The sequence below is a fragment of the Penicillium chrysogenum genome, assembly GCF_028827035.1.
Source record: "Penicillium chrysogenum strain IBT 35668 chromosome Unknown utg000002l_segment0_segment0, whole genome shotgun sequence".
NCBI lineage: Eukaryota > Fungi > Ascomycota > Eurotiomycetes > Eurotiales > Aspergillaceae > Penicillium > Penicillium chrysogenum.
Window position 1 is genome coordinate 4,385,260 of NW_026622750.1, and position 215,707 is coordinate 4,600,966.

Here is a 215,707-nt window from a genome sequence, read left to right on the forward strand (position 1 = left end):
TTCCAGGGTCCTTTTGCAGGGCAACCCCCTTCGTAGGACTTGATGACTTCCCATTCCGAATTCTTTGTCGGCTCGCGATCACTGGTGAGGCTCACCTGGCAGGACCCACCGCCATGGGTGGCGCTGCCCAGAAGCTTGATGATATTGTTGCTTCCAGTCCGATAAGTCGTCTCTTCGGTCGGAACAATAAAGTCACCTGGGGATATCTTGCAAGGAAAGTCACTACCATCTGCGGCAAGTGGCGAGTCGTCAAGTGTCTTTCTACTAGATCCGTAGGGCTCGGGACACGCCATTCTCAGGTGCGCATAGGTCGGCGAAAATGCAACTGCCTGCAAAAGCAGACACCATTTCACGAGTATCATAGTAGGAGGCGAGATGGCCTTCTGTGGTCAAATACAAGTTAGATATCATGTAGCTGAAGGTTATGCTAGGTTTGGCTGCAGATTATATATCTCCGAAGTGCACATGAATGGAAGGACGGTTGAACTGTTGAGGCTGCCGCGGATATGTGAGTCCATCACAAAAGCACAGTGCAGTCTAGCCCTGCTGTCCTTTCGGCTCAAAGTGCGCCGTAGCAGATAACAGATCGACATTTGGCTTTCGAGACCCATGTGATTGTACCGATTGACTGGAACAAGTGGTGAGCCCATCATTGTAATAAAATGTTCTCACATCCGAAAGGGAAGTGGAGGTCCCCGTTTAACTGAGTCGGCGATCCACCAGTCCTTGTATGGTCTGACACGAATTCAACGATGGACTTTACCCACCAGCATTCTCTAATAAGGCCAATGCTGCTAACATACTGTTCTTGTGTTGAGTTCCCCTTGACACAAAAGTGCAGGGCTCGCCATGGCCCACCATTTATCTATCAAGTCACTACTTACTACCAATCCCGAAACTTAAAATCGTCCGTTCGATTCCTCCTTGATTTTATCCTCTCTACTTCTTGTCCGCTCTCAGTCAGACCCAGCGAGAACCCCAATATGGTCGTTCAGCCAGGGCTGAAAACCAACCCAGCCGACGCAGTGAATCAAAAAGCACACAGGAGAAGAAAGTCCCTTTTCAAAAAGGCCTCCGAGTATAGCTCGGAATGTGATGCCGATATCCATCTCATTCTTCGGATGAAGAAATCTGGGAAGATCTTCGTTCTGGCCTCAAACACAAAAGATTGGCCTCTTTTCCAAAATCAACTAGTAAGTTCTCTGGGTCATCGATTTCGTCGCCAGGAAGGTACTAACTTGATTCCAAAAGTCTTATCACCCTACACCCATCCAAATGTCTCTAGGCGACCCAGAGTCCAAGCCGTGAAACTCTACCATGCTAGCAACAAGTGTCTCCCTCAATTAGATGTCCTTGTAGGGGCCTCCTGATTAGTTTAGTCGACCCCTTGCAACCTATATCCCTCCCAGGGTTATTCTCCCTTTATCACTCTGTGCGAGGGATTAACTCCCCAAAGGCTTCTGCCGTGCTCTACGAATTAGAACATGTGCTCTGGGCCCTGAAGATTGTTCAAAGTCGATCAACCTTATGATTCATGTACAAGTGCTGCGGAAATGTATAACAAACTTAGCCGATCACGTTGAAGGGTATGAATGTTCACTCCCACCGAAGGGACTAACGATGGATTTGCCGTCTGAAATTGAACTCCATCAGAGGTCAACATTGGCTCACCTAGCCAGATACGGATTGCCTTTATTTGAGCTGAACCTTCTCTAGTACCCTATTTCAGCTTTCATGATAGTTCCAAGCACGAATTGCAATGCATGGCCTTGCTCAATCAGGTTTACCTCCAGTGCTTAAACCGAAAGGCATCTTGGCAAACAGCGTTGGACAACGGACTTGGGTGCAGATAGTACGAGACTTGTTTGATGACATATCCCTTGTATACTTCTTCACTGATCTGTAAAAGTTTATCCCATTCTATCCCATCCTGCGAGTGGCCTATCGCGCCGACCAACACTGACGACATTCGCTTAGCAAGCGTAGAACAGCATCCTCTCAGGCACGATTCATCAATTACACCGTCTAAAAAGGATTGGAATCAAGCGTCTTGGTAAAGCTGTCGCCACCTAGCTAACCAGCAAGGTAGTACCGGATTATACCTGCCTGGCATAAAGGCACAAGTCCCCTGCTCCACCGTTGATGGCCCGAAATAAACGAGCAGGACTTCGTCGTGGAATGCTCAGACGCCGAACTTTGGTGAAAATTGTGACAGGCTCAATTCTAGCGCCGGCAGGGTTTCTGACGAGCCACTCGGAAGGGTGTTCGAGTGGCCCTCTGATAGTGTTGCCGAAGAATAAACGTCTCCAGGGGGCATCATATTCTCGCTCGACGTCTCGCGTAGCGCTTCATCGTATCCATAGATGCTTGGCCGCAACGAACGTGGCATACCGGTTTGGGTTGCTCCAGATTGCGAGCTCACATCCGGTGCGACAACTGGTCGTGAAGAGGCCATGCCAAAAAGATTCTTATCGTTTGATCGACGGCTGTCCTCGGGTCCATGCTGGCAGACGCAGGGGTTCGTACTTGTCAGCAACCGGAGACGGTTGAGCACAGAGAATTCCAACTTCAGCTTGATGCTGTACACCACCGTCTTGAAGCTCACTTGAACGTAGTGTAGCTTGTACTCCGCGAGGAGGAGTAAAACGTTCAGGATTACAGCGAGGATGTTGATGCAAAATAGATGGATAATGGCGTTGCGGCCGTCGCGACCGCGGATTGTAATGATAATCTTGAAAGCACGCACTGCTTCATATATATATATGCCACAGATGATGAAATCTTGTATGCAAAAACCCGTTGATTGGATCCGGTCAAATATCGCGGCAGGGCGAGCAAAGCGTGCGTCACCGCGGTTGAGGCCAAAGAAAAAAACGGTCATTGGAATATGTAGTATGCAGGCGTTTGTAATGACCATCCATAGAACCCACCGCACCTTTCTCATGTCGGAGATAACGAGGTGCAGACGCGAGTAGAGGACGACAGCGTGACCGGTAACCATGGCGTACCATCCTATCATGAAGGGGATGGACGTCGAGAGGTTGGACGCCTGAGAAACAAAACGAGCCATAGCAGGAATGGCATGCACGAGAATACCCCAGGATGCAAATTGCATGCTCCAGAAATAGAGGCCCCGGTAGCGCTTGAATGTGTCGAACGTGACAATCCCTGTTTCTAGGGCATTGTACGCGCCGATGGAGAACATGGACACGATCTGGATGATAGAGATGTTCTCCATGAGGATGGCCCCAACATTTGGTGGCAGGCTGGTCATGAGTGTATCCATGGTCTAATACAGTTTAACGAGTACAAAGAAGGCTAGAGGTATAGAGGATAAACGATCCGCAGCTTGGTTTATAAAAGCCTCTAGAACCGAGAACTGTCCTCGCAATGAGATCATGACATCGTAGCTAGGGGGCTCCTTGGAAGCTCTAAAAATGTCTGGACTCTTATCGGCTCGGGGGAATATGCTTGGTTGGGTTCCCAGTGGTCTGAATGGGTCTAACAGGTAGCTATGTCGAAACCAGAGTAGTTTGTAGTTGGGACTGTGGCATACAATTGATTTTCAATCCATGCACAGTTATTTTTGACGTGAAGGAAAGCTTTCCCACTAGTCCCAAGTCATAGAGCTAGTTTCACGACGACTGCAAAACCGAGGGCGGGATCGTCGGCCCATGACTGATCGCCTCATCTTGAATCTTGACAAATGATTTTCGATGAACCATGGAAACGCTGGTTCGGGGAGAAAATGGGATTATCCGTGGATAAATAGGATTTAGTTTCGATCTCATCGGAAACCTTACCAATAAACTTCTGCTCCACCCGCTTTCTAGGTCGGCCGTGGTTGAAGTTGTCCCTATAGTCATAGGAGAATCCAGAAGAATCGGGTATGCTCACCACGGGCGTAGTCTTTTGAAATATTATGAGGTAGCACTACTGTATTCAAAATATTCTCGATCTCCAGAGTCTGAGGACGGGTAGAATGAGCCGGATGCTGGAAAAGGAGTGGGACCGCAGATGGTCGGCCCACACCGCCGACTCTTGCCATCCGTGAGCCAATCGGTTTCTCAGCTTTTCAGGCAAGAACCAGAAAATATGATTATGTAATCCCAGCTGGTCCGTTCAAATCCGTTGAATTTTATAAACTGTCTGCTAGGGTTATAAGACTGGCGATCGAATCTGAGCAGATAGAAAGCGCAAATTTCGGATTCGAAGAGAGTATACACATTAGGGAAGCTAGTACAGGAGAAGATACATACCTTCTTGAACATCCTTCAAAGGACGAGACTAACGAGAACCAACAGGTCGCCACTCGACGAGGACCAAGTTATTTTCTTGTGAGAGCAGGTAGGAGAACCCGACCATGGATTGCTTTCAGCGTACCATTCTTTTGCTGGACATTTGCGTGATATTCCAAATACCTCAACTGCCGTACCTGTGAGGGTGGTCCCTTCAGAAGGACCAAGCAACAAAGGTATGTTGCATCATTACTGGTCTGTCGAGACTAGGCTTGTGGATCGTGTCTGGACCTTTTTGAAAAACTTTGCTATTTCTTCTCTTGACTACAAATAGAACCTGCTTGATCTATTGTCCCGTGGGTCATCGCCGAGTTTTCTATCACAGGACCGTACCAGCGTCGGTCCATATTCACACGCGGTGTTTGATTGGTCCTACAAGTGCTTCCTTTGTCCAGGGTCTTATCAGAGTGTGATAGTAGCGTTACAATCTTGCGGGGTAAAATGGCGATCGTCGAGGACCCCAGCTAATGAGCCTTGATAGCTGAAATGCCTCAAATGGTTGCCCTGGAAACTAAGCCCAGGTTCCTGTTATGGCTTTTTCGACACGATCTAGAAGTCTCATAGCCAGTTATAGAACCGTGGTGAGCTTTGAGGAATGTAGCACGAGTGGCAATGGTTGGTCCAACTTGGATTTCAAATCCTAGTTCCATAAAACAAAGCCCTATACATGTCCTAAGTTGATTTCTGGATTGGTCTCTTCTCCGAATGAAATGGATGTCTTTATGGCCCAACTTTCGGAAACTGTTGTAATAGTGGGACCGTGTAAATAGTGGAAGTTACATCTAGGACAATAGTACAACTACACCACACATGGCTGAGGCCAGAGAGCCCTTCTCGTTTCCAAGAGCGGCTCGGATGGTTCGACTCTGGTCGATACCGAGACACAACCGTATACCTCAACGTAGATACCGGTGCGCGGCGGTCGATCACTTTCTCCACAATAAAACCGCAGATTTTGTGCTTTCGCGCTAGCGCACCGTGGGGCCCCTGTGTGTCAATGGGTACTTGGCTTTCAGGCTCATGCTGCTGATGCCGGCACAGCTGCTTGGCAGGAGGGGAGTCACGCTTTCACCTCGTTTCAGGGCCTTCAATTGTCCCACCTAAACCTTTAAAGTCGAGACTCCCCAGAAGGCCACTGCGATCAATCATTTTTCACTTTGCCCGGCGTCTCGCTAAATTCACGTTCATTCACCGGACGGAAGGATTCAGCATGGCAAAAGACCAGAAGCCCTCTCGGCGCGGTGCAGACCGCGGTATTGCCACAACGAAGTCCGGTACTGGCAGGTCATGTGCCTCTTCGCCATGTTCTGCTCGGTCGACTGTCTCTAGGTCCAAGGCGGTAGGCAAGCTGCACAAAGGGCTGGTAGGTCAATCTCTGTTTTACATTTCCTCGCTCGAGCCTTGTTGTAACCTTGTGCTTTATCTCATCAGTACCTTAATGAGCCATCTTGCTGACGTTAGCTTTTAGGGACATTCTATAGCGAAAAGCGCCCGAAAGAAAAATGATGAAGCAACCCATCGAAAGTGTTTAGCTATGATGGACGAGGTCCAAGAGGAGTTCCAGCTAGCCCTTGAAGAGATAGACAAAGAGAGAGCCCATGACTCCCAGTCGATGCAGCGTCTGCATGCTGAAAAGGCCCAGGAGACATCGAAACTGCAGGAGGCTATCACAGCAAAAGACAAAGCGTTGGCCGAGAACCAGAGGCTTGAAAGAGAGCTCTGTCAACTGCAGCAGGCGCAGGAGCCATCGCACGCCACCATGCAGGGCCTGGTCTCATAGCACGATATTCAGCCGGTCTTGCATCAAACTCATGGCGAGCTAGTATCGGCGACTACTCGGTTCTGGAACACGATCGACGCCCTCCAGAACCGTAGGCTTGCATCTTACTTGCCTAGCTCCGGAGGGATCCATGGAAGTTGGCCCGAGCAGGACGGCCCACTTGCAACTCTAGGTCACAATGCCCTACCCCAGTTTTCCGCTTCGAGTGATATCCGCTTGTAGCTCAGGAGGCGCCAGTTTCAAGCAACCAATATTAATCACTTGTGTGAAGTATGACAGATTCAGGGTTTGCGACGGTTCTGACTTTACTATGGAGAAACCGGCTAGTCGGTTTATATAAGCACTAGCAGATAGATAGCTCATGAGATAATCTTCAGTAACGCCACCACCGTCCCATGACAACAATAAATATAGAAAACAAAGGTTGCGTCGATCGGTGTTCCGCCGTGGAATGATATTGACGTAAATCCTTTGACGATTTGACTCGCTCCGCCAAGCGCAGCTTGGAAGGCAGAGAGAATGTTCCATGGTCGCTGAATGTGGTTAGCGGCAGGGCCCATAGCCCGGGGAGATGATGCGCTGATCCGTCGGAAGCAACCGAATCTAACTAATCATGTCCGGGTCCGTATCCAGCATTTGATAGGCAATGTGACTCGGCGACATTCATGAAGAAGTTGGCTGTTCCCTTGGCGCTTGGTTCGCACATGAATTTTCTTGCCACTTGGCAGATAATAGGATCTCAAACGACAGCCTACGACGCTGGCACGAAGTAGGGTATTTTTTGGTCCGCCCACAGTGGCTGAAACTCAATTGAGTGGACTATCCGCGGGTCATAAGATTTGGAATACTCTACCAAGCGTACGACAGCCAATCTATGCATCTCAAATTGATCCACCACTGAATGTGGGATGTGAGGATCCAATGGGTCAGGTAGAGTGTAGTTGCTAAAATAATACCCAGGCGCTTAAACTCCCGAGAAACCTTGTGGCTTATCGTATCAGTTTACAACTGTCACTGGCCAGGGAATTCGTCCCAGGGAACTCAGTTCGTTACACCGGAATTATAGTAAACATTTGTCTACTTTCCGCAGCCTTACGGTTATTTACAGCTTCCAGTCTGCCCCAGTGAGATATGGTTGGTCGCGAAGCACAATGCGATGGTGATACCTCAGCTAACAAGGCTTACAACAGGCTCTGGGATATATTCTACAACCACATCATATTTCGATCCAGATCTAAATAAATTGCTATCCTCTAAGGTATATATTTATAAAACACACTACGGTATAGTGTTATATATATAGAGTATCTAGAAACTGCTGCGACCGAAGGGTTCGCCTAGTTGCATTACCCTCTGTAGTACTGTTCTTGACCTCTTTGGCCATCATCTCCATAGCTGTCTCCACGACCGCCAACCGACTGCGGATGTCCTCCAGGTCACTGCGAATAGTTGCAATCCAGCTGTTAGAATTATCCAATGTTTTTTGCATGAGCCTGGGAAAAGTCAGCCTTTGTTCGTTCTCTGATGCGTCGCATAACTAACTTCGTTCGGATATCTAGGCTGATTGTTGTAAGCAGACGCATCGCAAAACATTATTATAGGGGGGCGAATTCGCACTCACTCTGCGGCACATTGTAAGGCGATCATATTGCAGTCCTCCGCGAGATTAGCCTGTCCGGGTTGTTCCAGTTCTTCTTCTGCTCTCGGGCCCATACTCCAGGTTTTTGGAGGACTTTCCTGGTCATCACCCGCTGCGATGCCATATCGACAGCATTGAGTCAGCAAAGACGAAGGATTCGAGCCCAGGTATCAACTAATATCCACCCACCTTTTACTACAAGCTAGTCGTGCATCACAGGCCGCGCGATGCCATTACTCCGCCCTTCACGGCGTCAAGAAACACGATCTTCGTCGCAGATTTGGGACTATGTACATCGTGTCTATGCAGCCAGGAACCTGAGATACCGATTAGCCGAACATCCATGCTACCTGCAGTTCGTCGATATCTGTGCTACATCGCGATCTCGAAGCAGCAATAACAACTACCTCGATGAATTAGTGTTGTTGGATGTACCTACGAACAGAGAATATGGCAGCCGGGTAATCAAGCTGCTGCCTGATAATTGTACGTACGAATTCACATATTATCAAAATGTAAACAAGCACCATTCCTTGGAATTAAGACAATAGTGAAGGAGTACCAAGGTTATAGTTTGACAAAAGTTAGTTCCCCAGAGATCGTGGAACATTACCGGGATCGTCGATCGATCGCCGAACCCCGGAAAATAAAGTTCGATAAGCCATGGAAATGCTCGCTCGGTCAGAGGATACGGCTGTCACGAATGATCCTCATGGAAAGCTTATCTACCAGCCTCTGCTACACTTGCTTTGTAGGTTGCTAGCCCAAAAGAAAAGAGGTCCGGAGCAGGATCAACAAACCTCAGTCTATTCATATAGAGGATATAGGGAAAGGGCAATATTTTAGTGGAAGATGCTCTACGTCCAGCGTCATGCTCGAGATGGGCAGGGTGCTTGGAATACAGTTTAGGTGCCGCAGGTGGGCCGGCCACAACATCGACTCCCGGGAGCCAATCGGTTTCTAGGGTTTAGTTCAAAAACCGGAGATATTTACGTAAGCTCATGTGATCCACTGGCATTATTTCTACAAGCCATCTGCTAGAGGTATCAGACTGGCGATCGAATTGGGCATATGGAGAGGAAGTGTTGGGCTTGAACAGAGTATAGTTATCAGGGAAATCTTGGCGCAGGAGGAGATACATAGCTTCTAGAACGTTCTACAGACCAGATAGGCAAAGTTCTGCTTGCCACTTGACAGGGGAACATACTTTCTCATGTCTACGACCAAGAGAACACAAAAGTACACAACCACGGGTCGGGGTTTAACCTTCCACTCTATCGCCAAAGTCAATGTGATATTCCAAATACTCACCTGCCCCAGCAGTACCTCTTAAGCAAAAAAGCCCCGTGTCATCGGACACTGATGGCCGAAAACTTTGGGCTTGCGGATTATGTCTGGACCTCTGCAATTCTTTCCGATTTCTCTCCGGGCCACAAATAGAACCTCCCTGATCTACTGTCCCGTGGGTCGTCGCTGAGATCTGCATCGCAGAACCCTACCTGCGTCTGTCTAAATTCACGCGTGGTGTTTGATTGGCCCGTCGGGTGCTATTCGTCTCCAGGGTCTCATCAGTGTGATAGTAGCGTTGCAATCTTGCGAGGGGGTGGCGATCACGAGAACCTAGCTCGTGGGCCTTGGTTGTATCAGTTCACATGATTGTCCTGGAAACTAGACCCAGTTTCTTGTGAGCTTTTCAAAGGGTCTGGACCTTTTGGCTATCATGTCCTCCCAAAGGAAGACAATCTTCATCCTGAGTTTAGAAGTATGCCATTGTCTGTGCGCCCAGGTAGTAGCGATCCTAGTACAAGAGATATTAGCTGGGCATGAGTAGAAAGGGAAGAAATAATATTCAGCGGCGCGAGCCTAGAGATGGACAGGATTGATTCTAGTGAGACCAAAAGGTCCTCCGGCCAACTGCAGGTACAGCACAGCGTTTCCGTCGGCCACAAAGTCTCCGGTCCATTATTTCGGCATCTGTTGAAGGATATCAACCCTCATGAAAGAGACGGTGACCGTGGTTAAAACGGGGAGATATAGAGTTCAAGCGCGTTGAGCGATTTAATTGCAAATTCGATGATAGGTACGAATCTTACTTTTGCGACATTACTTTCTTCTCAACAGCCGATGAAAGTGGTGCGCCACACTCAACGCACAATTTTGAGAGGAATTATTCCAGGTAGAGACTTGGCTCTGTAGGCCACAAATTCTCCAAACACCCCTTCAACGTCGTTCAAATCGCTTCAACGCTTATTAACGAGACAGTGATTCTCGCTACCATCTGCGCAACTGGTTCCTTGGTAGAGACGTTGCCGAAAAAATATAAAAGGAGCCGGATTCCCAGCCCAAAAAAATCGAAAATCAGGACTTCGGTCCTCACACACCGATGTGTCATGGTGTCCCTCTCTTGCCTGCGGGCTTAAGAGTCTCCGTGACCACGGCTGTCGCTGCCACGAGCCCAGTGATGTAAGACTTGCGCTCCCTCGCTGCCACAAGCCCCGCGAGTGTAAAAAGGTGCTTCGCAGGATAGGTCTGCGTGAACAACAATCCTCGCAGGATAGGTCTGCGTCAACAATACGCCTCGCAGGGGGGGTGCTGGGAAAACAAGACTACCCCGCAGGATAGGTCTGAGTCATCAATATGCCTCGCAGGGGGTGCTGCGAAAACAAGACTACCCCGCAGGATAGGTCTGCGTCAACAACAATCCTCGCAGGATGGGCTCTGCGTGACCAACAATCCTCGCAGGGGGGTGCTGGGAAAACAAGTTCTCTGCAGGAGACCGCTGCATTACCAAGTTCTCCGCAGCCTGGGTCCTGCGTCAACAAAGCGCCTCGCAGGGACATCTGCGACAACAAGAGCCTCTAGCCCGTGCAGGCACCTCTTCGTGGTGCTAGGGACCAGTATTCGAGTGTTCCAAGAGTATTCGGAGAAGCAAAGACCTGCGCAACATCCTCATCGTCTGTTCATTGTTCCGAAGGGTCATCATTGGATACATAGAGGGAGCCCTACTTAGATCTTCGCCAATTCAATAGCCAAAATCATAAACTAACAACTGAAGCGTCTTCAGTATCAAATGACGTATTTCCCATTCCTTTCCCTTGGTAGCTTACGATACAATAGCTTCCTCGCTATAATAAAAATTGGCATCTTTCATTCAGATGTAGGCAAACAGAGATGAGTGCTGTCTTGGAATGCTTGTTGTGTTGATGTGAGTGTCGGTGTGAGTGTTGATGAGCGTGGTGGTGAATGGTCAGGCGGTGAAGGAGATGGTCAACGTCTGGACCTTATCATCGGTCCATGCCACCCTCAGATTATGTAAATTTCTTGGATAGGGGTTCATCTTCAACTTCTGCATTTATCGGTTATTTACGTCTGTCACTGTCACTGTCACCTACCGCCATAACCACTGGTATAGTGGGTAATTGATCCTAATAACGGCGTATCCTGTTATATATTATACTAGACATATTTCTTGTATAATAAAATTATTAGTGAGTCTGGTAGACAGTATAAGGTGGGTGGATTTGTAGGTTCACCATATTTTGTGGTCATATATATATTCTCACCTAAGATAGTCGCATCACTATTCCTATTTATTTTGGATAACACTTACAGTTTTATCAATACCAGTATCAATAGTCCACTGCTCTGACCAAGCTTGATTCAACTAATACGTAGTATTGTGGGCCCTGTACGTAGCTAAAGTAATAAATGCGTGCGTGAAGGGCTTGTTAACAAGCGGCCCATGGGCCAGTCAAACGCCATGCCCGCCCATAGACAGGTGAAAGTAACTCATTGCGAATCCATGGGCCTCGTGGGCTGTGTTGAGGTCGATCAATATCCCCAGACGTAGCACGGAGGTTTTCTTGCCATCTCATCCACATGATAGATGTATCAATTTGTATTGATTCTATCTCGCAAGCCATCTCTAGTGCCATTCCGATCACTCGGTGAATTTGCATACAGCCCCCAATTCGATTGAGCTGGTCGAATGCAAACACCAGACTGCCCTCCGTTGGTTCAACTATGAATAGGCAATACATACGCTCAAGATCAGACCTACCAGGTGTAATGGCATTTGATGAGGAGCCGCTCGAATACCACTTGTTGGCCCAACTAAACATCGTAATGCGATAGACTCTGCCTTACTTATTCGAAGTCATCGCTTCAGTCGCGATTGCAAGTCACTCAAGCCTACTCTACCGTAGGATGGCTCTATCCTAGAACCATCGCGAGAGTGAAAGTGGATTCGCAACAAAGAAAACCAAGTTACCGAGGGCTTTCTTTGGCCCAAGAATATCCGATCGGCTCCTACATTTGGGAGTCGCCGAAGCATTGTAAGTAATCCCCCGTTGGTAACCACGATTTATATCGCCAGCCGTCTCCCATGTATCAATATCCACTACTGCGCCCAAACCGCCGATCGTTGCTTTCTGGGGCGTAGTACCCGGGTTCATGCGATCAAGCATGCTCTGCTGCCGAGAGATCGCAGCAGGATGGCTCTGGGTGGTGTTGTTACAGACTCAAACCAACCTTCACAAAGGATCTGCTTGAACAGTGACATGCCAAATGTCGTCAGGAGCGGTGAATGTGGCAAATATACACTTAGTGCTCAAAGGATAGTCGACGCATGGGTGTACAGAATCTGCTTGCGCGCGATATGTTAGGAAACGACATCAATAGACAGAGACACAGGGCCGGCTTGACTGGGCAACTTATGAGACCCAAAGGCGCGTGATGAACCCACCTGTGGTAATAAATTGGACAGTCGTAATGGGATAAGACCTCGCGATGCGGACGGCCAGAGGTTCATACACTCCGCCGTTCATGGTATGAAGGCGGTGAGGTCGAGGGCAGAAGACGCGACCGAGCACGCGTCGTAGTCCGATTCGGTGATAGGACTCCGCACAAGGGTGTTTCACGGGCGGCGATGGGCTGCTCCTATATACAGTGGCATGAAGATCAGTAATGGCGTCCATAATTTGGGACACAAAGTTTTGCACAAATAACTGGAGAGTGCAGCAGAAGGCGCGATAAATCACTCACCTCACCGGGAAGAATGGACGTCTCAAGCTTCTATGCGGCGAGGCTCGCAAAAGAATGTTGGCACTCCGTTACTAGCCCGCTTCTTTAATTATGCACTTTACCTAGGGTATGCCGTGTGGTATGAAGCGACGAGACAAGGTCTGGTGTATCGGCTATGGCTTTATACAGAGCACTAACGGGGTGCTGCATCCTCGGGGCCACTCTGGTGCGACGTCAATGGTTCACTGTCATGCATTAGCTTGTAGGTCAGCGAGATAATACATGACTTACATGTTATGTTCTGTTGGCAAAGTCTAGAGATGAAGAGACTACAAAGAGCTGTGGTCCTTCGCGTGCATTGTGGTCGACTGTTCTCGGTTCTAGATCGCCTCGACTTCGGATTAGTAGAACTTTAGACAGGTCAGGCTAAGATTCACATACCTGCGACGTGGATATTCGTGCTTTTGCCTTGGGAATACACGCGGGGCTGTACAGTAGATCACCTCAGTCGGCTGGGGCGGAGAGACATCCTCGCATAGACGTTTGGACCAGCCAGCCTAAGTCTTGTCTCTTTGATCGGCTGGCTGGTTGCAAAGTGGATTTGCTGAGAACAATATCTTTCACAGGCGCTGTCTGGCTTGCTGGTCCATGTTGTATTCTATAAATGGCAGTACAGTACAAATTTCAGTACTGGGTCAAAGGGTAAGAACTTATCAAGTGCCTCAAGACACAAGGCCTGCTTCACTCTGCGTGGTCAAACGTGAATAAATTGGAGAGCAAATTGCTCTGGGGTACAATACTTACTTATAGGCTTCTCGGTTCATCCTGTTTCGCAAGTGCTCTGCTTGCGTGGAGGGACACTCCTAACTGAGGCATGTTGAAACCCGTGTCTCCTTTTCACCGCAATTATTTCCAGCGACAGCTGCTTTTGCCTTTAAATGCTCAGCGAGAGAGACTAGTAAGAGTGGTGTTGGGGAAAGGGATGCTGAGTCGGTCGAAAAACGTTGCCTGACTGTTGAATCCACGGCCCTCTCAAACTGAGGCTTGTTGGAGATATTCAATCCGCAATGACAGGGCTCATATTTCGTGTTGTGATCAATCTCATCTGTGAGCGACTCAACGTTGAATCACCGAAAAGCGCCTACAATCTCATCCCAAGAAATGGACCTTTTTGCCTGGCCTCGCTTTAGTGTTGTGTTGGTTGTGTTGAGCTGTGTGGGTCTATCCGTCTAGACTGCAGAAAGCGAGGTCACGGTAGGATGTGCGGGTGCTCGACCGGTCAACCCGTTGTTGGCCAAACGTTCGTTGTCAACACTCAATTTTTGAAGTCGTGACCAACGTTTTTCTGAACATCTTTTTTTGGTGACTATAAGTTCTACAATACTGTTTACCGAGTTTTTGAGGCTTTTAAGGAAAGTGGAAGGGGTGTCTAGTTGAAATATCTCTCACATCAATGGGCGTGCATATCTGGCCCTCAACATCGTCACGCTCTATTAGTTTCCCCACCAACCCATTGATCTCTAGCCTTGTATCAAATTTACTGCTAACCACCCACTAAAAATAAAAGCAAATTCCTTCGAAAGCTGTCTGCGTTGATTGACCAACCTAACTCGGTGATCGTAAAACCCAGTGCATAGTTACCTGCGTCTGCATATTCTATATGAGACGCCAAGGCATGATGGAAACAGTACTGCCTATCTTGACTTTCTCCTGCGGACAAAATGGATTCCCCAAACAGCTCGCCAGACATGGAGAAAGAAGGACAACAGCAGCCCTGTCAATTGCCAATCCTTACTAATAAGGACAATAATGTGGAAGCTTCTGATCATGTCCCTCTATTGGTAAGTGAAACCATTCGACTTCATATGATTTTGCTTATTATCGCAGCCCTCCCTTTTGCAACACGAAGAAGTAACAAAACATACTTTGGCGACCGAGCCTTTTCAACCCATCTTGAAGGTGCTAGCAGACCTCGAACGCGACGATCCCAATTTGCCTTTCCAGCAGCCCGACTTGTTGGAATCTATCGACGCCTATGGGAGTCGTGCGTGTCCAAGCACATTGATGGACAGAAGCTAGAGCAGAGCAACCGGGTCTTGAAAGACGCTGGTGCGTACCTGAGAAAAGAGACAGACGGTCTTCAGCTTTACCACGAGAAGAAGCTAGCTCGAGTGCGCTTTTCCGAACAAGCATTGGAATCATCTCGGGAACGACTGATTAGCCTACTCGATGACTGGTACTATCCCTCCAGTCCCAACCTGACATCCATATGGAAGAGGGACTCCGTGGGAGTAACCCACTTTTGGTCCCACTGTTACGATTGCGGATACAACGATTAGTCATCATCCTGAAAGCCAATCATTGGTTAGCATACAGTACAAGGACGGGCTGTACAGTAAGCTGGCGAAAGAGCCAAAACTAAGTCCAGGAATTAGTGGCACCTCGATACAAAAAGCGTGTCGCAACGTGTGTCGTAAGGGTTGCGCGCGTACTGCCACGGTTTTTATCACAATGCATCAGGGGACTATTTAAACTCGCAACTGTGCCATATAAAACCATCGCTTTTCATAATAGCTTAGGGCTGGGAATAACAACCTTTTTATCGTCCTTCAATCCATATAAATATCAAAAACATGACCTTCTCTATCTTCCTGCTTCTCGCTAGCGTTTACATACGCGCTGCCTTTTGTGGCACACACACAGTTATCGATTATGATCGCCAATGCGTGATACGGCCTGATGGTAACTATGGCTGCACGGGACATTCAGAACATTTTGCTCTCCTTGATGGAGATGAGTGTTCTGGTGAGTGATGGCTCCACCTATATATCTTTAGTATTAACGAAGCCCTAGATCTAAGCAAGGTTACACATGGTATCCGCAAGGACCACTCTAAGGTCGATGTGGGCGTATGAGGCACAGGGTGTTGGCAGCTCGTGTATTGCTCCCGTTCTGCCGTCATCGTATTCATCAGCATCGTCTGTTTCAGACTTGTCTTCGTGGGGGCCGTCTCCATCCTTCACTTCTGAATCATCTAGGTCTCAGGCCGCACTAAGTCTGGATAAGAGAACCATTGGGCGACTATGTTATAGTTCATCCCCCGTCTCCGGCTCTTGGATTGACCCATTATCCCCTCTCCTCTTTTGTTGTGGCTTTTGCCTACCGGGGTTTCCATATCACTAGCGTGAATGCGAAAGAGGCTTTCTTGAGTTGTGCTGCTTTACGAATATTAGGCTATTTTTACCGAGTAACCTCATTTGTTAAAACCAGTTTATCAATTTGTATGTACTTGTTTGGCGCAAAACGCCGATTTGGTAGCTTTTCGGATTGGTGATACAGCGTGAATGGACGGATAAATGAATGGATGGATGATTTCATTTACCTTGGCCCTTCAGGAACGAATTTATTCCTACGATCATGTGGCAAGAATGTAAGCCGAGATAGACTAAATTACATCGATCCCTGGCGAGTGGAATAAGCGTAGATTGCAAATGATGCAAGAGAAGTATTCTGACATTCATCACACCAAATCACCTTGCATTTGATGGGTATAATATGTACTTGTCAAATCCTTTCAGTGACCAGATATCTGTTTTCCTTTGAATGTTAACGCAGTATGGGCAAGATCGACTATAACTCTGACCTTTCCTACCGTGAGCAGGGACTAGGTATCGTGCGACTTCTCCCAACACGAAGGGCGATTGAGTATCAAGATTCCCAGCGAATCTCCGCATCTTGTTTTGCAAAAAGGTTGGCATCATCACGTGCAAGATAGTGACTATGTGGTCATATTTGCATAAGAGTCGCGCTACAATGAGGAGAATGAGGAGTGTTTCAAGATAATGCAAACATATGCTACGGACGGGGCCAAGCCGCTGAAGGCCCTACATGACATATCCTGCCAGGGGATTGGGGAACCTTGTGCTGATTGCAAGCACAAAGTACGCTGTGAAAACCTGGCCAGGTGCCATGACCCTGTGCCTACCTATATGCCATCTTTATCGCTGCCATTAGTGGAAGGTCTGGTGTCGGTCAACATGCTTCTGTGCGAAAGAGGGCCAAAAGCTGTACAAGATCATATGGTTGCCACCATCCAAGCAGGCAAGGCAGACATAACTGATCATGGCAGCGAGAGCCAGCTACGTGTACAATACATGTACAAGTTCGCTTCGGTTAACAATATCTCCACAGGATCGAACCATTCTTCTGCAGAACCTCATCCAGAGGTTCCGCAAAATGATCTGACTCCATCAACATCAGCCCTCTCGCACGCATATGTGAAGGGATACTCCGTACTTCTTTCATCCGTATGTGGGATAAATAGGCGCATTGGGATATCGGAAAATTTTCAGCCTTCGAAGTCTCTTACATGCCGATGCGGAGGTTTTGACTATTAGAGGGCCACCAAACGATCCAACCCGGTTCAAAAAAGATTGAGTGAACGGAAAGGGGGCATGGCATATGAAATACTTGGTTACCCCCGGGATGACATTGGTAGCTTATGCAATGACGTACTCGATACTGGAAAGCTGCTCAAGATTGATTGTGTGTATAGCATCTAACTGTGCTCATGTTTTAGGTGATTGCCACACGGTCGAGACTGGGCCAAATCGCGTACCCCCGGTATATGGTTTCTAATCATACGAAAATGGAAATTATGCCACAAGGATAAATAAATATATGTTAACCCACAATACATTGTCGATATCTGGTCGAGCGGCGGCACTATCGAGTCGGGTATCGATTCGAAGGTGGGGTTGTTTCATTGGAGGAACTGATTCGCCGCTTGACTTGACGGTACCCACACTGACGTTGCTCATATCTTGTCGCATTGGATAATCGAGAATCCCACAACCTCTGGACAGTGGAAATCGCACCGCCTGCGCGTTCATCGTCAGCTCGAATCTCTGAAGACGTCTTCTACAGCTAGTCGGTTCTTACGACCATCCAGACGACCACATCGTATGCTGCCAACGAAGCCCCAATCCTTTTGCGATAAAAGGCTAAAGTGCTGTCTTGCATAGGGCGAAATGAGCCTCGAGTTCCACCCGACCGCGTCTGCACAGCAGTTAGCTGACATCATCCCACATGGTCTAGCAATCCTCAACCATAAATGCGAGCTGGTCTCCGCGAACTGCAGTTTCCGGACACTGATTCCGTATTCAGATGCGAAGTTTCCAGATAGCTGGTTACAGTCAATCCACCCGGACGACTTCAACCGGGTGAATGCTTATTTCAAGGAGAATTGGCCATCCAAGGCAGCGATGCGCATCGAATACCGGGCTAGGGATCATGACACATGGTGTGTGCTAACTTTGAATTCTGTTCATACAAACATGCATGTTTTTGGTCTCGACGCCCTTGGCGGATTTATTGTAACGGTCGCGGACATTACACCAGAGTCTTCTGGCCTGAGAATAGACCGCACATTTGAAGAGCCAGTGGAAACTTCGTTCAACTGTCGACACTCGATCTTACCTGCTGTTCAGGGCAAACTGCTCAATTATATGCGGGATTAAACCACACATGAAGCATTGACACAAACTATTGCATAAACTGTCTCATAATGGTAGTCTGCAAGTGTACTTCCGATAGATGGATATTACACATTAATTTAAAAATTATTCAAGTTTTACCGTGACGTTATTGTGACTGCAACCTATTAGAAGCGTAGAGGCGCAGATGATTTGATCCCCAAGATTGATGTGAACAGAAGCTGAAAACAGCCACCTCGCATCGCATTACCAGAGCTACCTAAAGTAGATGTCGTCAGCTCTTACAGACTACCAAATATTTTCCGCGGAGACCGCTTCAACAATGTTCGCGGAGTATTGTCATCTTCCATTCTGTTTCGAATGGCCCTCTGGATGCAGTCGTTCCTTGCTAGGTCCAGGGATCTCTTCAAGCTAAACCTTTTCAGTCTATGATCCACCACAAGTACATCAACAATCGAGAAATGTCCACCTTGACTGCCAACATCAGTGGATCCTCAAACCACAGATTTCTGAGGTTGACATCAATTCGATTATGGCGTAGCAGTGCCTGGACCATCTCCAATTCGCAGAGAGCAGTGTCCTGAGTCAATTTGGTGCTTTCATTGATGTTCAGATGTGCGCCTTGTTGCACTAAATGTCTTACCACATCGAGATGGCCATGTGCAACCGCTCGGCAAATGGGCAAATCTATTAAACCCCTCCCATTGATCTCCACGCCCCCCATATCCAGTAGACAAGCAACTGTGTTCACGTGTCCGTGCGATCCGGCAATGGAGATTGGAGAGTGGCCTGCAACACAGAGATTCAGACCGATCTCTGGCACCGCAAGCAGCCGTCGTAGGAGCACGATATCCAACCTGGTCACGGCGTGGTGTAGAGATGTAGACGGCGTCTCGAATCTCCCGCGGCCTCCAACAAAATTAACGTGGAAGTCTTCCTTGGCCAACAGCCTTTCGGTCACCTCGTCGCATGGTGAGCAAATAGACAGCCAAAGTGGCGTGTTGCCATCTTTGTCTGTGCAGTTCAAGTTGACACGGGGGTGACTTAGGAGCAAATTGACAATTTCCAGGCGTTTGCTTTGAATGGCGAGATGGAGCGGCGTATAGCCTTTCCGGTCCTGGATGTCTAAATCCAGACCCCTTTTTCCGAGAAGCCGTTTGACAGCGTCTACCGACCCATAGGATACTGCTTGGTGAAGAGGTGGCTCAGCATCCTGTGATGTTTGAGTACCAAGAAATACCTCAGACTTCGGATCGTTAGAAAAAATCATTTCCTTCACGGGCCTGTTGGAGCGACGTGCCCAGGCCCACGGCGAGTGGCCTGAGTCATCCTGTAGATCAGGGTCGCTGCCACTAGAAAGTAGCAGATGCACGAGCCCTATTTTGTCTGCGAAGACTGCTAGGTGGAGCGCCGTTCGGCCGTATCTGTGCTTGACGTCCACCCTGACGTTAGGTTGTTCTAGAACGCTCTTGACGGCGGAGGAATTTATTCCGGTCGGGTTTGATTAAAAGCACGTTATTTTCCATTACGATGTGACACAGTTTAGTATACGTCAGACGTCATTAAGGGTAGTGTGACATAGTCCAGCGAGTGGGTACCTGAATTCGTTGTAGTTACAATTAGCACTGGCGGCACTCATTGGTTCGACCAAGCACGCTGATCGGGATGATGACGTCATGAAGTAGTGAGCAAGCATCAACGTTGCCCCAGATTATTGAATTCATCACTGTCCTATTCCTGCTAATTGTAGAGAAGAATGAATATTACAGACAGGAAAATTATCTTCTATCCCCGACTCTCCCCGAATATGGCTGGAAGCATCAGCTGCCATATAATGCCGAATTTGCTGCGATTTTGACCCAATTAAGTCCAATTAAGTCATGTGTCCACTGTGAATGTGGACAGGTCTGGTATGCATTGTATATCACCGCCGTCCGATGCTAATCCTGCCTTTACCATAGCTGCCAGGCCGTCCATGGCGCTTTGTTGTAGTGGTTTATCCAACTAAAGGTCCTAAATGGGCCTTATATAGCAATCTAAATATTCCAATCTAGCGTTACTAGTAACTTGTAACATCGAATTTCATGAGAGCTTGAAATTCTCACATAAATTACCGGTATGTATCGATATTGACATACTGTATTTTACCAACACATTCTTTCCTGCCAGTATTCAGTGTACTTGAAGAGAATAATTGCAAAGTGTCAAATGTTCCGAGCCCCTACCATTCGTAAACTGACACGGCAAATGACGACATCGGACAGTCATAGACGAAAGCGGCCAAAGTTTGGAATAGAGAACGCCGCCGTCTTGTTTCCTATGCCTAAGAGATTCTTCCACACCTGATATACCTCGATAAAACTGACAGAGCCTCCGGAATTGATAGCAAACGCGGCCTCGCGTGGCTAGCTTCTATGAAGAGCGTCATGTTTCAATATCAAGGTAACAGCGACATAGGGCACCGGGAGGGAGGACTTGTCAGACGCTTTAGCAAATACCGACACAAGAAGCTATGCCCGGCGTCACCGTCCGCACAGTTAGACATTTCGATTGAGTCGCCTCTCGTCTGCTACGGTCCACCAGCCAACTCCACAGGAGCGCTACTCACCGGCCACTTGCGCATTACGCAAACTGAATCGGACTGCCCAGTGATACTGCACAAGTTAAGCCTAAGCCTTATTTTTGAGAAAGCAACCAATTACCCAGTCTCGAGACGCTGTCGTGCTTGCGCCACATCTGCCCAAGAGCTCAATCGCTGGGACTTCGTTACACAGTTTCATCTCAAGAACCAGACCCATGACCACCCTTTCGAATACCGGATACCTGGACACCTTCCAGCCTCCTGTCGCGGCTCCTTAGGACAGGTTATATATTTTCTTCATGCATATGCGAAGAGCATCACCGGCGAGGTGTCTATCCTGAAAGTCCCTATTAAGGTCAGCCGTGCGCTCGGTTTTGGCGTCGAGAAGATATCCATCCGGACTTTTCCACCCACAACTCTCACCTTAAAACTCATACGGCCCTCAGTCGTAAGTCTCGTGGGAAAGTTTCCGCTGAAGGTGGTACTAGCTGGTGTCATGAACAAGTGTGGCAAAACTCTGATCTGCTGCCGCTTAATGAAGTTTGCATGGCGTATCAAGGAACATCAGGAAGTGGTTTCTAGAGCGTGCGAGAAGCATATCAGCAAAGCTCCCAGCGAAGGTAAATGTGCTATTCGCCGAAAGACGCGCGTTATCGGGCAAAACGAATTGATAGGCGGATGGAACTTTGACTCAGCCGGAGGAGAGACCAGCATGGAGCTTGAAGCCAGCGTTAGCCCTGCAGGGAACTCCTCGTGTGAGGCGGATTGCCAAGACGGTCTAAGAGTCACGCACGACCTTGTTATTGAACTTGTCATCATCGAGGATGTCCGTGTAAGCCGCAAGAATAAACTTCACACGCAGCACTGCGCTACCCGCGTATTACGCAGAAGCTTCGAGCTGTGTATCGCCGAACACGGAGGCCTCGATGCCTGCCCCGATGTGGAGATGCCTCCTGTGTACGAAGATGTTCCCGCCAGACCCCCGGTATACGGGGATAGTGATGCTCTCAACCATCATCCCTGGTTCTTCCTGCTTGCTTTAACTGTCGGAGAGAACGAGCGATCGTGTTATAATGGGCTGTTGCCGCGCTGCGCCATGAGCGATCTTTGAATTACTGCGGGATGCCGGGTGGTATATCGTCCATCCCACATACTGCTCTATGCAAAAGATGGGGCCAGTTGCTGCTGCTTCATTTATCGTAGCTCGGGTCACACTGGACGGCTCGGACGCTGTCCGCAGAAAAAGATCCCTCTCAATCGTCACATGCCGAAACTGGATTAGCCGTGCTGGTAATACTGTTTAAACAGATGTTACGTGTTGGATTATGCCTTTATGGGCCGCCTTGAACAGACATGCCCTGCAGATTCTTAGACAGTCATGCAAATGTATGTACACACACTTCACAAAGCCGAGCTCTGCAGGTTAGTAAAAAAGAGACCGTTAGTGGGGCAGGGTCCGGGATGCCAACGCTTCGAAGATCCTTTCTCGGCGGGCATGGACTACTGATTCCTTCCACATCCACACAATCGATAACCAATAATTGCGGGACAACTATGACTCTTTCATGTCAAAACTCTGGCCGCTCATTTATTTTACTCTTTGTCTACTGCTTTATGTTAACCGCCGAACCAATCAGGTACGCGGTTGACGGTCCAACGCTTTTTCTCTCACACAACGATGTCCTGATGAAGACACTTTACGTCCCGCATCCCTGGGGTTAGGCAGCTACCGTCTTAACAAATTAGTTGGGTCGCAAGCTCTGCTTCGAATAGATATCAAATTTCGCGTTCTTAGCTAGGAAATATCTCACCGACTATAAGCATTAATGCTGCGAAGCACATATACCAGGCAAATTTTCCGCTACGTATATTGAGGCACTACTCGGATTAAGCTTAGATTTACCTTACTGCCCAGGTTGCGGTACTTATTGCTCCATAGGGCGGGTGTAGGCAAAAAGATATTCACTAGAGTTGTATGTTCATCCATCACATGGGTAGCGTTTCCGAGGCGGAAAGTGCGATAGACACGTATCGCAGCTTCTTAAGTGGAAGTTACAGTGCAGAAGTTCAAGGCGTGATAATATTATTCGAAAATACAGTCGTCCGGCAACTCTTATTACTATGGCTTCGAATTTACTGCACCTCCTCCCCTCATGGATCAAACGCATTTCGGCAAATTTTCACGCCCCCATGTTCCAATTTACCCGTCCTCCAAGGTTAAAGAGACAGGATCGGATATAAATCGTTTTGCGCTGTGAGCTAGATATACATAGTATTAAGACATCCGACAAATATTCAGTAGCAGTTTAACACTGCCTGCTCTTTACCCGGCGATCGGAGTTAAAAGTAGACAGATTGCTTCCACTGTCACCCATATTCATTCTAATTCCTGAAACAGATGAAATAAATTATGGCACTTGATCCACTCATAGTTTCACTTAACCAAAAATAAAGGAAGACGTAGTTAAACAAAATAGATAGTGAAGAAAAGAATTACCAAGCTAGGACACCACCAATTGGGGTCCATGAGAAAAATGACGTCTTTCTTACCAACTTTTAACAAGATGTCCGGAGTGCTTATGTATATTTCATGTTTGCTTTCAAGCTATATATATACGTACATTTAGTGTGAATCTTGGCTCCCCGTAGGTAAAACCACTCGCACCCAACTGAGTCAAGATACTGGCTACTATGACGGTCTTCGTCGTGTCTCTGTATGTGGACATGAGCTTTACCTCCGCACAATTAATACTCATTACCATGGTCTAGTTTCCTTCCTCATTCTGTGGCCCCTCAACCTGAGACATCCAGCTCCTCTCAGGTTCAATTGCCAGCCCACGCTCGCCTGCCCCAAACACTCAATCCACCGCGGAGTAGGCGCGATGGCGACTACAGAGGTGAAACTGCATTAAAAGGGCATCCGTCATCCCCTGACGCAACCACGGATAACGATTGCATGTTAACCTCCAACCTACCCGTTCAAGTAAGCGAATGTACGCATGACGATTTCCTTTCAAAATCGCATCAGAAGAATTGGCTACCCACAGAAGGGGAGCATCGATGGAGTGTTATTCCTGCTAAAAGAGGCAACGACGGATTAGCAGACGCTATTCGCTCCGCTACGGATATGGGCCATCTTAATGACCCAATTTGGGTGGGCACACTCGGAGTACAAACCGATACGATGGAGCATTATGACCGGATGACCCTCGAGCGGAAGCTCGAGGATGAATACCGATCTTTGACTGTGTTTGTTTACGACCGTGATTTTGACGGACACTACATGCACTTTTGCAAGACCATTCTCTGGCCGATATTTCATTACCAGGTCCCCGACAGCCCAAAGAGCAAAGCCTACGAGGACTGTTCTTGGGCCTTTTATGTGAGGGTCAACCGGGCTTTTGCGGAGCGCGTTGCCCAAAACTGGAAGAGAGGCGATTCAATCTGGGTGCAGGATTATCACTTGATGCTCGTCCCCGCCATACTCCGAAAGATGCTCCCTGAAGCCGACATTGGATTTTTCCTTCATTCTGCCTTTCCATCCTCTGAAGTTTTTAGGTGCTTGGCCGCACGCAAGGAGCTCCTTGAAGGGATGCTCGGTGCCGATTTGATCGGCTTCCAAGTAGGAGAGTATTCCAGTCATTTTCTCCGCACGTGTGCTAGAATCCTCTCCGTGGAAGCCAACGATGCAGGTATTGAGTTGGAAGATCGTTTCGTAAAAGTCGCCACATGCCCAATTGGCATTGACCCAACCTGCTGGGACAGACGCAGGAAATCGGCCGATATCAATTCCTGGATTGACAGCATTTCAACCGCGCACCGTGGAAAGCGCCTCATCGTCTCCTGCGACAAGGTAGATGCCGTTGGCGGGATTTGTCAGAAGCTGTTAAGCTACGAGCGTTTCCTTAACGCATACCCGGAATGGGCGAATCAGGTTGTCCTAATACAAGTCGTCACCACCACGACGCAGCAGCACAAGCTGGAAGCAGGTATATCCGACGCTGCCATGCGAATCAACTCCCTGTATGCAACTCTCAACCATCAACCCTTGGTATTTCTCAAGCAGGATCTTGCGTTTCCGCAGTACCTCGGACTACTCACGGCGGCAGACGCATTGATGATCACTAGCCTTCGAGAAGGAATGAACCTAACAAGCCACGAATTCATACACTGCCAAGACGGCCTATATGGTGACAAACGGTACGGCTCGTTGATTCTTAGCGAATTCACCGGTAGTGCATCTTTATTCGGCAATCATGCGCTTTTGGTCAACCCATGGGACATTCGTCAGTGCGCGAACGCGTTATATGCGGCATTGATACGGGACTGTAGGGAACGAAAGCGGGATTGGGAGAAACTCCACCAACTGGTACTCGACAATTCGGCAATTAATTGGGTTAAGTCTTTCAAAGAAAGCATGGCTTATATCGGCGACAAGCACTTACCGTACCGAATGATGACGCTGCCCCATCTCTCTGTCGCCAGGCTCAAAGAGAGATATCAACATGCCAGCCGTCGTATGATCTTTATCCAATTCGAGGGCACATTATCCCCGTGGGGTTCCCCGAATAACGTCTTTATTGCGACCCCACAACGTACGGTTGCGACCTTGACCGATCTGACAGACGATGCTGCGAACGATGTTTACGTGCTGAGCTCGCGAATGCCGGAAGAACTGGAAAGGCATTTCCGTCACGTGATTGGAGTGGGGTTGATTGCCGAAAATGGGTGCTTGTTGCGTAAGCCGCACGCAAAAGAGTGGACCCAGCTAGTGGATCAAGCGTATACGGATACCTGGAAAGACGGGGTTTCGCATATCCTGGCATATTTCCGGGAACGAATGGAAGGCAGCTGGGTTGAAACCCGCCACTACTCGCTTGCTTTTCACTACGGGTTGGTAGCCGATAAAGGCATGGCTAAGCGTCTTGCAGCTGAGTGTGCCGACCAGGTTAATGATACCTGTAACAGCCAGGGTATTCACGCTGTGATACTTGATGGTTCTGTGATAGTCGGGCCAATAAGCATCAAGCAGGCTTCCGCGGCGGAACAGGTGTGCCGCTATGCGGAAAGCTCCATCAAACCTAAGTTTGACTTCTTGTTGACCATCGGGAGTAACCGCGAGCTTGAACATCTCTTCAGATGGGCCAACGAGCTAAAGAACACCGGAATGGTCGATTACACCATGACAGTGTCGACAGACCAACGCAGTGTGGAGGCCAAGACACATTGACACAGGGTGTGACAGGTAAGGCCACGTCATTCCATGAGGGTCATCTGGCCGCTAGACATTAACCAGGGGTTTTAAATTGCTTGCAGCGGCTGGTTTCACGCTAGGGCAACCACTCGGTATCCTTGCAGGAAAGGCGACAAAAATGGCAGCGCAGCAACCTCTCAGAATTGAGACTTGCATCAGGTAAACGCAGCAGTGCATGCCTGATGCACAGAGCCGACTGAGAGGGAGATGTAGACGATATGGACGGTATGGTCACTCATCGTCGATGCCACAGCAGTCGCATTGCAAGGGTTAGAGCATTCGATCGTATAGGTATAGGGGAGCTCGAGCAAACACGACATTTGCTCGCTTCGCATACCATGAGAGCGTGCTGTTATACGATCCGAGTCAGCAAGGCTTGAGCCACCTGGGCGACATGTTATTCCTTACCTGTCGATAAAGTTCGCAAAAGTGTACGCTTGATACGAGACCATCAGCTAGCCTCCTAACCATGTCAGCTTCCCAACTAGATCACTTCAAATTCGCTTCAGCAATGCAATCGCTATTAATTCCATGTTGTATTCATATTCGTCGCACTTTCCGGCTGTCGGTCCGAAGAAGTCACGTTTGGCGCACCGGGCAAGTCCCCGAGACGGCAAAGGCGCGTGGCAAGTCCATTTGTAACAAGAAATTGCACAGTCGCGTCTTCCGCCCTCGTCCCCACCGCCTTCACACTATTGTGGAGTCCTGAACCTCTGGCATCGCGACACATTCATCCACTATGGAAGTGCAATGTTTATCGCAAGTGGGTTCGTAACGTGCGTTTACTGTCTCAACAAATCGTCTTGTGCACCTCAGCGCGGCTTTTTAAGCGACAGCCGATTGCGATGAGCTTGTATGCGACGTGGCATGGCTGGTGACTGCATTGCAGAGAGCTGTACGTGATCTAGTTGTGAAGCCGATATGATCATTGCGCAAACTGATTGTCCCATCTCAAGCGCACATTGGAGTTTCGATGAACAGGTACGCCACGACAACTCGTCCAAGTAGATCAATCCTTGCTGACTCGGATCGTACAACAGGGGAACACCCTCATTTCTGTCACTTGAGTCGAATGCACGCGAACAAAAGTCTTGTCTGCTCGAGCTCCCCTATACCAATACGATCGTATGCTGTCTGTCCCTTCCACATGACTACTACCGTCAATAAGTCACCGGAAGATTCGTATCGACCTCGGCTTCTTTCTCCCTTTCTCCCTATAGATTCTGTGTATCAGGCAGGCCATTGTTCGATTTGTCTACCTGATACAAGACCTGAACCCCGAGGAGCGTATACCACTGCCCGACTCATACCTGTCGTTTTAGTCATTCAAACCTTCAAATACCTTCAAGCGGCTTAGGCTGCTGGTGTCGTGTGTGATACTCGTTGCCCTCGGATGCCATTTGGTGTCTTTCCAAGCCTGGAAATCTGAAAGACACAGAGGAATGCTGATGTTCTGTCCTGCTTCATGGCAGGTGAGCTGTACCTACGCAGACAGTCAGACTGTTAGCACAAGTCCACCTGCAAGAAAAAGGAGACGCAAAGTCTCTCATTCTTAGCCTACAAGTTGACATTGGCCATCTCAGCTAAAAATCGAGAGGATAACACCGGGGCACAGGCAACCAATGAGAGAGCTCACTACCCAAGAATCACCTCGGGCATACATGAAGCTGCATCATGAGGGCTGTCAAAAGTGTTGTGGTGTACCCCGTTGGATGAGTGGTGCGTAGATTTGATTCTTATGCACGCATTTTCCTAACACGAAGCACTATGTGCAAAGACCATTTACCCTGGGTGTCGCTACGGCTGCAGGTTAGTCAAGTTGGCCGCGCGTATCCTTTATCCGTTCATATCGTCTCCTAACATATCACGCACTTGTCAGGAAAGCCGGATTCTCCACATCCCCTACCTCGACTGTTCTTTGAGAATAAATCATATATCCGTCGAGCCCACCGCGCTGCGGAGGACACGTGGGCATGTCACTGTTCGAACAGGCAGCCACTGTAAAGACTTTGGTGTCCGAAACAACATCGAATCAGAGTGGTTGTGGGACCTCTTGGACTAGCCCCTGATGCTATCGCCTACTCAGAAACATGAGGAATTTTTGAATTCATTCTACCCACTTAAACGGTACCCCAACCTCAGTCAACCAGGTTCTCACATTTAGCAATGATATATATTTAGGAGAATTCAGCAGCTCACAGGCTACATATCGCTTCATTAGTTTAGATCATTATTTATAAAACCCCCAAAGGGCTAAAATTCACAACTTAATCACCTCTATGGTCCCGAAAGATTTGCTACATGAGGGTATGTTTGTCACCGAATTTGACAAACGGCGTGCTTACTAATTAGCTAACCACTTCGGACAGGGGTGATGGAAAGCATAATCTCGCTACCCGGATTTTCGGCTCGCTACTTTCCCTTTTGCGCTCAACACCAGATCCTGCAAGTCATACAGCGACAACTCGAAACCTATGCCTTCTGCTTCCTTCAGCGTTAGCTTCCATCGGAGTCTCTCGCAGCCGGATGGACTTGCCCAGAGGGCTTAGAGTTGCACAAATTCTTTCGTCTCTTGGAAGTCCATCAAGGAAAAGTCAAGGACGAATGTTTTCAGTTGACCTGGAGCACGTTAACAGGATGCCGTCGCGTGATTAGTAGCATTCGCCACGTAGCTGTGCACCGCATTCCACACGATCGGAAAACATTCCTTAAGATGGTTCGCGCGGCCATCAAATTTTCGAAATACATCGCTGGCTTCGAAAGCTCCAAAAGACTTTGTCGCATTCAAAAGTTCGTGAAGACATCGGTTTCAGAGTTCGACCAGCTGACAGCCCAGCTAAAACACAATGCCCGCTTACAAATTTCTTTGGGTGAAGCCCACCCCGATCATTTAGCCCGGCGGTTGATTTTGCTTCCGGAAGCTGCCAGGAGAGTGCTTCAGAGCGTTGAAGACGACTTCGTCTCTAAAGTGAAACAGTTTTTACACGCGGAGTTCAAAAGTACTTAGGGGTCGTCCGCGCATCCTACCTACAACATCAAGCGCATGGCGAACTGCACCGTCTCGTAAAAAGAGTAGGAATATAAAGAATGAATTCTGAAATTGCTCCTATACTTTCAAGTTCCGTGAAAATGCTCAAGCCACAGATCTAATTCTGTCTAGGTGTCAGGTCACTCCGTCCACTTTCATTCCGAACCCACCTCATCCGCTTGTCCTCAGTCATCTGTCTTGAAAGGAGTCAAAGCAACACAAAGCTCTGGAAGTGTCAAAGCCATCGAAGCGAAGACTGCCTAACAAGAGAGACCTTCCACTGCTGCTTCCACTCCTGTTCTGCACTGGTTTCCTCGGCTCGCGATTTGTCAAGAACCACTCTTAATGAAACGATAGCTCGAATCAAGCGCGGGTCCCCAGAAGGGCTGTTTGCCGGATTGAAATGATACTGCAGAGCCAGACTTTGGGTTGCGTCCATTGTGGTGCTGACAAGTTGGTCGAGCTCTCAAAACACTTGCAATAAAAATCGTTCTCAAGACCCTGTTGTCTATGTTGCTGCATTCTTTCGGCCTTCATCTCGGAAACCGACATTTTGGGCTGTGTTTTGGATTTTCTCAGTCGTGGCCGGGTTGTTTCCAAGGCCATGGTAGATCCGCTCGCCATAGAGATTTGGTGGTCCAGTAAATTTATCTCAGGAAGGGATGGCTTGATTTGTAGGGTAGTTGGTATGGTAGTAATAGGGATAGCATCTTTGGCTGTGTCCGTGGATCGACTGTAGATGCTTGAAGTGTTGTCGCGAGAGTAACCGGGAGTTCGATGTTGGAAAGGGCTAATATCGGTCATGGACTGTCCACGTCTCGGCTCTCTGAAACCGACGTACATAGGGAACGGGAGTTACTAGCGTTTTAAGAACGGAAAGTCCATTTCATGGGCGAAACAGTAAATTTGTGCTCTAAGATAGTTTCTGAACGGCTTCCCTCACATTCTCACCACCGTTGACGAAACGCGCACTCTTAGCCGTAGACCAGCACCGGCATAGTGCCAAGGTAGTCTCTGGGAATTTCACCAATGTTCCCAGGCGCCAAGTATATTGCCATACTAAGGGGTGGTATTATAGAGACGTCGTATGGTTCTTTGACAGCGAGCGAGCTTTTGTCTTCGCCCTGCCACCTACTCGCGCTTTCAGATTTCAACAAACGAGGGCGACCATAACACATGTCCACGGGTTACAAGGTATAAACAGATCATATCCAGCAGTTCGAATTCAGACTCCTATGTAGAATAATCTTATGATTCATCTAATTGTTGCTATTATTGCCAGAGTAAACCTAGTCTCCGTGCGTCTTGCATTTCATCGGGGTAACCCGTCGAGACCTAGCTAAATTTTGTATTCTACTTATTAACTGACTTCGCCAAACTACAGTTTCACCCAGCTCATAACCGCCGCCTTTTCTGCCCCAAAGCAGGCTCCAGGAAGTGAACTGGTCGCTTTGACCCCTGATAGCAGTAACAAGATCTCTGCGGGGGCCATTCTTGGGTCTGGTGATCTGCGCGACCGAACTGGGCGTAAGCCTTTTGCTCATCGAGGAATTCCTGGGCCGATTTGGGGAAACCACCAATCCTTTCGCGAAAGGTATCATTGGTAATTTCTATTGTGACCATTTCGTCAAGGCTGGTGACCCGAAAATCAACGCGCTTCCTGAAGTATCCACAAAACCGGCAAATGTCGACTAGATCTATGCTCCCTAAATCAAGTTCCTGACCAGACTTAAACCTTGCGCCGGGGAACTCGACAAGCACCCGCTGCAAGATCTCGGCAGGATTTGGTCTTGAACAAAGAACAGAACTCCCACAATGAAATGAAGCATTACCCTGGATGGGAGTTTCATCCAACTCAAAGAAAAACATTGCCGACGCGAGAATGGTCCTCACAAGCTCAGCTGGAACTGCAAAACCCATATTCGACATCGCTTCCAGCGAGCACACATCGTCTGATTCAGGGAGCGCCCCTCAATTGCCTGGTCCAGTCGGAAGACATCAGGCGTCGACAGATAGGGTAGGTAATTCAGAGCTTCCAAAAACCCTTGCTTTCCGTCCATAGATGGAGAGGACATCATGGCCCGAAACAGTCGGGGAAGAGGCCCCTCCCAGATTCGATCCAGTATGCCCGTTGGACGACTGGGGGGAGATGTTGAGAAGCCTGTTCCGACAGAGAGAAGAAGGTCGTGTCGTTTCGCCATGGGCCAGATGATGCTCGACTCTCTCAAAGCAATGGCGAGTGGATTGTTCGCACGGACCCCACCGTCTTGCAGAAAAAGGCCTGGCAACCCTTTTGGTTGGAAGTAGCTAGAAAATGTCAGCGTGTTGAAATGTCTGATGGTGCTTGGACTCACATGGGCGCTGCGCCACTACATATCGACCTGTCAAAAGCTCTTTTCGGCGAGGAAATTTGAGCGGGCATGTACACACGGCTCCGGCGCAGACTCTTGCCAGTCATCCTGACTTGCCTCCATCATTGGTGGAATTTTTAAGCCTTGTAGTAAGTCAAAGGCCTTGCTGCTATACGGGAAGCCACTCTGGCCTTCGTTTCATTGCAGATGAGTACGTTCTGTATGTGTGTTGCGTCGACTATTGCATCGATCATTTCGGAGGAATGTGTATATCTGATCAACACCGATGGCGATCGTTACGGGGTTTGGGCTAGCCATGGCAATTCTTTCTTGAAGTTGTCTTGGGCAGCCACGACTCTCCAATTTTTGGTAGTTGTTGAATCGTTCATCTTAATCCTCAAACGCAGAATTGGTTGTTTTCTGTGCGGTGAGACTAGTTCTTCACTAGTGGATAAATGTGACAACTGATCGCTCTCGATTTACCTCTAGCGATTTGATGACGGGCCGCGGTATACAGTCCACAATAGTCATATGTTCTCAACAAGCTGAGTTCTTATTAAGCTCCCAAGTGCGCGGTGTATCGTACTGTTTGCTAATGGATGGCCTCTAACTTCCATGGGCTTATCTCTTCTACAAAGCTGCATCCTTGGCTTCCTTTCCGGTTTTGCCATGGAGTTTGGGATGTTAATCATCAGTCCTGTGTTGCTGATCATGAACGGTCACATAGTTCGTCTCGATCTCCTCTACTCCGATACTCTCTCGCGGGTTATGTGAGATTTCTCCAGGCTGGGAATATCGAAGAGTTGTCTTGGCGTCAACAAGTGGCTCAAGGAGGCGTCAATACCAATGCCTTTAGCGCAGTCATATATGAATCTTCCAGGTCCAGCCTGAATGTACTAAAACAACTTTCAGGCTCTTTATACGACATCATGTGTTATCTTGACATACGTTGCTTCAGAAATACCCAAATCTAATACTATGAACGGTTCTAAGCTTTCGGTACGATAGAACCAACAGTTGAATAGGGATTACAATTGGAGTTCTTCTGTTCTGAACTGTTCACCCCCTGGTGACTACGCTGACTGGATGATCGAGGACTATAGTTTCCTGTCTGATGCTTGCCCATCATATACCCTAGTAAGGATGATTTTGCGCGGCATCTGTGAAGAGCAACAAGCCATTATGGAATGACCACCCGGACAAGTCTGCTTTGTGTTCTATTTTCACAACTTTGCCTAGGCTGAGAACCATGAGCTTGTACCTTTTTCCAACTATAGAAGAGGAAGAATGGATAGGGTCTATACTGGCTTGGATTATAACAATGGAAGAATTTGGTTGATGCCATTCCAATATTATCCGGAATGCTATTCTGGTCGCGAGGGGCCTACATCCAACGGAATGCCTTTTCGGGTCCCCCTTCCCGAGCAGTCTCCTTAAGAATCCGGCGGCAGTTCGATTGCAAAGTATCTACTGTCATTGCCCGACACTTGCAATAACAGTTTCCGGTCTCGTGTACTTCAATGTAAGTCTCATTTCTAGCAATGGACGCAATAAGTGCAATAGCCCGGTCATATGTAATATGGCGGGTGGCCTCTATATCGCAACCAACGGCTACCCGCACCTAGCATACCGGGGGAAGTAATCCTGCTCGGAAGTTCTACATAACGGACCAGCAGGCCCACGTAAGGTAAAAGGCGAGCAGCGCTTTCTGTGGCCATTTAATGTAATACAGAGAGAGCTTGCGACTAATTTCAATGTAGCCGGAGGTCGCTGATGAGATACGTCCGACATTGGCTCCTCCATTCATGCTTCATGTTCTCCTCGGCTGCTTCCCCAATCTCGCGCGACGGCTATCTAGTCTTCCACCACGCACGTCGCGACGTTGACCCATTGGAGAGATAAAGATCAGCCAAAATTGGCTGAATGAAGAATCCCTACCGGAAAGAATAATTTTTTACCGGGATACTCAAACCTACATAGCTATACGCGGAAAAGATCTTGAAATTATGTTGAATGTAACTTTAGGTAGACATAGCAAGCCGCTGTGTGTTGTTCACCGCTGGTTGGCGACTTCCTAGCCCCCCACCCCTCGGGGACCAGCTCCATACATTATGCACTTGGCATAGAAGGCTCCCTTGTAAGCTCGCGCTTTATCCTCTCCTCCTTCTGTGCTTTGAAAGAACCCAGCGGGCGAGGGGTGGGTGAACGATCAGGGATGTCTCTTCCTATTTGGTCTTGCCACTAATTGTGTAGTTTCTCCTGCTTATCCCAATGCTCAGAGATCCTTTGCTCTGCCGTGGCTAGGTCGGTGAGTCTAACCAGATCTCCTTGCGTCAACAAGACACCTCGCAGGATAGGTCTGCGTGAACAACAATCCTCGCAGGGAAGAGCTGCGCAACCAAGGACTCAGAGCTCCCGTGACTACGACTGTCGCTGCCACGAGCCCAGCGATGTAAGACTTGCGCTCCCTCACAGCCAATGAGCCCTGTGCATGTAAAAATGCGCTCATCCATGCAAGTCTTGGCTCGCCAAGGACTTGTTATGGCTCCCCAGCAACGTGCAGGCGCCTCTCCGCGGTGCTGGGGACCAGTATTCGAGTATTCAAGAGTATTCGAAGAAGGAAAGGCCTGCGCAACATCTCCGTCATCTGTTTCATATTTCGAATTGTTGCCATTGGATACATAGAGTGAGCCCTAGATAGATATTCGCAGATCTCATCACCCAAAGTAAGATCCAAACTGGACTTTCTTCGTTAGCGACTGCCGTATTCTCAGCCTCTGCCTTGATATTCTGCTACCTGGTAGAGTCCCTTTGCCGCGGTGTTATACGGTATCTGCCAGCAAACTTTAGAGCAAACAGTTGTGGTGAGGGTTGTGGTGAGGGTTGTGGTGAGGGTTGATGTCTGTTGAAATATCCCGGTTGCTGAGATAATAATGAGGCTGGGATCACGTGCATACATATATACCTGTTCACCAGCCTACTTGTATCTCAGATAACACGTAACACAACACACAATCAACTCCCATCCATAATATGAACACTGAGGCATCACTTATCGATCAACAGGTTATGAGCCCGGCACTGCTCACATCAAATTGGAAAATACCTCCCACTCCTAAGTTTTTCCCCATCAAGTGATAGCTTCATCTATTGACTGAACTGGAATTGGTCATTTAGTGCTTCAACGGAGAGGACATTTTCTAACGACCAAGAGGAAAATGAATCGTGCGGACTCGTCTCACGAATTCGGCAAAAATCACCACACCGCTACAGTTTTTCGCTAGACCAATCATAGTCTACAGCTATGTTTTACAACAGGCAGCAGGCTCATCACACCGCCACAGACGATTCACACCGCTACAGACGTATCACATTAGCACAGACACATAAACAACCTGCTCTCTATAGCACGGTGATATGCCACTTTCCCCTAAAAAGGAAACCCTGATTCTCTCGAAAAGGGGGGCCTATCTGCCACCTTAACTCATGACGAGAAAGCGCAGGTCATACAAGAGACATAGATGGACTGACGAAGAGCTCAATTTGGTATGCTATCTTCGGTACATCCGTCAGTGGCACTTCTCGCAAATCCAAAAGGCGAACTTTCCATTACTTTCCCGACACGCACTCGGCGGGGTCTATGGGCGTTTACCTCTGGAAGAGCGCACACGCCGAGCGATCACTACTGCGCCTGTTATCGGCAAGTCCCGGAATACCACAGGGCGCAACCCTCAACTTCAAGCTCAACCTGCGTTCTCCAATCCGGAACAGGGTCCAAGTCACCTCAACTCAACAAACACCGAGATCGGACATGCACCGTTGACCTCAAACGGCAATAACTCAAATCGGTACAATCTCCGACCAAACAGACCCACAACCTTCACAGAGCGAAAGCCACGATATATGGTTGACCGCGCCCGTTTTCCTCACTTCTTCGAATCGTATAGCAACCATCTCAAGTCATACGAGCTACAAGACAGTGAATACCTTCCTCCATCTCATACTCCTACTCCAAGCTCGTCGGAGTATTCCCACTCCGTCAATTCTAGTCAACCAAGTGAGACCTCGAGCCTAGAACTATTTGGTCTAGAGGCTCGATCTCCTGAAATACCGGACTACACGCCTTCTGTCCACTCGATCCGCTCGAGTGACACGTCAAATACCGAATTCTTCAGCACCGAAGAGTCCTGACCTTCATCAGGATGGATTCAAATAAATTCGAACAAATAGGCTTGAGCTCATTCTACAACGCCATACCAACACTTGATAATGCCAACGACTGGTCTCAGTGGAATCAGAAAGTAAGGAGTTTCTCCGAATCTCCCCTGTGACTAAAGATGGAACGATACCGCCTTTGGAAGAGGAGGAGGCGCAACAGTGGTCCCACCGCCAGACATTTTACTCGTCAATGATCGCGGCAAAGCTGACCCACAATGCGGCTCAGCGGATAAACGCCTTCGAAATCACTCGAGTCCAAACTCTAATCAAAGCGGTGAAAGAAAACTTCAAGCCGGAAGGTTCAGGAACATACGTCAATCTTCAGAGGAGGTACATGTCACTTCCCCGAGCGAAACGTGGGAGTGCACAAGCCCTCGGGGCCGAGATCAGAAAGATCCATGCCGAGGAACTTTTACTCGACCCCGCATGTGTCACTTCCGAGATTGAACGAACCTTCTTTTTCCTCCATGCCTTAGGTCCAGAATATGAAAGTTTCCGTGACCATATCTTCAGACAAATGGACATTGTCAATGATAGAGACGAGAACGGAAATATCACCAAAGCAGCCCCTAAGTTCGACTACATTGAGAACAAGGCCATTGAGGAGGAACATAGGAAAGGACAGCTGAGCAACCAATCCGCAGATGCAAATGCACTTCCTGCCTTCACACTCAGCCAAAGCCTTGGAGACAAGGAAGTCACACCGTCTTCAGATGGGAAAACATGCCGGATCGAGATCAACAATGTCCCTTTCTGTATTTTCTGTCGAAAACCCTATCATAGGGAGCCTCAATGTTTCAAGAAGAATCCCAACCTGAGGGACCAAGAAAAGGAGAGAAGAACACGCAGGCCAAGACCCAACGATGCATACAAGGACTTTCGTAAGCCATCTAAGAGACGGGCCAGTACGGACCATGAAGACGACGATTCAGAAGGACCGAGAGACCCCAAAAGACCGACGTTCATGGCGACACAAGTCTCAAAACAAGATATCAATGCAGCATTCGGAGCCGAAGTTGAAGGAAACGTGGCCACTTTTGGCCACATTCCCAGTATGATGGCCACAAAAACACTCTCAATCCGTGACGCTTGGATCGTGGATAGTGGGTGTGCTCAGCACGTCTGTAACAATGCCTCGAGATTCGTAAAGATGGACAAGTATGATGGCCCACCGTTGAGAAGCGTCGATACCTCAACGGCCCCTTCCGGTATAGGAGTTGCAAATGTCCTGTGCAATGTACGAGGAAGAAAGAAATGGCCCGTATTAGATGACGTTCTGTTCGTCCCAACTGCACATGCGAATCTCATATCTGTGCTGCAATTTCTCAAACGGGGAGCAAAGATCGATTTCTCAAGCAATGGCGCCATTATTCGAAATAAATCAGATGGGAAAAATCTGTTCACCGCGAGCCAATATCATGGCGTCTACGCACTCGACCTATGGGCCAAACCTGCTTTTCCAGCCTACCATGTCAGCCCGCAGTCGGCACTCTGGCACAATAGGCTCGCTCACATGAGCGGTGCGAATATACAACGACTCAAAAAGCAAGCTCACGGCATTCGGGATGATACGCCACGCCAACCTTGCAACCCATGCCTTCAGGGAAGAATGATTGAAACCCCCCATCGTCGTTCAGACGCGTGCAAAAGAGCCAAATACGCCATGGAGCTCCTCCATATCGATGTTGCAGGACCATTTGAGGAGGGCCTTGATGGCAGTCGTTACTGGCTAACCATCGTTGACGACCATACTGGATGGGTTGAGATCGTCCCCATACCACGACGGCAAGAATACGTCATTGAGTCCTTACGGTACTTCCTCGACCACAATGAACGCCCTGAGCGTAAATGCAGGCGAATTCGTCTTGACCGGATCCCGGAACAAGTGGGAGAAGAAATGAAATTTACCCTCTTCTCAAGGGCAATCCAAGCCGAAGTCACGGGCGTCGACCAGCACCAGCAGAATGGGGTAGCTGAAAGAGCCCACAAGACAATTTACGATCGAGTTGGACCAACGCTCGCGCATGCGAAACTACTGCCCAAATTCTGGCCGGAGATTGCGCGGACTGCGGCCTTCCTCTCGAATCGATCACCATCATCCAAACGTAACATGACTCCGTATCAAGCTTGGTATGGTGACAAGCCTGACCTGTCACGGCTGAGAGTCATAGGATCCAAGGGAGAGTATCTAATCCCACCCAAACAGAGAAAGAAGTTAACGGGACCAAGAACAAGGCCATGTCTACTGCTGGGATACGAAGGAAATACAAACTATCGCATCCTGCTAGAAGACGGCAGAATCATTGGTACGCCAAATGCAGAATTTCATGAAGTCCTCAACACTCCTTCCACGCAGACCAGAGAAGACGTGGGAGCCAAACAGCAGAGCTTTCCTGTGGCAACGGCTGCTGCCGCAGGGGGAGTGAGACGGTGGGACTAATAAACCAACCGTCGGCCAGTATGCGACATGCATCCGTGCCAGCCTCGGGACGTCAAATCTCCCTGGCGCCACAAGGGCAAACACAGCCTAGATCAAGGGACGACATAGTGCAAGTGCATCTGCCTCAGTCGAGTGATAATAACTCGCAGCCCGCCGTTGCTGGACAAGGAGATATAACCTTTTCGCCTACACGGAGTGACGATACCTTCGGACCCTTATCACCTGCTTCACAGGATTCCGTCCTTAGGATTGACTCACCACCCGGTAGCGACCAGCAACAAGGCGATGCTCAGCAAGGGCGAATCCCAGATTGGCTAGATTGTTCCGAGCTACGGGAGGGTGGCGCAAAACACATAGTGCAACAAACCTCACTGGAACGCCACCCAGAACTCAAGCTCCGTGACACACAAACGTTTCAAGACACACCTGGTGATGACCAAGAAGAACTCATATTGATGAATATCCCTGACAAGAATGTCATTCCGACCTTCCTGACCGTAGCAGCGGAAGAGATAGAACCCTTCGAACCGAAGTCCCTTCGACAGACCAAGAGCGATCCACGCTGGCTTGAATGGGAAAAGGGAATGGGTGAAGAGTTACAATCACTCAAACAAAACAAAACTTGGGAAATGGTTGACCCTCCCAAGGATCGCCGAGTCCTGAGCGGGAAGTGGATCTTCAAGCTCAAACGAGGACCAGGCGGAGAATCGTTCGCTACAAGTGCAGATGGGTAGTCAGAGGCTTCACCCAAGAAGGTGTCGATTATGATCAGACATTTGCTTCCGTGGTCAAACCAATGAGTTACAAAGCCCTGTTCGCAATTGCCGCAGCCCTGGATCTCGAGATCGAACAAATGGATGTCAAAACAGCGTTCTTATACGGCGGGGTAGACCATGAGACCTATGTTGAACAGCCGCATCACACTACAGACGGCACATCGAGAGTCTGCAAGCTTCGAAAGGCACTCTACGGTCTGAAGCAAGCACCTCGTATCTGGTATCAGACGCTTACAAATTTCCTCCGGGACCTTGGCTTCGAGCCCATCAACGCCGATCTCAGTATCTTTGTTCGGAGCAGCATGTACATTGCAGTATACGTGGACGATCTCTTGATCATCGGACCAAGCATTGCAGAGATAAAGAAGATCAAGAGGAGCCTCAGAAATCGTTTTCATATGACAGATCTTGGCCCCTGCAGCTACTACCTCGGCATGACCATCCGGCGAGATCGGCAGAACAGAATGGTCTATCTCAGCCAAGAGGCTTACGTGCACAAAGTCGTTCAACAATTCGGAATGTTAGACTGTGCACAAGTCAGCACGCCTATAGACACTTCACCTCTACCAGAAAGCGGTCCTGGATACATCTGCCCGTCGAATGTAAAGAACGGGTACCAGCGTGTGATCGGATCGCTGATGTATATCATGCTTGGGACTAGAGGCGATATCGCATACGCTGTCTCGGCGGCAAGCAGACACTTGGCAAATCCTGGTTCACAACATATGAAGCTCGCCCGCCGAATCCTTCGATATCTCAAAGGCACCAAATCCCTCAGTCTTGCGTATAAAGGTCAGCTTCAGATGCTCCGTGGCTTCACGGATGCAGATTGGGCTGGGTGTCACCAGACAAGACGGTCGACGGCAGGGTATCTTTTCAACATTGGAAGTGGAGCCATCAGCTGGCAATCAAAGCGCCAGAACATTGTTGCCCTGTCTACCTGCGAGGCCGAATTCATGGGCCAGACGCAAGCAACCAAGGAAGCCATCTGGCTGAGAAGACTCCTCCGCGAGCTGAACATGGGCCAGGGCAAACGCGCAACGATCATCTGCGGCGACAACCAGGGAGCCATTGCGCTGGCCTCAAACCCTCAATATCATTCGCGTACAAAGCATATGGAGATCCAGCGAAAGTGGCAAGGAGAAGTCCAAGACGCCAAGACAGTGGAGCTCAAGTATATCCCCACGTCAGAACAGATAGCGGATGGCTTCACGAAGCCCCTTGCACGAGATAAATTTGAATGGTTTCGAAAAGGCCTCGGCATTGAATAATAGCCCGGTCAGACACGAGCCTTCATACCGAAAAGGAAAAAGTAAAAACGGGGCATGCAGGCACCCTTTCCTTCCTTTTTACCACTGGTTTTGGGAGGTTTTAATGGGGCTTGGCAACCGTGATGAAGGATCGCTGATATCCTCCTGACGAAGGAGATTAGCGAGTGGGAGTGTTGAAATATCCCGGTTGCTGAGATAATAATGAGGCTGGGATCACGTGCATACATATATACCTGTTCACCAGCCTACTTGTATCTCAGATAACATGTAACACAACACACAATCAACTCCCATCCATAATATGAACACTGAGGCATCACTTATCGATCAACACACATCACCACACAAATCAACACTCACATCAACACTCACATCAACACTCACATCAACACTCACATCAACACTCACATCAACACTCACATCAACACTCACATCAACACCCACATCAACACCCACATCAACACTCACATCAACACTAACGGTTCAACACTAACTGTTCAACACAACAGGCATTCCAAGACAATGCTCATCTCTGTTTGCCTACATCTAATGAAAGATGCCAATTTCTATTGTAGCGAGGAAGCTATTGGATTGCAAGCTATCAAGGGAACGGAATGGGAAATACGTCCTTTGATAATGAAGACGCCTTCAGTTTTTACTTTATGATTTTGGCTATTGAATTGGCGAAGATCTAACTAGGACACCTTCTATGTATCCTATGATGGCCCTTCGGAACAATGAACAGATGATGAAGATGTTGCGCAGGTCTTTGCTTCTCCGAATACTCTTGGAACACTCGAATACTGGTCCCTAACACCACGAAGAGGTGCCTGCACGTCGCTAGAGGCCTTGTTTACGCAGCAATTCCCTGCAAAGCACGTTTGTTGACGCAGAACTTGTCCTGCGAAGCACATTTTTACGCTCCAGGGGCTCAGGGCAGCGAGGGAGCAGAATTCTTACATCGCTGGGCTCGTGGCAGCGACAGCCGTGGTCACGGAAGCTCTGAAGTCCTTGTTTTCGCAGCACCTCCCTGCGAGGCATATTGTTGACGCAGCACCTCCCTGCGAGAATTGTTGTTTACGCAGACCTATTCTGCGAAGCACCTTTTTACACTCGCGGGGCTCGTGGCAGCGAGGGAGCGCAAGTCTTACATCGCTGGGCTCGTGGCCGCGACAGCCGTGGCCAAGGAAGCTCTCAAGCCCGCAGACAAGAGAGGGACACTATGATGCATCGGAGTGTGAGGACCGAAGTCCTGATTTTTTTGGGCTGGGAATCCGGCTCCTTTTAGATCTTCTATTGCTGTTATGCAGGTTGATGAGGCTGTATGTATCACATTTTTTTTTCGTGCATTTCTCTAACGCCCGGGCATGTCCAATCTCCACCAGAACGGATCCGATTCGACGACCGAGCTGAACTATGTCCAGGGATGAGATAGCCGGATCGTAGCTCTTAGTTTAAACTAGGTGGCGGCAGACTTGCTTCTACCTTCCTATGTTGATGACATAAATAATAAGTCTCGGTGAGATCACCGACAAATGGAAACATTAGAGATTAACGGCGTAAGACTCATCCGGTCTAGAGCCGAATTAGAGCTCACTAGTGCAAAACCTGTGGTTATACAGCACGCATAGGCCCCAAGTGATCTCACTCAATTTGACAGGAGCCGCGGAAGACTTACGAATGCCCATCATCAGGCGGTAGACACTGTTAACAGTGTACAAATATGGAACCTGGTTTCTCGGCCGTGTCCCATCTGATCTCCCATCTGATCTCCCGCATACCACGATAATCGTTGATTAGCCATGTTCGAATAAACATTCTGAACAATATGATGAAAACAAACCACAATTTGTCGTGGATGAGGGGTTTTAGGGCGATCAGTATTATCGTGATGCCGTGGCTTGGTAGCTAGGAAGATTGTTATCGCAAAGGGGTGGAAAAAGAAAGGACAAAGGTTCCGTCGGGGAGAGGGGCCGTTGATCCCCGCGAGTAATGCGTCACAATAGCCAATGGTTAGCAATAAACAGTGGATACTATCTGCGAGGCGCCCTTTTTGGGCAAATCTAAACGAAGAAATCACAAAAATTGGAAATCGAAAGTCGGAAAATCCCAATGTTTTTGGTGGATGATGAAAAAAAAAGGAAAATATTGTTCGGAGAGCAGCAGCGGCATAGAAAAGTGACTGTTTCCAATGCAACCCGAACGACGCCCTGCGCATTCAGAAAATGCGTGCACCATGCTGCAGGACAAAAAAGTACGGTTCATTGTTTGGCAAGTCGGGGTGTTCATGCTATTGCGAACGATGCCGGGGTACGAATATAGTGACCACTCAGCTGCAAGGACAACAACCCATGGCTCTGGCAATTTAGGGATCTCTGGTTACATAAGAAACACATGTGAATATCTTTATATTCAATCCCACTGCAGTATCCATGCTCACAAGGTCTGTCGGTACAATGAAGTATGGATTAATTAGCGCACTTTAAGGGATTTGTAGTTCTAGACCCTATGTCTAGCATTCTATATAGGGTTCTGACTCAGATAACAAAAAATACTACAATACTAATTACCGAAAATTGCAATCTAAGCAAAATGTTGGTGGAACCCAGATGTACCTACAATTCCAAATAAATTTGTCAATCCCTTCCCGATCTCCTTTACCACCCTGGCTTTATCCCCAGCTTTGAGCATTGATCGACATGCAAGCTGGGGATTTTCCAGCCATGGGTCACATTCTCCTCCTTGCTCTTCTGGGTGGGAAGCATGAGCCAAGAGATGCAGAGCATCCTGAAATGCTTGTAAAAAGATTACCGATGTCTCGTACGCAAGACTTAAGACTTTACGGACGGCCTTGAGCCCACTAAGTCATTTTACTGGGCCTTGCTGCTATGGCTTTGACCCAGATGGATACGGTGGAAGCCTTCGCCTACCTTCAAGTCAACTTACCAGCGTTGATCAGCCGTATCACAGACCTCGCTGCACACACGTATGCCAAACATACCGAACACTGCGAATCCTGTCGCCGACAGGAATCTCTCAAGCTGCGATGTACTACGAACAGCTTCGTGCAACCCATACAAGCTAACCAGGTCGTACGCATCGGCGCGAGACAAAATCCTTCCAAATTCGAGAATAACATCGCGAAGGCAAAAGATTCAATGAGCCCAATCCAATGCTCTGGGCACAAGCGACACACGGACGACGAACTGCCTATTCGCCGGAACGAGCCCTTCACTTTAGTAAATAAGCGACACAAGGCCATTATCGAGTATGACGGCCATACACAGAAGGTGCTTGAAGAGGTCGCCCGGGATATTGGTATTTGCAGGAGCAATATACGACGAGCGAAAATGTCGATGCTGCAGACGCGCTTTCTCCCAAAGACAATCCACAAAACTTCTTGTTTGGTGAATCAAAGATTCGGAGAATCGGATCAGTCACGGGTAGTCGCATCAAACTTAGTCCGCCGCATACAAACCGGATCCGGCATCAGGCTCACTGGCTCCAGGAAAGCCCAGATAACGCCAGTCATTGACCTCGCGGATAATCAATTGGAATTGGCTCATAAGCTTTGTGAGACAGCAGCATATCAGGCACTGCGAGCAGGCGACTGTGTTTCGGAAATCGACAGTGCGGTGAAGAATCTCAAAACGCTTCTGGAGACGGCCAGCAATGAGCTTCGGCGCCTTACAGAACAGAAAATGCATCAAACGACTGAAGAAGATACCTCCACTTCGACCGCAACCCGCTCGCTAGGGTAGCTGCCGTGGCCACGGAAGAGCCTTCAACTGTTAGAACGAGCATTATCGAAGTCGACGATGACCCATACTTGTCAGCTGAATCCGTCAACCGTCTGGACTTTCGGTCATGAGCTGTGCTGCCTACGATGTTATTATCACTTGGTCCAAAGACTTTTTTGCATAACATATTGAGTGATTACAGATGATCCAGTGGAGAAATCAAAAAATAAAACTGGCGCCTATTTTACTATGTTCCAACCCTAAATACCAGGGCTTAAAAGTAGAAACTGTTTCCCTGGGATAATTTCTCTTGAGTTCCGAAGTCCATTGTACTACTATCTGTTTCTGAGCCGAAAAGGTACGACATAGACCAATCCTTGAAGAAACTGAAGACAGTCTTGCCCTTTTCTCAGGTGCTACCAGCCTCTGTCAAAACATGAGTAAGCTGCTCTAACTTATCACCATCCATGTGTTTGGACGCGCAAGGCTCCATCGTGTGAAGCCCGTCTCGGGTTCAGTCATGTACAAAATGAACCCAGTGAGTGGTACCTACATAATTGGGAACGAGCCAGACATATTTTGCAAGGTCTCACTCTGACGTGAAAAGGACTGAGTGGGGGTCTTCGACCACCAAGTGGGGTCTAGAGGCACTGGCGGTTGGGACTGGCTTGGAAAACTTAGATTCATGTCGAACAGTCTGGGGACCCCATGGTCCGCGGTGAGAAGGTTACTGGCCGGGGTTCGCTGCTAGGTCCCGGGACGACCTACTCCAGGCGTGTAAGTGGCGCCTCAATTGCCACCAGGTACGCCCCTAAGGGTCGGCACGAATACATATTGGTAACATTTTGAGATCGTTGAGTAATGCGGTGGTCAAAGCCTATGGCGGGACTAGCGATGGACGTTTAAATAGATGGGGTTCCCACTTCTCTAGTTACCTCAACATGGACACAATACAATCACTTATCGCAACAGGTTATGAGCCCGGATGGCATGACCTCTAAGCGCCCGGTTAAGCAGATGACCCTAACGGCCTTTCACAGCTAAGCTTTCCTATCATTTATAACATCATCAACTTAAGAAACTGACCATATTTACGCGGTATCTTGATGAAAAGCATCGAGTTTTAGTCCTCAAAGCTTTTGGATGCAATGAAGCGGATGGACTTTCGTCCGTCAAAAGAATCACAGACACCACGCCACTGTCACACTGTCACATATCACATTATTGCTATCACAGGTACCACACTGGCACAGGGTATCACGGGACTGCATCTACATCTGGCACACGTCACCCACCGTCTGCAGAAAACCCCGAGATTTTACCTCCTCGGGGTCACTATTCAGGAGGCCACCTCAACTTCCGAAACTTGTTATTGGTTCCCACGCGTAGACCGGATACAGTCAGAGACAGGAAATTTGAGGATCAGCGTCAATGGTTCGCTCAGCCTCGGAGATTCCTTCGGATGCCCGAGGCACAAAGACCTTCATAGCTGTCTCGCGTCTCGTAGCTCATAATGCGACCTGAGATGCAAAGACAAATGCTTTGGCATGTACTCTCTACGTCTGAGGCCGAATTGAGCCTGCATTAGCTCGGGACGCTCATTCGCCACGGGTTTCCAGGGCCATGGCGTACGTCGTAACAGATGGCTTTTGCGTCTACCAGTAGGTGCCGCGCGTTTGTGTTGATCTTTTAATCTCTGCACTTCTTTATGATATTTTAATGTGATAGGTACAGTTCCAAAAGGAATAATTATGCGGTAAAAAGACAGTATCATCCTGTTTCTTGACACTCTCTTTGACATTTCCCATCAACGACCTTCCACAAATCACATCCCAGACAAGTGAGCAAATTCTGAAATACCCTCACGTTACTGCACCTTACCTGTACAGCAAGCGGATGAAAGGCTGACAAATGGCTTGCTGTGGGTTGAGCAGAGATTTTTACAATTGGCAAGTGATCATTATTGCATCCGAAGGAACATCCGGAACGGGATAGAAGACCATAGATTCGGACAAACGATCTTGGCGCTGTCACCGGGGAGAGGCATGGTTGTGGTCTGGTCTGTAAGAGCGGGTGGTATTTACTTTTAGTAACTCATGGTATGAAGCAACTATTTGGAATCGAAATATCTGCATCACCACCCTTCAGATGGTTCGCAGTCACAATAATGTTACGTTTAACTTCAACATACTCTCCTCGATGCATATCGTCCAATGCATCAGGTGTACACTTGCAGACCACCATTAGGGGATAGCATCTGCAATGTGTGTTATAAGGCTTCGCCTGCCGTTCAGTTCCGCATATGACAGAGTATTTGGGCGAAAAACAGGTGAGGTCGAGCATCAACGGTTGAGATAGCTCTATACTGAACAATTAAACGCTGTCGAAGACCAGAACCGAGGGTTATGGGTGCAACCACAGCAGCCTTGGTGTGGCTTTGCCGGTCTATAAAAGACCTTCGAGGAGAATTTCTCCACCAACTTTTCTCAGCTACGATGGGCCATCCCACTTCGCCTTCCCCAATTGATCAACCAGCCAAGGGACAGCGTCTTCGGGTACCCTAAAATGCAGAAGATGAGCCCAAGTCGGATAACTATCCACAGCAAGCCTCAAACGGCACGAATATCGGACCCAAGGTCGGTCATACCCTCTTCGGCAGGAAACGGAACAGAAACACTAATACTGCGCAGATCTCGGTGACACACGTTGCCCTTATGTTGGAGTTTATGGAACTTCTACACTACAATGACACTCTCGCTGGAACAGCCCTCAAAATGCTTGACTTGTACTTTTCCCTATGAGATTGCTACGTGGTCAAATCTGCCGAGTAGGTACGACTCGAGGATGAGGGCGCGACAGCTTCAAGTGCCAAATTAGTGGCTAGCAAGCGACAACAACATCCTTCTGCAGCTCTGCGATGAACAGGCACTGGTATTGTGGGATCGACAGCGAGCGATTCAGGCCCTTTGTAAGGGTGTAGTTTCAGCGTTGCAAGCGAGCGATCCCCAAGCCTACCATCCTGATGGGCCTTGATGAGGTCAGGCGTCGTTGAGCGCTCGTGGGCAAGAAAGACATTTGGCTAGCTCTACTGTTTACTTGCGTTCTCTCCTAAACACCATCGCCGATTTGAGAAAAGACCATCCAACCGCTGGTGAATTTCGGTTGGGTGTAGTGCGGGGTGTCAACGTTTCACGGCCGTTGATACACCCGACGCTTGGTTTGCGAGAAATTAGCATATGGCTATAGATCCTCCTAAATTTGCCTGACCTTCCGTAACCTAAGCTTAGTAGAATATATGCTTTACCTGCGGCATTCTCTCCCTCCCAATCCGTTAAATCGCTGCTTTATACACTTCTGTATTTAACCACCTGCCTTCGACGGCAAGTCTTGAACTGAAATGAACGGATCGAATATATGTGGTCTGTGCCCGTTGTTACGATAGTTGTCTTGTGCTAATATTAGCAAACTGTGATTTGGATCTCGACCTACACGCCTGGGAAGAGCCCTCTGGCATACCGACACCGCCCTCCTGTCTCACCACCGAACTTGGTGACCCGCGATATGATCTCGAGAATGAAGACGAGCAAGAAGGATATGGAACTCAAGGGTCTTTCTTGACCAAATGCTTTTTCCACTCCGGTCACCAAAACCTGTCGGCTTTCAATTAGACGGGTCTAGATCCTCTGTCCATGTCTACTCTGGCTAGCGGCAATTTCCTCTACATGTCAGGGTTTGTTTTTCCCGAAGAAGTGCATTGGATAGAGTTTCGACTAGCACCATTTGACCGAAATTTGAGGTCAATCTATGTCGGATATCGAGGTGGAAATATTCAGCTTTCCCCATTGCTATACCCCTTATGGCAGTTTGACGGGATTCTGACTAGCACAGTAACCATACAACAATGCAAACGTAGATCTCAACCTTCGTTCCTGGTTGCCTTCGGGGACTGAAATGAATTGGAACCTTGTTTGAATCTAAACCTGGGATAATGTCTGCCTGAAATGCTAGGAAAGGAAACTGGAATCCTTATAAAACCCAGATCAGTGAATTATTTGACATGAAGCCCAAAGTCAACTAACCCGTCTGTCGGGAAGCGATAAGTGAGGGGCGTTCTTTGCGTAGGCATCTCCCTTCGTATTTGAGCTTAGATTTCAAGATTACGGGACGATCATTGACAGCACCGTAAAGAGCAGGTAACAATGGAAATAATTGGCTACTGGGGTCTGTGAACGCCAAAATGGCAGTGCCCTTCCTACAAGAACATTCAAACCCGCTTTACGGCAATGTTTCGACCTTGATCTTTGCTTCCTTCGCTTTCAGTTGCTCCTTAGTAGGTTTTCTTGCCCACACACGGTTCCTAAGGTCCATTAGCACGAGGTAATGCAGCGATGCGATTCAGAAGGAACCTACGCAGGTTCATAAGCGTGAATGTGCGGATTCTTCAGCTCCACGCGCACTTCAGCCAGAAACACCTGTACCTCCTCCTTCATCCACGGCTCTGGCTCCCCGAAGTGAGTGAGAAGCCACATCGCCCAACCTTCTAGAACGGCGTTCCAATGGGCATACTGGAGATGCCCGGCCTCCTTTAGTAACGTATCCTTGGGCCAAGGTCCTAGGGGGATCTTGTACCTTTCCTCGTGCACGTCCACGAACCCAGTTCTCTCGATTGCGCTGCGCATCGTTTCATGGGTTCGGAGTGACCGTCCAGCCCGCTCGGAGCATCTAATAAACATGTAGCCCCACCCCCATAGCTGGTGTTCTTTCTTCAAGGTACCGTCATCGCTGTAGTCTCGCACGTCTAATTCGATTGCTCGATCCAGCCACCGGGCTCTAGGGCGCTATTGCGAAAGATAAAAGAAGTTAGGATGCGGTGTCTCAGAAGATCGAGTAATAGGGATCTAAACTCACTCGTAGGCCTGTTTGTATAGCTTGTCCCATCCCTCAGGAGAAAATGCGCCGTACATTAGGCGCATATGGATAAAGTCAAAGGACTCTCTCCATGTCCACTCCCGAAGCACATCATCCACCTCGAAGACGCAGTTCGGGGGCATCCATAACGCGGGTGGGGGGAATATATCCACGCCGCGGACGGTAGCTAATTAATGTCAGTCCGAGAATAAAAAAGTCTCAAATCAAGAAACCCAATACCTGACGGATAGAGATCGGCAACGTCACTAAGGATCTGTTAGAGGCTTTATTTTTTGGAAAGGGTACTTGTCGACTTACATTGCCCAACTCCCTTGGCCGGTTCCGATGTCCAGAATATTCTATTCTGAGTGGTTAGCGGGTCGTCCAAGCGAGGATCGCCTCAGTATAAATTCACCTTGGGCGAATCGCCGATAGGGGCGCGGAAAGAGGATTCGGTTGATTGTGATCTAGTACGAGAAACATCATATGGCTGAGCTCATTAGCACCATAGCCCTCCTAGCTGGTGAGAATTGAAAGGTATGGGGTTGGGATTCGGTTTACCCGATCTCAAACGCCTCGAATTGCTGCTCGTCAGAAGGACCCCTGGATGCGGTTACTTTATGTAAAAGAAGATCGATGCAACGTAACTAACCAGTAGTCATCTTCTTTGATGGCCTGGTATCTATATTTCGGGTTAGTCTCAGGCAGCGGTCTTCGACTGGAAGTGGACTGGAATTGGACTGACCTTCGGCCGCTTTCCAACCGTCCCCTCGCGATCGTGGACGCGATAGAGGTGGTTTCCCTACAGAGTGGGGTGAGAATGCTGCTATAGGTATGATTTATAGCAGTGGCACTCACAAGTGGAAGTCCTGCGGATCCGTGCCGTAGCCAGTGGCCATAGAGTAGAAATCAGGGTCCTAGGCGAGAGGTGAGAATGTCCACATCAGACCATGAAAGAACCACTTACCATACGATCTGTTCCAAATTTTCAGCCATGGTCGCGCCACTTTTCCAAAAGCTGGAGTGCAAAGCTGTCGGCGTGTGGGGAAGGGGAAGATGGGGTGTTTGGACGGGTACGGGACCCCCAATTGTCCGCTCGAACTAGAATTGGGTTTGCCGGGATGTGGGGCCGTTAGAAGATCATAGAGACCGTAGCCCTAACATGAGTGGGCTCGGCGAGCTCATCCCAATCCAACCTTACCATCTAGGTGTGATAGGTTGGCTGTGGATTCTGCTAGTTTTTGTGCTTTGCCTTCTGTTCCCACAATAGTTCTGGCCGAGACACAGCGCGAGTGGCTTTGGGGCGACCTGTTTTAGAATCCTGCTGTACCGTCAATTAGAAAGCATGTCGGATGCACGCTCGAGCACGGCCATGCCGATTGGATCAACCTCTGTAGCCAAGTTCGGTCTCATACAGCATAGACTAGCTGTCCAATTATTGCAACCATGATCTGCATTGTGGCACGGGGTTCGATTCCAAATCCCGATAGCCGCTCCATCTATACCGCCTACCTATTCCAATTAATATTTCCAAACGTTCACCCCGCACCACGCCTCTCTCCTGGCGTGATTAGGCGGGAGTTTTGAATACGGAGTTCTACCGCTAGAGAGTAAGAGGGTCCCGGGCCTTATGTAGTACCGGCCGCAAATATTAATGAATCATGGTTGTATGTCTTGTCAGCCTATGTAGAATTTGTTATAGTATGGTTAACTTGATATACCATGATACAATTGGTTATGATTAAGATAGAAGCTGGTATACGGCGTAATTCTGGTAAGTGTGACCTGCCAGTTCTTCACGAGAAAAGAGTGCATTTGATTTCAAAATACTAAGTACAAGGGGGAAAGAGAAAAAGGGGAAAGGATCGACACTACAAGATCCTTTTGTGCGTCGAGACCTCTAGTCGGGGACTTCAGGCAGAAATCTCTGTCGACCCTCGTCCCGGACTCTAGTCTGTCACATGCCTGGAAACAAACATCATCACGTGACCGCAAGAACCTCCAGATCGTCACATAACCCCCGGCTAAAACTGCATTCAGCCTCTGAATGCTGGCTTGTCGTCATCAGGATGTTCATCGAGGATGATATCTCTTTTTGAAGCATCAATCCAGTCTTGTAAACGCATTGGGGGACCTGGTTTGGAAGGATATTGATCATGGAACTCTTGAACCTTTTGCGGTGCATGCTTGAAGTTCCCAGCGGGATACCATTGTAGATCAAGATCATGTCCTAACCACTGCACTCGATACTGCAGTTTTCGGTAATACGTTCTTGCATCCAGCAATTTGTCAACTTCCCATTCATCTTCTTCATTGATCTTGATTGGCGGAGGGGGATCAACATGTTGTCCCGTTAAGGGCTCAGTAGTCGCTGCTCTTCGTAGCTTGCTAGCATGGAAAACTGGGTGTACTTGGATCGAATCCGGTAGATCAAGTTCGTAAGAATTGCCGATCTTATTGATAATCTTGTACGGACCACTCGCTAAGTGGGCGAGTTTCCGACCAGGCTGGGCAAGCTGCCAGTCTTTCGTTGTCACGAAAACGTGGTCGCCAACACCGAAATCTTCCTCTCTCCGATGTCGATTCGCCTGCCGGATCTGTAACTGCTGTGACTTCGCAATCTGTTCCTTTGTCTGAGTCCAGATCTCTTGTAGATTTGAAAGCATCTGCACGGCGTCCTGCTCATTTGGTGTCACGGTTTCCTGATCTTTCCAGTCGAAAGACATAGCCGGTTCATATCCTCTCTCGATGAAGAATGGGGACTTCTTCGTGGTATCTTGGGGAAGGATAGAAGCTGCGAAATCTACCATGGGTAGTATTTCTGACCAATTATCCTGGTTCTGCTCAACGTAGGGTCGTAATCTCTGGGCCATGTACTGATTCGCAATCTCACTCTGACCATCGGTCTGGGGATGGTATGCAGTTGATAACTTCCTCTTGATTCCAAGGATTCGACAGAACTCAGTCCAGAACTCGGAAACGAACTGTCCTCCACGGTCAGAGACGATAGTCTCTGGGATGCCGGTGGTTCGTATCACGTTGTCGATAAACAACCGAGCCATCTGCTTCGCATTCGTATCTTTGTAGCAGGGAATAGAAATTGGTCTCTTACTAAAGCGGTCAACTACCACAAAGACAGTGTCGTACCCGTGTCGGTCCCTCGGGAATGAGCGGAAATCCATAGAAATGTGTTGCCAAGGCCTTTCTGGGATAGGGAGGGGGTGCAGCAGTCCAGGAACTCGATCCCTCCATGCTTTAGTTCGTTTGCAGACCAAGCAGTTATCCACATATCGTTTGATATCTGCTATCCACCCGGGCCAATGATATCTTGTAGAAATAAGCTTCTTCAGCTTTTCTATACCAGGATGTGAAGTCATCGGTTGTCGGTGCACCTCATCTAGCAATCTAGCACGTAGATCATCTTCATCCGGAACTTCCAGGCGTTCTTCGTAGAGGAGGAGTCCATCTCGGAGGGTCCATTTCGGGTTGTTTCCTTCTACCGCAATCCGACGGAATTCGTCGAGCTCCGAACTCTCGCGGTTTGCCTGTTTCACCCTATCAACAACTTCTTGCGCGTCCTCTGGTTGGATTGGGTTTAGATCCAGTGGATAAACGCCCTTCTCCAAACAGTCCGCTGGTAAGAGCGTCAACTGCCTACCATTATCGACACAAGGTGACTCCTTTCTCGATAACACGTCTGCGACGATGTTTTTCTTCCCCGGTCGGTATTTGATCAAGAAATGGAATTGCGAGAGGAACTCGCTCCACCTCGCTTGTCGTTGGTTCATTTGTCGGGTGGTCATGAAATATTCTAGAGATTGATGGTCCGTGAGAATCTCGAAACGATCTTGTCGTGCGAGACCTTCGAGCTCTGGTCTCCATTCCTGCAATGCACGGATGATAGCAAGGAGTTCCTTATCCCGCACTTCATAGTTCAACTCTGCAGCTTGCATAGTTTTTGAATAGAAAGCCACCGGATGCCAGAAATCGTCATCTTCATAGTACTGAGACAATACTGCTCCTAACACACCGTCTGAAGCATCAGTTTCCACTCTTGTTTTTCGTGTTGGGTCGTAATGACGGAGTATCGGTGCGGTGACCAGCTTCTCCTTCAGGAGCGTGAAGGCTGCTTCACAATGGGCAGACCATTCGTACGGGACGCCCTGTCGAGTCAGATGATGCAGAGGCTTCGAAATCAAACTATATCCCTGGATGAATCGTCGATAGAAGTTGCAGAATCCGAGGAAGGATTGCACGCCTTTCACTGTCGATGGGGTCTTCCATGACTGGATCACCCGGATCTTCTCAGGATCAACCGCGATACCATCTGTACTCACGATAAACCCAAGGAACTTGGTCTTCGTGACAGCAAATTCACACTTTGAGAGAGCAACTTGCAAACCAGCCTTCTGCAGTCGGGAGAGCACTTCTCTCACCTGTCTGTGATGTTCTTCAAGAGTCTCACTGTAGATAAGGATGTCATCTACAAAGGCAACTACGTATTCATCCATGCATTCTCGTAAGATGTTATTCATGAACCGCTGAAACGTAGCCGGTCCGTTAGTCAACCCGAATGGTGTCACCTTATACTTGAAGGATCCGTACCGTGTCCTAAAGGTCGTCAAGTCCTCCGCTCCTGGGGTTAAACGAATCCGGTGGAAACCCTGTCTGATATCAAGCTTGGTAAAGTACTTCGCTTTGCTAGTTCGTTGAAGCACTTCGTCGATCAGAGGGAGTGGGTAACAGTCTTTTTTGGTAATTGCATTCAACTTTCGGAAGTCCACACAGAATCGGAGTCCACCACCAGGCTTCTTTGCCATCAAGATTGGAGATGCGTAAGGGGACGCGCTTGGCACAATGAAGCCCTTATCCAGATTCTCAACAATGTACTGTTTCGCCGCCTTCAGCTCGTCAAGAGACAGCTTATAAAGGGGACAGTAACCCGGTTGTGCTTCAGCTTCAAGAACAATATCGTGATCCACACCGGGTCTGTATGGGGGCAATTCATCCGACTTCTTCTTTGAAAACACTTCGGCTAGGTCGTGATACTCTAGCGGCAATGTCCTCTTGATCTCTTGAAGTTCAGGATCCTCCTCGATAGACGACTTTACAGTAAGAATTCGGTCTATCTCACAGAGTGAGGTAGCAAAGATCTCGATTCCTTCTGTAGGGTCTCTCTTTTTCCGTGCTTCCCATCTATCGAATCCGACTCTTCCAATTGCACTGATATCGATTGCAGGAAGGGGAGGTTTGTCTTCTTTCTCATTGGAGAGTGGAACATTTGGTATCTCATCCTTGATGTTCCGTACCATCTTTCTCTGCTCTTGTATCTGCCAGTGTCCGTACTGGCGCTCACGGGCGTGAAGATAGATATCCTTCTTCGGTTTCTGTACTTCCGTAGTTGTCTCCATCAACTCGAAGAGACGATCTCTCCGGTCTGCGTCCTTCTGGTGAATGTCGTCTTGCGGAGATCTCTGTAGGATAGTCTTCGGGGTTGGGACAGAGATCTTACTCGCCACTTCATCGAAGAGAGTCCTTTCATCTGGCCAAATCATCCGGTGTCGTCGACAGTCGAGAAGGACATCATGCTCGGCAAACCACATCCGCCCGAGGATGATATCGTATTTTCCCAAGTCTGCAATCAACATAGGGATCTGTCGTTGAATCCTTCCATCGATACAAATCGTAAGGAAAGCCACATGTCGTATAGGTTCTGCTAGTTTACCGTTGAAACCTCGCACTGGGCATTCACGGTCTAGTCTTTCTACCCTGAGTCCGAAACGCTTGCCCAATATTATAACCATTGACGAATTGATAAAAACGTAACCATCTGCTCCAGTGTCACCGAGTGCTGAAATAGAAAATGAGCGTCCATTGTGCATTAGCTGTGTATTGAAAACTAAGCTATCTCTGGGACCGCCAATCAACTTCTGTAAATCTAGCGAAAACAGTGACACCTTCCGTCCGCCTAGGAGGGAGACTTCGCCTAGGCAGGAACTTTTCCCGAATCGGTATCAGCTTCAAGCTCCACGATCTCGTCCACACGGGGAGGGTTCATAGTGGGAGTAGTCGTCGCGACAGCGAGGGTCGGTTTCTTCTTCGGACAATCACGGGTCATATGTCCATGTTCCTTGCAGTTAAAGCATCGTCCTTCTCTCATCAAGGTCTCTCTTTCGGAGGCAGACAGACTCGGAGTGTACTCGCGCTTCACGCGGGGAGTGCTTGACTGGTTCGCGGCGGATGCACCTCCGGCACCGGCAGCGGGGATCGTAGATCGGGTACGTGAGGAGGTCTTTGCTTCCTGCTGGAGACTGATCTCGTGCGCCATGCTCTGACAGCTCTGCGTGAATGCATCGAATGAGACAGTATCTTGGTTGACTGCCCACATGACTTGACTCTGAAGTAGGTACGGGAGTTTCGAATACAGATCACGCTTGCGGTTTTCGGCAACAACGACAGCTTCTTCGGCGAGCTGCATGAACTCCGCAAGGAAATCAGTGAAACTATCCTTCGGTTTCATCTTGAGCTTATGGTATGCGGTGTAAGCTTCTGCACGTCGGTTTGGGTTCGCGAAGACAGTCTTCAGGTGAAGGATAATATCCTCAGCGTCTGCGTACGGGATGCTAGCATCGGAGCTCATCCGGGGAGCAATGTGTAGCTGAGCTTTACCTTCGCAACGACTCTGGACATAGAGCTTGCGGTGAACAGGCAAAGGGTAATGGTCAGCGTTTGCCTCGAGTTTCTGGCGAATCACAGTTTCCCAAGTCTCAAATCGGACTTCCTTTCCGTCGTTCAGCATGGGTGCATCAGGCATTTTGGTGGACTTCCGAGCGGTAGCGGCCTCCACAATCGGTGCGCCGGTACTATGCTGATTCTGACCTTGGAGATTCAGGAGACGGAAGGCAAGTTCACCACGTTCGCGGATAGCGATGTCTCTATGGGCGATGGCCTCGTCTCGCTCGATGCGGAGTGCTTCCATAGCATTGTCAGGTTCAGTTCTCTCTGCTCTCAGTACAATGATCTCATCTTCGAGTTCCTGGACCAGATTTCGCAGTCTCTGGTGATCACGAGCAAGCTCAACAAATCTTTCACTTCTCGGTGTCTGGCGCAACCGTGCGCTGATCGGTTCTTCTTCTTCATCACGTTCACCAGTATCAACTGGTCTCTGCGGATCGGGGGTCGGGGTATGCGGTTCATGAGCAGCGACAGTTTCTTGCTCAGTCTCTTCATCAGGCACGGGGATAGGCTGTCTGTCCCGATTCGTGGGTGGGTTTCGTCTCGGACCGACCATCTTGATTGGTCGGTGGTTCTCGGTACGGGTCCGGGATCAACGTGGGTCAAGGTCTTGGCTGTACGGTGCCAAGGAACGAAAGTGGGGATGTGACGGGGCCGAAACCAATCAAATTGATGGTTTGTACAGCCGTACTGTCATAAAGAAATTGAGATGGTACTTAGTATTATGTGACCTGCCAGTTCTTCACGAGAAAAGAGTGCATTTGATTTCAAAATACTAAGTACAAGGGGGAAAGAGAAAAAGGGGAAAGGATCGACACTACAAGATCCTTTTGTGCGTCGAGACCTCTAGTCGGGGACTTCAGGCAGAAATCTCTGTCGACCCTCGTCCCGGACTCTAGTCTGTCACATGCCTGGAAACAAACATCATCACGTGACCGCAAGAACCTCCAGATCGTCACAGTAAGGGGGGTTTTCATTTTCCCATTGGCTATCATGACATTCACTTTGGCGACTCAGAAGCTACAGCGTTAGCATAGTTGTTAACAAAAAATAAACACTTACTACGACCCTATCCGCGCCGTTATATTTCCCTTCTTTGGAAATTACTAGAGCCCCCCCTTTTCTGGCTCCCGTTTCTTTTTACCTTTGACATCTTCTTACACTTATTATTGCGTATGCGCGTACATTTCCCCCTCTCTTTCTTCGTTTGTTATCTCGGTTTAGTTGGACGAATCCTGGAGTCTCAGTAGCAGAGCTACTTGACCGCAATAATGGCTCCTGGCAGTAGGCGCGATTTTAACTGCTCATTGGATCAATGTGGGAAGGTAAGTCGGCTTTTAACTCTTGGTGTCGATCACAACCCCTAAGTCGGCAGTCTTTCAAACGCAAGTCTGATCTCTGCCGCCATTATCGCATACACACCAATGAGCGGCTTTATCATTGCATGGCCACAGATTGTAACAAGAGCTTTATTCGACGAAGTGCCTTGACCGTGCATTCGAGGACCCACACTGGCGAAAAGCCCCACGTCTGTGATCACGAAGAATGCCAGAAGGCGTTTTCAGACGTAAATAACCTTAAAATAGTAATCCGCGCGGTTTCTAATTCCTCTCTAGTCATCGAGTCTGGCCCGCCACCGTCGAATCCACACTGGCAAGCGGCCTTATGTATGCCATGAGCCCACATGTGGACGAAGGTAAATGAGGTAAATGACGAGGAAGCGAGAGGTCGGAAATCGTCTGACGATCTTTTGAAACTGTAGCTTCTGTCGCAAGACTATCCTTGCCAAACACAAACACCGCTCTCACCCTCCGGGACTCCTGAACCGACCATCCTCGGAAGATGCGACCTCAGAGCACTCATACCACCAGACGCTGGCATCAGTTCCTACACCGAATAAGCAGTATATGCTTGCCAAGCAATCGTGTTATTCGCAATCAACGCCACCGCATCATGAGTTTTACTCGCCACAGCTTGTCCGAATGGTTTCCGTACCAGTCCACGAAGCAGCGCCTGTGACCGTTTCTCAAAATGTACCGGTGTCGATGACCTATCCCACACACGTGCTACACATGCCAAACACGCAACATGCCCATGTCCATCCCCCGTTACAACAACAACAACAACAACAACAACAACAACAACAACAACAACAACAACAGCAATATATGCGGATTTTGCCACAATGCTACGACCAGAACCGACACACAAACTATATCCCGGCGGCATATGAACAAGCGGCTTTCCAAACCCAGTGGATGGCCCCTGGCCAGTCAATGATGGATTCATACCATTTAGACTATGTGTACAAATTTCCATGCCCCTGGGACTCAAATCAATCGGGCTTGGGCGGGGAGTGACTGGGGCTTCTTGGAGCAGGCTAAGGGACTTCTCATAGGTCTCTGAAATGTGCGTTTAATGTCCGTCACGACTCTTTATTTTCTTCCGTCTGTGTTCTACCTAAGACCACACATCGGACATTCGCAAGTTTTCTCCGGGTTCTTTATGTCGACTCTTTTCCTTTACTCTATCATAATTTGTTGAGCGTTTCCATTATAGGTTCCTCCTTGCCATGGTATTATGCCGCTCCTATAAATATACTGATTTAAAGATAGGCAGACACATTCGTTCCCTTATTTGCGATGCCTTAGTACCTGACATGGAATGTATCATTTATCTATTCACTCGTTTTGATACTTCCACCAGCGTGGATTGGTCGTCTATTTAAGGCAAAAGATTAACGACCAAAGTCGAGTCATATATATTTGTCTATTCCTCCGGCCAATATCGCAGCCAAAGCTCGCATGCTAGGTCGTGTGTGTATGGGTGGCTGCCCCGGCCTCTCCTGTCTAGATTTATATTCTGCGCCAGACCTATTTGCCCGATGGTCTATTTGAAATTCCTTATCAACTCGCGCAGCCTTTGATATAACCATGCATGCACTGGTCCCAAGGTCTGTCGGCGGGTGGCCACGCCAGCTTAAAGACACAAAAAGACGTCGCCATAATAACGGAATCAGTATGGCAACGTTTCACGAGCCGTCAAATGCTCCTTTTATGAGATACCTATAAATCATCCTTTCCTCAGATTAGTCCACTGGAAATGCATTAAGAAGACGAACACTTAGGGCCGTCACATAAGGTAGTGAAGTCGGCCATCTGGGGCCCTTCGAAGTTGAGGTGCATGCTGTCATGGGCCATAGGAGCCACGCACGTCAGGACAGCTTCGTTACTAAGGCTTGGGCAAGGAATTACCTCAACTCTCGGACAGTGTACAATGTAGTTTAATCTTTCTGGTCGTTTTGTTATCCCTTCAACGCGGAGTACTAGACAAGCAGCAATTTTGCAAAACGGAAGACCAAGCCCAGAACCTGTTCTTATTTCACCCACTGTTCACCAGCCCATCAAACCAAAGCCATCTAGATAATTATAAATAATATCACTTGAGTGCTCGATAGCATGGCTATTTACTTGACGGAAAAAGAAGCGGTCTGAACAGAGAGGCCATGCAGCGCTTGGGTTTACCCACAATGCGATTTGTGGCTATCTAGTTAATGTGACATCATTCGTACAATCAGAAGTGGGGGCCGGAGGGATTCAAGGCGATTTACAATGTCTATCAGATTCCTCTGGTCCTTGAGAACATGACCGCTGTTTCTTGGCTTCATCCATGCAATGCCAGATGCAGCGGGGTCTGGCCAGTACAACTGATTCCCCGTTAATTCTTCTAATTTATACGCTGGCATTTGGGCCAGAATGACATCCAAACCGGCCGAGTTGTAAGGACTAGCAGTCATGGAGTGACAACTAGAACGGCAAAAATGTTTCCATCCTTGTATGTAGGCAGTAGAGCACAGACCTATTACAGCGCTACGAGGAAACAGGTTGAAAAGGCTAAAGAGTCACTGGGATTTGATACATATTCGAGGCAATTCGACTTGCAAAAATGCTATTAATTCACTATTGACATCCTCGACCTGCTTAGTCTATACTCTCTGATTCTCCAATCCCTATTGCGTTGATTGAGACCAAGACGCAGCCGGTATTTACATGTATTTTTTGGTTCGTCGTCACACGGGATATCGTTCAACCCACCTTCGCACTGCAAAGTTTCTTAACCATGGACTGATAGATTTGAAGCTTGACAGGTTCTCAAACGCCGATTCTTGGTCACATAACACTATATTTGCCCCTCAATATTGAAAGACCAATTATGCTATCAGAATGTAGCCAGCAGGATTAGAAGAACGAGTACAGTCTCAGTCATACAGCCGCTCCTCATCCGCAGCAGCACACTTCCGGAATTTCTCTTCTGGCTGTGTTGGTGGGGAATCTAAATCGGATACAGCATCTTTTTCCATCTCTTTTATCACGCTGGTCTCTTCGTACCTGCTCTGTAGCAACTGAGTGGCGAGATGCATAGTGGCCCACCCCTGGGGAAAATGGTGCCGGAAATCAAGGTGCGGTCAGATAGCGCTTGCAGGTATTGTATTGTGTCGTTCACCATTTCCCAACTAAATCTTCTAAGGCTTGGGAATCTCTCTCGAAGCGCCCGTTGTGAGCGGCTCGGCGTTCGAGAGGCGGAGCATGGATGCCGGCGTTTCTTTTGTGGGAGGGTTGAGGATTCGACTGCTCTCTTTTTCGCGTTCAGAGGGGGCAGGTCTTGGCTTTCAGCCTTTGTGACGCTTGGAGGCAGCGCAGAGGAGCTTGCGCTAGTAAGAGAGGTAGCAACGGAAGCAACCACATCTGTAGCTACAGAGCCAGTGGACCGGGCAACAGATGGTTGTGAAACATGGCTTGTCTTCTGGGTGCGATTTCCGTGGATGAATCGGTCAAAACCCTGGCGGAAGCTTTCAGCCGATTCATTTCGTCCATGAAATTGATTTGTTAGCCGATGGATCCCTCGAGAAGGGGATCTAAGATAACGATACCAGTTTGCCATGTAAGTATATTTTGCTCTTCTGTGTCTGGGGCACTGGGCCTCTTTAGTACCTTGACACCTTATGATCCATGAAAATTTCTTGGTCTTTCTAGTGATGGTGCTACACTTGCAAGCTATTGGAGCAAAAGAAGGGTATAATAGCATCTACAATGGGACGATCATGAGCTTTTAAATGTTTGATGTCCACCATGAAAGATATATCCGCTATCAAGTTTTCGCGGTCACCAATATGAGCGCCGGCTCCCAGGAGGACTGCGGATGTCGATTTGTTGGCTCAATCACGGTACGTAGAACAATGCGACGGTTGAATCAACGATGTTTCAATCCAGTTGCCGTATCCACGTGTTGCCCGAACCCCACCAATTGATTCGAAGCGGATTCCCGAGAGCAACCTGGCTGCCAGATTGGAGTTGGTCATGAATAGAAACATGCGGAAGGGAGATGCATTTCCGATATCTCTGGATTGTTATTGCGTCATGATTCAGCCACGCGAAAAGCTACAGTAAAAATGACGACCGGCGGAGTCTTGTTTGTGCTTCCAGGAGCACTAGGGCCTTTGGCCTCGTCCACGATAGCTTGGTACTATCATGCTGATACATTCGCTGAGTATCCTCAGATAACCACCTTTGGCGATGTACGGGTGGTGATTGGTGTCAGAAAGTTGATGTCAACGTTGATCGTTGATGTAGATGTCAACGTTGATCGTTGATGTAGATGTCAACGTTTACATCAACGTTGGACATAAAAACCGCTGAACACCAACAGCATGTGCGTTTTACGCCCATAGGAAATATCTACTTGATCTATGTTAGTTATCTACTCACTAGCGGTATTTGGTTAAATTTCACAGTTCAAAATCAATTTTTAGTCGGCCGCGTTGGTTCAACGAACAGTAAGGGTTGGGTTATGGTCGGAATTAGGTCCTAAGCTATATTGTGTACAAACAGCCATCGGGCAAATGTTTCATACTCTAACTATGTATAGACTCGGCATGTTTCGAAATTAAGATGGATTAACCAGATAATAAACAAGAATAGCTCTACAGTATACCATTCGATCCCCAGCCAATGCTCCACTATAGCCATCTGAGCGGGGATTCCAACGGAGATGCGGAAGGTTTCTCCGGAATTTCCATTTCCCTCTTCACCTTGCTTCAACTCCCTGTCGCAGTCCATCAACCACCCCAAAATGGGGATATATATATAGATCTGAATAAACAAGTGCGCAAAAAGAGCCCTGATGCCTCCTTTAACCAATCCGGGGCGCAGGAGTTCCCGGGAGCGCAGGAGTTCCGCGCGACAGTAGAAGATGACGGACTCGACGCCGATTATAGCATGGTCGGCGACTACCCAGAGGAACCCGACTACTACGTCCTGCTGGGTCTTTCGCGCAATCCGCCCCCCAACAGAAGCCGAGATCCGATCCGCCTACCGCAACCTGACCCCCAGCTTCCATCCGCCGGCTCCCCGGGAAGGTGCCCCCCTCGGACCCCCCAGCTCAGGCCCACCAGCCCCCCCGGATGAAGATGCCATCCCGACAAGCAGCCACCGCATCTCCGCTACGCGGGCGAGAGTCAGTTCAGACACATCCAGGAGGCGTATGAGACGCTCATTGATCCAAACAAGCGCGTTGTATATGATATATCTGGTGCTGCGGGTGTGCGGCAGGAATGGGGTCAGCTTGGGGCCATGGGGGTTGATGGGGAGGCACAACGGCAGGAGGTTGGTGTTAAGGCGATGTCGCCCGATCAGTAATGACAGAGCAAAGGTCCGAGTTAGGGTTTCGGCCAATGGAGCAATCGCGATAAGTTAATGAGAGTTCATCCAAGGCAGAGAGCCATAGGCTGCTGAAACTGATAAGGAGAACCGGCTTTGTATAAGATCGCTCTTTGGGCTGTACTCATTCAAGACTCCGTGTACTCTATGACATTTTCCAGGGGTCTTTGAAGATGGAATGCTGTTTTATGAAACGTTGGGAGGCTCCCAGGCGTATTTTAGCCAACGTACACATTTTCTATGGTTTCGGGGGCTGAGCCATGGAAGAATCGCAATGCTCTCCAGCAATTGATCTAGACATTTAGAAATGTACGCATCACCTTACTGCACCTCTTCGATGTCCACCTGAAAAGAGGATGCTGCAACTGCGATTGGCCCCCTAAAACGGTTTCTACAGCACCCTATCCCTAACAAAGCCAAACGCAAATGGTCGTTTGATTTTGACTGCTTTCATCAAACACGATGCAAGTTAAATCAGAAACTATATTGCAAGCTTTAGATGTGGAATGTATTATCGGGTCTGCACAAAAAAAGAGCGAAAATGTTGCCCCGAAGCATCAACTGAGGATCCTCAATTCATCTTCAGTGCCATAAGGTTGAGGGCAGCTCCTTTTTATAGGAAGGGAATTTGCACGCTATTCGTCAAGAAAATTTTAGAATCAAATGAGGAGATTCTGGGAATTTATACAGTATTACCTGGCCAATCTGTCTCTGTTTCGGTAAATAAGCCCTAAGGCCCCGTTCAAACAAGAATATTGACTGGTAGTCAAGTATGGTGATGGTTTCAGATAATATATTCAGGTTCGTCGTAATGACTATTCTTCTACTTCACAATATTGGCAGACTATTTATTTGTGTCGTATCCAACCACACTGGCAGTGGTAATAAGTTGATTTAGCTTTATGTGCCATGTCTCGTAGTTCCTTCGGTAGTCTTGCTTGCTCCCATTCTGCAAGATGGTGCATCAGGTTTAAGGTTTGGGAACTAGAAGGCCCCTGGCCTTGTGGCTGTTATCCGCCCAATCATCTAGCCAGGAGAGAAAGAAGGTTGGGGTGGGTGGGCGACGGGCGCGGGCGCGTTCGAGGGCTTGAGATTGAAAGGAGGGACAGATTGCTGTGTAGTGGTGGGAATGAGCTGTCGCCGATTTGCATTGGCCAGGAGACTGGCGAGATCAGCTGGAGGTTGTGGGTTAAAAGAGGAAAATGGCGACTGAGTAGCAGATACGGGCTGTGAATAAGGAGTGCGCTGGGTTGCCGACAAGAGAGATGAAAAGCTAGGGCCATCCAGTGAGTAAATGAGGTTCGCAAGGCTGTGATAATTAGAGGGCGCATGCAGATTTGACTGAAGAATAGACATGGGCGGCATTGCAGGGATATCAAAAGCGGGATTTGGTGCAAATCCGACCGGGGCAGCTCCTCGTTGCATAGCTTGGGCCTGGTGGCTCAGAAGTTCAGCGGACATATTAGGCTCCAGCTCAGGATAGTCTGTGGCCCATCGTCAGAAAGTGTCAATGCGAAAATGGTTGATAAAATGCACTTACCGAGGAAGCGAACGTTGTCCAACCCGGCGGTCCGATCAAACAACTGCAAAGGTATCTTTCTGGAAATTTGATTAGGACGCAAAAGGCGGACAACCGCAAGAACTCCTTCAATGAACTGGCGATGGACTGCTGCGCCAAGGGAAATTCCAGGGCCGAGAACAAGTACATCTACTCGTAAGCCACGGTTGCGGAAGACATCTTCGACATGAAAAACGAAGTCTCTGAGTCATTTTAGTAATGAGCTCGAGCGATTTGGAACCGTAAGCATCAACTAACCTATCGAGCTCTTCCAGCACGACGAGCTGCACATCCGGTACATCACGAGGGGCTCGTCGAGGGATGGGCAAATATGCTTCGCCTTCGTCAATACAAAGCGCTCTAGGGCTCAGACTGCGAGAGCGTCGATCCTTAGAATAGGGAACCCGAGGAGATCGGGGAGAGCGAGAACGTCTTCGTCGCTCAAACCTTGCAGGAGTTCTGTCACGCGATCGGTACTCGTATCGGGCCCGGCAAAGCCTAGGGGTCCGTGATCGCGGTAAACGACGATCATCGCATCTGCAATGAAAGAACATATGAAGGAAATCATTGGAAGGCAGTGGACTTGACTCATAGGGCTGGTGGTATAGATCTCCAGTGACCCGAGTGGTAGGGGGGCGCGGGAGCTCGGCCGAACTCCGGTGGCCGCGAACAACACGGCGGGGATGCCCGGGGAGGCGCTGGAGCAGGCCGAGTAGGTCTTCGAGGCCTGGAAATTTCGAGATCTGGAAATGATCAGTAGGCGCATATAATGTTTGAATATGGGTGGTCCTGGCGTTCACGTATCTTTCTGCCCCGCACGATCGCCCCTTGCTCGACCCTAAGCGCCGCATGGCAAGAGGAAGCCTCCAAAAATTGTATGAATCCATAGGCCTGCTTGATCGATATTTGCGCTAGTTTGCCGTATTTATGGAAGATATGGAACATGTCTCGCTTGGTGATGCGCTCCGTTGGAAGATTGCCTGTACATAAGGTTCATGGTTAAATAACTAGCGTAATACGAGCAAGGATAGCACAAACCAACGAACAACCTCGATTCCACAGGAAAGAGGTCCCAGAGGCCTTCCGTCACATTGATACGCTCGTCATGCAAAAACTCGTCGTATTTCTTTTGGGCCTCTGGGACCCAAGGGGAGTCATCACCGACGCCTTTGAATGGCCAACCGTGCTTATCAACGCAGCCTTTCTTGAGGGCCTGCGAAGGGCCTTGCGAAGATCCCCGCGACTCTGGTGCGGTAAACGGAGTTTGGGATCTGGCAGAAGGGGGAGGAGGCAAAGTGTTCACGGGCGAGGTCGTGCCAGGTGCATAGATAAGGGCAAGGACTGGTTTTGGGGAGGGATACCGGGTTGAGCCGCATAGGCGGTCTTACTGGCCTCATCACTGAGGTCATAAAGAGGCGCTGAGGCAGTATGTATAATCTGGGCAGGGATGTCCTGGGTTAAAAGGGGTCGATCCGTAGGTGCATGATGGAAAGACGAGTCTTCAGCTAAGCACATGACCCCCGTGCTGGGGGCGGCTACACCGGAGTTAGGCTGGGAGGGATGGTCGAACTTGTGAGAATTGTCCCCCGTTCCATAGCCTTCGTCTTCCTTCTCTGCATCTAGGCGATTCGGCAGTTGGGTAGTACTAGTACTGGCTACTTCGCAGATGGCGAAGTCTTGAGATACCGGAGTAACTGGTGCCGCATGGGTGTAGGTAGGGTCAGAAAAAGAGTATCCTGCGTTGCTAGCACTTTCTAGCCCAGAGGTTGGAGGGTGGTGTGTCGCAGCAATATTGACATCATTCTGCGTCGAAGGGTCTTGCCCATGAAAACTATCTGCGCTCTGATTCTGACGCGGCCCTCCTTTAACTAGATTCCGTTGCCACCCATCATGCCCCTGCACCTGGTTGTACGCCGGATGCTCGTGAGTTGGAGTATCGTTGAAGACGGGGTCCATTTGGCTCTCCAGAACGGGAACGTTGACTCTGTCCGGTATATGTAGCAGTCGAGGACTTGTAGAAAAAAGACTTCTCCCAAAAGGAAAGCGCTCCGTAGGGAGGCGTGGGAGGAGAATAGATCTGCCAGATCTGAATTATTATAGAGGCTAAAGGTGGAGCGCCGGGGAATATGGACCCCGCTCGGTCGGGTCTGATATCCTAGAGGGAAAAGTAAAAGGTTAAGGAAGGATAATATGAAGGCAAGGGAAGCTAGCAAACATAGAAGAATCTGGTGAGGGTAGCAGCTTGAGGCCTTATCAGCAAACATGTAGGACATGCAGGAGATGTACGTGCAAGTCTAATCCGGAAACCGGATCCGGCTGCCAGGTTGCAACTGTTTCGAAACTTGCTATTGTTTTCATTCCAGACCCTGTGCAGATCCTGGACATAGTACGACATTGATTTCGATACCACACTCTTCTATACTTCTTTAGGACCATCTGCGCTAAAGATTCCTTATATCAATTCGCACTTTATATTGTAGGTTTCCGAAAGTTTCTGCTCATTGGCTGAAAAGGGAAAACAAAACGGCTCATTCTATTATCCCAGATTGCTTTCTGTCACACCCATACGTAGCATAACAAAAACACCAAAGAAATCATGAAATACATATCACCCGCCTCCCCAGCCTCGTCAACCTCGCGCTCCGTCAGTCCCGGGCGGGCAAAGCACCTCGAACGAAACCGCATCGCGGCCAACAAATGCCGTGGAAAAAACGAAGAGAACAGAAACAGTTTGAGCGACGGCTCACCGATGAAACACAAAAGAAAGATATCCTTCTAGCACAGTTGTACTGCCTGCGAGGAGTCTGGCGTTGAAGAACCTCATATTCCAACACGCCGCGTGCCAAGCCACCAAATCAACCACCAGCTCGCCAGGATGATCCAAGTCGTATTGCAAGGCTCTTCCAACATGGATTCCGATAATCCCTGCCTGCCTGTTCGCTCGTCGCCGTCGTTTTCAACTGGGATGTGGTCCGATGAATCAGTCGCAGATGATGTCAACCCCATCGGACCGGGCGCATACAATAAGGACAGCACGGCGTTGCCTGCAATCTCGAACGAACTTGCACTTTACGAGCCATATGATTATACCGATTCAATTTCGACAACTTTATTGATGGTAACAGGTTCACCTAAAGACCAGCCTTTTACTGTTTAGAAGCCAGATCTTTTTCTCGTACTCACTTCTTAGCAACAAGCGCTGTATATCAATTCGGGACCGCAGCTCGGAGTACAAGATCTTCCGACGGAAACTTCAACAGTCATGAACTAACGATTCTGCAACTCTGCCTACGAGATGGATACTACCTGCGCATGGCATTCCCAAAAGGAAATCTCAGGAAGAATACTCATGGACCCTGAGGCATATGCCGCATCGTGACAAGTTCGCACAGAAGCCTGGAAAGCCTTTAAACCCTCGGGTCTGGAGCGAACCGTTATTTCACGGACACTTGGGTTGTCCTGCTATGCTGCAATGATTGGATCACTTTGGAGACCACTCATAGGTGAAAATGCCTCGGCATTTCGCCCACCCGGAGCAATATCTACGTAACAGCGCGAAATAAACTGCTATACCCGTATAGTGACCTTATATAGACCGTTGTGCTATGTATAATTCTCTTCGGTCGCTTCGTCCTTTTGGGCGTAATTGCTAAGACAATCAAGTTCGGCCACATTATATTAAAAACTTTAGTTGCGCGGCAGACAGCTTGTTTTCCTCAAATCGACAGTAAGCAGCGATAGCATCGATGGCGTCAGTCCGGCAACACATCCTCATCATGCCTGTCGCGTTGGGTTACCTTGTGCGATGACTGTCAGACATAAACATAGTGTAACCTTAAGGGCTTGCACTTATAGTGCACACGGCCAGGGAAATTGGATGATAACGCAGGGCTGGTAAAGGTGTCTTGCGAGGGCTTTCCGCGGCCTCAGAAGGCAGAATATTGATTCTAGGATTCAGAAATAGCGTCCCAGGAGTTCAACAGCCCCCAAGGAACGGATTCAAACCTAGTTAAGCTTAGTGGTTTTTGGAAACGGACTGAGTCTAGTTGTATTTTATTTTACCACTTGACCTAATTGAGACAATACAGTTTCGGGTACGTGCCGGGAAACAAACTATGTGTCTCCAGGGAAACTTTTTTCAACTCTCCCTGTACTTGGTTATTCAGCTCCCGGCCATGTTGCCATGCGTAACCTAAGTACATACTCTTTACAGTACTCTTTTCATGAAGAAAAAGGAAGTTTATTTTGTGGAAGTGGTGCTTGAAACGGGGGTAAAGGTTATTCCGCACCGACACGCCAGCCGGGGTCCAAGCACTCCGCTTTGCGCACCGCGCTAACAGACGCTAGCTCGTGATTACGAGCAATTACTGCATTAGCGGGCTTTCGGTACCATGGGAGGAAGAGTGATCTCAGGAATCACAATATTCTTGCCTCTTCGCACAACACAGTTGACCCGGCTTCGGCCAGTCGTCAATATCCCTATTCCACACTTCATTTCCAATACGGAACTGGGCGGCCGACCATGTATTCCCCGCATCTGTGGCCTGGAGGAGAGACAGATGACTTAGAACGGGTTGAGTCTCAAGTTGACACAATAGATTGCTTTGATATCAATGCAACGGACCAATACGGTCGGACGCTGCTGGCATTGGCGGCCACAAGTGGCAAATTGTCCTTGACAAAGCTGCTTCTTAAATGCGATGGTGTCGACACCAATATAAAGGACGTTGATGGAATGACACCTCTTGGGCATGCAGCAATGTGGAATCAGGCTGCCATTTTAGATTTATTTCTGCAGGATGGGAGTGTGGATGTGAATTGTAGAGACAATCACGGCGATACACCACTAGCTTTCGCGGCCGAACAAGGCAATGAAACCGTGGTTGTGTCATTGCTTTGCCGAGAAGATGTTCAACCCGATTCACGCAATGATGCGCTTGCCACGCCATTGGCAATGGCAGCTGAACGCGGTCACGAAAGGGTGGTGCTTCTACTGCTTAACCACGCCGATGTTGAGGCCGATTCAACTGACAAAGAGGGTTGTACACCGCTCGCTCGCGCCGCCGCAATGGGGTTTGAAAGGATAGTTCGCTTGCTCCTTGATTGCCCTGGAGTGAATGTCAACTCCAGGGATAATGATGGCTATACACCTCTAGCATGGGCAGCGCGAAGAGGTCACCTTGAGGTTGTCAAAGCTCTTCTCGAAAGGAAGGATTTGGTCAAAGTCACCCGGGATGAAGATGGTTGGACACCGTTTGGACACGCAGTCGATGAAGGGCACACCGATATCGCCAGAGCAATGATTGACTCGGTCGAGGTTGAGCACGACGGAGAACCTGTCAGTCTTGCGCAGATGGGGATTAACCAACCCGAAAACCGTACTAAACGGTAAATTTGCTTGACGTTATCGCGGCATATTTTCAGATAAAGTCTTTCCGTCATCGGATAAATATCGGTTGAAATATGATACGAGGCAACGTCAAGCGAAGGAGTCGTCTAAATAATTTTCATTCAAAGTCCATTCGTTCGATAGTCGGCTGCGCTCAAGTTTGAAATTCGATTACGCGCTCAGCGTAAGATATATGGCGACGTGGACGGCCGACCTTCGAGCCGCACGCCCCACCTTAATGTCCACACCCCTAACGATATGAAGAAACCTTTCCTTGTACAACATCTTTTGAAGATAAATATGTTTCGTTCCGGTAAGTGGAGGAAATTAGATAGTGTGATCGCTATCCTCGCAGTGGCGCGGCCGTCTTTCGATGATCTCAATCGGATATTGTGGACTTGTAAAGGAATGACAAGGCTGTGATCCGCGCTCCATCGCTGCAAGGAGACTGCGGACCGAGTAGGCATCTTGCGGAATATCCACTTGATTGGTCCTATCATATTCATGGCCGACTGTAGCGAAGAATTTTCTACTTTTCTTGTACAGGTACTTGCGGACATTTCGGGCCAAAAGAGTGCCCTGCTCGCATAGTGAGTCCTGAAAATATGAGCATGAGATTGGTAAGCGTCCATTACATAGCTTTCATCACCATGAAGGCTGCGTTTCTCATGGTGAGAGCCTGAGCGGTGGTAGTGTATCGACATTGTCAGATAGAAGTTAGAAGAGGCTTTTGAAGGGTTAGTATATGATTGATGTTGAGGAGCCGCTCATATATACTGCAAAGAAACTTCTCATTGCGCGATACATGCGTGATGTCAGTCTCGTACCCGGCAGATAGAGGACTGTGCTCAACATTCGAAGGATACACTGCTTAAATTAGAACTAAATGGCAATGGCAGGGACAAAAATCCCACACAAATCCATCGAAATTCTCACTGCCCCGCATGTTCATGTTTCATGAGGCTCATACTTGTTTCAAGTTCCAAATATCGTGGTGGGTTACCATTGGATGGGGACGCCCGATTACATGAAGCGCCGGCACAGTATGCTGCAGGCGCGGAGAAACGCTGGCGCTCCTAGATAGAGCGTAGTATGGGCTGGTATCTCCGACGTTTCAGGTACACCTGGTCGGTCGTCTGTATCTGAGTTCATCAACTGTGGGGTCCTGGAGTTTCTTGAATTTACACAGGAAAGGGCAGGGCAAGCGTTCGCTGTAGCAGTGCCGAGACGCGATTACTTTTTTCTTTATTTTATTTTATTTTTTTTTGGTATCAAGTCATGAAGCTTGCCTCGTGGAGAAGTGTTCGTCGAGCAGCTGGGTTACTGCATCCCACCTGTAACAGCCATCGACGCCGGAAGGAATATCGTTATCTCAGTTTTGGACATCTTACTCTTCCATAGGCCAATAAATGGCTGCTAGTCGCAAGCATATAGCAGAAATGCTTACGAGGGACGGATATCGACAAGAATAGGAGATCAGCCCCTCCGTTTCCCCTCATATCTACTGCCGTTTCCGGGGCGACGCGCCTATAACTACGCGCCCTGTCTTCTAGCGAGTCGCCTCCGCGGCACGCTTCCTCAAACAGAGCTTCATGCAAGTACCTTGGATTTTTGACAGAGTAAGCCTCCACGCGGCCGCTGCCCGTACTTGTCTGAGTGACGTTTCTCACTTTCAGACAATGGCTGAGGGATTATTAGCGCGCTTGCCTCAGGGTAGAGGGGGCGTGGAAAGGCCCTACATCGGGATATGGTTTCTTGCCGCTGATTGCATCATTAAGGGTAGTACTGTGTTCTCTGGAGGACTTTCCAAGCGCTTAAAAAGGAATTTCTACCTGATGTGCAATACTTATGGATTCCCCGACCCAGGTCTATGACGTTACTTTCTGTCACTTGGTATCATTGCGTTAACACGGGTGGGGCGGGACCTGGATTGGAGGCGTGGGGAATATGGCAGAAAAATGGGCATGCCACGGGCTTGTCCAAGAGGACATCTTTCTTGGTGGGCAGGGTAAAATGATTTTGCATCAAACCTGGGTGTGGGGGGGGCTGCCGGGGGGTTAGGAAACACGCGTGATCGAGAGTGGGACTGTTGTCTGGCCAATAATATTCAACAAACACCCTACTTTCACTGTGTATAACAAGAAAATAAATGAATGAATCGGTTTATTTGTTCTTTCGACCATGCTGCACTCAGATTCCTGAGACAACCAATTAATTGGTTTAATCACCGGCTGTAAGTTCACTTGCCCGTTGAACTTCCAGCTTTGTATGGGTCTTCTACCACTATATTTTCATTGCTGTTTATTGCTGGTACCGTGGGAAGCATCGTTGAAAATGCACATTCGTTCAACTCCCCAAATAGTTGCTGCATTTTTATCGTTCATCAACATCCTTTCTTTCTTCAAAGTGTGCCTTTACATCATAATTTTGCCCAGTAGAATCTTTGCAATTAATTACTTGTTTGTCCTATTCTCGGTCTTAATAGTTCAAGTACAATATCCCATCGTCGGGATAGTTCCTTGATAATTGGGGAGAATTTCTAAGAGGAAACGATTATTTTCTTGCGACACCAAAACTCGTGTCGCGCTCATTGCCTGCAATGCCGCCTGTGCTTCCATGGTCCGCTGACGAGACTGCCATGAGAAAAATTAGCGAGGTTGGATATTCGAGAGGGGGGAATATTGGGGAATATTCCAAGGCTGAAAAATTCAATAGTTCATATCGCTGACTAGAAAATTCCAGTCGTCCGGCTTTAACCCAGAGATAGGGCAGTGCTTGGCGTCGGCTTAACGCCCGCGAATTTTTACTTAAAAGTATGATATGTCATTCGAAAGTTGCGCCGCAAGTTTAATTACATCATGTCTCATTAAAAACTCGAAGGTTCAAATGTTTTTATGTTCATAGTCACTATTTGTATTGGGCTCGTTTGCGCATTCTGCTGGCCACCTCTAAGAAGCCCTGGCGATTCACCACGCTGCTATTTTCCGATGCTACATCGCCTACTCTGCTATATAGCAATACCTACATAGGCTGCCCTGTTATGTAGCAGTTTCCATACACTTCCCTCTGCCAGGGAAGAGCAACAAATAGAGCACTATATGGCTACGGGCGGCGAAAAAAAGCTTGTATACTTTCATTCGACATATGGCCGAGCGCTTGGCACAGATGAGGTCTTCCAGAGTTGCCACGATGGATTGCCGGCTGTTATCTTATATCGAAGCAAAAACCCCTTTGTACAGCGGCCGAGGATCTTGTAGTGACGTGGGCTCGGCCGAGGTGGCCAACCAACCCGGCGCGAAGAAAAGAGCAACAAAAGAAAAGATGGCGATAGCATTGCGTAGCTCGGCTTCTAACTAGCTTTATATTAGTGCCTTAGGCCGTGATTTATTGTAAGCCCTCATTCTAGCGACCGCATGAGCCTTGGGCCTCCGAAAATCTCCAATCGGCAGTCTTTTGGTCAGCCAGACCTGGAGACCGGGGCCCTCGCAGGTGGCTGATCTCGGATTATGTGTCACAGGCACAAGGTTTCTAGTCCCTAAGTCTCGATCGTAGATTCGGAAACTCTATAAACATGGAATCTCGGTTGGGAGCCTTCACGGGTCTTTCGGTAATGTATAGATGTCCGGACTCAGGGATACTCAAGCAAAGAAATGAGATATGTACCTTTAGCTTGATAAAATGAGTCGGAGCGATTCAAAACTGGTTTTAGCTCTGCTCCATCATCCCTGACCTGACCCAAGATATGATCGATTCCAGAGGAGGGTCTTCGTTCAGCCAGTAACAAGCTCTTTCATCAGCTGCGAAAAGTCCCGAAGCAACAGATTGATCGGAAACATTGCATAATTTCTGAACTCTCAAGCTTCTCAGCGACATGAGACGGAGGGACTTGCATCCTCACTCACACTTTGTAGCATTCCGTCAATCACTCGCTGCTGTGCAGTAACCTCACTCTGTGCCGAACGACGCGCTAGACTGACACGACTATTTCCCACCGTTTTGCGGCGGCAACGCGGAGGTAAATTTTGTATGCTATGTGACGATGGGCACTCGCGTCGAGGATGATTCTGTACGATTAATTACGTGTGGATAGCAGACGAACAGAAATGAAATTGTTGCTTCGCTTACTCTCTCAATTGGGACGTTTGAGTGTGTTCGTCACCTCCGTTGTCGGGGGCAGCGGAGGGTTCGTAGCTGGTACGCAACATGTTCAAGGCAGCCGTACGGTTCTGAAGGAGCACCAGATGGCCTTCGTGGAGAGCGCCACTCAAGGGTAAGCTTGAGGTTTGTTCCATTATGTGAAGTAGCAGGGTTCGGTAGTCATTCATCAATTCTGCAATTCCCATGGCACGTGCATCGTTAGATGATGGTGAATATTGATGTCTAGAATGGGTCGATTCGATCAAGTCGTCTTGACCTACCGACGAGGAAGACAGGGCAGCCTCTCTGGTCGTACCATCAGCCTGTTGCCAGATGTATAGTCGAAAAATCGAGTTGTCTTAATTCCCGATTGCAAAAATGGTTCAGCTGCCTCGAGGGGAGTCTGAGTCTATGACGCGACTTCTCTTGCTCTGACTCTTAAGGGGCTTCTAGTGTGATATAACGGAAGGGACGACGTTGGATCAATAATCACGCACCCTGCAGAATCTGAGATAAAATTCAATAGATAGCTGATGCTAAGTCGATGAGGAGTAGTGGGCATAGTGTTCGAAATCAGGTGTATGGCGAACGTACGGGTAAAACTTCCACAATGGTACAATTCTCTAACTAACTAAAAACAACAATGGTCAGGTTTTGTCAATCTGGTCGGACACAATTAGTAAGCAAAATGCATAGTGACAAAGTCACATGTTTACATGGTAAAAAGACAGTATTATCCGGTTTCTTGACAGATAACAATAGGCAAATGGTCGGCTCGAGTAGCGAGATCCGGAGATTCTTCATATAGGACAACTTGTGCGTATAAATAGCTAGTTAAGCACTCATTCATTCAAGTACACGTATATAGTCGAGAATACGTTGCTCACTTCGTTTCAGAAGAGTAACCTACCACGACGGCCTCGTACAATCACGGATAATCAACTCCTCCGGTTCCCCGAGCACGTTTCATTAGTAACCAGCGGGTATGTGCTTGACCGCCCTCGCATATTGCCCGGTAGTCATGTAAAAAAAAAAAATCTCTCCCCCTTCCTCTCCTGGGTGTATATTGCCGGAGGCCAAGTGTTTTGACCAAGCGCCCGCGTGGGAGCCTTTGCCAGCGTGTATGATAGAATTAGCTTAGCTACCAGATAGGCGGTTTCGCTCCGCCCGTCGTATGTTCCGTTTCGGGACCCCGCCGCACGTGATCTTAATTGGCATGTGACCGGACCTCCGACGTAAAATAGCAACTAAACTAAACTAACTAACGTAATCGATAAGCGAGCCGCCACCCCATCCAAAACGCGTCCATGAATTAGCACTTAGTTAATTCAACCACCCACTATGCCACCAATTCGCTCTCAATCCTCTGTAAATTTAGCAGAGTAAGAGGGTAGTATCTTATTAGCTATCTAGGCTTTGGAAAATGGAGATATTAGTAATATTACTGCTGCTGCCCGCATTTTCAAGATACCACGTTCAATATTACGCGATCGCCTTAATGGCCATACTCAACGAGGAATTACACGCGTAAATTCGTGTAAACTATTAGAGATTGAAGAAGAAACTCTTGAAAAATGGATTCTCTCTATAGATTCCCGAGGATCTACTCCCCGGCCTTCTATAGTGCGAGAAATGGCGAATGTTCTCCTCGAGAAGCGCGGAATCACCCCGGTATCTTCGGTCGGCGAAAAATGGGTATATAACTTTGTGAAACGGCGCCCTCTCCTCTTGTCTCGGTTTTCGAAACGGTATAACTACGAGCGTGCGAAATTTGAGGATCCGGAGGTTATAAAGGGGTGGTTTGATCTTGTTTAAAAAACTATCTTACAATTTGGGATTTACCCGGACGACGTTTATAACTTTGATGAGACCGGTTTCGCGATGGGATTAACGGCGACTGCGAGGTTGATTACGAGAAGCGAATACTACGGTCGGCGAGCACTTTTATAACCTAGAAATCGTGAATGGGTGATAGCTATCGAGTGTACAAATGCGGCTGGTTGGGCCCTTCTACCGTGTGTGATTTTTAAAGGCAAAGTCTTTATTAAATCCTAGTTCGATAGCCTTCCTTCCGACTAGCGTTTCGAAGTTAGTCCTAACGGCTGGACTACTAACGAAATTGGACTTCGTTGGCTAGAAAAGCTCTTTATTCCGACCACTTCTGTACGGATGAAGGGGGTATATCGGCTTTTGATACTGGATGGCCACGGAAGCCATTTAACCCCGAAATTTGATGAAATTTGTGAAAAAAACCGGATTATACCAATCTGTATGCCTCCGCATTCATCCTATCTTTTACAACCTCTGGATATAGGCTGTTTTGCGGTGTTAAAACGGGCTTATGGGAGACTGGTTGAATTCCGGATGCGGCGCGGATCCAATCATATAGATAAATTGGATTTTCTCGAAGCTTATCCTGATATACGAATGGAAGCTTTTAAACCAGAGACTGTTAAAAATAGCTTCTAATCTGCTGGTTTAGTCCCTTTTGCACCGGATAGGGTGCTTTCGAAGCTTGATATTTAGCTTCGAACCCCTACCCCCCTAGCCGGGGTAGTGATTGGGATCTAAAAACACCTTCGAACTATGTACAATTGGAAAAGCAAGCTTCCTCTATCAAAGCATTGCTTCGTATAAGATTAAAAAGTCCCCTAAGCCCGCTGAATTCCGCCATAAATCAGGTTTTAAAAGCCTGTTAAATGACGATGCAATCCGCTGCACTTAGAGAGAGAAGTGAGCGATTTACGCGGTGAAAACGAGAAGAAGAAGCAAAAGCGTGCTAGATCTGGGAAGCATCTATACGTAGAGAGCGGTCTCTCCGTGTAGGAAGCATCTGCGTTGATTACACAGCCGGTGGAAGCAGCTGAACCCGGTCCCGGTTAGTATAGTGAACCAGCTTTACAACCGCGTACAAAACCCCCACGGGGGTGCGGAGTATGTAAGAAGCCAGGACATAGGAGAGAGATATGTCTAGATAGATGATGATTTTAGTTAATTTAATTTAATGGCGTTTTGGTTGAGATAAATGCATTTTAAAACTATCTATGGTTGTAGGATGGCGGCTCGCTTACAGTGGCGGCTCGCTTACCGATTACGTTAACTAACTAACTAACGTATTTCACAAGCGAGTGGCCATCTCCAAAACACATAGTAAATGCGACGGGTTATTTCAACCACCATAACTTAATTTAATTCTCATTGTTAGTGGATAGGTATCGATAAGCATTTGTAGTAGCGTGTATCAATTTCAAAGTGAATAGATAACTATATTATCATCATTTCCAATATTACCGAAAATTACGTTGCCAAAATCTAGGAATATATATATCTCAGCCACTAAATCATTAAATTTCTCGAAACTCCCTAAAGAGACTAGATATCGTGTAAAACCAGTAGACTAAAAGGGAAAGTTCCTGTAGACCGCCGTTGTTAAGATATCAAGTTGTAATCTATCGCATTTACTATGTGTTTTGGAGATGGCCACCCCAAGCGAGTGGCCACCCCACCGAAAAACGCGTCCATGAATTTAACCCCTTCTTCTTTAACCACCCACCAAATCGCTCGCGATCGTCTAAAAATTCAACTGAGCAAGAGGGTAGGCTTTTGTTAGCTATCCAGGCTTTAAAAAATGGAGATATCATTTCTACTGCTTCCGCTGCTCGTGTTTACAAAGTCCCGCGTTCAACTCTCCGCCACCGGCTTAGTGGTGTACAACACCGCGCGATTTCTCGCGCCAATTCGCATAAACTATCAGAAATAGAAGAGGAATCTCTTGGAAAATGGATTCTCTCTATGGATCGACGTGGAGGCGCCCCCCGACCTTCTATGGTACGAGAAATGGCGAATCTTTTGATCGAAAAGCGCGGAACTACCCCAGTTCCTTCGGTCGGCGAAAATTGGGTGACGAACTATGTGAAAAGACGTCCTCTTCTATCCTCTCGGTTTTCGAAACGGTATAACTACGAGCGTGCGAAATGTGAGGATCCGGAGGTTATAAAGGGGTGGTCTGATCTTGTTCAAAAAACCATCCTACAATTTGGGATCGACCCGGACGATGTTTATAACTTTGATGAGACCGGTTTCGCGATGGGATTAATAGCGACTGCGAGGGTGATTACGAGAAGCGAATACTACGGTCGGCGAGCACTTTTACAACCTGGAAATCGTGAATGGGTGACGGTTATTGAGTGTACGAATGCTACTGGTTGGGCCCTTCCACCGTGTGTGATTTTAAAGGCAAAGTCTTTATTGAATCCTGGTTTGATGGCCTTCCTTCTGACTGGCGTTTCGAAGTTAGTCCTAATGGCTGGACTACTGATGAAATTGGACTTCGTTGGCTTGAAAAGCTCTTTATTCCGACCACTTCTGTGCGTACGAAGGGGGTATATCGGCTTTTGATACTAGATGGCCACGGAAGCATTTAACCCCGAAATTTGATGAAATTTGCGAAAAAAACCGGATTATACCAATCTGTATGCCACCGCATTCATCCCATCTTTTACAACCTCTGGATATAGGCTATTTTGCTGTGTTAAAACGGGCTTATGGGAGATTGGTTGAATTCCGGATGCGGTGAGGATCCAATCATGTGGATAAATTGGATTTTCTCGAAGCTTATCCTGATGCACGAATGGAAGCTTTTAAACCAGAGACTGTTAAAAACAGCTTCCAATCTACTGGTTTAATCCCTTTTGCACCGGAGAGAGTGCTTTTGAAGCTTGATGTTTGTCTTCGAACCCCTACCCCCCCCTAGCCGGGGTAGTGATTGGGATCCAAAAACGCCTTCGAACTGTGTACAATTGGAGAAGCAAGCTTCCTCTATCAAAGCATTGCTTCGTATAAGATCAAAAAGTCCCCCAAGCCCGCTGAATTCCGCCATAAACCAGGTTTTAAAAGCCTGTCAAATGACGATGCAGTCCGCCGCACTTCTAGAGAGAGAAGTGAGCGATTTACGCGGTGAAAACGAGAAGAAGAAGCAAAAGCGTGCTAGATCTGGGAAGCATCTATACGTAGAGAGCGGTCTCTCAGTGCAGGAAGCATCTACGTTGATTACACAGCCGGTGGAAGCAGCAGAACCCGGTCCCGGTATAGATGGAGAATCGGCTTTACAACCGCGTACAAAGCCCCCCCCGAGGGTGCGGAGTATGTAGGAAGCCAGGACATAGGAGAGAGACATGTCCAGATAGGGTGATGTTTTTTTAAAAATTTAGTTTAATGGCGTTTTGGTTGAGATAAATGGATTTGAAATTAGTATGTTGGGTGGGGTGCGCCGCTCGCTTGTGTGCGCCACTCGCTTGTGAAATACGTTAGTTAACTATCCCACCCTCAGATTATGTAAGTTTCCTGAATAGGGGGTTCAACTTCAACTTCTGGAAATTATCGGTTATTTACGTCTGTCACTGTCACCTACCGCCATAACCACTGGTATAGTAGGTAATCGATCCTAATAACGGTGTATCCTGTTATATAATTTATTAGATATATTGCTTTTATTATAAATTTATTGCTGAGACTAGTAGACAGTATAATGTGAGTGGATTTGTAGGTTCAACATATTTTGTGGTCATATATATATATATATTTACACACATTGTAGTCGCATCACTATTACTATTTATTTTAGATCACACTCTCAAGTCTCATTCAGACCAGACTCAACAGTCCACCGCTTTGACAAGCTTGGTCCAATTCATCTCGTCCGTTAGGTATCCTTCTACCCAACTAATCCGAATACGTAGTATTGTGGGACCTGTACGTGGCTAAAACATTGTAAAGTAAATGCGTGCGTGAAGGGCTTGTTTACAAGCGGCTCATGGGCCAGTCAAATTACTTCCACCCGCCCATAGGCAGGTGGAAGTAACTCATTGCGAATCCATGGGCCTCATGGGCCGTGTCGAGGTCGATCAATATCCCCAGACGTAGCACGGAGGTTTTCTTGCCATCTCATCCACATGATAGATGTATCAATTTGTATTGATTCTATCTCGCAAGCCATCTTTAGTGCCATCCTGATCACTCGGCGAATTTGCATACAGCCCTAATTCGATTGAGCTGGTCGAATGCAAACGCCAGACTGCCCTCCGTTGGTTCAACTATGAATAGGCAATACATACGCTCAAGATCAGACCTACCAGGTGTAGAAGCATTTGATGAGGAGCCGCTCGAAATATCATTTGTTGGCTCAACTAAACATCGTGATGCGATAGACTCTGCCTTGCGTAGTCGAAGTCATCGCTTCAGTCGGCGATTGCAAGTCACTCAAGCCTACTCTACTGTAGGATGGCTATATCCTAGAACCATCGCGAGTGTGAAAGTGGATTCCCAACAAAGAAAACCAAGTTATCGAGGGTTTTCTTTGGCCCAAGAATATCCGATCGGCTCCTACATTTGGGAGTCGCCGCAACATTGTAAGTAGTCCCCCCGTTGGTAACTACAATTTATATCGCCAGCCGTCTCCCATGTATCTATATCCACTACTGCGCCCAAACCGCCGACCGTTGCTTTCTGGAGCGTAGTACCCGGGTTAATGCAATCAAGCATGCCCTGCTGCAGAGAGAACACAGCAGGATGGCTCTGGGTGGTATTGTTACAGACTAAAACTCATTTTCACAAAGGATCTGCTTGAACAGTGATATGCCAGATGTCGTCCAGGGCGCGGTGAGTTTGACAAATATATACTTAATGCTGAAAGGATAGCCGACGCTGGTGGACAGAATCCGACGAGTCCCTGGTAGGAGCTGCTTGCGCGCGATAAGAAAACGACATGAATAGACAGAGACACGCGGCCAGCTTGATGACCTGCAGTTTCAGGGACATCCAATGCATATTGCATATGCGAATTTCTGGATATTTCTTGGGCTTTTAATAAAGAAATGGGTGCTTTGGATCCAAATATACCAAACATCTGTTCCAAAGGAGACATTTCTGATGCCGACTTGATAGCTTCGTATATTTCCGCTTGGTTCGTTTCCGCTTGGTTCGTTTCCGCTTGGTTCGTTTCCGCTCGTTCGTATATGTCGAACACCTGAGCAATGCGGAGTAGGATCAGATGGGACAGTATCGGACGGTATTTTTTGGCTCTTTAGTTGGCTCGGCTGTGCCTCGGTATAAACGGCCTTGTCTTCTCGGTTCGTAGCTGGTATAACCAAAATTAGCCTGTAGGTCAGAAACGAAGGGAGTTTTGCCTCACCTTCTCCTTGCACGCGGCTTTGGACTAACAACATGGCCAACAGCGAAGTTAGGGCTCCCCTTACATTAAGCAAGACGAAACATCGGCATTTCTCGGCGCCTGTTGGTTTATCAGGCCAGAAAAGACGCCAGATGCCATCCGAGAACAACGTGGGGCACCCATTGGACGCCACTAGTGCAATTCACGAGGGCTATCATTTCATGGTGTTCGAATGCCGAAAGACACATGGTCATGAAATTTGGCGGATGTATCGCGTAGACACATCAGCACATGACCTGACGTACAGAGTCGACTGAGAGGGAAGGGCGAAGGTAGAGACGTTCAGAACCCTACATCGACTCAATATCGATGCCACCAATGGTCATGTGGGAGTGATAGAGAGCAGGGGTTCCCATCGGTATCGGGGAGCCCGGGCAGTCAACACACTTGCTCGCTTCGCATTTGACTCGGGTGACGGGAACATGAGGGTACCTCCTATTGTACGATCCAAGTCAGCAAGGCTTGAACCACTGGGAAGTTATTATGACTTACCAGTTCATAAAGGTCGCAGAATTTTTGCTTGGAATGCGACGATCAATTAGCTTCGTGATAATATCATATTACTGACAAGATCACTTACAATAGTCTTCATCGATGTGGTCACCATTCATGCCATGTTGACATGATGTTGTATGCAGATCGTCGCAGTCTCCGGCTGTCGCTTCGAAGAAGCCACGCTGGGTGCACCGGGCAACTTCTGAGAGCCAAAGGCGCGTGATGAACCCACCTGTGATAATAAATTGTACAGTCATTATGGGATAAAACCGCGCGATGCGGACGGTCAGAGGTTCATACACTCCGCCGATCATGGTATGAAGGCGGTGAGATCGATGGCAGAAGACGCGATGGAGCACGCGTCGTAGTCCGATTCGGTGATAGGACTCCGCACAAGGGTGTTTCACGGGCGGCGATGGTGCTCCTATCTACAATGGCATGAATACCAGCATGGTGTTCGTATTGTGGAGCACAAGTTATTGCACAAATAACCTGATATAATGCAGCAGAAGGCGCGATAAATTACTTACCTCAAACGGGAAGAATGGACGTTTCAAGCTTCTACGCGGCGAGTTTCGCAATCGGATGTTCACACCCTGTTATTGGCCCGCTCCTTCGAGTTATATACTATACCTAGGGTATGCTGTATGGTATGAATCGATGGGACAAGGTCTGGTGCATAGGCTATGGCTTTATACAGCAGTAATGGGCTGCCGTATCCTCGGGGCCACTCTGGTGCGATGTCAATGGTTCACTGCCATGCATTAGCTTGTAGATCGGTGAGATAATACATGACTCACATGTTCGGGTGGCCAAAACTAGGGACGAAGAGACGGCAAAGACGTAGTCCTTGCGCTCGTGCGTTGTGGTCGAATGTCCTCGGTTCTATTGGAATCGCATCGACTTCAGGATCAGTAGAACTCCAGACAGGTCAGGCTAAGATTCACGTACCTGCGACGTGGATATTCGCGCTTTTGCCTTGGGAATACGCACAGTGGCTGTACAGTAGATCACTTCAGTCGGCTGGGGCGGAGAGACAGCCTCGCATAGACGTTTGGACCAGCCAGCCTAAGTCTTGTCCCTTTGATCGGCTGGCTGGCTGCAAAGTGGATTTGCTGAGAACAATATCTTCCGCAGGCACTGTATGGCTTGCTGGTCCATGTTGTGTTCTACTGTATAAATGTTAGTACAGGCATGTTTCAGTACTGAGTCAAAGGGGGGAACTTATCAAGTGCCTCAGACACAAGGCCTACTCGACTTTGTGTAGTCAAGTGATAGAATCGTAGAGCAAGTTTCTAGGGGCACGCGCAAGTGCTCTGCTTGGTAGGAAGAGTTGAGGAACACCTCTCTTGTTTGAGGCCTTTTAAAACCCGAGTCTTCTTTTTACCCCAATTATTTCCAGGGACAGCTGCTTTTGCCTTTAGATGCTCAGCGAGAGAGACTAGTAAGAGTGGTGTTGAGAAAAGGGATGCTGAGTCGGTCAAGAAACGTTGGCTGACTGTTGAGTCCTTCACGGCCCTCTTAAACTGAGGCTTGTGGGAGAAATTCAATACGCAATGACATGCTCATATCCCTTGTTTTTGATCACCTCATCTATGAGCAACTCAACGTTGAACCACCGAAAAGTGCCTACAATTCCATCCTTAGAAATCATGGGCTTTTTGCCTGGCCTCGCTTTAGTGTTGTGCTGGTTGTTTGAGCTGTGTGGGTCTGTCCGTCTAGACTGCAGAAAGCGAGGAGGTCACGGTAGGATGTGCGGGTGCTCGACCCGTCAACCCGTTGAAGCTTGGCCAAACGTTGTCAACACTCAATTTTTGAAGTTGTGACCAACCTTCGAAGATACATTCCTTTTTTTTTTTTCCTTTTCTATCTTTTTGTTCTACTTTTTCTTTTCTTTCCGAACTTCTTTTTTGGTGACTCTAAGTTCTACAATCTGTTTGCCGAGTTTCTGAGGCTTTCAACGAAAGTGGAAGAGGTGTCTAGTTGAGATATCTCTCACATCAATGGGCGTCCATATCTGGCCCTCAACATCGTCAGGCTTGATCAGTTTTCCCGGCAAACTCGTTGACATTCCTCCTCTCAAATTTACTACCAAGCGCCCGCTGAAAATGAAAGCAAATTCTCTTCAGAAGCTGACTGCGTTGATTGACTGATGTGGGGATCGTAAAACCCAGTCTATAGCCATCTGCGTCTGCATTGTCTATAAGAGGCACCAAGGATCGATGGAAATGGTATTGCCCAACTCCTTGAGTTTCTCCTGCAGACAAATGGATTCCCCAAACAGCTCGCCAGGCCAGAAAAAGAAGGAGGACAGCAGCCCAGTGAATTGCCAGTCCTTAGTGGTAGGGACAATTCACTGGAAACCCCTGACCATGTCCCTCTATTAGTAAGTGAAACCATTCGACTTCATATGCTTTTGCTGACTATCGCAGCCCTCCCTTTTGCAACACGATGAAGAAACAAGACATACTTTGGCGTTCGAGCCATTTCAACCTATTATGAAGGTTCTAGCAGACCTCGAACGCGACGATCTCAAGTTCGCCTTTCCCGCGGCTCGACTGGTCGGACTATATCGACGCCTGTGGGAGTCGTACGTGTCCAAGCACATCGATGGCCAAAAACTACAGCAGAGCAATGAGATATTGAAGGAAGCTGGTGCGTCCCTGAGAAAAGAGAGGGACGGTCTTCAGCTTTACCACGAGAAGCAGCTAGCTCGGCTGCGCTTTTTCAAACAGGCATTGGAATCATCTCGGGAACGACTGACTAGGGTACTGGACGGCTGGAATCACCCTTCCAGACTCAATCTGGCAGAGACCCCGGACATTGCAAAACAAGGGTGAGGGGTTGCTTATTCCATGCTCTCCTGTTCGACTTTCCTGTAAACACAGATACTACAATTGATATCTCAATCCAAGGGATCTATTCCATGTAAAGCAACCAACCTCTACAGTTAAGTCCGAGTACTTTTAATAATAAGCGTATAGGATAGTTACCGGTTCAAGCTTGACATGTTCCTAAGCGTTGGCAAACAATTCCACATGTTTAGATCAATGTTATCAAAAATTACCGGATATATTATGTACAAAAAACCGTGGGTCCAGGGATAGCCTCGGGGGCACCGCAGTCAGCGAAGAACGTGTCGAGAGACCCGAATATGGTAGAGGTTCTGTACGAGGCCAAAGGGACAGTCGGAAGCTAGTGCCTGTTGTACGGACAGCATGCCAGGTGATTGTGTCTAGTAGCTGTTTGCGTATCCGATAGAGATTTCCCAGGGCCGTTTCAACCGGTGGCAGGAAGAACAGATCCTCTCCTATAGTCTCACCAGATACCCGGTCAAATCGCACAAATCGAAATTCTATCCAGTGCACCTTTATAGGGAAAAGGAGCGCTGACATGTGGAGGAAAATGTCGCTAGCCTGAGTAGAATTGGACAGAGGATCTGGACCTGTCCACTTGAACCCGGACAGACTGTCGAGATTGGGGTAGGAAAGGCATTCGATCAAGGAAGACCGTTGAGGTTCGTATTCTGCAGGGTCGTCTTTGCCAAGAAGATCCTGCCAAAGATCATTGGGATCAGTAGCGAGACAGGGAGGCGGTGTCGGTATGCCAGAGGATTCATGCCAAATAGCGTGAAGGTCGAGATCAAAATCGTAGTCTAGTAGTATTAGCACAATATATCATCAAGGCAACGGGTACAGACCATTGTCGTTCAATCCGTTCATTTCTGTTATAAGACTGGCCGTCGAAGGCTGTAGGGAAAACACGGGAGTGTATAAAGCAGCAATTTAACGTGGGTTGGGAGGGATGGAGAGCTGGAGGCTCAGCAGTTTTTATTCTCCTCTTATTTCACAGAATCAGGACAAACTAGGGAAATTTATAGCCATATGCTATGTTCTCGAATGCGCTGAATGAATCAACAGCCGTGCACCGTTCGCTCCGGTCACCAACCCAACGAAATTTCACCAGCAGTATAGACCTTATCTAATATTAACGCTAATCCTTAGGAGATGACACGAATATCCAGCGGAAAATCCAATCATTCTTTCTGCCCATAAACGCTCTACCACATGGAGTCTTTATCAAGGCTCAGGCTCATCGACAGAGTAGGCTTGAAGATCGCTCGCTTCCAAGGCCGAAACAACACCGTTACAAAGAGCCTGAACCGTTCGCTTGCGGTTACACAATATTGACGCTTGCACATTGCAGAGCTGTAGAAGATATCGCTATCGCTTGCTAGCAAGTCATTTCACGCTTGAAGCTGTCGCTGCTCCTCGAGTCGTATTTTCTGGGCCGATTTGACGATGTAGCATTCCCATAGGGAAAAGTACAAGTCGAGCAATTTGAGGACTGGTGTAGCGAGGGAGTCACTGAGGCTTACTACTTTCATGAACTCCGCCGTAAGGGTGCCGCGTGTTCTCACTGAAACCTATTCAATATTAGTGGGTTTTTCATTTCTTGCCGATTGGGGGGGGTATGACCGACCTTGGGTTCGATGGTTGTGCCATCCGAAGATTGCTGTGAATGAATTTCCACCTTGGGTTCATCTTCTGGAGCTTGGGATATTCGGCACTGTCTCTTGACCGGCCGGTCGATCGGGGAAGGCGAATTGGGATGGTCCAATTTCGTCATCAAGATGGATTGGATCAGAAATTGTGCTCGAGGGCCATTTATAGCTGTTGTAGTTCAGAGGTATGGAATTGTGTTTTATTCTAGAGGGGAAGATGAGGTTATATATACAACACGGAGCCAAGTTGATTGTAAATCAACTTGGTAAAGGCCGTAGGTCCCAATGGCTTGGTGAGACCGTCTGCGGCCTGTTTCTCAGTTGGAATATATTGAAATTCAATCTCGCCTGCATTCAGCACGGCTCGCTGATAGTGAAATTTCACATTGAAATGCTTCGTCCGTTTGTGGAATTCAGGGTTGCGAGAAAGAGCAATGCCGGACCGGGTCAGCCATGATGTTGGTGGCCGGAGACCGATACAGTTGCGTTTCAGCCAAAAGGTGCGGAGCCACTGCAGATGCAGAATGGCATTGTACTGTCCGATGTATTCGGCATGTGTCCTAGACGTGGCTACTTCCCCCTGTCTCTTGGACGACCAGGAAACTGGCGCACCTGCAAGTTGGAACACATAGCCGGATGTGGAGTATGCCCCGTCAGTGACGACGGAGCCCGCAAAGTCGGCGTCCGTGTACCCGATCAACTGCCCACTGCGGTAGGTGATACGATGAGACTGCGTGGCTTTGATGTAGCGAAGCAGTCGCTGTAGAGCAACTTGGTGGTGCGATTGCGGCTGAGACGTGAAGCGACTCAACAAGGCCAGCGCAAACGTAATATCCGGTCGCGTGCCAACCATCAGATACATTAGCGATCCAATGGCGGTCGCAAAACGCGCTTTTGCTTCCTCGTCTGGAAGTTCCTCGTCTGGACGATGATTCAGACTTTGTATGGTATTCATAGGCGTAGACTTCGGCTGACAGCTCTCCATACCAAAGTCGGAGAGAACCTTCTGGATATACTGGTGTTGGTGAATAGACACGGACCCATCGATGTGATAGTCGAACTGGATTCCGAGGAACGATCGCGGGTTGCCCAGATCGTTCAGTCGGAACTCTGCTTGCAAGGCTCGTTGCACTTGGTCGATTTCGTGGGTGTTTGCCGCAGCAACGAGAAAGTCATCGACATACACGCAAACGACGCAATCTGGTTTGTAGAACACACAGTTGTCCGATTGGGCCATGGTGAAGCCATGAGAAGCCAGGACGCGGTGGACGCATTGGTACCAAATCCGCGGAGCCTGCTTCAGCCCGTACAGTGAGCGGCGCAGCCGGCATACGTACCCCGGCTCTTCGAAGCCTTGGGGCAACTCCATATAGATAGACGAGTCGACGTCTCCATGAAGAAATGCCGTGACAGCATCGAATTGGTGGAGTTTCTATCCGCGTAACACGGTACTGGCGACAATGCAGCGGACGGAATCCATCCTGGACATAGCAGCGAACGTTTCGTGATAGTCAATGCCATGTTGTTGCCGGTAGCCTTTGATAACCAATCGCGCTTTGCGCGTTCCGTTGGTCTTGGTCTTGAAGACCCATTTGCAGCCAATCACATGATCTCTGGCTGGGACATCCTCTCGCCGAACCCTTTCCCATGTTCCGTGTTCGAGAAGCGACGCATATTCTTTCTGGATGGCGGCCCACCATTCCAGCTGGTCTGGGCCTGACACGGCTTTGTGAAAGGTTGCCGGGTCGACTTGTCTGGCCGGTGCGGTATTCAATGTGCCTGCCGAGTACACCTTGCCTAGTGATTCCAGGAGACGCCGTGACGGTCTTCGTCTGCGACCATAGATCGAATACCCAAGATCCGATGTCAAGCCGGTTTCTTGTTGGCTTGGGTTGACCACTGGAGGTGTCTCCTCTTCACGATCAGATGGCGTTTCCTCTCGCTCATTCGACGGAGGTAATGGCGATGCAGGAGGTGTTGGCAGCCCGCCCGACCTCGGCATTGATGGAAAGACAGGTGATGGAGGAGCTTTGTCCGGGAGGTCGTTGCCTGTTTCCCCCTCGATGAGTGGCGCCACTGGGGTCCTCTCATCGAACTCGACATCACGGGAAAAGACGGTCTTTCCGGAATGGACTTCATACAGCTTGTACTGGTTCGGTACACAATAACCTAGTTGCTAGGTTATTGTGAACCGAACCAGTACAAGCTGTATGAAGGATGCTCTTTCGGGATCAGCACCCATGCGCGGGAGCCAATCCGTCGCAGATGCAGCAGCGAGGGCGGCTTCCCGTATAATATTTCGAACGATGTCTTCTTCCGTAAAATCGATGCTGAAGCGCGCAGCTTCAGATAGACTACCGTTTTTAAAAGCTCGGTCCACCAGGGAGGAGGAAGTCTCGCATCGGACAGGAGCGTGTTGATCCGCTCCCGGATAGTGCGATTCGTGCGTTCGGCCAAACCAATCTGGCCTTTGCAGTATGGCGGCGAGGTGTCAAACTCGACTCCCTGGGTCTCGAGGAGTGTTCCGATCGGCAAGTATTCTCTCCCGTTGTCGGTGAGGTACCTCTTGATCTGGGCGCCGAACTGGCGGTACACCCACGCCTCAAATTGTCGGAACTTCTGGAGCGCTTCATGCTTCCATCCCATGGCATATGCCCACGAGCCACGAGAATAATCGTCAGTAAAGGTGATCACGTACCTGGAGCCATCTTTGGCAATCGGCATCTCCATAATGTCCGAATGGATCATTTCGAACGTTCTCGTCGAATGCAGACGTGGCCGTCTTGCACGGGAGTTTCTCTTCTGATATTGCTTACCCGAGATATATAGCGTTAAACAATCTATGGGGGCCTCGGTGCATCCAACGTTGGGCACTTTACTTACAACCTCTCATCATGTATACAAAATACTTCCATCAACATTGACAGATGGATATTTACGCAGATTAGGAACAAAAAGCTCATTATGGTGTTCCTAGAAGGCAAACTGAGAGTAGAAATGATCGTTATTGGAGGGCTCAACGATCATCACCGAAGTCAACGAAGCTAGCGGGAAATGTGAAAGCCTCCCACGCAGTATAATTATCGTGTGCTCAAATCTGTTTAGAATGTTGAGAATGTTGGGACCGACTCTTGTTGTAAGAGGATCCTTGAAATGCTGTTGACAACATTTGCATCAGGGGCATCATAAAGATAGCCGGTATTGACGCACTTCTTTGCATCTTTCCCACTCGCATCATTGTTTGTCAAGGAAATGGCCAATGCCGAGCAATTCATTCATATTCGCCGTTCTTTGCACGCCCATGGTGATCGGTGTCCTGTTTTCTCTGGAAACTAAGCTTCAAAGCTTTTCGTGTCGTCAATATATTTGCAAGCAGCGCCAGTTGCTCTACACGCTCCTTGAGCCGGAAATATGTCTTCTGAACATAGGAAGTTTTTTCGCCCGCTATTGCCAGCTCAGCCTTTACCGGAGCTTGAGTATATATAATTTTGATAAGACCGGCATTGCGACAGGATTAATAGAGACTGTATAAGTCGGTATAGGGATTGAATACTACCGTCGGTGATCACTTTCGCAACTTGGAAATGCCAAACTAGGTGACCGCAGTTGATATTACATATGCTTCGGGTGAGGCTTTATCTGGCCTGGCAAGCGAGGAAATAGCCTAGAATAAGAGTGGGGCGGTATGCATGTCAACAGTTCAAGAATTGCAACTTTGCTATACGGCCAGCTTCACATATGATGATAGCTTGCCGGCAACCAATATCTCAGTAGGTGACAACTCAACGTCCATGCAAGCCTTGTACCGATGAAATTGTAACCCTCCATCGTCAAGTTATCCCCTCTTACAGTCTAATGGAATAGGAGAGATAAAACGCCATCGCGCGTCCGCATTTTGTCGGAGGCTGTTGATTGCGATATTTTCTTTTGTTTTCTTTCTTGGCAATGTGTTCTTGTTCCCACTGGAGATTGTCAGGTGGACAGCTTAGATGGGGTCAGACTTGAAACAGCCGGGATAGACGGAGATGCTCCGCCTCTAGAAGACACAGCCATGGTTGATGTTGTAATCGTAGTGGTAATCAGTGGTTGTGCGTTTCTTGAAATAAACAACCCGCATATCAACTCTTCTTGGCCATTTCAAGCCTGACTCCATCTAAGCTTTTCACCGGCAAACTCTTTCCAGAGAGAACTGGGATCTGTGATTGGTATTTATGTTAGTTCAGAGAAAACAAGGGGTAGGGGAGGGTGTTGAGATCTATTATCTGCCCTGATCGGAAATCATCACACAGGGGAACACTTATTTAATAGTCCGGCCAACCTAATAGCTCGACGCAGATCCGGCGGTATACTTTCTCAAACTCAATGAGCTCTCCCTGTCAACGCCTTGCGAATGTTGGACCTATTTTCGTCCTTAACATTGACCACTGCCATGGGAGACGAACCTCACCATCCACTCTTCCGGAAGCGGAGTCATTGGCACAGACGTAGAACATAAGCTGAGTATTGTTCCTGTTGGCTATGGTAATTGCCAGTGATACTTTCCACTCGTATGATTAGGTATGAAAGCTACGGACGCTTTCAGATCCTTCTGCCACCTTTTGACCATCTCGACCTTAGTCTTCAGCTCGGCTTCGGTGGTAGACGTGGTAGCTTTAATGCCTATGGTGGCTATTGCTCTTTGAGAAGGTTGGCGAAAGCGATGAGGTATTTGTTTCGTAGTGAAATGGAAAAATTTAGATGAGTCGGGGAACTGCAACAACCATGGGATACAGGAGGATAGAAGGAATTCCTTGACCAGCGTGAGCGGCAACCTTATATATTCTGTTTTCTTGGGTAATTTCCCTCCTTCACTACCGATATCGGGTAGAGAATCCAACCGCTGCCTTCGACCTGGGATGGTGTTGTAACATGGTCCAATTAGCATCAGAGGCCCACGGTTTATGGACAAGAACAAAGTACTTGGCTGTAAAGACCACATATTTGTACCCGCAATGGCGTGGAGCTGAATTACCGGGAACTCAGTACACTGGGATATTGTTTCGGTCTTTGTAGATCCATGTACAGGACACGTAGCAGATACCGCACGTTGTTACGAATGTCCAAACGGGCAGCTGAAGACCGGCGAGTCTGATGCTATGCGGCCCCATACCTGCGGGTATAATTACTTAGAAGAGGAGGAACTGAGGGAGTTTCAGTGCTGAATGGCATAGTGGCGTTTGCATTGGATGCTGATGGAGTACCAGGGACTTTTCAGGGTCAGGTCTTGGATCGCACTGCCGATCGAGCGAAAAGCCCCTGATTTCACCGATTTTCCTAGGCTGCGTGCGACTCAAGCAGCTCCAGCAGCCCACGTAGGTAATTACGGATACGTTGGCTCTACCACCTACTTAGAGGCGAAAGAAAGTATTCAGCAAGTGTGATCTTAGCTTTTCGGCCCAAAAAAAAAAAAAACAATTCGAGACATATGAAGCAAAGGGAGGAGCTGTGGGTCGTCTGCATCCATCGCCCCACACCGCCCGAATGCGGGAAGGTGAAACCACCGCATCCACTCGACTGCAGGGGACAAATAAAACCATCGACGAAATTAGCGCAAGGACATAGCCCAATATGGAAAATCTTAATCGGAAAAGCATAAAAGGCAATAACACAGATATACAGTATCAGTTTTGTATATGCAGTCTGCGGCCAAGCATGCAGCACGCTGGAACGGGGACTGTGGATCACGTGTAGCCTCATCTGGGCAAGGCAGGGCGAGAAACCCCCAATTATAGGATAGACCGAGTTAATCCCGCCCGGCCGGTAAAATGTGCAATAGTCCGGTTTGCTTGTGGTGAGTCTATTAATCATGTATAGTGGGGCCCACAGAGAATGCAGACATCAAATGCGCCCGTATCCTAGCTCTGTTTCATCGTTCGTCAATCAAAGGCGTGGTTCTAAGTCTACAAGACCCCACCCGCGTCATGTAAAATGCAGTTTCTATTCTAGAACTAGGAGATCGAGGGATATCTATCTGGGCTATAGTGTTTAAATTAGGGCTCGGGTACTAAAGTTGAAGAGTGTGGAGGTAAATCTGATGTCGAATACTATATGTAACAGTCAAAATTTAGAAGAACATGGGTTCCGGGACCATCCTTCTCAGTTCATTCCATCGCCTTTGCGTTCCTCAATGCCTGGACGTCAGCAGTCTCAGTCCGCTACGCCAAATCGGACTCGAATATCTTGCCAGTCTGGTCGCAAAAGCAGAAGCCACTGCATTGGGGGACGCCCCTGTGAGAATTGCGTACGACTTGGAAAGAAAAATTGTGAGCTCGTGCACACTCTGCCCGGTAAGAATCTTGCTGCACCGGAAAAAAGACCTGACCGACAGGCATGCCTGGAATCTCACAAGGAGGATCTTCTGAGGGAAAGACGAACATGTGCCTGCCTGCTGTGTCGCTTACCGAAGATTCGTTGCACTGGCGGAGGGCCTCCTTATGGAACGTGTACTACCGGTGGGGTTGAAAGTACGTGCGTGTATATGAAAACGACAAAGGGCGACCCCGAAGATATAGAAATGCATACAACTCAATGTCATTCCGATGGCGAGTCATTCCGGAATGATGTTCTGGAGGCAGAGGCAACCCAGCAGCCGGAGAGCATCCTCGATGAAAGACCCGAGAATAGGAAGTATTCCGCCGCAACCCTAACGTCACGCCTCGATCCTGGCTATCCCTGCTTTTTGTGGTCCTAGCACTAACTTGCCGTGCGGAAGAAGATCCTGAGAGGGGCTGCCTTTCTGACGATGTGTCGATGTCGTACGAGAAAGCCGCCCGGGACTGTTTGTTGACCAGCGACCCACCGTTTGATCTATCACTAAGTACACGAAAGCTATGATACTCATACTTTATGGTAGCACACACCGCGGAGATGATGTACTCAGTGATCTCCAACTGGCTTACCGTACGGCAATATCTACCAAATGTCATGTCAACACGAGGCAAGGTGTTGTTGATCCCATGGTCTGCGAGGAATATCGATGCCTCTTGATTGGCTAAAGACACTTTTCCTTCTCAATACCCAAGTGCCAAGTCTGTGTGCAAGGAGAAGGAGGCAAATGTCCCGCCATTTCGAGCCTACGGATTAACAATGGCCATATCAGCTACGCACCAGGAGAGAGACCGTCTGCTCCCGAGTCACAGCCGAGCAAATTAAAATCCCACGAGCTACGCATCGCCGTCCAATACCGTCTCACCTAATCCTACTCCGCGTTGTTGAGTCGTTCGACGTATTCGAGCGGGTGAAGACGAACGAGCGGAAACGAACCAATCGAACTTGCACGACGCTGCGTCAAGGGCGCTGTCAGAAATGGTGTGGTGTCTTTGGACAGATTTTAGTATACTTGATGCCTAGGCGCGCTTTTCTATCTGTCGTAGTTCAGAGGTATATTGATTGCTATCATTATAGAGGGAACATGAGGCTATATATACAACGAGAAGGTCAAGTTGATTTCCAATCGACTTGATTCTTCGTATAGATAACTCGGGATTAATTCCGATGGCGCGGCCCGGTTCCTGATCTGCACCAGCCTCATATCACAACATTCCCCTTCAGGATCGCTTTGCTGGCAGGGCGATACTGGAATTGCGCAGAGCAGTCAGGCCTCGGTAAAACCACTTAAAAACCTTCGTGGGAAAATAAAGTGGAAAGAGCGCCTGCGCTGCCACGCACGTTGCCTTGGAGTCTCCGAGGCGTTGATTCCTAAGAGACTACAAAACTTGGCAAAGGATGTAGGCCCCAATGGCTTGGTGAGACCGTCTGCGGCCTGTTCCTCAGTCGGAACATATTGAAGCCCAATTTCGCCTGTACTCAGCACGGCTCGCTGATAGTGAAATTTCACATTAAGGTGCTTCGTCCGTTTATGGAATTCGGGATTGCGAGATAGCGCAATGGCGGACTGGTTGTCGGCCATGATGTTGGTGACCAGGACCGATACAGTTGCGTTTCGGCCAGAAAGGTGCGAAGCCACTGCAGATGCAGAATGGCATTGTACTGTCCAATGTACTCGGCATGGGTTGTAGATGTGGCTACTTCCCCCTGTCTCTTGGATGACCAGGAAACCGGCGCACCCGCAAGTTGGAATATGTAGCCGGACGTCGAGTAGGCTCCATCGGTGACGACGGAGCCGCCGAAGTCGGCATCCGTGTATCCAATCAATTGACCACTGCGGTATGTAATGCGACGGGATTGCGTAGATTTGACATAGCGAAGCAATGTCTGCAGGGCGACCTGGTGGTGCGATTGTGGCTGAGACGTGAAGCGACTCAACGTGCCCAGCGCAAACGCGATATCCGGTCGCGTTTCGACCATCAGGTACATCAATGAACCGATGGCGGTTGCGAATCGTGCTTTTGCTTCCTCGTCTGGAGGTTCTTCGTCTGGACGGCGATTCAAGGCTTGCTTGGGATCCATCGGCGTATTCTTCGTCTGACAGGTTTCCATGCCAAAGTCGGAGAGAACCTTTTGGATATACTGGTGTTGGTGGATGGACACAGATCCATCGGCCTGGAAGTCAAACTGGATGCCCAGGAACGAACGTGGGATACCGAGATCATTCAGTTGGAACTCTGTTTCCAATGCTCTTTGCACTTGGTCTATCTCAGGTGACTCTGCTGCAGCAACGAGAAAGTCATCGACGTAGACCCAGATCACGCAATTGGATTTGTAGAACATGCAGTTGTCCGATTGTGCCATGGTGAAGCCACGAGCGGCTAGGACGCGTTGGACGCATTGGTACCAAATCCGCGGGGCCCACTTGAGACCGTATAGGGAGCGGCAAAGTCGGCACACGTATCCTTGCTCTTCAAAGCCTTCGGGTAACTCCATAAACTCCATGTAAATGGATGAGTCTACGTCACCGTGTAAGAATGCAGTGACAGCATCGAATTGTTGAAGCTTCCATCCGCGCAACACGGCGCTGGCGATAACGCAGCGGACCGAGTCCATTCGTGACACCGCAGCAAATGTTTCATGATAGTCGATGCCATGCTTCTGCCGGTAGCCTTTGATGACCAGTCGCGCTTTGCGCATTCCGTTGGTTTTGGTCTTGAAGACCCATTTGCAGCCAATCACATGATTTTCGACGGGTACGTCTGTTCGCAGAAGCTTTTCCCATGTCCCGTGCTCGGGAAGGGACGCATATTCTTTCTGGATGGCCGCCCACCATTCCAGTTGGTTCGGGCCCGAAACGGCCTCGTGGAAAGTCGACGATTGACTGTGCTCGCAGATACGGCTTTTAGTGTGCCTGCGGTGTATACCTTGCCAAGTGATTCCAGCAGGCGCCGTGAGGGTCTTCTTCTGCGGCCATAGATGGAATAGCCGAGATCCTGTGTGGATACTCTGCTTCCTGTTCGACCGGGTTGACCGGTGGAAGTGTTTCTTCCACATGCTGGGTTTTTGGTCGCTCAGCCGAGTCTGGAGGCGACGCAGGCGGCGTAGGTAATGCGTTAGATGGAGATGGCACCACTGGTGGAAAGACAAGTGATGGCGGAGCATTGTCCGGGAGGTCGTTGCCTGTTTCCCCCTCGATGAGTGGTGCCACAGGGGTCGTCTCATCGAACTCGACGTCACGGGAAAAGACTTCCTTCCTTGAATGAATTTCATCCAGCCTGTACTGGTTCGGTTCACAATAACCTAGCAATCGGCACTCGGGTGGTCGGGGTCCGAGTTTTGCTCGATGCTCTTTCGGGATCAACACCCATGCGCGGGAGCCAATCCGTCGCAGATGCAGCAGCGAGGGTGGCTTCCCGTATAATATTTCGAACGATGCCTTCTTCTGTAATATCGATGCTGGTGCGCGCAGCTTCAGATAGACCACCATGTCTAAGAGCTCGGTCCACCAGGAAGGAGGAAGTTTCGCATCGGACGGGAGCGTGTTGATCCGCTCCCGGATGGTGCGATTCGTGCGTTCCGTCAATCCATTCTGCCCCTTGCAGTATGGCGGCGAGGTGTCAAACTCAGCTCCCTGGGTCTCGAGGTGCGTTCCGATCGGCAGGTATTCTCTCCCGTTGTCGGTAAGGAACCTCTTGATCTGGGTGCCGAACTGTCGGTGCACCCAGGCTTCAAAATGTCGGAACTTCTGGAGCGCTTCATGCTTCCATCTCATGGCATAGACTCAAGAGCCACGAGAATAATCGTCAGTAAAGGTGATCCCGTACCTGGAGCCATCTTTGGCAATTGGCATTTCCATGATGCCCGAATGGATCATTTCGAAAACCCTCGTTGAATGCAGACGTGGCCATCTTGCACGGGAGTTTCTCTTCTGATGCTGCTTACCCGACATGCATGCCGGGCACTGCGCCGCTGCCAGCAGCTGCGCCTGCGTCAGTGGTCGGTACGGAGTGCCGGTCTGCCGGAGGAGAACCCTCAAGTCTCCCCGGTTCAGATGTCCCATCCGAGCGTGCCACAACGCTTCGGAGGCCTGGTCCACTCCTTTGCACGCATCTTCTTCGAGTATCACAGCTTCACCACCGAGTTCAGAGGTTGACGTTGCGCATTCTGCGTCACTTGACTCCTGAGGGTCGTCGACGTCCATGGCCACCGCCTGCGATTCCAGGGAATCTGCATGGTCATGGACCGCCGGCGCCCTCGCCAGTTGGACTCGCTCTCGGGATCTTTGGCTCACATGACACCGCAGGATCAACAGATCCTCCTCCGCGTGGTAGGCGGTCCCCACCGTCCGTCCTCGGCGTTGCACAAAGACGTTCTGCGGGTGCGCCACCACCGAGTAGCGGTCTCGCAACAACTTCGGCACGCTGATCAGGTCCATCCCGACGCGTGGCGCGAAGTATATGTTCCTTAACATCAGGGGTTGGTTGAACTTCCCCCGGAGCGTGAGCTTCACCGTACCAATCCCTTCGGCTTCCACTGAATCGCCCGCCGTGTCCAGCATCTCACGGTGGGGCCGCAGACTGCTGAAGCAGCTCCGGTCCCAGCAGATGTGGCTGGTGGCGGCCGAGTCCAGGTCCACCGGGGTTGCGGTGCGTGGGTATAAAGGGTCGTCACCCCCGCCCTCACGATGTTTATCCTCGGTCTCTTGGAAGTCGGCGGGCCCTGCCGATCTTCTCTCTGGCTTAACGGTATATTTTGCATGTTGTTTCTTGGTGAGCCGGAATCACTCCGTTCAGCCTTCAGGGCATGGTCCCTAGGCGGGTGTTTTTCGCGCTGTTTCTTCCAGCACTCCGCGACCACATGGCCGCGCTTCTTGCAGTAGATACATTTCTTGGGGTTGCTCTGCACTGTATTGATGACGGTCCTGGGACGCCCTCCGGTGGCGCGGGAGACTCCTTCCGTCGGACCGTCTGCTCGGCATTGGACAACCGATCTCCGATCGCGATCGGGTTGACCGGATCCTTGTCGTTCTTGATGGCATCAACAACCAGGATGTATTTCGGTCCGATCTGCGTGAGCAAGATCGCAATGTGTGCCTTGTCGCCGATTGATCCTGGAGCGATAGCATTCAGTCGATGTACGAGCAGCCGTACGCGATCAACAAAATCACGCGCACTAGCACACCGTTCTACTGTTCCATATCTTTACAGGCTCGGCATTTGGCCAACCAACACACGTCGAACCATACTAGCCCACCAATGTTATCCGTTCATTGTAATCCTGTAATACCCTGGGGGCCGAGCTAGAATGGTCCAACATTTTCCGTAAAATGTAAGGACGAGGTGCGGCCGCTCTGCAGTGATACGTTGTCATCTGTAGATTATTCCCTCCGATGCACTCCGCTTCCGTAAAATGAACGCAAAAAAAGAGAGGAGGTGAATCAAAGAAGCAAACCAGCTGATGTGTATGAAGCAGGAGATGTTGTCCGTAAAGGTTTTGGCTAAATCATCGTAGGTGAGTTGTCACCAGCAGAATTTATCGAAAGTAAAAGCGAAATGTCTCAGGTATTATTTACCTCGGATATGCCGGTTGGGAATCGGATCGCTGGCATTAGTTGACAACGAGACGAATCACACCTACAGGATAGTGAGGTTTGATAGTTCGGTATTATGTATATGATTGATCGTTTCTTACCCTGCTAAATGGAGCACCGGAGAAAGCGCTGATTATATTAGAACCACGACAGCTCGTGATTGATCAGTAGAGATATGGCGCCCTCCATGTTTCCGTTAAGCGAACACGCTTCTGTGACTGTGATGTATATGATTCGTCGGTAACCATCCGGCCCAGCCAGGGATCAGTTACTGCCTGTTAGCGGACAAAAGGCCCACAATATTGCTCCGAGCTGACCAAGCACTCTCGAGATGACATACCCTTTTTGTGTTATCTGTTTACTTGCAATGGTAGTAGTTCTAATGCTAGATAGTTCCTACAGCGGGGCGTGTTCTAGTCTGGACATGTTCGAAAACGCCAATTGGGGCGGAAAGTCTTCTGGCTGAGGACCGGATGAGCGTTGTTAGAAGCTTGCGATCAAATTGAGGTCATGATTTTACGCCGGCAGTCTGCCTGCCTCCTCTCACCATCGACGAAGCAAGTAACTTCGTTGAGCTCTTCTGCGGTAACCAAATGCGGAACTAGAAACCTGTATTAACGCAACTTACAGAAATGAGATGTATGGCGAGCGTACTGGTAAAATTCACAATGGTAAAACCTGACTAAAAACAACAATGGTCTGTAGTTAACTAACATCTGGTCAGAGCTAATTTAGTAAGCAAATGCATAATAGAGAAGCCACATGGTCACGCGGTAAAAAGACAGTATCATCCCGTTCCTTGGCAGCAGCCTATGGATAGTATTACAAATACATACTAATTCTTCATGCAATTGCACAATATGATCGTACCTCTTGGTACAAGGCGATAATTTTGATTTGGAGGAACCTACGTGTCTCTTGCCGTAAGATCCCGGTAATGTCGCTTATAATTATTGCAGCTGGCGGTTTCGGCGGCTTACACATGGGTACTTCATAGTGACCTGGAGAGTAACAGCTTGCTACACTTCTGGGCCCGGACACACCGTATCACGTAAATCGAGGAATGTGGGCATATCTGTATTATACTCTTTCAGATTGGCGGTAATATTGCCGATCACCTTCGCTACAATACGTCGGCTTTCTAGGCCTTGAAGTGGGAATCAATGGTGGGAATTCATTGTAACTCTCAACGGTGGCATATCTGAGCGCGGCGAGAAAAGCTAGATAGGGTGTCTCCTTTTTGATCGCATCGAGGGGTTTTACTATCAAATAACAGTTAACGATTGTCCCAAGCGCCGAGCTACCTTGATTCAAAACTGCCTCCAGCAGAATTAATAAGAGGTATAGGAGTTTGAGAACATGATAGGACGATTGGCGCTGCGGAAGAATTTCGTGGTTTTACCTTGCTCCTGATAAAAAGCGCGAGCAGCGTCACGACCGGGAGTACAATAATAGCCGACGGTGGGCATACGGCATGGGAAAGGCTTCAGTATTGGAAGGCCTATAAAGTCGACTGCCAAGTCAGTTAGCTTTTGGCGGGAAAGCGCTACGCCACAAGGGTCAGTTGACTGACCGACCATGCAGTTAGATCATCGATATCATTGTCAAAAGACATCCGAGAAATACACCTTTCTGTTTCTGCTCTTGTTAACCGATCTATTCGTGCTGCGGCATGAATTGAGATAACTGCACATTGAACAATCCTCTATGAATGGTAACGTAGTTTTCTAGAGACAGCTCTGTATGAGCGTGATATGTCTGTGGCGTAAACTGCTATACATATTTGGATGGCTCTGCTATAATCCCCGTTAGCCCACCAATCACAGTTCAATGCATTTGTACTCTGATACGTATACAAGTATATCGTTACGGTCTAATCTTCACTAACCTGTCTTAGTCATACGATATCTGGTGCCAATTGTATAAATTTAATGTTACTGAAATTGGCAATAAGATAATGTAGTCAGTGTGTACTTGCTGTACATGGATGCATTAGAAGTATGGGTGGCTGAAACAGGTTCTTTAGACAAGCTATATGTCGCCCAAAGAGGCCTTCGTCAGTGCCGATCACTTCTTCGGAAACCTGTTTGTTTACACAGTAACAGAAATAGCAAAGACGTCAACAGCAAGCTTAGAGCGAGTAAGGTAAGAGGGTGATGGATCCAGGATTACGTCATGCTCGGCGGCATGGATGGCCATGAAGACTTATGACAGATTCTCCCTCCGTAACAGGATGAAAGCACAATGTTTGACGGCCCATGTAGATAACTTCATCGATAGTTGAGGAGTGGCTGAATACGAACCGTTCTCTCCAGGCAAGAAGAGTAAGCGTTTGCTTGTACAAGCCTTCGAGACAAGAACTCCACCACCTGCCAGATTTCACCATGAAGCCCGCCAAGCCCGCCTCTGCGACGATGAACGAGCAGACTTTCGTGCCCGCTACCATGCGTGCAGTCTACTACGACCAGATCCGGCCTGGTGATGAAGTTTTGGCCGAGGCAAATTTTACCACGGATTTTCCAACGCCGCGGCCGTCAGCACATCAATATATCCTCAAGATCCAAGCAGCCACATGGGGACATATGGAAGTGCCGCCAACAAGAGTCGTTAACCCGAAGTATGCGCCAACGCACATTCCGCTACACAGTGTATGTGGAACTGTGATCAGCACACCGACAGAGGATCACACAATACCTGGAGGGCCGAAGTTCAAGATCGGAGATGTAGTTCTCGGGATGTTAAGTTATACGCGCAACGGAGGGGCGGCCGACTACGCGCTTGCGACCGAGGACGAAGTCGCGTTGAAACCAATGAATATTAGTGCCGCAGAGGCAGCTTCAGTGGTTACGCCAGCCCTGGTAGCTTGGCAGGCGCTTTTCCGGTATTGTGGGACTGGTGTTCCTACGACAAGCAGCGGAATTCCGACCAATTCCGAGCCGATGCGTGTGCTGGTTAACAACGCAGACGACAATAGCATCGGGCGAATTGCTATCCAGATTCTACGGGCGAAAAATGCGTGTCTTCCTTTCGCTAGATCATGGATCTGCGCTGTTTGTGGACGACAAGAGTCGAAAGCGTTGATGGATGAATCAGGTGTGGACGAGGTACTTGCCATTCCGCCAACCTCAAGTCAAACAGTTGATCTCGCTGCAACTTTCCATGCTCGCAATTGGGGTCCGGCGGATATTATACTGGGCTTTTCCGTTGATGCCGCCTTTCGACAGGCCCACCCATCCTCACTAGTGAAGGATAAGGGCTTGGTGATCACTCCTGGAGTACCGTCGCCTGAACTGGAGATCACAACCAGCCGACAGCAGGATATCCTGTGTTCGAACGATAGAGGGGTGCGCTCGGAATATGTGGCTGCGACACCGGACGGTGCTGCGCTAGCGCAAATTGCAGAGCTTGTCGAAGCGAATGTGGTCACAGTTGATAACACGACTGTCGTAGATCTAGTGGATGCGATTGACTCTGCAATAACCGGGGTTAAAGAGGCGTCTAGCCGTCTATTACATAACGAAGTAGTCGTTCGCGTCAATTGAGCGACGGACTGTGTGACTAAGAACAACATTTACCGTTAACATTTACAATACCTACTTCATTTATGCGTCCGAGAATAAAATGAATGGAAGTATTCCTTTATTCAAGCTGTAATCTTATCGCAACGTAGTCGGAACGTAGTGTGCATAGCGCTTTTTGGTATCTCTGATCATTTTGGCGGATAATTAAGGGCCTTGTTTACAACTCGACCACCTGCATTGACACGCAAAGATATTCGGCCTAGTCATTGGGTCACGACTTTGTTCTAGCGAGAGCGCGCGCACGTCTCACTTTATATCGACGCACTTCGGGTCTAATTGTGGTCAGGTGCTGAGGTCACTAGCATACAATGTTATACTTTGTTATGCTTTGACCTCGCCTCACCAGCTGTCAGGATTACTTGTTTAACACATGATATCAGGTTTGTCCGGTGCAGGGCACAAACAACTTCGCTCGGCCAAAGCTCTTAGCATTCTTAAGATAAGGCTTCTTCCAGCTTAGGCAGGTCGCCAGTCTCTTCCTTTCTGATATGCTCGGATAAGCTCCCTATCAACTCCCCTTGGCGGTAGGTGTGAACAGTAAATCCGAAGGACTCATGCTCTAAAGTGCCTTCAATTACTCCTTAATCTAAATTCATATGAGTTTAATGAGCTGTAATGATTACGGAAAATAGACCAGATTAATGTTACCTTCAGATACACCTTGCTATCCTTATTGGCCATACCAACCCTATCAGAGAGCAGCCTTTCAAAAACAGAATCTAACAACAACCTGCTTTTTAATAGAGTATCGAGCTGTTCCCAAGTGAATAGATTCTAGGAGTGCATCTAGCCATCCTTATCTGAGGGGTTGGTGATCTTGTCATAATACGATTCAATCTCTCGATGATCTTTCTTTTTTGATCGCGTCACTATTTCCGGGCGCTATAGGGATAAGTGATGTTCCAATTCCCACGTCTCTAAGCAATAGGTAATCAGAGCGGTCTGAGATGCGCTGTCCTCGATAAACGAACGAACACATTAATTCCAAATGTTCCTACCACATATCTGTTACCATCCATTGTCATGTGACCAATGTATATGCCATAACAGCAGGTAACACGTCGCTGGGTGGCCTCATTGCTACGATCATTCTGACGTACAAAAGATGCACCTAAGTGGTTAACACTGCGACAAGCTATCTTCGCTTAAACCCCGCAAGCAAACCACTCTTGAAATTTAGACGAACCTTATTTGCATGCCGGGACCAATCAGAGGAGCTGTGATGAGCAGCATCATAGTGACGGGGCGCGACAAGATCTTGCTCCCTTCCGCCTATACTCTAGATACAGCAAATCTGGTATATAACAAGTGAGCGATATGCCAGCTGCCAGCGTGATGCAGTTGATACGTAGACCAGGAATAAAGGCAAAGCGTAAGTTAATTTGCGGGGGCCGTCCTGCTTCTTATTCAGCAAGTACCACTTGAGATTGACCACTATGAACCATATCTGAAGAATGAGGTCCTTTGAACCTGCTTGATTTTGATGTTCTCGTAGAGGGAGAAGCTGTTCAACAAGTATACATTACACATGTAGTGAATTCAACTGTATGGTGCGGGCATTTGCGTGCTCAGGGGCCTCGATTCAAGCGGCGATTGTGACTCACCTGACGAGATTATAGGCTACGATACGCTGCCTACATACTGAGGGGATTTCGGTGCAGCGAAAAAGACAACTTAGTGATGAAGACCTTGGAACAAGCATGCAATTAAAATACCCGATAGGCTTATCGGCCCTTCCAGGATGCCAGCCATCACAACTGTGTGAGTACCGTCCAATGCGTAACCACGGAGGCACATCTCCGCCAACCTCACAAATTCGCCGTTGATGCATTATATTCCTACTATTCCTACTATCAATGCGATTCCCATTGCTCCTCATAAGGCGTCGCACCCGAGTTCATGTGATCGTTTGCTCTGCTGTCAGGTGAACACGACCGAAGCCGTACCGAGTATAACTAAGTGTGCTGAACTGAGATTTGATGTAAAAATTACCAGCGCCGGGCGAAATTCATCGGGTTGAGAGTCTTGCAAGTGGTGCTCTAGTTGGCTCCAGTCAGCTATATCGATCAACTTTCAGATTACGCGCTGTAAGTACCAAGTGCCGTCATAGCTATTCCTGAAAGCGAGCCAACGGTACACGTCCTCTGGGTCACATTAGTCGTAATCAAAAAGCCAGTAATTGTTCCACCAAGATTTGGTGGGTTGGCGCCAAGCCCTGCAGATTGCTTGATGCGGCCGTAGAGCTATCGACGGATGCGGGAATGACAAGAAAAATGCTAGGACTTGAACTTTTACGTCTCAACCCCACCTCGATATTCATTCCCAGAAAATTATGAACATAACAAGCTTACTGCTCACTTCAGGTCAAGTTAATAAAATTATTCTTCCTTGATTTTACATGGTTTCGCTTGTTTTTGTAAAGCTTATTTGAAAAGGTGTATGGGGTGGATGATTTTTGAAGCAACTTAAAAGGCCGCATCATCCTTAACTATCACCAATAGCAGAGACAGACTTAGATATTCTGTTGAATATCAGATCGGTTTAATCATGGCCGCTCACCCGATTCAAGCCCTAGGGGAGGCAGTTGGCTCCGTTGGTGTCGACCCCAGGGCTTACCAGCTTTCGTCGCTGTTCCAAGGAGCCAATGATGTCCCCGCGAGAACAGCAGCAAAAATCACTGGTGTGCAAGGCCCCGGAAAAAGAGAGGATGATAGCACCTACTTCACAAATAATGAGGGCATACCCTTCCCGGATCCAGCTCACAGCAAGACCGTCGGAGGCGTGCCAGTGGTTTCTGATATCCATCTACTTCAGAAACAGCAGCACTTCAACCGATCGAAAAATCTGGAGAGAATGGTTCATCCTTGTGAGTCTACTTTTCATACGCCCGTAACGCAAAGTTTTGTGTCTTACTTTCCCAAGGTGGCAGTGGAGCATTCGGATATTTCGAGACAACTGAAGATGTTACGGCGCATTGCAAGGTTGGTTTACCCGAAAGACACGAAGCCATACTCCACAACATCGGCTAAACTATGAAAGGCCGATTTCTTGTAAAGTGTTGGCCTCAGAACACCGGTGTTCGTTCGGTTTTCAACTGTCACCCTAGGTCGCGAGTTTCCCGATCTAGCTCGAAACCCTCGTGGCTTTGCCATCAAATTTTACACGGGAGAGGGCAACTATGATATTGTCGGTTTGAACTTTGTACGTCTCTCTATGTTCCGTCATATCTTCTCCTGCTTATTTTTTCAAGCCGATCTTCTTCTGCCGTGATCCTATCCAGGGCCCGGATGTAATCCGCTCCCAATACCGGAACCCACAGAACTTTTTACTCGACCATAACTCGCTGTTTGATCTCCTTGCCAACACACCAGAAGGGTAAGAACAAGTTCACAACAGAGCAACGAATTAAGTAAGTGCCTAACATTCGTATAGTAACCATGCAGGAATCATGTTTTTCAGTGATCACGGCACACCACAAGGATGGAGACATAACCACGGATACGGATGCCATACCTTCAAATGGTGCGATTATCAATATAGATTTCTTTTGATGTCTAGTTTTTACGTACAGAACAGCTAATCCGGTCTCTCACAGGGTCAACCAGGACGGCGGATTTGTCTATATCAAGTATCATTTCCTCGCGAATCACGGTCAAAAGCAATTCACTGCCGACGAAGCAATGAGACTTAGCGGCGAAGACCCTGATTACTCCAAGCGTGACCTTTGGCGGGCCATTGAAAAGGGCGAAGAGATTACCTGGACAGCGCATGTCCAGATCATGCAGCCGAGCGAAGCTGATCCAGATAAGCTTGGATTTGACCCATTCGATGTCACCAAGGTTTGGCCTAAGAGCGAGTTCCCGGTAAGCATCCAAGTCTATCGATGCAGAAACTTCGCCTAACAAAACTCTCGTTCAGTTGCACGAATTCGGCAAGCTGGTACTGAACCGCAATCCGGAGAATTTCCATAGAGATGTTGAGCAGGCTGCATTTTCTCCGGGCAGCATGGTCCCAGGAATCGAAGATAGCCCAGACCCTCTTCTTCAATTTCGAACCTTCTTCTATCGCGATGCTCAACTACATCGAATCGGAGTGAATTGGCATCAAATTCCAGGTGAGATTCATATCCCCCGTAAAGACGTAATACTGATGTTTCCTCCAGTGAACTGTCCATTCATGGCATCCTCTTACGCTTCATTGAACTTCGATGGTCAAATGAGAGCCGACGCGAACCACGCCGGGAATCCACAGTATGCACCGAACAGTTTCGCGAATAAGTTCCGCCCCGATACTGCCGAAGTTCCATACCAGCTTGCCGATAGCATTGTGAGCCGTAAGTCCCACTTCTGGCATGAGGGCAGCCCCTCCGAGTACGAGCAATCTCAGGCGCTTTATGAAAAGGTTATGAATGTCGAAGCTCGAGAGCATCTCCACTTCAACACCGCCTCCGCCCTTAAGAAGGTGGATTATCCCTTGATTCAACTTAAATATTTGGCACAGCTACTCAGAATTTCTCACCAATATGCTAAGGCTGTGTACAATCTATTGCCGGAGAAGTCGTTCGGTTTCGAGGAAGTGGGAAAAATGTCCAAAGGAGCTGAGAAGATCGGCAAGGAGGAGAAGTTCTGCCCAAGTGCCCAAACAGATAAGTTGGTTGGAAAATGCCCCGCAGTAAAGGTTTATAACGACTAGTGCTACTGGTCGATACCTTTAACTCTAGCAGATATTCATAGAAAATTGTCACTTCTCTATCTTTGGCAGTATTTTGTGTTCGTACTGCGTATGTCGTATCTTAACCGAATGGGTATTAGGCCTAGAAAGCTTTAACTACCATAGTGGAGGTAAGGTTTAGTGCGTTCTTAGGAGGTTAGAGTCTATTTTTTAAAAGCTATTAGTTATAGTCTCCTTCCGCATTTTAGCGCTAACCTAGGGTCTTACTATGGAAACTTTACTATCTATCCTTATAGTTGTCGCAAAGATAGTTTTTAGCAGCTAAGACCATCTAAATTCCGAGATAGGCTTTTGGGGAGCTCTTATAAAGAGTATCTCTAAAGCTTTAATCTATCTCTCTCGCTATTCAGGGGAAACTCATCGGCGGCTGGAACAAGAAGCGCAGATGAGACGATATGTATTGGCGAGCTAACAAAGACTGGGGAAGGAATGAGACAATGAGAGAATGAAGCAGAGAAAGAGAGGAAGGAGACAAACAAACAGGCATTATTAGCCAGCCGAATCAGGCAGCCACATGGGCCACATGGCCCCAGGCTCCAACAGGTGTGTCAACCAAGATGAGGATCACCCTATTGTTTAATTTACCGGAGAAATACTCGTGGGTGAGACCGAAAATGTGTTTATTTTTGTTGCGGCCCGGAGAAAAACGGGAAAGAATTGCAAATCCAGACACGATCCACAAGCCCAAAGTTTTCGGCCATCAGTGTCCGATGGAGCGGGTCTTTGTTGCTTAGGAGGTACTGCTGGGGCAGGCGAGTATTTGGGATAACAGCAGACTTTGGCGACAGAATGGTAGGCTAAATCCCGATCCGTGGTTGTGTTCATTTGGTCGCAGTGAAGAGAAAGTAAGTTCCCCTGTCAAGTGGCAAGCTGAACTTTGCCTATCTGGTCTGTAGAACGTTCTAGAAGCTACGTATCTTCTCCTGCAATAAGCCTTTCCCCGATGATTATTGCTCCCTTGGGCCTTAACAACACTTCCTCTCCGTCTCTCCAAGTCTACCGCTATTTCAATAACTCTAACAGGCGGTTTGTAAAGAACTATGCCAATTATGGACAAACCACATGAGCTTAAATAAGATGCCTCCGTTTTACTAAAACCGATTGGCCCCCGGACAAGATTTCAATGTGGACCGGCCCTCCAGCGGCCCTAAACTTTATTCCAATCAATCTGCACATTTTGATCATGATGCTGAATTTAAAGCAAATCTCTAATAAAATATTGGCCTTACCGCAGTAAATTTATCCTACATACCAGCTGACGGAAATTGTGGTGATTCTGCTCTAGTTCTCTTTTCTTTTGGGCTGCAAGGCTTAATCACGAGCAGCCCAGAAAGAAGGTGGGGAAAATCCCAGACTTGAATTCTTGATTATAACCGTATTCTCTCACCGAGCGAGAATTTCCGTGGTTCACCGAAACAAGCTCTCGAAATGATTTTTGCGGTGCCGCTACTGATCGGCAGTCCCGCTCGTGGTTCCGCAGTCTGTGTCAAACTTAATTTCCTTGTGACTTGGGCGTGGGTCAAAAGCAAATCGGACGCTTCACTCATAGATCACTCTGTTTTTGACCACCGATTCAATCAAACCCAATCAGGCATATTTTCTTGAGCTAACAAGGTTCCATATACTTTCAGTCCCAGAGTCCCCTTGCTACCCTGTCCTATCTCCCTATGGGAACGCGCATAGTACCATGAATCCTTATACACTGTCCGCAGTATTTTGCAGGCCACATGGGGTCATGCCCCTGGTTTAGAATGGCAAGGATGAAACTGTGTAGCCGGGCCTGCTCAGAGGCACCACACTCATGCTCGAATGTTCACCTTTGACTTTGGAACTTCCTCACTACTGTTGTAATTCCAAACAAGGGTGATTGCTCCTTCCTATACGAAACCCATGGAGTGGTACATATCTCTCATGCTGAGGATCTATTGTCGAGTAATCACGGCCTTTATGGTAATAACATACACCAGGACTATTTCATCGAAATAGTTGGCCACTATTCCTTCGACATAGCAATGTAGCGCTCCAGCCGATGACATACTGCTAGTGTGGACGTTCTGTTCGCCGGTATCTCAGTTCCCTGGCGGCACAGACACGATGTACATAGTCCCACATCCAGGCTGACGATCGTGTTCTTTTAGGCGGGTACGGAAGCGGTGCTGGCATCACGCAGCCTGTGGCAAAAGGTCAGCCTCTTATATAGGAAGAATAAAAGTATTTCATACGTATTCCCGAGCGTGCCGTTTGAGCTGGTTTATCGGTGTCGCCAGACTGGCTAGGGTCGGCCGCTAGAATTGTTTGAAACCACTTGTCAATGTTCCTTTGGGCAGAGGTATTGTCTGGCAGAGTTGACCGTGAACCGCTATCGACCAGCGAGCGCCGCACGTCGCCTGGTCGCTTTTGTTTGCTTGAACGACCGGGGACTTTGGCGCCAGTGCGACGCTGCTTCCGCAGAATATGGTACTTTTTCCCTCGTAAAGACTCAACGCTTCGATCCACCTGATATTCTTCATAATATGCGTCGGAGAGGGCTTTCCACGGCAGGTCCCGATGGGAATCCAGCCAAGAGAGAAGATTTTTCTCCTCCCATTCTGGCCAGCCGCATGCGCTACGTGGGGACATGGTGATGCTCGGACAAGTCACAGAAGTGGTAAGAACGGTTGAAGAAAACAGCAGAAAGTGAATTTGAAGATGAAGGCTTGTAGAGTTTAAAAGATAATTGTGTTGTACATAAAAATGGCGATTGCGTTTATGAGCCATGGCTCAGCTTGGTGAACTGGTACCAGGCTCTCACCACTCGCCCCAGCTAAAGCTTCTGAAGGCCAAAAGCCTTCAACTTTTGATGTGCTGTGTTTCGTTGAGAATCAACAACGTTGAACAGCCACCGTGCACTTGCTGACAATATCCCATGGCTTCACCAGCTTGTTGAAATATGTTTGTCCGACTCTTAGTGAGCCATGCAGTAACCAAATAGATATCTACGGATATCTACGTACAGAATCAGAATGTATGGGTGAAAAATGCGTGCGCCTGAAATCCCCCTTATCGCGAGCAAGCACAACACTTAATTCTAGTCCCGCGATACAACTTGCTATAAAGCCGGAGTGCTTTCTCCTATCACACTCAACCAGAAGTGGGAACACTCGTCACCTCGGAGTAACTCAGACGCAGACATGGGCGGAATTCGAAAAGCCTCGCGCCCTCTTCGACGACCAGACTTTCGAAGCAGATTGCAACGTGCATTGTCTTTGTCGTCCTTAGAGTCTGAGGATACCGGCGGTGTGTCCGGCGTCGCTACAGGGGATACAGCAAGGGACGAGTCACCTTTTCAGGAGGAAAATGACTCCGGCGACCAGGAAAATAGCACTTCAGATGATGAGAGTGAGCAGGAAAATGCACAACAGCGGAGAACTGTGTTTGGACATGAAACGGACCTAGACATACGCGGACAGACCCAGCACTCCGGAGACAGCAATACGGTTGCTCTTGAATGCCTGACGGAGCAAGTACAATCCCACACGGACATAATTTAAATTGGCCTGCTAACAATATCCAGACTACATAACCGAATGGGGTCAGTTGTGGTCGCTACTGAGTGAGAATTTAAAGCACTAACTGTCTCCGCAGGTCTATTGAGCGCCTATCGCATGACCAAGGCGCCTGGAATGAAGCCGTTCGCAATGATCTGGTTGACATCGTGGGCCGATTGGCAATCGTCGAGACTGAGGTACAGAAGATGACCGGACAGGGTACAAGCAAATCTACAGAGGGCCAGAAGACTGGGCGATCCCTGCGACGGCAGCAGTGATGCGAGTCAAACTGTATTTTGATATCCGACCATGTACACTGGAGCAAGGCATGAATCCGTGTTGGTCTTGAGTTGTGGACACGATTGTTTCACCGACTGAAAGTCTTACTATGGACACTCCCATCATGGACGCTGAGTTGGAGGGTCACTGGAAAAGGTCTGATTGACCCAATGCCGAGCTGGTGCCAGAGCGAGTCATGTATAGTTTTGTCGTCGTACCATGGTCTTGGAATTTTGTTAATGCTTGCCTAGGTTGTGCACACCAAAGCTATCTCGCCCGAGCCGAGGGGCTAGTCGCGAGCCACTCTATGTAAAAGAGTACTTTAAGTCTTTCATTAGTTCCACCATTGCAGATGATTGTACTGTCTAGTCCAGTATGATTGTGCACGGTTTGTACAACTGGAGACATTCCCCAAAGGCTAAAGCCACAGTAGTAAATAAGAATTATACGCCATGTGAAGGTGATTGCATATTGGTTGCGACTATTAAGGTGCGATCCTTCGCGGTTGATACTAGTACAGTAGTTCAATGTACCATATCTATTGACTTGCGATAACATGGTAATCGAGCTGTTGCTATTTGTGATTGAGCTAGATCAGGACATACTACGGCAAGCTTTCGCTGAAGACCAAGAAGAGATAATAACTGTAGTGAGCGAGAGCAGCGGGGGTTTCTAGATTAAATCCATAGCCACAAGAGCCTAGCAATATTTTGATCGGACTACCAAAGATGCATTCCCTTTACATGGGCTAGAATAAATATCAACAGAACAGGGTGCCAATGTCTTTCCCATTTCTGAAGCGTATCTGGGCGGTGTAGTACTGAATCAACCACTGCTGCGTCTCCACAAGTATCAGCCCCATCTTCTCATACCTTTTCTTAATGTATAAGAAACGACCAAGGACTCTGGAGCTGGTCGGCCTAGAGTGTGGTGGACCCTACCGCTAACCTGAACCGAATGCTGTATCGAGACGCATGTGCTTACTCGTACTGGTGATTCTTACGCCAGGGCGCCTAGCGATATTCTTTAGAGCAATTAATAGAATTTGACAATACACATAATTTGTAGCCACTACTACCCTTAGCATGGTATGGTAAGAATGTTGCAGAAAGCTTTTTCATAAATTATATGCGCGTTGGCTACATTAAAAAGTCAATTTTATACGCAGGAAATTAAGACCCAGCAAGTCCAACGCAGATATTTTTTTCAGACGAGAGATCCGCATTGGTTGGTTGCAGACGGCTCCTGCTGACTAGGAAGAGGGGCATTTGATTCAGAGAGGCTGAGAAGGACATCGTGGCCCTCAGTAGCCGGGTCCCTCTGCTCGGCCCAGTCCGCGTGGATCACTCCGGAGCCTGGCAAATAGGATGCCAGTCGTCTGTTCTGGAGGGCATCGATCGTGTTCCGAAATCGAGTGGTCGTCGATACCATGGCCCCGTGTGCCTGATCCAAAACCAGTTGAATCTCATTCCACGGCACCTGATCCTGCAGAGCGGCATTGGTGGACTCCAGCTGCTGCTGCAACTCACTCGGATGTTTTTGCGACTGCCTGGGAGGGCCTGACATGGAGCGGCTTCGAAGCAGGCGACAGTGTAGCTGTCTTCGGTGCTGGTCCAGTTGGACAAATGGCTGCGTACTCCGCCGTACTGCGCGGCGCCTCGCGTGTCTACATTATTGACCGGATCGAAAGCCGTCTCACATTGGCACAGACAATTGGTGCCATCCCAATTAACTATGTCAACACCTCCGCGGCGCAGCAGATCATGGCTCTGGAGCCCCAGGGAGTAGACCGTGCTGTGGATGCTGTCGGAATGGAAGCGCGAGCTGCCAATGGGTCCTACGATCAAAACCTTGCGGTGCAGGAGGCCTTCAACGTGGTCCGCAGCGGCGGCGGCATCGGCATCGTAGGTGTGTACGCCACGAGCAACGATGCACCTGGCCATCCACACTCCACCATGCTGCCGAGTATGCTTCCATTTGCGCTGTCCGACGCCTTTATGAAGACTTTCCGGTTTCAGATCGGGATTGTCGATGCTAGGCCGTCCGCCCCTCAGCTTATAGACCTGATTTCCTCTGGGGAGGCCTCACCAGGTTATATTGTCAGTAGCCAGATTAATATCACGCAGGCACCGGAGTACTATCAGCGCTTCAACAACTGGTTGGAGAGCAAAGTGGTAATTCGGTTTTAAAGCGGTGGCTTGAGGGTCCTCTATTCCCTCTGCTGAGGTGCATTATGAGAGAGCACAACGGCACGGCACTCTTCCATGTATTAAAACAGCGAACAGGTGTATCCAAATACGATAAGTAATGTATAGTCCTAACTCAGTCGTTTTGTCTCATCTTGAAAGACGTTGCCGAATGCGCGTCGTTCGTACGTGTAGAGAGCGTGCCATCAGCAGGAAGACGAACTTGTTGGAAGTCGACATGGAGCGGCCTTACCTTGCTGGTGTTAAAACGGGATTTCCTTTTGCGATCGTCAACCTGGCGACCCTGTTGAATGTACCCGATCGTGCTTTTCCCCTCGTTGTCCGTCCTCCAGGGCTCTCGCCCGGGGCAGCCATGTCAGAGCACACCACAGAGGGACTGGGCATTTCAAATAATCAAAGCAGTGTTCCGGTCCAGCCAAAGACATCACTGAAGAGCTGCGGTGATGCCAGAGAAAGGAAGTTACCAAAGGATTACGCCCCAGGGAGACCGTCGAGGAGTCAAGAGGCCGCATACGACTCGCACTGAGGTATATGCGTCGTTAAGATAGTTAACCACGGCCATGTAAGTTAAGTAGGGCCCAGCCCTTTCACAGCAACGCCAATAGCTGACACGATCCGATGGATATGCCCACACGTGGACTACACCTACCAGCAGACTGCCTGGAATCAACGTTGTAGCGACGGGTTTCAAGGGTCGGCCTAAGCAAGGACTTGTATGTCAATGAGTTTAAACCTACAAGTGGAGCTTCTATATCTGAGTTATACCTTTGTAACCGTGTCATTCGAACGATCCCATTGGTCAAAAATTCTGCAATTGCATGCCGGTACGAGGAACTTGCTCGAAAACGCCAAATATATCCACGCCTCTAATTAACTTTTAATTCTTTCGTCACTTTAGCATCGCGAAGACATCAGTCACTCGCTCCAAACTATAAAGGACCATCCTGCTTCTGAAGACGATTTTCTTTGAAAAACAGTCCCCAACTTACTCCGACGAATATATTGAGAATGAAGACACTAACGTCCGACTATCTATACAAATACAACCCCGTCTTCCTCTTCTGCTCTTCGTCGCCCTTCTGTGACTCCGCCAGCTTCGACCGCGCCCGAATATTTCGGCCCCACTTGAAGAAGGCAAACGGGATCATCGCCAGCACGGTTGCCGCGAGTGCTAGAATAAGGCCTGCGTATTGACTCCCGACATTATGGAAAAATTGAGATGCAAACAATGGCGCCACCCCACCCAGTGTATTCCGCAGGAAACCTTGACCTGCAATTGCCGAGGATGAGTTCTCCCCATAGCAATCAGAGGTAAAGCTATATGTTGACTCGAAAACATAGAAAATCCCAACGGCAATTGGCGCTAGAGCTATTACCGGCCCGGACCAGTGCAGATAGCCGTATTGCGTGAAAGAATAAACAAAGAGACCCACAGGGAGCCAGATGGCGCCAAACATAGCCCCGTATAGACGAGATTCAGGGACAATACGCCGGTGAGATATTCGCATTCGCATTCGTAGTTCACAGACCTCTACGAATATTCGTATTCGGAGGCGGCGTGACAGAGAATTATATATCTGCCATCCATACCATACGTTGTCATACGGTCAGGTTTCTGTCACTACTCCCTATATGTGTATCATTTGCTTCTGACTACCCAAAGTAAATTGCGAATAGCAAATACTCGCATTCCACATTTGCTACGAATATTCGTAACAGCCCTAGTTCGATATCTTGCAGCTACAAAAATACCTGTAGATCTCGGCCAGTAGAACAATGGTGAGAAGGCCCCTTTAAAGCAGAGAAACAGTCTGGCAAACGCGACAAGAGCTAATCCGATACAAGCAATATTAGATTTTGTGCAGAGTTGTTTCGACGTAACGCGCCAAGAACACGATGACTGAGACCGTGTCAGGCCTTTCGAGGCTCTGATTTTGATTTCAGATATGAATTCAGATATGAATTCATATCAACCTTAAATCTACCACTCATCCGTTGACAACTACTCCCCCGTTAGGATGCAAACTTTGCCCAGAGATAAAGCTACTATCCTGGCTTGCAAGGAAAACGAAACATGTTGCAACCTCACTAGGTTGTCCTGGACGACCCATCGGTGTGCCGCTGAACTGCTCTTGGGCGGCGGTAGTCATAGTTGCCGGAATAAGAGGGGTCCAGACTAAACTCGGGTTAGCTGTTACAGGATTATTTCTGAGAGTGATTCAACTTACCTGGCCCAGGACACACACAATTCACTCGAATGCCATTTTTGACTTGCTGGTTAGATAACCCCCTAGTGAAAGCGACGATTGCCCCCTTGGTTGACGTGTAGTCGAGCAGATCAGGGCGACCAATATAGTGGTTGACAGACGCACAGTTAATGATGGTCGAGCCGCTCTTGATGTGAGGAATCGCGTATTTCGAGAGGTAGAAGATAGAGTGGATATTGGTGTCGAATGTGCTCTCCCATTGGGACCTGTGAAAATATGTTAATATGAAACACTCCATAAGATAGTTGCGTACTCTTCTAAATCTTTGATGTCTTCGATCATCGTTTGTGTTCCAGCATTATTGACTAGGATGTCAATACCGCCTAAGCTCTTCAGGCCTGTGTCAACCACCGATTGGCAATTCTTCTTATCGCGAAGGTCGGTAGCGAAGCAATAACAGCTTTGCCCGATTTCCTCCACTCGCCTTTTAGTCTCTTGCGCATCTTTTTCCTCTTCAGGCAGATACGTAATCAAACTAGAGGCTCCTTCCATAGCAAATAGAATAGCGACCGCGCGACCGATTCCTGAGTCACCACCAGTGATGATAGCTTTTTTCCCTGAAAGCTTTCCCGCCGCTTTGTAGATTTGATACCCGCCATCCTCAGTTTGGACCTTGGTTGAGGTGGGCTTTGGGTCTTCCATCTCAGCCTGTAAGCCTGGCTTTTTGTGATGCTCAACAGGGACTTGGTGACCTGTAATTCTTATGAGCCCCAAAACCATTATACAGAATTGTACATGAGCTTACCCTGTTGGAATTGTGATTGAGGACCCCGAGAGGGCTTTTCGACTTCCTGTTGCATGTTGGCAATTCGTGTTTCAATTGTTGCTATTATGAGCCGCAATGGTGTTAGTGATCTAGTGAGCAGGGGTAGAGAGAAGATAGATCGATGGATAATTTGGTTAGGATGGCGGCTGAGCTTGTAAGTTAAGAACTCTGAACCTCGTCAATGTGACGTTTACTCATGCCAGGAATCCGGAAAGGTTTAGGTTTTGACCAGTTCGCTCATGAGCCAAAATCCTGTTCCGGTATCTTGTTCTCTTGGCTCGATGATGTAAGAAATTCCAACCGTGATATTTCATTGTACAACCCACTAAAAGCTAGGTATCTGTACTGTTAGGACAGATTCAATCATTGATCACGATCGCATCCAGCACTCCTTTTCTTATTTTCGTTTTGGTCGGCGTTCCGAACTGCACTCGCCATGACGACAACCTCCGATCAAGACAATGCGTTAAAGCAGTTTCACTGCATCGGAATAGTTGGTGCAGGGAATATGGGCACCCAGATGGCCATCGCTTTCTCAGAAATGGGTCTCAAAGTTTCTGTCTGGGATGTCAATGAACAAAACGTCGACGAGCTACAGGACTGGTCGCGAAACAACAAGACCCAAGGTGGAATCACAGGATTTCACGACATCAATGAATTTGTCAGAAGCTTGGAGAAGCAAGAACGCAAATTATTCCTCTTCTCCATTTCGCACGGTGATCCGGCAGAGTCTGTGCTTGGCATGATCAAGAGCAACCTCAAAGATGGAGATATCGTCCTTGATGGAGGCAATGAAGATTTTCGACGTACACAGAAGAGACAGGAAGAATGCAAAGAAATCGGCGTTCACTGGATCGGCATGGGAGTTTCAGGCGGCTACCAGGCAGCTCGTCGCGGTCCAAGTCTGTCTCCAGGCGGCGATTCGAAAGCATTGGAGACTGTGATGCCATTACTCGAGCTATACGCAGCAAAAGACCCTAAAGGCAATCCATGCGTGGCTCGAATCGGTCCTGGTGGCTCAGGCCATTATGTGAAGATGGTTCACAATGGGATTGAGGGCGGCATGTTATCGACATTGGCTGAGGCGTGGTCTTTTCTTCACTATGGCATGGAACTCGACTACGGCGCAATCGCGGCCATCTTCAACCAGTGGAATGACAATGGCGAATTACGAGGTACCTATCTGCTCGACATAGCGGCCGACATGCTACGCGCCAAGAAGTCTTCATGCGGTACAGATGGGGAGAATGACAGCAATGAACATTATGTCCTCGACGAAGTACTCGATAAAGTCGTCCAGGATGACGATGATACGGAAGGTACACCGTTTTGGAACATCATGGAGTCAGCATCTCGGCATATATCCACACCTACACTTGCCACAGCACACTACCTGCGCATTGCGAGCGGAAATCGAGCGGAAAGGCTGCTAGCGGCCAAGAAACTTCGAATTCCAGGGCCGAAGTCATTCCATCGGATCAAAGACAAGAGCACTGTCATCGAGCACTTGCGCTGCGCCGTTTATTGCTGTTTTCTAGCCTCTTTCTGCCAGGGCCTAGAGATGATTACACGAGCTTCCGATGACGAGGCCTGGGGCATCAACCTACGCCAATGCCTTCGAGTTTGGCGTGGAGGCTGCATTATCCAAGCCGATGGTATAGCCGATCTATTGGAGCCTGTTTTATCGGCGGATCATCACTGGACAAATCTGAAGCATTCCGATGAAGTCGCCGGGGAGCTGCACCGTGCTTTCAGCTCGTTGAAAGAAATAGTAGTACAGGGAACCTTGTCTGACCAATATCTTCCCGCGATCTCTGCTTCTCTCGAGTATTTGAAGTACGCAGGTGGCACGTCACTACCAACCAAGTTCATGGAAGGGCAAATGGATTTCTTTGGTGCCCACGGATACAATAAGCCTGGTGTTCCCGGAGAGGATCCAGGGCCCGTTGGAAAGGGGCCCCATCACTACGAATGGCGGCCAGCGAAGGAATAATTTGTGAGATGGCGGCCATTATTGTGGAATCTGGCAAGTAGACTTTGGCAATCTCTACCATATTTCCGGCAGATAGTTTAGGAATTGCAGGTTGCAGGTCAAAATTCGTGGTCACTTTTCAGGGAAATCGCCAACTGGCCAGCCAGGTGATGGTAAGGAAAATCATACGAGGCGCATTCGAATCATGGCGGCGGCAGTACTCGGAGAGATGTTGTGCCCGCAAGAACGGATTTGTATTGACTGTAAAGAATTGAGGCAGGTGCCGCTCAAGGAAACAAAGTAAAGAGCGGGAGGTAGAAAGATGAAGAAGGCCATTATCCCCGGGTACTGTAAAACTTATATGTGATCTTCACGCAAACTTGCCTTTCCAAAGAATGACCCAGCTGATACTGAGCTGCGCCACATGCGTTTTAATTACCTGGTGCCTTAGTGGCAGCCAAAATAGGCTTTGACTAGATAAGAATGTTTCAAGTCGAAGCACTATTCCTATGCGTAAGGCAGATGGCTCCTACAGAAGTGTCTGATCTCTCAGTACAGGTCCCCGGAAATCACCCGTTTGTTCCTTGGATTTACTTTCCTGATACTATATTATTAACCTCCTTAATATGTGTCGTGATTGCGCATGACACTTTCCAAATTTGGACGAACATCGACGGAAGATTTCTGATACCGACGTAGTTCGCCTTGGTTTGTTTGCGATATATCACTCCGCTGTACCCGAGGAAACTGCGGTTTGCTGTTGATCGGAAATCTACCCAACAGTCCCCAGAAAGATGTGGTCACCTCTTTTCTATCTCTTTCGTTGAGCTTGTATTTAACAGCCAGTGTAGGATGCGTCTCTAAGCCATGGCAAAACCGTCACTGTTAGGTGAACCAACGCGGCCGATTAGGAAACGAGTTTCGAGTGGGAAACTTAATGTAGTCCCAGTATTGACAAAGAAACAACATGGCTCTGATGGATATCTTCTATGGGCGGGAAACTCACATGCTGCTGGTGTTCAACGGGGTTCTATGTCCAACGTTGATGTGAACGTTGATTCAACTTTCTGACATCATTCACCACCCGTACATTGCCAAAGGTGGTGGAATGAGAACACTCAAAAGATACTACCATATCGGCACAGTACCAGCAAATTATGATCAAAGAATATAAAGCCTCCAGAGCTCCTGGAAGCACAAAACAGACCCTCGGCCAGTCGGGTCTTTATCATGGCAGCGCGGCACGGCTGAATCATCGCCCTCTAACAACCCCCAAGGTGTAAGAAATGGAACTCCCTTCCACACGTCCTATCTATAAGCAACAATGATTTGGCAGCCATGTTGCTCCTGGGAACATGCTTCAAATCAATTGGAGGCTCGAGCACCGTGTGGATACGGCAACTGGATCAAAACATCCTTGATTCGACCGTGGGTGTACGTACCACTATTGTGGCCACATATTGACATCCATAGTCCTCCTAGCAGTCGGCGCTGATAATAATAACCCGCAAAATCTTGACTGTGGATATGGTGGGCATGACCGCTTCAGCCCCAAACATTTAAAAGGTCATGATTGTCCTCACGGTCGATGCTCTCGTGTCCTTCTTTTGCTCCAATAACTCGCCAGTACAACACCATCACCAGCGAAGCCAATCAATCATGGATCACAACTTGTCACAGGTTCCAAAGAAGTCCAATACCCCAAACACAGAAGGTCACAATGGACGTACATGCCAAACTGGTATCGTTATTTTAGATCCCTTTCTCGAGGAATCCATCGGCTAACAGACCTATTTCATGAAGGCAATGAATCGGCTGAAAACTTCCGCCGTGCCGCTGGTCTATTCGTCCACGGGAATCGCGGCAACACAAGCCAGGTTTTACAACCGCCTGTTGGCCAGTCCACTGGCTCTGTAGCTACAGAGGCAGTTACTTCCGTTAGTACCTCTTTTGTTAGCTCAAGGGCCTCTACGTTGCCTCCAAGCGTCATAAAGGCTGAAAGCCAAGACCTACCCCTTCTGAACGCGAAAAAGAGAGAAGCCGAATCCTCAACCCTCCCACGAAAGCGACGACGACATTTATACTCCACCTCCCAAATACCGGGCGACTCACAACTGGTGCGTCAAAAGAGACCCCTGAGCCTTATAAAAACTGGTAGGAAAATGGTCATAGATACAATTCAATACCTACAAACGCTATCCGACCGCATCTTGATCTGCGACACCATTTCCCCTAGTGAGTGGACCACTATGAATCTCGCCACCCAATTGCTACAGAGCAGGTACGGAAGAGACCATGGTGAGGAAAGAGATGGAAACAGACGCTTTGTCCGATTTCGATTCCCCACCAACACAGCCAGAAGAGAAGTGCCGGAAGTGTGCTGCTGCAGACGAGGAGCGGCTGTATGACTGAGACGCACCTCGTTCGTATTACCTAGTCGGCTACATTTTCATGGAATAACCGGTCATTGAAAATTGAGGAGCAAATACAGTGCCATATAACCAATAATCGATATTTGAGGACCTGTTAATCTTCAAATCTATCAGTACATGACTAAGGGACTTTCAGGTGCGAAGGAGTTGAACGATTTCCTGCGCGATGTTAGCATACTCAGCAAGCAAAAAGAATATGCAGAACCAGCTGCATCTTGGTCTCCGAACAATGCAATATATTAGAGAAATAAGACAGCGTGTGCGAGACCAATCGGGGACAGCAATGAAGAAATAGCGATTTCGCAAGTCGAATTGCCTCGAAGATCAAAACCAGCCACTCTTTACATTATTCAACCAGCTTCTCTGGTAGAGTTGCAATGGCTCTGTGCTCTTCAAGTATTGAAATATTTGTGCTACTTCGTTAATCGGCTCATGACTGCTGGTCCTGATAACTCGGCAGTTTGGCAGTCATTTTGAGCCTAAATGTCAGCATACTAATTTAAGTGACTCATTATGGCATCAATTGTAGACTCTATTAGACTCTAATATCGGTAAGACAGGGTAAAGCTAGAACGCCGAGGCCCAAATCAGCTGTGCCGGTAATCGTCCGAGAATTGTGTGAGAGCGACTCGCCGTGCTGAAAGGCGAGCTTCCAAGCCAAAGGCAGGCCTAGCCATAACCAAGCCCACCGGATTCTCTCTCTTCATCTGGCCAATATGGTCGTTGCAGCGTCAACTAGATGCTGGTCGCATAGAAGTTGCGAGTGATCATTACATGGCCATGTAAGTAAGTGGAACTCCCTCTGTGCAACGCAATAATTACTGGCAAGCTTGCCACTCCATGAGCCTACCAATTATTGTAATAACCATACCATGTCTGATCCGGTGCGCTCGTTGACTAATGAGCGAAACATGAGGCCGCCATTACAAAGAAGCTGCCGCAGACTCTGTCTCGTTGATAGCTTCCGTCTCTTTATTTTTGGCCCGTTGTCGGTCATAGGAAACCTAGAATTTGTCCGTTGACAGCATTCCCTAGCGCTGTAACGGTAACAAGATCCTGAGGAAGTTGAGTTATGCTGAGCAGTGCGGTCATGTGTCGATTCGTATGGAATCCTTAATTAGCTCGAGATCCATGTTCATGATGGCTGGGCAGCTTATTGTCAGTTGTAAAAGGATACACGTGCCGTTAACAGTTTGTATGTAAGCACTGTGACTTATCGGCCTCATCTTACGACAGTCAGTCGAAGCTGCCATCTCCTATCACAGCCGAGAGTCGAATCCTTAACACCGCGCGTACAAAATGAAAATAAATGGAATTTTTGAATTCCACTTTCTCTCTTAGTTCTCCCACATTCTGAATCCGAGAAAACACCGTTCTGTCATCATGTCATCCAACCTATTCAAATACAACATGATTTGTGACCTCGGCACTATCAAAGCTCAATCTCAGCTCCCCATTTCGACTGCACTTCCAGTAAGTTAATCGACTGAGCCTACAATATCTGCTTACATGGTCGAAAAACCGCGGCTGTGCATGTAGACGGAAACCTCACTAACGATATGTGCATCGACGCAAGGTCAATAATACTCGGTCATCCAGAACTGCACCCGAGTTACTGCCAAGAAAACGAGACAAAGCGACCTTCTACACAACGGCTTTTGAGGCACCCCGCAATAACCAATTTCGCAAGCCGACCAGCCGGCATGCTCAGACTTTTTATCCAACAGGAACATCGCCGGTCAACCGAAAGACAGAGAACGGCTGCCCGAACGAAGTATCTCCATGCTTGCGCGCAAATCTTAAGGAATATTCTTCAGGAACAGGATTGATATCGAAGGCCAAAAGAAGACTTTGTTTTCAAGGAGAGATGAGGAGCTGAGAAACAGAAAACCACCAAGGAAACGCAAACGACCGGTAAAATTTGCTAGTGGAATCGGACCCGCGTCTGAGCAAGAGCTACCATGTCGATCATGAAATACTGTATTTACTGGGCTGTCGTACTTTAAAGACCGCAGCTCTCATGTCTCCTACTCGTATTTCCTCATATAATACTAAATGGTACTAAGTTTCTGGCCGCTAATAACCCACAGGCCGACAGTATATGGGTGGACGGCCGGTGTTCCTCCCCGCGCGAGATCTCCGTCGAGCTATAAGCTGAACCAGAAGCTGCGAGTGTCGTAGCCATTGTTGCTCTCATGCTTCCGTCATGGCGTGCGGCTTTGTAATTGCTGTCATGCTTAGCTTACTTATGCTGTTTAACTGAGATGAAGTCCACATGAAAGATGTCAGTGGCAAGCGATGGGCGACAAAAAATGCTGAGGATAAGGGAGGATATGAAGACAAGAGAGCGCAACCGACGAATGACATATAAATAACGTGCTTCTGCCACAGTTTAAGCCGCTTAACAATAAACTATCTTGTGACATAGATACAGTATCACTGCGTTTCATTTTCGATCGTTCTTGGAGTAAAAGCTCAAGCTCTTCCAACTCACACGTAGGTCCCGGTGAAGTGGGGCAGCTGCAAAAAGCCATTCTTCGAGCCTTCACCGTAATATTACCTGTTGGTGACCCCACGGATCGCCCACCAGTACCGAACATAGACAGCGGTTGGAGAAAGGAGAAAGGCTTGATATTGATGAACGACAAATGCAAAAGTTAACGGGGTGTTGAAGAAATACGCATGTTCAACAACGCTTTCCACACTACGTATCAGTCGGTGATAAGACAATTTTGTGTCTCAGGAATCCGACCAAAGATCGGTCGAGAAGAATGATAGGCTGATTAATTCTGTATATATATGTATATATAACCTCACGTATTCCCTCTATAAGAAAGAACATCAAGATCCTCCCTTCGGATTACAACAATTTTGACATCATGAACTGTCGGCTCGTACCCGAAACGGCTCTAGTCTATATGAGGCTGACTATGGAAACAATACTTTAACAGTCATATTTCATTAGTATTCACACCCTGGTACTTCGGAAGCCACTTATTTTCTGCCAGAGGAACTTTTGCATCCGCCCACACTTAATCGTGCTACGCGGGCGAGGTCTATACCAATAGTAATAGGAAAGCGGTATAAACAGGACGGTTGGGTATTTTTGTGCAAATACACATGAAACGCCACTGCAATTGGCTGTACTCCGGTATAGAACGTATTGGGATATATGTATCTTCAATGAGTCAGCGTAAATTACAATAAGTTTCCACACAATGTTATAAATAGGGGCCCGAGCAGGAACCGGTTTCGAGCTACCACTAATACGTCATTGTTGATTGTTGATCTTTATCTTACATATAACCCCAACTTTTGTTAGGGACACCCCATATTCCGTAATTTAAATTATTAGATAATACAAAATACCATGTGATTTGTATCTGGGATACCCTTATTCTCTCCATTATTTACATGGTACATGACCTTCGTGTATGCCCAACTATGCCGCATGCAGTACATTTTGATGGTGCTTTTTTCCTCTTCTGTATAGGCTCTTCAACTTTCTTTTGCTCTACCTCATCCCGCTTACGCTTCTTAGGCTTTGGCAATGGAATCAGGGGCTCTAAGAGTGGAAGATGCTCTGATATGTCCTCCGTGTCACTAAGGCCAATTCGCCAGGACGGGTGGATATCTGATAAAGGAATAGCTGCATTACCCTCTAGTAAAGTAGCAATCCGATGTGGGCAAGGTAGACCCATCGTTCTTGAGAATGTATTTGTACAGGGAGGTATAGGAGCTATTCCTGTAGCTCTTTTAGCCTTTGGAACTTGCTCACTAATTCGTCTGATTGAATATCGAGAGGTCCTAGTCATGATATTAGTATAAAGCTCTTGTGGTGGTACTATTACCTTTTCAATTTGATCTCTTGTAAGGTCATACTCAAGCGTAGCATGTTGGGCTTGTAAAGCTTGTGAAATCCTTTCAAACACAAGTAACATAGCCCCTGTCGGAGCTCCTATATGCCTTTTTAAGAAGGCATGCGAGCCTTCAACTCGGGATGTCGCGGGATTACCTAGGTGTAGGTATTGTTGCGTCCACGCAACTACAAATTTCTCTTTATAAATTAGCCATGTATCCTTAATATATCGAAGGGGTAGGGGGAGGGTTAATATTGCTTCTCAAATTCTATAAGCCTTGCATTATTGGTATCCTCGGTACTAGAATAAATTAGCAGAGTCCAAGATTTGAGAAATCCTTGATGCTTAATATTCGTATCGGAATGCTGCTTTGTATTTTGTGTCACATTTTTATTAATATGCCATATACAAAGCAAATGCGGATATCTAGGGCATACAACCCTAAGTGCACCTAATAGAGCGAGGTCTCGATCAGTACAAAGAACTGGTTTAAAAGGTAGGGAATTTAGAAAGGAGAAAAGGTCTTTAAAGCCCAAGCATAGCTCTCTTCCTTCTCGTTCTGCATAAAGCAGAATGCAATACTAAATGTCGAATTTGAGGGTGATATACCAATAATATGTAATAAAGGCATTTGATATCGATTCGTTTTATAAGTGCAATCTAGTACGAAAACCCTATTATACTTGTTAGCATATTTGATTGATTCCGGATGCGCAAACATAAAGAAGAGGATATGGCCTTCGTGATCATGCTTAATAGCATATTTCCAATAATCTTCCAGTAGAGTTTTGATTAGAAGCTCAAGAGGAGTACTATTATAAAGCTTTTGTCTTCGTAAAACACTTCGTGCATTATAGATATCCCTAGGGTTGACTAGGGTATTAGGATGCTCTCTTTTAATTAGAGCAAGGATATCGCGGGGCTTCGATCCAACCTCAGACATATGAAGGATAATTTGAAATAACGGCAATTTATAGAGCGTCTTCACGTCTCTCTGCTTTGACCGCTAAAGCACAATCAGTTCCACAGACTGGACTGAAGGCCAGGCTTCTTGAGGCACACTGTACGGAATAATCGCTCAAAGGTGTTGTTGATTTGGGAATATAGACGTCGGTTTTGACACCGTGCAAACGTCTGAAAATGCCCCCGTTGGGGTCACCTGAAGAATCAGGCCTCCAGGAAATATCATCTAACTACATCCTGGTCTTTGTCGAAACGTAAAGATGTTTTGGGTCTTTACTTGCAGTGCACCATCACCGGGATTTTAGCGCGGACAATAGCCTCATTCTATTCCTCCGCTAACACCTGCTGCCAGCCAAACGTGCAAGCAGAAGAAAGATATTACCTACTGATCTGCCCATGGGTATCGTTTGAGCCGGACTTAATGGGGCCTTGTATCTCTTCATCGTATTGGGGATCCAGGGTGCCGTGCTGATTGACGAATCCCCTATTCTTTCTGTCGGCCTCCTTGCAATCCTGAGCTAACACCTGCTGTCAGTCAAACGTGCAAGCAGAAGAAAGATATTACCTACTGATCTGTTTATGGGTATCATTTGAACCGGACTTAATGGGACCTTGTATCTCTTCATCGTATTGGGGATCCAGGGTGCCATGTTGATTGGCAAATCCGCTATTTTTTGTGTCGGCCATCTTCCACGGAGTCAACAATATAAGTGTATGGAACTGAGTTGAGAGCGAAAGACTTGTTTCGCACGCTTGTTTTTGCTCTACTTATAACTCATTTTTCCGTGGTTGAGATCATTTTAACGTCATGATGATGAGTTGGTGACACGGCCAAGTCATCTTGAAAAAGCTCCACTCGCAATGTGCGAGCTTATCCAGATCACTGGAATTTTCTAATTATGAGGGCCATTTTATTTGCCGTGCTGGTAGGCTGTTTTGTTCTCCTTTTCTACAGAATCACAGGCTGCCAAAGACGGCTTCAACCAAGGATCCATCCAACCAATGAAAAGCACTGTCAGAATTATCCAGGGGAAATGTCCTACGCAATCATCTTATTGTAACCTAATAAATACGGCAACTAATACCACATGTGGCAGACGGGATGACAATATCCGATACACTGGTATATTCGACAGCCGCCGCATCCACTTTTCAATCTCTCTTTTTTATACCCGATAGGGAAGAGAAAGGCACATCTGTCTGTAACGCAATATCGTCCCAATGTCATATTCACATTCGTTTCGTTCATGCACAATCTGTGATAAATGCGGTTCTGGTGGCTTAAACACGGATAGAAGTACGGTAGGTGCGACCTCGGGTGAGCTACCGGGTGGGCCTGCTTTACCGTCGCGGCGACCGGGGTGAGCAGGGTGAGCGCGATAGACAGCGTGAGCCGCTCATTCTTGGCGCGACCTGCTCACCCCACCGCCCTTGTGGGGGAATCTTACGCTCCGCTGCCTGGTAGAGGTTGGTAGGTAATTAGCTTTTTGGTGAGCCACTTAGAATACCGGCGCCCTTTGGCAGTCTAGCATAGCCACAAACTGAGAGAAAAAATACTGCTGCCTAAGAGGATTGGCGATCACTGACCCTGAAAGCGCGATTCTGGCTGACAGATCAATAATAATAACACCTTGGAATACGTCGCTCCTACCGGCGGGGAAGGTCTTCATCGCATCCCGCTTGATGCGCTGGTGGCTCGGCGGCCACATTCAAACTGTATCACCATGGACTTACAGGCCTTTTATAGTACAAATTGACCATGGCTGGTTCGTTGGCTCCATCCCTCGAATTGATGCCAAGGCTCTTTGGGATTGTCGTTACGACCAGAATGGTTTTCCTCTAGACACCGACAAGTTTCTCGTACAATTTACTTCTTCGTGAGGTAGTAACTACAGTGCTCAGCCATGGGTACGTTATACTTCGCTCTTCATATACGCAACCGTCCTACTTTTTCACATGTTGCGGCTTCAGTCGTGATGCAACAATTCCGCTTTCTGACGAGCCTGCACTCAGCTTTCAGATGGCTTGGCAAGATCGGACCTGATCCACGTTGTTTAAGCGTGATAATCGGATTTTGCATACTGAGCTTGACAGCGTGATCGGTGTAGTAGTCTAACTGGACGTAAAATGGACGCGGCAGTAAAGTACTGGTTTGAAGGGTTCAGCTAATGGATGGAAACGACCGTACTTTCTGCGATTAAGTAGAAAGCTGGCCGCTGCAATGAATCACCAAACTGTTCGAACACAGCCCCTACTAAGACCGACCGCCATCGACGTATACAGTTATGTTGCATATAGAGGACATAGTAATTACGGGGACGATGCAAGTGTGCTATACAAGGCAGCCTACATGGTAAGCTTGATTTGGATAAAGTTCGGGTTTCATGAAGATCTGCACATATTGCATGTGAAAATACTACATTGCAAATGCGAATACTCAAGGAGGCTTAGGGAGCACGAGGGTAGTGGGTGACGCTAAAGGAGTCGCGCCTTCCCTTTAGACAACTGATCCACGAGCGCGACATATCTCGCACGATTATAATTGGATTGGGAAAGCGCGGGAATGGCATTGTAGTGATGACTTCGTTGTCAATAATGCGTCTTGGCGGCAGGTTGGACAAATAAGCCGACCGCGTGCTAACTATGTGTCGATGCACGACATATGGTAAGTGTGGTCACAGCGTAACGTTCGGAGATTGATCACTGGGTCTAGCTGGTGTAAGCAGAGCGGACACACTGTGGGGAATCAGTGAAAGCGCCACAGCAGGCCCTGAGCATATGAGGGCTGGCAGCTACCTTCGTTGACGCTTAAACAACGTTAAACAATCCAGTTGGAAGACCATAAAGCCAGTACGACCCCTCCCCGTCTTATCAAGTAAGGCGCACGTTCGTTGAGAGGGCCAACGCAGGTCCACTATATACCACGCTATGTTACAACAGCTCAGGACTTGGTCGCTGTACCCTATGATAATAAATCTATTTGCTTATAGAATCATAAATTGATCCGTCATTCCGGTAACAACTTACAATATGATTTTAACTATTACTCATATTGTGTAGCCGCACGTACAGAACAAGCAGAGATCATGGCTTCGGTGCCATACAACCTGCCTTTCGTTGTCCAATTTGGTATAAATGCGGTCTCGTACACTGATGAACCGGGTTGGTCCCATTTTTATCTCCTTCGGTGTATATACTTGCCTTTTGCTAAAAAAAGGTACAATTCATGAAATACAGACTTGTCAAAGATACGGTCACCATTAAACCTGAATCGCTTCGACTTCCTTGTTGGAGAAATACTCCGCGGGTGGTCATGATTCCGAAACCAAGAAAACGATCAGCTGTCTAACGTCCTCAAACTCTATTCTATATCACTCGTCACGCATACTTCTATGGCTCCCTTTAAAAAAGGCTACCAGGAGCCAGTTTAAGAGAGTGATAGATCTTAAGTTTGCATTTATCGATCAATTGGGCCTGTGCTGTCTTTACCTTTCTGGACACTGCTGCGTCTTACAACCGCCAAAGTCCAGTTACCAAGTTCATTACACAAGGACACTATGACCGACCCAAGCAAAACAGAAGTTCGTACAGGCACGAATGACCCTAATATGGAACGCTACGGGCCCTATGAATCCCATTCGGAAAATGGCAAAACTCGACAGACTCCCGCATTTCCTGGCCCCGGCTCGGATGCATCGGCACCGGAGAAGGCGAATCCACGCGAAAGCCGAGCGTTGAATAAATTGGGTCCGACCGTGGATTCAGCACATGACTGATGAGAAAGAAAAGGGACATATCGGAAGGGTCTAAAAGAGTCTCGGTTACCAACTGCGACTTTTGCTTGTACCACTGATGATTTACCAATGTCACGGCAGTCTTATCATATTGCTATTTGGATAACGCGTTATGGCAACTATGCTGGCTCAGATGGCACCACGGCTCTTTGATTCGTACCCAATTACCGTGTATGGTTTGTCAACCTTTCCTTGTCCGACGTCAGGCCACCGTATGGGCTGGAACGCGCATTTTGTCTGATCTTACAATCACTTCTCGCCTCCAGATACCCGTTGTGAGAAACTCCTCCCAAGTATCTTCTTGTATTAGTGAACCTAATAAAGAGCCCTTCATATTGCATTGATTCGACAACTGGTCATTCCGTAGTATAATCACCGCTGACGACGCACGCGCTCTGGCCCTCTCGAATGAAGAGAATATGTACGTTCATCAGACCACTCAGTCTCTGCTTCCAAAATAAATTGCAATGCGAACTGCGAACAAAGGTTGACGCGATCAACAGCATGTTAAATCTGTTAGGGGAACCAGGAGGCATATCTTGTCATCTCGGAATTGAAAAGCCTTAGCATATGTTGACAACCAGCAGTGCCCAGTTCGCAGCTGCGTTAGCAAGTACGCTCGATTTCTAGGCAGAAAGCCGTAGAGCCGTCTGGTATACTTGGCCGGCAGTGTGTTGTCGACCAGACGCAGATGGGCGCCAGTGCTCGATTCGTTCCACTCTTTCTTCCATTGAGCGTGGATCCTTTGCCTGATGTACGCTCTCTCGCTTGACGGCAAAAAGCAGAAAGGGTGTGTTTTTCCGGCATAGCCGCCTCTTTGGCTAGCAAATCGGCAGTGTCGTTCCCGGGTATTTCGCGATGTCCAGGTGTAGAATAGTAGAGTGCGATAACAGTTCACCCTAGACACTCACGCATCGTTTTTTGGCCCATATCCGAAACGACGCTTGTCCGTATGGGGTTACTGGAAACCAACCTCTATTTGGCGGTTTAACATATCAGATTGTAATGTCCTACGGGTAATCGTAAATTACTCTCACGTAAATTCTAGGATGGTGCTAGAAGGTGTGACTAAATCTGCCATCTGGCTGATCCACGCCTACGCCCACTTCCATGTTTCTGATACCCCGTCATCTTCGTCAATCACCCAGCTCCAATTCACATCTCCTCCAACCAACTCCAGATTTCTCCCTTACTCTTGGATCTTTGCCCGGGCTTCACGTAATAGAAAAGGGTTTGTTGTTGGTAGCAGTGTGAGCACTACTTTGCAATCTAACAAGTTACTCTGAAGGGGCTGCACATAAAGCTATGGATGGACAGTGCGTGAGTAGGAAGATGATTCCGGCAACAGGGATATGTCATGTGGGGTTGCCGACCACCACAGGGCGATGCGGCCAGGCGCTTCCCGTGGAGTCGTGGCCGGCTCGGCCAACCGCTTAGGGAGGGCCGCGCTGGCTTTGGCAAGGATATCCGTTTGAGCAGTGCACCGTCGCAACCAATTTTGGATTGGGAGTGCTTTCTTATGTCTGTCAATTTTCTCTGGTATCCTAGACTGAGATTCTTTCGACTTACCGTGACGCCCAAAGGCCATGTTTCAGGGGAAACGCAGAAGTATCTAAGAATGGGAATGTTGTGGGACTGGCAAATCCGGAGAAGATGTGGGCAAAGGTTCGATGGAAATGGCGGGCCAGCTCTTCCTCGAGCTTCTGGGGATTGTTATTTGCGTTTCAATCAATGAATACTAAATATTAGCTTAAGCCTTCGTCATATGCTCATTTATGTACCAGCCTCGCGCTAAACTTCGAGGGGAAATACTATAGTCGGTCGCCGCGATGGTAAGGAGCTGCATATGGCTGCAATTACGTAACCCAAGCCGCTCGAGCCGCTCGGGCCGCCTGGTTACCGTATAAGTAGTCTAACTGGCGGGTAGATATCCCGCCAATAAACGGCGGGCGCAGACACGGAAATTTTGTGCCTTTCGACTCGTAACATCGGGGTCATTGCTCCCTATCTCAGACTGAAATTCGTTCGCGAACCTTGGGCAGATTGAAAGCGCAAAAGTCGATGAAAATGGGGGTGGGGCGCCGTGTCTGGATCAAACGCTCGAGAGGTTCCGCTACCTTGGTATCAACTAAATCCCAAGCTTCATTCCCTTTGACGAGGTCAAGCCAGGCAGCCATTAGAGGGATTGAGAGATCTTACAGTAAAATGGGCCTACTGGGAACCTTATATACGGGCTCTCATCTGAAAGGGACAGGCAGTGGCTTAATGGTGGTCGACGCTCAGGTTGAAGTTGGCAAAATCTTGTCTCGCCTCAAAATCCCCTCTGAACCAAAAACATGTCAAGCACCAGATTTCTTCCTCCAGTGCATTCGCAGATTGCTCACAAAGAGTCTGCATGTGGACCTTTGGGCGCGCCCGATAGTCGTCTCGTCCATCCCGTCACACAGCATCACTTCTTGTTCAGTTATCCGATTCCCATCCAATATTCATCATGTATCCCTATTATCTAACGAAATTCGTCCGATTTCAGAAAATAGCATGTTCAATCCTACAAGAGATTTTCGTACGGAAGCCCTCGGTGGCCAGTATATTGAAGATCGGCTAAACTATTCTCTAGATGGATAGAATGGTTAGACTGATTGCTGATAGACCGATAGATAGCATGCTTTTACTTAAGACACTTCTCAGTTTGTCAAATATACTTCATCTTTTCAGAAGAAATTGAACGATAACCCTGTAGATATTTAATATATACTGTTGTTCATGTCCCTCGAAAGAACATTCCCTGTTGATTTTTGCCGGCATGTTTATTATGAAATCCTACTCTTCTTTCCTGCGAGTCTATGTAGTCTCCTAGTAAAATTCATCGAAATGATGGAAATGGCCGCCTTGATGAATAGAAGGCTGTATTAGCAACGCGATAGTATCAGTCAAGTTCAAGCAAGCTAGAAGCGGGCTATATTTTCTTTTGCCACCAAAACTCAATACAATACACGAACGTGCCCACCTGATATTGAATGTTTTTACAAATTAAGCTTATTGATAGGTTACGTTTGGGGGAATTTAATATCTCAAGTTATGGTCAATCGATTCCCCAAATCAATATGCTGTGATTCCCCGAAATGTCAAAGAAAATTTTCCACATGACAGCCGTAGAGAGCTACATACGCATATGACATACGGTGATCGGAGTTGTGCTAACAGACCAAGCTCTTAAATCTTTCCATTAATTGAGTGCAACAAGATTTGGTTCAAGTAGCCATGTTGAGAAACGTTGGGTAGTCAAGCGTGTTAAGTAACCATTCATCTTATTGCGCATGATCCCGACACCGTTGAAGCTATTTATTAACTAACGTTGATGTTTCAGGTAGTTGGTGATCGTAGTGCCAGCTTGATTTATTTAAAGGCTAAGATATAAGTGAAATATGAGAACATAGATATTAGGTCAACCGCCTTTGTGAGTCCTCCTTTCTACTCAAATACCTGAGACATACCCTCAGGCAGATCACCGAAAACGCGCTACTCTTGGAGATTAGCCAGTTTTGCCAGTGCGTACGGTAAGAAGCCCCCACTACGCAAATCCCTCGCAATATCTCTAATCCACGGAGCAGGACATAGCTAGGAGCCAGGTGTTTTCCGATAGAGGAATCAAATATAGCCTGGGCCAAATGACATGTCTACCAAAGTCCCAACGACTACCGTGACGCCGGAAACAGTGCCTCACGCACAAAACCTGTACGTAGATCAACCAACATTACCGACATTGCTATGTTTATGGGTTGACAATTTCAAGTACCGAGAGTTTTGCATGTGATATAATTACGACCCACCGTACTGTCGGCCCATGTGTCGGAGATGAAATGGCGTCCACTAAAAGCATGAAGACAACCCAAACGCCCTCCTGGAACAACGCCGCCTTGCCCTTAGCTTTGATAATGCCAACATTCACACTGCCAACTGGGAGTACGGTGGAGGCTATCACAACAGCTCATATTCCTGCCCCTACACGAATCGGACCTACCATACCGGCTGAAGGGTCTGGAAATGTGGTGTGGTCATCGACCACTCGATGGCTGACTTTATGCTATCTGGTCCTCCTAGTTGTCAAAATGATTGATGAAAGTCGCATTTGAGTGACTCAACGCCCTCTACCCAGGAGCGGAATGTCCGTCCCTATCCCGGGAGCCTTTTTACCTCCTGGTATCCTTTTCTGCACGGAGACGCTACCAAAACGGAAAACAAAATGTTGGGTATTCAAGGGGAACAGCATATGAACATGTTGAAAGTAGATCTGTCGAAATAGACTGAGATTTATAGGCTATGTTCTGATGCTGAGCAACGGCACCTCAACTTTTCACACTTCAGTTGACGGTGACAAAAACCCCGATCAACAGGCCTTCAACGAAACCTGCTATAATTGCCGCAGTTTACCACCACACAGGGAGAAGGTCATGTGTTAAGATAATATCTTGGAGCTATATATGATCCTTTGACCCTCGTAAATCCTCGCTATGTCTTTTCACGCAGCGAAGCCAACACAGCATTATGAATCGCGCTCAGACCAAACACAGCCGACCTTCTACCGTGTGGCTCGATGAGTCGGCCTTCTGCAATGGGCAGTTGAGTCCAAACTCAACGGCGTCTCCGCATACCCAACCCCCAACAATTCAGAAAATGGCCACCGCCGTAATCACACCTGGTTCAATGGAGCCACACCCGGGTCGCCCGAACGCAAGGATCCCACAACTGAATCAGAACCCATGGGATACTTTTGAACCTGCCGCTGGATCATCCCAAGATCGGTCTCTGATATTTGCCCGTAATAAGTCGGAAAAAGGGAAGTTGGTGCATATCCAACAACTTAAAAATCAGTTCTCTCCCGCCACAGGTTTTCTAGAACTGATGGAACAAGTCGCCCATCCAGGCTTCCTAAAATTGCTCGAATGTTACCATCATGATGCTTCATGCACATTGATTTGGGAACCAACGGAAGTGTCAGTCAGCCACATTTTAGCCTACAGCTGCTCGATCACCACCGATGAACTCGTTGGAATTGTCAAGCCGGTGAGCCAATAGAATCTCTTGCAGGTGCATTCGAAATTAACTTGGGATAGGTATTAGAAGGAATCCAATATCTGCGTGGGCTCGGGAGAGCACTCGCTACCCTAGGCCCGGAAACAATCCTGCTTACGCAGTCTTGGTGATGTCAAGATTAGTGAGGTATCCGCTGATATGGTGAAAATTGATAAAACTAACATTCGATAGTGGGCGTCGAGAATAGCTGCGAAATTAAAGAACCAGAAATGAATCCTGCGACGATGAAATTATCCGCTCTAGCTGATGTTGTCACGAAATTGATGAAGAAAAATCGTACATATGAGTGGGAAACGGAGATTCAAAACTTGCCTTGCCAACTGGAAAATATCTCCGTGGAGGAAATCTTGCAGGTAAGTTCATTCCGTCTCATCATGTTCTCGGCTAATATGACAGAATGAGATATTTAACCGAGGTTCATGCGAGGGAGAGTTGAAATTGTTGGTCAGTGTAGCCAACAAAACTGCCTATCACGGTATCAAATCTTACTATGCCCGTTGCTGAAGGACCAACTTATTGGTTTTCACTTGGCTCTTTGGTTAAATGCCTACCCAGTCGAGAAAAGTCTCGCAATCCTTTCATTCTTTGCTGTTCGTATACTATATTATTGGCGCATAAGGAAAGCTAGGTACAGTAGATTGGTAGATCGAGCATGGTTTTGCCGGTAGTTCGCAAACGCTCTTCAAGCGAAACAAATATAGTAGGTTCAGGATAGCCCCTCGACTACACTCAATTTGCGACCTGCTGTTATAGTCAGTTCTTACTTATATGGCCCATCGGTATTCTCAATTTATATGCATTTGGATATCGCCTATTTAAACTAGAGTCTATGTAACACAAGGAGTGCGTTGCTTCTGTTTGGATTTGGGACATGATCATACCCGCTGGGCAAAATACTATCATTATCTCGCAGATGTGCTCCCCGCTAGAACTATAATACTGAAACCAGGTTTGTAATCAACAAAGAGAGGTGAAGAAAATTAGACTGGGGTTTTCCACTTCACAGACGATCTGGATTGAGCTAGATGCATTTGAACGCTCCAGTCTATATATCTCATTGCTGCAGGACCCCATTGCTCGTCCGGATATCTATACAAGCTTAGCTACGCTGGCAGCCACACGAACAAGGCATCGAGTTGGTATTTTCAGTAATGGAATCAGCTTCGCCGGTATCGGCTGTATCGGTGATGGGAATTGGGCCGAATGTAGGATTTCCGGTGCATACCGGTTCGCCTTCTTGCGGTCGATATTTGCTGTCGCCATTATATTCAACAATACTTCCAGGCCAAGGGAAGTGAATGTCTACATTTTCTCTGGTAATGCAACCATTCACGTTGGCGATGAACATAGGAGGAAAAGCCAGCGATTGTTTGGGTGTGTTGTCCGACGAATTTGACGGCGACTCATTAACCACAGTGATGGGTGCGCAGTTCATGTACATCTCTCGATTGCCGATACGATTAAACCATGTCCAGGCCAGGGTATATTTCCCGGGTGCAATACCGTCAGGGATCGCGAAGTGGAGTTGGAGAGAATGGTCCGACTCGGCACTCCCATCAAGATTTCTGGGTCCTTTTGTAGGGCATCCCCCTTCGTAGGACTTGATGTCTTTCCATTCCGAATTCTTTGTCGGTTCACGATCACTGGTGAGGCTCACCTGGCAGGACCCACCGCCATGGGTGGCGCTGCCCAGAAGCTTGATGATATTGTTGCTACCGGTCCGATAAGTCGCCTCTACAGTCGGAACAATAAAGTCACCTGGGGATATCTTGCAAGGAAAGTCACTACCATCTGCTGCAAGTAGCGAGTTGTCAAGTGTCTTTCTACTAGATCCGTAGGGCTCGGGAGACGTCATCCTCAGGTGCGCATAGGTCGGCGAAAATGCAACTGCCTGCAAAAGTAGACACCATTTCACGAGTATCATAGTAAAAGGAGAGATGACCTCCTGTGGTCAAATACCGGTTAGATATCATGTAGCTGAAGGTTATACTAGGTTTGGCTGCGGCTTATATATCTCCGAAGTGCACATGAATGCAAGGACGCTTGAACTGTTGAGGCTGCCGCGGATATGTCCATCACAAAACCACAGTGCGGTCTAGTCCTGCTGTCCTTCGGCTTAAAGTGCGCCGCAGCAGATAACAGGTCGAAATTTGGCTTTCGAGACCCATGTGTTTGTACCGATTGACTGGAACAAGTAGTGAGCCCATCATTGTGATAAATGTTCTCACATCCAAAGGGAAGTGGAGGTCCCCGTTTAAGTGAGTCGGGTCGACTCACCACTCCTTGTATGATCCGATACGAGTTCAACGATGGACTTTGCCTACTAGCATCCCCTATTAAGGCCAATGCTGCTAACATACTGCCCTTGTGTTGAGTTCCCCTTGTCACAAAAGTAGGGCTCGCCATGGACCGCCATTTATCTATCAAGTCACTACTACCAAACTTGAATCCTAAAATCGTCCGCTCAATCCCTCCTTGATTTTATACTCCTACTTCGTGTCCGCTCTCCGTCAGAGCCAGCGAAGAATCCCAATATGGATGTTCAGCCAAAGGTGAGAACCAACCCAGCCGACGCAGTGAACCAAAAAGCACGCAGGAGAAGAAAGTCCCTTTTCAAAAAGGCCTCCGAATATAGCTCGGAATGCGATGCCGATATCCACCTCGTTCTTCGGATGAAGAAATCCGGGAAGATCTTCGCTCTGGCCTCAAACACAAAAGATTGGCCTCTTTCCCAACATCAATTAGTAAGTTCTCTGCATCATCGATCTCGTCGCCAGAAAGGTACTAAATTGATTTCTAGAAGTCCTATTATCCTACACCCATTCAAATGTCTCTAGGCGACCCAGAGTCCAAGCCGTGAATCTCTTCCATGCTAGCAACAAGTGTCACCCTCAATTGGATACCCTTGTAGGGGTATCCTGATTGTTCAGCCAAGCCCCTTGCAGCTTATGTCCCTCACAAAGTCATTCTCCCCCTATCACTTATGTGTAGGATTCAACCTCCGGGGACTTCCGTCATGTCCTATGAATTATAACATCTGCGCTGCGCCCCGAAGATTGGTCAGAGTCGATCAACCTTATTATTCATGTACATTACAAATGCTGCGGAAATGTATTACAAACTTGGTTGATCACGTTAAAGGGTATGAACATTCACTTCCACTGAAGGGACTAACGATGAATTCATGGTCCGAAATGTAAATTCTTTAGGAATCAGAGGTAAATAAAACTCCATCACAGTTCAAGATTGGCGCTCGCCTAGTCAGATAAGAATTGCCTTGCTTTACGCTAAACCTTCTCTCAGCTTTCATGATTGTTCCAAGTACGAATTGCAATGCAGGGCCTGGTTGCTCAATCAGGTTTACCTCCAGTGGCCTGAAACCGAAAGGCATCTTGGCAAACATCGCTGGACAACGAATTTGGGTGCAGATAGTACGAGAGTTGTTTGATGACGTATCCCTTGTAGACTTCTTCGCTGATCTGTAAATGTTCTGATTCTATCCCATCCTGCGACGTAAGGTTATACGGGGTCCCTGAAGCTCAATTTCTTGAATCTCTGTTCCACATGTGATTTTTTGACAATGCTAAAACTGATTTGTTATTCCTAGGGCATGCACTGGATCTACCCTAGCATTGGCGGTGCTTTCTTCGGATTTGGACTGGGCAGTATTAGCAATGCGACTTTGACACTGGTGATTGATAGTTACCGTGATGTAGGTCATTTTATTTCGATATCACTTTGTCGATGGTTTTGTCTAACCGTTCGCTTTCAACTGATTACCGGTGACGCCTTCACGGGAATAGCCTTCCTCCGTAATGTCGTCAGCATTGGAATCCCATTTGCAATTTCGCCCTGGATCAAGCGCGATGGTCTCCAGAATATGTTCATTGCCTGCGCGTTCATCAATCTGGGTATCTCGCTGCTCATCATTCCTATGGTGTTCTACGGCAAACAGTCTCGTCGTGACTTGGCAGCACGCTACTATCGCCTCGTGGAACAGCAGGGTCACTCGCATGGTGAGTGATGGGATTGCGTGCTTACCAAGGAAACGATGGAATGCATGTTGTGGGGAAGTACCGGGGGGCTTGGAATATATTTATTGATCAGTTCTGTATAGCTTAGTATTGGTAAAAATGAACGTGCTGTTGTAATGTGATAAGGAAAGAAAAAGAGTAGTTCGTTGGCGGATTAACCAGAAAAGCAGGAAGTTGCGAGTATACAGAATCCTCAGCTTAAGAAACAAAAAGGTGTAGATAATCAATACACCTGTCTCATACCTAGCCCATAGGAGAATAGTTTCTGCATATTTATCTGCGATGTAGGCCCAACTTTGGTAGATTTGACGCATAGATTTGACCCCGGATATACAGTAGTTGCTAGTCTAAAGGTTCGGCTGAAGATGTTTCAATTACATCGCAAAGGCTGATAAGGTGAAGGGGTCAACCTTCCTGTTTCGAAGACCTACTGCGGGGAGCTCGCGGAACTGAAATATCTTCCATTTATGTAGATACAGTGATTCGGGGCTCGATAAAAGCCGCTGGATTCCTGCAATAATCTCATGGCATAGGCTGGCTTCACAATCCACTTGCACTTGATACATTTAACCACTTAAATTGTCCAACTCCACTATGTCGCCCGCTCCGTCGCCCGGAAACGACGTATTCCTTAATGGCCCGTCCATGCGGCAACCCGCCTTGTCCTAGCTGTACAGACTGGAATGCGACATCGCCAGAGAGGAGATCCACGTTGGTGCTCCTCACGACGCGGGGATTGTCCGTAGTGTCGCCAATATCCTGGGCGGAAGCATCAAGGGCCCCGGGATTGAAGCAACTGTCCTGTCTCTAGGAGGAGCTGACTGGGCCACGGTGATCAAGGGAACCCACGTATGATTAAGGACAAGATATTTTTCAGAAGCGAAAGATACATCGCTAACAAAGTCTGTCCAGTCGATGAAGCTCGATGCGCGGTATACGGCACGAACCTCCGACGGCCACTACCTCTACATTCGCGCCCATGGCCTGTATCGCCCCGGTCCAGGATCGGACTACGCGAAGCAAGTCGAGCAAGACTGGACACAGCCCCCGAAGGCCACGGTCACCCAAGACGATGTGGAATTTTTCTCGCATTTGCGCCTGGAGGCGGGACCTGGTCCGTACAATTGGTTGAATGGGCTGGTATGTCTTGGCGTGATGGTTTGCGAAGGTGAGAAAATATGGATTGATGCGTACCATCTCACGAACTTCCCGGGGATCAAGCCGGAAGATGTAGTTGCCAAGGCATGAGAAATAATTTGAGGAATGAGAGGAACATGAGGGCGGCAGTTAGAAAACCGTATAAACCGATCGCTACAAGCCAATGAGAATTCCTCGTTTGTCGTTAGCCAAAAAGCCAAGCAACTACTAGTATCGTAGACTATTCCCAATAAGGAATGCGGACGCACCATCGAGGCCGCGGGGTCCGGTGGGGAATTCAAGTATTTTATCCAGTACGGAGTACGTGAGGGGTACATGGGAAGCTGGAATCAAGAAGGTATATAAACATGGTCGTGGAACCACAACAGTAGAGAAATCTATACTCGAAGAAATCTCTCCCTCATGGCGACCGAAACCCCCAAACCTCTCAACCCACCGATTGGCAGGAGTTGGTCGCTCGCAAGCGCCGCGAACGCCAGGACAAAATCCCCCATGAATGGACTCTGAGTGAAGATATTCTGAAAGATGTACCCGCTCATCTGTTGGAGTACGATCTCCCGCGTCGCAGTGGACTCCTATCTGATCTCGAGCTCGATGTCACGGAGAACTATACCGCAACCGAGCTGTTGATCAAGTTGGCGTCGGGACACGTCAGCTCGCTGGTAGTCACGACGGCCTTTTCGAAGCGTGCAGCTATTGCGCAGCAGGTGGTAAGTACACGTTACTCTGGTCAACGCATATTCTCCACTTTTTTATAAGTACGTGTCATCTAACTCGCATTGCCTTCGGTGTGAGTAGACTTCCTGTCTCACAGAGACCTTCTTCCAGAAAGCCCTGGACCGAGCTCGCTTCCTCGATGAATACCTCCAGCGAGAAGGAAAACCAATTGGTCCCCTCCATGGGTTACCTATCAGTCTCAAAGACAGTTTCTGCGTCAAGGGCGTCCAATCCACGGTGGATTACGTGACCTGCTTGAACAATGCCCCGGCGACGACAAACTCGGCGCTGGTGAAGATGTTGCTCGAGCTGGGAGCCGTGCTATATGTCAAGACTAATATTCCCCAAACAATGATGGTAAGCCTGCCACGCCACAATTCCAATCACTATCTACAGACGGAACTCAATCAGAACTAACATCTTAACAATCAGACCGGAGACTCGGAGAATAACATCTTTGGCCGTACCCTCAACCCGCATAACACTGCCTTGACTGCGGGCGGATCAAGCGGCGGCGAAGGCGCCCTAGTCGCATTCCGAGGCTCTATTCTCGGCGTGGGCACAGACATCGCAGGATCAATTCGCATTCCATCGCTATGCTGCGGTGTTTACGGGTTCAAGCCAACCACTGCTCGTGTCCCATTCGGGGGCCAGTTCTCCGGCGCAATGGAAGGCTTGCCAGGTCTCGTTCCCTCTGCGGGTCCACTTGGCCACAGCCTTGCAGACTTGAAGCTCTTCATGGACACAGTCATCGGGACAGGCAAGGCCTGGGAATATGATCATACAGCCGCTGCCGTACCGTGGAACAAGACCGCGACGGTGGGTAGCGACCGTAATGGAAGTCTCACCGTCGGCTTGTTGTCCGAAGACAAACATTTCCCCATCCATCCTCCTATGAGACGGGCTCTGGATCGTGCAGTCGAGGCACCGACCAAGGCAGGCCACCGGATTGTGCGTATCGAGAATAACACGAACGAGGATCTGTCGGTGGCATATGCATCGCGATTGGCATTCCAGTATTTCACCTACGGTCCCCACGTGGATAATATCGACCCTAGTGGGGAGCCGCTGGTAGCCTCGGTAGCTAAGTTTGCTTCTCCGATGTTCTCGGGTCCATGGCCTGTGGAACAGGAGCCGGATCCCCTCAACAAAGTGAACGACCTGCATGTGGCCCGAGAGAAGGTCCTCAATGCCTGGCGTCGAGAGTGGATGAAGAAGAAGCTGAATGTGATTTTGGCTCCGTGTTCGCAGAATCCGGCAGTCGGATATGATACTTATGGCTGGCCCCCTTATACAGTGATGTGGAATTTGCTTGATGTGAGTTCCTGGTTTGGTTAATATATGCCTCGGTTTATGGGGATAACCCGATACAACCCAGGTCTACAGCAAGAAAAAAGTTCCAAGATTTGGAATGGGTCCGCCCGGCTAAAAGGTCTGGGAACCATCATGATTTCGAGATCTTGTACTGTAAGACCCGTCGAGGATTTGGAACCTTCTACACAGGATGCTAGCTGCCCTCAGATCACTCTCTAAGAACTACTTGCGTATCATGGTGCAGGGACTACTTACAGTACCGCATCGATAGCAAAATGCAGACCTAATTTTCATCCTCAATATACACAAGTATTCCCCAGAACACGTCCCGTCGAACTTGTACATATAATAGAGTCTTGAAGGAGAGAAAAATCCTTTAAGAAATGGCCGTCGCAGAAGACATTTTCAAAAGTCTTCAACTGACGCGGGCAAATGTCCTGTATCACCAATCTAGGTCTAGTGGCACTCTGAACTACACCAAGAGAGAGGCAGCCGGATCGCACAAGTCCGACTGAAGCGCGATCGGAAAGTTGCATGTTCCCCTCACTTGTTAGCCACAGCTGGTGTATGTAGCGATGCTGCGAATCGACTACATTGGATTTTTTCTATGTACAGGCGTGTCATACTGCTTCTGTTTCCTCGTCTCGACAGAACTCCTGGTTTCTTAATTCTAAGCCAACAATATTTCTATATCTACCCAATTCTATACCCAATACTAAATTTGATTTTGATGTTGTTAATGTAGTGGCTTTGACACCAATGTAATCTTTATACTAGAGTCTCATAACCAAAGTGGTTTCAAAACCACTGTGGTTTAGAACCACTACCTTTCACTGTAGTTCTTTACGATCGTGTATTTCCCTGCAACTGCGTAAGGAGTTAGATGCACCTGCATTTAGTGATATTTCTGTGAGACACAACCTTATGTACATCCATACTTATTGCTGGCCCGTCGGTGGTTGCGGCTCCCCTTAGTTTTCTGAGGTACAAAACAGAGTTTTTTCATATTTGAACGAAGGGTGGGTTTTTTCAAAAAGGGCAAACAAATCAATTTTACATAAGTTTTACACAACAGCAGGGAATTGATAACTAGGGACACCCCCATATTACGTAATTTAGATTATTAGGTAATACAAAATATCATGTGATTTGTATCTGAGATACTCTTATTCTCTCCATTATTTACATGGTACATGACCTTCGTGTATGCCCAACTATACCGCATGCAGTACATTCTGATGGTGCTTTTTTCCTCTTCTGTATAGGCTCTTCAACTTTCTTTTGCTCTATCTCATCACGCTTACGCTTCTTAGGCTTTGGCAATGGAATCAGGGGCTCTAAGAGTGGAAGATGCTCTGATATGTCCTCTGTGTCACTAAGGCCAATTCGCCAGAATGGGTGAATATCTGATAATGGAATAGCTGCATTACCCTCTAGTAAAGTAGCAATCCGATGTGCGCAAGGTAGACCCATCGTTCTTGAGAATGTATTTGTACAGGGAGATATAGCGGCCCCAAAATGATTCGGGGGCAGTAGCTGGTGTTTTTCGACAAGGGCTGAGATTCTGTTGGCGACGACTGCTTCCAGTACCTTTCCAAGCGTGGCCAACAGCGAGATTGGGCGGTATGATTTCGGCAACGATGGGTCACGCCCACCCTTGGGTATCACCACGATCTTAGCAACCTTCCAAGCGCTAGAAAAGTAGCTGAGTCGGAGTGATGCTTGAAAGAGTTCGACGACCCATCGTTTCACGGTAGGCCACATCTGTTGCCACACCACCACCGGCAGCGCGTCTGGTCCGGGGGCTTTCCACGACGCCATCCTCATCAGAGCCACCTCGATCTCGTGTTCAGTAATCATTTCCATCGGGAGGGCGTCCGGCCACGAGCTGTCTCGCGGCGGCTCATCCTGGATATCGGGCAGCGGGGGAAGAAGGTCTCAAGGAGTGCATGGGCCTTTCCCTGGTCATCATTGATCGTCTGATCACCCGAGCGCAGTGTGGGGACTATTCCCATGGATTGGTCTCCCGGCTGGAGGTATCGAGCCGCTTTCCACATGTTGTCGGTGTCATTAAGGAACTCCCCCCAATGCCGTCGCTTGGTGTCAAGGATGGCTCGGTGGTACTGTCTCCGTAGGCATAATGCCGTGTCTTCCAGAGCAGTAAGGTCGACTCCATATCGCCGAGCTTGCGTGCACCGATTTCGGGCCCATGTGTAGGTGTCTCGCAATGCCGTCAACTCCGAAGTCCACCATCTTTTGCCGTATGGGGATGGCCGCGCAACCGGGACTAGCTGGCGAATTGCTGAGCTGATCCTGCCAGTCAAGCGCCCTGCAGTCGCGTCCAGTTCCGAGCGGTCTGTAATATCTACGATCCCCGTCTCTAGGTCTCTTAGCTCCCTGTTGATGTCGGCCCATGGAGCTTCGCGGAATGAGAAGCGGGTTGTCGCGAGTTGTGGGAATTGTTAGGGACACCTCAAATTATGTAATCCAACTAATTATATAATGTATAATATCATGTGATTTGTATTAGAATTACCATAGCAACATCATTCTAAATGCCTATACCATAGTCTAGTATAAATCCCCTAGCTCTGCCCCCTAATTCTCTCAGCTCTTTAGATCTCTACCTCTCAGATTTATCAGATATGGAGCCCCCTAAAGAGCAGATCTTTGATAGTAGAGAGCTGCTAATGGCCTCTGTACGTCAGCATGCTCTCTCCCACGGCTAGCTATCACTATTATACGATCAAATGCGAATCGAAATATATGCCTAGGTTGTGATCGTGGTGGCACCTACTATGATCGAATCAATGCGCCAGATGGGGCAAATCGAAGGGTAACAAATGCACGTCGAATTAGTTGTCCATTTAGACTATATGGAAGAAGGTTTCCAGATAGTGAGAAGTGGGAATTAAAGGTACGTAACCCTAGTCATAATCATACTACTAATAATATGATAGATCACCCTATAGCTCGCAAATTCACAGAGGAGCAGCTTCAAATTATCCTTCATAGGTCTGAGGTTGGATCGAAGCCCCGTGATATCCTTGCTCTAATTAAAAGAGAGCATCCTAATACCCTAGTTACCCCTAGGGATATCTATAATGCACGAAGTGCTTTACGAAGACAAAAGCTTGGTAATAGTACTCCCCTTGAGCTTCTAATCAAAACTCTACAGGAAGATTATTGGAAATATGCTATTAAGCAGGATCACGAAGGCCATATCCTCTTTTTTATGTTTGCGCATCCAGAATCAATCAAATATGCTAATAAGTATAATAGGATTTTCGTACTAGATTGCACTTATAACACGAACCGACATCAAATGCCTTTATTACATATTATTGGCATATCACCCCAAATTCGACATTTAGTATTGCATTCTGCTTTATGCAGAATGAGAAGGAAGAGAGTTATACTTGGGCTTTAGAGGCCTTTTTCTCCTTTCTAAATCCCCTACCCTTTAAACCAGTTCTTTGTACTGATCGAGATCTCGCTCTATTAGGTGCACTTGGGGTTGTATGCCCTAGATATCCGCATTTACTTTGTATATGGCATATTAATAAAAATGTGACACAAAATACAAAGCAGCATTTCGATACGAATAATAAGCATCAAGAATTTCTCAAATCTTGGGTTCAGCTAATTTATTCTAGTACCGAGGATATCTATAATATAAGGCTTTTAGAATTTGAGAAGCATAATCAATCCTTCCCCCTACCCTTTTGATATATTAAGGATACATGGCTAACTTATGAAGAGAAATTTATAGTTGCGTGGACACAACAACACCTACACCTAGGTGATTCTGCGACATTCCGAGTTGAAGGCTCGCATGCCTTTTTAAAAAAGCATATAGGAGCTTCAACAGGGGATATGTTACTTGTATTTGAAAGGATTTCACAAGGTTTACAAGCCCAACATGCTACGCTTGAATATGACCTTATAAGAGATCAAATTGAAAAGGTAATAGTACCATCACAAGAGCTTTACACTAACACCATGACTAGGACCTCTCGATATTCAATCAGACGAATTAGTGAGCAAGTTTCAAAGGCTAAAAGAGCTACAGAAATAGCGCCGGAGGCGATCATGCGAACAAGCGCTCAACACTCTGATAGGAAAGATACACGATGCATGGCGCGAGGGCAAAGTCTTTAGTCTCGTGAGCTTCGATGTGAAGGGTGCCTATAACGGTGTGGATCCGGGTGTCCTATTGCGGAGGTTACGACAACGAAGAATCCCGGAGGTCCTAATCCGATGGGTTGACAGTTTCTGCTCCTCACGACGAGCGTCGATCGTCGTGAATATGTATCAATCCGAGGAAATGGCCATCGAGCAAGCGGGCCTTCCGCAAGGCTCGCCGCTCTCTCCTATTCTCTTTCTGTTCCTGAATGCAAATCTGGTAGATGTCTCCCTCACCAGACGAAAGGGAGCAATCGCTTTCGTCGACGACTATACTCGATGGACTGTGGGCTCGTCTGCTGAGGCGAATACAGCTGTACTGCAGCGGAAGGTCATCCCACGAGCGTCAGAATGGGCGGCACAGTCTGGCGCGGCTTTCGAGGCAGAGAAGACATCGTTCATCCACTTCACGAGGAACCAGCGGCAGCGCCAACTTCCCACGGTCCCGCTACACGTGAATGGAGCGACTGTCGCCCCGGCGCCTGAAGTCAAGATTCTCGGCGTGATACTCGACCAGGGGTTACGGTTCAAATCACACATCGGAAAGGCTGCGAATAAAGGAATGAAAGCCGTCCTTGCACTGAGACGACTGCGCGGGTTACCTCCTTCGGTAGCTCGCCAGCTCTTCACCTCCACAGTCGCATCGAAGATTGACTATGCGGCATCGGTGTGGTGCCCTTTACGACGGGATTCTAGTGTTGCGGCAGGAATTGTACGGCCGTTCGAAGCCATCCAGCGAGTCGCTTCTCAGGCGATCGTGGGCGTGTTCCGAAACACGGCCCTCGCCATCGCCGAGGCAGAGGCGGGGATTGAACCGACGGTCGTACGCCTCGAGCACGCATCCTGAAGCATTGGATCGTCTGCCACACCTTACCAAAGGATCACCTGTTCTGGTCCTGTCGGGCGGCGACCGCAATGCAGGATGGGAGTTACCCGTCACCGTTCAAAATACTGGCAAAGTACGGACCACATTGCTTGTCTGACGTGGAGGTCATTCGACCCTTCCCTCTAGATCCGTGGCAACGGTCTCTCAGCGAGTTGATTGCCACCGTCGGATCCGATATGCATGAGCTACATGAAGCCGGCCATGCCCGCCTGTGGCTGTTCACCAGCGTCAGCGTCCGCAATGGTCTGGTCGGAGCTGGACTAGTTGTTCGCGTTAATCAAGTCGACATTGCCTCGTCGAACCGGACGGTCGGCAGTGATGACGCGCTCAACGCTCACTACGTGCAGCTGGGGGTGGTGTTAGAGGCTGTCTCGTACATCAGGACGCTGCTCCCTCGCATCCAGATGTCGCCGTGGAAAATACACATTACGATTGTTGTGAACAACCCTGCCGTCCTGCTTTCTCTTGCAAAACCCCATCTCCAGGGCGGCCAAGCTCTCATCACCCTGATCACTGAAGAAATTATTCAGCTGTCGGAGATGGGCGCGAAGGTCAACCTGCAGCCGCCAACGGAAGAGGACAATGAGCATACAGCACGAACGCATAGCCTAGCACGCGAAGCAACAGTAGAGAACAGCGAAGTCAACCCCCCGCCATGGGCGCGAACCCAGCTCCGGGCGTCGGCGTTGCGATGGGCACGGGCCAATGCTAAACAGCACCGGAAGGACAACTTCCAACAGTCGACCACAGGCCAGTTCACACGCCAGCTGGATTCAGCTCTCCCAGGACCTCACACAAAGATGCTATATGATTGCCTGAATCGGGAGAAGGCGTCGTTACTAGCCCAACTCCGCACGGGGCATGCCAGTCTCAATGGGTATCTTCATCGAATTGGCAAAAGTGATAGCGATTTGTGCGAGTGTGGCATCGAGCGCGAAACGGTCCAGCACTTCCTACTTCGATGCACACGGTGGAACGAACAGCGTCGAGGGCTGATTGAGACAGCAGGGCCTCATTTTGGCAACCTACCGCGGATGTTAGGTGGAAAAGCAGAGAGTGTAGACGGGACAAGCGAGCCCAACGGAAGAGCATGGAAGCCCGATATCAAGATCGTCAAAGCTGTCATCGCGTTCGCTATGGCGACGCAACGGTTGCTTGTTGAAGGATGAAATTGAACGATGGCTGCATTACAAAAGATCGCGCAGTGGTCAACCCACCAAATGTACATATTCAACGGAGCAGTGCACACTAGCTAGGGGGCTGCATACGACCCAAGGTCGTGAAAAGCCTGAGGAATCAATAATAATAATAGTTAGTTAACTAATAATAATTTTAGTTAGTTAGAGAATTTTACCATCGTGAATTTACCAGTACGCTCGCCATACACCTAATTTACGGTTCCTTGTAACTTGGCACTACTTTAGTGAGAGCAATATATATCTTGTAAGTGCACCTCACGTTTAATTCACCTCTAGTTTCTACTAACATTTATGATCACTGCTTTTAGTCAAATACCTAAGGAAAACAGAATACACATCTAGTTCAGTTCATTACTCGAACTAGTTATATCTACCATTACTATCAACGCGGGGTTGATAATATCATTTATTTTTGAAGTGTGAAGACTAGAGAGCCTGGAATAGCAGCACCACTTGACTAATTGAGACGCCCAAAATGTCGTTTATAAAATAATAATCTAGAACGGGGGCATGCCTTTCGAGCAAATTTCCAGGGTGTCTGGGCGGACTCCGGACAGTCCAAAGTCTGCCCACGCTAAATATGCATGTGTCCCACTACCATATCCAATCGTAATTCATAGAAGTTAGAGGCCATAGCGTACATGCGCGATCTATCAGATCATATCTTTTTAGGTAGACCAACGGTCATAACACGCGAAGCACCCTATTCCATGAGTTTCTGTGGATCTTTCCCCTATTATTCTTCCTCAGACTCCGGTACTCTTGAATCATGTCTCAAGATAGACCTCGCCTCGTGCTCTTTCCACGGTAGCTAAGGTCTAGACCTCTTTCCCTCCGACCTACAGTCCAGTCAGCAAACCATTGAATCAACCTCAGCCCCCGAGCCAGTAAACCTATGATCTCTCCCTCCCTTGAGCGATTCGGACGACTGTATTGTTTACTCCGAAACGAGTAAAAAGAATTTTATTTTCTGGTGTCTTCAGACTATCCGCGGGGACGAGCTTCGTGAAAGGGAATAAGAGCTTCTGGGATCGATCCCGAAGTCATTCAGAGGCGTGGAATAGCTTTAAGCAGGTAGCTCATACTGTGACTGGGGACCCAAAGGTTATATGCCAAAAATGCGGTCAGCTCCTTGACCATCCAAGCCGCAAGTTGAATGGAACTACCTCAATGGCAAGACATGTCAGAGGAGAGAAGTGCCAGAGACTCAGCAATCAGATTGCCGGCCATGGCTCTCTTCCAGTCCTTTTTACCCGCCAGGTACGGAATATACTCGGAGTTAAAAGGTAGGTTGCCTTGATGATAATGTCTATCGTTTGTGAATAGGCGCGTGACTATTCAGCCCGCGAGAAACGCGAGTCTTTACAAAAGGACTATGGCAGCAAGATATCCTCACAGCTCTTACTGGTATACAACTCCCTTTCCTGATCATCGAAAACCCATTATTCCGGAGGTTACTCTAGCGAGCCCGATCGTCCCCTTTCCCTGTTGAGTTTCCTTCGGCAAAAGCAATCCAGCGCCGGCGTCGGAATACTGTTCAGGAGAGACAGCAAAGTGTATTCAAGAAGCTACCCGCCGAGGCTAAATGTCTACTGCACTAACCACTGGACCTCTCCTTTTCAACAAGCATTCATGGCTATTACTGGCCACTTAATGATGATAAGTGGAAATACTGTGAGCTTCTCCTCGGGCTTGAACCACTCCATGGATCCCACATTGGCGTTAATCTTGGTACCGTTCTTTTTACAATAGTGGAACATGTCACGATCGACATGCTCACTCGGCCAGTACTCTGCGTATTATATCGCGACTCTGGTCTCTCCCTTATCAATTGGCACCAGCTCCGTGAGCATACTCTATATTGAGGACCGACTACGAATAAGCCGGGATTCTAAACAAACATTGATGATACTTGATCAATCATCTTAGTGCGGGGTCGTTTGATTTGTTGATATGTCGCTTTGCAACTTTTAGAGTAGGCGCCCTTCTGGCTTTGATCTTGTCAACAAAAATGAGGACCATACCGTCTTTTTACCGGAGAAACATGTGTCGGAACGTGGTCGTTACAGTACGGACTAGTACGGGCATAGCCAATTGAGTACTTGAGAGTGTGTTTTTTATATACTATAGAAAGTGCAGAATAAATAGGGGATGAGCTTAGTAAGGGCGTTGAGAGCCTTAGGATCGTCAGGCAGATGGGGGTGCTGAATATTCCTCGGGCGCACCAGTAAAATTGCGACCCTCTTTTGTTGACAACATGAGACCGAAAATGTGTTTATTTTGCTTAATAATTTTTCCGCATAAATTGTCAAATCCGGACAGTTGTTATTTTGGCTTAGAGAATCTTACCATGGTGAATTTTACCAATACGCTCGCCATACCTTGATTTCTGTCAGTTATGAGCCCGGAATCGCTTCTTGGTTTCTTTATATGAATCTGCTTGTTATGCTCACTTTTTGATCCCCGTTTTTGCCTGGTTTTCACCGGGTCCTGGCTGTATAGGGATAACAACCCCTGAATCGAAAAGAATCATACCCCCGAGAAGCAATATCAATCGGAAATCGACAAATGCGAACGTCAATTGAAACCTCACGATGTCCGAATACACTTCATCCGCGTCATCATCCTCACGCGTCATATTGAAGGATTCATCCGATTGGGAGATATGGCTCTGACCGATCAAAACCATTGCAGAGCAGTTCGAAATCTGGGACCTTTGCGACCCCGAGGAAGATAAAGAACCTGCTCTTCCGAAAGAACCAGCTGAGCCAGATTGGGAGGAACTCCAGAAGAAACACCCGACCGATTGGTACCATGTGTACGGAGTCCTCAATGCTCAGTATGAAAGGAAGCTTAGCGCATATAAGAGGAAACTTCAAGGCCGCAAATTGGTTGCAAATGCTATTCGGCAAAGCATTCATGAGAACTACCAGGTCTTTATAGACCAGGAGACACCTTGGGGACTGCTTCGAAACCTGCGTCAGCGTCTTTCACATGATTGTGATCCAAAATACAAATCCAGTCTGCAAAGCGCATGGAGAAATCTGGACCGAGGACTAGATAAAAACACTGATATCGACAAATGGCTGCTCAACTGGCAAACCTTACAACGAAGGTGTGAGAAAGCTGGGATCGCTGAGGCTAGTGAAGCTTCAATCCAATTCCAGAAGCTATCTCAATTGTGTCACCGGAGTTTTATGCTGCCTGGATAGCATCAGTTGAGGCAAGCACAGCGAGCAAGACAAAAACCAAGGAGCAAAAACAAGCTGAATTCGGAGATCTGCTTACCCGGTATAGAGCTCATGGCTTATTACCCACGGAAGACCTGCACCGCAGAGGGGTATGGGCCAATCTTATGTACATTGACGCGAGACAGACCACTCGACTCTTTAAAAATTGTCACTGCCAAGGCTGTCAAGTCACGCATGGTGCGCCATTTCAGTGGGCGGCCATCTTCCATAAAAACGAAGGTGTCATTTCTGAATGACACAATTGGTCTGGAGTTCTATTCCTATACTATGAATCACAGGGGTATCAGTCGCCCACTAAAGTAGATTCGTCTTCACACGCCAATCATAGATGAAGGTCGCAACATGTGTCTTCTTTTTCTCAGCTGATTGAGCCCGAGATGAAGAAGAGCAACAGCAGAGAAGCTTAGGCCAAGGTACCTAGAAGCCCTGGGATGAACTTATTGCTGACGTAGCTTGTAAGTTGCCATACGTTTTACGAGGTGCGAATGTCGTGGACGGGCTTTTAAAGTAGGTGGGGTACGAATAATACTAGTGAGTTGATGGATGATCAAGTGAACCGTCGAGCAGTAAAATTGATCACACTTGATTTCATATTTTCCGACGTAACTTGAATACAAGAGAAGTCCTTTCCGCCAGTTCAATGGAAATGATACGACTCGAATTATTTCATGTACTGTCTGGTCTAACACGGGCGCCATCATATCCTTCCACGCGATAATTGGCCAATGGCGCTTTTGTCCCCCAACCAAATTACTTTACCCCCTGTGGGACGGAAACTTCCCTGTAAGATTCCGGTGGACTGGCAGATAACGAAATGGACCGTAGAACAGGTTTTGTCTTGAATCTTGGCTCTCATCTTGGTTATACTCCAACCCCGGCGACGATGACGTCAGCGATTTTCCTACTTCCTTTGTCTTGATAAATTATAGGTCGCACAGCTATATACTGCTTAATATATGCGGACTGACCACGCACTATTCGACCAGTTGATCCTAGTTCAGCGCAACTACCGTACCACCTTTGCTGTCTGGCACATTGTCTATCTGTCATCGATAGGTAAGGGAGATTTTCAAGCCGAAGTCTGTTGCTACAATATATTAAACGCCGAGTCCAGATATGTACGCGGGCAGAGCCATGACCAACCGCACCACAAACAAAGCAGTATTTCAGCGACGACGAAGCTCGGTTAGCGATTCAGAACGGGTCAAAGTTCGTGAACGAAACCGCGTCGCTGCAAACAAGTGCCGCCAAAAGAAGAAGAGAGAACAAGAACAAATTGAGCGCCGATTAAGCGATGAAAATGAAGAGAAAGAGGTACTTCTAGCACAGCTGAAATGTCTACGAGAAGAGGTCTGGAACCTCAAGAACATGGTTTTTCAACACGCCGGGTGCGAAGATCAACAAATCGATCTACAACTCACCTGGATGACGCGCAATGTCTTGAATGACCCCAGCATGTGCGTTCAACCAATTCATGAGACTACCTCACTGCCGGCGCTTTCATCTGGAACATTGTCAGATCATTCAGCTGGTAGTGATTCGCAACCCAATGCGAGCAAAACTGATTCATACGATGAAAATGATTGGACGCTCTTCCCCAAGATCTCCGATGGTCTTGTGAGACCCAATTTGGACGTTGGTTCTGATTCCATGTTTGTCAATTTTGTGAATATGGAAAATATATACACATAGGGCACATTTCCTCGTCTATGTTTTGTTTCAATAGCGGCAGCGTCGGTTCCGGTTTGACTAATGGTATAATAAAAAGGGTTCCGGCTTTCGCTCGCGGCAGTTTTCACACGCTCAAGCTATGCGGCGATTAGTAGCGGGGGGTTTTGTGTTTGCGACTCGAGGAATGAGATTTCGCGTTCGGCAATGCTGCGCCTCATCAACTTGCGGCTCGTAAGATGGTCTTGTGCGTTCGTATACGCCATACTTATAGAGATAATCATAATATATGGAAAATTGTTTTCTTTTTTAGCCGACAGAATATTACGTAATCTAAGGGGTGTGGGGCGGGGTGCAATTACTTGTCCAGTCACTGTACTTCTTCATAGCATGCCTATGCTCTCAGCTGCTTCCTTTGCAGATCTCAATGCCGGGTGTCTGGACACATAGCATTACGGGTGAGTGGTTGGCGATCGCTTCTCTAATTCCAAATCCATTTCAGTCCCACCGGCGCTGTAGACTACGGGCGTCTACGGTCCGCGGGAATTTAGTCGTGGCGAGGGGATGTAGAGATAGAGGAGTCTCGCGGCAGATGAGTCCCCGCGAGCCTGGCTGAGCGCCGAGGGCCATGTTCCCACACTCCGCTCAGTTGACGTCCATTGAAATCCCACTCTGCTGACCGCTGACTCGGATTGCATCTGGCATCTTCCCAAGCCTGGAAATCCGAAAGACACTGAGGAGTGCTGATGTTTCAGTCTTGCTTCAAGGCAGGTCAGCCGTACTTCATAGACGGCCAGGTTGTTAGCCAAGTCCACGTGCAAGGAGAGGGTGAGGCAAAAGCCCCGTCCTTTCTGGCCTACAGATTAACGTTGGTCATCTCAGCTACGAGACTGTCTGGTCCCGAGTCACAGCCGAGCCAACTAAAGAGCCCACGAGCCAAGAATCACCGTCCGACACAGTCCCACCTGATCCCACTCCGCGTTGCTAAGCCCTTCAGCGTATTCGAGCGAGCAGAAACAAACCAATCGGACATACACGACGCTGCATTTAGAGGGCCGTCAGAAGTGTTGTGGTGTCTTTGGACAGATGTTTGGTAGACCTGATGCCTAAGCACATTTTTTTCCATCCAAGCCCGAGCAATATGTGCAAAGACCATTTACCCTGGGTGTCACTGCAGCTGCAGGTTAGTCAAGCTGACCGCGTGTATCCTTTTTTCATTGACATCGCCTTGTAACCTATCGCGCGCAAGCAGCTCTTGCCAGGAGATCGCCGGATTCTGTACGTCCCCTACGTCGACTGTCCTTTGAGCATCAGCTATGTATTTGTCAAACTCACCGCGCTCTGGACGACATCTGGTATAATACTGTTCCAACAGATTCATTGTGAAGGTCGGTTTGAAGTCTGCAACAATAACACCAAGAGCCATCCGGCTGTGGGACCTCTTGGACTACCTCCTACAACCTATACTGACTTTTCTACCTCTAATCAGCGCCCATGTCATGTTTGCTTCGGGAGGATGGGTCAGGCGCATATCTGCTGCGGTCACAAGTCAACTAAATTACCACTTGCGAGGATATGACCTCAGGAAAGTTCGTCGTAAATGCTGGTGGAGATATCTTTATTCGGTCTTTTTCAGATGGCTTTTGCTAGACTCCATCGGGCTTCAATCGTGTTTTCTCAGCAGCAGAGCATGGTTGATCGCATGAACTCGGGTACGACGCCTCAAAAAGCAATGTCGCTCTGAGCGCAGTAGTGGATATTGATCGAGGGCAGATTGGTTGGAAATATAATTCGTAGTTACTGACGGGGGTTACTCACAAGGTTGCGACGGCTCCCATATGTAGAAGGAGCCGATCGGATATTCTTGATTGCATGCTCGTCCGAAGCTCTCAATAACTTGATTGTTGTTGTAGTTCAGAGGTATGATCTTTATTGTTATATCTCAAGAGGGAAACATGAGGCTATATATACAACAATAGGCCAAGTTGATTGGAAATCAACTTGGTCGTCCGTATAGGCACCTTGGACTTAATTCCGACGATGCGGCTTGGTTCCTGATCTGCACCAGCCTCGTATCACAACATTCCCCCTCAGGATCGCTTTGCTGGCAGGGCGATACTGGAGCCGCGCAGAGCAGTCGGGCCTCGGTAAAACCAATCAAAACCGCATGAGGAAAATAAAGTGGAAAGAGTGCATACTCCCTGCGTGGAATAATTTTCAACTAGTGTGGCTTTGCCACCTGTAGAGCAGACCGAGATAATGAAATCGCATGGCCGCGCAGCAGTTGTGGAGAAGCAGCGTGTCGCAGCGTAGTTCGAAAACCCCGGTACTTGCCAATAGTTTCTGGTCGCAGCATGCATGAATTTGACTACGTGTATGCCTTGGGCGCCAGACTAAGTGTTGGACAGACAAATAAAGAGCGCGACATCTCTCTACATCTGTTCTTCACGCGGGGTCTGCGTACGGTTATCATTCCGAGCAGCTTCAATGTTATGAACATGGATAAAAAATATTCTATTCGGTTTTACTGTCCTGGGTGTGGGAGGGAAAATTTTCGGAGTTTGGTTGGTGTTAGGAATCATTTCCTAGAGAAGCGTCACTCTTTCCAGTGTCCTGTTTGCGAAAAAACCTTTCAGGATGAGATGGCGATTATACAACATTACCAAAGCTATTATACCAAGCCAGCCTCGCCGGGTAGACCAAACGATGTTCACCAGGTATCACCACCAAGTGTACTATCAAGCGCAGCGGTGACACCCGTTGTGCGGTCAATATCTGTCCACACAGATGCCCTCGAGGAGCCCTCGAGACCCTCCGGGCAGCGACCGGAAATTCCAGGTGGTCATTTGTTACATAGTTTACCGGCTTCTATGCCAGTACTAAACATCAACGAGGGCCCTATACTAGGTAAGGAGCTCGTATCTACCCACTGAGTAATCCGAGGCTTATATTCATTTCAACAAAAGCTCTACCAGGTGTTGCATCTAGCACTGCAGCTTATCCAACAGATATGAACCTTCTGGAGCAGAATCTTATCTTGCGATATCTACGTTCGAGGTGCCATCCACGGAATCGTCCTGAGACAGAAGGATATATCATAGGTCCCACAACCATAAGAAACAAGAAACGTCCACGCAAAGGATCAATTCCAACCTATCAATTTCGAGAGGTACATCGCATGGAGCTACAAGGCGCGGGCACTATTTGTGCCATCGCCATTGACTGTGAGATGGTCGAAATCAGAGACGGTCGCCAAGCACTCGCTTTTCTCAGTGCGATCAACTTTTTGACTGGCGAAGTGCTTATCAGTCGCTATGTGAACCCATCCGAGGAGGTGCTTGACTGGAGATATACGTTCAGTGGTGTAACACAGGCCATCATGACTCGCGCCGTTGCCTCTGGTGCAGCATTTAGAACCTGGCAAGAGGCACGCGATAAATTGTGGGAGTTTATGGACGATTCAACCGTGTTGGTTGGTCATTCTCTCCAGTACGATCTTGAAGTACTAGGCATATCTCATGCTAAAGTTGTTGATTCTGCGATATTGACTGCTGAGACTGTCTACTCTTCCGTTTCATCGACGAAGCCATTGACCCGCAACTGGGGGTTGAAAACATTTGCGAATGACTTTTTGGGCTTGAACATACAGGCTAGCGATTGCGGGCATAATGCTTTAGGCAGCACGAGATGTCGTCATCTGGTGTATCAGGAACCCAGAGGATCTTAAAGTATGGTCGGAAAAGGCTCGACTCCAGGAAGAGCAGAAGCTCGCACGGAGCCGTCAAACATATGGTAAAAGTAAGTCCAAGGGCAAGTTTCCCGCCACCCAGTCTACTACAATTTGGAACATGATACAGCATTCGACGATGACCCCGAGATATTCGATGGTGGGATCCTGCGGAGGAGTTTGAATGGTCCGAAGGATATGATCCTTGGTCTGATTGATCCTGGAATTGCGCTCATGGATTTCCTGAAATATGCACCATTTTTAGTCATCCGTTCCCTCCTCTACCGCTTTACTTTGTGTTGTTGATTGACTTTGGAACCATTTTCTTTGAATAGCCTCTAAACTTCATATCTGGTTCGTTGCCCGAATTATAACAGATTATCTTCTCCCGCTGGATGTAGCAAATAGATATTAGAACACTTTTAGCAACTGGTTTTATTTCTTAGCAGGGCTTATTTATGGTGCTAGTATGTAGCATTATACTCAGGCTACGAAAGTTTGTCATCCCTATTCAGTTATGATTCCTACTGCCTACTAGAATTGTCAAGTTATAGCACCGTACTCACTTTCTTTTTTAAAAGAAAGCCAATCCTGACTAGAACCTAGAGAAGCAAACAATCGGAATCATTTTACTAGTATCCATGGCCAACGGATTAAAACCATTTAACGGCTGTATAATACGCTCTGACTACGAAAATCGAAAATGCGGTATTTATCCTTAGAGTTTGTGGATACTAACCAAACGCATTGAGAAGCTCCTCCTACCCGCATTATCCGATACGACACCGGAAGGAAGTAAATGCGAGGTTTTGGGCTGTTCATCGTTTGGTTGAACCTGAGAAAGATACCTTGTCGCTAGTGCGTAGCCGGAGCAAATTCCGATATCCCCGATACGCTAAACCATGAACGGCCCGCGTGTCCGGAGACAGACTGGAATTACCGTGAACCCCTGGAGACTTCGCGACACAAAATTTTCCCGTTGACATCCAGGCTGTTCTCTGGCACGACGAGCAGGTCCAATCCGAGAATAGCTGAGCTTCGCCCAGGGTTGAAAGCAGCCGCGGATATGACATAGCTCTCGGCAAGGCCAGAAAGTGCAGGTGGGCCAGAAAGTGTAGAGCAGTTGACTTTAGATTTCTAGACGCATATTGATAGCTCTACCATTGCTTCTCTTCAACCGATACCGGTCCGGGCCCAGCCCGGAGCCCACATACCTTCTTGCCTGATGCTGACTTTACCTACGAATCACGTAACCCTCAAATGTATATACCATCCGACTGGGGCACATCTGTACCCCGTATTTCCCCTCCCCCCCTCTTCCCCCCCATCCAAAACAGCGGGCCAATATGTACACTGGACAGAATTCTGTCACGATCGATAGGGGAGTCTAGTGAAAAGAACGGCCCGGCACACGCTAACTAGGCCACTATGCCCGAGCGGCCGTTCACCACTTAGCCCCGAAAAGAATATCTTGCCTGCTACCAGTCCTAAGAGGGCTCGCTGATTCCTAACGTACACTTCCAGTATATTATAATTTCTAGAGCTTGTTGCGCCGCTATATAACCCATTTCTCCTCATGTCTTGAGGAATATTACCCTCGCGGGAGAACTACGTCTAGCTTCTGTGTGGCGTAAGCCGTCTGTGGTATAGCTTCTTCAAGTGCATCAATTTGTACAATGAACTGTGTCCCCTGGTCGCCCACGCTGGACCGGCTTGCTACAACACCCTAGGACTATCCACCTGAAAGTTGGTATATCCCTTGAAGATGTGGCCTATCGGCGAATTGGCTTTACAACGCTCTATACTTTTAGATGGAGACCAGGTCGGGAAATCAGACAATCTACTCGTAAACCCTATCTTTTTGCACACTAGGAATCTTTCCAACTGGTCACTAGGTCCGCCATTCGCAGAAAGCTATTTGCGGCTGGTAGATATGACACGATAACAACCAAAAGTGGGTGGTCTCCAGCCACAATTACATTGCTGGCTTCGTCGTAGCCCAGCTGTTGGGACATCGTCGTTTAACCTACATATATTCTTTGTCCGAGTCTCTGGACCTCGTTGGCCTCGGTCTCCGTGCAATCTAATATGGCATTGCGATTATCAAACAATGTGAATAGCTTTGATCTTAGTGAATGTTTTCGTATTGGCTCTGCTCATCTGAATGTATCTCATATCAAATCAGTTTGTAGAAAATCGGATGGAGGGTTACAAGGCTGTGGTTGGGGGATCTGTAGGTTAGTTAGTTTACACGAAAAAGAACAGTCCTAGAGGGAACAAATTTTGACTGCATTCAAAAGTCTATCCCGTTGCTTCCCGTGCTTGATAGCAAGAAAGTTGACACTTCAGCGCCATCGTACATCTCGATCGCCAGGATCAATTTTGGCCAGAGTAATCTAGTGGCCATCCTTCCGGCGTTAGCTGCCCACAGAATTCAGGGTTATAGACAGATGCTGTCTTATCCAGGGTAGCCACATAGCGATTGCGGCCCTTACTTTTCCCGTGCGTTGCATAGTATGCTTTAAGGTTGTCCCGACGCAAGAAGCTGCGTTGACACCCAGGTACCCAGCAGACATGAGGCCTCTCCCCTGAATGGCTTGCCAGGTGACGATTAAGGGTCTTTCGAAGTTTGAAATGACTCTTGCATCCCTGAACGTCACATTTGAACTGCCGTCGAGGGATGTTGGTTTGCGAACCTCCGAGGCTCAAATTGGACGGATCCTGCGCGCTATATAGAAGATTGACAGGCTGCCAGAAGGCTTGGCAGGGTCCAGCAACAGTATTCTGGCTGTCGTGCCGCAGTGCCTCAAGCGGCTGTGGGTAGGGAGAGTTGATGTTCTCTTGGTTTGGGAAAAGGCAAGTTCCAAGGAAACTCGGCGCATAGTCAAAATGCCCAGGCGGTGACCCTAGCAGGAGATGGCTGAATGGCACTGACGTAGACAGACATCCGAGCCAACAGATCACAGGCCGCGATCCGCAATGGATGGAACCCGTATCAATCGAGCAATCTGATTGCCCATGATAGTGACCATCACAACTGCCTTCGTGCTTTTGCACCGAGTGAGGCGACTCATGACGAATAACTAGGCCTTCATGATTTTGATGAAATTCCACGCCAGGCCACTCGGCAGGGCCAGGAGCATCGATTGCCTTTTGTTCGGCGCGGTCATGGCAGGGCACTTGTATGTCATTTGAGAATATTAGATTATCTTCTCCGCCTATTTGCGAGGGTAGTGTTGTGATTTGGTGCTCTATATGTGGACTTCCACCCGTAAATAGCATATTTGCAGACATTATTTATGGGCAGAAGAAGAAAGTAACAAGCGGTAAAGTCCTACACAGCGCTATAGATGTGTTGTTCGGATGCCACGCTTGATTAGTCTGGGTGCAAGCATGGAATGCCGGGTAGAAGTATTCACTGAGTGTTGACTAGCTAGGCGAGGTAAACATAATCGACTCAGTAGTAGCAAACTTTGTGACCGTTGGAATTCCCACGGCATCACGCTTCCATCCGATAGAGCGAAAAGAGTCGCCGAGTTAATGTCCGCCATCCCACGGACAGCGTTGAATAACGGAAACTCGCTATTTTACTTGCTATTTTTTCTGCGTTGGATTACGCCTTCATAGATTTGTTGACAAAGATGGGAAGTTGATAGATGGAAAGCCCGTTGATTAAACAACGATCAGACACCAGTGATCTGACACCTGCGAGGTTTAGGTCAACACATGGCGTTTTCGCCGCCCACGTTCTTAAACAAGGCGCGATGAGCGCCTGAGCTTGATACGGTATTTATACGGGCTTTCAACAACCGTTAATGACCCTTCCGTCAACTCCTGCATACCAATTCTGGCTACCGTAGGATGGGTGATTCAATACAACAATTATTATCAAAATGGAAATATGGATGTCCAACAGCTCGCCATAAACAAACAGCCGTCAACAGTAGCCAATTTCCGATTGCGCTGAACGATTCGTCCCACCACCGTAAGGATCTGGGATTATCTGTTTACAAATGGGCAGCCTATAAGAGAGACCGGCGCCAGGTAGAAAGCAAATTGTTTAACATGGGTTATTTGCTCGTGAAGAAGATGGATGCCCCAAAGAACTAACGGGCCAGCAGCCGAGTGAAATCTCAATTCACAGGAATAAAGCCCATCCACAGGCCACATCCGAACTTGAACCACCATAGGGAAGCTGAGTGCAATGGCAAATTAAATTGTGACTGACCATCACAATCCTCTCTCGCGGCAGGAAGCAAACCAGAAAGATGTGCTGGCGACCGAGCGCTTTCGGCCCATTTTGGAGAAACTAGCGGATCTCGAACGCGATGATCCGAAACTCGCTTTTCACGCGGCTCGACCTGCGAGGCTCTATCGACGCATATGGGCCTCGTGCGTGCCTGAACACCTCGATGAGGAGAAACTAGGTCAAAACAATAAAGCTTCCAGGGGGGGCTAGCATCAATCCGAGTGACGGGAAAGACGGTCTTCAGCTTCGTCCCGATGAGCAGCTATGTCGAACCCAGTGCCTTCCAACGCAAACTCATTCTCACCCTCAACTCACTCTGTTCCAAGAGCCACTGTGTCGAGGTCGCAAAGCACGATGCATATTTCCCAACCAAGGCATATTCTTCCGTGTCTGGATGGTGGACCAGGGCTGGCGATGGATGCATCGTTACTGGCCCGTCACCGATTCCTTTGTACTTTTGTGCTTCAGTCTAACCCCGACTTGGCCATAGCCTAAACGGCATCTACCCCGACCGCCGCATGTTCCACCCCCCCCTCGTTTCTCCTTTTCCTTTTATCTCCCCCTGCACTCTTCACAATAAAAAAAGGATCGCGACTATGGCGGAAAAGTTACCGCAAATTGCGGTGGTGGGTGCTGCTTTTATATAATGTGATTTTTCGCCAGTTCTCACTCGAAAGTTCTAGGACCCGGATTTCTACTCTATGGGCCCCAGCTATGGCACGGATCCGCAGGACTTCCAGTCGTGAGTTGCCACGGTGAACTACCCCTATGTCTAGGTAGTCGCATTTTCACTCCTCTTCAATAGAGAGACCACCTCGATCGCATCCGCGATCCACAAGGGACGCATGGAAAATGGTCGAAGGTCAGTCTATAATCCAGTCCAAGATCGCTATTAAGAACTAAACCCGCACCTAGATACCAGGCCACCAAAGAAGAGGATTACTGGTTGGTTGCAATGCCTTGATTTCTGTCTTACAAGGAATAACCATGTTCAGGGGTCCTTCTGACCAACAGCAATTCGAGGCCTTTGAGATCGGGTAAGTCCATTCCATCTACCATTCTAGTCCCATTCTCCCTGATATTAACCATCTCAGCCATATGGTCTTCCTTGTCCTAGACCACAACCAGCCAAATTCTCTATTTCGCGCCCCTATCGGCAATTCGCCCAAGGTATATTTACCCCAAAGCGTTTCTCGCTGAATATCCTGCTCATATCACATTATAGAATATAATGGATATCGGAACTGGTCAAGGGAGTTGGGCAATGTATTTCAACCAAGTAACCCCGCTTTGGAGGAACCTCTAACGAATCTCTAGTGATGTTGCCGATCTCTATCCGTCAGGTACTAGATTTCTATCTCGGCAGCTTTATTCTTTATCTTTGTCTTTAGACTGACATTCCTTAGCTACCGTCCGTGGCGTGGATATCTTCCCCCGCCCGTGTCATGGATGCCGCCGAACTGCATCTTTGAAGTGGATGATGTGCTCCGCGAGTGGACATGGCGGGACCCGTTTGACTTCATCCATTTGCGTCTTATGTATGGCGCATTTAATTCGGATGGATGGGCCCAGCTATACAAACAAGCTTATGAGTGAGTTATAATCCTAACCGCTCAGTCTCGCGAGTCATGAGTTCCTGACATCTTTGACTACAGCGCCCTCGAGCCCGGTGGCTGGATCGAGCAGATGGAACTAGACGTGCGAGTCTACAGCGACGATGGGACCTTAAAGAAAGAGCATCTGCTATCTGAATGGGGGCCTATGTTCGTTCGATTAGCCGAGCGAGCAGGGCGATCACTCCGAACGCATGAGACGATGCGCAACGCCATTGAGAAAGCCGGGTTCGCCGACGTGTACGAGGAAAAGTACAAGATCCCGCTAGGCCCTTGGCCGAAGGATCCCTTACTAAAGGAGGCCGGTTATCTCCAGTTTGCCCACTGGAACGCCGCTATGGAGGGCTGGGTGATGTGGATGCTAACACACTATGGGGAGCCGGAGCCGTGGACAAAGGAGGAGGTGCATGTGTATCTGGCTAAAGTGCGCGAGGAGTTGAAGAATCCGCACATTCACGCCTATGAACCTGCGTAGGTTTTCTGCCGATCGCCCCGCTAAAGTCCTTCATACTGATGACAATTAGGAAACGCGTGTGGGCAAGAAAGCCTACCAAGGAGGAAGAGCAAGCGAAAGCGAAAGCGAAGGAGGCAGATGTCAAAGTCGAGCCTTCGCCATGAACTTACTCTGGATCTACTTGGGCGGGAACAAAGTTCGGAACCCTATAAGCCAATCCTTTCATCGTTACTGCATCTTTTCGGTGCTCATTCTCAGGCTTCCAAATGGTCACTCATGGAGGCCTGCTTTTCAGTTGAAAATCGTCCAGAATTAAAGACACCTCATTCAAGGTAATTGAGATTCATGTTACTTTTTTTTAACTGGAGTCCATCGGCTCCAGGAACGTATAAGTCGGGCCTGGGTGCTTTCTTGCTCCTGGAGCCCCAGGGACAGTTCCCAGAGCTTTTCCAATAATCGAATGGAGTGTCTGGGATCGGTGTTTCCCCAGTGGCTCTAAATAAAGAACATCGGTGACTTTAGGAATTTCGGCGCCATCAGAGTGGGCTTGTACCTTCGTTTTCAAAAAATGGATCGTAACTTGAGATATCGAAGCGTAAAGAACGGATGATTCTAATGGACTCGTCGCGAAGGAAATGAATTTGAAGGAACGTACCTAATACTTGGTCTGTGGGACCTTCGACGCAATCATTCCTTAATGCTTTATATATATATATATTGGCGAACAACTGAATGAGGCTGAGCGGAAATCTTGGGTGACCAAATCGAACTATTCGGCATTTCTAGCCAATTACCGCGCATAGTATTGTGCCGCTCGTTGCCACCGGGACCTCCCAGCAAGAGCACGCATGCCATCGTGTGGCAGCCGCTGCAGGAACCCTTCATCTTGTGGAATAGGGTACATACCTGGCGTGGAAATAGTCCTTCCTATTACGGAATCGCCGCAGGAAGTGCCCCACAGAAAGCATTGTGATTAGAGCGTTTGAAACAGGGGCAAAGCTGGTCTTGAAATGGCAAGAAACCGCGCTGCCTCTGTGCGACGTTGACCACGCTCCCTTCACCACCCGACCATTCACCACAACAGTGATGTTTCACCACACACATCTCACCACACCTGCTCATCAACACCCACCAACCACCAACCCTCAACTCTCAACTCTCAACTCTCATCACAACAAGCATTCTATCAAAACAAGCATCCTCGCACAAAATCTCTGTTCACTCTACACCTGAATGAAGGATGCCTTTTCCATTGCAGCGAAGGGATCATCGGACCGCGAGAAAGGCAGAAAGAGTGGGAATACGAATTGCTAACGACGGAAGCCTAGCTTGAACCTTACAATTTGGTGTTTGAATTTGGGATGATCTATATTCATTCTATCTATCCAATGATGCTTCTTCGGAATACGAAACGAACGATGGAGATAATGTGCAGGTCTTTGCTTCTTCGAATACTCTTGGAATACTCGATTACTGGCCCCTAACACCATGAAGAGGTGCCTGCACGTCGCTAGAGTGGCTTGTTGCGCAGCTTTTCCCCTACAGAGCCTAGTTATGGTTAGATGCCCGATCCCTTCGATTCGGAGTTCAATACATTCCTACTTGTTCGGAAGGTGAAGGTGCTAGCGGCCTTGCAATGCCTCGTTCAACACAGCCATCTCTACCGGAATATCATAACCGACCATCCCATGGCCGATGACTGGGGCGATGACTTCATTTCTCCCCACAACTAAGACTGACGTCTATTGTCTCGACGTGACCCATGATCATGAGCGTGAAGGGTACACAATAAATCTACATATGAGGAACTATGAGAACGTTTTTCAGGCTGCTCGGGATAGTGGGTTTGACGGTAGTCGTGATGGTCGTCTTATCACCGGCTCCCTTCCCCATGGATTCAAATGGAGAGCGTCAGGACCTCGATCTTCTGTGTTGGACGTTGGACGCATTGTTAGCGTCGCCACGAACCGACCGGCTTCATCAACTAAGGACTAAAGGCACGGCGGCTACAGAAAAGTCTTTGATTGGTGGAAGCTCATATGCTACCAATTCGATCGCGACTCGATAGTGCAGCCAGCAGAGTACGCAATTTGGCTTAGTCTCGGCCGACTGGCACGCGTTGTCTGCCACATGGGGAACTCGCTTGGTTGACTTTCCTGGGGCCGGCGCCTTAAGTTTTACCGTTAATTTTTCCTCTCTTCATCTTCGTCTCGGAAACCGCCCCCCTTCGTCCTAGGTTGACAGTCTGTCCTCACAGTCAACTTGACGTGCATACGAAGTTTTCATTGCTCACCGAAAGTGTGGTACGATGCTCGGCTTGAACGTCGGTTTAAATCACTGCCCAAGGTCGGCAGTCTATGGAAGGCGGGAGTCAATGATATAACGTTTATAAATTCTACTCTTCATCTTCACCAGTCCTATTGGCTAAGGTTTCTGCGCCAGCGCACGCAGGATTCACTCCGAAGAAAACCCACCAGGTCGTCGAGTTTGTGGTAATATTCCCGGGATGCTCGGCCAGGGCGCCACGACTAGGTATGGTGCAAGGGTAAGAGCTAACCGGAGTTCATGAGAAGCTCAATCCACACGGTACCCGAATCTAACTGGCACTCCTTCTCATATTTTCTCATACTGACATACCGCTATTCTCTCTTCCTTGTCCGGTGATGTGGCAAACCCCAGTTGCGTCACATTCCAGCAACACATCCACAACCCCCACTGCGACATTCCAGGGAGATCCTGGAATGCTGTAATGTTTACGTTTGCGCGTAACCCATTGCACGGGTTTATAGATTGGGATATAAATTCCCCTCTTCAGACGTTCGGTTGATTGATATGGGGCACTTTCGGATGCAAATATGGGCCAATTAGCCCAGTACTTCGACACAGGCAACTTGAAACAGGATCAAAAGTTAACCGAGAAAGGCAAACGTTCTCCAGTAAGTCAATCGAGGAGAGCTTACCATGTCCGCTTAGATACATATAAGCATTATTGCTGAGCAGCAGACTGAGAACCCACTAATGTTATCCAGATCCAAGATAAAGGGAAGTCCCCTACCGAGTCTTCCAAGACGCCCTGCAATCATACGTCTTGCAATCCAGCCGATCGACATTCGCAAAACCATTATTTCACGGGAACGGTGCGAGCCAACCGAAGAACACGGAGCGACTGCAGGAACGACTTATCCCCATGCTTACGCGCTAGTCTCAAAAAATACTCCCCGGAAAAAGGGTTGATATCGAAGACTAGAAGGAAACTCCGTTTCCTTACTAGACGTGAGTGTCCCAGGAAGCGACTATCACCAGGAAGAAGCAAACGTCCGGTAAAATTCGTCACTGGGGTTGGAATCGTGTCTGAAGAAGACCTGCCACATCTATCCTAAATCGCAGTGTATATGGCTCCTGCTGAAGTTGCGCATTAGTTTGCACGTGGCAACTCGCTATTGAATTCTACTCGTATCTACTCGTACGCAATTCACCAAGGGTCTTTGCAATCCTATTCTTCCTCTTTGCTCGTTACCATTCCATAACCCCATAACCCAGGCCCCCTTCCTAGAAAGGGATCAAACCATCAATATCCAAGGGTCTGTGTCCATATTCCGAAACTTGTGGTAGGAAAAGCACGCTGGCCGATACCATCAGAAGGCCCTTTCTCTAGGAGTAAACGGCTAGGCAAAGTAGCCTGATATATGGTTTGGGTCTGTGTGAGCGGCGTTTGAATTGCTCGGAGTCTCTCAAGGTAATGTGGATGTAGATATTCCAACAGGGTATGTGTTGAATTGTGTGGTCGGTGGCCATCACAGAGCGGCGGACGAGAATCATCGCCAGAGTAATGCGCATCATGGTTGGGATCTAATACTGAGATAGGCGCAGCATGGACGCGGGGACATAGCTTGATCTTGATAGATTGCGCGAGCAGAATGAGTCTGGGGCACGTGGGTCAGGATGTTCGCATCTATTTCTAAGCAGTTTGATAAGTTTCGCGAAATAGCGCAGATTGTCCAACCAATACCTCCGCTCAGAAATTGCTCTTCCACCTGCCGCACGGAGTAGATGCCATTCTAGAATTTGTAATCGCGCTGACCGGTATTGACAACATCCACTTAGCAAGCGTAGAACAGCAACCTCTCAGGCACGATACATCAATCACACTGTCTGAAAAGAACTGGATTCAAGCGTCTCGGTAAATATGTCGCCACCTAGCTAACCAGCAAGGTTGTACAGGATTATACCTGTCTGGCATAAAGACACAAGTCCCTTGCTCCACCGTTTATGGCCCGAAATAAAGGAGCAGGTCTTCGTCGTGGAATTCTCAGACGTCGAACTTTGGCGAGAATTGCGACAGGCTCAATTCCATAGCGCAGGCAGAGTTTCTGAGGAGCCACTGGGAAGGGTGTTTGAGTGGCCCTCTGATAGTGTTGCAGAAGAATAAGCGTCTCCAAATGGCATCATATTCTCGCTCGACGTCTCGCGTAGCGCTTCATCGTATCCATAAATGCTTGGCCGCAACGAACGTGGCATATCGGTTTGGGTAGCTCCAGATTGCGAGCTCACATCCGGTGCGACAACTGATCTTGAAGAGGCCATGCCAAAAATATTCTTATCGTTTGATTGACGGCTGTCCTCGGGTCCATGCTGGCAGATGCAGGGGTTCGTACTTGTCAGCAACCGGAGACGGTTGAGCACAGAGAATTTCAACTTCAGCTTGATGCTGTACACCCGAGAACAGCAGCCCAGTGGATTGCCAATCCTTAATGATAAGGACAATAATCTGGAACCTTCCGATCATGTCCTTCCATTGGTAAGTGAAACCATTCGGCTTCGAATGCTTTGGCTGATCATTGTAGCCCTCCTCTTTGCAACACGAAGAAGTAACGAAGAGAAGCGCGCAGCATGACTACTAATATCCGCAAGAATTTCTGCGAAACCGAATTTAACTGGCGGAATTTAACCTTCTCCTTAATGAAGGTCGCCGACGTCAGTAGTGTCTATGTCTAGTGATAGCATAAAAATAGAACCATAGATGCTCGCGTAATATGTATATCTAGTCTGAGCCCTGACAATAAACTACGATATACATAAAGAAGACAGCACCCGATGCGGATTTGGATAGCCCCGCGCGACAGGAGTCGCGAGAAATCAGACAGTCGATGTACCACGGCTTATCGAGGGCGTGATACCGCGCACCAAGGCCGAGTTACAGGGCGAAGAACTGCAATTAGCCCTAACTTGAATTGACGCTACAGCCTAGGCATTAAGGTGAGCAAGCTTTCCGCCTTATCCAACAAACTCTTTTGGGAAAGCGCACCTTTGTAACTCCTTGGCTCTGTAAATGACGTCCTTGTCCATGATTCCATTAAGGTAGGCATCTCTAGTTTTCTCGAGAGATGTGATCAGCCTTTGGAAGTTGAATATAAGATGACACCCGTGCGCCATCCTCACTCTGTCGAATTTGGTATTTCTCCATTCCGCTTCACTCAAAGTGTGGTCCTCAAAACCTGTCGCTTCCCTAGCTAGAGATCCGAAGGACTTTTTCAGATAAGGATGCACATTATCCGGATTTGTTGCGAAAAAGCGAATCTCCGCTTCATTGGCCAAAGTTCGGGGCGCATTGTAGGCTGCAATCAATGCAACTTCAAGCTCTTCGCTTGATAGGAGATTTTGTGGAGCCCCGGGGCGGAATGTGACGAGGTAATCATCGATTTGAATGACGTTTTGTAAACGCCCCGTTCCCTTAGGGTGCTTTGAAAGGTACCTTGGATGATTGAAAAAGGCCCTCATCTGGATGCGGGCCCGAGATTTCAAATGGTATTCTGCCTTTTCATGAAGAGGCCTGTCGTAGAAAGGAAACAGTAGATTGCCGATTTGGGTTGCAGGATCGACGGGCTTGTAACACCGCTGGCTTATAGTGAAGCCTTTCTTAAACGGGAATAATCGATCGAACATATCATCTCCTATAAGATAGCGAATCGCCATCCATTGTAGAAGTTGACAAAACATACCACAGTCCAGTGTGGTTGGCCCTTCAAGCAATAAATTCAAGCCCATACTCAAAGGACCTTCTCCCGTGTATGTTAAATCAAGGCGAAGGCTTTCGATTCCACTGGACCAGCCAGGAGGACATACTGCGAAGTGCAACGAGTCGATGCGTGATTGAGGGTGTGTTTGGTTCCATAGGTCGGCAAACGAGGGTGGGAAATGTAACCCTTGCAACGGATCCTCGTAATACATGTCCCTTCCTGGACCAATGATCTTCGCCAGGTATTGTGGACATGTAATGAATGTGCCCACATCCCACTTGCGAGAACCATCTTTCAATGCCTCGAAGTAGGCAATGAGATGGCGTGAAGAAGGTCGGGTATGAATTTCGGAAAGCGGATCCGCCAGATGTGGTATAATATTTTCTGAAGCCGCACTGCTATTGACTTCACTGTGTTGGGTAGTCTGTTCGGTCTGATCAACAAGCTTGCGGAACATAATGCAAATTTCTCGGCAATCTCCCAGAACCGATATCATGTCGCTCCGTTCCCTGGAGACTAGGGTAAGTCCGAGCCCATCAGCCTCTTCTTCGGTAAGATAATCAATGTCTTCGATGGTGTAATAGACTAGTGCTTTGATGTCTATCAAACCCTTGGTCGTGGTGAGAGAGGGTTGGCAATCATACATAAACGCAAGATGGTTAGTGTTGCATTTCCTTTTAAAAATAGAGACCGTAAACTCACATCGTTGAAGCTAGGAGCACGATTTCAAATGTCGATTTATAACAGTTGAGGAGTCGCCTGAAAGTCTCGGCATGTTCCTTGAGAGTCTGTGGTTTTCCCGCGATGCGTATGTTGTTCTTATTGCTTTGAGCGTGTGTCTCGGCAATGTTTTCTTTAAATTCGTTACAGGCTGTGCCACACCCTTTTAAGGGAGAAGCCAGTCGAAGAAGCATGGGAAGTGTTGAAGCGGCGACTAGCTTGTCGAGTGAGGCGAAGATGTTCTTTGTGGATTCAAGTTCCTTGGCCAAATCACGCAAAGGTTCTGAAATGATTGTTTGAGACTGAATTACTTCCAGGAGATTGATGGATGAGTTGGTTGCAAATGATAGCAAAGCCAAAAAATTAGACGCGTGATGACTTGCACTTGCCATTGGTTTGGAGAGATGATGAGGCTCCTGAAGACAATCAGAATATCTCGTGAAAGAACGGCAGATGACCAGGTTTCATTGAGACTCCCAGCCCTCATTAGTAACCTGTTTGAAGATTTGGGTGTGTCCTTGGTAGAGTGGGGAAAGCACAAATCAGCGGTTAAACAGCCAATAAGAAATGCTATTTGAGTTTGCCTCCACACGTCTTCAGCTAATTCCAGCCATCGTTGTACCCCGAATGAATTTTGACTCATTAGTAGGAAACCAGGCTATCCGTATTTATCAGTTTGTAAGCTCACTTCATGAGCTCGTATTCGTAAGGTCAATTCGCCGGTCTTATTTTTTTTTCTCGAAAAACTTCCTTTCAATCCCCATTTATCCTAAATGGAGGACCATTGCGAAGGCATATCTGAACATCCAGGAGTGGACGGGTCTCGTGTGTTGGCAATATGGAACCAACACCGCTAAACATCCAAACCCGGTTACTATTATAGTACAGGTAGAAAAGTCTTCCACCCAGTGCTCAGTCATGGGATTTACAACAAGGTAGGTCTGAAACACCCACCCCCTGCGGTAGATCCACTATAAGCGCTCTTTCCCATTTTAGGGAAGTGTTGACGGCTGCCGAGAGCCAGGAGCATAAACCCCAGGAGCCATGTATTGGCTCTTAATGGCACCGATGAGTGGCACGGTGGACAGATATTGACCTCCGCGCGAAATAATTGAGACCTATCTAAATTTACGTCGTGCACAGATCTCCCGATGGCGGACGCGTACATTATCACGCGATTATGACCAATGAAAAACATGTCGTTTGCATGAAGAGTGAGTGGGTAATAGCGAATCATAGCCTAGCAATTGCGAGATGTAAAAGGCGGTGTGGGCCGGCTTCAACATGGAGGACTCCTTGCTTAGTCGGTCTCAAGCTGGTAATGCTTTCTCCCAATGGGATCCTGCCAGCAGTATTGACCCTCATGTTGGCACGGCGCCGCCGGACACCGCATTTTCCGATATACGTCCCGCCAGGCAGAGGCTCAAAAAGCGAGGGATTTAGTGAGACTGAACATGAGGCTTCAATGGCAGCTAGAGATAGTAGGGATGCAAATTGGCATGTGTACAGGATAACTCCTGACGGTGGGTCCGGTCAGGGCGGATCATGCTCTTGCTCACTGAGCATGATGAGTCTCTCTTTTCCCTGGATCTCTGGGAATGCCAGAGTATAAGATGCTGCACGTGATATGCTGGCAGATAGATTGGTTGGCTCTCGGTGGCCCTTCTGTGTACCCGGTGGGGCCGCATCGATTGGTGACGGGTATTTAGGTCCGTAACAAGGGGACGCGTGTTGGTGAGGGGCATGATCGAAGTATCTGGGATGGAAAATGGAAAAAATGAACTCCAAAAGGCGTTCACGAATATAATTATTGAGGAACGCAAGCTGTATTGTATAGAGTTGGGCGTGAACCTAATTAACGGATTCTGTCTTCAAGTAGGACGTGTTATGATTTGAGGCTGGTGCAGATCAGGAATAAAGCCGCACCATCGGCATTAACTCCCCAGGTATCTATACGAAGAAGCAGGTCAATTGGAAACCAACTTGAAGCTCATGCTGTATATCTAGCCTCACGTATACCCTCTGGAATAGTAATCAATGTAATTCCTGCGAATCACAACAGCGGTTCGAAAAGTAGAGTTTTGCCAACGAAACTAATAGTAGCGAAAACGACGTCCGGTGCGTGACACCTGGACGGCCCCAAACCGCGGAAATCATCCTAGCTAAAAGCAACCAATTACGAGGTTTTGTTGGTGATTAACATGGTCGCATTTTGTGGGATGGCGGGGCACTAGTCTAGCGATAGCAACTATAGTTTGCGCTGGAGGGGTGGGTTTGCGTGAAGCTGGGCCGGCGTTCCCAACTCAATCACCAATGGTGCGTAGGGAGCGCCAAAGGTTGGTTTGATTCCATGCAAGGGTTGGTCTGTGATGGCTGAAGATGTTTATCGAAATGGCAAGGCAAACTCGGGCAATTTTTAACTACCGAAATTCCAAGTCTTGACGAGGATGTGATGGCTTTTTTCTCCCTGCATCTGGTCCCACCTCGGGGCGCGCATCATCTGAGAACCCTTGCCAAATATGTAGAGCAAGGCGGTATCTTGGAGTTTCATGGTGATATTCCCGATAACGTTCGGGAGCAGCTGTATGCAGAAGAGCGGCAACGCCTTCTTAAGCAGAATAAATCTACCAACAGCGTCGCCCCTGGCTCGGCACTTCTACAAATAAATATCATTGTCCTTCTGTCACAGTTATCCCAACCCGCGGGCTCTTCCTCCCGGACGTCTGAACCAGCTCCGAACTTGATTGGGGATGATTTGAACGATGTTCCTGGACTTCTTGAGGCAGCCGTGGGAGAGTATGGTACTTGGCATCCGTCACGGGTGGGTACCGAAAATTATAGGGATAATATCAGAAAAGCGCGTGACATTGCGCTAGAACAATGTTTTGATATTGTACAAATCTGCGAGGAAAGCTGAGACTTCTTTGTTCGCCAGGCAGTGGCGGTAGGTGCGGCACGCAGATTTGTTGGCCATACCAGACTCTGGCTGAAGGAAAGGGAGAAGGGCTCTGCTTGATCTGTATAGATACACTTGCAGTCTACTACGTGACCTGAAGGGACCAGACATTGCACAGCCATGACATATGCTCCTTCATCCGCACCTGTGAAATATCTGCCTCTCGTGAATGTCTATAGTAAAATTCCTAAACCTAATGACCATTGCCAGTTATAACTTCACCGTGAATGCCTCTGTCAAGAAAATATATACAACTCTCGCTGATTCAGATAAAGTGCAATCCATCTCCATAACCTCTTATCCGCAACGAATTGATTATTCAGTTGTTGGATCATGGTAAGATGGCGTGAGAGCGCATGCCGCTGGGAACCAACGCATGAAAAGTATTGTTCTTCATCCCGTCTCAGCCTTTCTTGGTCACCATTGATACCTGTGAATGATAAGCACAACTCTTTCTCGACTGCGAGGAGATGTACGTTGTATTTACATTGGCTCGGAGAAAACAGCCACCAATAAGCTCAGGAGGGCCGAAAGCGAAGTGGGTCGCAAATGATACCCAAATTCCGGAAAGAAGCAAACTAAAATACCCTTGGCTTTACCTTGCTTTATAGCACCGTAGCTGACGATGACGTCTGATCATCTGATTCAATTAGCACCGCACAACTGCAAGGCCCATGTTGTTGGTGTTCCGGAATCCTTCTCCCTTTATCTCTACCTCACCACGTCCTTGGCAACAGGATGATAATAATTATCCCTTTCTGTAAGGGTCTCTAGAAATCAATCTTCTGGCATTGGACCTGTTACGACAAAAATTGCCTTCTAGCATGCTTTATCCTTTTGTCTCGGTTCATTCCCGCCCGTCGCTGGCCCAAATCACTCACAATGACATCATGAGCTCCGTTACTGAACTGAAAAATATCAAGCGGTTTCCCGACAGGATATGCAGAGAGTAAATCGAAGAAATAAGTTCCGAGTATATAGTATTCCTCAAACCATTTAAACATGAAATGGGAGGAGAGTCGGTACATGCATCCCCCCCAACCACATACCAGTAAACAATTGACAAGTAAACTGGAATGACTTCCTGTTTCTTTTACCTTTCTACTAAAAATACTGTACATGTCAGTTCGCCTGCCTAGCGGGAAAGTTTTTTTTACCTAAGGAGAGAAGCAGTAATCGCACGGCCGCGCATCATTCTCCCACCGTGTGCCACAGCGACCAACTTTCTCTGAGCTCTGAGGCAACGACACGTCATCATGTAGTAGCCCCAGACACAACGGCATAGCCCCTGCTAGTTTGGCCTACGGCCAGTTTTGTGGATTGTAACTTTTCGGCGGAGCGGGTTGACGTTCAAGTGAGCTCTGTGAAAAAGGATTGGCCCCAAATTGCACTGGAAATGAGATTAGCTGCCGCCTCACAACTTGGAAAAGACCAGCGCTCATATATGGTGCATTTGGGAACATCTTTATCAAGCTTAGCTAACTTTAAGATGCGCTCGCTGTTCGTCATCCATGGTGGCAGCTTCTCTATATGCACTCGCCAGCTCCACCGGCCTCTAAGGGTTGAATATTACGCTGTCATTCGAACTTTGTGCAGCACCGGCAAATCCAGAGAGGCACAAAACGCCGTCAAATTTCTGCTGAGATGCAATGTAATTATAAGCCATCAAATTCATCACGTCACGCGTGGAAGACACGACGCAAGAATTGGACGCGGCGTAGAGCGCAACTAGCTCATGAGTATTAACTGATTTGTAAAGAAAGTGGATAGGCATATATTCAACGGTGGTAAACTTCCCCTTGATGCGGCCAACTGACTCATTCACCACCGCCGCAGGTTTTGATACTCTTCGACATCTTGTCGGCTTGGTACGGCGATTAACGACCTTGCCAACCCAGAGTAAGTTGGCACTTCAGAGTGGGTTGACACTTAGAAAGACCTCCGACGCATGCAGCTTCTGCGGCATTCCCTTAATGTAGTCCAGACGCTCAACACCAACGATGAGCTTGATGCCCTCGAACTTTTATTCCAGCCTCGCAATGCGCTTCTGGTCATTCTCTTTTCGAAGAATTTCTTTGGACTTATTTGGATTAGATAATGCCACAATGCGAAACGCCCAAAAGAATCTCATTACGCATAGGCAAGATACGGTAGATTTCCCTGCTGGGGAAAGGAGTATGCAAGAAGAAGCCGACCTTGACACTCTGCTTGCTCCTCGCCAATTCTTTGCGCAGCATTTCAGGCAGTAGCATCAAATTATAGTCATGCACCCAGCTCAAATCATCGTCCCTAACTTCATCGGATATGGCCTTGGTGAAAAGACGGTTGGCTTTTTTTTGTATGCCTCCCAGGCGCACTCGTCGAAAGTCGTTCCACCGGCGTGATAAGGGAATAGCGTTGCTTAACCACCTCAACCTCGGGTCCGGGCATACCACTGGAAGGTAGTGGATTTACATAGACCGCTGAGGCCGCTCACCAGACCTCCTGATGACATGGAGAAGTCATACTCGCCATCTTAGGAGCGCTTAGTGGTGATGGGAAGACGGTTGGAGTACATACAAGCGACTGGCTGCTTTCACCGGAAAATCTCCTAGCAACGTCGCGTTGCTGCAAGCATGATAGGCACTGAAAGGAGTGACGATAAAATTCGCAAAGTTCGTCAATGCGAACACCAAGCGTGAAACTCACATTCCCGTTGTTTTTGGTCAACGCCAACTCAGCAGCACTGGTTTATAGGTGAGTCTTCCTAGATCCACGTCGGCATTGAAATCATAGTACGGACTATCAACATCCACGGGCCGGGCGTTGCGGGGCAACGGATCCTCACAATGAATCAAGTTCTTGCAAAGGACGGGGACGGGAGGGGCGCCTATCTTGGCATTCCGTGCTAAAGCCCGCCAAAAATATCTCAGGCCCCAGCGATATCCAAGTATCTGTGCCTTAGTATCCTGCGCCAACTATGCGAAAACATCTCAGGTCTTCAGCAAATGTCCTTTACTGATACTATTGAACAGGTAGCGATGGCTCTCTCTGATCCAGCACTCTGGAAGAAATCTGCCTTAAAACGAACCATATATTCTCCAAGTGATTATTCATTGTATTCCCCGAGGTTCAGACCATATACCCGGCGTTGCCAATCCACCTTCGTCCCTAGCGATACTCCATAGTTAAACCTTCTTTCTCACTACAGTAGCTTTTGAACGTGGAGGATCCGAGACCACGACACCATATAGTGATACGCTGCATCGAGCCAGGTAGGCCTTCTGTCATCCTACCTACGGTATCTTGGATAAATATGAAGTTTGGAATCAGCCGTGTTCCAGGTAACAAAATGTACCAGGTGCATATCCGCACGTAAGCGACATTGATTGACTATTGCGCACTAATTGACAATGATATAAATCTTTCTTTTACACGAGAAAAAAATTGAGACGACCTATCCATGCATTTGGCGGGTGACGCAACTGTTTCACTGTAATGATGACGTTTAGTCCCTGCTCTCTACAGTAATCAACCAAGACCACTACTTCATGACCAAGGATGACGTCTATATCCGATCATCCTTTGCGCCCTTTACCATGCCCATTGAAAGTTATAAAGGCTCCCAAGGTCCCCAGGCTTTTGTGACTAAACCGTGAATCAGATTCCTTCCAGATCATCCAATAGGTTCATTCCAGATCATCCAATAGATTCAACCACCCTACCCATTGCTTTGCAAATATGGCCTGCAACTGCGGATCCACATGTTCCTGCATTGGACCCCAGAGCTGCACTTGCTCCACAAAAGATTGCGCTTGCAATGCCTGCGGTGTGAGTTCAGCATTCACATATATCTGTCCACACATGGGATATACTAATTCTTTGACAAGAAATAACTGCCTGGCACACTGGGAAATTTAGCCTTCCTGAGGGGAAGACTAAGTGTCGGCTGACAATTTGAGGGGAGAAATATACAGTCAATTGCCAGACGTGTGCGGTAGAGATGGAGCAAAACTGCTGACCATACATTTGCAGCAAATTGCCTTGGGAAATAGCCATTAGAGAGTCCAATTCCACTCTTTGCAGTATTCTTTACAGTATTTCAGATGATAGAAGATTGAACCAGTTCTGTGGCTGAAGCTGGTACAATACATAAATTTGTATGATACAATAATTATTTATCGAACTTGTGAGACATGCAATGGTAACAATGAATACTTCATTCATATTGTACGCGGATGGAATTTGATTTAGGTAAGAAAAAGTAAGACGTAGAGTTGCAATCAGCAGCTCACTATGAAAACACGACCGGCGCATTAGGCACAATACCGAGGATGAACGGAATCTCAGAAAAGCAAAAATTATACAACCGTGCAGTACCGGACGTGGACGGTTCAGTTGAGTAAAGTCTGAAACTACAATTGCACCTCAGATCTTAATTGGTATTCCTAAATTCCTCATGTAAAATACCTAGGGGTCCTCGTGCTCGGGAATTCGCTCTGAGGGGGCCAGGAACAGATGTAAAACGTGTGACTGAACCATCCACGACTGCCAGCCACTTCCGGCGGGGGGCGCTTGGCGCGGGGTGGGGCTGCGACAGCTTCGCCGAGAGCAAATGCGGCAGCTCTATGAAGCGTCGTCGTACCGGCCATCGAACACGCTTCGACCGTCCGGCATGACACACTTCGTCACAGGACCCATCTACGACACCTCCGTACCGTGCAACGGGCGGCTCTCATCCGCATCCTATTTGCCTTTCGAACGGTTGCAACAACCACACCCGACGTAGAAGCACATGCACTGCCAACTCACGTTCGTCTGCGTTACCGTGCATAAACCAAAAGACTGCATACCCTACCCCGAAAACATTCCATATGGAGCACCCTACGTCGGGCCCAGAGAGGACGCAAGAATTGTGGATCGTTCGCCTGGTTCCCGCTATCAGAAGCTTTAGAAACAATGAACCTGGAGAGACTACAGGAAATCGAAATGATTGACCCAACCCGATTACCACCTTGGAGACAGGAGACGTTCTCACTAATGGAGATCCAACCAGGTAGAGAGATCGGGGTGGAAAAAGCTGAGGCTGTGCGGTCAACCTCGGATATCGTGCAAAATAAGCTGCCATTTCGACTCTGCGATCAGCGATATCAGATATTTTGCAAGCGTCCGTGTTTATTATCATACCGTCAATTCGTCCGACTGCCAAATTCAGAGACGAATGTTCAGATCCAGGTGATTAGACGGACGTCTCCATTGCATTAAGATATTAGTTCCCCCAGCTCCGTCAGCTCCGTCAGCTATATTGGATTCGACTGGCCTTCGACGTTCGCTCCGTATTCAGTCGATATAGCCACTTTTTTCATCTCCCATCACCAAAGCTTTACTGGGGAGAACTATTGAGCAAGCCGCATCAAAGCGAGGTCTGGGAAGTTATTTCGCCTGAATATACCGCAACATAGTGCAGTGACCATTATGACCTACCATTCAACGGTCTAAGCGTGGTTACCCTTTCCAAGCAAAGCAAGCGACAATGCATTGTCTTTCGTTGACGAACTTTATTCTGTTCGTGTCTGGAGGACGATGTTCAAAGATGAGGCCTGGATTAAATTGGCCTCTAGCTGTGGTGTCGATTATCCCCTACACTACTCATTGGGATCCGGAATTCGATACGACGAGGCGCTGTATTCAAAAATACATCGCTGGTTGGCCATTGACCTGAAAAATATATTTTGTATTATACCAAGTCTGATTCCATGAAATGGCTTGTATAATGCCAATGTAAGAAAAGTGCATGCTGTTGAAGAAATTGTGGATTGTGGGGCGGCGGGTCGACCATAAGTTATCCCTCCGACTAATTTTGAAAAGCTCAAATCTTCAATTGCTTCAATCAAATAACGACATTGTCTTTTGCTACTAAGTTATACCTCCTCTCACTGTAAGCAGTCAGTCTAGATCACAAAAAAATGGCGAAAGTACGCAATTTTCCATTGGTATGTTGTGAGAAAATTAAATCTCTGTAATTCAAAGGCCAGTTTATAATGGATCTGCAGATGAATATGTCGGAAATCTGGTGTATGGCGAACGTACGGGTAAAATTCACAAATGGTACAATTCTCTAACTAACTAAAAACAACAATTGTCCGGTTTTGACAATCTAGTTGGACACAATTAGTAAGCAAATGCATAGTAAAAAGGTCACATGTTTACATGGTAAAAAGACAGTATCATCCTGTTTCTTGACAGAATATTTAAAATATTTCGCCACCTCTACCCTACATCCTTTAAGTATGTTCCAAGGTTCAAGCCGATGTCTCACGGACTATCATGTCGGCGTGGGCCGTATTGTAAAATGTAGGGGATCAATAAATGGTATTCAACTCTCCGTATTGCTGTATCGGCTCTCCTAACAGGTTATAGTTATGGGCCGCCGATTACGAATCTAAAATTACAAAATGCATAGGATCAATGAATCCTCCGGTATGCCGGTATGCCAATGCATCTGCTCCGACATATCATGTGGGCCTGAGGCGTCCCTGTGATTGAATGCCAGGACCGGACTCGGCCAGGTTGCAACTGTCCCGAAGCTTGCTTTCATTTTCAAACCCAGATACTGTCCAAATCCTAGACAGTGTACGTCATTAATCTCGGTCCAGGTCCTTTTAAATATTTGTGGTAGCATCTGCCTCGAAGATTCCATATGTCAATAATTCGAATTTCTACGTTGTAGATATTTGATGATACTCTTTAAGACTGAAAAGAATAGAAGCCACTCATCCCACTATTCCAAATTACGTTATATATTTCTGATATCTCTTCCAAGACTTTTATATACGTCGCGTGGCCAAGAAACCATGAAATTCGCCACACCAAGCACCTCCCGCTCCATCAGCCCGGGGCGGGCAAAACACCTCGAACGAAACCGCATCGCCGCCAACAAATGCCGCGAAAGAAAGAAAAGAGAACACAAGAAAATCGAGCGGCGCTTCACCGACGAAACACAAAAGAAAGATACCCTCCTTGCACAGTTGAACTGCCTACGAGAAGAAGTCTGGGATTTGAAAAGCCGCATTTTCCAACATGCCGAGTGCCATGACCAGCGAATCAACCAGCAGCTAGATATAATGGCCCAGACTGTCCAAGGACCTTCGAACCCGGATGTCCACAATTCCAGTCTCTCTGCCAGCTCATCACGCTCATTTTCCACTGGGACGTGGTCCGATGAGTCGGTCTCAGATGGTGCTAACCCCGTCGAAACGGTCGCATATAATAACGATAACGACTGGACGGTGTTGCCTGATATAGCAATTGAGTTTACAACTCATGAACCGAATGGTTATGAACCAAATGGGTTTTTGACGGATTCGATTTTTGATAACTTTATTGATGCGGAAAATGGGTTCACCTGACATCTAATCTTCCCTTGTATGGAAGGATATTCTATCTTTTCTAGCGATGGGCGCTGTATGTTAATCTAGATCACGAACTTCGAGCACTGAAAATCTGGTTGGAAACTTTCGAGTGATTATGAATATATATCCAGATCTACTCTGTCATGACATGGATAGTATTTGCGCAATACATTTCGAAAAGTAGTAAGATAAAATATAAGGCTTGTGAGGAAAGAATACTCATGATGTTGGGACGTATGCTACATCGTGACAAGTTCGTGTACTGTAGTAGCCTCGACAGACTTGATCTCGAATCTAGCCCGAGCCATTGTTATTTCGCAAACGTTCGGGTCACATGGGTTACATAAGCATACACGGAGATCTACCCTATGGAAGAACGAATGGAATGGATGAATGATCCTTCCATGTCTGTGCAGGGCGTGCTGGATGGACCGTTATACAGAAATTCCATAGACTACAAAATTGCCGGAACCTGAACCAGCTCGCCTGATATTCGACAAAGCTTAACATCTATTGCCAACCCGAACTGGGAAATAGTGGTGCACCGTTTGCCTCCGCCGAGATGGACCGTATCGCTGTCGTGACGCTCCTCCTTTGGTGGCATTGCTATTACCACCCGAGGCTTGAACTGCCTCGCAAGGTGCATCTCCGTATAAAGATTCGCACCATGTGTTGAAACGACGCCTAGAATGCCCATAATTTCCAGCTCTGCGGCCCTTGCGGATCCCTCATGCCCCATCCCGAATTGCTTTTTAATTCCGGGGAGTCGATCTGCAAACAGCCCTGGCGGAAGAATTCAGTACTTGAGAATGCAGTGCAGCGAGAACGCAATTTCTTTTTCCTTGGAGTCATACATGCAAGTAGTCGGGTAGGTAAGTCATAGATATTGAATCAAAGAATTTAGAGCAGGTTGTCCCCTTTTGGTTGTCGATTATAGAACCAAAGTTTTTGGACTAATTTTTCACTCTCTTACATTATCTTGACGCCAAAAGAAAACGTTAATTTAGTTACTTCATATTTGGTCTTTATGTGACACCTCCCCTAGAGGGTATTCAGCCAAAGACAGAGGCATTAAGAGCCAATTAGGCCTTACCAAAGGTGGTTTTGAGTTCGGTTTTTTATTTCGAGATAACTTCAAAATGAAACTCATGAGCCATAACTGGGAATATCCTGCGATTCGGATGCGTTCCAGCCGTCAGATGCTTAACGCACGTGGGCCTTTCGGCCGGCTTTATTCTGAAGATAGCTTTATTCTGAAGATAAATTTGTCAAAGACTTGAAGCCCTAGAAATTCATGTGCGCTTGCAGTATACTCTTGCTAGTCGCTGGCGTAATTGAGACATAAATGAGGTATGATAGCTTGTTAGATGAATCTTCATCCACTCTAGAACACAATGTATACTGTATGCAGGCTGCGCCGAACACTCCGATTATCAAACCGAACAAAATCATTTGCCCAGATTGCCGGCAGTCTCGAAAAGCGGAATCTCCCCTTCCGTAACCCGAGCCCGATTCTGAGCCCATTGAATTATTTGAGCCTGTTGGATTATATGTGTCTGCGGAGCCATTCGGGTGTATCGAACAACATAAGTCAGAAGATTACTTAACTACTCAAATGGAAGATGATGCACCAAACGGCTTTGGTATTGATACACCAGTCTACCTCAACAGCCAAAACCACTCACGGAGACGTAATATCCATGAGGACAAGTCCCATTCATAATGAAGTTGCTCATGTTATTTTGGGAATGATTGTTTTGAACCGCGCTAATTTTCCGAAAGGCACACTTGGATATGGGATGTAGCCACTTGTTTTGTTTGGTGCACTCATTGCCCAGCATCAATGTTGGTCAAGTTCCAGCCCAAGAACAACTATCTTTTTTTGAGCACTTCCTCCCGAATACAAAATCATTATCTCATTCGGCTGCGGCTGTACGTCGAGCTTGTGCCAGAAAATATCGGACTGAGCAAAGTTATAGTATGAAAGTACCCTGGCTCAATGGCAGAGGAACAAATCAAATAGATATATAGTGTGTATATGAAGACGGGAAAAAGGGATTGTCATCTACCTAAGGTAGTCATCTAAGAATGGGACCGCTTGCTATCCCCCAACACCAGAAAGCTACGTGGTAGTCTCCCTAGCGACCGGGCATATTTGCCGACATAGTTACGCAGGGCCACAGCTGGTTATAGATCTGGAGACCCTAGTTAGGACCTTAAAAAATATGAAGACTTACAAGATAACCTCTGTATTATTCGGTAAAGAACGCGGACAAAGACGATTAGGCCACGGCAGGCCTCGGTACTTCAAGGGTATTGTGTTTTAGTAGTCGTAAGCACGAAGTTACGCATTAGGAACAAGCACACGGATATTCGACACAGCTTACCCAATAGAGATGTTGCTGTGGACTGTGCGAGACCTTTTTCGCCGCCTATAGGGGTCGTGGGCACTGATTCAGACGTGGGTGAAGCTGTCTAAATGAATGTTGGTGGAAAGCGAGCACTCAGCGGCATAGATGGCACATCAAAGGATTCAACCAGGGTGTCATCGAGAAGAGGCCTCCTGTTCATTCAATGTAGTACTTTGGCTGTTTGGGTTGACGGGGCAGAGTATAGACTCAACAAATTGGCATTGTTTAATAGGTGGACCAGGGCTAGGGTATCTGCTGCAGCAGGAATGCCATCTCAATGAGCAGGGGTCCCCTCACTCGTTGATTCATTCAGACTAGGGTGTGTGGCGCGAAAGGAATAACAACCCGTTTGCTGCGGACAGAACCATATAGGGCAGGGTCATCCCCTTGGTTGTTAAGCATTTGAGCCATTATTATGCGGTCCAGCAGACAGCAGACAACAGCAGGGACAGAATAATCAGGGCCGAGAGTTACATCAACTTGATGAACCTTCCCCACTTTATTCAGAAACTGCTTCGCCGCAACTGTGCATTGCGAGCACTCACCAACCAGCTTTCCTCTATACTGGCACAAAAAGCTTTAGGGGCTCGGCGAAGGTGTAGTTACCCGACACTCATTTTAACATGACTGGCTGATTGTGAATGACATTCGGTATGCGGCTCCTAACAAATAAGAATGCTCGCAGTAGTGGCACTCACGATTGAAGGACTTATAGTCCATAAGTAAAAGAGCTTCGCACTTCACTAGCTTGCTGTTTCGCATCTGACAAGGGTCAGTTTCGATCGAAGCATGTATCTAAAGGTGTTCAAATGTTCTTGCTCACAACTCGGCGGTCGCTATTAAACAAGGTCGATGTTATCCACCGAGAATCCCTTCCCGAAATCGCTGGCGGGTCTCAAGTCTGGATTTGTCAATCAGCGTGTGGAAAAAAATGGAGATTTTCCCAGACAAACCACCACAGAGCTTGAAGAAAAAGATAAAGCTGACGACGTGTCCCAGCTCAAAGCCCAATCAACGCATTGAGATGTGAAAGCTTGCCGACTTCGCGGTTCCTGGCATACTGTTATATCGAAAGAGGTGGAGTGGGGATATATGGGGCACGCCAACAGGAGTGTGAGCTCCGTTCGGCAGATGAGCCCTTCTCACACCGCTCTCCACCTACCCATGACCAACCTTCCGCTCAGCGTTTGACTTAACCAACCGCTCTCTTTGGCTGAAGGAAGTTACCGCGTAATACCGCTTCGGTAATCTAGCACAATAATTAAGATTGTTCAATTCTTAACAAGATTTTACGAAAAATCGCTCAACACTACGTTGGATTAAACAAGTCCATGTCGCTGAACCGGGCTTTCATACGCGAAATCGCACACATAAAAGCGCTGCATGATATATTTCAATCTTGCCTTGCAATAAATATGTATATATATTTGCTTGATTTGGTTATTTCGCGGGGACGCGGCGACCACCCGAACCGGACATCACGTGGTTTCATCTGACAAATTCAGTAACTAATCTGCTACGTCCCGTCATTCTTCTACGAAGGTAACATCCTCCTCAGAGAAAGGCAGAACGTTAAATCTCGACCGCATCAGTGCCTGGTGATTTAGGCGACGATATCGTCCTCTGGGACCAAGTGTGACATCTCTTCTAAGTAGAAACCGATGTTCTAGACTAACCAGGAATCGTGTATTCTGTGGATCTTGTTGTAGTTCAGAGGTATGAAATTGTATTTTATTCTAGAGGGCAAGATGAAGTTACATATACAACACGGAGCCAAGTTGATTGTAAATCAACTTGGTTGTCTGTATAGACATTTCGGAGCTAATTCCGATGGTGCGGCTTGCTTCCTGATCTGCACCAGCTTCATATCACAACAGACCTTACAGCTGGGAGGCCAATTGCAGCCGGCTTTCAGATAATTGAAGAACCACTAAGAGGGTACATATATACTAAACGGACATCTTAATCTTCGTTTGAGCCTTTAATGGCATCTGCAAATGGGCCAACCCACGATGTGGTGACTGGAGATGCAGAGCCATGGTCCTTTTCCGGACGCCGAATCTTGCTCGTCTGCATTCGTTGAATTTAGGCTCGGGTGTAACGATGGCCGGTCTAAGCTCTGACACCTGCCTTTCTTTTCTCATCCCCACCCTTTCCCTCCGCCACATATAGCTGTCTACAACACCCTATTATTAGGTCGTGGGAAGCTAATACTGATTATCTTGCTTCCACTGAACCTCAAAACGTCCTTGTCGGATCAAGATCTACACTTCTATCCAATTACCCGTTCGCCGGAAGAAAACCAGGAGAGGTACGTGGATTCGATTGCTGTCAAAAAGAGCCCACTAACAGTTTTGCAGAGCTTTTATCGCTGCTTCACGGCGAAAAGACCGGAGCTTGGATGCTCGGGTGAAGTCGGCCAATCGCTTCGTCGCTGCACAAACGTCGCACTGGCAAGGCGTTTCACGTCACTAAAGAGATTGTTGAGGGGGAGGGCATGTACGAGGAAGTCGACGAGCGTTATCAAGCAAAGCGGATCCTCATGCTGCAAAACCGAACCTTGCGAATCAAAGAGCAATTCTACCGCCACTTGCTGGCTGCTTTTCCAGGCCGTTCCAAATTTCACTCGAAAGGATCAAATTTCACTCGAAAGGACTCTCCATCGCAAGTCGGCGCGAAAGCAACTTGGCGTTCCGCCCATCGATGAAAGGCAACCTGCCGAAGTTGAGTTTAGATTTGTCAAGCATCGACTCATCCTTCTCGCTTGGTGTGGCTGCGTTGGCAAGTACGACGGCAAGTGCTGATAGCCACGTCCCGTCGCCTAATACGTCATTTGACCCTAAGATACAACCGTATGTACTCTGCACAAGCGACTCAAAAATCCCTGTTACTATATCAGCCACACCATTCTTCTGCGACGACTTGCTAGAAGATGCCCAACTACGTGGAACAAACATTTGCACCAGCCTGGAGTACCGTGGCCATCCAACATCGGCAGATCCCTGCCTCGGACCAAATCTTACAGACATCCGTTCGGTTAAAAAGAGGCAGCGGCAGATAATGCACCAGGCCCGCGCGCCCATCCATTCTGCCGCCCACTTGCTGCAGTCCACGGAATGCCTCGCATCTGCCCCAGAGTTACCTCTACGGCACCCGGCTCCGCCGCAGCGCTAACCTTTTTAGGCTCAATTTCGCGCCCCACTAGTGTGTCTCATACCCACTCTCTTGTGGGTCAATATTGAACTCCCAGCCCCTCTTCGTTCAAGGCCACAATATCTATCTCATCCAGTTGCGGCCAATCTCGACCGTCAACTCGCCCCAGACCAAGGCCACATTCGCAGGTAGGGAGGCAATCTCGGATTTCGGCCCTTGGAGACTGCCAGCACTGTTCAGGCCACCATGTCACCCATCATCACGGTCTTACGGCGATCCGTACCTTGACTCCGGCCAGTTTAGCCAGCTAGTTCGACTTTCCTACCGTGACATAATTATTACTATCTATTACCCCAACTCAATAGGTGAATCTTGTTGTACGGGGCATTTATTAGCTATATTTCCATATTTTTATATTTTCCCATATCGTATTCAACTCTCTTGCACCCATAGTAGAAAGTTGAGCCTATGGTTTCGGATACAGGTTTTAAAGGGTTGTAAGCTCGAAAGCAAGGCCCGTAATGCGCGACTTCCCTCGCAACATTTCAGGCGATAATCCACATTGTTGGCTAGCTGCGATGGAAAGTCTGAAACTGGCGAATGGTCGATAATCCTGCATAGGCATGAGAAAATAGCTACTATGCTTTTCAAATGGCGAGCCAGCCAATCAAAGAGACAAGACTTAGGCTGGCTGGTCCAAGTTTCTATGCGAAGATGTTTCTCCGCCACAGCAGCCGACTGGGCAGATCTATTGTACCAGCCCCTGTGGAAGACTCCAAGGCAAAAGCTAGGGTATTAGGTCGATGATTGCGTTTTCGCTTCTGTTTCTTCTGGCGGCATTTAGTCATTTAAGCAGAAACCTCACATGACCGGTCGCGAACGTCATCGTTGGTCTGCACCTTTCACATACAGAGCCCCCTCCGCCGTCACTACCCTTTCCACTTTAGGTTTTACTTTCCGGTGTTTCTACGTTCCTTCCCATAGTCTCCCCTCCATGACACGCCAGGGTTTATTCTTTTTCAGAATGGCGGACTTCACCCGGTTCCAGATTTTTGGCACCACCTTCGAGATCACTAGCCGGTTCGCATTACCGTTGCTATTCCCCCGCAGGGGAATCGTTCGCTGAGATTTGGGTTCTAGGTATATGAACTTGCAGCCGGTGGGCACTGGCGCTTTCGGGCTGGTCTGGTATATTTCCCATCATGCTATCGCGCATTGCGATATTTCAGGGGCCGAACTGATGTATCCTACATAGCTCAGCGCGAGATCAATTGACAGGTCAGCCGGTTGCAGTCAAGAAGATCGTGAAGCCCTTCAGCTCCTCCGTCCTGTCCAAGCGCACCTACCGAGAGCTGAAGTTGCTCAAGCATCTTCGGCATGAGAATGTGGGTGTCTCCCGCCTTCTTTCAGAGTTACCGCGCTTATTTTAACTGACATACCTGCAGATCATCAGCTTAAGCGATATTTTTATCTCCCCCCTCGAAGATATGTACGTTCTTCTCCATCCGCCGAGAGTGTGATGCGCAGAGTGCTAACAGCTACAGCTACTTTGTGACCGACCTCCTGGGAACCGACCTCCACCGCCTCATGACTTCTCGGCCTCTCCAGGGGCAATTCATTCAGTATTTTCTTTACCAGATCTTCGTAAGTCTTCTGCTATATAAGAAAGCGCATGGCAACTGACGGGATTTGCAGCGAGGGTTGAAATATGTTCACTCTGCCGGCGTGGTCCACCGAGACCTGAAGCCCGGCAACATCCTCATTAATGAAAACTGTGACCTAAAAATCTGCGATTTCGGCCTGGCACGAGCCCAGGACCCACGGATGACCGGCTATGTCTCAACACGATATTACCGGGCTCCCGAGATTATGCTCACCTGGCAGAAGTATGACGTGGAGGTGGATATCTGGAGTGCAGGCTGCATTTTCGCCGAAATGCTGGAAGGGAAGCCGCTGTTTCCCGGGAAGGACCATGTAAACCAATTTTCAATTATCACCGACCTGCTGGGAACTCCCCCAGATGACGTGATTCAAACCATCGGCAGTGAGAACGTGAGTAGTTCTCCACTTATTTTCCGAGTGACGGGATTATGGGCGTTTAGTTAATCCCTCTTGTGTACAGACCTTGCGATTTGTCAAATCGTTACCGAAGCGCGAGCGTCACCCTCTGGCGAATAAGTTCCGGAATGCCGATGCTGATGGTATGCGACACCCCGGCTGTCCTTCCCTACCATATCGTTACCATGCTGACTACTTGCAGCCGTGGACCTGCTTGAGCGGATATTGGTATTCAATCCGACTGAGCGGATTCGAGCCGCAGAAGCGTTGGCACACGAGTACCTGGCGCCCTACCATGATCCGACGGACGAGCCGGTCGCCCAGGAGAAGTTTGACTGGTCATTTACCAATCTTGATCTACCTGTGGACACCTGGAAGACTATGATGTAAGTGCTTGACATGCGTGTCGCTTCATTATAATGCTGACAATGTCAACAGGTACTCAGAAACTCTCGACTTCCACAACATCGACCAGGACAATGTGGCTCCGGTCAATTGAAAACTCATGACTTCTATCGTCAATGTCGACTTGGAAAAGTGCGTAAGCACATCGAGATAAAACACGTACAATGAGTCGCCGATAGCTATCTTGACAGGAGTGGAAAAAAGGCAAACGGGCTAAGGAGTTAAAGAAGTATTGTATTTAACCGGGCAGGTGGGAGCAAAAGCTATGATTAGTCGAGGATGGCTAATTGAGCACAACTAAATTAGTATATTCAGTGGTGCGCAATCAATACGTGCAAAGGTCTGTAATCCGGATGTGGAATTGGGTATGCAATATATGCACTCAACTAACATTACCTCCACTAGTTTCTTGTAGATACATACTATCGTGGGGTTATGGATCTTTTGAGGCCGAACAACAGACCGAAAAATTAAAGCTAATTGGCAAAACACACAAGGCGCACGAGTATGGGAGGCGATCTAGTGGACCCTGTAGTGGGAATAATTTTCAAAATTCTTATGTACGCGTTAGTGGCATTCCCTGTGCCATGATACAAAGAGTGTCGTCTATATTCCTGATGTTTACTTACTGACATGGAAGATATGCGAACCGGCACGGGCCTCGACAGTCATTCCGGCAACTGAGAAGACCCCCAGCAAAACTCGGAGTCGCCGTCGCCCTGTCTGGCAAATGGCAAGATCGTTAAACACAGCAAGCCCATGCGCATGTTGGTTGGAAGGGAACTATATATTAGAGGTCAAGCTTCCTCGTAGTACCCCGCTTGTTCTTGTACCGTATTCGTCGACAAAGACACATTGACAGCAAATGCTTGCGTTGGCGCTCTTGAAGCTTGAGACGTTCGTCCTTCCTGGTCGTGAGTGAGTTATCGCGCCTTCTGCTGCGCGGTATCCGATTAACTATACCAAGCCTTGTGCGCCAAACCACGAACACCACTGACATCTTTATGCCACTAGGGACTAACTCATTGCCACCCATTGAAAATATTGTGGCCAGTGACCTATTCCGCCAGACCAGAGACAAGGCCAAGGTGGTGGGCATACGACGCGTGCTCCATCGCGTCTTCCGCCCTCGTCCCCACCGCCTTCACTCTATTGTGGAGTCCTGAACCTCTGGCAACGCGACACATTCATCCACCATGGAAGTGCAATGTTTATCGCAAGTGGGTTTATCACGCGCGTTTACTGTCTCAACAAACCGTCTTGTGCACACCAGCGCGGCTTTTTAAGCGACAGCCGATTCCGATGAGCCTGAATGCGACGTGGCATGGCTGGTGACTGCATTGCAGAGAGTTGTAAGTGATCTAGTTGTGATGTCGATATGATCATTGCGCAAACTGATTGTCCCGTCCCAAGCGCATATTTCGGTGTTTCTATGAACATGTACGCTACAGTACGACAACTCGTACGACAACTCGTCCACCTAGATCAATCCTTGCTGACTCGGATCGTACAACAGGAGAACACCCTCATTTCTGTCACTCGAGTCGAATGCCACGCGAACAAATGTCTTGTCTGCTCGAGCTCCCCTATACCAATACGATCGCATGCTCTCTGTCCCTTCCACATGACTACTACCGTCAGTAAGTCACCAGAAGATTCGTATCAACCCCGGCTTCTTTCTCCCTTTCTCCCTATAGACTCTGTGTATCAGGCCATGTTCGATCTGTCTACCTGATACTAGACCTGAACCCCGATGAGCGTATACCACTGCCCGACTCATACCTGTCGTTTTAGTTTTTTCAATCCTTCAAGCAGCGTAGGCTGCTGGTGTCGAATGTGTGATACTCGCCCTCGGATGGCAATTGGTGTCCTTCCAAGCCTGGAAATCCGAAAGACACAATGGAATGCTAATATATTGCCCTGCTTCATGGCAGCTGAGCTGTACCTCCGCACACAGTCAGGCTGTTAGCACAAGTCCGCCTGCAAGGAGAAGACGACGCAAAGCATCCTCATTCTTAGCCTACGAGTTGGCACACTGGTCACCTCAGCTACAAACCGATAAGACTGGGCCACAGGCAATCTAATGAGAGCTCAATACCCAAGAATCGCCTCTGACATATAGGAAGCTGCGTCGTGAGCGCGGTCCAAGGTGTTGTGGCGTATCCTGTTGGACATGTGGTGCGTAGATTTGATTATTATGCACACATTTCCTATCCAAGCCGAAGCACTATGTGCAAAGACCGTTTACCCTGGGTGCCACTGCAGCTGCAGGTTAGTCAAGTTGACCGCGCGTATCCTTTATCCGTTCATATCGTCTCCTACATATCACACACTTGTCAGGGAAGCCGGATTCTCTACATCTGCTACCTCGACTGTTATTTGAGGTCAAATCATATTTGTCGAGCTCACCGCGCTGCGGAGGACACGTGAGCATGTCATGTTCGAACAGGCAGCCACTGTAAAGACTTTGTTGTCCGAAACAACATCGAATCAAAAGTGGTTGTGGGACCTCTTGGACTAGCATCTAGGTCCTGGAGCAAACTTTCTACCGTTAATCAAGGCTCATATGATGGTTTCTTTCAGACGGGTGACCGGAGTGTCTACTACGATTACGAACGAACTAGCCTCCTGCGAGGACATCACCGCACCAAAATTCGTTTCAGATGGCACTGCTAGACCCCAATCAGGTTCCAACCGTGTTCTCTTAGCAGCTGCATGGTTCTTCGAATGAACTTGGGACAGCACTTTCTAAAAGGCAATGGCCGTCGCTTTGGTCGTATTGGATATTGATCTACGGGAGATTGGTTGGAACCCACTGAATCAGACTCCGCGCACCCTTCATCGAGGAGGCGCAAAGAAGAGCGATGCGATCTGCATCATCAAGTGCGGATTCTTTTGGAGACATTGGGTCATTCAGCTTGGTGATAAGATGAAAAATGCCATCGATTACAATGACTTAGCAAAGCGGAAGCGTCATACTGCTCCCAATGACAGTACTTTCAACTACGGGTCGACCCTGGAAAGGTACAAGTCTCGTCTATGGAAGGCGTGGGGGCAACTGGCAAAGATTACAATCGCAGAAATGATACCCAACGCGAGGCTGCCACTGTGCACGCCAAGAGTGAGAGTATCGAAATCAAGGACAAGTCCATCGATCGCGACCTCGAGATGGGCACAATGGGAAGCAACAACGGCTCCTCAATCCTCTCACCAAGCGAAGCAGATCTACAGAAACGAGACACACAACCACCGCCGTGCACTCTATCGCGGCGCTCGCTCGCGCAGCAACCGACTGTGGCCGATGGAACATTTCTTCTCAAATGGAGTTCCCCCTTTTCACTAAGTACTCGGTGTTATTGTTTCCAATATGCCGGCGTCTTGTTCTCTTGGGAAGGCACTCGAGACCTGCACCCCGATTATAAATGGAATCGAAGGCTCATGCCTTTCAGTCACCTGAAGTTGATTGCCAAAATTCCTGGCGTGTCAACAGAAGAGCTTTTTATAGCTCAATACTCTTCAAGCCTTGGGGACGAAAAATATGGCGAGCTTTGGGTCTTTGATTCAGCGTTGACAAAAGTGCTTGAGATGACGGGGCATCCCTTGAAATGGATGAAACGAACTGAGGAAGGGGGGCGCTTCTCGCTGGATCTGCGCTGGGATATTCGACAGACTCAGCTATACGATATGGTCATAGCTTCCGATATGTGTATGATAATCGGCGAGCGACACAAGCGCGCACTCATCTGGCTTATATTTTGGACCTGGAACATGGTCCGCATTGTTTTGGCTATGTTTTAGACGATAACAAAACGGATTATACACATGAACGCTCTAATGCAAGATGCATATTGGAACCTTCTCGGGCTAATTATGGGCGAGGCTGGTATTTAGGCTGATTTGGATTCAAGCTTGCGCCCAACAGTCAGCCGTCTGCCACAGATCCCTTATAGGCCCTTCTAGGTTCAAGAGAAGGCGAACCCCCCTTGTCGAAATCGTTAGGGAAAGATTGATTACGGGTGTCGACGGACACATCTGGAAAACAAAGGTAAATTTAGTTAAATCCTCTGAGACGTCGTATTTCTGGGCTTCTTTACCGGATGGGTTTTGGTCGTTCTGTGGAACCACCGAGTCTGACGACACTGCAAGATGGCCTTGATTCGGGCTACCATCGATGGCCGATGAGAAAAATTGTCCAGAGCTGTTGTGCTTTACCTCATAATCGATTAAACAGTCAGCATCAGCTTGAATCTGCTTGTAAAGGCTTATGACCGTTTCTATAGGCAACATCGATTGAAGTTAACAAGAGATGCGGACTGCGTCTAGAATCTAAGACAGTGTCAATAAGCGTCAGGTCCTAAGTAGAGTCAGGCCTACCTCTTTCTCTGAATTTTCTCCAAGGAGTCGAAGCTCCCTTGTTCTCCATAGTGATTGGCCTGGAGGAAGAGTCAGATGGTGCGAGTTCCGATTGGGTGGCTAGCTCACATTGAGAGAAAGCTTCTGAAGAGGACCAAGGAATTCGATGGCAGTTGATAAACGGATATCGAGAGCACTTAAGAGATCGCTGATGCACTTTTGGGGGAGGAGGGGAGCAACGCCAACTGCGAGGACAAAGTGGGTGCCACCCTTTCTCGGCTCACCCTTGGCTCACCCTCTGCTCACCTCCTCTGATCGTGGGATTCATTGTGTTCGTAAAGTCGAAACACATGGGATAGAAGGATTTACACAATATTTTGCAAATGGCTGAGGGCATGAAAGAAACCGATAATTTGACGAATTCAACCTCCATAGTTGAAGCGAACGACCATATTCTTTGGTCTTCTTATGAGTTGTTAAGGAAAGGGAAAAACGATCTTGTGACTAATCACATTAGTCATTGTCAGCTAAAGCACTTATCATGCGACTGGTATTGTGGACCAATGATGAACTTTAATATACGGCATAATTGCGGGGCGCTCAGAGCGCTCCCTGAGCGCTCAGGGAGCAAGGCAGAAATTATTCCTCCCGGCAGAAAATGCAAACACACCCTGGGATCTGGTTGTTGGACCCTGGTATGAAGTTGAAGATAGTTTCCAACAACCGAAGACTTCTGTGGCCAGGACACTATGTCTGTGTCTGATGGCATTCCGCTCACTCGCACGTGGTCAAGAATAGAGAAATTCTACACGTCCAGAGATTCCTATTTGGAAGACCAGATCTGATCACACTCGCTCTCACATTCCTACAGCGGAGCTTCAGCAAACCCTTCTTCACTCCGATGGCACTGTTCTGGAGTATACAAGTCCAGATCCCGGTTCGGCTTATGAAACGTCATCCCCACCGGATTTTCCACAATCAGCAGCTCGTCGACTGTCCACTAGGTCTTCAGCCAGTTGTGCACCGTCGGGTGTACAGCATCGGTCTCAGTCGCCGGACTCATCAGGCTCAGATCCTAACCAAGCAACAAGCCGGAAACGGGGATTCAGTCAAGTTACATCCTCCCCATCTGTCCAACAAGCAGGTCGTCAACGGCACCTGGGGAACCACCAAGGTAACCAGGCCCAAGATCGCGATGCGAAATTCTGCACCCAACGTTGTTTACTCGGATTACAGTCTAGAGGTGTTCTAGACGACTGTTGTCCGAATGTGATGCGCCGTCGTCGAAGCAAAGACGATCTTCATCATCCGATTACCTCAGAAGATTTGGTGCGCTTACTAAAGGCACAACTGGACGAAAACATTGACAGATGCACACCCCTTGGAGGTTGCGGGGCTTACGGTGCGCCGGTCAACGACGTTGTCCATGAGATTTGGAATGTGATGTCCAATAGAGTCGGCCGGGGTGACGAGGTCGGATTTTGCACGATCTCGCAGGACGACCGCAAAGTGTACAATGGCCGAACTGAGACTAGCAAGGGCCAGCCAAGTGATGGTAAGGGAAATAATGACAAGACACATTCGTATCATGGTGGCGGCAGTCTCCGGAGACATTTTGTGTCCGCAAGAGCAGATTTAGTGGGCGTGAAAAGGTGAGGCAGGTGTCGCTCAAGGGAATAGTTGAGCAAAGTAAAGATTGGGACGCAAAAGGATGAAGCAGGTCATTATCCCCGGGTACTATAAGGTTATATGTGCTAGGTGATCTTCACACAAATGCTGCCTCTACGAAGAATGACCCAGCTGATACCGAGCCACGCCATATACCATTTAAGTACCTGGTGTCTTAGTGGCACTCCACGGAGGCTTTTACTAGATAAGTATGTTTCAAATTGAAGCACTATTCCTATGCTCAAAGGCCGATGGCCTCTACAGAAGTGCCTGATCTCTCAGTACGGATCCTCGGAAATCACCGTTTGTTCCCAGGATTTACTTTCCTGCTACTATATTATTAATCTCCTTAATATGTGTCGTGATTGCGCATAAATTTTCAAGTTTGGACGGACACCGACGAAATATTTCTGATACCGACGTAGTTTGCCTTGGTCTATTTGCAATACATCACTCCGCTGTACTCGAGGAAACTGCGGTTTGCTGTTGATTCAAAATCTACCCAATCCCCAGAAAGATGTAGTCACCTCTTTCTATATCTTTTGTTGAGCTTGTGTTTAACGGCCAGTGTAGGATGCGTCTCTCAGCCATGACAAAACCGTCACTGTAGGTGAACCAACGCGGCCGATTAGGAAATGAGTTTCGAGTGAGAGATTTAACAAAGTCTCACTATTGGCAAAGGAACAACATGGCTCACCTGGATATCTTCCATGGGCAGAAAGCAATGGTGTTTTTAAGTTCAACGTTGATGTCAACGTTGATTCAACGTATTCACACCATTCACCACTCGTACATCGCCAAAGGTGCTGGAATGAGAACACTCAAAAGGTACTATCATATCGGCACAATACCAGCGGATTATGATCAAAAAACCTATAGCGGTCAGAGCTCCTGGTAGCACAAAACAAACTTTTGACCAGTCGGATCCATTATCGTGGCTGCGCGGCGCGGCTGAATCATGGCCCTCTAACAACCCCCAAGGCGTCAGAGATGCAATTCCCTTCCGCACGTTCCTGCTCATGGCCAAATATAAACTGGCAGCCATGTTGCTCCTGGGAATATGCTTCAAATCAATTGGTGGCTCGAGCACCATGTGGATACGGCAACTGGATTAAAACATCCTTGATTCGATCATTGGAGTACGTACCACTATTGTGGCCACATATTGGCATCCATAGTCCTCCTTAGGAGTCGGGGCTGATAATAATAACCCGGAAAATCTTGACTGTGGATATGGTGGGCATGACCACTTCAGTCCCAAACATTTAAAATGTCATAATTGTCCCACGGTCGATGCTCTCTTGTCCTTCTTTTGCTCCAATAACTTGCCAGTACAACACCATCACCAGAGAAGCCGATCAATCATGGATCACAACCTATCACAGGTTACAAAGAAGTCCAATACCCCAGACACAGAAGGTCACAGTGGACGTACATGCCAAACTGGTATCGTTATTTTAGATCCCCTTCTCGAGGAATCCATCGGCTAACATACCTATTTCATGAAGGCAATGAATCGGCTGGAAACTTCCGTCGTGTCGATGGTCTATTCGTCTACGGGAATTGCGGCCACACAAGCCAGGTTTTACAACTGCCTGGTGACCAGTCCACTGGCTCTGTAGCCACAGAGGCAGTTACTTCAGTTGGTACCTCTCTTGCTGGCTCAATGGCCTCTACGTTGTCTCCAAGCGTCATAAAGGCTGAAAGCCAAGACCTGCCCCTCCTGGACGCGAAAAAGAGAGCAGCCGAATCCTCAACCCTCTCACGAAAGCGACGCCGACAGTCATACTCCACCTCTCAAATACCGGGCCGCTCACAACTGGTGCATCGAAAGAGTCCCCCAAGCAATATTAAAATCAGTTGAAAAATGGTCAACGATACAATTCAATACCTACAAACGCTATCCGACCGCATCTTGATCTCCGACGCCATTCCCCCAAGGGAGTGGGCCACTATGCATCTCGCCACCCAATTGCTACAGAGCAGGTACGAAGAGATCATTGTGAGAAAAGAGATGGAACCAGACGCTGTCTCCGATTTTGACTCCCCACCAACACAGCCAGAAGAGAAGTGCCAGAAGTGTGCTGCTGCGGACGAGGAGCGGCTGTATGACTGAGAAGCTCCTTGTTCTTCTAATCTTGCTGTCTGTGTTTTGATATCATAACTGGTCCTTGAAAATTGAGGAGCAAGTATAGTGTTATATAACCAAGGATCGGTATTTGAGAGCCCGTTAAGCTTCAAATCTATCAGTCCATTACCAAGGGACTTTCAGGTGCGAAGACGGGTCGAACGATTACGTGTGTGATGTTAGTTCACCCGACAAGCAAAAAGATACATGTAAAAACCAGCTAAATCTTGCTCTCCACTCAATGCATTAGAGATTAGAGAAATCAGGCAGCTTGTACCAGACAAATCGGGGATGATGAAGAATTAGCATTTTCGCAAGTCGAATTGCCTCGAATATCAAAACCAGTCACTCTTTACATTATTCAACCCGCTTCCCTCGTAGTGTTGCAAGGGCTCTGTGCTCTACAAAAATTGAAATACATCTGTGCTATTCCGTTAATCAGCTCGTGACTGCTGGTCCTGATAACTCGGCGGTTTGGCAGTCAATTTGAGACTAAGTGTCAGCATATTAATTCAAGTGACTCATTATGGCATCACTTGTAGACTCTATTAGACTCTAGTATTGGTAAGACAGGTAAAGCTAGAACGCCCAGACCCAAATCAGCAGTGCCAGTATTCGTCGGCGAATTGTGTGAGAGCGACTCGCCGTGCTGAAAGGCGAGCTTCCAAGTCAAGTCAAAGGCATACCTAACCATAATCAAGTCCACCGGATTTCTCTCCCGTTATCTGGCGATATGATCGTTCTAGCTTTGAATAGACTCTAATCGTATATAAGTGGAACTCTTGTGCGCAACGCAATAATTACTGGCAAGTTTGCTATTTCATGAGCTTACCAATTACTGTAATAACCATACCATGCCTGATCCGATGCGCTCGTTGACTCATAAGCGAAACAGGAGGTCGCCTTTGCAAATAAGCTGACGCAGACTCTGGTTTGTTTGATAGCTTCCGTCTTTTTATTTTTGGCGCGTTGTCAGTCATAGGAAACCCAAAGGGTAACAAGATCCTGAGGAAGCTGAGTTATGCTGAGCAGTGCGGTCATGTGTCGATTCGTATGGAATCCTTAATTAGCTCGAGACTCATGTTCATGGTGGCTGAACAGCTCATTGTCAGTTGTAAAATGATACGCGTGCCGTTAACAGTTTGTATGTAAGCGCTGTGGCTCATCGGCCTCATCTTACGACAGTCAGTCGAAGCTGCTATCTCCTCTCATTGCCGAGAGTCCAATCCTTAACACTGCGCTTACAATATAAATGGAATTCCACTTTCTCTCTTCATTGCTGCACATATTGACTCCGAGAAAACACATTTCTCTCGTCATGTCAACTAACCCATCCAAAGAAAACATGATATGTGACCTTGGCACTATCAAAGCTCAATCTCAGCTCCCCATCTCGACGTCAACCCCCATCACCTGCGAAAGTCAGACGGCGGCCAACACGAAACCAACCAGACCTCGCCGCCGCAGCAGATCGAAGGTTGTCACGGGGCTTCCCAAGAGCCTTTGTCTGCCCCGCTTGTGTGGTCTTGAAAACATTGCTTCCGTCTTGATCGTAAGGCAGGAGTCGCCGTGGGATACCTATCGGAAAGTCATTACGTATGAGATCGCTGGCAAAGTTACAATTGCCACACGCCGCACCCGTCCGTCTCGCATGGTAGCCATCCGGACCTATCGGAAAGAAAATGCTCGAAAATTAATCTACAGATTTGGACGTCTTGAACACAGGAACGTTCTCTCCTTACACGAATGCTACATTCATGAAGATCTCGCGTCCTTCTTGATCACTCTCGCGCATGTTGTTGCTTTTCCATCTGTTTATCCCAGCGAGGCAGAATTGGGATCGATTATATGCCAGGTTTGTCCATCATGGCCCTATCGATGGAGTTGTCCTGACATTCTAGATCCTCGACGGTGCCCGCTATTTAGCTTTATCTGGTCTTGCGCATCAATCTCTGGCCTGTGACGATATATTACTTGGTATTGACGGGATCATCAAGATAGGTTTGTTGGCGGCCCCGTCCTTGCATTATCTGACTAACATTTCACAGCGTGTTTGGACCTTTGTGTAGATTGTACACCAGATCAATCCAAAGCTGCATATATTGCGGCCCTTACGTTGATTACGATGCGGCTCATGCAGAAATGTGACAAAGATGAAGGCATTGTTGGCGTGAATGATTTGGAGCGATGGCCAATCGATTCCGCTGCTGTGGGATTTCTGTCCGCTACCGAGACGGCAGGAACAATCAAGTCTCTGAGAAATGTAAGTTCTCCTAGCAAGCTATCGCATTTCGCTAATTCCCAGTAGCAACCCCTCTTGGCGGCGAAGCACCGCCCAAGCGATGATCTGGTCGTTCTGGCAAGAGCAGCTCTGCTCTCTACTAGTGTGAATTGCACTTACAATTCCGAATCCAAGAACTGTTAACGGGCCAAGATATGGCGCCCATTTCCGTGGACATTTCATAAGTTTTCGTCATGGTCGTACGGCTACATCAATATTCAATAATTCACACGTCTCCTGCAGTCCCCTTTTGTTATTTGGGTACCATGTTTCTCTCACGACTTAAGTTTTTCTTGGTTATACTGAAAGGTGTCTAGCTACTATTGTGCTCAAGTTTTACTGCTATAGAGTTAAGATCACGTTACTGGTGCGGAATTAAAGGCTGACATTGATTATCGTGGCCCTTTGGTGACGTTCGCAATCTTTGGAAACCTGAGTCATAAGGATCTCATGCATTAATCTAAGTCTCAAGCACGCTTCGAAAGGGCTCGTGATCACTCTACTAAAGAGGACCTAGCTCTTCAAAATGAGCTTTGAGATCGCAACAGTACTAAATTGCCGAATTTCCAGAGGAGAAGGGTTTTAAACATCAAAAACGCAAGAAACAGAACAAATATAATGAACAAAATAATGCGAATGCCCCACTGTACGTATGTCGCTCGTATACTTCAACTGCAGGGTGAATACTGGGAAACGAAAACAACTGGTACGCAATGGCATTCACAGTGAATACTACGTCTTCGGCCTTTGTATCGGCTTTCGATACCCGACGGCCACGGAAGAAAATGTTACCCGTTATCGAATATGCAAGAAAAGTAATTAGTACCAATTTGTGTGCCTCCGCACTCCTCTCACCTCTTGCAATCTCTCGATATCGGCTGTTTTACGGTGTCGAAACGATCTTATTGTCAGCTGGTTGAAATGAAAAAGCGGAACGAAATCAACAAATATTGAACAAAGTGAACCTCTTTAATTGACAAAAGACATACTATGTCGAACTACAAGCATGAGTTTTCAGTCCATTTCCCAACGATCGCCTCGGCCCCCGGCAATGACAAATATTCACAGTTGTAATACCGATCCTTGCTCTAAATTCCGTGGAAGCTTTCTGCAAACATTGCAGACAAGAATAATCCCTTAGCGATCTAGTTCGGCAGCTCTTCGCTACCTAGGCGTCTATTGCGGATTCGGTCACTCAGGACCTCTGATTGATCAGGTCATATCATAAGTGATGAATCTCTCAAGACTTGGCTCGCCCCTTCTGGCATGTCTGCAGCTTAGCCTCACTTTGCTTTGTTGCTACTATTGCGATATCCGTGGCGATGTAATCAAAGACCGCTAATTGATAACAGCCGTTCAGTTCTTATTGAGTACAATAGTACCTGATAATCCGTAGCTCCTTTGTTTTATACCCTCATAATCTAATACGTTAGGTGACTAAATGGGCTGGCTATGCGAGGAAGACAGACAATATACCAAAGATGAAGATATTTTCAGACGGCACTGTATACAGCCACGGACAGATGGAAAAATGATTCTATATGCCTTCGGATTGCATATCACACCTTAAAAGCCTATTTGGCGAATCAACAGGACCACCAAGATGTTAAATGTCTCGTCTAGTCTCGTTGACGGAAGACTTTAGCGACCGGAGGTATGCAGCCAAGGGATATTTGCCGACGGGAAAAGGTATGTTCTGAAAAGGTCTTCTAAGCCTACCGATAAATTGCCTAGTGCGTCAAAACTTTGAACGTTATACGTAGCTATACTGATAATTCCTCAAAAAGGAAAGAGCGGTAGCAGTATCGTGAGTGACTGACGCTTAGAGTACGACTCTAGCTCTAAAGAGTGGGCTCATCCCACATACCTTAGCCCCTTAATTTGATTTCTATTGGTTGCAGTATAAGTCCGACATAATTGTTTCGAAGAATACTGACGTAGACGAGTAATCCTAGCTTAGGTTCGGCCAATTCCACAGCATATTGGAATTTCCATCCTTCCGAATGCGGCGCAAAAGTTGGCTCGCTCCTAGATGTTGCGAGATCTGCTGGATTTAGCTCTGCCTTAGAATCTCCTTCTTTCCCTTTTCTTTTATTCTATCCTACTTCTTACTTTTTTTGCGTTTTCCAGCGCCACCACTATTAACCTATTAATCATGCGCAAACCAGATGACGAGTTCATTAATCAGTTTTGGGAGAAGTATGGGGATCTTTTCTTGAGCTGCCAAGGCGAAAAGGAAACGGGAGGTGTCCAGTTCGATGTGAGCGATCCAGTGCTCCCTGTTAGCTATGTCAAAGGATATGAGCCTATTGACACTGCACCCACAGACGAGGCAAACACTGGTCAAACATCGGGGCGAGAAAGCGGCTACTCAAAACATCACAGTTTTCATGCAACCGATTCATCCTCTCCGATGAGTGATGTCAAAAAGCGCGAGACAATTCACGATCGCAATTTATCAAGGCCAAGCGGGGTCTTTTACAATAACGAAGGAGACATTCCCTCTCCGTTGATTCAGTGGAACGCAAATATTTCGCCCATTCTTGATAAACAAGTCCGATCCATTCCGCAAAGTTTTTGGAATGCGTTCGATTGCGTCACTCCTTTGGCTGAGCCTCAAGGTTGCCTACATGGCAATACTCATTTTGAGCAGGTGGATGCTATATCGACGACTCTCGTTCATCATGATTTTAAATACGCCGCGCTAGATGGAGTTGACCAAGACATTTTCACCTGTTGCAGTAAACAATCAGACCCAATATTTGACTTGGCCACACCCAAGGCACAGGTCAACGAAAAGTATGCCTAGGTTTAACGCACACTACATTTATTGTTTGCTAATATTCTTCATAGGTTCCGTTATAATGTGACACTCCAAGCACCGACGGCAATGCGCCAGCATGGCAACGAAAAGCCTGTAACATACCTCAATATGGGTCAACCATACAGGCTCACGGTGGCAGACTCTACCCCACCCCAAAGAAAAGCTGGAGCCTTTGAATATAGAACATTTGTGCATGTGTCTTTCGAGGGGGAGGACCAGAGGTCAAACCCTGTTGCATCATGGCAATTATGGAAAGAAAGCCGTGGCCTGAAGGAAGCCCATGAGCGGAAAGGGAAGGTTTTAGCTGTCAAATTCATCCATCCTTCCCAGGGCGATGCCAGAAATCAGGGGCAGTGCCAGGTACAGATGGGAAGGTCTTCTGTAAATGGATTTTGTGTCACTTGGACAGCTGATCCAACTGCGAACGTCTACGAGGCGGCTATTGTGCTGAAATTCCACTTTGTGTCGACCGACTTCACCCGCTCAAAGGGGGTTAAAGGAGTACCAGTCAGGCTGTGTGCAAAAACGGAAATGTTAGGATCGGACGACGGAAACAGGGCCATGATGAACGAGCCGGAAATGTGCTACTCTGTGGTGAAGCTATTTAGAGACCACGGTGCCGAACGGAAAGCATGGAATGACAAGATACGCATGGAGAAAAGGGTTGAAAAGCTCAACAACAAAATTATCCACCGGGAGGCGAATTCGAACTTTGCCAGACGATGTGACAACAACAGCGCGATAAACGGTGAACGGTTTGATATTCCACCGCAAAAGAAGCGCAAACCGTCTATAACCCCTCGCGAAAGCCCTACGTCAGATGAAGTCCTCCGCGCTGAGCTGGCTACAACAGCTGAGGCCCTTTCATCCTCACGTCCAGTGACTGTACTTGGTCTTCGCGGTAACATGAAGGATGGGCTCCTGGAAGATCAACAGAGTACAGGTGCTATACCCTTGGCGCCTGAAGGAGCGGCTCACTTATTTAATATTGCCGACGTACAAGTGGACTCCCATAGCTCTGGTTGCCAAGAGCGTCCGCCAAAAGACCTGGCTGGGACCTCAGGGAGTTCTCCACCTCCTGCAAATCATTCTCCCAAGTCTGGTTAGTACCACAGAAAAGCAAATTCTTTCTTCATTTTTGCTAATATTTCGCAGTTGCATGCTTCTATGTCCTGTTCACTCAAGGCGGCAAGCAGCCTCAGGGCACCTATTACGCAATATACCTTGCGGGTCGCACTTTTCTCAATCTGAAGATCGAACTTGCGGGGAAACTGCAGATCGACCCTTGCCTTATCACTCGTATCATCTGGGCCAATAGCATAGGCTTAAAGGTCGTGGTTGATGACGATGTGGTCCTACAACTTCCCGAGGGACAGATCATGATTGCAAGTATTCTTGAACTCTTACACAAAGAAACAGCTCCTTCGAGCGCAAAGCGATCAGAGGTGGAGGTAGAGCTCGTGTTTTAGTTACTCTTTAATTTCCAATATAGGTCCACACTGGAAGAGGTATGCTGGGGAACTTCTAACAGGTTTGCATGTTTTATTATTCTCCTAGCGCAGCATTGCCAGCGAGCTTTCCAATTGATATGAATGACTCGGATAAAAAGGTCTCTACCGGTTGTCAATGGCTATTTTGTGCTTATAGCATTAGTAAACTACGATATGGATCTTGGCCCTAAACACTCTCTGGTATGAATCCTCTGGCATACCGACACCGCCTCCCTGTCTCGCCGGCGACCCTGATGATCTGCGACAGGATCTTCTTAGCAAGGTCGGCCCTGCAGGACATGAAGGTCAAGGGTCTTCCTTGATCGAATGTCTTTTCTACCCTAATCTCGACAGTCTCTCTGGTCCCAGGTGGACAGGTCCCCAGATCCTCTGTCTAACTCTCCTCAGCCTAGCGGCATTTTCCTCTACATGCCGGCGCTCCTTTTCCCTAACGAGGTGCATTGGATAGAATTTGGATTTGCGCGGTTTGAACAGAGAGCTGGTGAGACTGTAGCAGAGGATCTTGTCTTCCTCCCGCGGCTCGAAACGGCCCTAGGAAATCTCTGTCGGGTACGCGGACAGTTGCTACACACGGCCTCCAAGCATGCTGTTGGTGCAACATGCACTAGCTGTTGATTGTCCCTATGGCTTCGCCTAAAGCCTCTACAGTGATATTCGAAATCAGTTATATCTGCAATCTATCTCTCTTAGCTTCCCGGGCTACGCCTCAAGCGCACTAGTCCGTACGAAGATATCATTCCGCTAGCCTTGCATCTTCCAAAATATCCCGACGTGTCGACATAAGTTACTGTAATCTCATCTCTTAGCACCTTGTCCTTTTCAGCTGGACAGATTTCCCCCTTTTTTCTGATTTTGCCTAGGTGTATGGCGAACGTATTGGCAAATTCACGATGGTAAAATTCTCTAACTAACTAATAACAACAATGGTCCGTTTTTGACAGTCTGGTCGGACACATAATTAGTAAGCAAATTGCATAGTCTAAATCACATGATTCAATGGTATTGGACTCGGTAATCCATGTAATCAGTCTGTTTTCTGACAGATTTTACAAATCGACAGCACGGGATCCTCGATCTTCAGTGAGTTGTCTTCCAACAACTTCTATCCTACCATTAGTACTATTCCATCCTACTTGCTTCTACAACGATTTCTCCGAAGCATATCTTTAACACCCGCCTCTTGCCTATTTCAACTTTATTCTCATGTCTGATTATCTGCCTACAATCCCCTAGCTGTGTCTGAACCCATTTTATGGAAGGTAAGCTCACGGAACCGTCGTTGCCATATCGTTTTGTCAAGGCAATCTTCCTTTCTTTTCTTCACGAGATGCAATTCCCTCAGAACAAGATATTTCTAATCTCCTCGGCTTTTTGACTGTTGTTTCGCTGGTCAGGCAATGGCGCTAATTCCTAAATTATCGGTAAGGCCGACACTATTCTATTACGACAACATATGAAAATACGCAACGCAACAATCGTTATATCTCACCATGCCTACATTCACATTCGACTCTAGTGTGAGCTGCCTTTTAACCCAGTGTGCTGCGGAAGCCTATACTCGCGCCATGCAGGCCCATACCCTGCCTCCTTGACTCACAGTTTGCTTGTCTAGATTAAATGAAATGAACGAAGCAGGGGGGCTTTATCGTCATCAATATTGAAGACAGTTGAAAGCTCATCCTGCGCCTTGTGCTGGGGAGGGTTGGAAGGGGGATTCGGAGCAGGAGCACCAGGACAGATGTGTGCCGCACTACCGGTTTTAATCTACCTGTCGCAGACAGAGCATCGCTTAGCCATGTTTGTTTGAAGTGGGAGGAAGATTTGGACGGCTGGGACTGGAGTATTGTCGGGTTCGCGAGAATGTAGATGGTAACAAAGGTAACAAAGCGTGTCGACAAAAGAGGGTCGCCATTTTACTAGTGCGCCCGAGGAATATTCAGCACCCCCATCTGCCTGATGATCCTAAGGCTCTCAACGACCTTACTAAGCTCATCCCCTATTTATTCTGCACTTTCTATAGTATATAAAAATCACACTCTCAAGTACTCAATTGGCTATGCCCGTACTAGTCCGTACTGTAACGACCACGTTCCGGCTGGCTCACATACATAGTACCTCCCAGCCAACCTAGGCACCGATATTGACATAACACAAGACAAATCTCACAGATGCTAGGCAGCTCCCAACCTTGGCGATGTGCTCGCTTACTTTGTCCCCGGATTAGTTAGCTGCCGCCACTTTTATAGGGGTACCCGGAGTCAACTATTGTGGAAGTATTTTAGAAGATGCTAGTAATTCATTGTCTCGTCTTCCCATTCATCGCCACCATGCTTCGAGTGCGACACGTATTGGGGCCTCCGATACCGTAGCTTAACTTTGGATTCCTCGGCTCGAATGTTCACGTTGACCAAGTAGGCCCGAGAAGCTTTTGGAATGATATCCCCCGGCTTCACTGCAGTTGACTCCACATCAATCAGTCTCTTCAAGGCCACAGTTGTCGCACATAGCCAGTAGCCATCACCTGGTCGCCTGTGCATTATAGAACACAGGTCACGACGGACCTGCCAATCGCGACATTTGGCCGCAGACCATAGAAGCGCAGGCAAAATAGAGAACCTGTGATTGAACGGCGAAGATTCGACGTCACTTGAGCCCGAACCTGGGCCTGCTAGAAATTGCACAAGTCTTGTGATATTCTGGAACTGCTCCAGGTGATCATCGTAAGCCATCTCATCTGGCTTTTGGCTTTTGGCGACAGCAAGCTTGATCTCGATGATATCGATCCATAACGAGAGGAATTTGAGTGAATCGCAGTCCCTTGGCGCGAGACTATCCAATTCGATGAGGGAGGCCGTGGGACGACTTCTACAGAGCCGAAGCTTAATCGAGACTGCTGCCGCGTCGCGGCCGGTAGAGCTTGCTGGTCCAATATCAAACCCGTAGATAGTGCGATCCAGTACCAAACCCGAGACGAGGGTTGCAAATTCTTGGACACGGTCCATCTGATCAATACCAGAATAGATATGCGGGGTAATCTTTGATAGAGCGGCTGTAGTGTTCGGGAATATCTGATATTCTCTATAGAGTGGCTTGGCATCCTCGACAAATAACTCGGAATGAGAGCAGAAGAACCAGTGGACGTGCATTTGGACAAAAGCCTGTTCCAGAGCCAGGCCAGTAGCATCTTTATCATCCTGAACATCCCATTCTTTGAAAAGTTTATAACCGGAGGTAAGGTGAGTGCGAGCAGAATAGAGATCTCCCTGGAATAGAGCAAGGACGGTAAAAATTAGACAAGTGACTAGCACTACTTGCCTATGGGTGCGGGTTAAGCCGTGCGAAGATAGAATCTCCCGGGCGAGGCTTTCTCGAAGGCAAGCAATGGCTTTTGCAGAATGATGAAGAGTCAGACGGGGATCCCGATCTTCTTTATGGCTCGTTGGAATCCGTTCCAACTGGGTATGCCATGCACTTATAGCAATCATAGCATGACGTACAGCAGGATAATTCTCGCACATTTGGAAAACCAACCCGTGCCAGAATGAGTTTTGGAAGTAATGCGAAAATCGTACCGCTGTGCGATTGTGGTAGAAATCCAGATACCATCGCCCATTCCAGTCAACGTCAATCTGGCAGGTACTGGACAAAGGCAGAGGAACTGCAGTAATTGATGGCGGGGCTTTCGAGCGATATCGGATTTGCAGAGCTACATTGTTCTGATTGTTGGCAGAGTCTCTGGCATTGGATTCACGCCACTCGCGCGTCCTCTTATCAACGAGTTTTTTATAACCACCGCATTCCCTGCCTGCGCTCGTACACCTGAGACAAGCGGGATGCGTTTCGTCACATTTCTTATGTCGTATCCTGCATAGCGTTTAGCTGGAGCGTGAGTACACATCTTTGGGGAACTCACTTGCACGTTCTACATCCTGAGCGCGATTTTGAGTGGTGTGATCTTATTCGCGTTGAGTAGTCGTTATACATTCTGCTTGAAAGCGACGGTAGGATATATCAAATCCACCTGTGCATCAAATAGCTCCTTGGTTGGAGCTGGTCCAGGATTTCGAGTGATGAGGACGTATTCAGGATTAGCAGTATAGAAGGTCTCGGTTGATCGCAGCCCGCCGTTCTCCGAGCATTTCGGTGGACAATTGCGAAACGCGTCGTTCTAGCTAGTGGATATAAGTCACTGCTTGAACTGTCTGTTACCGAATAGATAGTCAACTGACATCTCGCCAGGGTTTTCTTTGGTTACTACGTTTGACTTGTTTGCATTACCACGCTCAGGGGCGTGCTCATTTCTACTCAGTTAGCAAAATCAGCACTGAGCACTAAAACTGAAAGGGAAAGCGAAGAAGTGGCCGAAGAAATGAAGTACATAGGTAAACTAATATAAATAAATAAATATAAATAAATATATTTATATTTATATTTATTTATATTTATATAGGTTTGTTTAATTAAAAACAAATTTGCTAAATCGTTTAAAGTCTCACCGTGGTGTCGTTAGATCAATATCTTTACAGTTATAGATTCGCATCTCTAACCAATTCATCAACTTCAACATTCGATCTACGACCAGACCAGAATATATCTACGCATGAAAAGTCTAAATCTCCGCATTAGCGCTTAGCAACAAGTTCTAATCTGAATGCCGAATTCGGGCGGACTAGTAAGGGGATCTCCTACCTATGGCACCTTTACCGCTTAGATCATCGGCTGATTCTTCTAGAGAGGCTGTCTGACTGCATTCTGTTGATGAATAATGAAACAAGGCGTTTTAGTTAAAGCGAATATAGTAAGCATGCAATAAATACAGCAAGTATATAGCAGATACCTAAGTAGTTTAGAAGGGGCGGCAGTACTACTAATAAGAAGTGCCAGATTCTTATGATGGGCCCGATGGCGGTAGTAGACTGCCGTACCTATGAGTCATTGAGCAATATTTGTCGAAATCAGCCTTTTAGCTGGCGAAGACCTCACCATGAATCTGCGACAGGTTTTGCACTGTTTGCTGAACTCGAAGCTCGATCTCAACCTTCTCAATAGATTGCCGCTTTAACTGTAAAGAGAAGTTCTACAGTGCCGACCGCTACCGCCTTCTATATCGAACAACACATATAAGCTCTTTTGTACCCTAATCACATGATACGCTAATCCATATTTGATTAAGTTATATTTCAATGTCTGTTTCAAGCGTGGATGGTATCACTCGGAACAAGTAAATTACCAACTTGGGTATCTGTACATTTAGTAGTACAGATCTAAAACATACCAGGCCAACCATTAAACGGGTATCATCTACCGCACGGGACTTTGAGTAAATTAATCGTGTCTTTCGTGCATTGTCCGTCCACAGGATAGGTATATTCAGGCGTCGGTTTACCAATGATTTCGCCGTAGCCTTCTTTACGTTGACGCTGTGATATTATGATTCTGTTTATGTCATACAGAAGATAAACTGCAGTGATGTTGCCATTTTTCCGAATTGCATTACAGGCATGCAATTCTTGCAGTCTTATTATTTAAACAATCTAGCAAATTTCTTAATAGCCCGACGTGCCGTACTTGCCTTGAGATGTGCGACCTTCTCATTGTTTGGCCGTGCTCGCTAGTACATCTCCTCTGCTTCTTTCAGCTTCCCTTGATCAAAGTAGAGAATGCCAAGATTGTTGACTGTGTTTAGAATGGATGTATGATCTGGGCCGAGGGCCTTCTCATAACCTACCAGTGCTCGCTGGAACATCTCCTCTGCCTCTTTCAGCTTCCCTTGATCAGAGTAGAGATTGCCAAGTCCATGGAATCCTCCCAAAATGGAAAAATTGTCGGCAGAGTATTGTCTATTGCGTACGGCAATCGCGTGTGGAATAAGCCGTCGCTCTAGCTTCATATAATCGCGTTCACTTGCATTAGGGACCGAGTATCCAACACATACGAGTGCTAGTTCATCAGACTGGAGGGAGTCCACGCTTTTATCTGTGCTGCTATGTGGACGCACCAATCCTGTACTACAGGATGCATCGCATAGCTTCCCTTTTGTTGCTTTGTGTAAACAAGAGAGAATTCTATCAAGGGCCTCACGCAATCTCTAAACTCAAGTTAACTTGAGATGGCTCTTTCGAGCCAATCTGGAACTTCGGAGCTATTAGATGCATTTTCTAATGACTCGAACCAAATATCACGATTATCGAAGCGGGCAAGTAGCAGTAGAAGGTCTGCTGCCCTTGGGTCGCGCCTCTGGATTTCACATATGAGATCATCCATGTTTGTAGCATATTGCCTTGCTGGTACTGACGTCCAGGATTCGATTGCCGCTGTAGCTTAGACCAAGCTTCTTGGTAGTACTGCAAGTACTTAGTGATGCTGGTTCCAGTTTCCCGCATAAAAGCCCCGGCGATAACAATGGCCAAAGGTAGTCCATCCAGACGATCGGTAAGAGTAATGAGATCTGTATATATTAGTGTTATCTGTAACGTCTTTTTGGAAGTGGTTTAGTACCTGGATTGACATCAAATTTGCCGGTAGTGTTCCTTGCTGATAGACCACTGCTTTGCAAGAGTAATTCAACAGAGTTATGAGAGTCAAGCCTGTGAACTGGGAAAGTCTTCCCTAGCCCACTCAGAGTTTGAAGTCGAGAAGTGATAAGGATAGAGCCATGGTCTGCTTTGGGGAAAAATTCCACAATATCATATCCCATATCAGCAGCGCTATTAAACGGGGAGTATTGATCGATGTTGTCAAAAACGATCAGCCAGCGCGAGTTGCCCTCCAATGCTAGCCACCGTAGCATATGTCTGGCTCGTTGCTCTACCTCTCCTTCATCAGTCGCCTCCCTATCCCAACCCTGTCCTGGTAGTCGGTTTAAGGCAAAGCTTAACAATTGTAAGAGCGTATCTCGATCCTTGCCACTAAACCAGAAGATAGCCGTAAAATCATTCTTATGATCTCGCGCGAAGCGAATCGCTAGCTGTGTTTTTCCCATCCCACCAAGCCCATGAACGATTGCAACTTTCCGCGATGGCGAATTTGTTGGTTGGAGATACTGCCATAGATTATCTAGCTCGTCTTGTCGCCCCATAAATTCCTCAATCACAGGAACTGCGGTAAGGTCTAGGGGGATGTTAAAGCGGTGGACTACACACGGAAAGCTTGATTTAGTCATCAATTCAAATCAGATAAGGTGCCACAAATTTAGATTTAGACATACCAGAGTCTGCTAGAGTATCTCGTGCTGTTGGAGTAGTCTCAATCTGGTCGACTGGAACTATTAAAACAAGGTCCTTAGCATAGGCTGCTGCCACTGCTGCCGCATATCCTTGCCATTCCTTATTTTTATGTGAGTCAGCATAGTCGCAAATGCCCCGGATGACTAAGCAGGGAAAGTCATTCATAAGCCCGGCCGCTTCCATTTCCACACAGCACACTCCTAGCTCCTGAGCTAGCTGATCTCTCTGTTTGCCATCTTTCACTACTTGATTTCCAGATGCAATCAGTCCATAGTGAATTACCGATTATTCATGATCCCGAGAAGGCCGTAGAGTCAGTTTTGACTGATCACAATCGACGCACGTGGCTGATGCTCTATGGTCATATTCAGTTTGGTATAGGAAGTCGCCCTTGGTCGGTCGTGCAAAATTCGCAGCCGTCCGCGATTTTATTTTAGCTTGGACGTCGGATATGAATTCAAAGACTCGACTGTCTTCGGTGAAGTGGTGGGCTTGGAGTGTAGCGAGGGCAGTCAGCAGGACCTTAGGTGGCCGGTTCAGCATCCCTGTTCGCTGGAATTGACCACCACTTAACGCTTTGCCAAAATCGTATTGAATCACGCCTCCAGATGTGCCCGCTGGCTGGCTCACCACAATGTCGCCTAGTCGAATATCTGCGTTGCTGCTTGGTACTCCTCCACCGATACCGACCATTAGACCGAACCGGATAGGGTGGAAAGTTGAGAGCAACTGCATCGCTACTGTAGCAGCTGATACGTTTCCATAAGCACCGCTTGGTAAACAGGCAATAACGATGTTGTGGTCCCCAATATTTCCCAGAATGTACGTATTTTGGTCTGTCTGTCGGCGGCCGTGGTAGACTCGGGTATATGGAGTCTAACATCAGCTTTGCGGCTGCCTTCTCCAAGGGTAAAGCGCATATCCATCCGACCGTGTAATCGCCATGGGATAGAGAGGCCCTGGCTGCCATGATGGAAAAAAAAAGAACGTTTAGGTTTGAAGATCGAATAGGCTATAAATTTCTCTGAATATGGGACAAACAGATTCATTATACAGCCTGAGTTTGGGGAATGAAATGCTAGAGTTCAGGAGTGAAGAGCGGGGTTAAGAAGTGAGGCGAAGACAAAATGCTCTCACAACCAATCACTTTTGTGTAGTGGAGAGTGGAACTGTTGACAGATTGCCCTTTCAAGGGCTGCTATGTTTGCTCAATTTGCATCGAGCTTCCAGTCTAGGCGTCAAATTGTAGACTTGTATCTTCCATACTGGTATTTTAAACTTCTGGTATTGATTACCTTGTTCACTACAAAACGAATTATTTACGCGCTATTCTTGTTTGGATTAGCGTATCATGTGATTAGGGTTTGAAAGACAATCTCTCTGTTCCTGACATGGAAGGCGAACGCGGTCGCTACTGTAGGGTATCAAATTCAGCAAATTTGCAATGCCGTGGTGAGCTGGAGGCCCTAGTATGAGGCCATCATGTGAACGATTATACAAATTGATTGCTGAGAATCTCACACCCATAAGTTCCGAAATGTTGCTAGAGTTTGTCTTGCCATGGATATGACCAGCTGCCTAGTTAATATGCATGTAGGGAGGTATGAGTGGCTCATGTTCGCCAAAGGATAGGTATTGGGGATTCGCCCCCATGAAGGGCTTCATCGCGTTGCATACATTGGTGATCACTGGTCATTGCATTGATAGCATCAATAGGAAGCTGGTCTTCTTCCTCGGTATAGACTGGTTGTCCATTTCGCAAGCGACTGATCTCAGACAAGAGCTCTCCAATGACATTTCGGTGGTATTGCGTCCAAATCTCGTATGCTTCGGATTCACGAGTGATGCGTTTGAGTGCCAATCGTCCGTCCTGTAGTACGTGTTTCTTCCGATTCATGTCGATCGCTGCTGAGAATAATTCCTTCTCTCTGGACATTATTGAGGTCCACTCCACGTCGGAAAGAGCTCTTGGTATAGACTTCATCCAATCTGGTGAAACAATAAGATTGACGGCCGATCGAGTATCAAGGGTTCATTTTTCACTTACAACACCGAGTTTTCCTCTGCCATGAGTATTGTATATTCCAACATCTGCAGGCTTTCGCTGAATAGCCGCAGTTCCGTTACTTCGAAGATATCAAAGTTACCATAATCCGATTCGTGCAGATAGAGCGAGGACGAGTGATATTTCCACTCCTTGAATGTACCCAGAAACCTTTCACATGTATCTTGGGTGTTCGAAATTGCCGCCCGAAGATGAATGTGGACTTTGCAACTGAGTTTGATATCGCAAGAATATGTACCCTCTACCTCTGATGTAATTCTCTCCAATCGCTTTTCGACGGAAAGTAGTTGACGGCCAATTGTGCGCTCACTAGCTTGAATATTCTCTAATAGAGCATGAACGCCGTGCTGTGCAGCTTTAGCAACTTGGGCTGTAGTTGCACCAGTACTTGTCAAGTCGGGCATCATGCGTTTGGGTAACTGTAAGTAGAGAACTTGTTAGATGAATGTCACAATTAGTCAACATAGGCAGACTCACCATAGCAAAGAAGAGTAATTGCTGTTTCTGTCGTCAGATATAGTATTGTTGAAGGTTGTAAATGATAGAGATGGGTATTCTTTGTATTATATTTATACAACAGCATCTTTGGTATCCTTTGGTGCGTCTATAGTCAGCAACCTAAGGGTTTGTGGATTGGGTTGAGTCCCTAGGACGTCTAACTGGGTCTCTTGCGTAACAGGCTCTAGCTGGGCGCACGGCAGGCTCCTAGGAACAAAGTTCGTTCCAAAGGGCTATGAATATCTCACAACATACCTGAGGAGTGGAGGATGTGCGCCATGAGTGACCCCCACAGGATTTTCTAGAACACGGAGACTCCTTTCGTTTACTTCCTCGCGCGTCGTCTTCTAGAGTTAAGGTTCTCCCGGCTTAGGCGTAAGGGGCTTAAGGCTCGCATGATTGAACGTCCCGTATACATAGAGAGAGAGGGTGGTAGAGGTTCCAGGCTCCTGGGAAATGGTGATATGGCGAATAAGAAAAATATCTCAAACGATAGCTGTAATTATCAAGTTGGCTTCCGGAAATTTCAAAACTATTGCAGAGCCTGTGGCCAGCTACCAGGAGCACTATACCTGGAGCCTATAAATAAAATCCGATTGCTTATAGAAGTCGGGGCGCATGAGCTTATTGGCAAAGAAGCGGTACTCTTTCTCCACATTTGACGATCATCTCTGCTAGCCTCTGTGCCAGCATATGTTGGGGACCTCCAAGTAGACTGAACCAATACTCCTGGCTCCAGTGGTCCTTCAAATCCTGGTTAGGAAATGGCGGCACCGAGAAGACAAAGTATTCCCAGGAGCATCCATCGTAGAAGGAGAATGTTGACTGGGTGGCCAAATAGCAAGCTCCATTATGGCGCAATTAATTGCAGACATTTTACTACGATTGAGTATCACATTGAAATTCCAGTCCATTTTTGATGGGACGATGGGTGCCATCTAAAAAGTGGAGGGGTACACGTGATGGAGCTAGCGTGTTGCATTGTATCGACGTAGTTACTCAGGATGCTCACCCCAATTCCAGCTCAGACTCAGTGGGCGAATCAGGGCGCTCAGATGATGCTCAGTGAGCGGATCAGAGCGCTCAGGGGCATGCTCAAATCTACTCAGTGAGCAAAAAGCGGCAAGGTCTAAGCACTAAAACGGAAAGGGAAGGCCAAGAAATGGCAGATACCGTATCTCCACTCATTGTGTATGCCTCGCGCGTATCCCGACAAATGTGGCTAGAGCTCCCAGGAAATGAAAACCGCTTTTCAGGAACAAAATGAGGAGTGCTGGGAACTAGCTAAGTCACACCTCTTCTGCGCGGGCATGTACTGGCGAAAGAGCAAGATGAAAAACCTACTATATACTTTCTAAAACTTATATATATTATAATCACCCTACATGATCACAGATATCAGCTCAACATAATATCTTCTTCAGCTGATTACATGCAAACCTCGCGATTGACCCGAGACGCTTATATAATTACTTTTCCATCATGTCTCTGCAATCCTGCTCATCTATAATGGGTATTGGGCCAAGTATTGGGTGATCCCTTGCACCGTGAGCGGTGCATATGGGCAGGAGATGACGGGAATCATTGTCAAAACACTGTGCCGCTTGACTCCCGGATAAATGGAGTATTGTGCTTCCAGCTGCTTCAGGGCCCTCTGTTAGTGTATCCACTAGCGCAGGAATTTTCCTCAGCTGCAAAAGCAGTTACTTTGCTTTGAGTGCAGACGTCATCGCTGTCGGGCAAAAGTGTGGGTCACCCGATTTTTGCATCTGTTGGATCAAGCCAAAGATGTCACGGTTCACTCGGAGCCTCATGATTCTGCTCTACTGGTACATCAATGGCCAAGCAGCATGTCCCACAATGTCGCCACAGCCGTTTACCCCAATGAGTTTTTTCAAAACCGGAGGCCGCCTGGTGAAGAAGCCAAACTACGACATACCCCTAGGTGCATTTAGGTTGGCCCGAGCCGTGAATATCGAAGATCCGGACATTCTCCAGACGACAAGCGGCTTCAATTGTGCAGTTGTTACATGCATCCGGTACAAACGATGCAATTCACGAATATCGAAAGTTTGTTACTCGTCCACGCAGTGCGGTCTCTCAACTTCCCTCACGAACGAGTTTCGCACGGAATGGCCACCTGAAGGCTCTTTGTTCTCGCACGACGACCCGACAGGTTGTGGAACTAGAAAGAGTTTAGTTTCAGTCTGCTTTGTGAATGTTCGCGGTAGTGGGTCCAAACTAATCGAGGTGCCTCGTCCCATTTTTATGATCTGTTAGCTTCATTTGGGGCGCCCCTGGGGATGGGGCAGCTGATCGTCGTGTGCTTTCTAAGTTAGAAGCGGCGGTAGGTATCTCTGGGAGAGGCTTTGATTGACTGGTACCGAGGAAGAATATTTGAATTCGTGAAGCTTTCGCTCAAGCCTCTGAAATCTCGAAGAACAAGTTTACCTCATATCTCACAGTCAAAGTGCTCGTGGTGCGTGGGAGGACAGCAGTTTGAGGAGATCGTTGGGATCTGGGAAATAACAATAATGCCCGGAGGCCTATCCAAAACAAAATAATATGATAACACTCATCGAACCTTTTGGTGCAGTCACTAAGGATTGGTAGCCTAGAAGAGCTAGTGAAAACTACTTTTGGTAGGTCCGTACCACAATGCGAGATTCGCGGTTACCAACGTCAATTGGTATCGATATTAAGCTCAAAGGCGGTATATCTGTTTCCTTCGTTCCAAATGATTTGCAGTCAAATTAATGTCACGGTTAAGTTTCAACGAGGTCTACTTGATGTCTAATATTAAACGCGTCACAAGTACACTTGCAAACTACCTTCAGTAGGTCGGGTAACGATTTTTCAACGTTTACTATTTCTCCCTTTTCGTATATCGATGGGTGATTCGTGAGCAGCCGGTAAGATCGAGTATCAACAGCTGAGCTAACTGTTCACTGGCCTTTCGAGAGTGCGTTCGATCCTAGGTGAAGAAGCACTGATAGAAGTAACAGTAGCCTCGCGTGAATTGTCAGCTATAAATGCGCCTCAATCGTAATTTCAGATCCAATTCATCTTGATGACCAAAATGGACCATCCCACTTCGCCTTCCCCCATTGATCGGCCGGCCAAGAGACAGTGCCGAGTATCCCAAGCTCCAGAAGATGAACCCAAGTTGGAAAATCAACCACAGCAAGTCACAAACGGCTCAACCATCGAACCCAAGGTCGGTCATATCCCCCACGGCAGGGAATGAAAACCCCACTAATACTGAATAGATCCCAGTGAGAACACGCGGTACCCTTACGGCGGAGTTCATGAAAGTAGTAAACCTCAATGACTCCCTCGCTAGACCAGCCCTCAAATTGCTCGACTTGTATTTTTGCCTATGGGAATGCTACGTCGTCAAATCGGCACAGAAAATACGACTCGAGGAGGAGCAGCGACAGCTTCAAGCGTCAAATGACATGCTAGCAAGCGATAGCGATATCCTTCTACAGCTCTGCAATGTGCAAGCGTCAGTATTGTGGGAGCGCAAACAAGCGGTTCAGGCTCTTTGTAATGGCGTTGTTTCAGCCTTAGAAGCGAGCGATCTTCAAGCCTAGTCCGTCGATGAGCCTGGGCCTTGATAGAGACTCCATGTGGTAGAGCGTTTACGACAAGGAGAATGGTATTGAGATTTTCCGCTATCTATTGGCGTTGTCCCTAAGGATAGATAAGGCCTATACTGTTAGTGAACTTTCGTTGGGTTGGTGACGGGGGCCAACGGTGCACGCTGTTGATACATTCAACGCATTCGGTAACTTAGCATATGGTTATAAATTCCCCTAGTTTGTCCTCATTCTGTGTAATAAGAGAGGAATAAAAACTGCTCAGTCTCCAGCTTTCCATCCCTCCCAACCCACGTTAAATCGCTGCTTTACACACCTCCATATTTCCCTACAGCGTTCGACGGCCAGTCATATACCAGAAATGAACGGATTGAACGAGAATGCTCTATACCCGTTTCTTTGATGGGAGTTTGCGCTATTGTTACTAGACCACCATTTGGATCTCGACCTTCACGCTATCTGGCATGGATCTTCTGACATACCGACACCACCCCCTGTCTGGCTACTGATCCCAATGATCTGTGGCAGGATTCTTTTGGCAACGACGACCCTGCTGAATACGAAACTCAAGAGCCTTCCTCGATCGAATGCCTTTTCTACCCCAATCTCGACAGTCTGTCCGGGTTCAAATGGACAGGTCCAGATCCTCTGTCCAACTCTACTCGGGCTAGCGACATTTTCCTCCGCACGTCAGCGCTCCTTTTCCCTAAAGAGGTGCACTGGATAGAATTTCGATTTGTGCGATTTGACCGGGTATCTGGTGAGACTATAGGAGAGGACCTGTACTTCCTGCCGCGGGTTGAAACGGCGCTGGGGAATCTCTGTAGGATACGCAGACGGCTACTAGACACAATCACCTGGCATGCTGTCCGTGCAACAGGGACTAGCTTCCGACTGTCCCTTTGGCCTCGTACGGAATCTCTACCATATTCGAGCTCCTCGACACATTCTCCGCTGGCTGCGCTGCCCCCGACGCTATCCCTGGAGCCA

The 215,707-nt window shown here is 47.9% G+C and overlaps 43 protein-coding genes across 43 annotated transcripts; 31 read left to right on the forward strand and 12 right to left on the reverse strand.

Moving 5' to 3' along the window:
* Positions 1-5,508: 5,508 nt before the first annotated feature.
* Positions 5,509-6,078, forward strand: N7489_004951 (uncharacterized protein; the record flags this gene model as incomplete). Its single annotated transcript, XM_056710703.1, has 2 exons — positions 5,509-5,661; positions 5,767-6,078. 2 exons carry the CDS (start codon positions 5,509-5,511, stop codon positions 6,076-6,078), a joined length of 465 nt encoding a protein of 154 aa, XP_056569124.1.
* A 9,294-nt stretch (positions 6,079-15,372) lies between these two features.
* Positions 15,373-15,654, forward strand: N7489_004952 (uncharacterized protein; the record flags this gene model as incomplete). The annotated part of the gene is made up of 2 exons (XM_056710704.1): positions 15,373-15,544; positions 15,593-15,654. 2 exons carry the CDS (start codon positions 15,373-15,375, stop codon positions 15,652-15,654), a joined length of 234 nt encoding a protein of 77 aa, XP_056569125.1.
* Positions 15,655-20,660: 5,006 nt separating this feature from the next.
* Positions 20,661-21,926, forward strand: N7489_004953 (uncharacterized protein; the record flags this gene model as incomplete). The annotated part of the gene is made up of 1 exon (XM_056710705.1): positions 20,661-21,926. One exon carries the CDS (start codon positions 20,661-20,663, stop codon positions 21,924-21,926), a length of 1,266 nt encoding a protein of 421 aa, XP_056569126.1.
* A 1,580-nt stretch (positions 21,927-23,506) lies between these two features.
* N7489_004954 (trehalose-6-phosphate synthase) lies at positions 23,507-26,045 on the forward strand (the record flags this gene model as incomplete). Its single annotated transcript, XM_056710706.1, has 2 exons — positions 23,507-23,529; positions 23,585-26,045. 2 exons carry the CDS (start codon positions 23,507-23,509, stop codon positions 26,043-26,045), a joined length of 2,484 nt encoding a protein of 827 aa, XP_056569127.1.
* Positions 26,046-34,934: 8,889 nt separating this feature from the next.
* On the forward strand, positions 34,935-35,639 carry N7489_004955 (uncharacterized protein; the record flags this gene model as incomplete). The annotated part of the gene is made up of 1 exon (XM_056710707.1): positions 34,935-35,639. One exon carries the CDS (start codon positions 34,935-34,937, stop codon positions 35,637-35,639), a length of 705 nt encoding a protein of 234 aa, XP_056569128.1.
* A 217-nt stretch (positions 35,640-35,856) lies between these two features.
* Positions 35,857-38,106, forward strand: N7489_004956 (GAG-pre-integrase domain-containing protein; the record flags this gene model as incomplete). Its single annotated transcript, XM_056710708.1, has 1 exon — positions 35,857-38,106. One exon carries the CDS (start codon positions 35,857-35,859, stop codon positions 38,104-38,106), a length of 2,250 nt encoding a protein of 749 aa, XP_056569129.1.
* A 4,935-nt stretch (positions 38,107-43,041) lies between these two features.
* On the forward strand, positions 43,042-44,024 carry N7489_004957 (uncharacterized protein; the record flags this gene model as incomplete). The annotated part of the gene is made up of 2 exons (XM_056710709.1): positions 43,042-43,910; positions 43,949-44,024. 2 exons carry the CDS (start codon positions 43,042-43,044, stop codon positions 44,022-44,024), a joined length of 945 nt encoding a protein of 314 aa, XP_056569130.1.
* A 4,144-nt stretch (positions 44,025-48,168) lies between these two features.
* N7489_004958 (class I SAM-dependent methyltransferase) lies at positions 48,169-49,797 on the reverse strand (the record flags this gene model as incomplete). The annotated part of the gene is made up of 10 exons (XM_056710710.1): positions 48,169-48,250; positions 48,304-48,723; positions 48,802-48,988; positions 49,042-49,067; positions 49,120-49,160; positions 49,217-49,268; positions 49,363-49,404; positions 49,454-49,603; positions 49,660-49,718; positions 49,774-49,797. The coding sequence occupies 10 exons, from the start codon at positions 49,795-49,797 to the stop codon at positions 48,169-48,171; spliced, it is 1,083 nt and encodes a 360-aa protein (XP_056569131.1).
* Positions 49,798-56,807: 7,010 nt separating this feature from the next.
* Positions 56,808-57,896, forward strand: N7489_004959 (C2H2-type zinc finger protein; the record flags this gene model as incomplete). Its single annotated transcript, XM_056710711.1, has 4 exons — positions 56,808-56,861; positions 56,912-57,103; positions 57,153-57,232; positions 57,299-57,896. 4 exons carry the CDS (start codon positions 56,808-56,810, stop codon positions 57,894-57,896), a joined length of 924 nt encoding a protein of 307 aa, XP_056569132.1.
* Positions 57,897-61,544: 3,648 nt separating this feature from the next.
* On the forward strand, positions 61,545-62,231 carry N7489_004960 (uncharacterized protein; the record flags this gene model as incomplete). The annotated part of the gene is made up of 2 exons (XM_056710712.1): positions 61,545-61,951; positions 62,003-62,231. 2 exons carry the CDS (start codon positions 61,545-61,547, stop codon positions 62,229-62,231), a joined length of 636 nt encoding a protein of 211 aa, XP_056569133.1.
* A 1,047-nt stretch (positions 62,232-63,278) lies between these two features.
* Positions 63,279-65,766, reverse strand: N7489_004961 (uncharacterized protein; the record flags this gene model as incomplete). Its single annotated transcript, XM_056710713.1, has 6 exons — positions 63,279-63,736; positions 63,793-64,013; positions 64,069-64,537; positions 64,611-64,790; positions 64,849-65,151; positions 65,199-65,766. 6 exons carry the CDS (start codon positions 65,764-65,766, stop codon positions 63,279-63,281), a joined length of 2,199 nt encoding a protein of 732 aa, XP_056569134.1.
* A 952-nt stretch (positions 65,767-66,718) lies between these two features.
* On the forward strand, positions 66,719-66,967 carry N7489_004962 (uncharacterized protein; the record flags this gene model as incomplete). The annotated part of the gene is made up of 1 exon (XM_056710714.1): positions 66,719-66,967. The coding sequence occupies one exon, from the start codon at positions 66,719-66,721 to the stop codon at positions 66,965-66,967; it is 249 nt and encodes an 82-aa protein (XP_056569135.1).
* Positions 66,968-68,332: 1,365 nt separating this feature from the next.
* N7489_004963 (ankyrin repeat domain-containing protein) lies at positions 68,333-69,202 on the forward strand (the record flags this gene model as incomplete). Its single annotated transcript, XM_056710715.1, has 1 exon — positions 68,333-69,202. The coding sequence occupies one exon, from the start codon at positions 68,333-68,335 to the stop codon at positions 69,200-69,202; it is 870 nt and encodes a 289-aa protein (XP_056569136.1).
* Positions 69,203-72,904: 3,702 nt separating this feature from the next.
* Positions 72,905-73,659, reverse strand: N7489_004964 (uncharacterized protein; the record flags this gene model as incomplete). The annotated part of the gene is made up of 3 exons (XM_056710716.1): positions 72,905-73,084; positions 73,173-73,263; positions 73,325-73,659. Coding segments are annotated over 3 exons (606 nt in total), but the record flags the coding sequence as incomplete, so codon positions are not given.
* A 27,022-nt stretch (positions 73,660-100,681) lies between these two features.
* On the forward strand, positions 100,682-101,064 carry N7489_004965 (uncharacterized protein; the record flags this gene model as incomplete). The annotated part of the gene is made up of 2 exons (XM_056710717.1): positions 100,682-100,696; positions 100,747-101,064. 2 exons carry the CDS (start codon positions 100,682-100,684, stop codon positions 101,062-101,064), a joined length of 333 nt encoding a protein of 110 aa, XP_056569138.1.
* A 2,586-nt stretch (positions 101,065-103,650) lies between these two features.
* N7489_004966 (catalase) lies at positions 103,651-105,795 on the forward strand (the record flags this gene model as incomplete). Its single annotated transcript, XM_056710718.1, is given in 6 exon segments — positions 103,651-104,084; positions 104,160-104,304; positions 104,354-104,478; positions 104,536-104,625; positions 104,699-104,966; positions 104,980-105,795. The coding sequence occupies 6 exon segments, from the start codon at positions 103,651-103,653 to the stop codon at positions 105,793-105,795; spliced, it is 1,878 nt and encodes a 625-aa protein (XP_056569139.1).
* Positions 105,796-111,265: 5,470 nt separating this feature from the next.
* On the forward strand, positions 111,266-111,829 carry N7489_004967 (uncharacterized protein; the record flags this gene model as incomplete). Its single annotated transcript, XM_056710719.1, has 1 exon — positions 111,266-111,829. The coding sequence occupies one exon, from the start codon at positions 111,266-111,268 to the stop codon at positions 111,827-111,829; it is 564 nt and encodes a 187-aa protein (XP_056569140.1).
* Positions 111,830-112,064: 235 nt separating this feature from the next.
* Positions 112,065-112,373, forward strand: N7489_004968 (uncharacterized protein; the record flags this gene model as incomplete). Its single annotated transcript, XM_056710720.1, has 1 exon — positions 112,065-112,373. The coding sequence occupies one exon, from the start codon at positions 112,065-112,067 to the stop codon at positions 112,371-112,373; it is 309 nt and encodes a 102-aa protein (XP_056569141.1).
* Positions 112,374-112,875: 502 nt separating this feature from the next.
* N7489_004969 (uncharacterized protein) lies at positions 112,876-113,361 on the reverse strand (the record flags this gene model as incomplete). Its single annotated transcript, XM_056710721.1, has 1 exon — positions 112,876-113,361. The coding sequence occupies one exon, from the start codon at positions 113,359-113,361 to the stop codon at positions 112,876-112,878; it is 486 nt and encodes a 161-aa protein (XP_056569142.1).
* A 474-nt stretch (positions 113,362-113,835) lies between these two features.
* Positions 113,836-114,914, reverse strand: N7489_004970 (uncharacterized protein; the record flags this gene model as incomplete). Its single annotated transcript, XM_056710722.1, has 4 exons — positions 113,836-114,023; positions 114,076-114,320; positions 114,368-114,806; positions 114,860-114,914. The coding sequence occupies 4 exons, from the start codon at positions 114,912-114,914 to the stop codon at positions 113,836-113,838; spliced, it is 927 nt and encodes a 308-aa protein (XP_056569143.1).
* A 402-nt stretch (positions 114,915-115,316) lies between these two features.
* On the forward strand, positions 115,317-116,873 carry N7489_004971 (uncharacterized protein; the record flags this gene model as incomplete). Its single annotated transcript, XM_056710723.1, has 1 exon — positions 115,317-116,873. One exon carries the CDS (start codon positions 115,317-115,319, stop codon positions 116,871-116,873), a length of 1,557 nt encoding a protein of 518 aa, XP_056569144.1.
* Positions 116,874-127,664: 10,791 nt separating this feature from the next.
* On the forward strand, positions 127,665-127,883 carry N7489_004972 (uncharacterized protein; the record flags this gene model as incomplete). Its single annotated transcript, XM_056710724.1, has 1 exon — positions 127,665-127,883. One exon carries the CDS (start codon positions 127,665-127,667, stop codon positions 127,881-127,883), a length of 219 nt encoding a protein of 72 aa, XP_056569145.1.
* A 1,321-nt stretch (positions 127,884-129,204) lies between these two features.
* N7489_004973 (uncharacterized protein) lies at positions 129,205-129,489 on the reverse strand (the record flags this gene model as incomplete). The annotated part of the gene is made up of 2 exons (XM_056710725.1): positions 129,205-129,437; positions 129,471-129,489. 2 exons carry the CDS (start codon positions 129,487-129,489, stop codon positions 129,205-129,207), a joined length of 252 nt encoding a protein of 83 aa, XP_056569146.1.
* Positions 129,490-136,605: 7,116 nt separating this feature from the next.
* Positions 136,606-137,019, forward strand: N7489_004974 (uncharacterized protein; the record flags this gene model as incomplete). Its single annotated transcript, XM_056710726.1, has 1 exon — positions 136,606-137,019. The coding sequence occupies one exon, from the start codon at positions 136,606-136,608 to the stop codon at positions 137,017-137,019; it is 414 nt and encodes a 137-aa protein (XP_056569147.1).
* A 604-nt stretch (positions 137,020-137,623) lies between these two features.
* On the forward strand, positions 137,624-140,242 carry N7489_004975 (general amidase-B; the record flags this gene model as incomplete). Its single annotated transcript, XM_056710727.1, has 6 exons — positions 137,624-137,670; positions 137,728-137,878; positions 137,942-138,169; positions 138,634-138,897; positions 138,986-139,261; positions 139,337-140,242. 6 exons carry the CDS (start codon positions 137,624-137,626, stop codon positions 140,240-140,242), a joined length of 1,872 nt encoding a protein of 623 aa, XP_056569148.1.
* Positions 140,243-144,220: 3,978 nt separating this feature from the next.
* Positions 144,221-145,250, forward strand: N7489_004976 (reverse transcriptase; the record flags this gene model as incomplete). The annotated part of the gene is made up of 2 exons (XM_056710728.1): positions 144,221-144,257; positions 144,340-145,250. The coding sequence occupies 2 exons, from the start codon at positions 144,221-144,223 to the stop codon at positions 145,248-145,250; spliced, it is 948 nt and encodes a 315-aa protein (XP_056569149.1).
* A 68-nt stretch (positions 145,251-145,318) lies between these two features.
* On the forward strand, positions 145,319-146,458 carry N7489_004977 (uncharacterized protein; the record flags this gene model as incomplete). The annotated part of the gene is made up of 1 exon (XM_056710729.1): positions 145,319-146,458. One exon carries the CDS (start codon positions 145,319-145,321, stop codon positions 146,456-146,458), a length of 1,140 nt encoding a protein of 379 aa, XP_056569150.1.
* Positions 146,459-149,082: 2,624 nt separating this feature from the next.
* On the forward strand, positions 149,083-149,975 carry N7489_004978 (uncharacterized protein; the record flags this gene model as incomplete). The annotated part of the gene is made up of 3 exons (XM_056710730.1): positions 149,083-149,121; positions 149,188-149,632; positions 149,656-149,975. 3 exons carry the CDS (start codon positions 149,083-149,085, stop codon positions 149,973-149,975), a joined length of 804 nt encoding a protein of 267 aa, XP_056569151.1.
* Positions 149,976-150,873: 898 nt separating this feature from the next.
* N7489_004979 (bZIP transcription factor) lies at positions 150,874-151,431 on the forward strand (the record flags this gene model as incomplete). The annotated part of the gene is made up of 1 exon (XM_056710731.1): positions 150,874-151,431. One exon carries the CDS (start codon positions 150,874-150,876, stop codon positions 151,429-151,431), a length of 558 nt encoding a protein of 185 aa, XP_056569152.1.
* Positions 151,432-154,585: 3,154 nt separating this feature from the next.
* Positions 154,586-155,134, forward strand: N7489_004980 (3'-5' exonuclease; the record flags this gene model as incomplete). The annotated part of the gene is made up of 1 exon (XM_056710732.1): positions 154,586-155,134. The coding sequence occupies one exon, from the start codon at positions 154,586-154,588 to the stop codon at positions 155,132-155,134; it is 549 nt and encodes a 182-aa protein (XP_056569153.1).
* A 2,376-nt stretch (positions 155,135-157,510) lies between these two features.
* On the reverse strand, positions 157,511-158,428 carry N7489_004981 (uncharacterized protein; the record flags this gene model as incomplete). The annotated part of the gene is made up of 1 exon (XM_056710733.1): positions 157,511-158,428. One exon carries the CDS (start codon positions 158,426-158,428, stop codon positions 157,511-157,513), a length of 918 nt encoding a protein of 305 aa, XP_056569154.1.
* Positions 158,429-159,979: 1,551 nt separating this feature from the next.
* Positions 159,980-161,614, forward strand: N7489_004982 (class I SAM-dependent methyltransferase; the record flags this gene model as incomplete). Its single annotated transcript, XM_056710734.1, has 11 exons — positions 159,980-160,009; positions 160,067-160,125; positions 160,189-160,245; positions 160,299-160,328; positions 160,379-160,420; positions 160,478-160,553; positions 160,609-160,649; positions 160,701-160,721; positions 160,790-160,975; positions 161,039-161,467; positions 161,521-161,614. The coding sequence occupies 11 exons, from the start codon at positions 159,980-159,982 to the stop codon at positions 161,612-161,614; spliced, it is 1,065 nt and encodes a 354-aa protein (XP_056569155.1).
* A 5,110-nt stretch (positions 161,615-166,724) lies between these two features.
* N7489_004983 (uncharacterized protein) lies at positions 166,725-167,924 on the reverse strand (the record flags this gene model as incomplete). The annotated part of the gene is made up of 1 exon (XM_056710735.1): positions 166,725-167,924. The coding sequence occupies one exon, from the start codon at positions 167,922-167,924 to the stop codon at positions 166,725-166,727; it is 1,200 nt and encodes a 399-aa protein (XP_056569156.1).
* Positions 167,925-167,961: 37 nt separating this feature from the next.
* On the forward strand, positions 167,962-168,487 carry N7489_004984 (uncharacterized protein; the record flags this gene model as incomplete). The annotated part of the gene is made up of 3 exons (XM_056710736.1): positions 167,962-167,988; positions 168,184-168,300; positions 168,338-168,487. The coding sequence occupies 3 exons, from the start codon at positions 167,962-167,964 to the stop codon at positions 168,485-168,487; spliced, it is 294 nt and encodes a 97-aa protein (XP_056569157.1).
* A 9,489-nt stretch (positions 168,488-177,976) lies between these two features.
* On the forward strand, positions 177,977-178,531 carry N7489_004985 (bZIP transcription factor; the record flags this gene model as incomplete). Its single annotated transcript, XM_056710737.1, has 1 exon — positions 177,977-178,531. The coding sequence occupies one exon, from the start codon at positions 177,977-177,979 to the stop codon at positions 178,529-178,531; it is 555 nt and encodes a 184-aa protein (XP_056569158.1).
* A 5,056-nt stretch (positions 178,532-183,587) lies between these two features.
* Positions 183,588-183,902, reverse strand: N7489_004986 (uncharacterized protein; the record flags this gene model as incomplete). Its single annotated transcript, XM_056710738.1, has 1 exon — positions 183,588-183,902. The coding sequence occupies one exon, from the start codon at positions 183,900-183,902 to the stop codon at positions 183,588-183,590; it is 315 nt and encodes a 104-aa protein (XP_056569159.1).
* A 1,220-nt stretch (positions 183,903-185,122) lies between these two features.
* N7489_004987 (HOG1 family mitogen-activated protein kinase) lies at positions 185,123-186,655 on the forward strand (the record flags this gene model as incomplete). Its single annotated transcript, XM_056710739.1, has 9 exons — positions 185,123-185,178; positions 185,239-185,286; positions 185,354-185,483; positions 185,544-185,587; positions 185,643-185,742; positions 185,794-186,150; positions 186,221-186,299; positions 186,359-186,542; positions 186,595-186,655. 9 exons carry the CDS (start codon positions 185,123-185,125, stop codon positions 186,653-186,655), a joined length of 1,059 nt encoding a protein of 352 aa, XP_056569160.1.
* Positions 186,656-189,319: 2,664 nt separating this feature from the next.
* Positions 189,320-190,359, forward strand: N7489_004988 (uncharacterized protein; the record flags this gene model as incomplete). Its single annotated transcript, XM_056710740.1, has 2 exons — positions 189,320-189,585; positions 189,642-190,359. 2 exons carry the CDS (start codon positions 189,320-189,322, stop codon positions 190,357-190,359), a joined length of 984 nt encoding a protein of 327 aa, XP_056569161.1.
* Positions 190,360-191,815: 1,456 nt separating this feature from the next.
* On the forward strand, positions 191,816-192,570 carry N7489_004989 (uncharacterized protein; the record flags this gene model as incomplete). The annotated part of the gene is made up of 2 exons (XM_056710741.1): positions 191,816-192,088; positions 192,151-192,570. The coding sequence occupies 2 exons, from the start codon at positions 191,816-191,818 to the stop codon at positions 192,568-192,570; spliced, it is 693 nt and encodes a 230-aa protein (XP_056569162.1).
* Positions 192,571-199,146: 6,576 nt separating this feature from the next.
* Positions 199,147-201,284, forward strand: N7489_004990 (uncharacterized protein; the record flags this gene model as incomplete). The annotated part of the gene is made up of 3 exons (XM_056710742.1): positions 199,147-199,790; positions 199,845-200,917; positions 200,971-201,284. 3 exons carry the CDS (start codon positions 199,147-199,149, stop codon positions 201,282-201,284), a joined length of 2,031 nt encoding a protein of 676 aa, XP_056569163.1.
* Positions 201,285-203,614: 2,330 nt separating this feature from the next.
* On the reverse strand, positions 203,615-205,224 carry N7489_004991 (uncharacterized protein; the record flags this gene model as incomplete). The annotated part of the gene is made up of 2 exons (XM_056710743.1): positions 203,615-205,093; positions 205,144-205,224. The coding sequence occupies 2 exons, from the start codon at positions 205,222-205,224 to the stop codon at positions 203,615-203,617; spliced, it is 1,560 nt and encodes a 519-aa protein (XP_056569164.1).
* A 1,713-nt stretch (positions 205,225-206,937) lies between these two features.
* Positions 206,938-209,522, reverse strand: N7489_004992 (Pfs, NB-ARC and TPR domain protein; the record flags this gene model as incomplete). The annotated part of the gene is made up of 7 exons (XM_056710744.1): positions 206,938-207,334; positions 207,408-207,460; positions 207,509-207,774; positions 207,825-208,436; positions 208,534-208,794; positions 208,885-209,428; positions 209,484-209,522. The coding sequence occupies 7 exons, from the start codon at positions 209,520-209,522 to the stop codon at positions 206,938-206,940; spliced, it is 2,172 nt and encodes a 723-aa protein (XP_056569165.1).
* A 642-nt stretch (positions 209,523-210,164) lies between these two features.
* Positions 210,165-211,395, reverse strand: N7489_004993 (uncharacterized protein; the record flags this gene model as incomplete). Its single annotated transcript, XM_056710745.1, has 4 exons — positions 210,165-210,519; positions 210,600-211,036; positions 211,193-211,221; positions 211,371-211,395. The coding sequence occupies 4 exons, from the start codon at positions 211,393-211,395 to the stop codon at positions 210,165-210,167; spliced, it is 846 nt and encodes a 281-aa protein (XP_056569166.1).
* Between the last annotated feature and the right edge of the window lie 4,312 nt (positions 211,396-215,707).